At 51.7% G+C, this 219,797-nt stretch overlaps 9 protein-coding genes across 33 annotated transcripts; 4 read left to right on the top strand and 5 right to left on the bottom strand.

The window, feature by feature from the left end:
- Positions 1–4,728: 4,728 nt before the first annotated feature.
- Positions 4,729–12,509, top strand: SPOUT1 (SPOUT domain containing methyltransferase 1). 2 transcript variants are annotated; one of them, XM_053908395.1, is made up of 12 exons: positions 4,729–4,811; positions 5,384–5,429; positions 5,743–5,868; positions 7,754–7,913; positions 8,148–8,237; positions 8,358–8,407; positions 8,600–8,730; positions 9,694–9,766; positions 9,872–9,970; positions 10,419–10,521; positions 10,712–10,859; positions 11,771–12,509. In XM_053908395.1, exons 1-12 carry the CDS (start codon positions 4,776–4,778, stop codon positions 11,903–11,905), a joined length of 1,197 nt encoding a protein of 398 aa, XP_053764370.1. In that variant the 5' UTR covers positions 4,729–4,775; the 3' UTR covers positions 11,906–12,509. The 2 variants fall into 2 exon arrangements, with proteins under 2 accessions (XP_053764370.1, XP_053764371.1); XM_053908396.1 differs by lacking the exon at positions 4,729–4,811 and adding an exon at positions 4,831–5,033.
- On the bottom strand, positions 11,912–15,323 carry ENDOG (endonuclease G). The gene is made up of 3 exons (XM_019420878.2): positions 14,558–15,323; positions 13,410–13,519; positions 11,912–12,253 (listed from the first exon to the last, which is right to left on the bottom strand). Exons 1-3 carry the CDS (start codon positions 15,074–15,076, stop codon positions 11,971–11,973), a joined length of 912 nt encoding a protein of 303 aa, XP_019276423.1. The 5' UTR covers positions 15,077–15,323; the 3' UTR covers positions 11,912–11,970.
- A 991-nt stretch (positions 15,324–16,314) lies between these two features.
- TBC1D13 (TBC1 domain family member 13) lies at positions 16,315–33,570 on the bottom strand. 2 transcript variants are annotated; one of them, XM_019420876.2, is made up of 12 exons: positions 33,440–33,570; positions 32,403–32,476; positions 30,810–30,850; positions 30,169–30,230; positions 29,918–30,017; positions 29,069–29,151; positions 26,410–26,569; positions 23,330–23,540; positions 22,596–22,759; positions 20,340–20,500; positions 19,859–19,916; positions 16,315–18,994 (listed from the first exon to the last, which is right to left on the bottom strand). In XM_019420876.2, exons 1-12 carry the CDS (start codon positions 33,460–33,462, stop codon positions 18,929–18,931), a joined length of 1,203 nt encoding a protein of 400 aa, XP_019276421.1. In that variant the 5' UTR covers positions 33,463–33,570; the 3' UTR covers positions 16,315–18,928. The 2 variants fall into 2 exon arrangements, with proteins under 2 accessions (XP_019276421.1, XP_019276422.1); XM_019420877.2 differs by lacking the exons at positions 30,810–30,850; positions 33,440–33,570 and having other exon boundaries at positions 32,403–32,473.
- Positions 33,571–46,207: 12,637 nt separating this feature from the next.
- Positions 46,208–78,579, top strand: ZER1 (zyg-11 related cell cycle regulator). Of its 3 annotated transcripts, XM_053908392.1 has the most exons (17): positions 46,209–46,348; positions 57,777–57,989; positions 58,339–58,594; positions 60,890–61,040; positions 61,245–61,681; positions 61,994–62,170; positions 63,043–63,157; positions 63,321–63,467; positions 63,836–64,009; positions 67,834–68,049; positions 68,799–68,840; positions 69,003–69,122; positions 71,206–71,321; positions 71,636–71,824; positions 73,010–73,107; positions 74,515–74,617; positions 76,891–78,579. In XM_053908392.1, the coding sequence occupies exons 3-17, from the start codon at positions 58,437–58,439 to the stop codon at positions 76,946–76,948; spliced, it is 2,301 nt and encodes a 766-aa protein (XP_053764367.1). In that variant the 5' UTR covers positions 46,209–46,348; positions 57,777–57,989; positions 58,339–58,436; the 3' UTR covers positions 76,949–78,579. The 3 variants fall into 3 exon arrangements, with proteins under 3 accessions (XP_019276419.1, XP_053764367.1, XP_019276417.1); XM_019420874.2 differs by lacking the exon at positions 57,777–57,989 and having other exon boundaries at positions 46,208–46,348; positions 63,836–64,003; XM_019420872.2 differs by lacking the exon at positions 57,777–57,989.
- Positions 78,580–81,134: 2,555 nt separating this feature from the next.
- ZDHHC12 (zinc finger DHHC-type palmitoyltransferase 12) lies at positions 81,135–84,643 on the top strand. 2 transcript variants are annotated; one of them, XM_053908393.1, is made up of 5 exons: positions 81,135–81,442; positions 82,911–83,047; positions 83,404–83,481; positions 83,643–83,809; positions 84,001–84,202. In XM_053908393.1, the coding sequence occupies exons 1-5, from the start codon at positions 81,343–81,345 to the stop codon at positions 84,200–84,202; spliced, it is 684 nt and encodes a 227-aa protein (XP_053764368.1). In that variant the 5' UTR covers positions 81,135–81,342. The 2 variants fall into 2 exon arrangements, with proteins under 2 accessions (XP_053764368.1, XP_019276436.1); XM_019420891.2 differs by having other exon boundaries at positions 81,163–81,442; positions 83,979–84,643.
- Positions 84,581–95,452, bottom strand: PKN3 (protein kinase N3). Of its 10 annotated transcripts, none has more exons than XM_053908391.1 (22): positions 95,152–95,452; positions 92,323–92,557; positions 91,971–92,116; positions 91,369–91,480; positions 91,170–91,297; positions 90,776–90,959; positions 89,943–90,089; positions 89,746–89,855; positions 89,496–89,639; positions 89,001–89,076; positions 88,746–88,914; positions 88,460–88,562; positions 88,285–88,352; positions 87,909–87,972; positions 87,666–87,757; positions 87,155–87,331; positions 86,357–86,419; positions 86,174–86,250; positions 85,594–85,736; positions 85,398–85,505; positions 85,205–85,241; positions 84,581–85,065 (listed from the first exon to the last, which is right to left on the bottom strand). In XM_053908391.1, the coding sequence occupies exons 1-22, from the start codon at positions 95,173–95,175 to the stop codon at positions 84,935–84,937; spliced, it is 2,538 nt and encodes an 845-aa protein (XP_053764366.1). In that variant the 5' UTR covers positions 95,176–95,452; the 3' UTR covers positions 84,581–84,934. The 10 variants fall into 10 exon arrangements, with proteins under 10 accessions (XP_053764366.1, XP_053764360.1, XP_053764364.1 ...); XM_053908385.1 differs by having other exon boundaries at positions 85,161–85,241; positions 88,460–88,610; positions 95,152–95,442; XM_053908389.1 differs by having other exon boundaries at positions 85,161–85,241; positions 95,152–95,441.
- A 2,834-nt stretch (positions 95,453–98,286) lies between these two features.
- On the bottom strand, positions 98,287–105,290 carry SET (SET nuclear proto-oncogene). Its single transcript, XM_053908382.1, has 8 exons — positions 104,841–105,290; positions 103,222–103,279; positions 102,411–102,553; positions 101,949–102,052; positions 101,731–101,844; positions 100,950–101,120; positions 100,691–100,837; positions 98,287–100,075 (listed from the first exon to the last, which is right to left on the bottom strand). The coding sequence occupies exons 1-8, from the start codon at positions 104,911–104,913 to the stop codon at positions 100,052–100,054; spliced, it is 834 nt and encodes a 277-aa protein (XP_053764357.1). The 5' UTR covers positions 104,914–105,290; the 3' UTR covers positions 98,287–100,051.
- A 23,016-nt stretch (positions 105,291–128,306) lies between these two features.
- DYNC2I2 (dynein 2 intermediate chain 2) lies at positions 128,307–148,716 on the top strand. Of its 3 annotated transcripts, none has more exons than XM_019420905.2 (10): positions 128,307–128,496; positions 131,924–131,998; positions 139,922–140,170; positions 145,083–145,192; positions 145,708–145,865; positions 146,525–146,634; positions 147,137–147,304; positions 147,503–147,735; positions 148,076–148,175; positions 148,376–148,716. In XM_019420905.2, exons 1-10 carry the CDS (start codon positions 128,311–128,313, stop codon positions 148,523–148,525), a joined length of 1,539 nt encoding a protein of 512 aa, XP_019276450.2. In that variant the 5' UTR covers positions 128,307–128,310; the 3' UTR covers positions 148,526–148,716. The 3 variants fall into 3 exon arrangements, with proteins under 3 accessions (XP_019276450.2, XP_019276447.2, XP_019276448.2); XM_019420902.2 differs by having other exon boundaries at positions 148,018–148,175; XM_019420903.2 differs by lacking the exon at positions 131,924–131,998 and having other exon boundaries at positions 148,018–148,175.
- On the bottom strand, positions 148,714–207,721 carry SPTAN1 (spectrin alpha, non-erythrocytic 1). Of its 9 annotated transcripts, XM_053908373.1 has the most exons (58): positions 207,674–207,721; positions 198,760–198,999; positions 197,408–197,533; positions 193,511–193,651; positions 193,007–193,153; positions 191,460–191,593; positions 191,160–191,304; positions 190,928–191,082; positions 190,142–190,277; positions 189,220–189,321; positions 188,223–188,360; positions 187,668–187,778; positions 186,897–186,974; positions 186,627–186,782; positions 186,188–186,392; positions 185,311–185,492; positions 184,728–184,971; positions 184,412–184,534; positions 183,642–183,859; positions 182,716–182,808; positions 182,221–182,355; positions 181,011–181,159; positions 179,891–179,950; positions 178,591–178,789; positions 176,544–176,648; positions 176,103–176,126; positions 175,527–175,562; positions 173,500–173,547; positions 172,634–172,725; positions 172,208–172,352; positions 171,919–172,100; positions 169,911–170,010; positions 169,553–169,750; positions 169,308–169,454; positions 168,515–168,618; positions 168,267–168,429; positions 167,842–167,856; positions 165,885–166,016; positions 165,565–165,702; positions 164,446–164,550; positions 162,046–162,254; positions 161,233–161,353; positions 160,893–161,014; positions 160,397–160,529; positions 158,693–158,791; positions 156,356–156,515; positions 155,667–155,743; positions 154,901–155,110; positions 154,305–154,601; positions 153,780–153,892; positions 153,337–153,354; positions 152,055–152,117; positions 150,759–150,813; positions 150,160–150,356; positions 149,938–149,991; positions 149,711–149,857; positions 149,478–149,625; positions 148,714–149,179 (listed from the first exon to the last, which is right to left on the bottom strand). In XM_053908373.1, the coding sequence occupies exons 1-58, from the start codon at positions 207,704–207,706 to the stop codon at positions 149,054–149,056; spliced, it is 7,533 nt and encodes a 2,510-aa protein (XP_053764348.1). In that variant the 5' UTR covers positions 207,707–207,721; the 3' UTR covers positions 148,714–149,053. The 9 variants fall into 9 exon arrangements, with proteins under 9 accessions (XP_053764348.1, XP_053764352.1, XP_053764349.1 ...); XM_053908377.1 differs by lacking the exon at positions 152,055–152,117; XM_053908374.1 differs by lacking the exon at positions 167,842–167,856.
- Positions 207,722–219,797: the final 12,076 nt, after the last annotated feature.

Below are 219,797 nucleotides of genomic sequence, written 5' to 3'. Positions count from 1 at the left end.
GTTAGTTAGTCAAAACCAGTTCGTCAAAACCTAGTTAAAACCAGGCCTGGAACCCAGGGCTCAGATGGTTGTGTGTCCCTGGGGTATGCGTGCATGTGTATGGGAGACAGGGGCCCCAGCTGAGTGCCTCACAGGGAAGATACAGTCCTATCCCACAGGGGTCAGAGTCCAGGGCAGGAGGGCCAGGGAGTTTAGACAGAAGGGGAAGGAAGTAGCTTCTTGGTTTGTACTCCTGTGTGCTAGGAGCCTAGATGCCCACCATCTCCTCAAACAATCCTTCAGGACAGGAGTTACTCTCTGTATTTTACAAATGAGGAAGCCACGTTGGAGGTGATGTGAGTTGCCCAAAGCCATCGAGCTGGCAAAAGTAGAAGCGAATTTGCTCCCAGGCGTGGGCCTCTCGCTGGGAGGTCACGGTCACGGTAGCTCCCGAGTTCATTTGGAACTCTTGAAGCTGCATTACACGGCAGCCCCAGGTGTCTGCTCGTGTGATAAATGTATTCATAATGGGAATATATGATACAATAAAATGTACTTGGTGTTTGTCCTTGGTTCCTGGCACAGAGCTCCTAAAACCCTTGGAATTCCCTGAGAGATAGGACTCGTCCTTTGTTCGTAATTATTATTCATAAGAAGCTCCTCTGACTATGTCTTTAGAGGGTCAGAACTTTCAATACTAACTCCTGAGGGAGGAGAAAGAGACCAAACATTGGGTTCAGTCACTTGGCCAATGATGTAATGAATTGTGCGTACAGAATGAAACCCCACATAAAAACCCTGAATCAGTGAGGCTCAAGGAACTTCTGGGTTGGTGAACACATCTGATGAGCTGGGAGGGTGGTACATCAGGAGAGAGCATGGAAGTTCTTCCTCCCCCAAGACCTTACTCTGTGTACCTCTTCCATTTGGCTGTTCCTGTGTTGTATCTGTTGTTTTGTTTTGTTTTGTTTTTTAAAGCAGGCTTCATGCCCAGTGCAGAGCCCAATGCGGGGCTTGAACTCACAACCCTGAGATCAAGACCTGAGCTGAGATCAAGAGTCAGATGATTTCTTTTTTAATTTTTTTTTTTTTTTTTGAGAGAGAGAGAGCAGGAGGGGTACTGAGGATCAGAAGTGGGCTCTGTGCTGACAGCAGACAGCTTGATGTGGGGCTCGAACTCACAAACCACAAGATCATGACCTGAGCAGAAGTCTGGCGCTTAACGGACTGAGCCACCCAGGTGTCCCAACATTGTATCCTTTATAATGAAACCATGACTGTTAAGTACAGCACCTTCCTGGGTGCTATGAATCATTTCAGGGAATTACCGAACTCCAGGCAAATGGTGGAAATGCCCAAATTTGTAGTCATCCAAGCAGAAGTATGAGTAGCCTAGAGCCCCCACTTGCTGATGGCATTTGAAGTGGGGGGCATTCTTGTGGGACTGAGCCCTTAACCTATAGGATCTGCGCCACCTCTAAGTACCTATTATCAGAATTGAATTGAAGAGTAGGACACCCACGTGGTGTCAGAGAATTGCTGTTGGAACACATTTTGAGGTAGGACATAAAACACTTCCCTCCTTCTCCATCCAAGCTGTGGCTTCGTGGTACTACCACAGTTCCAAGGTCAAGATCGTGACACAGAATACCAGCTCAGAGGCTCAGGCTTGGAGCCCCTTTGCACATACGTAGCCTGACGGTAAGAAAGTCCCCAGTGGGGCAAACCCATGGATCTCACGGGGAGAACCATCCCAACCAAAGGTTCCATGTCTCACGAGCCAATCCAAAATCTGCCCAAAGCTGAAATCTGTGATTCTACAGAAGTTTGAGATCTTAGACTGAGTAACCTCAGCCAGCCTGAGGAGGCAGATCGGACTTAGATGCAGAACCAGATGGTGGAGGGAGGAAATGGTACAATAAACACAACCCTTGTAATGTCAACACATACATTGAATTAGAAATTAGTCTCTCCTTGGGGCACCTGGCAAAACATACGACTCTTTTTTTTTTTTTTTTGGGGGGACAGAGAGAGACAGAGCATGAACGGGGGAGGGGCAGAGAGAGAGGGAGACACACAGAATTGGAAACAGGCTCCAGGCTCCGAGCCATCAGCCCAGAGCCTGACGCGGGGCTCGAACTCACAGACCGTGAGATCGTGACCTGGCTGAAGTCGGACGCTTAACCGACTGCGCCACCCAGGCGCCCCATTCTTTTTTTTAATGGTCTATTTAGTTTTGGGAGAGAGAGAGAGACAGAGCATGAGCAGGGGAGGGGCAGAGAGAGAGGGAGACACAGAATCTGAAGCAGGCTCCAGGCTCCGAGCTGTCAGCACAGAGCCCAACGCAGGGCTCGACTTCGTGAACCGCGAGATCATGACCCAAGCTCAAGTGGGCCACTCAACCGACTAAGCCACCTAGGCGCCCCAAAACATACGCCTCTCCACATTGGGGTTGTGAGTTCAAGCCCCATGTTGGGCCTAGAGCTGACTTGAAAAATGAAACGGTGAGGGGCGCCTGGGTGGCTCAGTTGGTTAAGCGTCCGACTTTGGCTCAGGTCATGATCTCACAATCCGTGAGTTCGAGCCCTTCTGACAGCTCAGAGCCTGAAGCCTGCTTCGGATTCTGTGTCTCCCTCTCTCCGACCCTCCTCCGTTCATGCTCTGTCTCTGTCTCAAAAATAAATAAACATTAAAAAAAAAAATGAAACGGTGGAAGCAATCAAATGTCCTTCAAAAGAGGAATGGATAAACAAACTGTGGCATATCCATGCAACAAAATGGTCTCCAGCAATGGAAAGAAATGAGTTATCAAGCCACGAGAAAACATGACAGAAACTGAAATGCATTTTGCTTCGTGTAAGGATGTCTGAGAAGGATACATACTTTCTGATTCCAACTATTATGACATTCTAGAAAAGACAAAACCATGGGCCGCCTGGGTGGCTCAGTCGGTTAAGTGTCTGACTTCAGCTCAGGTCATGATCTTATACTCCGTGAGTTCAAGCCCCGCGTCGGGCTCTGTGCTGACAGCTCGGAGCCTGGAGCCTGCTTCGGATTCTGTGACTCCTTCTGTCTCTGCCCCTCCGCCTCTCACTCTGTCTCTCTTTCAAAAATAAATAAACATTAAAAAAATTAAAAATATCGCTTCTCAGCCTTTTGGCTAAGATCAAGTGTAAAAAAAATTAAAAAAAAAAAAGACAAAACTACAGACACAGTAAAAAAGATTAGCAGTTGGGACACCTGGGTGGCTCAGTCAGTTAAGGGTCCCACTCTTGATTTGGGCTCAGATCATGATCTCACGGTTCATGGGTTCGAGCCCAGTGTCAGGTTCTGCATTGACAGTGTGGAGCCTGCTTGAGATTCTCTCTCACCCTCTCTCTCTGCCCCTCCCCAGCTCTCTCCTCTCTCTCAAAAGAAATAAACATTAAAAAAAAAAAAAAAAAAAAAAAAAAAAAAAGACTAGTGGTTGCCAGGGGCTTAGAGGAGGGTAGGTGGAACACAGGGTTTTTAGGGTAGTGAACTCATTTTGTTTGATACTGTGATGGTAGATATGTGACATTATGCCTTTGTCAAAACCTATAGAATGTACAACACAAACCTAATCTAAACTATGGACTTCAGTTAATAATATTGCATCAGTATTGGTTGATTAATTGTAATAAAGGTACACACTAATGCAAGATGTTAAAAATAGGGGGAGGGGTACCTGGGTGGCTCAGTCAGTTAAGCATCCGACTTTGGCTCAGGTCATGGTCTTGTGCTCTGTGAGTTCGAGTTCTGCGTCAGGCTCTGTGTTGATAGCTCAGAGCTGGGAGCTTGCTTTGGATTCTGTATCTCTCTCTCTGTGCCCCTCCCCCGTGCGCGTGCACGCGCACGCGCACAGCGCTCGCTCGCTCGCTCTCTCTCTCAAAAGCAAATATTTTAAAAAATTGTTTTAAAATAGGGGGGAATGAGTGGTGGAGAAGGGTTATATGGGAACTCTGTACTATGTGCTCAATTTTTGGTAAACCTAAATTTGCTCTAAAAAATTAAGTCTCTCTCTCTTTTTTTCATTTATTTATTTTTGAGAGACAGAGACAGAGCACAAGTGTGGGAGGGGCAGAGAGAGAGGAGGCAGAATCCCAAGCAGGCTCCACGGTCTGAGCTGTCAGGACAGAGCCCAAGGAGGGAGGAACCGTGAGCTCAGGACCTGAGCGGAAGTCGGCCACTTAACCAACTGAACCACTCAGAAGCCCCTAAAAAACTGAGTCTCTTATGGGTGCCCAGCTGGCTCATTCGGTAGAGCATTAGACCTCAGGTGGGGAGTACAGGCCCCACATTGGGCATAGGGCTTACTTAAAGAAATTAATAAACTAAAAAAATTTTAACAAGTCTGTTAATAAAAGAGAGGAAACGAACGAATCTATAAAAGAGTTGGATTAAATGATCTCCAAGGTCATTTCCAGCTCTGACTCACACTCCAGCTCTGGGCCTCAGGGTCCCCAGGTAGAATAAAATCAAGAGGAGTTTTGAGTGCCGCTCGTGCAGAAACGGCGGGCGACTCTCGAGCCGTCCACGGGTCCAGGACAACACTACACAACCTGCCCGTTGGACCCCGAGCCCTCCGCAACTGGCCCCCAGACCTCGGCCCCCAACTCACTGCGGGAGCTCATCCCAGCCCAAGCGCTCGCGGAGCAGGCAGATGCCCGGACCACGCCCCCGCGCGCCATTGGCTCTCCGATTGGACGGCTGGGAGGAGGTGTGGCCGGAAGGGGTGAGTCTGATTGGCGGGGCGGGGCCGACGGTGAGCGGCGAACATGGCGGAGCGTGTCAAGAAGAGGCCCTGCGGCCCGGTAGGTGGCTGGAGGTGCGGTCCCGGGCAGGACGGGGCGCGGGGGCGCGAGAACGAGCCGCGCGGGGGCCCGTGGCGGGGTAGTGCCGTGTTTCCCGTTCCCTGCTTGTCGCTGACCCGAGGCCGGAAGCCCCGAGGTGCCGCATGCTCGTGGCCGCGTGCGCCCCTGCCTGGATGAGCACCCAGGGTGGGTGCAGGGCCCGGACAGCGTCAGGTAACCCAGGTAACTCGAGTCCTTTCGTGGCGTATCGCTTCTGACTCCCAGAGTGACAGCAGGCAGGTTCTTTTCCCCTGAGCCTGTTTCGTCTTCTCTCCGTTGACACCTCATTCAACAACTTGTTGGATGCTTACTATGTGCCAGACCTGGTATTAGGCCCTAGAGTATAGCGGGTCCCTTCCCCCCGACGCTCTCCCTAGGGTGGCAGTGGGGGGGGGGGGTGCCTCACCACCCCCATTTTACAGGCAGGGGGCAACTTCGCAACTTCGCAGCAGAAAGTTGCACCCCCCCTCCCCCCCCCCCCCAGTTGTGATCATTCAGCCTCACTCCTATACCTCTTCCCGTTTCTTCTCCAGGGTGAACATGGCCAAAGGGTCGAGTGGCGAAAATGGAAGCAACAGAGTAAGTAAGGGGGCTGGGTGGGGGCTGGGTGGGTGGGGTGGCGGGGGATCCACTGAACCTTGCCCGATGCCACTCCAGCAGTGCACTGCTGAACCCTGTGGAGAGCCACCAGGTCTGTCCGCTCTGGGTCCCATAGCACCCAAAATGGGAAAGAAGGGGCCAGAAGCCCATGTGGCTCCTCTGGCTGCTCACTAAACAGCGCTGGAGAGCCCAGGCTGAGCCCTACTGAGACGGCACCATCTCCCGGACTGCTCCGCGTCGCTCTCCCTCCAAGCCCTCTCCCCGCCACCAATCCAGATGTCCTCTCATCCAGAGAAAGAGGAGAAAAAGAAGTGGAAGGACCTCAAGCTGATGAAAAAACTGGAGCGGCAGCGGGCCCAGGAAGAACAGGCGAAGCGCCAGCAGGAAGAAGAGGCTGCTGCACAGAGGGAGGACCAGGGTGAGCAGGCTGGGTCCTGGGCAGGGCAGCCAGTGTCCTATCTGGGAGGGGCCTTAGAGACCAGTGGGTGTAGACGTCCTGATGGAGAAACTGAGGCCCAGAGACTGGGAGAGACCCGGAAAACTGAGTCCTAACCTCCTACTTAGGTGGGTTTAAATCCTGTGGAGGGAAAGTGTCACATATCATAACTTTCTATCTCCAGAACTCATCATCATCATGATGGTGGTTTTTCACTTTTTTATTGAGCCCTTTGTGTGCTTTAATTTAGTTTTTCATTTACTTATTTTGATTTTACTTTATTTATTTATGTATTTATGTATTTATTTATTTATTTATTTAATTTTTTAAAAGTAAGCTCTATGCTCAACGTGGGGCTTGATCTTACGACCCTGATATCAAGAGTTGCATGCTCTACTGACTAAGCCAGCCAGGCGTCCTTTATTTTGATTTTATAATAGAATCTGGGGGTTTTTGGGGGGGAGAGGGGGTGCCTGGGTGGCTCAGTCAGTGGAGCATCAGTTGACTCTTGGTTGCGTTTTGGTCACGATCTCACGATTTGTGAGGGCTCTGCGCTGACAGCGTAGAGCCTGCTTGGGATTCTCTCTGTCCCTCTTGCTGTGCCCCTCCCCCCTCAGGCTCGTGCTCTCTTTCTCTCTCTCAAAATGAACATTTTTTAAAAAGAAACGATTTCTTTAAAAAAGGATTTGTCTTTTTATATCATTAAATAATAGCTGCTCAAAACAATCTCCCTTCCTGGGGCACCTGGGTGGTTCAGTCAGTTAAGCATCTGACTCTTGGTTTCAGCTCAGGTCGTGATCTCACGGTTCGTGGGATCGAGCCCCACATCTGTGCTGTGAGCACAGAGCCTGTCTGGGATTTTCTCTCTCTCTGCCCCTGCCCTGCTCTTGTGCAAGCTCACTCTCTCTCTTTCTCAAGATAAATGAACTTAAAAATAAAATCTCCCTCCCCACAAAAATATAGACAACTAGAAAGAAGAAAGAAAAAACTCCAGCAAACGTTGCAGTGAAAGTTTCTCCAGATATGATGTTGTACCCACTTATACATATGCAGAGAACATACAGATACAGTTTTATAAAGTGAGACCACTTTATCCGTGAGCTTCTGGACCTGGTTTTTCTCATCCCACATTGAACCCTGGGTGTCCTTGCACATCGGTACATCTGGATCTACCCTAACAAATTGTGTCTTTTCTCCTCATCTAGACCCAAACCTCAGGAGGGTTAGGGCATCATAACCTCTAAGCCCATTGGTGATGGTGACAGTGGAGACAGAAACTGAGCATGTCAGCTGTTTTACACACCAGGGAAGCCCTTCATGGGTGTTCCGTCCTGTGGCTCCCATTGGACGACTGCAGGAGGGAAAGTATGGTGGTCCCTCTAGAGCTAGACAGCCTGAACCCAGATCTCGCTGTCTTGCTTTTTGTGTGACCTTGGGCCACATGTTTGACCTCTTTGGGCCACAGGTTCTCCATGTCTCAATGGGTATCATGGTAATACTTTTTAGGGTTACTGGGTAAATGCACACATATAAAGACGCTAATAATAGCTCTCTTTATTATCCCCATTTGACAGCTGGAAATGGAGGCGGTAAGGGGCGGAGCCAACCTATGAACTTAAGCCAATGTCTCTAACCACTCCCCAGTCTTACCCAGGGGTGTGCCCTGCTCATGGGAGCCTTGGAGACCACTGGGTCCGTTTTCTTCTTGGGGAGATTGAGGCCTGGAAAGGGGAGTTGGATCTGATTTGCTGACCTCAAAATTCCTCCCAGAGGGAAAGTTGTCTAACTCTGAGCCCTGGGATTAGAGGAAGTGAAGGGAGAGCACAGCCCTGGCCCCTCTGACCACGAACAACCTTCCCTTGCCCAGGTCGGCCTTACACCCTGAGCGTGGCCCTGCCGGGCTCCATCCTGGACAACGCCCAGTCACCGGAGCTTCGCACCTACCTGGCTGGCCAGATTGCCAGAGCCTGCACCATCTTCTGTGTGGATGAGATTGTGGTGTTCGATGAAGAAGGCCAAGATGCCAAGTGAGGAGCCATCCAACAGGGCACCCGGGCTCAGGGAGGAGGGAGGGGCTGCTAGGACTGGCTTTGCTGCATTCTTTTTGCCTCCTGCTTGCCTGGGCTGAGAAATGTCTGAAATGCCCCCGGTGAATCTGGCGGGAAGAGTCGCAAAGCAGGGGACCACAGAGGTCAGACTGGGTGGAGGAGCTCTCGAAGGGAGGGCGGTAGGCTCTGGAAGGCCTGTCTTTCTCTCTCCAGGACTGTGGAGGGTGAATTCAGGGGCGTTGGCAAGAAGGGGCAGGCGTGCGTGCAGCTGGCCCGGATCCTGCAGTACCTGGAGTGTCCGCAGTAAGGGGGTGAAGGGCAGACTGGCCTGCGCGTGGTGGGGTGGGGCAGGGTGGTGAAGGTGCAGGTCAGGCAGGAGGTGGCCTCCCCTGGGAACTTTCTGAGATCTGCGTTCTTTGCTAGGTACCTAAGAAAGGCGTTCTTCCCCAAGCACCAGGATCTCCAGTTTGCAGGTAAGGCCGGAGTGGGGGCTGACCCCCATTTCCCATGGATCACCCCCCAGACTCCGAGAAATTGCTGTGCCGGTGGGAGAACGGGCCCAGGCAGGGCAAGGCCTGTGCGTGGTGGCAAGCGGCAGGTCTGTGGCAGACCTGAGGCTTGGAACTCCATACCACCGTGTGCTTTTGCACCCCTTCCACCCACAGGGCTTCTGAACCCCTTGGACAGCCCTCACCACATGCGTCAGGATGAGGAATCCGAGTTCAGAGAAGGCATCGTGGTGGACCGGCCCACCCGGCCAGGCCACGGGTCCTTTGTCAACTGTGGCATGAAGAAGGTAGGAATTGGGAGGGTGGGTTGAGACATACATTGGGGACATACCCTGGCTATGGAAGGCAGTGGGGAGCCCTGGACCCAGGCTTCTGTGCCTGGTCTTCCTCCACTGATGCAGGTTTCGGCCAGAGAAGTGCCCCGCAACAGGGCTCAGTAGGTAAAGCCAGGAACAGATCGACTGTTTCTTGAAAACTAAATGAACAGGAGACAGTTCTCGTGCTCAAACCCAACCCAGCCCAACCCTGCAGCAGCGAGTCCAGAATCCCTCTGGGGCGGCTCCAGCGAGCATGCAGACCCACCATGGGCCTGGCACATTCATCTGCCGCCTGGCTACGCTCAATTCTCCTGGAGTCAGAGGCAGAAACACTTCCATGTGTGGGGTCCCCTCTCCCTGCAAAAAGAGCAGACCAGGATGACCCAGACCCTGACCGCAGACGAAAGGAGAAAACACGAGAAGCGTCTAAAGGGAAAGGAAGCGCCCCGTGTCCTGAGTTCAGAATTGGCATGAGACGCAGACATCAGCTGTTCTCCATCCCATCTCCCATTTACCTCATGCCCGGCCCTGGGCAGTATAGCAGTAGCTGTTGTTTATGGAGAGTTTCCTGATTGACAGATGAAGAGAGCGAGGCTCAGAGAGGCTATGTGGCCCGCTCAAACTGCTGCAGCTAGTAAGTGGCATGGCCACTTCTGTTCAAAGCAAAGACTGGGATCTCATCTCACGAAACACTGCCTACTCTGTGCCAGGCCCAGAGCATTCATCTCTGCCCAGTGCCCTGGGGTAGTCATCTGGCACGAATGGTCTCTTGTGAGCAGGTCTGGCGCAGGTGCCAGAGAAAGGGGATGGAGGTTGACCTGGACCCCTCAGGTGCCTGGCCAGCCCCCGCCCCCATGCCCCCACATCGGGGAGAGCAGTGACCCCTGCTGGTCCTGTGGGGAATAGCACCCATTTCTCCTGGCTTCTCCCTAGGAGGTGAAGATTGACAAGAACTTGGAGCCTGGACTTCGGGTGACCGTGCAGCTGAACCAGAAGCAGCTCCCAGGTATCTGGAAGCTTCCCAGCATGGCCAGCATTTGGGCTCGGAGCCGCCTTCTTCCACCTCCTTGTCCCTCACCCCATCTTCACAGCCTCTCCGCTTCATCTGCAGAAAGCAAGACCTACCGGGGCAAAGTCGTGTCTTCGCAGGACCCTCGCACCAAAGCCGGTCTCTACTGGGGCTACACAGTCCGGCTGGCTTCCTGCCTCAGTAAGGACGGAGTTTCCTCCTTTGAATATCTGGCCTCTCTCTGGGAGGCTACAGAGAGCCTTGCCTGACCCAAAAGGCAGACTAGGGGCTTTGTCCTACCACCTTACTGTGTGACCTTAGGCAAATGCCTTTCCTTCTCTGGGCCTCCGTCTCCCTGAGTGTGCTGCCTGGAATATTGTGAAGGACTTCTGAGAGAAAGGATTGTGATCGATTAGTAATGTCTGTCGTGGGGCTGGGAATAGGACATAAGGACAGACAGGAGTTCTGAGAGCTCCTTCCTCCCCACCCTCCACTTGGTTTCCCCAGTCTAGCACAGGCATGGTCTCCTGGACTTCCCAGGAACAGTGGAGGGCCTGGGTGTGCCTCCCTTGCCCAAGTCCCCTTCTCCATCCCTCCCCCAGGTATACGTATACACATAGCTAAGTGGCTATGTGGGTCTCTCCCCCAGGTGCCGTGTTTGCTGAGGCTCCCTTCCAGGACGGGTATGACCTGACCATCGGGACATCAGAGAGAGGCTCCGATGTGGCGTCTGCCCAGCTTCCCAGCTTCAGGTGGGTATAGCCTGGGGCAGGGGCCGGGGAAGGAGGAACGAGCCGGAAACAGTCTGGGGGGGGGGAGTGATGTGCAGAGCTGTACGGGCTGAGCCCCTACTGCATACCGGGAGGTGGGGACTGAGTGCTCTGGGGAGCTGCATGAGTGTGGCCTCAGCGAGCAGTCACTGATCCCCTCTTACGGGCACAGGCATGCTCTCGTGGTGTTCGGGGGCCTCCAGGGGCTGGAAGCTGGAGTGGACGCAGACCCCAACCTGGAGGTGGCTGAACCCAGCGTCCTCTTTGATCTGTATGTCAACACGTGCCCCGGCCAGGGCAGCCGCACCATCCGCACGGAGGTGAGCCCGGTGATCCCGTCTGCCTCCCCTCTCTAGCCCCAGGCCGTCCTCCAGGTTCTGCCACCAGCCAGGGGTGTGTCCAACGGGAGTGCGGCTCTCCCCCGCCCACCCTGCTCAAGGTTGTCTCGAGCCAGCCTGCCCTGGAGATGGGTTCCTCACTACCTCAGTCTCTGACCACAGCAGATTCCAGCAGGGACCGCGTATGAGTGAGCAGGGAGTCAAGAACCCTGGGTGCTCGTGGCCCTCCAGCTGCTCCCAGGCTGGGTGACCCAGGAGACCCTGGCCACCCCCACCCTGAGCCTCGGTTTCCCCAGCTGTACTCTCTGTGTTGCACTTCCTCACGCGTGACGGTGGCGGGCAGGGCGGTCCTTCCCACTGGGCCTCACTGGCACCTCAGTCCTGTGGGGCGCAGTGTGTAGCTAGCTCTGGGAGCCTCAGTCCTGGGCATCCGTGGAACCCGTGGGCCCACTTGTGAGGCCAGCACAGGCAGCACACTGTAGGCACTTGGCTTCCATTACTGTCAAAGGGTGGGGAGTACACAGGTGGACAGCCCCAGTCTGTCCCCAGGGGTCCTGCAGGGGCCACACCCTCCCAGCAGGAACCCCCCACACCCACCCTGTACCAGGGGCTGTGAACTGCCTGTCGCCTTGGCTAATCCTGACCCTGGGAGGCAGGTATTATTCTGACCATCCTCTCTTTAGAGGGAGACACTGAGGAACAGAGAGGCAAGGCCCTTCCCTGGTGGGGCATGCAGCCAGCCGGGGTCAGATCAGCAGGGTGAAGCTGAGCCTGCTCTGAACTTCCTCGGGGCTCTGCTGAGGGCAGTAGGCCCTGGGGGGTTGGGCACTGCGAGGCTGGGGGCCGGGCTCCCTCCAGCCTCCCGGGCCCCAGCCTGTTGCTTTCCTCTCCAGGAAGCCATCCTCATTTCCCTGGCCGCCCTGCAGCCTGGCCTCACCCAGGCGGGGGCCCGTCAGGCCTACGACAGCAAAGCAGCAGCAGGGGAGCCAGAGGTTCCTGGGGTTCCCCCGGGACAGACACAGCCATGACTCGTCTCCAGAAATCACCACCTTTAATGCAGCCCCACCCCCGCAGTCTGGCAGGGCTGTGGCCTTCACTTGCTGCCTGCAGTGACGGCCTTTAGGCTGCCTGCCCGTGCCAGAATATTTGGCACGAAGAGCAGCCCCGAAGCCCGCTCAATGCTCTCGATGGGCACCAGGAAGCGCTCCAGCGGAACCGCCTCGTCCACGGGAGCGTTGGGCATCACGTAGGAGCGGAGTTCGATTTGCCCGCCTGCGGCCTCCAGGATCAGCACCTTGAAGAAGTGGGTGGGCACCGCCACGTGGTTCTTCCCGATGACCTGATACTTCACATAGGACTTCCCGTCAGCCTCCGTCCTGCGGGCAGAGCCGGGCACACATGGCCTTTCAGGGCTCCCAGGGCGTCTGGTCGGACCCACGGCTGCTGCCCTGACCTGACTTCCAACTTGTGTCAGCCTGTAGGACTGCCACCTCAGCACGAGGCTTCCGTGCCCTTCTTGGCTCCCCAGGAGGCTGGGATCTCCCTGCAGGGTGAACACTCTCCTACCGTTTTCCTCGTGCCCAGCACTGGGTCAGGCAGGGCGGGTGACAGCAGTAAACGTTACTCAGAGAATCGGGCCTTGTGGACATTCACCTTTGCTCCTGCAGACACGTGCTTACGCTCTACCTACCCCTGCGGAGGGCGAGCACCAAGTGGGCAAGGCCCGTGAGCCCTGAATCCCCTGTGCCAGCACAGGCACTGGTGTCCGGAACGCTGGCCGGGTGACTTCCGGTCTTCCCCGTGTCAGCAGGCCGTCGAAGGCACTTGCAGTGACCATCCCCCCCCTTTGACTCCTAAGCGACCATGAGGTGGGTAGTGGCTATTATCCCCATTTTACAGGAGAGGATATTGAAGTCACTTGCCCACTCCTCTAGAGACCAGGTGATAGGCCCTGGATTCCTTCTCAGGCCTGTGGACCTTGCCGTAACCTTTTGCCTCCATCTCGATCTTCAGTAGGCCAGAAAAATCACTGAGCATGCCCAGAGGAGCTCAGTCCCTTCCACCTGGGAGGCAGGGCTACAGAGGGCCCAGAGTGGAGGCTCAGGGTCAGGGAGAGGGAGTTCAAACCCTGGCTCCAGGGTGAGGAGGGTGAGGAGGATTGTTCCAAGCAGAGGAGACCGAAGGCAAGAGCCGGACCTGACGAAGGCTTTTCTATCTGGGTAGAACGGAGTCGGGTGCGCATGGCAAGAGGTGAGGTAGGAGAGAGGAACAGAGGCAGATTTGGGGCCTGGTGCCATGCACAGAGGAGACACGGTCTAGGTGGGTACCCGACAGGTCTCTGGCTGTTGAAGTGGAATTAGGGGGCCTAAAGTAGGGAACGGACAGGCTTGTGAAGAAACCAGATAACGTGACCTGGCACTGAGTGTGGACCCAGGGGCTGAGGCAAGCCTGAATGGTGAGAGTGGCAGGAAGGGGCCTCTAGGGAATGGGAGGCCCTGGCATCCCCAGCCCCCACTCCAGCTCTAGCCTTACCTGGGCAGGAAGAGCGGCCCTGTGCACACATAGACATTTTGGTAGGTGCGGGTCAAGCTGCGGCTGTACTTTTCCAGGTTGTTCCAAGCATTCTGGTTGAGGTGGGGCACCTGGTTGGAGACGTGGGGCTCAGGCTGGGGCTGGGGCCCTTCCCCCACTGTCAGAGGGCGGGAACTGACACCAGGCTGGGACAGTCCGGCGGGGAGTGGGGTGGGCAAGCATGCTGAGGAAACCGAGGTTCAAGGAAGGAGAGATTCCTTAAGGCCACCTGGCCATGAGGGTGGAGCCAGAGAGAGCTCGGCGGGTGCCAGCCTGCCTCCGTCTGGAATGGGACAACCAGCATCCCAGGATCAGAAATGCTTCTCAGCTGCAAAGGGCTCTGCTAAGGAAAGGGGCACTTCTCCCTCTTCAGAGAAACAAGCCTCCCGGCCAGTCCCCAGGGGCTCACGGGAAGGCCAGTTCTCCAACCCTACCCGCTCCTTTGCCAGTTTGAACCACATGCAAAGCCTGGCTGGAAGTCATGGATTGCTCCTGACTCCGACCCTTGAGCTCTCCAATGTCCTAAATGAGCAGGGGACTGCGGCCCTAAAAGAGCAGAAGTCAGAAGGGAGGCTCAGACCCCAGGGGCTTCACGCAGAGCCCCAGGTCAAGTCTCCAGGCCCCGCTGGGAACAGGCCTAGAGGCAGGGCACACAGTGACTGCTAACTGCTGTCTATGCTAGTTATTTTCCTTAGACTCCTGTAAGGCTGGCAGGGTAGGGACAATGGCTGAAAACCCAGGTTCCTCCAGACAGACTGCCAGGGTCTCCTGCTGTGTGACAGTGAGCCAGTCGCTTTGCCTCTCTGTGCCTCACTCAGTTCCCTCATTACAGATAGTACTGCTTGCCATGGACCAGGAAGCGTGCTCAATACTCTTGTTTGCACTGTCTTCGGTTCCTCGGCGCTACTGCGAGAAAACCAAAGCCCAGGGAGGTGCCCAGAGGCCCACAGTTAGGGTCAGACTGCAGAGAGGGTGCTGGGCGCCCCCGTGCTCGGTGCCTCCCGCCTGGGGCGCGCGGGGTGAGCAGCCAGGCGCCTGAGCCGAGCGCGCACTCGGCAGCTCCCCCGCTCGAGGGGCGAGGCGAGCGCGGGTCGGGGCGCGGGCGCTACCTGGGGCGCGACGTTGCTCAGGTAGAAGGTGTCGTCCATGGCCTTCTGGCTCCAGCGGTGGTTGGCGGCGGCGGCGAGGTGGCCGCGGTCGAAGCCGCTGCCGCGGTAGTCGGCGTTGGTGGCGCGGTGGTACGCGTGCACCGAGTCGTCCTCGCGGAAGTCGCACGAGCGGCGGTCGCCGTCGCCGCAGAGCCGCTCGGGCCGCAGCTGCTCGACCACCCAGAGCGCGCAGCGGGTGCGCGGGTCGTAGCACAGCACGTACGACTCGCGGCTCTTGAGCTGCGCCAGCCCCGGCAGCCCGTACTTGGCCAGCTCGCCGGGGCCGCCGCCCGCCGGGGTCCCGGGCTTCGCGGGCACCGCGGGCAGCTCGGCCGCCGCCGCCACGGGCAGCACGGGCAGCCGGCCCAGGAGCCCCGGCGCCGCCCTCGCGTCCGCCCGCCGCCGCCACCGCCAGCCCTCGGCCGCCGCGCCCAGCCCCGCGCCCAGCGCCAGGGTCAGGCCGGCCCGCAGCGCCCGCATGGCGGGGAGCGCGGCCCGCGGCGCACGGGGCACCCCGCGACCTCCGGCGGCCGACCCGCGAGCCTCTTAAAGGGGCCGCGCCGGCCTGCGGGGCCCACGGCGGGGCCGGGGCCGGGGCCGGGTAGGGGCGTGAGGGAGGGGTGCGATGCCCGTCGCGTCCACTCACAAACGTTTCGAGGAACAGGGGACCCAACGGAGCGGGCCTGGACCGGCGCGTAGCGTTAAGTCCCGGCGTCCTTTCTTTGCCCTTTTAAGAAGCGCACAGGGGGCGGGGGGTAGGGTGGCACGTGTCACCTCTCCCCTGGCTCGCGACTGGCTGCCGCCGCCCGGCTCCGCCCCGCCCCGCCCCCTCCCAGGGCTGCCTCGAGGGACCCTCCTCCGCGCGGGCCGCAGGAGCTCCCACTTAGCGCCTAGAAGTGTCAGGCAGCTTCCATCGCGAAGTGACTTAATCTTCAAGAGAGGAAGCTCCTAGTTGGCATAACAAGGAAACAGGGCCAAGACCCCAGGTCTGCCTGACACCAAAACCTACCCTCCCAACCATGACACCGGAAGTCAGGAGTCCTAGGACACTGGCAAGTGTCTTAACAGCCCGGGACAGGACAAGGATGCAGGCGGCTGACGCTAACTGCTGCTTGGAACAGAAACTGGTGATTCCCGAGGGCAGTTTGTATGTATAAACGCCTTAAAAAGGTTCACACCTTCCAACCCACTTAGAGGACGGAGCTGGGGAAATGAATGGGGAGCGCAAGGAGCTTAAACAGGAAAACTTCCCCGCAGTATTACTCGTAATGGAGGCTGGAATAAGCAAAATATAGGGGTTTCAGACATGTTTAGCATACTAGAATACTCTATAGCCCACAAATACATTTTAAAACCATACAGCCACTTACCACCTAACATGAGAGGGGAGAGGGTACACAAAACTATCAGAAAATGACAACAATGTAGTGCTCCCAGTGATGTCTCTAGATTGTGGTTACGAATTATTTCTTGAGGTCTTGTCAACCTCAAAAAGAACTTGCTGTGTAATCCACTGTGCAATACCCTCTTCCCTGGCACCCCGCCTTTTCCTCAGCGACAAACTGCAGGCGGTTGAACTACAAGACTCGAACGGACTCTTCCAACGAGAGGTTCCTGGCCTTGTTCTCTGCCCACTTTCAAGAGCCTCTTCCTCCACCCCCACTCGGATTTCCCCTGAGGCCTCAAAGGTGTCAGCCCATCACAGCACCAATGCCCAATGCAAAGAACACATGATTTATTAAAGACAACTTGTCGTCAACAGCATTGATTCAAGGAATAAAACAGATGAAAAAACAAAAGCAGACTTCCATTCTGACCCTGGAGTGAGACCTGCAGAATTCTTACAGCCCAATCTCTAAGTGTCCAAAGTCCTGGGGGCAGCTCCCAACCAGGAAGCCCTGGGCACGCTGGCTCTCAAGGCACCTCCCTTGAGAGTCTGGGGAGGGGAAATCACCAAGGGCCTGTCCCTTCCTCAGGCAGTATCCCACTGGGGAGCGCCGTGTAATCTGGACATGGTCCCTGTGCTCCCGATCCTCATCCCAAGGTCAAGGAAAGAGCACTGGACCTAAATCTGCCACTGAGGCCAATCAGACGCAGTGACTCAAGTAGTATGGCCCCAGGAGGGTAGGCGGGGGACAGGCAAGAGGGAATGAATGCATCAGGTGTCCTGAGCAGGCTGCTGGGCCCCAGGCTGTGGCCCAAGCCTCAGGCTGTGAAGGGCTCCAAGTTGGGACTGAACCACCAGCTGACCAGTTCTGGGAAGAGGCTGAGCCAGGCTGGTGGGAAGCAGGGTCTCTGTGCCATGCTGGGGTCTTGCAGTCTGGAGACGACACCCACCCTGTTGTATCCCTTACACTCAGTTGCAGTACAGAGCTCAGAGCCCTCCCAGCCAGAACCTGCTGGAAAACCAGGAAGGTCCCACAGGCAGGTGGAGAGGATGCGGACTCTGACCTTGGAAGGTCAGGAAGACCTCCAACTGCTTGTATACTTTCCCAGCCCCACCCTTCATCCCCAAACCAAGCACTTGCCAGTCTGCAATAAATAACTAGGAGTCTGAATAAATACAGTAAAAAAATCTCCCAAGTACTGTATGTTGGGAGGGGTGGCGGCAAAAAGGCAAGTGCGTAAAGTCCCAGCAGCATCCAAGGTACGGCCTGGTACAGGAGCCACTTGGGGACAGCTCTTCCTGGGCCCCACAGCCGGGCCCGGGAAGGCAGCACAAAGTCCTGGCTGCCAGACTCGGGAAGGCTTTGGGGACAAAAGGGCCACTGCTGGCCAGTCTGAGGTGGAGGCCACTTGCTGTATCGCCCAGCCTTCCAGATCCAAACCACCTGTCTCCTCACAGGAGGGCGGGCCTTGGTCAGAATGTGCCCACTCCTCCCACAGCCCCGCGGCAAGAGTAGCCAGCTGCTCCTGCTCCGAATGTCCCTGCCCCAAATCCTGGGAACAGCCCAAGCAGGTGACCAGGGAAGGGCCAGCACCTCCTTCAGCCTGCCTGGGCGAGATATGGCTCTCCTGGCACCAAGAGGATCCAGGGCCTTTAAGCTCAGCTACACCTGGCCCAGGGAGACTCCCATTGGTCCCACTTGCCCTTTATGGGACCCACTGCCCTGGGCTAGGACCTGGAAGCCACAAGAATGACGACTCTTCTGAAACACTTGGATCCCAACCCCCGGTACACTATCGCCTTCAGGTCCTTTTCCTCTGGGAGAGAAGGGCCTTTTGGGGGAATCTCTGGAAGCCCCAGCTCTCCCTCTTCTCCTTCCTCCATCCCCTGGGCAGAAAGGAGGGTAAGGGGCCCAAAGCCTTGCGGGCCATCATTTCTCAGCAGCTTTTGGTTTCCAAGATTTCCGTTGGGAGTCAATTCAGGACCCTGCGCTGAGGCACTGTGGACTCCCTCCCCGTCTGTGCGACCTGGGGGCCCAGGGCTGGGAATGTGAACAGGGTGCAAAGGCCAAGGTTGACCCCCAGGGATTTTGCTGAGCCAGACTCCTCATTCTGTTTCTGGGGTTCGTGGAGGGGCGGAGGGGGAAGAGCTGGGGATAAGGCACCCCAAGAGAGAAGGGCAGAGGAAGAACGACAGAGGGGCAGACAGAGCGAGAGTGAGTCACACACCCCCTCTGTGAAAGAGGCAGAGGGAGAAGGGGAGGAGAAAGAGCCCTCGAGGGACCAGAGACACCCCACCCCCCTCACATACACATGGACACACACACACACACACCACACAGGAGCAGCAGACACCCGGGAGATGAAGAGATACATACACGTCCACCCAGGACTACAGACAGAAACACACACTCGCAGGGAGAGGGACAGAGAGTTTGACCTGGGCCTGGCAGCTTCTTAGCTCCTTCACAGTGTCACCTTCCCCATGGAGAAGCCTAAGCACCAACCCCCAGAAGAAGTGGTTTCTGGCTCATTTGCCAAGCACCTCCCGAGACCAGAGCCCAGAAGACCAGAGCAGAAGAACAAGAAGGGAGCAGCCGAGCAGAGGCAGGGAAGGACCCTTGTCGGCCCCCTGTGCCCCCAATGTCCCCCAGCCCCGGAAAACCACCCCATGAGCTCCAGCCTTGCTCGGCAGCCTGGGCAAAAGGTCCCCAGGATGAAGAGCAGGGAGAGAGCTAGGGCTGCGTGGTTAGGAAGGAACATGGCACAGTGTGTCCCCAGCGGGAGCGGCCGAGGGCGAGGGAGCCGGGTGAGGAGGCCTGGAGTGGGCCAATCCTGCAGTTTCCCCTCAGGCTGGCTGGGATCCCACAGGCTTCTGCGTGTCCCAGAAGCCAGGGCACAGGGGTCGGTGTCTTCTCTCCCAAACCTGGGCCTCTTGCCAGGAGGCTACTTGGAGTCTTGGAGTTCCTTGGCTTTCTGAAGGATCTGGCAGACATCTGTGATGGGGTAATCCTGGGCAGGGGAAAGGTCAACAACATGCCTCTTAAGTCAGCTCACCTTTCACCACTACATGCCCTTCCTTCCCACTGGGCCCTGTCACCATGCTGGGCCCCGGGCCGGAGGGACAGGGGCCACAGGCCAAAGACACCTGCATGTCGCCCAAACCTTTGCTAACGCTACACCCGCTGCTGCACTAGCTTACCCGACCCAATCAGCACCGACCAGTGCCACAGCCCCTTCCTTAGGACTCGGGCCACCCTCCCTCCCCTCCCTCCTGCCATCGAATCCCAAGCACCGTTCATCCCGAGCCTGGTCGTGGGCCAGATGCTGCTCATGCATTAGCTCAGTGGGTCACCTCGTCAGTCTGGTGAGAAAGTTACTATGACTGTGTCCATTTTACAGACCTGGTCAAATTACTGAAAACCAACCCCAGGCCAGGCACTGGAGACACTGAGGCCTGGAGAGGCGATCGCTTGGCTCGGGTCACATGACTACCACAGCAGTACAAAGATGTGAACCCAGAGCTGTTTACTCTTGAGCCTACGTTCTGAACCACTGCGCCCCAACCTCCTCCCCCAGGTCTGAGCACTTTCACCAACAAGCACCACAACGTACCGGGCGCCGCCGGGCCCCAGGTAAGATGAACTCAGGTAGAACATTTGGGTCAGGGACGCCAAGTCATTCACTCAAGGCGACACCACTCAAGTGGCAGGACCAGAATTCAAACCCAGATCCTAACCCAGATCTGCCTCAGGAGTCTGGACTCTTCTGCCCTGTTCCTGACCCCAGCCTGAAACAGCGGCTGGCAGCGGTGGGTGCTTGGTAAGTACCTGCCTCACGACCAGGGCCTGACCTGGGCCCCCCGAACCCCATTACCTGCAGGAGCCGCATGTTTACGGTGAAGTCCCCTTCCAGCAGCTGCTCCCGGATCAGTCTAAGGAAAACAAGCAGAGGGGCGCCTGGGCGGCTCAGTTAAGCGACCGACTCTTGATTTCAGCTCAGGTCGTAATCTCACCGTTGGTGAGATCAGGCCCTGAGTCAGGCTCTGCGCTCACAGCACAGAGCCTGCTTGGGATTCTCCCTCTCTCCCTCTCTCTCTGTCTCTCTCTCCCTCTCTCTGCCCCTCACCTGCTCATGCACATACGTGCTCGCTCTCGCTCTCAAAATAAATAAACTTAAAAAAAAAAAAAAAAAAAAGAACACAGCAGCAAAGCGCTAGAGCCCTGGGCCACCGAGCGCGGGCCCAGCAGGCCCCTTCCTGCTCCCGCCTTACCACCCGCAGTGTGACACCCGCCCGAGAAATCCAGAGGCTCACTGCCCACGAGCAGCCCCGGCCCTCTGCTCGCGGTCCACTCACATGAGCATGGCACAGCACACCAGGAGGAGGAAGTCGAAGCGGTTGTCGTCGGCGAAGAGGGAGTCCCAGATACGGATGACGTCAGGCAGCAAGAACTCCTGGGACAGCAGCAGTGTCAGCCAGCGGAAGGCAAAGAACTGGGGCTTGATGTTCTGCTCTTGCTGGGGAGACAAGGCGCGGGCATGGCGGTCAGCCGCCGTGCAGTGTCATGTGGCCTATCAGACTGGCCGCGCGTCTGCGCCGGGCATGCTGTGGGTGGTGGGGACGGCACTGGGGCCGCCCGGAGAGCCGCGCTCGACCAGAGGGACGGCTGCTGTTGTGGCCGGCCGGTGCTGTCAGATCTTCGATTTTTCAAGAGGAGCCAGAAATCCGTGCTTTTATGTAAGCTCCCTAGATTTACAAATGGCTCGGATTCTTTTAAAATGCAGTATGGGGGCGCCTGGGTGGCTCAGTCGGTTAAGCGGCCGACTTCAGCTCAGGTCATGATCTCACAGCTTGTGAGTTCAAGCTCCGCGCCAGGCTCTGTGCTGACAGCTCGGAGCCCGGAGTCTGCTTCGGATTCTGTGTCTCCCTCTCTCTCTGCCCCAACCCACTTGGATTCTGTCTCTCTCTCAAAAATAAATAATAAAAAAAAATTTTGGGGGGGCGCCTGGGTGGCTCAGTCGCTGAAGCGTCCGACTTCGGCTCAGGTCACGATCTCACGGTCTGCGGGTTCGAGCCCCGCGTCGGGCTCTGGGCTGACGGCTCAGAGCCTGGAGCCTGCTTCCGATTCTGTGTCTCCCTCTCTCTCTGCCCCTCCCCCGTTCATGCTCTGTCTCAAAAATAAATAAAACCTTAAAAAAAAAAAATTTTTTTTTAAATAAATAAATAAAAATTTTTTTTAAAATGCAGTATGGATTATAACCCTGGATTTATGGACAGACTATTACGGGGCACTTACGATAAGCCCAGCCTTGTGCTTCACATGTGAAGTATATTATTTCATTTATTTACTCTCTGTACAACACCTTGTAAGACAATTACTCCCCATAGAGATGAGCCGTCTGGTCAGCCAGTGAGTATTACTAACTGAAAAACCATGTTACAAAATAACAAAAACATAATTCCAAATCTGTTTAAAGGGATCTGTTTATATGTATCTTCTTGTTCACAAAATTGTTTTTATATAGTTTCTTTTCACAAAACTGTTTTCCGAAATAAATAGGGAATGACACTCCAAGAACTTTTTAGATTATTTTTAATTTTTAAAAATGAAGTTCAGGGGCGCCTGGGTGGTTCAGTCCGTTGAGCGTCCCACTTCGGCTCAGGTCATGATCTCACGGTTCGTGAGATCTCACATCCCACATACAGCTCTGTGCTGACAGGTTAGAGCCTGAAGCCTGCGTCGGATTCTGTATCTCCCTCTCTCTCTGCCCCTCCCCTGCTCACATTCTGTCTCTCTCTCAAAAATAAACATTAAAAAAAAAATTTTTTTTAACGTTTTATTTATTTTTGAGACAGAGAGAGACAGAGCATGAATGGGGGAGGGTCAGAGAGAGAGGGAGACACAGAATCGGAAGCAGGCTCCAGGCTCTGAGCCATCGGCCCAGAGCCCGACGCAGGGCTCGAATTCACGGACCGCGAGATCGTGACCCGAGCTGAAGTCGGACGCTTAACCGACTGAGCCACCCAGGCGCCCCCCCAAAAAAAAAAAAAAAATTTTTTTTTAAATGAAGTTCAGAGGCGCCTGGGTGGCTCAGTCAGTTGAACGTCCCACTTCGGCTCAGGTCATGATCTCGCGGTCCGTGGGTTCGAGCCCCGCATCAGGCTCGCTGCTGTCAGCACAGAGCCTGCTTCAGATCCTCTGTCTCCCTCTCTCTCTCTGCCCTCTCCCCTTCGCTTGTGTTTTCCCTCTCAAAAATAAATGAACGTCTTAAAAATAAATAAATAAAAATAAAAATGAAGCTTGCACTTTGTTTCTCAGAGGACTGCTACCAAGCTAAAGTCATTCAGTCTACAGTAAACACACTGCATCATGCCTGGCCCACGACAGGCACCCTATCAACTTCCTCTTCGTGCCCGGCCTGCTAGGCTCCCACGTCAACTGCTGCCTCGGTCTCCCGGTCGGGCCCCAGCTTTCAGGCCGGCACTCCCCAGCGGGAGCAGCCACTCTCCATTCCCGGACTCAAGCCAGAACTTGCCCCCGGCCTGGGGTGCTGAGGAGGCCTGCTATCTGTGCCCCTTCCCGTCCGTCTGCCTTGGCCCCGTGGTCCTCACCAGTTTCAGGTAGAGCTCCATGTCTTTATCCTTCAAGGTGGAGTACACCTTTTCCATCTTGTAGGTGATGCCACATTGGGAGTCGTCCAGGCTCTTGATGAAGTTGTCCCGGATCTCAGCCATGAGGTTGGTGAAGCAGAAAAAGGTGTCCGCTTCGGCGTGCTCTGGCGATGGGTGGGGGGAGGGGGAGCAGCTGCAAGGGAACTGATGCCCTCCTGCGTCGCACCCCACCTCTCCCGTGCACGACGTCTCCCCCTTTGCCTCTGAGCTCCTCCGGGCCGCCCACCCTCCTGGTCCGGCCCGGGCCCTCCTCTATCCTTGACCACGCTCCGCCCCCAGACTAAGGACACCACGTCTTTCTTCTCACACCTTCGGGCAACACTGTGCATTTCACTTAGTAACTGATTACATGCTCTTCTGAGGACACTTGTCAAACCATTTACTTGAAGCCTTGTCAGCCATTCAGCTTCCGGAATGTACCGGTCATCTCCTTTTATCAGAACTTCCGTTACCCACGCTGAGAGCTCAACACACTTCCCACATCCTAAAAGGCCTGAACTGGAAAGGACCTCAGAGATGATCCAGGCTAACCTCTCACCTCTGACAGAGGGAAGAAGAGGCCCAGAGGTGGGGCGCGAGTCGCAGCGCCTGAGAAGGCCCATCAGCCAGGCTTTCCTGGGCCCCTCTCTCTAGGGAGCCGCACGAGGGGTGCGGGCAGCCAAGAGGCCTTTTACCTTTCCACTCGCTGTTGGGGTCGGTGGCAAAGGTATAGTAGAGGGGCCCCACGATCTCGTTCATGCCCTGCACGTAAGCGATGCCAGGATTGAGCTTGGCGTAGATGAACAGGATGCGCTCCACCACCTCCCAGTGGGCCTCACAGCCGTTGGGCAGCACCTCATACTCGTTCAGGGAAGAGGGCGTGGAGTTCTTGTGTGGGGAGCACATCTGGGGAAAGAGGGGAGGAGCCGGTGAGGCGGCGACAGCAGAGATAACGCGTTCCCGCCAGAAATGTTTGCCGTTCAGGCAAGACTCGACTTCCAGCTTATGGGGAGTACACAGCACAGCAGAACGCATCCAACGCCACAGGGAGAAACAGGCGGACAAACCCAGAACGTGGGGTATTCCACAAGGCAGCGGGGCCGAAGCCTAATTTATGGTGCCAAAAACCAGAACAGCGCTTACCTCTGAGGTGAGGGGCACTGACTGGGAAGGGGCGTGAAGGAACTTTCTGGATGATGGAAACGTTCAGTGTCTTGACTGGGCGTATACGTAACTAAAAGTTCATCTAGTTGCGTACTTGAGATCTGTGCATTTTACTACATGGAAGTTATTCTTTACTTTTTAAAAAACCTGTAAATATGTCAAAAACAGACAACTGGCCAAGATCCTTCAAAAAGTCAAATGCTGTGGGGGAGGGGGGCGGAAGTGGAGGCCTCCCTGAGATCAAGAGACTAATGAAATATAACATCTCAATACCACACAGACACCTTAATGGGTCTCGGATGCAAAGTCAAATAACTAAAATATCCTTGGCACAACTGAGGACATCCGATCACGGGCTGGAAGTTGGGTGTTACTGTGGAATTATTGTTAATCTTCGTATGTGAGGATGGTGACAAAGGAGGATGTTCTCCTTCCCAGGAGACGCCCACAAGAGTACTCGCGGGCGAAGGGTCGGGGCGTGTGCAACTTACTCTCTCTACATATAATACACCCACAAATATGGCAGAACATTCACAACTGTTGAATCTAGGTGGAAAGTATACAGCTGGGAATCGTACTCTTCTTTCAACTTTTGCGAACGTTCCACCTTTTTCATTAAGAAAAAGATGGGAGATAAACAGAAGAGGGATCCCTGCTGAAGAGGGATCCTCCTGCGACAGAGCAGAGGTCTCCAACAGCGGTGCTGGCAGGAGCCCCCAGGGGCACCGCAAAGATCCAGGTGCCGGGGGTTCCCTGTGTGAGAAAGCTGCAGGCAAACGCAGGCAGGGCCAGCATATGAAGTCATCCGGGAAGCACAGGATCCTGAAGACAAAGTCCCTCCCCCATCATACACGCACGTGCAAACATATACACGTGTGTACATGTGCGCTCACACGCACACATCGCTAACATTCACTGACAGCTTTCCGTGGGCAAGACCGTGCTCTGCAAGCATTCCTCCATGAAGTCCTCTGAACAATCTAGAATACCTGCTCAACGTCATTTTGAAGACGAGGAAACTGAGGCTCAGAAATGTTAGGTCACTCGCCAAAGTCTCGCACTACGTGGTGACAGTAGGACTTGAGCCCAGACTGGCTGACTCCACAGCCTGCAGCCCAGGCCTCAGAGAAATGCCTTGCAGCCTTCCCAAAATCTGCAGAGCCGTGACCTCATTTCAACCTCCTGGTGATTCAAAAGCCAGCATGGTGGAAATGATCCTGCCCAGTTTACAGGGGAGAAGGTGGAGGCCCAGGAAGGTGAGGCTGGTGTTACTTCCCCCAAAGTCAAACAGATGTTCAACTTGAACTAAATGGCCCAACCGCAGGTCCCGAGGTCTAGGGATGCAGCTTCTGGTCAGGTTCTCTGCCACCAGGACCAGATCAAGACCTAAAATGGGGAAGAGCTCCGCTCTCAGACCCCAATTACTGCAGTGAAATGAGTGAAGCCAGGTCCACACCTTGCCCTGTAGCCAGGACATCAGCGGCGAGTAGGGTCACCCACGTGGCCAGCCAAGCATTCTGCACCCCCTGGCACATGTCACTCTGTCCCGGGCACATGGGACCCTGGGATCAGCTGTTAACTGCCCGCGTCACCCCTGCAGCAGAAAATGGCTGCTATCCGAGAGACACAGAGATGTGATCAGTCATTCTACCTGAGGGAAGAAAGCTTCTGCAGTATTATATGTCACGAGTCTGTTGGAGGTTACAGAGAAGGATTTTTCTACTGTTGGAGGACAATGAAAAGTTTTGAGGAAAAAGCAGGAGTTCCATGTACTCAAACATAGGTGTAAATTCAGGAAGAAGGTACTACGCTTCATTTGGCCACAGGCTGCTTCTCAGAGGTACAGGAATCTGCTAGAAGAATGGGGTTCAAACGCTCCGTGCAACTTGGCCAGCGCAAGCCCTAGCAATTCTAGCTCCTGATCTCTCAAGTCTATCCACGTTTCACCCCGGCCCCCACCTGCCTGTGCCTGGACAGAGCGGCCGCCTCCCGTCCTCCATTCCTACCCTTCCAACACCCCCACGGCAACTGCCCACGGCAATCCGTCACAAAAGCAGACCGGAATCACGTCCCCGCTTTGCTTAGAATGCTCAGAAGCCCCTAGGTGGCCTCACAGCCGCTGACCTTGCCAGCATCCTCTGGCGGTGCCCCCCTCTTGCCTGGCCGGGCTCTGCTATTCCCTGAACACACCACACTCACTCCTGCCTGAGGACTCCACTATGCCCTCCTCCCCACCTGGAACGCACTTTCCTGCTAATTCCTGGCCTCTTAGCTGAAATGTCACCTCCTCGGGGAAGTCTTCCGGGACACCAAGGCCAGGTGAGCTCCTCACTGCCTCACTGCTCCCACACGTTCTCATCAGCGTGTAATCGCTTTTTCAAGAGGCATCTCCCCTGCTGCTCCTTCAGCACGCGGGAGGACCCTCCCCCGGCCCCCCACACCCCCAGACTTTGATAGCTGACTTGCAGAAGAGCCCCAGAGGTGGACCTGGCAGGACCAAGGTCGCTTTGGGTAGCTGTCAGGGCAGACGGCCGGTGGCCAGTGCTCCGAGGGAAGCAGGAAGGAAAAGGCTGTCACGGGGCGTCCCTGGGGCCCCCGGGCTGGCTCTCACATTTGTGACTCCGCTCCGGTTCCGGGCCACTGTCTGCGATTTCAGCGTCGTCTGTTCCACCCGTTTACGAAGGGTCTCAAACTCATTCTGGGGGTCCAGGATAAGGAGGCAGGGGTACTCGGTGGCTCTCTGGAAGAAAGATATATCTGGGCACAACCTCCTGTCAAGAGGGAACAGGAGAGAGCACTGTTACTCAGGATGAAAGTTTGGAGCATTTCATCAGCACCCTGTTGCCGGGTGCTCCACTATTCCAAAAGGCATTTTTTGTGGTTTTTAAAAAATTAGTAACATTTGGGGCACCCGGGTGGCTCAGGTGGTTAAGCATCCGACTTCGGCTCAGCTCAGGTCATGATCTCACCATTGGTGAGTTCGAGCCCTGCATCGGGCTCTCTGCTGTCAGAGCAGAGCCCACTTTAGATTCTCTGTCTTCCTCTCTCTCTGCCCCTCCCCTGCCCTCTCTCTCTAAGAATAAAAAAATAAATTAAAAAAAAATAGTAACATTTTTGGGGGAGGGGGAGACATAGAAAGCAAGCAGGGGAGGTGTAGAGAGAGAGAGAGGGAGGCAGAGAATCTAAAGCAGGCTCCACACCATCAGCACAGAGCCCAATGCAGGGCTTGAACTCATGAACTGCAAGATCATGACCTGAGCCAAAATCAAGAATCGAATACAACTGACTGAGCCACCCACACGCCCTGTAACATTTTACTTTTAAGAATTTAGTGTTTGTTTGGTTTTTTTTAACATTTATTCTTTTTTGAGACAGAGAGAAACAGAGTGCAGCCGGGGGAGGGACAGAGAGAGAGGGAGACACAGAATCCGAAGCAGGTTCCAGGCTCTGAGCCATCAGCACAGAGCCCGACGCGGGGCTCGAACCCACGAACCACGAGATCACGACCTGACCCAAAACCAAGAGTCAGATGTTTAACTGACCGAGCCATCCGCGTGTCCCTAAAATACCCACATTCTGATTTGTATTTCCATATAGATACACACACATATAAAATTTTTAAGTGTCATTATGGTCTTATAATCCAATTCTCCTCTTTAACCACAACCATCTTTCCATGTCAAAAATATTTATCTAAAAAAAAAAATTATCTAATACATATAGGGTGTTCAGTGCAGTGTAGTTTAAAATGGTTATGTTGATAAACTAACTTAAATAAAATGGTTATGCTGCACGCTGTGTAACAGGATAGTATACAGCCGACACAGGAAGATGTCCAGGACAGAGGGAGAGGAAAACTCAAGGTGGGAGACAGTCTCTACGATGCGATCACATAGGTTTGGTTTCGTTTCGTTTCCAGTTTTACTGAGATATAATGGACCCACATCGCTGCGTCACTTCAACAGGTAAAGTTTTTCTCGTGCACGTTACTGCAGCACAGGCACGCTTTCCAGACTTCTTACACCTAGCACGTTGCAAACTTGCCCCCCCAAAAACACTGAATGACACGCTACAATCGCTACCAGTGTGAGATAGAACCTGTTTCTCTAGAACCGGGTTCAAGACATGGTTCTTGACGCAAACTGTCAAGACGCCTCGTGCACAGAGGCCGCCCCAACTCCGCCCTGAGAATGCAGGAGGCGAGACCCTCTTTTGCATCCTGGCTGAGCCGCGCTGGGCTGGGTGTCCACCTGGGGCCATCTGAAGATGGGGCCGGACAAGCCGAGCACGGACAGAGGAGCAGCGCCCAGGGCCCGGAAACACGGCCGGCACCCGGTGAAAGCAGAACTGAAACCCGGTAAACTCACTGCAGATCTCCAGCTCCAACCACTCAGCCCCACTGCAGGGAGGCCTCCCTTCCAGCTCCTCACACAGCCTTGTGGGAGATCCCACCCACTGCCAGACTCGCCAACCCCACAGGAAGCAGGAGCGTGTTTCCACGTCTCTCTGCCAAGCGGAAAAGCACGCCCAGGCACACACTGAGGCTCACAAGTTTTCAAAAAACACTCATCTGATCCTGTCACTCCTATGCTCAAAACCTCTGCATGACTGCCCCATGCCCTTGGGATCAAGTCCAAGGTCCAACCCCCGCCTCCCTCCAGTGTGGCTTCCACCACTGCTCCTCGAACGTGCCTCCATGCGCTTTCGGGGCCTTCCCGCAGGCAGCTCCCCACCACCACGGCTTTTCCCTCCCTCTTCCCCCAAGGCCTCTCACTCCTGAGACCTCAGCCGAGGCCTCCCCCCAACCCTTAAAGCACCCTGAACTCTCCCCTCAGGGCACTGACCACAAATGCTAATTACACGGAAGACCCATCTTGCTCAAGGACTATCTAACCATCCTCCCCACCGGGTCCCAAGCTCCTTAAGAAGGGGACCACGTCTGTCAATTCCATGCTCAACCCTGAGCTCGGCACTGAGCTCGCCATAGAGTAGGATCTCAGTATCTGTCGCAGGAAGGATCCGATGAACCCATAAACACCTGCGGCACGACAGAAACTAAGGCAGGGAGAAAGGAGAGCCAGGCACTCGACTCGGTCACTGGCCCTGTTCATAGGCCGACATCACTGGGGCTTGGACCCACCTACCAGACCAGCCTCCGGCCGTTCCTCAAACACCCACCTGTGGGCGTGGGCTGCAAAGGCAAAGGACAGGACTGGGAAACCCCCCAGAAGTCCCACGGGCCAGCTCCTGACCCCCAGTGCCCTGCTTACCGGACGTCTTTGTCGATTTGCAGCAGCACCTCGTTGTCCTTGAAGTATGTGTTCCAGCGGCTGTCGGGGTTGGGGTTGAGTGGCTGAGGGGAGAGGATGAGCTGCTCTGTCCCAGGTCCAGCCAGGGCCCCAGGGGGCAGATTCCAGTCTGGGGGGGCCTGAGCAGAGGCCCAGCGGGGACTCTGAGACAGCCTGTGAGCTACTTGGGGAGCCTCCGACATCACGTTCTGCTCTGAGGACACCCCTGCTGGGCAGGGACCACCCTTTCTGTCTCAAATGCTGCATATACCAGGTGCTCACTAAATGCTTGTTGAATGAATGCATGTTGTATTATCAGGTCTCTTTGAATCTAATTCACCTTGCTCGGAATCGTCAAGTCTAAACGTTGGAGGACGGGCCTGGGTCCATCCATCTCCACTTTCTGCACAAGGGGAGGGGCTCAGTATCTGAGGAGAGCATGAGGCTCCCTCCAGGCCACAGAAAGACCATTTATTCTCACTCCTGCCCTGCTCTCTCTTCAATTATAAAATCACAGAAATTTCCCCAGGGAACAGAGGCGAGGAGGAAAGGAGACACAGCACACACAGAGGACTTGGCTCAGTTCTACACACACACTCAGACCCCAATTCATGGCCTACGTTCCTGACCAGGCCCAGCGCCTGGGAAGGAGAAGGGAGAGATGACGGCCTCCAGGGGCTGAGTGGCCCAACACAGAGAGGAGGTACTGGATGGTCCAGAGGGGACCCAGACTGGCCACATCTGTCCTCTGGGGTAGACGGAACTTCCGGCTCCAAAGCCTGCATCCCTCCCTACTCTGTAGCCTTGGTCCCTGCTGAGACCCTTACTCACATGGTCCTCAAAGGTCACATCCTCCCTGGACACACCCATGTTGGCCTTGGCAATGCCAGGCTGGATAATCATTTCCCTCAGGAACTGAGAATACAGCTCCCTGCAGGAGAGAAGGGGAGAGAGGATGATCCCAAGGGTCTTGTCCAGGGAGCCTGGACCAGAGAAGCAGCAACAGAAGGCAAGGCAGGCCCAGCACCACCTGCTGTCTGATAGGAAGGCCCTCCCGTCACCCCCCTTTCTCGTGGTCTCACCTCTGCTTGGCCAGAATGGAGGTCCATGAGGCTCTCTCCAAGGGGAGGTAGTTCAAGAGAATCTGCACAGAGGGAGAGGAACAAAGCTCTGTCGACTCCTGGGCCCAACCCCAGACAGTAGGTGGAGGCCGACAGGCCTCAAGGAAAATGTCTAATAAAGGCCAGAAGACCAGATGGGCTGAAACCCACGCGTGCAGGTGTGGGCTGGGGGTAGCCTCCCCTTTCCTCTCCACTTTATCCCAAACCCACCTTTTCCTCTGCTTGTCCTCAAAGAGACCCTCGCAAAGGATAAGGAAACCTGGAGCTCAAGAGGCTGGAAACCAAGACATTGGGTTTCTGCTCCCACCTCGGCTAATAGCTTTGGGCAAAGCGTGGCCTCTTTCTGTCCCATTAAGCGTCACTTCTACTGCCCTGTGCGGACCAGGAAGCAGAGAGCTTCACTGCCACTACTACGTGTTCCTGCCCCAAGGGAATCCTGGAGGGGATGCCAAGAGGAAAAGAAACCCAGGACTTCCCAGAAAAGTCTCCTCGGACAAGCAAGGAAAGGCGCAGAAGAAGGGGAAGGGGCCAGGGTGGGGGCAGGCCATGCAGGAACCCAAGGACTTTTGGCAGAGCAGGCACCCCACCCCAGGCACACCCACCTTCCAGCAGAGGCACCGAAGTCCGCCCTCACAGGGGATGCCTGTGGACACAGCAGGCAAGAGTCACGCCCCAGGCCAGAGCCCCCAGACCCCCCCCAGCCCTCCACCTCAGAGCCAGTGGGCAAGGAATGGAGTGCGCGAGAAGTACTTCGTCAAGAATCATCTCCTGTCAGAAAAATCATTGGACTACAGGCTAATCCTGTGTATTTCTCTCCATGACCCCTGCCCCCACCCCAGAGCTCCCTCCGTGGGGAATGTTCTTTTGAGGATAACGCCTTCTCATCCTTGGTATTTGTTCCTCAGAGCAGCGCTTACCCACCACCACCATCTCTGCCCAATCGGAGTCAGGTCTCTCATTATAAACGATAATGGCTCCATGAATTGTCCTTCATAGCATCCAGCCCAGTTGGGACTGTATAACATGGTTTGCGGATTTATTTAACCTCTGTAACACCGACAGCTGGGTGAGCCCCCGAAAGAGAAGAACCAAATCTGCCTTATATTCCCAGCCCCTAGCGTGGGGCACAGCACACAGCAGGGACACTGTAAATATTTGCGGAATATAAACTAAGCTATAAATGCTAAGCACTCTGTGCCTTATGGACATTACTTCACTTGACCCTCATTACAACCCTAGTAAGTAGAGAAGATTAGCACTGTCATCCTCACCTTCCAGATAAAGAAACCTATCCGTAATGACAGAGCAATCGGGGACTCCAACACAGGTCTGTCCGTCTTAACTCTACAGCCCAAACTCAACGCACAATGGCTTCCCCGAGGCCTGGTAGATTCTTCAGCTCAGTACACACCCCATGACCCCTCAAGACCTTCAGGGTTTAAATATCACTCTTGAACAAAAGACAAACGTCTCCTGCGATATTGTCAGGAGCCTCACTAAAGCAGCTGCTGCTACGGTACCCCTAATACCGTGAGTGGGAGCTGATGCCCACCTCCCTCAGAATCTGCATGGGGACAAGAAAAGCAACTACCAGAACTCCTTGCTGACCAAGTCACAAGGGCAGAGCAGTAACAAGAACCCACACAGAACACCTTAGGATATTTTAAAAGATAAGCAAAAATCTCTGTGCTGGAAGGTTAACCATGCCAGGGAGGGCAAAGTCAAACACTGCTGGGGTTCAGCTCCTTAAAGTCAGGGTCTCAAGGCTAGAATTTTACCGTTAACCAAAGTTCACCATTGCCTGAGTCAGCTGTAATCCCCAAGCCTGGGAGAGAATCAGGAACTGCTCTGCAGCTAACGAAATTCTACTACACAGGAAGTTTGCTGAGGAGTGAGGCAGACCCCGAAGCGGCTCGAGTCTCTTCCCCGCTCCAGGCTCCCGCATTCGATCCTCTCGAGTAACCCTCAGCTAGCAGCAAACACCGCTTACACCCCAGGAAGCATCCTAAGGCCGAGGCTTGCTCTTGGCGGTCAGGGCAGTCAGGGGTGGCTGAGAGTCCCAGAATCAGCAGAAGGCCCCACGAGGCAGGCTGGCCGCCCTAGAACTGACCAGGTGTGGCCCTGGGCACCTTCCCCTCCATCCTAACCACAATGCTGCTCTAAGGAAACCCTGAACGTGGAGAGCTGCTGCTTACCACTAAAACTGAGTTCCCGAAGCTTTTCCAAAGCGATCGTGGGCTCCTTCAGGACATCCTGGAAATCTGCAATCCTAGAAGTCGGACGGGAAGGCAAATGAAGCACATCCAAACCCCAGAGTGACAGACTTAGTGATCACTTCTGAAGCCCAGAGCTCTCATATCACCAGTCTTCAACCAGTTCCTCCCACCCCTTCAGGACATAAAGACAGCAGAGCTCAGCCTAGGTCCTGGCCAAAGGCACCTTAGGGGAACTACAGAATTACAGATCACTTCTTCCTCCAAACCCAGGAACATAGAGATATTCCTCTAGAGGTTCTCAAGCAAACACCATGAAATTAGACACATTTCTAACATTTAGTGAGCTGGCATTTATTGGGCACTTCCTGCTGGCCAGGCCCAGCCCATAGTGCCACTAGGAACCAGGAGTAATGTGATCCCTAGACAACGGACCTATGTGACCTGCACGCAGCTCCCCAGGCTCAAAAATACAACCATTAGAAGACCTCTGGGCTAGACAGTAGGCAAGGACAAAAGGTTTAAAGAACAAGCGAGTCCTGGAGAAAAACTGAAGACTTAACAAAATTTGGCCAGTGCTGTGGGATTGAGCCTGAGGGAAGGAAGACTGGAGAATCCAGGTTCTCCAGCATTCCATGTAAAAACCAGGCAAGGGAAACAGGGAGCATTTGGAGGGGACGGTACTGGGGCAGAGGATTAACAAGGGGGACAAAAACGGTGGGGAGGGGATGGGGAGCTGGAGAACGGGGCATCGAGGCCCTGGATGAGGAAGACACCAGGGGAAGGGGGAAACCCGGGGTCCAGGATGAGGGAGAGACATGGGGTGACACGAGGGAGCAGAAGAGGTGCCTCCGCTCCGGGCACCCTCAGGCCCACAAGCAATGAGGTTGGAAAGTGGGCGCCCGAGACCCGCTACACTGGGCTCCCGCTTCCTAGCCGCACCTGCGTCCCGCCCTGCAAGGCAGAGGGGGCGGCCTGGCCAGGAGTGGTCCGCCTGGGTCGGCCGCGGTGGCCCTTACCTGCTCTTGTGCAGACTCGACATGGTGTTGACTTCCGGATCCCCCCTTTGCCCTCGCCGCCGCCGCCGCCGCCGCCCCCTAGGGACGCGGGGCTCTCTGCAAAGGCCTCCGTCCGGAAACGAAGCCGCAAATGCGCGCGTTCCGTTTCGCCCCGCCCCACCCGCTCGGCCCGGCTCCGCCCCACTCACGTGCCGCCCCTCCCCGCCACTGCCGAGGCGGGGCCACGGGGACGCCGGGAGCGCGGCCCCGCCCCCGTCTCCACCCGGCCCACGCGCGCACGAGACTGAGGACGAGCCTCTGCCCAGGTACACCGTTCCCTGTGTCTACCCTTTGCACTTCCCTTGGCTTCAGTTTATATCTATGCAGTTTACCTGTCACCTTGACCTCTTCCTTACCCGTTCCTCGACGGCAATAAACTGTTACGTCATTGTTTCAAGAATGTGGACCTTCCCAGCTCAACTATACAGGCCTCCCGGCGGGTCTTTTCATTACCAAATCCTCGACGCCTATGACAGCAGCGCCCGCACCAAACAGATGGCTCAGTGACTACGGTTCAGTAACTATCAGATGGAAGAGCCGGACTACAGTTCAGTGTTTCCTTGGCTTTTGGAGTTGACAAACATGAAATTTACTTTATGAGAACAATAGAAAAAGAAAGCCAAGGTTTCAGGGTCCTTCTTAAGAGATGGTTGGCAGCCTTACAATGATTTTTTCTACATACTTGTGTGCACAAGTGCATAATTGTCATTATCTTTTAATTTATCCACTGATGGGTGAAAACTTTGTCATTGGACTGGAAAGCCTCAAAACCTCCCCTTCCGCCCTCAAGACTTGTCTGTTCCATGAAGTAGGGACACAGGTTATCTGTTCCTGTATTCCCTAATCCCATGATTTCTGCTCCCACTGCGTGTTAGGTACTGAGCTGTTTTTGTAGAATACCAAGGTTACATTCTTGTATGAAATACAAGAAATAAATAAATGCTCTCTTTTTTTATTTTTTTTTTAATATTTTTTTTAACGTTTTATTTATTTTTGAGACAGAGAGAGACAGAGCATGAACAGGGGAGGGTCAGAGAGAGGGAGACACAGAATCTGAAACAGGCTCCAGGCTCTGAGCTGTCAGCACAGAGCCCGACGCGGGGCTCGAACTCACAGCCCTCACGAACCGCGAGATCATGACCTGAGCCACCCAGGTGCCCCAATAAATGCTCTCTTAATGGCACAATAGGAAAGGAATATTTTTCCAGATAAAAAGAATATCAGTCAGCCCTTTAAAATGTTGGTTAGGAGGGGCGCCTGGGTGGCGCAGTCGGTTGAGCGGCCGACTTCAGCCAGGTCACGATCTCACGGTCCGTGAGTTCGAGCCCCGCGTCGGGCTCTGGGCTGATGGCTCAGAGCCTGGAGCCTGTTTCCGATTCTGTGTCTCCCTCTTTCTCTGTCCCTCCCCTGTTCATGCTCTGTCTCTCTCTGTCCCAAAAATAAATAAAAAAATTTTAAAAAAAAATAAATAAAATAAAATGTTGGTTAGGAGACAGAGAAAAATGCAAATGATATGTTAGGAAAAACACATTTGACTATCATTTGAAAAAAAAAAAAGTTCTATTCTTTTTTTTTAAACATCTCTTCACCTTTGTGAGACAGAGAGAGCGCGAGTCAAGGAGGGGTAGAGAGAGAATCAGAAGCAGGCTCTGTTAGCACAGAGCCAGAGCCCGACACCGGGCTCGAACCCACTAACTGTGAAATCATGACCTGAGCTAAAGTCAGACGCTTAACCAACTAAGTCACCCAGACACCCGTAAAGTTCTATTTCTATCTCACATCTGACAGAAAAATAAATTGTAGATTAATTAAAGCTCTGCAATAGGAAAATCTATGGGACTAGAAGAAATATATTTAAAAAATTTTAGGGGCACCTGGATGGCTCAGTCGGTTGGGCATCCAACTTCAGCCCAGGTCATGATCTCACGGTTCCTGAGTTCGAGCCCCGTGTCAGGCTTTGTGCTGACAGCTTGGAACCTGAAGACTGTTTCTGACTCTGTGTCTCCCTCTCTCTCTGCCCCTCCCCTGTTCACACTCTGTCTCTCATTCTCTTTAAAAATAAATAAACATTTTTAAAAATTTTAATAAAAAAGTAAAAATAAATATTTTTATAATCTTGGAGAAGGAAAATACAAGGCCCAGAAGCCATGAAAGATAAGACAGATACATAATTACTTAAATTTTAAAATATATGGCAAAGTAAAAGGCAAGCATCAATAGGGGAAAACATATATACCCTCTGTGATAAAAGGCTAATCTTTCTAACATATGCAGAGTTCTTAAACCAACAAGAAAAAACACCCCCCTTGGAAAGGAAGTAGGCATTCATTCATTTGAGAAATTTGTTGAGTGCCTACAATGTGCCAGTATTTTCTAGTATTTGGAATTTAGACATGGACAAAACAGACCAAAAAAAATCCCTCTCCTTAGGGTGCCTGGGTGGCTCAGTCAGTTAAGCATCTGACTCTTGATTTCAGCTCAGGTCACCATCTCACAATTCGTGAGTTTGAGCCCGGAGTCAGGCTCTGCACTGACAACTCAGAGCCTACTTTGGGGATTCTCTCTCTCTCTCTCTCTCTCTCTCAAAATAAATAAACTTAAAAACTCTCTGCCCTTGAAGCATTGACATTTTAGTGAGACAGACACTTATAAATAAGTAAATAAATAAGACAAATAAGTCAGATGGTGAACAGTCCCTGAAAAGAAAAATAAAGCAGAGATGGGTAGTGGAGGGGTGTTGCAATTTTAAATAGTGGAGTCTGGAAAGCTGCTCTTAGGTAACATCTAAAAAAATATATGTGGGGCGCCTGGGGGGCTCGTCTGTTAAGTATCAAACTTCGCCTCAGGTCATGATCTCTCGGTCCATGAGTTCTAGCCCCGTGTCAGGCTCTATGCCGACAGCTCAGAGCCTGGAGCCTGCTTTATCTCTTTCTCTCTCTGCCCCTCCCTCCCCCCCCAAAAGTAAATAAACATTAAAAAAATACAAATAAATACAAATAAACTAACATCTGAAGGAGGTAAGACAGTAAAGCTCATAAGCAGGCACTTCAAAGAAGAAATAACAATGTTTCACCAAAGCCTGAAATGCCATTAAATTGGGCTTATGCTCAGACGAGTATGATTTTGAACAACCATATTGCCTCTTGGGTGGGTAAAAGTAATCAGCATTTATTGTGCCCGCCCTCACTAGGATGTGGAAAAACAGGCCCTCTCTCAAACAGCTTTAAAGTGAGTTAAACCGGTACAGCTCTTTCCCAGAGCACTTTGACAAGTACTAATGCAATTGGTCTTAATTTGTACTTTTTTAAACTTTTTATACTGAAATACTATAGGTTCGCAGGAAGCTACAGAGATAGTACAGAGAGATCCTTGTATTCCTCACCCAGTTTCCCCATGGGTTTCATTTTTATACAGTTTTACCAGCTTTGAGACATATTTGATGTTCCATAAGCTGCCCATATTTCAAGTGCTCCCTTTGGGGCGCCTGCGTGGTGGCTCAGTCAGTTAAGCATCCGTCTTTGGCTCAGGTCGTGACCTCACGACCTTGACTTGAGTTCAAGTCCCGTGTCGGGCTCTGTGTTGACAGCCTGGAGCCTGCTTCAGATTCTGTGTCTCCCTCTCTCTCTCTGCCCCTCCCTTCCCGCCTCTCTCTCTCTCTCTCTCTCTCTCTCTCTTTCTCTCTCAAAAATAAATAAACATTAAAAAAAAATTTCAAGTGCTCCCTTATGTAAGTTTAGACATACGTGTGTGTGTGTGTGTGTGTGTGTGTGTATATATATACATACATATGTACACACACACACATATATATACGTATATACACACACACACATACATATAAATAATTGTGAAACTATCACCACAATTAAAATAATAAGCATATCCTTCGCCCTCAAAAGATTCTTCCTGCCCTTCTGTATCTTCTCCCTTCTTCCTCTTTTGGTACACTCTACCCTCCCCCCACCCCCAACCCAGGCAACCACCGATCTGCTTTCTGTCACTATAAATTAGTTTGCACTTTCTAGAATTGTATATAAAAGGAAGCATATACTGTGTACTCATTTTTATCTGACTCCTGTCACTCAGCATAATTATTTTGAGATTCGTGCCTATTGTAGCCTGTATCAGCACTCAGTTGCTTTTTTTTAAGTTTATTCATTAATTTTTAAATGTTTTTAAAAATTTTATATATTTATTTTGAGACACAGAGAGAGAGAGAGAGAGAGTGAGCAGGGGAGGGGCAGAGAGGGAGAGAGAGAATCCCAAGCAGGTTCCACACTGTCAGCATAGAGCCAGATGAGGGCCTTGAAGTCACGAACCATCAGATCATGACCTAAGCCGAAATCAAGAGTCAGACACTTACCAACTGAGCCACCCAGGCACCCTATCACTTGATCCCTTTTTATTGCTTTGTAGATTCCACTATATGACTACATCATAGTTTTTTTTTAATGTTTTATTTATTTTTGAGAAAGGGAGAGAGAGCATGAGAGGAGGAGGGGCACAGAGAAGCGGGGTGCAGAAAGAGAAGGGAACAAAAGATCCGAAGCAGGCTCTACGCTGGCAGTAGTGAGCCTAATGCGGGGCTCGAAATCACAAACCATGAGATCGTGACCTGAGCCAAAGTCAAACGCTCAACCAACTGAGCCACCCAGGCGCCCTGTGAATACGCTATAGTTTACCCATTTCCTGTCAATGAGCATTTGGGTTGTCTCGATTTTTTACCATTACAACTAAAACTACTATGAACACTCATGTACAAGTCTTTATAAGGATATATGCTTTCAAAATGAACTGCTGAGAACTCATCAAGATAAAAAGCTTCTGCACAGCAGAGGAAACAACAAAACTAAGAGGCAACAGACAGAAAGGGAGAAGATATTTGCAAATGACATATCAGATAAGGGGTTAGTTTCAAAAATCTATAAGGAATTTACCAAACTCAACACGCAAAAAACAAATAATCCAGCGGAGAAATGGGCAGAAGACATGAATAGACGCTTTTCCAAAGAAGACACCCAGATGGTAAACAGATACATGAAAAGATGCTCAACATCGCTCATCATCAGGGGAATGCAAATGAAAACCACACTGAGATACCACCTCACACCGGTCAGAATGGCTAAAATTAAAAACTCAGGAAACAATAGATGTTGGCGAGGATGTGGAGAAACGGGAACCCTCTTGCACTGTTGGTGGGAATGCAAACTGGTGCAGGCGCTCTGGAAAACAGTGTGGAGTTTCCTCAAAAACTTAAAAATAGAACTACCCTACAACTCAGCAATAGCACTACTGGGAATTTATCCAAAGCGTACAGGAGTGCTGATTCATAGGGACACATGTACCCCCAATACGTATAGCAGTTCTATCAACAATAGTCAAATTATGGAAAGAGCCCAAATGTCCATCAACTAATGAACGAATAAAGAAGATGTGGTTTATATATACAATGGAATACTACTCGGCCAAGAAAAAGAATGAAATCTTGCCATTTGCTACAACATGGATGGAACTGGAGGGTATTGTACTAAGTGAAATAAGTCAGTCAGAGAAAGACAAAAATCATATCATTTCACTCATACGTGAAATTTGAGAAACTTAACAGAAGACCATAGAGGAAGGGAAGGAATAATAAGTTACAGAGAGGGAGGCAAACCACAAAAGACTTAAAAAAAACATTTTTTTAGGGGCGCCTGGGTGGCCCATTTGGTTAAGCATTTGACTTTGGCTCAGGTCATGATCTCGCAATCCATGGGTTCCAGCCCCGTATTGGGCTCTGTGCTGACAGGTCAGAGCCTGGAGACTGCTTTGGATTCTGTGTCTCCCTCTCTGTCTGCCCCTCCCCTGCTTACACTTTATCTGTCTCTCTCTCTCAAAAATAAATAAATATTAAGTGTTTCCCTCTCTCTGCCCCTCTCCTGCTTGCACAGTGTCTCTCTCAAAAATAAATACATATTAATTTTTTTAATATTTATTTTTGAGAGAGACAGAACACAAGTGGGAGAGGGGCAGAGAGAGACACACACAAAATCTGCAGCAGGCTCCAGGCTCTATCAGCACAGAGCCTCATGCAGGGCTCAAACATACAAACCATGGGATCATGACCTGAGCCGAAGTCAGACACTTAACCAACTGAGCCACCCAGGTGCCCCAAGAGACTCTTAACTCCAGAGAACAAACTGAGGGTTGATGGGGGTGGGAGAGGTAGGTGATGGGCCTTGAGGAGGGAACTTGTTGGGAATAGCACAGGGTGTTGTAAGTGATGAATCATGGGAATCTACTCCTGAAGCCAAGCCTATACTGTATGTTAGCTAACTTAATAAACTTAAAAAAAAATAGGACATATGCTTTCTTTTTTCTTGGAATGGAATGGCTAGATGAATTTTTAAGAAATTGCCAAACCATTTTCCAACATGGTTGTGTCATTTTATACCCACACCAGCAGTGTATGAGGGTCCCTGTTGCACCACATGCTCACCAACACTTAGTATGGTCAGTCTTTTTTTTTTTTTTTTTTTTTAATTTTTTTTTTTTTCAACGTTTTTTATTTATTTTTGGGACAGAGAGAGACAGAGCATGAACAGGGGAGGGGCAGAGAGAGAGGGAGACACAGAATCAGAAACAGGCTCCAGGCTCCGAGCCATCAGCCCAGAGCCTGATGCGGGGCTCGAACTCACGGACCGCGAGATCGTGACCTGGCTGAAGTCGGACGCTTAACCGACTGCGCCACCCAGGCGCCCCTGGTCAGTCTTTTTAATTTTGACATTCTAGTAGGTGGGTAGTGGTATCTTATTGTAATTTTTAAAAAGTTTTTTGACAGAGTGAATGGGGGAGGTTCAGACAGAGAGAGAAACAGAGAATCTGAAGCAGGCTCCAGGCTCTGAGCTGTCAGCACAGAGCCCAGTGCAGGGCTTGAACCCACGAACTGTGAGATCATGACCTGAGCCAAAGTCGGACACTTAACTGGCTGAGCCACCCAGGCACCCCATTATCTTATTGTAGTTTCACTGTGCCTTTCCTTGAATATTAATGATGTTGAGTATCTTCTCATGTGTTTGCCATTCATATACGTTCTTTGGAAAAGTTATCCGTTCAAATCTATTGCCCATTTTTTATTGAATCGCCTGCTTTCTCACTGAAATTGAGTTTTGAGAATATTTTCAGGAACTCTTTTCATCTTGCAAAACTGAAACTGTATACTCACTAAACAACTCATTCTCTCCTTCCTCCCCTCCCCCCTGCCCCTGGTAACCCCCATTCTACTCTCTGTCTTATGAATTTGACCACTCTAGACACCTCGTGTAAGTGGAATCATATAGTATTTATCTTTTTGTGACTGCTTTATTTCACTTAGCGTGCTGTCTTTGATGTTCATCCACAGTGCTGCATGAGGTAGACTGTCCTTCCTTTCTAAGGCTGAATACTATTCCATTGTATGTATGTGCCACATTTTGTTTATCCGTCCATCTGTCACAACATGGGTTGCTTCCACTTTTTGGCTATTCTAAATAATGCTACCATGAATGTGGGTGTACAAATATCTCTTCAAGACTCTGTTTTCAATGCTTTGGGGGCAGATACCTAGAAGTTGAGTTCCTGGGCCATATGTAGAATTACCATTCTATTTTTCTTTATTATTTTTAAAGATTTTGTTTTTTTAAGTAATCTCTACACCCAACTTGGGGTTTGAACTCACAACTCAGATATAAAGAGTCACACGCTCTTTGGACTGAACCAGCCATGTGCCCCTATTTTGTTTTTAATTTTTTGAGGAACCACTATACTTTTTTCTTTACTTTTTGTTTAAGTTAATTTATTTATTTTGAGAGAGAGAGAGAGAGAGAGAGAGAACACGAGAGTGCATGGGGGAGGGGCAGAGAGAGAGGGAGATAGAGAATCTCCACTCTGGGTTCAATCTCACGAACTGTGAGATCATGACCTGAGCCCAAAACAAGAGTCAGACACTCAACTTACTGAGCCACTCAGACGCCTCCCATTTATATTTTTTAAATTCATCCTGCATTATGAGTTTATATATACCCGTTTATAAATGCATTTTAACAGCTTTATTGGCATATAATTAATATACTATACATTTATAGGGTAAATTTATTTATTTATTTATTTTTAATGTTTGTTTATTTTTGAGAGAGAGAGAGAGACAGATCATGAGCCTGGGAGTGGCACAGAGAGACGGAGACACAGAATCCCAAGCAGTCTCCAGGCTCTGAGCTGTCAGCACAGAGGCAACGCGGGGCTCAAACTCACGAGCCAGGAGATCATGACCTGAGCTGAAGTTGGACGCTCAACTGACTGAGTCACCCAGGTGCCCCTATTTTTATTTATTTTTGAGAGAGAGGGCAGGGGAGGGACAGAGAGAGAGGGACACAGAGGATGTGAAGCAGGCTCTGTGCTGCCCGATGTGGGGCTTGAACTCACAAACCCACAATGTGTGAGATCGTGACCTGAGCCAAAGTCAGTAACTTAATTGACTGAGCCACCCAGGTGCCCCTAGAGCGTACATTTAAAGTGAACAATTCAAGGGCACCTGACTGGCTCAGTTGGTAGAGCGTGGGACTCTTGATCTCAGGGTTGTGAGGTTGTGATCAACCCTGTGATCTCAGGGTTGTGAGGTTGACCCATGTTGGGTGTAGAGTTTACTTAAAAAAACAAACAAACAAACAAACAAAAACCCAGGGGATCCTGGCTGGCTTAGTTGGTTGAACAGCCCACTTTGGCTCACGTCATGATCTCACGGTTCATGAGTTAGGGCCCTGAATCGGGCTCTGTGCTGAGAGCTCAGGCAGAGCCTGGAGCCTGCTTCAGATTCTGTGTCTCCCTCTCTCTGCCCCTCCTCCCTCCTCAAAAATAAACGCTAATTTTTTTTTTTAAATTTTAAAAATAAATAAATAAATAAAATGAACGATTCAGTGTGGCTGGAAGAATTTTTTCTGTCCTTCAAGGTCTTTCTAGCTGGACTAAGAATCAAGTTGACATGAAACACATTAACAGGAGGAAATCAGATTTCATTTTGTACCTGCAAGGAATCCACACAGATGTGAAAATTCCAAAAACAATGAGGCAAAGGGAGGTATGTATGTCATTTTGCACCAAGGAGAAGGGGGTTAGGAGTCTGAGACATCAAAAGAAAGAAATGTAATTCATAGGAAGATGAAAAAGAGGAAATGTTTGGTAAACACGTGTTTGCTGGGCCACCCAGAAACAATGGGACGCAGAGGACTTTGATCAAGGGGGCCTTGCTAGGTTCCTCTCTGTCTACTACACCTAGCTCATAATATAGTGTAGTTGTCTATAGTGATAGCTCTCTTCCTAGAGTAGGCCCTCTATCAATTCTTTTCAAGCAGTTGAGGGCGGGGAGGGGAACTATAGAGCTTTTCCTGAATCTGCTGGGCTTTAATTGCTTTTTTTTTTAAGTTTATTTATTTATTTTGAGAGAGAGAGAGCACAAGTGGGAAAGGGGCAGGAGAGAAGGAGAGAGAGAATCCCAAGCAGGCTCCTCGCTGATGTCGGTGCAGAGCTTGACATGGGGCTTGAACTCATGAACCATGAGATCATGTCTTGAGCAGAAATCAAGAGTCAGATACTTAAATGACTGAGCCATCCAGGCACCCTGCCCTCCAACTGCTTTTTAATTCAAAATAATCTTCATGCCAATGTGCACCATCTTGGGGCTGCCTTCCCTTGGCCTCTACCAGTGATTTTCAGAATATTCAGTTATATACATATAACTATTTTCTATCACCACCCCATAAAGAAGCCTTGTACCCACTGGCAGTCATTCCCATTTCCCCCATCTCCTCAGCCCTAGGCAACTACTAATCTACTTTCTGTCTCTATAGAATTGTCTATTTCAACATATGAATAGGTTCATGCACTGTATGGTCTTTTGTGACTCGTTTCTTTCATTTAGCACGCTTTCAAGGTCCATCTATGTTGTAGCATATCAACACCTCATTCCTTGTTATTGCTAAATAATATTTCATTGTATGAACATATCATTCCATATCATTACCATTTACCGGTTGATGGACATTTGGGTTGTGTCCACTCCTTTTTTTTTAATATTTCTTTAAATGTTTACTTTTTTTTGAAGGAGAGAGAGAAAGACAGAGCGTGAGTAGGGGAGGGGCAGAGAGAAGGAAACACAATTCAAAGCAGGCTCCAGGCTCTGAGCTATCAGCACAGAGACTGATGCGGGGCTCGAACTCATGACCCATGAGATCATGACCTGAGCCGAAGTCAGATGCTTAACGGACTGAGCCACCCAGGCGCTCCAAGCTGTGTTCACTTCTTGACTATTATGAATTATGCTGCTATGAACATTTTCTTTTGGGTAGACACCTAGGAGAGGATTTGCTAGGTCATATGGTAACTCTGTTTAACTTTCTAAGAAACTGCCAAACTGTTTTCCAAAGGAGCTAACCCTTCTGAAATTCCCATCAGCAACTTACCAGGGCTCCCATCTCTCTACATCCTCAGCAATACCTGTTACTGTCTGTCTCTTTGTTCACATCCCTCCTAAGAACATGAAGTTATACCTCACTGTGGTTTTTATTTTTTTATCTGAGAGACAGAGCGAGCATGCAAGTGGGGAAGAGGGGCGGGGGGGGGGAGAGAGAGAGAGAAAGAGAAAGAGAGAGAGAGAGAGAGCGAGAGAGAGAGAGAGAGAGAGAGAGAATCTTAAGCAGGCTCCACGTTCAGCCCAACTCGGGGTTCCATCCCATGACCCTGGGATCATGACCTGAGTCCAAATCAGGAGTTGGACCCTCAACTGACTAAGCCACCCAGGCACCCCTCATTGTGGATTTGATTTGCATTTCCTTGATGACTAATGATGTTGAGCATCTTTTCATGTGCTTGCTGGCCATTTGTATAATTTTGGGGGAGAAATGTCTATTTAGCTCTTTTGCCTATTGTAAATGGGGTTATTTGCCTTTTTGTTATTTTGTTGCAAATTCCTTACATATTTTGGATTACTAGTACTTTATCGGATATATGACTTGCAGATAGCTTCTCCCATGCTGTGGGCTATCTTTTTACTTTCTTGATGTTGCCCTTTGAAGCATAACATTTTTAAATGTTTTTAAAATGTTTATTTTGATAGAGAGAGAGAATGTACACTCCACACTGTTGGCATGGAGCCTGATGTAGGGTTGGATCTCATGAACCATGATGAGATCATGAACCAAACCGAAATCAAGAGTTGGACGCTCAATGGACTGAGCCATCCAGGTGCCCCTAAAAGTTCTTAATTTTGATGAAATTCAATTTGTTTGTATTTTTTTTCACTGATGCTTTTGCTGTTGTATCTAAGAGACCATTGCCAGTCACAGACTGACTCCTATATTTTCTCCTCAGGGTCTCATTGTTTCAGCTCTTACATACACACGCATATTTTATGTATATATAAAGGACTAAGGGAGATACTTACCAAACTGTTAAGAGTGGTCATTTCTGGGGAAGGGAATGAAATTGGGGTTGGGTTAGGGTTTGAATGGGGATTTTCATTTTTTCCCCACCATGTGTTTCTGTACTGTTTGGATTTTTTTTTTTTTTTTTTTTTTTTTTTTTTTTGCAGGCATGTCGTACTTTGGTAATTTGAAATCATCAGTAGACTTTTCAAAGGATTCAAAATCGTGCGAACATGATCGCATATGGTCAAAGACTAAAAAGTACTACGCAAAAGAAAAAAAAAAATTGTGCAAACCTAGGGCATTAGAATGGGGTGGGAGTGTGGGGTCATGTCAAGAAAGTAGCCTCTAACCTGAGACCAGAAGGTGAAATAGTGTGTTGGATCCAGATACGGCAAGAACTGTGTTGGATGTAGATGCGGCGAGAAGAATGTGCAGCTGGGAAGAAATTATTTGAGCCCCAGGAGAGAAGGGGAATCATTAAAAGAACCAAAAATGTTTTAAACGGTGTGGATTGGAGAATGGAAGGGAGGGCAAGTAAGAGGAGGGGGACAAGAGGCTGGAGAGGGAGACAGGTGACAGATGACCCCAGTCATCTACGTTCAGGGTTGTAAGCAGGGGAGTGAGCTGATCAGCTCCGAGTCTGGGAAAAACCCCTCCGGGACTGTGGGGAGAAGGAGGGGAAGGCGCGTGAAGACGCTGCCGCCGAAATCCAGGGAAGAGATGTGGACAGAGTCGGGCACTACTGGGGGGGGGAAGGGGGCTCCAAACCAGAGGGTCTGAGCGATCGCCAGGACTTGGCGACTGGAATTGGAACTGAGGGAAACGCAGGGGCCAGGGCCGACTCCCAGATCCTCACCTGGCGGCCCGGGAAGCGGAGGGCGAAGCTGGCGCGCGTCGGGCCGCGTGGGAGAGCGCTACCTGCGGAGAACCCGGGGTAGGCGTTCGATGGGGCGCCCAGGCGCGGGGCGGGGGAGGGGGCGCCCAGGGAGACGTCGGCGCTGACGCGGAAGGTGGAGTCCGTCCCGCCCCTCACCACCGCTCGGGCTCCGCTGGCCCGCAGGCCTGAGCGGGCCCCGGGTCAGTGTCACACGGCGGGTCCCCCCGAGGCCAGGGAGCACCCCGAGGTGCGTGCTCGCGGCCCGGTGGGGCCCACCCGCTCTCCGCCACTCGCAGACCGGGCTCGGCCGGGAGAGGAGCCGCGGCGCGCCCCGGAACCTTCGGCCGCCGCAGCCCGTGTTCGCCGCGGGACCCGTCGAGGGGCACCAGTTCGCTGTTGCTAAGGGGCGGCCCCGGAAGTGACGCGCCCCGGGTTTGTTGACAGCGGAGGCGGCGGCGGCTGCAGGCTCCGAGCCTCTGGAGCCGGATCGGGGGAGGGGCCGGGCCCCGGAGCCAGCACCCGGCGGCCCTCGGCCCCGCCCGCAGCCCTAAGGGCAAGGTAACGGCCACCGGGTCCCACCCCCGGCGCGACCCCCTCCCGCCTGGGGCTCCAGTCCCCGGGATCCCAAGCTCCGCCCCGCCGACCCCCGTCTCCCGCAGACCCCGGCCCTAGCCTAACGAGATCCCCTGTCTCCCCAGGCGCCCTGGCCCCAGATTCTCCCGGGCGGCATCCTCCGCTTCTCCTCGCGGAGGAATCGAGCATCCCGTCCGCTCCCGGGGCCGAGGGATTTATCTGCGTCCTCCCCCTTTCCCTCCTGCCTCAGGCGCCTCAGCATCGCCTCTGCAACCTTTTGCACAGGTCCAATTCGGCCAATGGTGGGAGGGCTCCCTTCTCTGTCCCTGCTGCCAGGTCCGAGAAACGTGCCTTTAAAACTGAGCTCCCTTTCTCCAGAAAGAAAATGACTCCCTGTCGGATGCCCCTACAAAATGGGGGATCGACCTAGGACTAAAAGGGCTACCCTCTGCCCCTCCTACCTGTTGGACGAGCTTAAGTTCCTCCAAAGCAATGCTTAAAAGCTCAGGGACGGCTGGGATTCTGGAACGGCTCCCAAAAGGGATGACAAGGTGCAGAAAATCCAACAGGATGAGAAGGGGATGGGCTGGGGTTGCAAACCTGAGGGCAAGGGGAGCCTGATAGGTGAGTTGAAAGTGAAACTGACTGCTGGCCACTATAGCTCTGTGGGTGGAAATTGACTTGGCTGCTCTTTGGCCCAAGGAGTCCAAGATTTCCAGTCTTTGCCTGTGCCTGTCAGCGTGCTTGGTGTTTGAGGGCGGAAGACCTGATGCCTCCACAGGGCATATGATCTTTCCCACAGAATATTTCTCTTCAGGGTTCAAAATGGGTAGAAGAAGCTTTGAAGACAGCTTTGAAAAAAGTAAGAGGAGGCTATGCTTAGAGCAGGAGGTGGGGGCCGGTGGTGAGGGGTCTCTGTTTCAGTTCATTGCTTCATTCAGAAAGTAAGAATTATAAAATATGTAGGGTGCAATAAGTGACATGGAGAAGAATAAAGCAGGAAGGGCCAAGCGAAGGTCCAGAGAGTGGGTTCACCTTTTTATAGACGTTGATCAGAGAAGGTCTCTAATAAGGTGATATCTGAACAAAAACCCGAAGGGGGGGGGGGGTGGAGGGAGCAAACCATGCATCTCTCTACAGCCAGAGCATTCAACAGCAAGTGCAAAGGTCCTGAGGTAGTGTACCTGATGATTTCAGGAAACAGCCAGAGGACAGTAGGGCTGGAGCAGAGTGAAGGAGGGGAAGTGGGAACCAGATAACGGTGGGAAGAATGTCAGGGGCTGTCCATGTGACGCAGGGTCACAGTATCTAATGGAGCGTCCTTTCGGAACTGTACTAACGTGGTGTCTGGTGGTCAGAGAAAATGTAGATTTGTTTTAAGTGACAAATAGCCGCTGTACTCTGGTCTGGCATTATAAGTACCCCTTTTCCATCTTTGTAATGACCCCTGATGGGATTAATACCGAAAGGACAGCCATAGAGCACTGTAGTGTTAAATCAGATCATGCAGCTGCTTCCTGGTTGTGAGAACTTGGGCAAGGGACCACCTCAGTGTCCTCATCTGTAGAATAGGCTTGTTGGGCTTAATGAGACATCATGCACTGCAGTGCTTACTTAGGACACTATTTAGCACATATTAATGACTCGGTATGTAGCACTTGTGATGATGGCAACGGCCATGATGAGGAACTGTTTGCATGTGTCTACCTCCAAGCCTTTCTTTTTCGCACCAGCTGGTGGTGCCACCAGCTCTGGCTGCCTCCCTGAGCTAGTAGAATTTTGGAGAACAGTGGGGGTGGGGAGACAAAGTGGAAACTTCCTGTCACCCTTCAGTGGGAACAATGGTTGCATATCCTACAGGGAGGACGGTAGCTTGGTCTTTGCTTTCTTGAGGACAGCAGAAGGGGATGGGGCCTTTTACAAAAGAGCCCGGCAAATCCCCATTCTGCCACATAAAATAAACAAGATGATGGTGTTGACGTAAATATGCCATGGACAGGTTGGGAAGGGCAGTCTATGTTGGCCCCTGACGTGCCGTTGGGGTGTGTGTGCGCCTGATCTGCTGATGCGGAGTGTTAATCCAAGAAGTACCCAGCAGAGGCTCAGATTTTGCAGCCTGCCTTATAGGGAGTGGAACAATGGTTGATCTCCCTCCTCACCCCCCAAGCCTGGACTATATCATCAGGCCTGGGTCATAAGCTAAGCAGGGCGACTGGGCCAGATGATTTAAAAATGAAAAGCCAGAGCTCTTAGACGCTGAGAGCCAGCATATCCGAGCAGCCGCCGTGGCTAGAACCTAGGACTAGTCATCTGGGGACCTGGGTTCAAGCCCCAGCTCTGCTGCTGGCTCACCGTGTGAACTTGGGCAAGTTCCAATCCCCTGCCTGGGCCTCGGTTTTCCTATCTGTATGCCAACTCTGAGGATGAAATGAAACACAGGTCGTGAAAGAATTTGGTGCACTCTAGAGCTCACTACAAAGGTAAAGGACAGTTCTGGTTATTATTAGCGCCATCGGGATTCTGCACTCATATTTTTGGGGCAGAGAGCTTTAGTACCTCAGCTGTTCTTCATTCCTGAAATGCCGGTTCAGAGACCCCAGGTGGGTCATCGATTTGGGGAGCAGCATTCTTTATCTGGCTCAATCACTAAAGCTGATTTTCCACCTTCCAAAATGAACAGAAGGGTCTCCCCAAGCATAAGTTCCTAGGAGATCACTCCATAATGATTGGTCACCACCTTCTTGACATTATCTCGTGGCATCTCCTCACTAACGCCACAAGGTAGGCGCCGTTTGCAACCCATTGACCAATAAGGACCCTGACGGAATCATTGAGGCTGGTAAATGTTGCTTGGGGGGTCTTGTGCAGCTGAGGCTCCTTCATCTGCCACCAACCAGCCACACACTCACTGTGTCATGGAGACCCTATGGGTCACACGAGGTCCCCGCTGAGAACCTCCCAGTCCTGTGGCCAAAATGATATATGCCCATAGGACAGTTCCCAGCAATACCATAACATCTGTGCTCAGGGCCTGAGGACACTCAGGGTTGTAAGGAGTCAGTGAAGGCTCATCCGCAGAGAGGAGACCTGAGGCGAGGAGAAATGGTTCCTGCTCATCGCGTAGTGGTAAAGAGAGCCAAGCACGTAGTGGGGGACCTTGGACAAATCATCACACATATTTGAACCACACAGTTTGTTCCTCTGGAAAACAAAATAATGTGGCCCTCGTAGGTTATTTGTGCCTTCAGCGAGAGCATGCATGGGAAGCTTGAGGCTCTAAGTCTTGAACTAACGCATCCCTCTATGTCTATTGCCGTGTCCCCGTAGACCCTCGTACCTATACATAGTCCATGGCAAATTACCTCACCGTTCAGAGCCCCAGCCTCCTCATCTGCAAGTTGTAGGTTTTAATAACTCCTGCTTCGTGTGGTTATGGAGAGAATTTAATGGCTTAACATGTATCAAGTACTTAGCAGAGTTCTTGGAATATGGTGCTCAGTGTGGGTGCGATCACTTTAAAAAGTCTTTTTAAATGTGTGATTTATTTTTGAGAGCAAGAGAGACAGAGCAGGAGCGGGGGAGTGGCAAGGAGAGGAGGCAGGGAAACACAGAATCCAAAGCAGGCTCCAGGCTCTGAGCTGCCAGCACAGAGCCTGATGCGGGGCTCGAACTCACAAACCACGAGATCCCGACCTGAGCCAAAGTCAGACGCTTAACCAACTGAGGCACCCAGGTGCCCTGATGGATGTTTGTTTATTTCTGAGAGACAGAGAGAGAGGCAGAGCACGAGCGAGGGAGGGGCAGAGACAGAGGGAGACACAGAATCTGAAGCAGGTTCCAGACTCTGAGCTGTCAGCTCAGAGCCTGATGCAGGGCTCGAACTCACAGACCGTGAGATCACGACCTGAGCCAAAGTCTGATGCCTAGTGCAAGCTTGGAACTCAGGTAGTAGCCCCAAGGCCCCTCTGCCTCCAGGTGGCACCAGTGAGTGGTGAGGTGCGTTCCTCCCTCATTCCATTTCCCCTGTCTTCCTAACCTAACCCACTCCGCCGATTAGGCTGTGCAGGCCAGACCCCTTGGGATGCTTTCCGATCCTGGCCTTCTTCACCTTTGCCCCCGGGACACCCTGGCACTTGCCCGGACTCCCCTCACACCAGCTTCCCGCCCCCGATATCTGGCCTGGGATCTGCTCCTGGAAAGCTTCCAGCTTCTGTAAATAGGGCATTTGTTTGGATTTCCCCCCCCCCCCCCCCCCAGCTCTCGGGTTAATATTTCACAGGGTGGGCGCTGCTCCAAGGCTCAGAACTTCTGGCTCCCCCAGCCTGTCGGCCGGGTGTCAGGTCACCGCTGGGATCCCATGCTCCCTTGTCTGGACCGCAGTTTCTCTTTCGCCTGCGCTGCATGGACAGAAGACTTAATGGTGTGGTGACAAGTGCGAGTTTGGTTTAGGATTGTGTCCCCTGTTGTCATTTGTGTGATTGCAGGCACGCCTCAGTGTCTTCATCAGGAAGCAGGGTATGATCAGTTGTCAGTACCTCATGCTGCTGGAGTGAGGTCAGGGCAAAGGCAAACCTTTATTGTGATGCATGCCAGGCACAGGCTGGCACAGAGGATCCCGGAGCCTGCAAGCAAAAAGGATTCCCATCCTCCCAGAGCTCATGGGCTGGGGGAGGGGTTGTTAGACAATTGTTATACAAATGACAATTAGCTTCAAGTGCAGGATCCTAGGGAATGTCATTTGTTGGTTAAATAAGGAACTATTTAACGCAGTTAAAGCGCGAGGGGCTCAGCGCCCCATCTGGAAGCAGCCAGCACGGAGAGGCTTTGGCCACTGCTTCTGTTTTCTCCCTTCTCTCTCCTCTGCTCCCCACTCCCCCACGCCACCATGTCATAGCTCAGGATGGATCCAGTGTAAAGAACCTGCTAGAGAAGTGACGGAGGAAGACACAAGGCTCTTACTGTGTCGCAGTTGCCAGCGTTGTGCCCGGTTGCCAGTATCCCAGATGGCCAGTGACTGCCGTGGGAACAAGGAGCCCTCGTGGGTGGGAGTGGGGAGGGGAGAGATGACTGTGTCTGGCGGGCGCCAGACCTGCAACCAGATGGGGCACCAGTGGCAGGGTGCCCCACACCTCTCCGCCTCCGGCCCCTTCCTCCTCCGGCTCATCTCACCCCCAAACAGCGGGGGCCACACGGCCAAAGGGCAGTTAGCAAATGGTACCATCTGCCTGGTGTGTTTCTAGGGGGCTTTGGGTGCCCTTGGTGGCTGAAAGGGTGCTGTTCCTTCCACCTGGGGAGCGGGGCCGGGGCCTGGCGGCTCCCTTCGTGACTGGGCTCAGTCCTGCAGAAAAGGCAAAACCCCTGGTGGCGTCCTCTCGTTCCGAGTGGTGAGCATTCCCCTGTGGCCACTGGGGCCCCACAGTGTCGTGGCCGGCAGGGAGGATACAAGAGTGTGCCTTGTCCCCGGGTGCCATGCGTGGCACAACTTACAAGTCCCTTCGTCCCTTCCACAGGCGTGTGTGGAAACCGTACAAGGTGTCAGGCCCACACAGGGTGTCCAGCAAACTGCCATGGAACTGGGCCTGTTGTACCAGGGTCCCGTCCCCTCTGGCCTCAGCCTGTGCACATCTATTCCTTCTTGCTGGAACACCCTTCCCTTCTATCCCCACCTCCAGAGTTAAGTATGACTCATCTTTTGGGTCCCAGCTGAAATGTCACTTCCGAGGAAGCCTGCCCATGACTCGCCAGTCCAGGGCAGGTCCCCTGGCACAGGCACGCGGGGCCCCAGGTGCCTCCTTCTCCCTGACGACACTGGTCCCGGGTACGTGGCGTGGGGTTCGTGTGCTTTTTAGGTGCATGTCTGTCTCCCCTTGGAGTGAGTACGCTCCACAAGGACAGGGACCTCGTCTGGTTTCGCCCACCACTGGACCCACAGTGCCCAGCGGACAGGTACCAAGTGAATACGTAAGTGACCTGGGCTCAGCACAGGGATGATGCCACGTAAGACAGCCAGGTTCTTGGCCTCATGGAGCTGGGCAGCTGGCAGGGGAGCCGGATAACTAAACCAGCATTAGTTCAAAGTATTAGTTGTTGCGGTGGGGCCATGGGGGCACACAGCAGGAGCACCCTGGCGGGGCAGGGAAGTGTCCCCAGAAGAAGTGAGGTCGACACCAAGGCCCGAGGTGTACAGGCGGCAGCCAATGAAGGAGAGGTCAAAGGCGGCCTGGGCTGGAGGGGGTAGGTATGCTTCCTGGAGGAGGGGCATGAATGCGTTTTGGGGGCGGGAGTAGTATTTAGAGTAGAAAGTGGGAGAATTCGTTGAACTGGGATGGTCCTGGTTGAAAGAAAATAGACTGAGCAAAGGTCTGAAGGTGACCCTGTGCGTAGGGCCTAATTGCCAGTACCACGAAGGAGGCCGGGCCAGCTGCAGTAGGGGCCAGTGGGCACTGAGTGGGCCAGAAAGCTGGCTGTGGTTCCGGAGGCCTGCGGTGCCTGCTGGAAGAGATAGGACTTGGCTTCCAGCAGGGTGGGCCTCCCTGCCAGTGGTGCTCCCCTGGCTCCTGTGGCCCCGGGAAGATCTGGGAGTGAATGAAGGCAGAGGAGGGCCATGCCCGGTGCCCGGGCAGCCTGTTTATTGTGCCTTCCCTCAAGGGTGGCACACGGCCAGTGGGACAGCTGGCACCACAGGCCTTGTGGCAAGAGACCCAGGCCTGGGGAGCACAGACCTTGAACTGGGCAGGGACAGACCCTGCTGTGTTGGGGATCACAGCAGGTGAGGCAGGACGATGATAATGGTGACAATGACAACGGTAATAATAGCTGCTTTTTATTGAGTAGTTACCACGTGCCAGGTGCCATGCTGGTATCTTTTGATATTCTATGTTATCTTCGCACCGTAGTCCCTGTTTTAGAGGAGAAACTGAGGCACAGAGGGATGAAGACACTTGTTCACCAAGTGCACCTGCTCTTAAGCAGCCGGGCTGGGACTTGAAGCTACGTGGGCCTGACTCCAGAGCTCTCAGCGCACTGTCACCAGTAAGCGGCGGTGCCAGCACTGAGACCTTGCAATTTCTGAGGGCACAGGGCTCTGTGGCTGCCCACTGGATTTCTGGAGCGGCCCAGAAGGCTCAGATAGGGACACAGGGGCTCCAGGAAGCCGGGGGAAGTGCTGGGCCCTGAACTGCTTCGGAGCTCTCCGAGGGGTGATATGGCGGAGTCCAAGAGACCAGATTCAAATCCCAGTTTGGACAGAGTAGCCTCTCTGAGCCTGAGTTTTCTCATCTGGAGGGGGGGATCATAACCACCATCTCTTTACTGAGTCTCATCAAGCCTGAGCCTTCCCCAACATCTCATTTACTCCAACAGCCCTGTGAAGGGGGGATGATTATCCCCATTTTCCAAATGAGGAAACTGAGGTCCAGAGAGGTTAAGTAATGTACAGTGAATTGTCGAAGTGGATTGAAACAGATCTGACCACAGAGTCTGCATGTCAAAAAAACAAAAACAAAAATCAAACCCAAAAACAACTATTGAAGTATCACCTAGATAGGGAAAAGAAGGCATGGAAAGCGTGAGTGGGCAGTTTGATGAATTTCCTGTCCCAGAGGTCCCCCGGCCACTTTCTAATCACCACGGGTTCATTTTGCCTATCTCCTCCACCCTTTCCGATACAGACTCTGGTAGAAACATGGTTGGGGATTAATTCCTGATGATCCTCGGTTCTGTAAGTGGTTTTTTCTATCTTGTTCACTCAAGTTGAATATGAAGTTCAGTTTTCATCCTCAGCCACTTGTAGCTGAGGAGATACACTCTCGGAGCATCATTTAACTGAACCCTAGTCCCCTCTAAATGTAGACCTCTTTGGTGTCCAGGCCATTTAATTAACTTTTATTGAATTATACATTTTTTAAGTTTACTTCGAGAGAGAGCACGTGAGCTGGGGGAGGGCCCAAGAGAGAGGGAGAGAGAGAATCACAAGCGGGCTCCATACTGTCAGCACAGAGCCTGACCCAGGGCTCTCTCCCATGGCTGTGAGGTCATGACCTGAGCCGAATAGTCGGATGCTTAACTGACTGAGCCATCCAGGCACCCCTACAATTTACATTTTTAAAAACCACACATCGGGGCGCCTGGGTGGCACAGTCGGTTAAGCGTCCGACTTCAGCCAGGTCACGATCTCGCGGTCCGTGAGTTCGAGCCCCGCGTCAGGCTCTGGGCTGATGGCTCGGAGCCTGGAGCCTGTTTCCGATTCTGTGTCTCCCTCTCTCTCTGCCCCTCCCCTGTTCATGCTCTGTCTCTCTCTGTCCCAAAAATAAATACAAAACGTTGAAAAAAAAATTAAAAAAATAAATAAATAAAAACCACACATCATGATATACAGCTCCTGAATATTCACAAAGTGAACGCTGGACATATTCAGATAAGGGACTAGAATCTTCTCAGCACCCAGCCAAATCCCCAAAGTAACTGCAATCCTGACTTCTACCACCACAGATCAGATTTTTCTTTTCTTTTTTTTTTTAGGGTTATTTATTTAGAGAGAGAGAGAGAGAGAGCAGGGGAGGGGCAGAGAGAGGGAAAGAGAGAGAATCCCAAGCAGACTCCATACCAGCAGCATGGAGTCTGACATGGGGCTCACACCCACGGACTGAGATCATGACCTGAGTTGAAACCGAGAGTAGGACGCATAACCAACTGAATCACCCAGGTGCCCCTCTGTATTTTTAAAGTTAAATTTTATCAAATTTTATTTATTTTTGAGAGAGAGAGCGAGCACAATTGGGGGGGGAGGAAGGACAGAGGAAGAAGGAGAAAGAATCTTAAGCAAGCTCCATGCTCAGTGCAAAGCCCGACGTGGGGCTTGATCCCACAACCCTAGGATTGTGACCTTAGCCAAAATCAAGAGTCGGACACTTAACCAACTGAGCCACCCAGGCGCCCCTATTTTATTTTATTTTTATTTTTATTTTTTTAAATTTTTTTTTAACGTTTATTTATTTTTGAGACAGAGAGAGACAGAGCATGAACAGGGGAGGGGCAGAGAGAGAGGGAGACACAGAATCGGAAGCAGGCTCCGGGCTCTGAGCCATCAGCCCAGAGCCCAACGCGGGGCTCAAACTCACAGACCGCGAGATCGTGACCTGAGCTGAAGTTGGACGCTCGACCGACTGAGCCACCCAGGCGCCCCAATTTTATTTTATTTTAGAGAGAGCATGCACATGCAAGCTGGTGAGGGGACACGGGGGAGAAAGAGAGAGAGAATCTCAAGCAGTGTCCACGCTCAGCATGGAGCCAAAATTGGGGCTCAGTCCCATGACCCTGGTATCATGACCGGAGCTGAAATCAAGAGGCAGACACTCAAGCGACTGAGCCACCCAGGCGCCTCAGATTGTTCTGTTTTTTAGCTTAGTGGAGTAAAACATGAATGGATTCATTTGGTATATAATATGGTATAAGCTCTCTTATGTCCGACTTCTTTCGCTGAACACTGTGGGGTTCACCCAAGCCATTGTGTTAACAATAGTTTGTGCGTTCTCGTTGCCATTAGTATTTCGTCGGTGATTACACCGTAATTATTCATTCTAATGTCAGGGACATTCAGATTCCTTTCTGGTTTTGGCTACTCCGAATAATACTGCTGTGAACATTCTGGTCTGTGTCTTTGGGGGAACATTTATATGTGCACCTTTGTTGGGTGTGTACCTGCGAATAGAATTGCTGAACATTGAACATATGTGCATATTCGGCTTTGGTAGATAGTGTCATACAACATTCCATTATACTGTCGATGCACACCAATTTTCACTCCCACCAGCAGTGTGGGCGACATCCTGTTGTTCCTTCTTCACTACAGTACAGGCTTGGTGTTGCCTGTGTTGTTGTTGTTTCCAGTTGAGCCATTGTGGTGGGTGGGAAATAGTATCTCATTGTGGTTTTACGGATTCTGATGAGGCTGAGCCCTTTTGTATATGTTTCCATATGTTCTCCGTCCCTTATGAAATACCTTTTCAAGTCTGTTGCCTTTTCAAGTCAATTTTTCAGTTGGATGCTATGTCCTTTAAAAAAAAAAACAAAACGATTTTGGAGCAGCTGGCTGGCTCAGTGGGTGGAGCGTGCAACTCTTGATCTCAGGGTGTGAGTTCGAGCCCCATGTTGGGTGTAGAGATTGCTTGAAAAAAATCTTTAAAAAAAATGATTTGTAGAAGTTGTTTATGTATTCTGAATGTGAGTCCTTTGTTGGATATATGATTGGAAATATTTTCTAGGCTGTGGCCTGCCCTTTTTTTTTTTTAACTTTTTAAATGTTTTACTTATTTTTGAAAGAGAGACAGACAGCATGTGAGTGGACAAGGGGCAGAGAGAGAGGGTGACACAGAATCCGAAGCAGGCTCCAGGCTCTGAGCTGTCAGCACAGAGCCTGACGCACAGCTTGAACTTATGAGCTGTGAGATCGTGACCTGAGCTGAAGTCAGACACTTAACCAACTGAGCCACCCAGGCGCCCCTGCCCTTTCTCTTTCTTAATGATATCTTTTGATGAACAGAGTCTTAACATTTTAAGGCAGTATGATTTATTTCTATATATGGTTTCTGGGTTTTTTTGTGACCTATTTAAGAAATGATCGCCTACTCTGAAGTCATAAGATAGACTCCTGTGTTTTCTTCTAGAAACCTTATTGTTCTACCCTTCACATTTAGGCCTGTGGTTCGTCTCAGATTAATTTTTGTGTACGTACGAACAGTAGTTTCCTCACTTCAATGCAGATTGGTTTATCATTTTTTCCTTGCGACCCTACTTAAGGAATCTTTACCTATCTCAAGGTCGTGAAAATAGTAAGGGATTTTAGGTTTTTACTAACAGTTTTATTGAGCTACAATTCCTATACCCTACAGTTCACCTATCTAACAGAGATAATTCGTGGTTTCTAATATATTCAGAATTGTGTGACTGTCACCACAATCAATTTTAAGATATTTTTATCACCCCAGAAGAAACCCCATACCCATTAGCAGTCACTCCCCATTTCCTTACAACCTCCTAGCCCTAGGCAGCCACTATTCTTCTTCTGTCTCCATAGGTTTGCCTGTTCTGGCTAGACACTTCATAAAAATGGAACCATACAATATATGACCTTTTGTGTCTGGCTTCTTTCACTTAGCATCGTGTTTTCAAGGTCCACCTGCGTTGGAGCAGTCCCCAATACCTCATTCCTTTTATGGCTGAATAATATTCCATCGTACGGGTAGACCATTTTTGTTTATCCATGCATCACTTGATGGACATTTGCGTCGTTTCCACTTTTGGGCTATTATGAATAATACCAGTGTGAAAACATTAATGTACCGTTTTTTATGGGGACATATATTTTTGCCACTCTCAGGAGGAGACCTTTCATTCTTTTTTTTTTTTTAAGTAGGCTCCACACGCAGCATGGAGCCCAGCATGGGGCTTGAACTCACAACCCGCGATCACGACCTGAGCTGAGATCAAGAGTCAGACACTTAACCGACTGAGCCACCCAGGCGCACCAGAACCTTCATTCTTAATCATATACGATGAGATTCAGTGACAACATGTCTGTAAAGCCCTGGCATGTACTAAATGCTCACACAGTGACAGCCATTTACGGGTTAGGTTACATAGTAAGAGACACCCCAGTGTAGCTATTAATGAAAGCTCCTGTTATCCTCACCCAAGCATTGAGTCCCCAGCACACGCATGTCGGCCCACGGACACTCTGAAGGCGTACAAATGCTTGGAAAAGGCCCCCTGCTCTGTGCAGTTCAAGTGACACGGAGATAGTGGCACAGCAGAGAGAGCAGGCAAGGAATCAGGAGCCTTGGGACGTGCCTCTGCCAGACTGCTGATTTGAGTGTGACATCCGGGGCCTCAGTTTCCCTACTCAGAGAGTGGACCTAGGGCAGCCAGTGGTTCCGGTTCTTATGGGGGGACTCACTTAGCTTCTTCCTGTTCCACAGGCTGTGGTTCTGCCAATGATCCTGTGAGTGCCGGGGAGTCACCGCTGCCCCTAGGGGCTCCTGTCGTGGAGTGCCCCCCTCCCCCGCCTGTCCCCAGCATGGCGTCCGACACCCCCGAGTCCCTGATGGCCCTCTGCACCGACTTCTGCTTGCGCAACCTGGATGGCACCTTGGGCTACCTGCTGGACAAGGAGACTCTGCGGCTACATCCAGACATCTTCCTACCCAGCGAGATCTGCGACCGGCTCGTCAATGAGTGAGCAGGCGGGGGCCGGGGCACGGGCATGAGGCTTAGCGTGAGCGCGTGTGGAGGCCCCGGGACCATCGTGTGCACCGTGCAGGGACGCGGCTGGGGATACATATGTGTGAGGGGGTGTGCACGCCCTTGGGTATCTGTGGGTGCAGGAGAACACCGGTATGTTCATAGCCATAAGGTTGTACGTGTGCATGTTGCTAAGCGTGTGGAGGGGTGTGCACGTGAAGGAATGGGTGTGTGGACACACATGGGCTGCAGCACGGGGTGTGTTTGAGTGTGTCCCTGCACGTGTGTATTACATCTACGAGAGAGTATAGAAACTGCATGTAAGCGCAGGAGTTCTGTGCTGTTCTGTGTGCACTTGCCTGTGCCTGCAAACACATGTCTGTGTACACTTGGGCACACACGCTTGCCCACTGGTGCACAAATAATGAACCCATGAGCAGGAAGTGAACCATTCAGAAAATCTTTGTGTGGGGGCGCCTGGGTGGCTCAGTCGGTTAAGCGTCCAACTCTTGATTTCATCTCAGGTCACGATCTCATGGTTCGTGAGTTCAAGCCCCGCACTGGGCTCTGTGCTGACAGTGTGGAGCCTGCTTGGGATTCTTTCTCTTCCTCTCTCTGCCCCTCCCCCACTCATTCTCTCTCTAAATAAATAAACAAACAAACTTTAAAAAAGAGAGAAAAAGAAAATCTTTATGTGGAGCCTCCAAGGACTCTCCGCTCTTAGAGGTTCCTAGCAGTAAGATGTGCGTTCACTCACCTCAGGGAGTCCAGTGCCCAGAAGAGAAATTGTTAGGCCAAACAGTTGCATATAAAAGCAAGAATCTGTGGGTGCACCTGGCTGGCTCAGTCAGTGGAGCGTGTGACTCTTGATCTCAGGGTTGTGAGTTTGAACCCTATGTTGCATGTGGAGATTACTTAAAAATAAAATCTTAAAAAAAAAAAAAAAAAAAAGTTGGAACTTGTATGTGACCTGAGGACAGAGCCCAGTTTGATTTTTTTTTTTTTAAACGTTTATTTATTTTTGAGACAGAGAGAGACAGAGCATGAACAGGGGAGGGGCAGAGAGAGAGGGAGACACAGAATCTGAAACAGGCTCCAGGCTCTGAGCTGTCAGCCCAGAGCCCGACGCGGGGCTCGAACTCACGGACCGTGAGATCATGACCTGAGCCGAAGTCGGACGCCTAACCGACCAAGCCACCCAGGCACCCCAGGACAGAGCCCAGTTTGTAATCATGTTCCAAGCATTTGAAGCGGGTCAGGCACTTGCTTGGATGCTTTGCAGACCAGAGTTATGTCCATTTTACAGATGAAGAAACTGAACGCTGGGGAAGTTCCATTCCTCACATGAAGCTGCCCACGTAGTGAACAGTCAAGCCAGGATTTAGATTCCAGAGTGTTTGACTCAAAGCCTTTTCCACCAGACCAGGAATCTTACATTAGCTGACCTCAGCAGGGTTTTATTGAGTGCTTGCCCTGTACCCAGCTGGGATCCTTAAACTCCTTGGCTTAATCTTCCTGTTGGAAAGGGTCCTGGGAGGGGCTGATCAAGGAACCAGAAGCTGGCTTAAAGATGAGGAGTCTGGACGTGTATGTTTGTCATAGATGTGTAGGGTTTCAGGGGGAAGAGCTTGGAATTGGCTGTTGATAAGAGGCCCCTTCATCACCTTTGCACCCGTGGTGCCTGGGGCCACTCTGTCGCACCTGCACAGTGCTCGGGACCCAAATAGGTACTGTTAGAAAGAGGGGTTGTGGTGGGTAGGGGGGGTACCTGGGTGACTCAGTGTGTTAAGCATCTGACTTTTTTTCCTTTTAATTTATTTATTTTGAGAGAGAGAGAGAGAGAGCACACATATGCATGAACAGGGGAGGGACAGAGAGAGAGAGAGGGAGAGAATCCCAAGCAGACTCTGTGCTGACGCAAGGCTCAGTCTCATAGCCATGAAATCATGACCTGAGCTGAGATCAAGAGTCAGAAACCTAACCAACTGAGCCACCCTGGGGACCCAGTGTCCAACTCTTGATCTCAGCTCAGGTCTTAATCTCAGGGTCAGGAGTTCAAGCCTCACATTGGGCCTCTCGTTGGGCCCTGCTCTGGACGTGAAGCCTACTAAAAAAAAAAAAAAAAAAAAATTAGTAAAAAGAAAGAAAGAAGGGCAGGGGATAGACGAGATGGAGGTTGCTGACCAGTGATGAGGGAAGGTTTCAGGGACAGGAGGGCTGGTGCTGAGCCTTGAAGGGAGAACGAGGGTCCCTGGGCTCCCCCTCAAGCCAGGCTTCCCTCCTTCCCAGGTATGTGGAGCTGGTCAACGCCGCCTGCAACTTTGAGCCCCACGAGAGCTTCTTCAGCCTTTTCTCCGACCCCCGCAGCACCCGCCTCACCCGGATCCACCTCCGTGAGGACCTGGTACAGGACCAGGACCTGGAGGCCATCCGCAAGCAGGTGAGACCCGCTTCGCCAGCCGGTGGGGATGGTCATGGGGAGGCTGCCTCGAGATGATCGGTGAGTCGGGGGCCGAGCTACGCGCCTCCAGCACAAGAATCCAGTGCGTCCCCGCCTCGTACACCCCCCTCCCCAAGCTCAACTGCGGCCCAGGCCTGGGGGGCGGGAGGGCAGTGCCGGTGACGGAGCTGTGCCTGCTCCCAGGACCTGGTGGAGCTGTACCTGACCAACTGCGAGAAGCTGTCCGCCAAGAGCCTGCAGACGCTGAGGAGCTTCAGCCACACCCTCGTATCCCTGAGCCTCTTTGGCTGTGCAAACATTTTCTATGAGGAGGAGAACCCAGGGGGCTGTGAAGACGAGTGCCTCGTCAATCCCACCTGCCAGGTGCTGGTCAAGGACTTCACCTTCGAGGGCTTCAGCCGCCTACGCTTCCTCAACTTGGGCCGCATGATCGACGGGGTCCCTGTGGAGTCCCTGCTACGGCCTCTCAGCTCACTGGCTGCCTTGGACCTCTCGGGCATCCAGACGAGCGACGCGGCCTTCCTAACCCAGTGGAAAGACAGCCTGGTGTCCCTTGTGCTCTACAACATGGACCTGTCAGATGACCACATCCGGGTCATCGTCCAGCTGCACAAGCTGCGGTGAGCTGCCGGCCCAGAGCTCACTGGGGCGAGGGTGGGGAGGTGGGTGTTGGCAGTCCCGTGAGGCTTCGTGAGCCCCTGGCCGGGCAGAAGTGGGGATGAAAGAGACAGTCCCCTTCCTTAAACCCAGTGTTCCGGCTGCCTCAGGGCTATCCAGGGCTTCTGGGTCCCCGCAGGCTTTTTCCCAGAATGCCCTGGAGCAGCTGTGGCAGGGATGGCCCCTCCCCTGCCATGGGCTGAAGGAGCAGGGGTCCCTGAGGCGGCCCCGACCTGTGTCCAGCTCTGACCTGTGGCCCCCGCTCCAATCTCCAGACACCTGGACATCTCCCGAGACCGCCTCTCCAGCTACTACAAGTTCAAGCTGACTCGCAAGGTGCTGAGCCTCTTTGTGCAAAAGCTGGGGAACCTGATGTCTCTGGACATCTCTGGCCACATGATCCTGGAGAACTGCAGCATCTCCAAGATGGACGAGGAGGCAGGGCAGACTAGGTGGGGACCCACCTGCCATGGTTGCCGGCGGGGTGTCTGTCATTCAACAAGCATTTACCAAGTGCCCTTCTGCCGAGTCCTGTGCTGGGTGCTGGAGATAAAGAAACGAATCAGACCCTGCCCTCTCGAAGCTGTATGAGCCAGTGGGGACAGATGAGTCATATTAGGACGGTGATAAGGGAGGCACAGGGCTGTGGGGTTGCCCTGAAGATCAGGAAGGAGGCAGGAAGAAGGAGGAATGGCATCCACACTGTCCTGAAAGCTCTTTCTGAGTCTCCCAGGGGAAAGGTGTTCCGGCAGAGGGAACAGCATATGTAAAAGCTGGAAAGTGCAAGCTTGAGGAGTGAACGGGAAATTAGGACACTCAGACTGGATAGAGACGGGGTGGTGGCATTAAGACGGCCAGCAGTATCCACTGTGCGTTAGTCATCACAGCAGATTAGGTGTCTTCTCGGTTTGGTTGGTTGAAAGATCTGATTCAAACCCATCCAGCTGTAACTGGCTGTAAGCCCTATCCTCAGCCATACTTCAGCGGGGTTTGGTCGATGGGCATGCCCCTTCATGACTGTTGGTAGAACCTAAGGGTGGCACTTCCTCACCAGAATGGCAGGTAGTATTTCCCGAAGGTGGCTGCAACAGTGTCTCCCACCCCACGTTATCCGATATGACCTTGGCACCCTTCCTTCAAGAGGTGGGGGGGGGGGGGGGGTCTGTGTTTTTGCCCTTAAAAAGAGGAAAAAATAAAAAGATGAGACTGGAGGGTCTAGAAGAGGGCCCCAAGTAAATGCCTAGCCACCCTCAGGGAGAAGCCCTTCTAAACGCAGGGCAGCCCCAGGCCACAGGCCACTGACCCCGGCATGCTCTTCCCCCAGCATCGAGCCTTCCAAGAGCAGCATCATGCCTTTCCGGGCCCTGAAGAGGCCACTGCAGTTCCTTGGGCTCTTCGAGACCTCCCTGTGCCGCCTCACACACATTCCCGCCTACAAAGTGAGAGGGAGTGGGGGAAGGGAGGAATAGGGAGCCCCTGGACGAGGGAAGGGGTTGGGCTGGGGGCCCCAAGGGGTCTGCCCTGGAGCTAGAGGCGGAGCTGGGATCCAAGGATCCCACCGCGTGGCATCTTCCAGTGGTTCTGAGCATGTTCCATTCCCAGGTAAGTGGTGACAAAAATGAGGAGCAGGTGCTGAATGCCATCGAGGCCTACACGGAGCACAGGCCTGAGATCACCTCACGGGCCATCAACCTGCTTTTTGACATCGCACGCATCGAGCGCTGCAACCAGCTTCTGCGGGCCCTGAAGGTCAGCCCTGACCCCAGGGGTCCTCGGTCTCTGGTCCATCCCTGCCTGGCAGGTCCTGGACTTGGCTGAGCCGTGTCCCCAGAGCTCCCGTCCCTCCTCCACTCGTCCTCCTCATCCCCAGGACATGGGCAGTCCTGCCCCCTGAACCCCAGCCCCACGGTGCCTCATTTGTCCCGGCACCGGCCTTGTCCCAGCAGCGTGGGGCTGCCCTAGTTTCTGTCCCCAACCCCTCACTTCTCTCAGAGAACAGAGTCGGGGTAAGCTGCACCCCAGAGGCCCATCCGAGCCCCCTTGCAGAGCCCTAGGCATGGCCCTGCACGACCTTAACAGGACTCGCCAACCCAGGCCCGCACCCTGTCTTCATACAGCTGGTCATCACGGCCCTCAAGTGCCACAAGTATGACAAGAACATTCAAGTCACAGGCAGCGCTGCCCTCTTCTACCTGACCAATTCTGAGTACCGCTCTGAGCAGAGCATCAGGCTGCGCCGACAGGTCATCCAGGTGGTGCTGAACGGCATGGAGTCCTACCAGGAGGTGACGGTGAGCCCCCTACCCGTGACGGCCCCGCATGCTCTGGCCCAGCCGCCCCTCTTCCTGCTCGCCTCGTGCCCCAGCCTCACCAGCCGGCTTGCAGTCCCTCAAGGGGCCGTGCTTGCTCTCACCCTTTTTTGCCTGGCGCTGTACTGCCCCCCTCGCCACCCCCCTTACCCACGGCATCACTCCCAGACTCTGGGACCTGGCATTCAGGGCCTCTGTAACCCGGCCCCACCTGACCAGTCCGTCACCACTGCCACCCTCCACCCAGGGATCCTGTTCTCCTGCCCCTGGGCCTCCACTCATGCTGACTCCTCAGCCCTTCTGTAACACTTTGCTGGGGGGTAATTTTTTTTTCCGAGAGCTGCTTTTATTATACAAGTAACAAAACTATGGGGGCACCTCGCTGGCTCGGTCAGTAGAGCATGTGACTCTTGATCTCAGGGGCGTGAGTTCAAGCCCCACACTGGGTGTAGAGGTTACTTTTAAAAAGTATACGTTTCTGGGGCGCCTGGGTGGCTTGGTTGGTTAAGCGTCCGACTTCGGCTCAGGTCATGATCTCACGGTCTGTGAGTTCAAGCCCCGCGTCGGGCTCTGTGCTGACCGCTCAGAGCCTGGAGCCTGTTTCAGATTCTGTGTCTCCCTCTCTCTCTGCCCCTCCCCTGTTCATGCTCTGTCTCTCTCTGTCTCAAAAATAAATAAACATTAAAAAAAAAAGTATACGTTTCTAAAAAAGAAAAATAACAAAAATTTCTACTGTAGAAAAATTATAATTACGGATATAAAGCAAAAAAAAAAAACCCATAATCCCACCACCCAGAATAGCCACTTTTGCTGTTGAATACCTGTTGTTCAAGATTTAGCCTGTGCATGTTTACTTAGTAAATGGGATCATTCTGCACTCACTGTTTGTATCGCGTGGATTTTTATTTCAACAGTGTCTTCCGAATGTGAACATTCCCATAATCGACCAACATTTTTACAACAGAATTTCTTAAATAATGTTTCTCTTATGCTCACAAAATTAAGACATCTAATGCTTAGAAAACAAACAAATTCAAGCATAGCTGACCTTTGAACAACACAGGTTTTAACTGCGTGGGTCCACTTAGATGCCAATTTTGACAAAGACAGTGCAGTGCTATCAGTATATTTTCTCCTTCTTATGATTTGCTGTCTTTTTTTTTTTTTTTTTTGAAACTTCGTTTTTAAAAGCTTATTTTTTTGAGAGAGCACGTGCGTGCTCTGGCTCATGCAAGCAGGGGAGGGGCACAGAGAGAATCCCAAGCAGGCTCCCTACTGTCAGCTCAGAGCCTGAGGCCGGGCTCGAGCTTATAAACCTTGAGATCATGACCTGATCCGAAATCAAGAAGTCAGTTGCTTAACCGACTGAGCCACCCAGGTGCCTCCCCCGCCTTATGATTTTCTTACTAACGTTTTCTTTTCTCTAGCTGACTTCGTTGTAACGCTACAGGATATAATACACATAACATGCAAAATATGTGTTAATCAACAGTTAATGTTATCACTAAGGCTTCAGGTCGACAGTAGGCTATTACTGGTGAAGTTTGGTGGGGAGTCAGAAGTTGTATGTGGATTTGCAGCTGTGTGGCAGCCAGGGATGGGGGGTTTGGGGCCCTTAACCCTCAAGTTGTTCAAGGGTCAGGCGTACTATGAAAACGTGTCAACTACGAAATGAAAGTTGTTCACAATCCAGCTCTCCTCCACCCCACAGCTGGGTTTAACCATTGTTTTGTAATCGCTGGTGCCCGAATGGTGTTCAGTGTCCTCATCCAGGGAAGGTCGCTCCGGTGCTGACTGTGTGTTAGAGCTGGGAGGCGGTGGCCAAGCCCCATCCCCACAGAGTGGCAGGACGGGCCTGCCCAAAATGTCTGGGCTGCAGGTACTGAATCAGCGCCATGGTTGAATAATTAGGTTGCCTTTTTTATTTTTTGCTATACCAAATAAGGCTTTGCTGACCATACTTAATTGATTATTCTTATAATACGTGACTGGGAATTGCAGGGACAATGGGTAGGTGTATTTTCAAAGCACTTGGGATGTATTCTCGAATTATCCTCCAGAAAGGCTATGGTGGCGATGTAGCCTCTGCAGGGAGGAGAAGGCCCGCTCTCCCACTGCCTGCCAACTCCAGACTTGAGAGCAACTGATACACTGAGATTGATTTTATAATCAGGTCAAAGGGGTGTCTTTTTTTTTTTTTTCTTGACAAAATGCTAGTTGAAGATCCCCAAATTAATAAACTCTATCAAAGAAATGAAAATTAAAATAACAAGAAATTACATTTCATCTTGAGAGACCAGTGATCCCCAACGTTGACAAATGTCAGGGGAGAGCACTTTTGCATGCTTCCCACTGGTGAGGTATGAACCGTACAGCCTTTTTGGAAGGCAACTGGCAGAATTTGCCAAAACTGTAAATGCACCTGCCTTTGGGTCTAGGTATTCCACAGTTGAAATGTTTTTAGAAGGAACCAGAATGTTAGCAATAGAGAGACCTAGAAAAGTAACATACAGTCCACCCACACAATGGGATATTATGGTCAATCTGTACGCCCTAATGTGGAAAGATGTCCAGTGCATGTTGATAAGTGAGGAGAAGTTTCGGACCAATATGTATAATATCTTTTTTGCCTTTCCTCTCCCCCAAATATATATATACGTATATATACGTGTATATATATATACACGTGTATATATATATATATTTGTATTTGCACGATAGAAAAATCTAGAAGGACGCACACCAAACTTTTAATAGCAATTTCTTCTGGGGAATAAAGGGAGAGACTAACTTTTGCCCAAATAGTACTATTTGAACTTTTTACGGTGAGTAAGTATTGCTGTCGTAACTGAAAAACATTTTTTTCTCAAATTAAAAGACATATGTGTTTTTGGGGAAAAAAAGACAAAGAGTTAACTAAGGGTGGTACCCTCTAAAGTACGATGATCTCCCAAAATCTAATGAGAAAGGATGGCAGCAAATTAAATTATAAGCAAATGCCCTGCGAATACTTTAAAAAAAAAAAAAAAAGGCCACAGATAACACAAAAAGAAATAGAAGATGTCAAGCAGCTTGAGGCCTCCTCCTCTGCCGGTGGGTCTGTAAACTGGTACGGCCACTTTGGCAGATAGTCTGGTGCTACCTGGTAAAGTTGAAGACGTGCACGCCCCGTGGCCCTGAAGCCCCGCCCTGGCGCCTGTGCCGTAGAGAAGCCCATGTACGTGGAGGCTGGGATGCGTGAACCAGACACTGAAGCTGCCGAGCACCGAAGCCCCCCTCGGATGTCCACCAACAGTGGGATGGACGAATAAATCAAAGTACCAGACCGCAACGGAAGGATGAATGCTTTTCAGATACTTATAACAACACCGTTGACCTGGCACACTACGGTTGAACGAACATAAGCAGAATGCTAGAGAATGTTCCATATGGAATAGCAGGGATAGTAGTTCTCTCTAGTGGGGAGGAGGGCTTCTGATCAGGAAAGGGACCTGTGGGGATTCCCGGGTGCTGGCAGGGTGGTGACAAAGTTGTTGGAAAGCTTGTTTGCTTCACACGTGCTTGTAAAAAACTATACATTTGTGTTTTATGCCCTCTTCTGTATGAAGATTATATTTCATGGTTTTGTTTTGTTTTGTTTTGTTTTTTAATGTTAAAAAAAAAAAAAAAGCCCTGTAGTCTCCTCTTTCAGAAAGCCTTCCTGGACCAGCACAGCTCTGGCTAATCCCACACCTCTAGCGAGCCCCTGGAGTCCAGCTCCCGAGTCTGACCCTGACTGCTTCGCTTGTCTCCCGACCCGGCCCCAGGTCCAGCGGAACTGCTGCTTGACTCTCTGTAACTTCAGCATCCCCGAGGAGCTAGAATTCCAGTACCGCCGGGTCAACGAGCTCCTGCTCAGTATCCTCAACCCCACGCGGCAGGACGAGTCCATCCAGCGTATCGCCGTGCACCTGTGCAACGCCCTGGTCTGCCAGGTGGACAACGACCACAAGGAGGCCGTGGGCAAGATGGGCTTTGTTGTGGTGCGTGCCCGTGGGCTGCACCCCCTTCCCTCCCTCCCCGCCTTCCTCTTCCACAGCCCCCCTGCCTGCCGCATGAAGGATTGAGGCCAGACCCAAGGAAGAGTCTCCTAACCATGAATGTAGCTCATGTGCCTGGAGATTTCCTCCGCCTGGAACACTCTGGCATCTTCTCTCGGCCCCTCCATCTGTCCATTTGGTCCCACTGTCCAAGCTGCTCCTGGCTCCTCAGACCAGGTCCCCTGTTAGGTCTTTCGGACTGGGGTTAAATAAGCCTCCGAGGGACTGCCTGCTTCACTTTGGCCTCCCCACTGGGTTGTGATTCTGCGGGGAAAGACACCGTGCTTGTTCCTGCTTTCGTGGTGACATCCCCAGCTCTTCCTACTGTGGTACCTGGCGCACAGGGGGGCGGATAAGTATTTGCTCGGGAATGGGAGGAAAAAATGAAGCAGAAGCATCTAGTTTCTTCATCTCACTTATTGCTGGCTAGGCTGGAGCCCACACAGGGGAGGGCCAGGCCCAAAGCTACGTTGGGAATCGGGGTCGAGCCAGGACTAGCCCCCAGGCCTCCTAATGCTAATGCCAAGTCTGTGGGTTGCCCTTCTTCAGACCAGATAGGCGAATTTGGTCTTGTCAGGATGGATTAGCCAAGAACGGAACCGCTGTGCTGACTCTCCCTCCATCTTGGTTCCGGGAGGGACATGGTAGCTCTTGAGCCCTGGTCCCCTGCAAGTTCTCTTCTCTGCCCACAGACCATGCTGAAGCTGATTCAGAAGAAACTGCTAGACAAGATAGTAAGTCGAGTCTTCATGAAGCTACTTTGCCCCTCCCTTAGCCCATGAGGGGACGGTCGGCCCCTGGAGGAGACGCTTATTTTGTTAGGGGATGCCCTCATGGGTGCTGGGAGCCCGCGGGGCCCCGCAAGCGGGCCGTGCTGAGCCCTCCGTTGCCTTCAGTGTGACCAGGTGATGGAGTTCTCCTGGAGTGCCCTGTGGAACATCACGGACGAGACACCGGACAACTGCGAGATGTTCCTCAACTTCAATGGCATGAAGCTCTTCCTGGACTGCCTGAAGGTACTGCCCGTCTCCAGCGCCAGCGGCCTCCTTGGCCACCCACGTGGCCGCTCTTCTGTCCCCGGGCCTCCCACCAATCATATCTGCCAGCAACCCCTCTCCCCAGAGTTCCTGTGGGAGGTCTGACTCACAGGCCCACCCCCTCTCTTAGAGCCCTCCCTCCAAGGGAAAACCCAGCCCCATCCGTCTTGGCAGTAATTTCTAGGCTGCCCGCGGTCCAGCTGGGGACCACTGAGGTATCAGCTGGACAGAATTTTGTCCAGTAGATGGCTTTATTTTATTTTATTTTACTATTTATTTGGATGGTATTTTTAAGTAATCACTACACCCACCATGGGGCTCGAACTCACAACCCCAAGATCAAGAGCTGCACATTCCACCCACTGAGCCAGACAGGCACCACCAGTAGGATGGTCTTTTTTTTTTTTTTCTTATTTGTTTTTTTTTTAAGTGTGTTTGTTTACTTTTATTTTTATTTTTTTATTTTTTTTTTAACGTTTATTTATTTTTTGAGACACAGAGACAGAGCATGAGTGGGGAAGGGGACAGAGAGAGAGGGAGACACAGAATCTGAAGCAGGCTCCAGGATCTGAGCTGTCAGCACAGAGCCCCATGCGGGGCTTGAACTCACGAACCATGAGATCATGACCTGAGCTGAAGTCAGACGCTTAACTGACTGAGCCACCCAGGCGCCCCAAAAGTGTGTTTATTTATTTTGAGACAGAGAGAAAAACAGTGCGTGAGCAGGGGAGGGCAGAAGGAGAGGGAAAGAGAATCCCAAGCAGGCTCAGCACTGTCAGTGTGGAGCCCATCGTGGGGCTTGAACCCACTAACCATGAGATCATGACCTGAGCCGTAATCAAGAGTTAGATGCTTAACCGACTGAGCCATCCAGGCGCCCCAGAATGTTCTTTAAAAACAGGGGCTCCTGAGTGATTCAGTTGGTTAAGCATCCGACTTCAGCTCAGGTCGTGATCTCACGGTTAGTGGGTTCAAGCCCCGTGTTGGGCTCTGTGCTGACAGCTTGGAGCTTGGAGCCTGCTTGAGATTCTCTGTCTCCCTCTCTCTGCCCCTCCCCCGCTTGCACTCTGTCTCTGTCTCTCAAAAATAATGTTAAAAAAAATTGGGGGGTGCCTGGGTGGCTCAGCTCGTTAAGGGTCCGAATTTGTGGTTCGTGGGTTCGAGCCCCATGTCGAGCTCTGTGCTGACAGCTCAGAACCTGGAGCCTGCTTCGGATTCTGTGTCTCCCTCTTTCTCTGTTCTTCCCCCATTCACACTCTGTATCTCTCTCTCTCTCTCTCTCTCTCAAAAATAAATAAAGATAAAAAAAATTTTTTTTTAATTTAAAACTCATCCTGGGGGTGTCTGGCTGGCTCAGTCAGTCGGTAGAGCATGTGACTCTCGATTTCAGGGTCGTGAATTCAAGCCCCACATTGGGCATAGATCTTACTTTATTTTTTTTAATTTTTTTTTTTAACGTTTTTATTTATTTTTGAGACAGAGAGAGACAGAGCATGAACGGGGGAGGGTCAGAGAGAGGGAGACACAGAATCCGAAACAGGCTCCAGGCCCTGAGCTGTCAGCACAGAGCCCGACGCGGGGCTCGAACTCACGGACCGCGAGATCATGACCCGAGCCGAAGTCGGCCGCTCAACCGACTGAGCCACCCAGGCGCCCCAATAGATCTTACTTTAAAAACAATAAATAAATGGTAGCAATTATTAAACAAATAAATAAAACACACTCATCCTCTATTTTCTTGCTCTAGTTTCTATAAAGTTTCCCTTAAACTAATATTTTGAGCTTTGGCAAATAGAACCTTGTTTGTCCTATTTGCAGTTTTATAGGTCAGCTCTCCACTCAGCCTTTGATTTTGTGGCAAGGAGTCCCCACCATTTTAATCCCGTATAGAATGTACCCAGGACTGTCCTAGGTGCACTAGAAGGTATATGGCCAGCCTATTGTTCCCCTTCTTTGTCCAGTCGGAATGGCCAGACAGGTACCCATCAAGTTTCTAGGTTAACAATACCAGATGCTAATTAAGTACTAATTGATGTGGCCCTAATGGCTCTCATTTTGTCAGGAATTCCCAGAGAAGCAGGAACTGCATCGGAATATGCTAGGACTCTTGGGGAATGTGGCAGAGGTGAAGGAGCTGCGGCCCCAACTAATGACTTCCCAATTTATCAGTGTCTTCAGGTTAGTATTTCTTTCCTTTCCCTTTTTGCCTTTGCTGCCAGGATGCTCAGAGCTCTTAGTCTATGCTGAGTTGCGGTAATTGCTCTTAGCCTAGGTTTCTGTTAGAAATGTCACCGATGGTTTCTTTCAACCCTCCATAATAGTCCTCTTGTAACTGTATCTTAAGCGATCTCAGATCCTAACTTTTAGAAGTCACCTGGGTATGGATAATAGGTGATAAATCAGCAGTGCATCTGGCATCTGGTTTGTAAGCTGGGGTCCAGCCGCTGGGGTCTGAAGAGGGACTTAGAGGGGTTTTTCTCTCCTCTCGGCAGCAACCTGCTGGAGAGCAAAGCTGACGGAATTGAGGTTTCGTACAATGCCTGCGGTGTCCTCTCCCACATCATGTTCGACGGGCCTGAGGCGTGGGGCATCTGTGAACCCCAGCGGGAGGAGGTGGAGGAACGCATGTGGGCAGCCATCCAGAGCTGGGACATCAACTCACGGAGAAATATCAATTACAGGTGCGGAGTGAGGAGGGGTGGGGCGTGCGAGTGGGGACCGTTTGGAGACAGGATGCTCGTTCCCAACAAGGTCTGGTGAGAACTTACCTTTCTTCTAGTTGGGGTCAGGCGTCCCTGAGGAACAGTCCACACAGGGCACACATCTCACCCATAAAGCTTGGTGCGTGTTTCATGCACATCAGCACCTGCGTGAACCCAAAGTTTCCTGCCTACAGACATTTGATACATGCATATCTGTGGGAAGAAAAAAGAAGAAGAAGAAGAAAAGACAGACGCACAATAGGAAACAAAACAGGAACCGTTCATGAGCTCAGTCCCTGAAAGGACCTCTACTCACAGTCTAGCACCCCTCTTCCGGCAGTTTCCCTCTGCACGGATTTAATTCTGTGCAGTCCAGCGGGCATCAAGTCTTCCTGTCTTGTGACTGAATTTCCAGCCACAGGGTATGGGACTCGATCACTTTATATGTGCAGATGGGCCGTCTTGTACTGACTGACATTGACGCTGAAAACCCACGTTGGGAGGAAGGGGCTCATGCTTGTGGCTTTGCCAATTACCGTCATTCCCAAGGAGAGATGGAATGAATCACTGGGCCAGGGCGTTTGCACATACATTTTTCAGGCTTTTGGACCATGAGTCCAGATGGCGCATAGAAGGCCCTTCTAAGAAGTGTAGGGACGTCTGGGTGGCCTAGTGGGTTAAGTGACTTCAGCTGGGGTCACGATCTCATGGTTCATGAGTTCGAGCCCCACGTCAGGCTCTCTGTCAGATGGAGCCCACTTCGGATCCTCTTTTCCCCCCGCCTTTCAAAAATAAATAAACACACTTACACCAAAAAGGCCGTTCTAAGAAGAACAGTCACACTTCTGTTTCTCAGGGTACATCTCCCTGCCTCCCCCAAGACTGGGTCTTTCCTTCTTGCCAAGGCCTCTGTTTCTGCACCACCTAATCTGTGTTCCTCCTACCTCCCTTACATGTCCATGCTCTTGACCTCTCTTACAAGGGAGCTCCCTTTGTGGAGCCTGAAGTGTGCTGATGGGCCAGATGCCCCTGAATCTGTTGTATCCTATTATCCTGCTTGTGGCTTGTCTCTAGGACCCTCCGGGGAGGAGAACCCTTCAACAAGAGAAGATGCACTCCCCCAACCCCTGGCATGGGATGTGACCTTGATTTTTCTTTCTACAGGTCGTTTGAGCCAATTCTTCGTCTCCTTCCTCAGGGCATCTCCCCTGTCAGCCAGCACTGGGCCACCTGGGCCCTGTACAACCTTGTGTCTGTCTACCGTGAGTACCACTCGTCCTTTGGTCAGACACAGGGACACTCCCCTGGCTGCAGGCAGACTTGCCCTCAGGGAATTTATAACCGGGTGAGGAACACTAAGAGCACACAGCCCTCTTCTTTCCAGAATCTTTGGGACGCCCCAGCATAATGGCTGGCCTGGCCTCATCACCAGAAGCAAGCCTGGCAGGCCAGATAGCCCATCCAGAGCTCCCAGACAGCTTTCTTAATGCTTCCTGCTTCCAGACAAGTGACTAGTCAAAAATCTCCATGCCTTCTGGAAGATGGAGTAAAACCAACCCAGACAGAGAACTAACCCCTGAGGAAACAGACTTCCCAGGGAACAGGAGACAACTTTAAAACAAACCTAACTTAATTCCGCAAAGAGAGTCCCAGCCTCCCATAGAAGCGCCTGACCCGTCCTCTGCCCGGTGGCTTTGGGTGGAGGACAGAGTTGCAGCCCTGGGAGACCTTGATGACAGGCCAGGTTTGACCCTCGTTGTCTTTCTTACTGGTCATGTGACCTCACACGGGTTATTCAACCTCTCTGGGCCTCGGTTTCCTCATGTTTAAAATGGGATAAAAACAGGATTGCTGTAAAATGAGACATGTGACGTGCTTAGGACAGTGCTTGGCCCATACCAGCTCTCCAATAAGCATTCGCCTTTTTCATTATTACTTGAGGCTAGCTTTACCAAAAAATAGTACCTTCCCTCAAAAAGCAGTGTAGTACAGAGGAAAGAGCCCTGAGCTGGGACCCCCTAGGACAAGCCTCTGTCTCTCTGAACCTCAATTCTTTCATCTATAAAATGGAGGGCTAAAAATAGCTCCTACTACATAGAGCTGTGTGTGTTGGGGGTGGGGGTGGGGGGCCCACTGAAATGCCCGTGTTCTCCACAGAGTGTAAAGCCTGGATACTGAGCACTAGAATGTTCTTTATCGGCATGAACTGTGAACCCAATAATAGGAAGGAGTGGTAATTTCAACCTGGCTGGTCACCAGTATCACCTGGTGGTATTTTGTTAAAAATGCAAATACAGGCTCCTGGGTCTGTTGAATCAGAATCCCTGAGGACAGGGCTTAGGAATCTGTATTTTTACAAAAGTTTCTCAGGGATCGGAAGCCACTGGTTTGGGTGACATTTCCCATTAGGGTGAGCCGTGGAAAGAAACGTGACTGCGTACCAAAGTAGCCTTTTCCAAGGATTCACCCCTTGCTCCCGCATTGGGCCCAGGAACTCAGGCCCTTGGGGGTAGGCACAAGCATGGCTCCTCCTGGGTGCAGCAGTGTCCTCACCAGCCTGGGTCTTCACCTCACCCCTCTGGGAGGGCAGCCCTCACAGCAAGGGTGGATTCTGGGCCACAGGTTGCGGGAAGACCTACCCTGACCACCTGCTGTCTGCCCTCCCGCAGCGGACAAGTACTGCCCCCTGCTGATCAAAGAAGGGGGGCTGCCCCTTCTGAAGGACATGATCAAGATGGCCACCGCTCGGCAGGAGACCAAGGAAATGGCCCGGTAAGAGACGGGCAGTGTTTCCACTTGCAGCCTTGGTTTGGGGGAGTGGGGGACACTGCGGGGAGCCCCACCTGGGGGCTAGGAATGGCTGAGATTCCCAGGGGCGACTCAGGAGTTGAGTGTGGAGGTGGACAGTGTACCAACGTCCAGCGGGGGCCTCCCTGAATGTCCTTTTGGCCAGTGTGGCTGGAAACTAGATCATCAAGCTCCGAACAGAGCATCATTGCCCTCGTCTGTCAGCTTCATTGTCTTTTACTCCCGACGAATCCCGTCCTCTCATTACTGGCCCTTAGCAAGTCAGGTCGAAATCATCATTATTTATTTATTTTTTAAACATTTATTCGTTTTTGAGAGACAGAGAGTGAACAGGGGAGGGTCAGAGAGAGAGGGAGACGCAGAATCCGAAGCAGCTCCGGGCTCTGAGCTGTGAGCACAGAGCCCAATGTGGGGCTTGAAGCCACGAACCGCGAGATGGTGACCTGAGCCGAAGTCGGAGGTTTAACCGACTGAGCCACCCAGGCCCCCCAAAATTCATCATTACTTTTGGCCAAAGACCTTCTAACTAAAGAGAGGATGCAGTGTGGTGGTAGAGGTCACTGTAGAGACCTGGCAGGCAAGTGTAAGTGGGTTTCCAGGTGTGAAGGCCCTGCCCATGGCAGAGCTTCCGGGCCCGGCTGCTGTGCGGTTTTCATGACTCTGTCTGGCCCCTCAGCAGCCCTGGTCCCGCACCCGTCAGCGCATGAGCGGCTCTCGGGGATCCTGCACATGGCAGTCAGCAGTCCTCGCTTTCTCCGGGATCCATTCCAGAAGGGAGCCTGCTTGCATTTGCCCCAGCTGTAAACACGGTGTAGAACCAGGAGCATCAGGGAGGAGGGCCTGGAGCTCAGAGGCACCCAAACAAGGACTCCCTGGGCTGCTGAGGGCCGTCTGTTTCTGCAGTTTCCCGTGGCACAGGCACTTCATAAACATTCACGGACAGATTTGTCTGAGTTTGAGAATGGTAAAATGAGTGGTTCTCAAACTTAATCTCCCTAAAGAATCACCCGAAAAGATTGTTAAAAATCTACAGGCCCACCCTTTCTTTCCCAGTGGGTCTGGGAGCTATCAGCAGGGATCCCAGGAGATTTGAAAAGCTGGGTAAAACTGGCTCATAAACCTACCCCGGTCCCTTTGAGCATCTCTGTAAGACCTGAGATGTGTATCCGAGCTAGCCGGCCCATCTGAAGCAGGTGTGAGTGACACTAAGAGGGGGAGCTCAGGAGTCACTCCACCCATCCTGCCCCTGTCCTACTCTGGGCGCCTCTTCAGCATTTGGAGGCTGCCGTGAACACGGCTCCCGGCCCCTGACCGACCCAAAGGCTTAGTGTTGAATGGGAAGGCCATCTGGGTCCAGGGTGATTCTACTAGGGCAGTGGTTCTCCAGGATCAGCCCGGGGCAGGTGGGGCGGGGGGGGGGGGGGGGGGGGTGCGAGAGACCGGGGCCCTGAGCGCCAGTGGTAGTTCCTGACCGCTGCCCTGGGCCTGGCCTCTGCAGGGTGTCAGGGGCCCTCGTGTAGGGACGGTTGCCCTGGCCCCCACCCGGTCGCCTCAGACCTTCAGGCGAATCTGACACGCAAGCAGTTTGGGGTCCACTGGTAGACTCTGGGGAAGAAAAAGGCCCGGGTGTGCAGGGGGAAAATAAAGAAGGAAGACAGTGCTCAAGAAAGGAGCAGCGGGGGGCGCCTGGGTGGCGCAGTCGGTTAAGCGTCCGACTTCAGCCAGGTCACGATCTCGCGGTCCGTGAGTTCGAGCCCCGCGTCAGGCTCTGGGCTGATGGCTCGGAGCCTGGAGCCTGTTTCCGATTCTGTGTCTCCCTCTCTCTCTGCCCCTCCCCCGTTCATGCTCTGTCTCTCTCTGTCCCAAAAATAAAATTAAAAAAAAAAAAAAAAAAAAAAAAAAACGTTGAAAAAAAGAAAGGAGCAGCGGGTTGGGAAGGTCAGTCCTGAGCCGATGCAGGGGAGCCCCTAAGCGCAGAGGCTCTGGGGCTGAGGGGGGTGGGGAGGAAGGGGGGGGAGCACAGAGCACCGATGGTATTTGTGGCCACAGGGACCGTTGTCCTGGGCGTTCCTCACGGGTCGGCCGCCCCGCCGGCCCCTTGAAACGCATCACCTCAGTCAGCATCAGCATCACCGCTGACATTCGCTCACAAATACAGCAGCCTCGTCAGCTGGGAGGGGCTGGGCCCAGCCCACCCCGAGGCCGCCCCCTGATCCTCTCTCCCCCACGGTCTCCAGCAAGGTGATTGAGCACTGCAGTAACTTTAAAGAGGAGAACATGGACACGTCCAGATAGAGGCCTCCGTCCCCACGGCCGCCACTGCTCTGGACCACGAGGCCAGGAGGAAGCTCTCAAGCAGCCCAGCGGGCAGACCCCCACCGGGGAGCCTTCCGCTGGATGAAGGGACACAGGGGGACTTTTGCACAACCGACGCTTTTCCTTAACATTAGTGAGATATATATATTATATATATTATATATATATATATTATTTTTTTTGGTTAGGAAGTGTGAAGTTTTGTGTGTATGATTTCTGTACAAAAACAAAAGAAACACTCCCTGAGTCCTCGCAGCTTCCGTGGCCATTCTCAAGCCCCAACTCCAAGCCTTCATCGCTGCCACTCACTCTTGCCCCCCACCCCCGACTAAATGCCTCTAACGTTGTGAGAGTCCAGTCCTTTCCCAGTGACCTCAGACCCTGGCCTCACTTCCCATGAGGAGAGGCAGCAGGCTTTTAACAGCCCACTCCAGCACCCCAACCCACCCCCCAAAGCCTGAGAACCCCCTCTGGGCTCCTGGGTGTGGCTGATGGCGTTTGGGATGAAAACTAGCCCCACTGGGTCTCCCAAATGCCTTGGTGCTCCCGGCCGTGGGCCATCTGGGGCGAGGAAGTGAGTGCTCAGGCCCAGGCAGCCCCGGCCCCAGAGGACCCTCAGGAGCGGGGCTCACAGCGGCCCCGCTGTTCTCTGGCCGGGCCTGCCTGAGGCCACGCTGCTACGGAGGCTGCCTCCTGGTCTCCCACCAGGTCCCAGGCTACTGAAGGCCCCAGCCCAGGGCTGGTCAGAACTCCGGCAGATTCCACTGCCTCTTCTGCCAAACAGATTCAGCACCTGCCCCAGCCCTGGAAGCCAGCACCTCTGGGACCGGGGCTTGCCCCTCACTCCCCAGCCCTTCGCCTGCCCGCAGGACCCATGGTGCCCAGGCACCCCACCAGCAGAACTGAGCCGGCCTCATTCGCCTCCCCCACCCGACCTGCCCCGCTGCCTGGAGGAGCCCACCTGTCTCTCTGTGAGGCGGGAGGTCCCCACTCCAGCCGGACCCGCAGCAACAGCTAACTGCCTCCAGACCAGCACCGGGCACAGCCTGCAGTGGCCCCGCGTGGCCCTTCCGAGCCTCTCCTCCCTGTCCCCAGGCTTTACCTCGGGAACCTCTGTGCCGTGTTTCAGAGAATTGTGAGCCGCAAATGTATCTCGAAATATCTTGTGGTCCTCCCTTGACGTAACTCCGAATTGCTTCTCGTGAGACAGGCGGTGGTAAGGATGCCCTTCCAGAACAAGGCGCTGGGGGAGCAGGGCCGACTCTGCAGGCTTCCCTTCGGGGATGACCTTTCTTCCTTCCTCCTTCCCTGGGCCTGTTTTTGGATTCCTCTAGCATTTCTGCCTCCAGGCAGGACAGGCCGGATGAGCAGCCCCCGGGAGAGGCACCGGCCTCCCCTGAAGTCTGTCCCTGCCAGCCCTGGGAAGGGGCCGGCCGCCCCGCGCTCCCCCAGCTTGGCAAACAGGCCACATTTGCCCCTCCCTCCATGCTCACATGGCCTGAGCCAGACCCTGGGCAGAGCTCACATTGCATTGCTTTACCACCTGGGGCCTGAGTAAATGTCTGTACTTTGGGATGTCACAGAAATACATTTTTGTGCAAAGTGGAGAAGAGCAGAGTGTCGTTTTTGCAGAAGGGACGGGGTCCGGAGAGGGGCTGTGGCCAGTCTGGGCACTGGGCCTAGCGAAGGGACCTGCGACAGGGAGGGTACATCGGGTCGATCTGTGTGCCCGGCCTGGAGGCCCTGTCAGCTGCAGCCTGGGGACAGGTGGCAGATCGGGCTGAAGTTCCTGCCTCCTCTGCGTTCTCTCCATGCCCCCGTGCCGACTGACACTGGGGTACAGCTGGCAACAGCCCAACAGGGCCCCTGCCCAGGGTGGTTGCGTCTGATTGTAGAGACAATGTTATGTGTGAGATTATGCCCCGGCTTGCGGGGAGCAGGGAGCAGAGAGGGCGCCCCTTGTGGGCTGGTAGGAGTGGAGGGGGGCCCTGGGGAGACTGGAGTTAGCAGGACAACAGTGCTGCAGGGACAGAAGAGCTAACATAGTTTCTGATAGCTCAAGGCCGCAGCCCTAAGATGACCCCGGCCCCCCTTGTTTTAGCCCCCCACACACCCCGTCTTAGAGCATTTACTAAAAAGGGCCTACGGTTGCCAATCCTTCTGTTCCTTTGAAATGTATTTGTATCATCTACAACTCAGGAGACCTGAAAGCCATTCCTTCAAAGGAATGTTTGGCCTTCAAAGGGTAATGCTCGGGAAGGATCAGGCCCCCGTTTCCTGGTCCGTGTGGGAGGACAGGCACCGAACTTCAATTATTGCCAGCTAGCACACACAGCTGGCCTAATCAGCATTTACACTGAGCAACCCTTTGTAATTTTTCACTTCCCCCAATCTGTTCAAGCCACTGCTGTTCCCTCTCTCCACTCCCTCAGGCTCCCTTTAAAACACCCAGTCACCTGGGCGTTCAGAGCCGCATTCAGTTCGCACAGCAATAACATATTACTGATAAAATCTGTCCTTACCACTTCAGTGTCCGACTTTGTCTGTCTCTGACACCAGCACAGGGCCTGACTCCTGGAAGCTTCAGGATTATTTGTTTCCACTCAGCACACTAACTCACCCGTTGCAGTAACCAAGATTGACTTACACGTGAAAGTCACACGACTCAAATACCTACCCAGGCTAGTCAAAGGTGGGAGGGAATTCACTGACTGATGCAACTGGGGACCTAGAGTTCATCTCAGCTTCAGGGACAGCTGGATCTGAGGGTCCAGTCAATGTTGCTAAGATGTCTCTCACTCCCTCTTTCGTTACTGCTTATCTCTATGTCTCTATAAGGTGGCTTCATTCTCCTGCCACAGTCTGTCTCCACATAGTGTAAAGACAGCTGCCAGCTGCCCTTATAGCCTATTCTTTAAGCCTGAGATCCAGAAGAATGCCCATTTCTCAGCATTTATACAGTACTCTCATAGAATGATCCTGATTGGCCCTGCTGAGTCACATGTCCGCCACCTAGCACCAATCACTGGGGACATTAAGATAGGGAACCAAGTTGGGCCCTCCAGTCACAGGCCCACGTCTCCTATCAACCTGTGGAGTGTGGGACACAGTTTCTCCAGAACCACGTGGAATGGGGAAGAGTCAGTTCCCCAACAGAAAAAGGGGTGCTGAGCTGACAAAACAGCAGATGTCAGAAGAGCATACTGCGTAGGATCTGTTGGAGAAAGAAGGTGGATGTTGGTATCCATGAGAAGTGTGGGTGGAAAAGGCAGGGCAGCAAGGGGAATGCCCTGGGGACCCAGTTGAAGGCGTGTGAACAGTGAATGCTGATGAGGTTTCCTCTGAGAAGAGCCTGAAGCCTCCAGTTGGGCAAGTCCTTCTGGCAGGGCGAGGTGTTGGCTTATAGCAGGGGAGAGGTCAGTGCTAGACACTTTACTTGCATTATTTAATCCTCCCAACCACCTTAGCAGGGGGGTGCTACTACCAATCCCCACTATATAGACAGAAAACAGAGCTCAGAGTGGCTCGGTAACTTGCCCGAGTTCACAGTACCTCTGTGCTGGTATTTCTGACTCCACTTCGCCCCTTCTACCCAGGATCTGCACCACGGATGACCGCTTTGCTCTCGTCCCATTTGCAATATCTTTTTTTTTTTTTTTCAAGGTTTATTTATTCTTGAGAGACAGCGAGCACAAGCAGGGCAAGGGCAGAGAGAGAGAGAGAGAGAGAGACAGAAGCCAAAGCAGGCTCCAGGCTCTGAGCTGTCAGCACACAGCCCCACGTGGGGCTGGAACCCACAACGTGATACCATGACCTGAGTGGGAGTCAGAGGCTTAACCCACTGAGCCAGCAGGCGCCCCCATTTGCAATATCTAAAAATGAATAGCAAGGAGGTAAGGGTGTCACCAGAGCAACCTAGGGCTAGTCCTGCCCCTCTAGAGAACTCAGTCATGTCTTCGAAACCGGCACAATCCTGCAACCTGGAGTCGCACCGAACACCTTGAGCAGAGGCACCCCGGGGGCTGCACGCATGCGCGAGGCCACGGGTTAGGGGCGGGCGGGGTGAGAGCCCGAGGGGGCGGGGTCAGGGCCCGCGCCTGCTCCTCCGCTTTCGAAAGTTACCTGGCTGGTGGGGGCTGGGGTCGGGGGAGTTACCAGCTGCGCGCGCGCCGGCCCCGCCCTCAACCTCTTCAGGCACCTGTTGGCTCGAGGGCCTCCTCGGCCGCAGCTGCTATCCAATAGGCAGCCTCCCCGACCCAACCAGGCTCCGCCCGCCTCCAGGATTCACCAATCCGCGAGTAGCCGCGGCCTCTCTCCCTCAAAGGGCCCGCCCCTCCCGGCGCTTCTTCCGGGTGGGGCCCCGGGCGGAGGAGATGGCTCCCTGGGCGCTCCTCAGCCCTGGGGTCCTGGTGCGGAGCGGGCATACTGTGCTGACCTGGGGGATCACGCTGGTGCTCTTCCTGCACGATACCGGTGAGCCGGACCCCGCGCGACCCCGACCCACCCTATCCCGCGTGATTCCCCAGACGTTTGGGTCTCACTGGGTTCCCTGCTGAAGCCCCAGAAATCCTGGGATTCACCCGACTTCCGCCAGCTCCTGAGCCTCTTCTCCATCTGTCATTCCAAGAGCCACCTGCTTTCTGCCTAATACCCAGTTGATCCCTAATTAATCCCAGCATCTTCCTGATCCCTGCCAGATGCCCTGTCTATCCCAGGACCCAACCGGTGCCCACCAGATCCCGCGACGGACTTGAGCCCCCATCTCCCCTGATCCCGAGACCCACCCGGTCCTTCCCAGGATAACGTCCCTCCGTAAGATTCCGAGGATCAAGTAGATCAAGAACTGGCATCCCGCCCATCCCCGTGGCCACTAGCTGCCCAAGTCCAGGCTCCCCACCTTCCAGGACAAGAGAACACAGAGGGGGGCGGCCTGTCCCGCATTTCCCCACCCTCAGTTCTTGCCCTGTAGTCCTCGTCCACCTCACTGACCCACCCCCACTAACATCCTTCCCCTCCTTACCTGGCAGGCTGCCTCCGGCCCAACTTCTCACCCTCACTGCCACTCTGGGAAGCCCCGCTCCTCCCTCCGTGCTCCAGCCTCAACTCCTGGGCTGTGGGTGTCGTCACTTACTTTCCTCCCAAGACCTTCTTAAGTCTCCTCTACCGCTTTCACCCTTCAGCCTAAACACCTGCTCAGTCTCCTCATCAGAAAGGACCCGCCCCACCCCGCCCTGCAACCCTGCTTTCCTTCTCTGCTCCTTTTCACAACCAAGGGACACCAGAGCTGTCCACACTGTTATCTAAACGCCCCTCCCTCTTCACCTCCCCCTGCCTCCCACCCCTGAATCTTCATTTACTTCTATGAGTTGGACCCTTCCTGGCCCTGCCCTCCTCTGTCTCTATCTCATGGGCATATCAAACCTAGCTGGTCTCTCCCTATCATGGAGCCAAAGTCAGGGATCCCTCTTCCCTCTCCCCTACATCCAGTCAAGTCTGGCCCCTTCACTCCCTTACCCCTTATCTATCCAGCCCTTTGTCTCCACTCCTCCTGCCAGTGCCCTTGTCTGGCTACCCTCCTCTCCCTCCTGGATAGGCTCTGCCCCCAGGCCTCCCCCTGCTCCCCTATCCATCTTTCCTCCAGCAGCAGGAGGGTTTTCAGAAACAGATCTGACCCTATAACCTTCCATGGTTCCCTACTGTCCTACAGATAGAATGCAAATGAACTTTTTTTTTTTTGGTGGGGGTGGGGGGGGAGGGAGTGCTGGGCCCAAACTTCTCCCTCCTGTACTCTATGCAGTGGCCACACTTGACCACTCATTACACCCCATCTCCAGGCCTTTGCTCAGCCAGGGACATACTCCCCACCTCCAGATACACCCCTACACATGGCCTCCTGTTCAGCTCCGGCCCCGGCCTCACTCTCCTTCTCCGGCCTCTCCAGCACTGCGGCAGTGGGAAGAGCAGGGGGAGCTTCTCCTGCCCCTTACCTTCCTGCTCCTCGTGCTGGGTTCCCTGCTGCTCTACCTGGCCGTGTCGCTCATGGACCCGGGCTATGTGAATGTCCAGCCCCAGCCGCAGGTAACCAGGGGGGCCCCTGGGAGCCAGAACCCTTCCTCCCACCAATAGGATACCCAAGGCCCCTGTAACAGTCTCATGCCAGGATCTATGCAGAGGGCTTTCCTGGGGCACCTCCATGAATCCTCTTAGCAGCCCTGCAACCCCCATCCTCCAATGAGGAAACCACCAAGGCCCAGCGAAACAACTGTGACAGAGGTCACAGCTTCACTCGGGCCAGGGCACTCTGTCCCACCCTACCGCCTCCATTACACTGGGGATGGGCCCCGCGTGCATACCCAGGGCTAAGCTAGCCCCCCAGGGAAACGCCCACCAGTTCCCTCTCCCTCCCAACCTAATACCCTGTCCCCCATTTGCAGGAGGAGGTCAAGGAGGAGCAGACAGCCATGGTTCCTCAAGCCGTCCCCCTTCGGCGCTGCAGATACTGCCTGGTGCTGGTGGGTGACCAGGGACCTCTACGGGAGGGCGCAGGGGCAAGGCTGAGACTCCTTGACCTCCTGCCTCCCTCCCCCCTACCCCCTCTGTGGCCTCATCACTCCCCTCAGTCGTGGGCCCAGAGGGGAGCTGGCACTGAGCCCGCCTCCCTTTGTGCCCACAGCAGCCCCTGCGGGCCCGGCACTGCCGTGAGTGCCGTCGCTGCGTCCGCCGCTACGACCACCACTGCCCCTGGATGGAGAACTGCGTGGGGGAGCGCAACCACCCGCTCTTCGTGGCCTACCTGGCGCTGCAGCTGGTGGTGCTTCTGTGGGGCCTATACCTGGCATGGTGGGTTCCACAGCCGGCCTGGGCATGGGGGGAGGGCGGGCAGCGTGCCCCTACACGGTGCCCCTTCAGGGGCCTCGGGCCTTCCCCCAAACGGCCTGCCCGGAGGGGCTCCCCGGGGCACCCCCGCCCTCCCCCGGCCTTGGTCTCCATCTCTGTTCCTGCCCTGCAGGTCTGGCCTCCATTTCTTCCAGCCCTGGGGGCTCTGGCTGCGGTCCAGCGGGCTGCTGTTGGCCACCTTCCTGCTGCTCTCTCTCTTCTCTTTGGTGGCGGGCCTGCTCCTCGCCTCGCACCTCTACCTGGTGGCCAGCAACACCACCACCTGGGAGTTCATCTCCTCGCACCGCATCGCCTACCTCCGCCAGCGCCCCGGCAACCCCTTCGACCGCGGCCTGACCCGCAACCTGGCCCACTTCTTCTGCGGATGGCCCTCAGGGTCCTGGGAGACCCTGTGGGCCGAGGGGGAGGAGGAGGGGGAGGAGGGCAGCAGCCAGGCGGTGTAGGGTTGCTGGAGGCAAGGCCACCATCTTGTGCCTGAAAACCAGAGGGGCTGCCCCCAGCTGGGGTCGGCGTTCGGAGGGCCTGGGGTTCTTCACTCCCCCCCGCTCCTCCCAGGCCTCAGAGCAGAGCTGAAATGACAGAGCTCCTGCCACAATAGGCAGTCCTGCCCTCTGAAGGAAGGAGAGGAGGCAGAGGACCCGTGGGGGGCTCGGGCACAAGCAGCCTGGGCTTCCGAGACCCCCCACCCCGCCCCCCAAAGCCAGGATGCCTCCATTGCACAGTTTTATAAGTTTAATCATCCATAAAGCAAATCAAATATTAAAAAACCAAACCAAACTCCTCCTTGCTGTGCCGCCCTTTCTGGTCCAGGCCTCCCAGGAGGCGGGGGGCGGGAGGAGAGGGGACCCTGCCCAGTGACTGAGCGAAGCCCCCCACAGCAGCTCTGCAGCTGCCACTTCGAGGCCCAGTGCCCACCGATACCTGGCAAGGCCTGGGCCTCCGGGGCAGACGGCTGGGCAGACGGGACAGACACACCAGAGAGGCCGTCAGGGCCCCAGGAATCCCTCTGACACAAAGTCGAAGTCCCGGAAGGCAGCCTGCTGGCGGGCCGTCAGGGGGCTACGGGGGTCAGGTGGGGTCAGGGCCGGCGGCAGCCCCGTAAACTCGCCCTCGAAGTAACGCAGGTCCGTAGGGCCACGGAGGGTGGGCAGGAAGGGGGGCTGGACGGTGCGGGCGAGCAGGGCCTGCCAGTCGGTGGTCTGGGGGCGAGGACAGAGCTGCCTGAGACAACGGAACAGCGGCCCGCGTGGCCAGGCGACACCTCCCACTGTGCCAGGCACCCGGGAACACTCACCGTGAAGAAAGGCTGGGTCTTGATCTCCTCAGCATCCCGCTCACCCGCCCCGAGGCGCTGCTCCGGGCACTTCTGGAGGAGCTGGGTAAGAGGACTGGGGTTCACGGAGGGCATCACACCCAGGCACTGCCCGCCTGCCCAGGCATCCCAAGTGAGCTGGACCACAGAGGCCCCGAGAGAGTGGGTGGTGACGGGGCAGCCGTTCAGCCCAGCCCAGCCCAGCCCTGCACTGATTACCTTCTGAATGAGTTCAAGCCCTTGCACCGACAGAAAGCGGGGATACGGGGCGTCCGCATTGACGATGCAGTCAAATACCTCCTCCTCGGTGTCCCCGGGGAATGGACACTATGGGGAAGGGGGCTCAGCAGGCCGCATGAGCCACCTCCACCCTGCCCCAACCTAGAGGCCCCGGCAGCCGGGGTCCGGTGCTCACCTCGCCCACCAGCATCTCATAGAGCAGCACACCCAACCCCCACCAGTCCACAGCCCGTGTGTAGGCCTCCTGGGTCAGCACTTCCGGGGCGAGGAACTCCGGGGTGCCGCAGAAGGTGCTTGTCCGGTCCCCAAAGCCGATCCCTGCAAACCAGCATCCACACTGATGCCAGCCCGACGTGTCTCATCCATATAACTTCAGTTGTAAGAATCAACAGCCAACTCTTACGACCTCAGGCACCGAAGGTCAAGCCAAGCCCTGCCCCGAGCTCTTGGAGGTGAGGACAGTTTGTTTTTTTTTTTTACGCCATCTCACGGGAGGAAGCAGAGCCTTTGCCAAGCTCACAAAGAAGGGAGAACCCGATGCCCTCTCCCATCCTGAGTATACGCTCTCCCCTGGCTAAGGGTGCGCTGGGGCTCTTTAAGAGTCTCTAGGGCTGGGAAGGAAGAACCAGTGTGTCCAGCCGGTCCCTGGAATGCAGGCTGGGGTGAGAGGTGAAGGCCACTTGCCCACTACCCTGCTGGCCTGAGCTGGGCAAGCAAGGCTGGAGGACATGGGATCCTGGACAGGAGGCACCCACCTTCCTTACACAGCCCGAAGTCCGCGATCTTCAGGAAACCCTGGGCGTCCAGCAGAAGGTTGTCCAACTTAAGGTCCCTGAGGGTGAGGGGGACAGATCAAAGGGGCCCGGGAGTATCACAGGAGGAGGGCAGCCTCTGCTCCTTCACCTACCCCCACCCCCAGCACCCCCGGGGCAAGTTACCTGTAAATGATTTTCTTCTCGTGTAAGAACTGTAACCCGAGGACCACACAGGCCAGGTAGAACCTATGGGTGGTGTAGGGGGTAGTTCAGGGTCAGGATGGGGGGGGTGTGGCGGGACAGGGCAGGGAGGCACCAGGATGGCCACGGCCTGGGCATCCCTGGATGTCCCAGCTCTAGTCAGCTCAGACTAGAGCCTGATGCCAGGGGTAGCGGGTAGGGAGAATGGGTGTTTCTCTGGACAGTGGCCCCAAGGTGGTTGCCCACTGACAGCCTACCCTTCCTGGGCTCTTCGATGGTGCCAGGAAGGATGCCACGTGTTCTGATGCCTTACCCCCCTACATCCTCCCAGCCACCTGCTGTCGATAGTCATCATGTCTATTTTTCAAATGAGGATCTGAGACTCCAGGTAAGTGATGCACCTGGGGGTCACACAGCTCGTGGCAGACTTAAGACTCCAGAGCCTGCGTTCTGGTGGGCAAGAAAGAACTCCGGCTGCCAGTCACTTACTCTTCACTGGTTCCTGTGCCCAACAATTTAATACACATTATGTCCATCCACTCCACAAGCCTATGGAAGAGTTATTATTAGCCCCATTCACAGCTACATAAACTGAGGCCCAAGGTCACAGTGCTATGGGAGCTGATAAGACAGTTGACAACCAAGGATCTGAGCCAAGGCCTCCCTGACTCCACACTCTTCTGCTCATGGGTATCCTGGGGGAAGCAGGATGAAGGGAGAGGGCATAGGGAACCAGGGAAGGCTCAATGGAAGAGGCAGACAAGAGGGATGGGAACCCACCGGGCCTGGGGCTCAGGGAAGACGTCCTCGTGGATCTGCATCATGAGGTCACCACCGGGCGCAAACTCTGTCACGAAGCAGGCGTGGCTGGAGGTCTGGAAGCAGGCGAGGAGGGACAGCAGGAAGGGGTGCCCTGTGCGGCCCACAGCCTCCAGGATGCGTTTCTCGCAGTACAGGCTGCGGAGGGCCGGGGGTAGGTGTTAGAGGGAAGAGAAGCCACTGCTGGCTGCGTCCTGCCACCCGCACAACACCCTTGGCTTCTCTGGGTCTTCAATGAAAATGCCAGGCAGGTAGAATGATGGTTTCTGCGTATCGGGCAGAGAGAAGAGCGGACCTGCCCAAGAGCATACAGTTAACAACCGCAGGTGCTCAAAAGAGAACTCAGGACTGGCCCCAGCGGGTCACCTCTTCAAAGCCCCTGGAGCACTCAGCTGCCTTCTGGTGTCACTAGCCCAGGCCGGCCATCCGGGGTCCCCTGCAGGGCTAGGTGCCCACTGTCCCGACTACACACCTCTCCATCTCGTCCCGGCTCAGCACCTCCTGCTTCTTCAGCGCTTTGATGGCGTAGTATTTCCCCGTCCCCTTGAACTGGACCAGGAGGACCTGGGAACCAGAGACAGCTTGGGCTCCAGGTGGACAGCACAGGGGCGCCTTTGCTGCTCCCGCCCACTGCCCCATGGATCACAGCATCCCCCCCAGCCAAGGTGCTGGGGCCTGCTCACCCCCTTCCATAGCACCCTCGTCAGCCCACTACCTTCCCGAAGTGTCCCCGGCCCAGCACGGCCAAGCAACGGAAGTCCTGAAGGCGGGGGGGTTTCCTGCAAGAGAGAGGGCACAGGAGTCCCCCTGGGATAAGAGCTGGGCCTCCATGAATAGGTGCTCCTAACCCTCCAGGGCCGGTCCGGGGCTGTCCCCACCAATAAGACTGGAAAGCCTAGGGGCTGGGGTGGGGGTGGGGGGATTCAGGGACAGTGGCTTCCTAGAGTTCCAGAATGCAGCTAGAGCTCAATAACACGGGTTTAGTGAGTAGGAACAGAGCAAGGAGCATCGGGTGATGTGTGAATGGACACACGAACACCCAAGTGAGCAGACAGATGTCGCAAGCACATAAGTGAGCCTGACGGGGGTACCTGGTGGCTGAGGCTGGAAGCGGTGGCCCGAGTCGAGTCCTGGGCTCCATGTGGGGGCGTTTGGTGCGCTATGAAGGTAGAGGGGCTCAGAGCAGATCAGGGCTTCCTTCCCTGTTTCCCTCCAGCCCTGCCATCCCCACCCCAGCAGCCCCCAGGACTGCCAGCATCCCCTCACCGGTATCTCCTCGGGGGTTGGCTCCCGGGGCAGGTAGAGACGTGGGGGCTTGGGCGGGGGCCTCACCTCTTCTTCCAAGGGGCTCTTCTTGGGTGGGAAATCACTATGTGGAGAAAGCAGACACCTGGCAGGGCACAGGCAGACGGAAGAGCTGTGGGGACGGACACACAGCAATGCCAAGAGACAGACAGACAGAGGGTCAGCGGGAACAGAAAGACACCAGCTGCACCTGAAGAGAGGCAGACGTGGCAGAGAAGCAGGCAGCCACGGCGAGGGGGCTCCTCACCTGGGCGAGGCAGGGTTGGCAGCTCCCCGGGGCGTGGCTGGGGTCTGGGGGCAGGCTCTGGGGGGGCTGATCGTGCTTGGGGAGCTGCAGGGGGGCAGCAAGTTCATGACCAAGCGCCCCCAGGCTGCCATGTTGAGATTCATCTGGGAAGCCCTCAAAAAGTCCTGACCTGGGACAAAAGGCGGGGCTCAGTACCACGGCCCCCCAAGGGCCCCTGCCCTACCCCCTAATTGCACAGCCCTCTCCTGTCCACACCTCTGCGTTTAGAGAAAATGCGTTTCTGCCTCTGCAGCCGGGGCCTCCTCTCAATGACAGGGTCACAGAAGGTCACCTGTGTGGGCAGAGGGCAGGGCTGGAGACCAGTCCCCTCCCACCCCATCTGTCACCAGGGTACCTCCCCGGCCTCCAAGATCCCAGCCTAAGCCCTCAGCGTCAATGATGCGAGAGCCAGAGGGGCCCAGAGGGATGGATTCAATGTCCACATTGGTACCAGTGGGGAAACTGAGGCCCAGAGAAGAGAGACACTTGTCCAGGGCCATGCCTGAGGCTAGGCAAGTCAGGACCAGGATGCAGCCTCTAGACTCCCACGCGCTCCTCGGAGAGGGGCTGGGAATCCTTAATTCTTGGAGACCTCCTCCCTCCAGGCCTCAATTTCTACTCCTATGTGTGGATGAATCAAATAGTCTCGAAGGCCCTTCTAGCTCAGATGGAACCAGGGCCCGTGTCGTCAGGGGACGGGGTAGGGAGCACCTGGGCAAAGAGCAGCCCCTGGGGCACCAGACTGAGGGACAGCTGGTGACAAGCGTTGTCCAGGAAGTCCTCCAGCCGCAGGAAGGCCACGCCACACAGCTGCCTCCAGTCCCGCCAGTGCACCCCAATCTCCAGCTCCCGGGCCTGCGTCGGGGAGGCCAGGTTGAGGAGTGGGGCACACGTCCCTACCCGGCCAGCCTTCTGCTCCGTGGCCTAAGGTCACCCCTGCCCGCACCAGGGCCAGCCTCACCCGCTCCAGGGGGACAATAAAGGTCTGGTCCCAGGACTGCTTGGTCACTGGCCCCCAGCCGGTCTGGCCCACGACACGATTGTCCACCTTCAGCACAGCCAGCACCTCACCTGCAGGGCCAGAGAGGGAGCTCAGGGCAGGCGAGGAGTAGAGAGAGGTGCATCGCTGCCCCCAGCGCCCCGCGGCTCGCTACTCACTGGCCAGCTCTCCTCCACCACGCTGCTGCTTGGCCCGGGCCCGAAGCCAGCCCTGCGAGGGGCTCCCGGCCAGCACAGCCGCCGGGGAGCGTCCGGGCACGGCTGTCAGCAGCTGCTCACAGCCTAGGAGACGGACCTCCAGCGTCCCTGCGGGGAGCGTGGGGGACACACTGTCAAACCCCTGCTACATCCGGGTCCCCTGGGGCCCCAAAAAAGCTACCTTCTCCCGAAGATGGCTGAACCCAGACCTCGCCCGCATTAGGCTGGGGTGTTTCACCAGGAGCCTGAACCAGCTGAGCGGGAAGGTGCTGGCCTCTCTAGAAGCCACCGTACTGTGTCCCAGGTGGGAAGTTCAGGGTTTCCAAAGTCAACACGCTTAGATTGTTTGTTGATTACAATTCAGCCACCACTACCGGGAGACAGATCCAGCTCAGGGATACGAAAGAACGTTCTAGGAGTCCAAACTGCCCAGGACCGGGGCTGTGAGCGCCCCTAACCCTGGCACTTGACACACTGTCATGGCTAGTCCCTTGAATAATGGCTTCGCCAATGGTGTGCCCACTGGGCCGGCCTTGTGCCTAGCGCCTCACGTGCAACAACTCACTGAATTTTCACAGCAACCCCATGAAGGAGGTGCCGTTATCACCCCCATGTTACAGAGGGATAACACTAAGGGTCCAGGGAGGGGAAGTCAGCCGCCCAAGCTCACGTAGCTAGGGGGTGGTGGGACCGGGATCGAAACTCTTCTCCGAAGTCCTCCCATCTGTGGTTCAGGGTGCTCTTTGGAAGAAAGGCACAGAGCCCTGAAGTGGGAGGGACTGACTCCCGGCTACCTGTCACGGCGGTGGGCTTCACGAGCACCCCTGAAGGCTGGGGGTTCCCAGACACAGCAGTCCGCAGCTCCCGGGCCACTCTGCCGCGCAGAGGGTGGGCAGGAGGCAATCCCTCCAGCAGCTGCTCCAAGGCCAGCCGCAGGAGATCCAGTTTCTGGGAGGACTCCTGGAGCTGGGCCTGAGCCTATAGAGGAGATCAGGCAGGGGAGGACAGGCCCGTGACCACTGGAGACCCACACGCCCTCCCCGCAATGAGGTCTAGACAGAATGTGCCTCCTGTTTCCTCACCGCCACCCCGCACAGGCAATCCGCGGGTGCCTCCCGCCCTGGAGGACCGTGGTGTGGAGACAGACACTCAGAGAGGGGCAGCGATGGGAGGGGACCACGGCCTGACCTCAGCCAGCGCCTTCCGGTCTTGTGTCCGCCGGCTACCCAGCAGCTTCACCACGTTCTTGGCGCCCTCGGCCACAGCGGCCTCAATGCGTAGTCGATGCCTTAGCTCCTCTGCCAGCAGCTCGGGACCTGGGAGGAGGCGGTCAGCCCCCAGGCCCCGCCCTGCCCGGCCCTGCCCGGCCCGCTTCTCAAAGCCTCACCTGGTTCAGGGGACCCACTGGCTTCCAGGCTGCTAATCTTCATTCGCAGCAGGGCCACCTTCAGCTGGCTGTCCCGCAGCATCTGCTGGGCAGCTGCCAGGAGCTTCCTCTCCTGTGGGGTCGCGCCACATGCCCATCGGACCGGGGCTAGCCCAGAGCTTCCCCGGTCAGACCAAGGTTGAAGCCAAGCCTCCCTTGGTAGGCCAGGTGCTAAAGCCAAGGGCCCCCTGTTAGCCTAGATCTAGGGCAGGGCCTCCCCCTTCACATGAGACAAGGGCTGGGGTCAAGCTTCCCACACCATGTCAGAGCCGAGCTCCCCACATCGTCCTGGGGGCTGGGACGGGGGGTGGGCCTTCCCTACTGGACTGGGCTAGGACTTCCCATTAGACTGAGTTGTGCCTTGTCTGTTAGATTAGGGGTTCGAGCCGTGCCTGCCCCACCAAGCTGGGATCTGGGACTGTGCCTCCCCCGTCAGACTAAGGCTTAGACCGTCTCTGCCTCGTGGGGTCACTGGCTTGGTTGCATTCTCCATCAGGATGGGGGCTGGGAGCTGAGAGGGGCTGAGAGCCCAGTCTCTCCCCATCAGACCCCAGGAGCCTCACCTTGGGCGTGCCACTGGCGTATGTGTGCGTCATGTTCTCCGCCCCCTGCTTCACCTTCAGCTCCACCTGAAGCTGCCTCTGTAGAGCCTCCAGGTGCCGAGCCCTTGGCTGCTCTGCAGGTGGCTGGGGTCCCGCGGTGGCGGGTCCTGTGCATAGCGTGGGACACACGAACCCCTTACCCAGAGCCGAGAGAACCCTACCCTATGACCTTGCTCTCTCCCCCGACCCCCATCTCCCTTCTTGTCGCAGGGGACACCCGAGGAGGCTCTGAGAGCGGTCAGGGCCAAGGTGGAGAAGCTGGGTCGGCCCGGCGCCTCCTGTCCCCCAGGGTCTGCTCGGACTCGTCACTCACCGGCCAGGCCGGGCCCGGGCAGCAGGATGCGCGCGTGCAGCGCCCTCAGCTCCCCGTGCAACTGCTCCAGGCGGCGGTTGGAGGCCCGCAGCAGCTGCTGTACGTGGCCCAAGTGGCGGCGGTCCGTGGCCACCCTCCGCAGGTTCTCAACACCCTCTTTGATCTTCAGCTCCTTCTGGATGGCCCGGCGGATCACCTCTTTCTCATCCTCTGGGGGCTGCTGGTCGGCCCCAGACTGTGGAACGGCAGAGGGGTAATGCCCTCAGTCCCCGCCAGCGACCTCGGGTCTCCACAGACAGAGAGGAAGGTGTGCTCGGCGCCCAGGGTGGCCCCCCGGGGCATCTCTGACCTTACAGCTAGTACTCCCGGGCCAGATGGAAACCCTAGGGCTACGCAGCCTGTCCCCGCTCCTGTCCCCTCCCATTAGGGAGAAGGGAGAGCGGAAAATTGTTCAATGTTTGCAGTGGACTCTTGAACAACACGGGTTTGAACTGCAAGGGTCCACGTATAAGCAAATCATTTCCTGTCTTTTGTTTTTTTTAAGTTTATTTATTTTGAGAGAGAATAGAGAGCATGAGCAGGGGAGGGGCAGAGAGAGAAGGGGGTGGGGTGGGGCGAGAGAGAGAATCCCAAGCAGGCTTCTTGCTGTCAGCACGAAAAGCCCAGCACGGAAAGCCCGGGGCAGGGCTTGAACTCACAGAACCGTGAGATCATGACCTGGGCCAAAATCAAGACCCGGACACTTAACTGACCAGGTGATCCTATAAGCAAATTGTTTTCAACTGTAAAACCAACTTTGTTTACAGGACTATAAATGCACGTATCGTCTCTTCCTTACGATTTTCTTAGTAACGTTTCCTTTCCTCTAGCTTACTTTATCGTTAAGAATACCATATAATGATACACATAACGTACAAAATATGCGTTAGTCAACTGCTGACGGCATCCGTAAGGCTATTATTAGTTAGGTTTGGGGGGAGTCAAAAGTTACATGCAAATTTTCAACTGCCTGGGCGGTCGGCACCCCCGACCCCCCCTGTGTTGTTCAAGAGGCGAAGGCACAGGGTGCTACCGGGTGCCAGGGTCTGTTCTCAGAGCTTTGCGTACATGAATCCGTCAGTCCTCATAACAATCCCACGAGGAAGATGCAATTACTATCCCCATGTTACCAGCCCCAGATGAGGAAGCTGGGACACAGGTTAAGTAACTTGCCCAAGGTCACAACACCGAGAGGGAGATGCCAGCCTCTCCCCACCGGCCACGTAATCAGACTGCTCTGAGGTTGCGATCCCAGCTAAGATTTGGGGCCAGAGAAGAGGCTAGGGAATTACCCAAGGTCACATAGAGAGGGCAGCCAGAGGCCTGAGTAGGGGCCAGGGATGTTCCCTCAGGTAGCAAAGCGGAGGCACAGAGAGAGGCTGAGGAGGTCTCTGGGGGCCACTCCCAGCTCAGCTACTGCCAGGTTGGAGCAAGGAATAGGAAAATCTTCTCAGAGGCCATTTCCAACCAACCAGCGCCAAAGCTGACCTCAGCCCAGGGTAACCCACGATGCCCTCCACCCCCCATGGACCTCCACCTTACCTCTCGGCTCTCCATCTCCTGAGGCCAGTGTGAGGGGTGCCACCCCAGCCTCAGGGAGCCCCCCCACCCCAGGTCTCTGCTGGCCCTCTGGCCTGGCTGTCAGAGGGCAGGGGCGGGGCTCAGGAAATCCTCTGAGGGCCCTAGGCCAGAGGGCCAGAGCCAAAGGCCTGAGCAAACAAAGATCCCATGGAGCGGGGGGCCCGGCCACCGGGGTCCTGAGTCACCCAGCTGCCGTTGCTGGGCGGAGGTTCACAGGAAATCGGAAAATGTGTACAAGTCACTGCTGGAACAGGAGGGGGGGGAACCTCCGGAGGAAGGGGGTGGGAGGGGACAGACGCAGTGCCTAAGGTTGTTCCCGCCGTTGGGGTGGGGGCACTCCAGGCGTCTGGTGGAGGACATTTTGCCTTTGGGTGTACCCCCTGGTCCTGTCTGCTCTGGGCTGGAATCCTGCCACGTGCACACACGCCTCCCCCTTTCTGCTCTACAGCTGGGACCCTACCTTCTACACAGATGCAATGACCCCACCCCATTTGCTCTGGGTAGACCTGAACCCCTCCCTCCTCAGTGACAGACAAGCACACAGCTTTGGCCGCTGTGTCCACCAGCACGTATCTCCAGCGCTGGCAGGAACCCCGCCCCCCTCGCCATTTGGACTAGAACCCTCTGTGTACCCGGAGGTTCCCGCCCAGGTGCTGGGCCAGGTCCCCCATCTCCATGTGCCCAATGCCCACATGACTTTGTGATCAGGGAAGGACCCCCACAAGTGCGCAGAGATTGGCCCTTCCCGGGCCTTCCTCTCCCTGCACGCACGTTCCTCTCCCCCCCAGGACCTGTCCCAAGCTGCCCCCCACGGTCCCCTTTGCTTTCCAGGCAGATTCCCACCGGTCTTAACAGTCCTGCCTGGAAGAACGGATTGGGGGAAACTTTAGGGCCCATGCCAGTGGCCCTGACTGCGGATTCAGACGTGCTCATGCGCTGGCCTGACTAGAGGCTCTGAGTCACTTGGGGGTAATTTGGGGACGTTTCCAGGGGGCACGAACGACTCCCCCCGCGCCCCCCCACCCCCCATGCTCAGGTCTGCCCCGCGAGGTTAGCGAAGCCCGGGGCAGGGGCTGGGAAGGGAGCCGGGAGGGGGTGGGGGTCGGATCTAGGGGACGCGACCGGAGCTCGCGGCGCCCGCGGCGTAAATGAGACTCCCCGACCCCCTTGGCCCGCGCCCGCAGCCCGGCCTCTCCGGGCGCCGTTCACCTGCCGCGGCGCCCCCTCCTCCATGGCTCCGCTCGGGCCTCTCCGCCCCTCCTCTCGACCACTGCGGTTCCGGAAGCCCCGGCCCCTCCGCCGGGACTTTCAAACTTGAAACTTCCCGGGAAGCGGAGCCGGAGCCGCGGGATCGGGCGCCCCCTCCCGAGGTCCGCTGGCCCTCGCGGGACCTGGGAGCAGCGCCGCCTCTCGGCCGCGAGGGGCCGGCGCCGGGGACCCCACTCAACCGCAGGCCCCCGCGCCTCGCCGGCTGCGGCGTTCCGCGGGCTTTGGGGCCCCGCGCCCCTTTTGAGGCCGCCGACCCCCGTCCCGCGGTAGAAGGGCAGGAGGGACATTTCTCGGGCCGGGGCTCTCTAGCTGCCCTAAGGGCCGGCCGGGGGGGACGATAGCGCCGCCTGCCGGCCGCGGGACGCCGCCAGGGCGTCCCGCCCGCTCCCGGCTGGGTCAGCCCCCTTCCTCGGAGCCCCGCCACCACCGGGTTCCCGCCCCTAACTTTCTCTTCGTCTCAGATCATTGGTGTAAAATGGGCTGGTCCCCAGCCTGTGGCCCCCACGGAGGCTTGGCCTTATCTAGAGTCACTATAAGAACGTAAAGCCTCATCCAAAGCTTGCCAAATTACAAATGACAGATGAATAAACCAAACATCTCTCAGGCCACCGCTGCTCAGCCAGAGTGGAGTTTTCTGTTTCAGCCAGAGCCACCGTTCTTCCCTTGTCCTAAAGAACCCATCTAAACAGGGGACACAATGAAACCCCAGGAAATAGCCATGACTTCAGGAAAGCCAACCAGTGGGCACTAACTGCCCTGGGAATGGCTTGCCATTCCTGTGTAAGGAATCCTAGTATCCTGTGCTAACTAGCACTGTGCCAAGACTTCACTGAAAGGAGCCTGGTCCAAGGGGCTGCAAGTGAGTAGGGGGCAAATATTGAAGGTGGGTGATTTGCCGACTTGGAATAGGTGCCTTCTATTTTCAGGAGAGTGTCTATCTCCCATCTTGAGAATCATTTGTCTACTCCTACAGCCCAGAAAGTGGAATTCTGTGGAAGAACTCAGAAAGGATTCCCCAAGTTCGCTGTTTCACTGGCTCACTGGTCAATAAGGGAAAGGAGTTCAGAGGTAGCAGGATCCAGGAACCCCAGGCTGGGCAAACCCACAAGGAACCTCCAGGCTGATGGAGGAATCGGACCAGAGAGCTGCATCCTATGCCAGAGTGATAGTGTAATTTATGAAACAGTAACCCCTTGGAAAACTGATGTTCCCTTCACATTCAACATCCAGTGGATGGTGAATGGTGCAAACACCTCTCCAGCTAATTGGCTGTTAAAACTGAAAAAAAAAACACAACAAAAACCCAAAAGGAAAAAAAACACTTCCTAGCAGGGCACATTAAATTTTTTTGTCCTTTCTACACATTTCTTTTTTCCTTCCCCGTACTGCAAACAACAATCCATCTACATTTTAGATTCGCCTTTCTTCGGTAGTATGAGTACACAACGTCACCAACTAATCAGCTTGGCACATACCCTCCACTATTCTAATCACAAAGCTGCAACCCTCTTCCCCTCCGACCTGTTAAAAACTCAACTTATAAGTCTTCATGAACACAGTCACACATTCAGGAGGAAACGGTCACTGCTGGGGTGGGGGCTGGGGGAGGGAATAGACTTTTCAAAAATGATTGAGATGTCCTCTTTAAAGAATTGGAATGGCTCTTCATCTGACTCCTGAGAACTTGTCCTGATCTTCAGGAAATCTTGAAAAGTCTTTACCCTTTGCAACAGGATTCCATTCTTGCATAAGCCAGAAAGAGTTCATAGTAAAACCTAACAGAAAAGGCAGAAAAACCAAACCCATGTTTCTGGGGCCAAGTGAAACCATGAAACCAACCATTATGAAACAGTAATGATAATAAAGATTACCGAAAATTAATCTAGAAACACCAGTGACTAAGAATCCTCTGAAGCCCAAAAGGCCCCCCAAATCCATCAAGTCAAAAATCTGCAACTTAAATTTAGCAGCCAGAGAGCTAACACAAGTGAAACAGGCTTTAGCAGATGTCAGCCCGACAAGACAGGCAGGCTTCTGGACCATTTAAACCCTACATCCTGGAGCCTGAGCTGGGCGAAACTGTAGGGGCAGGTCACAGAGGTCAGAGAACAGTTAAGTCTTTGAGAAATCAGGACATCGAGGGAGAAACGATCTACCAACTGGAGGGAGGGTCTAAAATAGAAGATTCCGTTAGGTTTGAAATGAAATGTAAACATCTATTACCAGCTACTACCCTCCATGCCCCAGTTCATGTAGCTATTCCCTCATAAACAGAGTTTGGCACAGCTTTGAAGTCTGGAAGAGGGAGTCCCCTTCCCAGAGAAACTACCTCAACAGCCACCATTTATTTACCCCTTTCCTTTGAAATGTCCTTGTAGCAAAGGAGCTTTAAGCCATTCATCTGGCACTTTACAACACACACTTGCCTGAGGGCCAGCCCAGAGCTCCTTTTGCAGTCGGGCCCAAAGCACACCTGCTACACTGTAGCCACTTTCCAGGACATTAATGTTGCCACTTTCCTTTCTCCCAGCCTAGCATTCCCCTCACGCCCTTTGCAGGCACAGGGCAATTAAAAGGTGATCGCAATAGTTGGGAGGACTTTTATGTTTTAAGGGCTGATTTTTTTTTAACCACATTCCCCAAAACAAAAGAACATTCTATAGTCTGACTAAAGGGACCTATAACCGGACAGCCCTACTCAGCAGCCCGTAAGTCAGTTTTCCTAAAGATGTAACTCTGTGAAACAATAATTACAGGCCTACTGAATGAGCAATTCATTCAAGCAACTATATTTCCCCCTCAGCAAAGAGCCCTTTAAATGTTTTGACTTTGACATGAAAAATACGCAATCCCTTCACGAACTGACTACATCCCAAAGAAGTTCTTTTCCCGTGACCTTTATACATACCCTTTCGTATAGATGTCACTTCGGCTATACTGCTGGAGGATATGAAGAGTTTACCCCCTTCCCCAGTCACTATGAACACAAACCACACAGAAAAACTAGCTTATCATCTGAATCCAAAAGCAAGTAACATTTCTCTACAAAACAAGGAGAATGACCCCAGTCAAAAAAAATCTTTATGTTCCTTTATTGGAGCAAGATTCCTGACCGGTATACAGTGATGTAATTACTAAACATGACCTGTGCAGAAATTACATACTATCCATCTAGACAGGTTTTCATTACACTTTGCCTATCGATGGAATAGTTCCATTTATAAAGTTTTATACATCAAAAAGCTTTGAATTTGACCAGGCTGTCCATGAATTCATCTCTGAAAAAGTTAAGTGGCATTTAATTTTAGCTACTATAATTTACAGCATTAAAAAGCTTATGCATTAGGTAGCTTCCCAAAATGTTATTCTATGCACAACGGCATTTAGCAGAGCCGAGCCCGTCATTCTCACCCAGATTCACACAGACAGGTCTCGCTTGAGAGCTACATGCTAAATAGCTAGTACTTTGAGACAAAAGTACTCCTGAGTTTACCACCAGTACGGACTTCTTGTCTGAGAGTCTGTCTTCTCAGCCACGTTTCATGGTGCCAATGAAGGCACGCCAGCAACTGCCCTGTGTGTAATTCGGCATTAGAGCACCAGGTCTGTCTGACAGTGGTGGCAGGCACTAGAATTATATCCAGGTAAATAAAGGCCCGTTTTTAAAAACGCCAATTCGAGATACAAATCAAGGGCACAACATAATCGTAACGGACTTCTGGGCAATCTGGTACCCCGACTGAGGTGGAGAATTTCAGAAACTGACGGCAAATCGTACCCATGATGGTTCCCGGATTTGGAGACATTAATACATTGATTCAAATCCCTTTCTCAGTCCACACAAGCCCTGAGGTCACCCTGCAAAGTGCGTATCAAAAAATACGGAGTCAGGGTGACAAAGTTTGACAATACGTTACACAAGTCAAACTTGGAAAATCCTAATTAAATACACCTGTTCTGAGAGAAAAGCATCAAAATCCTTTGTGTACACATTTAGTTTTATTGTAACAAAGCAACTTGTACACTTTTAACGTTTAAAACTGAGCATCTTTCCTTTCCAGTGAAACAAAAAGAAAATTTAAAAATAAACAGGAACAAAATTACAAGAGAATGTCAATTCCAGATAAGATCCTACAGGTTCTGCTGATTCTCCCATCGAGTGGCAGGGCTCAAATCATCATTAGGAGAGAATTTTATTTTAAAAGTGTCATCTTCAACTGCCAGGATGTCCGTTAAACATCACAATTAAACATGCCAAAGGAGAAGCCATGTTGTCAAAATGCCCACTTAACCCACCCAAACATCTCAAACCCACCCTTTGCTGACCTTCTATAACCCCATTTTTTTAAGTTTTTTTTTCTTTTTTTTAAACAAGAGAAAGTAGACAGATACATGTTGGTAAATGCTAACTGTCCATATTCACATAGAGACACAGTGTAATCTCTGAGCCCAATATACAGAGAAAGGAGGAAAAAAGCTAGAATTCTATGCACTACTACACAGGGGCCTAGCACCCTCCAGCTTCCAGCAGAGCTAAGGGAGCAGAAGGTTTTTCTTTTTTCCCACAGAGCACGGTGGTGTTGATTCCATAAAGTTTTTGTTGAGACAGGAAGGGATAAAAATGAATTTGGAACAGAAAGGGGTAGAGATTCTTTTCCCACTGTATTCTGCTCAAGGTATTTCCCCCCAAAATAAGTTGAGAACCATGGTATAAAGGGAGAGAAAAGAGACTTCAAAAAACAGGGCGAATGAGCACAAGAGGAGGAGGGGGAAAAAAAAAAAAAGACTGCAAGTTGCTCCCAGGGACTGGAGAAAATTAAAAAAGGAAGGTTGGAATCCATCAGTCGTCTTCTCCTTCATCCTCCTGTAAGAAAGAAAGTGGGCAGTTAATCTCCAGGGTTAATTCTAAGGTCATTCCCCATCATTCGTACGGACACTCATGGACTTCCATAGAACACACTGATGCACTACGGGGACGTGTCATTTTATGAACGAAGCCACAAATCGGTCTGTATCAAATCTCAATTGAACAACCCAGTGATGCTGTTTCACATAAATTAGTTAACTTTTCAGCGCTAACCAAAATCTGACCTCTTTCACACCGAGTAAAACAAACCAAGAAACAATCTATTTCGATCTGACTAGAAGGATTTTACTGTTTGTCCAAAACACGCAAATCTGCTATTTAGATTTCTCAGAATCTGACCAGCTGCACTACCCATATCGCTTTCATTAAGTACTAGTTAGGGGAAGGGCAGAACAGAGGACGAAGCACAAAAGCAGAACTAGTTACAGTTAAAAATCACTGATATAAGGACTTGATTAAAACTTTCTTCCATCTCGAAAAACTAGCTCATCTCACCTACAAATCCTCCCACAGCTGGCCACGCCTCTATTACACAATATATACAACCCACAAATAACAGGGTAAGTTCTTTCAAGATTGGTCTTCTTTGGACTTAACCAAATTCTTTTTTACCTCTCCTTCCTCCCCCTCATCATCATCTTCATCTTCTTCACCTTCATCCTCATCTCCTTCTTCATCAATATCTTCCAATCCTTCTTCTTCTTCATCATCATCATCATCTTCTTCTCCTTCCCCTTCTTCATCATCCATATCAGGAACCTTCAAAAATAAAAAAACAAAAACAAAAACAAAAAACAAACTACCTTAGGAACTCATTTTCCAACAAATGAGACAGATACAACCTTGAATTAAAAAAACATTCTCAACTCACCAAGTAGTACTGTAAAGGATTTGGCCAAATATCATCTTTGATGACCTCTCCTAACTCATCTGCACCCGCATCAGAATGGTCAGTAAACCAGGTGAAAAAGCTCTCTGGTTCCTCATGCTGTCTCTTCCTGCTGGCTTTATTCTGCGTTTGACTTGAACGTTTCGTCAAATCCTAAATGAAGACAGAAGAACTTCTGACATAGGTTCTCCACAACACTTAAATTTCCCTATGACTTAAGATTTTAACACAAAAGCGGGGGGGGGGGGGGGGGAATCACACTAGTATGTCATCTATACTTCTCATCTAAAAGAAATTATAAAACGTACAGCAGATAAAAACAAAGTCCTAAAATTCTAGGTCTGCAAAGACTTGTCAAATTTATACAAAAAGCTTCTCCTATAAAGGGGCCATCTAAATTTCACTACTTTACATACAAAATTAGTTCCACTTTGACAACTACCCATAACACAGTATAATTGAAAATGGGCTCACTACATAAATGTAGATATAAATGCAATCTGGCAAGTACCAAGCCATTTGAAAAGCTTAGTAACCCATGTAGAAATCAAAGAAATTTAGCCTATTTCTTGAAAAACTCAACACAATAATCTGACAGCTCCAAGCTATTGTATTTGGAGGGTTTTTTGTTTTTGTTTTTCTTTTTTTTTTTACATCTTAAGGGTTTGCACTTAACACATTACCAAAGCAACAAGTATTGGTAAGAGGTTCAACTAAACCAAAATACACAAAATGATACTTTTGCCCAACATTCCTCAAATACCTTTCCAGATTTCCATTTGATTTCAGTGGACTTTGAAGATGGATCACCACTCTCATTCAGATGAAATTCTTTGGAGAGAACTTTATTTTCGAAGTAAGGGTTTTCATCAAAATACTACAATAAAGAATTGAGAATTGGAAATCAATACAAACAGCTCTTCTAACCAAAGCTTAAATTAATTTCCACAGTGGCAAACAAGATCACTTATTGATACTTACAAAATCTATTCTGTAACCTGATTTAATATCTTCAAATTCTGTCACTTCAACTCTTGTCAAATAATGCAGAGCCTCTTCATCCTCCTCCCCAAGCAGTGCAGACACTGGACCAGCAAATTATAGGTCAAATGGATATTAAACAGACAATTATTAACAAACAATTCAAGTGATGCCTTTTAAATTTTTCCAAATTTAGTGATTATCTTTGATTTCATAAATCCATTAATTGCAAACCAGATGGCTCAGTGTCAGGGCTGTCACTATCTTTTACCAAATAATTAAAGGGAATCTCAAGTTAGAATATAGTCTCTTCTAAATAGAGAAAGCATTAAATGCAAGCCTCCCGAGTGTTTTAATCTCTGCATGTAACGAACATGTCGGACTAAGTTCTCAAGCAAAGTCCCCCCACTCTTTAATGAATGGACATCCCATACCCTGCAATAGTGCTCTGCCACAACATACCTTGTGGATGGTTGACAAATGTTGTTACCCAAAAATTTGGGATTTTGGCGATCAATTCCGACCTCTTCTGAAAAAATGGTTGGCGGAGTTTGTTATATTTCTGTTCTACTTTCAAAATCTCCTCACTGGCTTGTTCATTAAGTCTGAAGCAAATGAAAAACCACGTTGACAATTATGGTATTTGACAAATACAAAAACTGCCGAAACTACAGAATATTTACTTTTTAGCTTTAGAACAGTACAAAGTACTCACTCATAATAACCAGAACACCTAGATTTTTGGAGTGAAAGACGTCAAAACTAAGATGACAAATTGAGCTACTTCACCAACACACACTCAACAGCTGACAGTTCCTAAAGTAGCCCAACTGAGCATTCTGGTAACATTGTATATTTAAGTTGCCAACTCTATCACCACGCTAACTTCAATTGTTTCCCTCAGGCAGATTAAGTTTACAAAAAAAAAAAAAAAAAAGTTGCTGATCAAGTAACAAAGTTATAACCCAAGCAGGAGCAACACTGATGCCATAATGCCAAACTATCAGAAGCTCAGGCACCGCAATTCAGACAACTTGTAGCCTCTGAAAACAAACCCAAAGGTCAATGAATATACTTTCTTCAAACTTTTTGATCAACATAGACATATTTCACAGAAAAATAACACTGACCTTTCAAAAATATTTCTCACTAAGTTGTAATCATCTCCACTTGGCCAGCGGATACAGATTTATTTGACCATAGTCTCAATGATCACCAGACCGTAAGCTGCATCTCAAAAAACTTCTCCAAAGTAAACTAAGAAAAACTTTACCTGTCTATTTCGTTTTGTACTTCATCAATATGTTCAATTGCTTCTTGCTGTTCTTTTTCTGCAAGAAAAAGGTGTAGAGGACTCAATACTAATTAGAACATAAAATTAGTTTTCCTGATGTCAACACGACCGGTGACGTGAGTTATACCAATAAAGCAGTTTTTAAAAAAGAAACTGCCTACTACAAGGCATGCTCTCCACGTGTTCGCGCCTGTAGTTAACAAATTATTTTTTAATTAAGACTACTCACAAATCCTACAATCTGCTAAGCCACTCAAGTCTGCAGCACTTTTTCGAGAGTTCCCTTACAAAAAGGAGACCAATTATTAAGGTTTCTGTGATGAAAGGTAAGGAGTAAGCCTTATTCCGAAATTCTTACTGTTTGCTCTTCATCACATTATATACCTGCCACACAATAGTGCCAGCTGTTAAGGCCAACACGGAAACGAACCCACGACACTAACGAAAATGGGGACACCACCTATCTCAGCGGTAGGATCGCTTCTTACACAAAGTTGAAAATACTGCTCAGTATCGATCACGATGAAGACATCAGACACGCCTGACAGATAAGGACCTCGGAGCTGCCCGACCGTCGCGAACACTCGATTTTCCCCTCCTCGGAACAGGAGCCCTAGGACTCGACCCTGACCTTTCTCTCCCCCTCCAACCCAATTTCAGGCGGGCTTAGCTCCGATGCGGCCCCGCACGATTTCGGAGCACACTTACAGGAAGCCAGCGTGAAGTCAGGAAACTGTGAGCCACAGAAGGGAGAGGAGGAAAAGGGGGTGTGCTATGCAAAAGGTGCCCTTTTGTCCGGTGAAGACTGCACAACCTACAAAGCCAAGTGGGCGTGAAGGGGCCTGACCGCGCGGCTCATTTCCGGTAACCATCCCGGGTTTCGCAGCCCCCCTGCCGAGAAAGCCTCTGCCGCCCAGGCTGGGAGGTGCGCCGCGAGCCATTGTAAAGCCCCTCCGACACGCCGGCCGCCGGGCCGGCTTTCCCAGCGCTCCGCCGCGGCGGGGGTGGCCGCCCCACGTGGGAAGTGCGCCCGCGGCCGGCCGGAGCATCCTCCCGGGCGGCCGGGGCCCAGCGCGCGGCCAGCCGCGTGCGTCCCCGCGCCCCCACCCCGCCCCAGCTCGAGGCGGAGGGCCGCGCCGGGGCCGGCCTCCGGGTGCGGGTGCGGGTGCGGGGGGCGCCGCCCGCAGGCCGGGCGCGCAGGGGGAGCCGCGCGGAGGCCCGGCCGCGGGGCCGCGTCCGGCCGCACCATGTGGCGGCGGCGGCGGCTGATGGGAGCGAGGCATCATGGCGGAGCACAATAAAGAGAGGCTTCTCGGGAGGGAGGGAGGGGGAGGAGAGCGAGGGAGGGGGGAGAGGGAGGGGGGGTCTCCTCCGCCCGCGCCGAGCAGGCCGCAGCGCCCCCGCCTCGCAGCGCCGTCCGCCGCCGCGGCGCCACCCCGGCCCCGGCCCCGCGCGCACAAAAAAGGGCGCCGAGGCGCGCGCCGGCCCGTCCGCCCAGCGGCCCCCCGCGCGCGCCCCGGGCCCCGCCGGCGGCCTGCGGGCCGGGCGGGCGGCGAAGATGGCGGCGCGGGCCGGCCCCCGCCTCGCCTGCTCCTCACCTGAGGTCTCGTCGGCCCCGTCGTGGTTGGAGTTGAGCTCCTTTTTACTGACTTTGGCCGCCGGCGCCGACATGGTGCTGCTCCGCGGTCGGGGGGGGAGCGGGGAGGGGGAGAGAAGGGAAGGCGAAGGGGGCGGGCAGCGGCTTCCCCTCACGCCACACGCGCGGGCGCTCGCTCGGTCCGGCCGCCTCCTCCCGGCGCTCGCTAGCTCGCTCGCTCGCTCGCTCTCCCTCCCCCTGGCTCGCGCGCGCTGCCCTCGCGGCCTGACGACGAGGGAGGGGCTGGGGCGGCGTGCCGGGCCCCGGCCCGGGCTCCTGCTTACGGAGGGGAGGCGGCGGCGGGCAGGCAGGCAGGCGGCTCGGCTCCCTCACTCACGCTCCGCGGTCCAGCTCGCTGCTCGCTCTCCCCGAGCCGCCTCCTCCTCCACCTCCTCCTCCTCACGGCGAGGGGGGGGGGGGGGGAGCGGCAGGGCGCAGGCGCGCCAGGCCCCGCGCGTACGCCCCGCCCCCGGCCGGAGAGGCTCGCGCCGCGTCGCCATTGGCTAGGGTGCCGGGACGAGGGGGCGGAGCCGCGGCGAGGAGACACAGGGCCTGGCCGAGAGGCGGGAGGAAGGAACGCCGCGACGTACGGGGCCGGCCCCCCGCGCCGCGCTCCCCTCCCCCGCTTTCCCCTTCTCCAGCCCGACCCGGGACATTTGCGCGCTACGGGCGCGCGGCGGCCCAAGGGGCGGGGCCTTGCCGGGCTGCGTGCTGGCCCCCCCCCCCCCCCCCCCCCCGGCAGGCGCGTCACGTGGTGGCGGAGCGGCTTCCCTTCTCCGTGGGGTGGCGCGGGGCGCAGGGGAGAGGGGTGTTACAGCCCCCCAGAACTGCAGGCCTTGTAGTAGCCTAGCTTCACAGCGGGGCCCGAAAATACACCCACCCCGGGTTCGGCGCCCTGGGACGCCGCTGGGGCATCATCCCTCTTCGTGGGTAAAGGAAGGCGGCATCTCCATCCTATTTTCCAGTTGGGGAAGATGCCCTTCGGACTCGCTCAGGCTTGTTTGTAAACCCCGAAGCTCCCCACTCCACTTAGAAGGCCTTTTCCTGGCTTCTAGTCCAAGCCTCTGCCAAGAAGGCTGTGTGCACTTGAGCAAGTCACTTTTCCCCTCTCTGTACCCGTTTCTGTTATGAGGTTACATAATGCAAAAAAAAAAAAAAAGGCTGAAAGGGGGAACATTGTATCAAGTGGTGACTTTTAGGCAGAGCCGCGCCAAACTGGAAGTCTGAAGGCAAGAAGTTGCCACGTTCACCCGCGGGTCTTTGAAGGCAAGAAGTTGCCACGTTCACCCGCGGGTCTTTTTTTTGCCCCAGTCGGTGTTTAAATGCTTGCGGGAAACAACAAGAGTGCTGATGGGCCAGTCCCAGCAACAGGAGTAAATCTCATTGAGGCGCACAACTGCCCGAAGGAAGGCCGTAGGCGTTTAGTTCGTTTCACACCTTCAGAGCTAGGACCTACAGCACCTTGCAGTTGAGTGCAAGCCTTTTGAGCCACTAAGTAAGGCCAAGGCATTTCTGGGGTGTTTTTTTTTTACTTTTTTTAAATTTATTTTTGAGACAGGGAGAGACAGAGCACGAACAGGGGAGGGTCAGAGAGAGGGAGACACAGAATCTGAAACAGGCTCCAGGCTCTAAGCTGTCAGCACAGGGCCCGACTCGGGGCTCGAACTCATGGACCGCGAGATCATGACCTGAGCCGAAGTCGCCGCTCAACCGACTGAGCCACCCAGGCGCCCCAAGGCATTTCTGTTTAAATAATGCTTTCCAGGGGCACCTGGGTGGCTCAGTCGGTTGGGCGTCCCTCTCTCGGTTTTGGCCCAAGTCATGATCTCTCAGTTTCTTGGGTTCAGCCCGCATTGGGCTCTTCCCCGACAGTGTGAAGCCTGCTTAGGATTCTCTCTCTCTCTCTGCTTCTCCCCCACTTGCGCTGTCTCTGTCTCTCTCAAAATAAATAAATAAACAAACTTAAAAAAAAAATAATAATGCTTTCCAGGTAATGCAAATGCACCACTGCTTTACTCCCTCGTCCAGAGCCCCAAGGAGGTGGACCACAAAAAGCCTGAAATCTCTCCCTGGGCCTTTGTAAGCAGAACTTGGGGTTGGATTATTTGCCTTTCAGCACTCACATTTTACTGTCGGCTCTTAAAGCTCAAGTAGTGTCTTTAATGTTCAAGACGGTCCACTGGTGAGTGATCGATAATGATAAATGTTAAATAAATGGCATACACTCCATGGATAGAGAATACAAATGTCTTCTTAGGACTTTCCCCCAAACCCAGAAATTCAACTAATCCTTTCCCTCCAAAACCATCCTTAACTGAGCCCAGCTCAGTCCCGTACCTGTCTCAGTTGGACAGTCTTTTTAAAGGAAGAATGATGAGCACCGGAGAGAAGCTGGTAAATGTTTGACAACCAGCTCCCAGAAGAGGAAAAAGCACACCAAAATGCCTGATTTGTAGCATTTGCTGTTTTCAGTGGTGTATAAATATTCTCACCATGGCCAATTTCCTGCCACCACTGTGATGTCACTGAACAGCACTGGAATAAAATACCAGGCTCTCGTGCACTGCTGAAACGTGTACCATGGGCCACAGGCTGTGATAAGTGCATGCGCTTTCTCCTTTAATCCTTGCAAAATACAAGGTAGGCATTAATATCCTTATCTCACAGCTAAATTCAATTTTTTTTTTTTAATGTAAGTGGCAGAACTACAATTCTAAGCCATGGCTAGTGGATAACAAGGTCCCTTCCCTAAGACCGGTTTTCCATTCTTTGACATGACATCTGACATTGGGGTTCAGTGTGCACCTAGACACAAAATAATACTTACCCTTCCTAAGTGTGATGTGCCTCTTAATTTTCTACTCTATTTTATTTTCTTTAAATGCAGGTCAAACTCCACTAAATTGATTTTGTGACCCACTAATGGGATGAAACAGTCTGAAAAACACTGTGCTGAGGACTGCTGTTTTCAGACAAAGCCCGCTTACAGCCTTTGAGTACCAGTGACCCAGAGCATCTCCTGAGTGCTTCATCTACCTGTTTCCCACGCATCCGCAGGGACTCCGGGGAGCCTTGTAATGCCTTCTGCTTAGGCAGTGGGCTTCAGGCCTCCTTTCCAACCACCCCTAGCCCTTAGAACCATCCTGCTCCTCTTCCTGACCTCTCCCGCAACACTTCTCAAGACGAATGCAGGGAGCACGCACTAGGAAGTGGAAGAGAAAGAGAAAGCAAAAGGGCAAAAGTTTCAGTAAACAAGGGAGTGGCATGGACACACCAAGAGATAATTCACCCATGGTGAATTAGTCACTGTGGTCTCCCCCTCTCCAACATGGAGAGCTCTGCATTCTCTCCTTGGCCTCTCACCTCCCTCCAGACACTCACTCCTCCCTCTCCTCTCCTCCCCAGCTTCCTTTGAAGAAGGAGAGCCCCGCAGCTTAGAGATCGGAGGAGAGATGCAGGCATTCTCAACCACACAGCAGTGTCCCGAGATGACTGGGAAATCTTCACTAGGATGATCTCCAAAACCTACCCCCTCTACCTCTCTGAGCCTCCTTTTTTCTGATCTGTAAAATGAGATTATTCCCAGCTTCAGTTATAAGGGCTGATGGATAGAGAAGTGCTTAGCACCGTGCCTGGCTGGCTGGTGCCCAGTTGAGTGGCATGAGCTGTCATTTGGACTTAGATGAACCACCTTGGAGGAACTATGGTTGTACCTTCCGATCCTTTCTAGTCCTGTTGATTCTCCCAAGAAGCTAAACAGAAGGCGACCAGGAGGACTCATACACATGTTACTGCTCGCAAGTGGGAAGATATTTACTATCCATCAAGAGCACTGATTATGAGCCATCCGATGTGTTGAGTGTTCCCTATCTATTTAATCTGCACAGCAAACCTAACAGATGGGTTCTGTTGAGCCCGTCTTACAGAAGAAGGAAGCACAGGTTATGTCACTTGCCCTCAAAAATCACACAGCCAGGCGAAGCCAGGTGTCCAACCCTAGCTGTCCAGCTTTACCTTTACCTTGGGGGGGGGGGGTGGTTATCAGCTGGGCAGGTCTTTTGCATCTCATTTGGAAGGGGATGGCTGGAGACCCATTCAAAGTCAAACTTGCCATGTCACCCAGCAGACCCACTGGAGCATCACGACAAGGACTCTGGGTCCAGTGCTCCTTTCCACAAGCGTGGCTGAATCTCAGCCACGTCGGCAAATTAGGGCTCCAAGCCCCTCCCCTCTGCACTTAGGTAGCCTGCTGTCACGTTTTCCTAGCACATGGCTTTCCTGGTTTCTACTTATCCAAACCCAACCCCCTCGAGGTCCCCACCGTATCCCCACGCCATCGGAGAGGCCTAATCAGATGAACAAACCACACTGACTGGCTCCAAGCAGTGTGTCTGGAAAACACACCCTCACCTCCAAATTAACAGTTAATGGGGAGAAAGGGGCAGACATGAAACCGACAATTACAAAGCAATGAGGAAGGGGCCGGGCTGGGGGGTGACTCTGGGCACTACGAAGGGCAGAAGCAGGCTCCTAACACCCGGCAGCTGTGGCTCAAAGGAGAGTGCCTGCAAGAAGTGACTTATCAGCAGAAAGCTGGAGAATGAGGAGAGGAGCACAGGTGGGGAGAGAGTGATCCAGGCAGAGGAAAAGTGGGCCTGGAGGCGAGAGAGGGGAAGAGAGGTGCCAGAGGGAGATTGAACCTGGAGAGGAGCGCAGGGACCAGGTGGACTGGGGGAGAGGTCTCTCAGTGTATATACCTAGAGGGCCGAGGGGAGGCAAAGAAGGGTTTTAAACCAGGCAGTCATGTGATTGGCTTTGCTCAGGCAGGATGGGGGGAAGGGGGAGGAGGAAGCTGGAAGCAAGAGGAGTGGCAGTAATCCCTCCAGGGTTGTGGGCAGGCAGGCGGCAGCCGCAGGAAGGAAGTGGATGGATGTGAGAGGTACTGAGAAGGAAGAACCACCAGGACTTGGGGATTTATTTGGATGAGGAGGGGAGAAGGAGAGGAAAGGGGTCGCGCATGATCCAGCCTCAGGCTGGCTGGTGGTGCCACTTACCAAGGCAGGGAACTTGGGAGGAGTGAGTTTGGGGGCGGAGACAGCCTCGCCTAGGTGTTGGGATGGGGGCAGGGATGAGCTGCCAGGTTTCCCAGTTTCCCAGTTTCGCCCCTTCTGTTTTTTTCTTCACACCAACCTGATCCACTCACCCCGTGCTGCAAACCCTTCGGGGTGTTTGGGGTCTTATCTCAAAAGGCACTGGGGGGAAAAGAATCCCTTAAGTCTCCGATAAAGTGTAGTGTAGGAACGTACCTCCCTTCGGCAAGCGCTGAGAGGTGGACGTCTCCTCTGGCTTGGGGGGAGCAGGCAGTCTCGGCTTCTTCGTTTGGGGTGGGAGTGAAGACTGGCGTTTGGGGGCCATGCCGTGGAGGAAGTCCACAAAACCCGGGCACACACTGTTCTGGAAGAAGCTCTGACGAACTGAGGCAGCCCCAGGTGGCAGGGGTTTAAATCTACCGGGAGCCGCCGGGAAGGGATATTTACATGACAGTGGGACACACACCCTGTGCCCTCCCCTCCAGCCTCTTCCCTTCCCTCCCACCCTCCCATAAAGATCAACTTCTTTTAATTGCTCTCTGCACTTGCCTACAGGGCATTCTCGGCTCTGGGGGGGTAAGAGGAGGTATTTCCTGTGGGAGCTGTTCTGTGTTCCCTAGGACCCTCTGGGTCTTGACTGGAAACACCAGCGGCCTTTCCCTAATCCTCTAGATAGGCAGAGTTTCTCCCATTGAGAACTGTCTGCTTCCCCCCCACACCCCCATCCCCACCTTTGGCCTCTAGATTTAAACATGCCGTTACCTCACCTCAGCCTGGAACATTCTTCAGGGCCAATACCCTCACCCCCCATCCCCACGTCTGGCTGATTCCCACCCAACCTCCAGGTCTCAGCTTGGAGACATAAATGGATGTTGAAATACAGAAGTCCCCATCAAGAACTGCAAAGGAAGAGGGAAAAGCAAGTACGCTTGAGAAGACTTGGAACCTTTTGGAAAAGGATAAAAGGTTGAGTTTGAAAAAAAAAACTTCAAGAGGCATCCTGTCCGGAGGGACGAGGAGAGGAGGGTCACAAACTTCAGTGTCTCTTGCAGCCCATCAGGTAATAGCTATGCATAAGCTAGCGACCGAATTCCATAACAGCTGGTGGCAGGTGGGGTGGTACAGCCACTCGGGGAAAACTGGCCACTCCACCACACCTGAACTTGTGCTCAGCATTTCTACTCCCGGTTGTATTCCCGCCAGAAATGCACGCCTGTGTATTCTCGTATGTGCGATGAATGTGTACAAGAATGTTCAGGGGCGCCTGGGTGGCTCAGTCGGTTAAGTGACCAACTCTTGATATCAGCTCAGGTCATGATCTCACAGTTTATGAGTTTGAGCCCTGCATCAGACCCTGTGCTGACAGTGCAGAGCCTGCTTGGGATTCTCTCTCTCTCTCTCTCTCTCTCTCTCTCTCTCTGCCTGTCCCCTGCTCTTGCTCTCTCTCTCAAAAATAAATGAATACACTTTAAAATAAAGTAAAAAGGCTTCTTTTTTTAAAAAAAAGAATGTTCAGGGTGAGATTCATAACAGTAAAAATCTGGAAACAAAAAAAAAATATCAATGGTTGAATGAATACATTTGTGAGATATTCACACAACGGAATATGATAAAGCCGTGAAAATAAAGGAACCACAGCCACCTACTACCATGTGGTTGAAATCTACAAACATAATGTTGAATGAAAGACACTAAACATAGAATAGGCTGTGTAATTTCATTTATGTAAAGTACAGAAGCCAGCAAAACTTATCTATGCTAGTAGAACCCCGGAATGTGGTTAACCTTGCCTTGAGGAGGGACATCATTAAAAGGGGACATGAGGGGGGCGCCTGGGTGGCTTGGTCGGTTGAGCGTCCGACTTCGGCTCAGGTCATGATCTCACGGTCCGTGAGTTCGAGCCCCGCGTCGGGCTCTGTGCTGACAGCTCAGAGCTTGGAGCCTATTTCAGATTCTGTGTCTCCCTCTCTCTCTGCTCCTCCCCTGTTCGTGCTCTGTCTCTCTCTGTCTCAAAAATAAATAAATGTTAAATAAATAAATAAATAAATAAATAAATAAATAAAAGGGGACACGAGGGGCCTCTAGAATCCTGGTGCCTGGTTTCTGGATCTGGGGCTTGCTACACCACTGTGCTTGGTTTATGACATCTGTGTTGCCACATGTCTGGTTTTCCTAAAGAGAAGCCAGAGGTACACATTTTTATGTGAACTCTCTGGATTGTTTTGTTTTGTTTTGTTTTGTTTTGTTTTTAGAGAGAGAGAGAGAGGGAGGGAGGGAATATCCCAAGTAGGCCCTGCACTGACAGTGCCTGGGTAGCTCGATTGGTTGAGTGTCCAACTTTGGCTCAGGTCATGATTTCATAGTTTGTGAGTTCAAGCCCCATGTCGGGCTCTGTGCTGACAGCTTGGAGCCTGGAGCCTGCTTTGGATTCTGTGTCTCCCTTTCTCTCCCTGCCCCGCCCCAGCTCGTGCTCTCTCTCAAAAATAAATGAACTTGTAAAAATAAAAATAACAAACAAACAAACAAACAAACACTTTTTGGACCAAATAAAACATGTTGTCAGGGCATTTTCATTCTATAAGCCATGAGTTTGTAACCTCTGGGATAGTGCAATGACTTTCCATCTTTATTTTTTATTTTTTTAATTTTTTTTTTCAACGTTTTTTATTTATTTTTGGGACAGAGAGAGACAGAGCATGAACGGGGGAGGAGCAGAGAGAGAGGGAGACACAGAATCGGAAACAGGCTCCAGGCTCCGAGCCATCAGCCCAGAGCCCGACGCGGGGCTCGAACTCACGGACCGCGAGATCGTGACCTGGCTGAAGTCGGACGCTTAACCGACTGCGCCACCCAGGCGCCCCATGACTTTCCATCTTTAAAAAACTGTTTGGGGGCACCTGGGTGGCACTCATTTGGTTAAGCTTCTGACATCAGCTCAGGTCATGATCTCACAGTTTGTGGGTTTGAGCCCCGCGTGGGGCTTTGTGCTGACAGCTCAGAGCCTGGAGCCTGCTTGGGATTCTGTGTCTCCCTCCCTCTTTGCCCCCCTCACTCGTGCTCTCTCTCTCTCTCTCTCTCTCTCTCAAAAATAAATAAACATTTTTTAAAAATTAAAAAAACTTTGTTTTTCTCCACCAATTCCACCCATTTTTAAAACTGTTTATTATTTGAGAGAGAGCACAAGTGGGGATGGGACAGAGAGAGAAGGGGACAGAGGATCTGAAGCAGGCTCTGCACTGACAGCTTCTGTGCTGACAGCAGGGAGCCCCAAGCAGGGCTCTAACTCATGAACTACAAAAGCAAGATCATGACCTGAGCTGAAGTCCGACACTCAACAGACTGACTCACCCAGGCGCTCTCCCCCATCAATTACCCTCTTAACAAAATAAACCTTAGGCATAAGTCAACGATGTTAGTGTTGATAAAAAGTTCAGCTCTTTCTGGTAGAAGACCCCCCCTCCCCCCACACACACCTCTTGCTCCCCTCCATCCCTCCATCCTTTGTCAGTTTCTGAGGGACTTTGGGCTCCTTCTAAGACACTTTGAAAGTCAGAAGTGTATTGATTTTACAGATGAGCAAGCTAAGACCTCAGAGAAGTGATTTGCCTAAGGTCCCTAAGGTCACGAGGAGAATAACTAGTAGCTAGAACCAGGGTCTTGAAGTCACTTGATCCTGGGGATGCACCTTCTAATCAGCCTCAGTCTCACTGTTTATATCTGTACAATAGGTGATAATAATGCCTGCCTCTTTGTTTTACGATTTTCAATGTGAGGACAAAGGGTCATCTTTTCCCTGTTTTTTGCCGCAGAAATTGCCCCAAAACAATAGGGGAAACAAAAATGAAAACCTTCTTTTGATGAAATTGGGAGTCAGCTCGGCCCCAAACCACAGAATAGGTGGTGGGTTGGCCAAAGCAGTGGAAAAGAAACAGGATGTGTGCAGGAAGAAAGGACAGATGCCTTGGCTACAGATTTCTGGGAGTATCAGCAAGGGACACTTCTAGAAGCTGAAGGGCAAACTCAAACTCAAAATCCCTTGCTTATAGCAGCCACAAAGTGGTGTCCTGACAGGATGCTGCACTGGATAGGTTTCCATAGCAAAGAAGGGGCTAAATGAGGAGTAGCCCAGAGGAGCCTCTTAAGACCAATGCAAATTAGAATTAGCTTGAGATTCCTTGTTTCTTACCCACCAACCTAAGATCCAGAAGGTTAGAAACATCTTACCTTGGAGAGGGTGTGAACAGAGGTGTTCTTTATATTAGTGGCAGCTTAAAAGGATATAGTTCCTTTGGAGGGCAATTTAGCCATCAGAGGATCTATGGAAAGTGCAAAAGTACATTACCCTTGACCCAGGAATTCTCTTTCTAGGAATTTGTCCTACAGATTCATTGTATTGCGGTAGATGGCACCTGTGCAAGGCAACTCATTGCAACATTGTAAAAGCAAAATACTGGAAACAATCTAACAGCTTCCTTAGGCTCCTCCCACCAAGGGAAAGATACAAACCAGGGAATGCCTTGCAACATCAAAGCAAATAGGGAACCAGAGCCAGTGGTTAAGTGAAAGAAGCAAAATCTTAAACCAAGTAGTTAGTATGCTACTATTTGTGTTAAAGGGAGGTGGGGGGTAGAAAAAGAATACATGTTCACTTATTTGCCTTGATGGCTATAGTACAGCACTTGAAGGCTCCTATGAAGGGTATAACCCACCATCCTTGGGGAGGGAGTTGGGTGGTGACAAATGAGAGGACAGGAATATGAGGGAAATATTTCACTCTTTCTTGTACGTTTTGAATTTTGAAACTTCTCAATATCTTATGTATGTCTATAAACATGACAACAACTAAAGATTACCTGAGCTAAGATACTTAGCATCACTTAGATCACCTAAATACTGCACCCACTTGGTACGTGTCAGCTTACATTCAAACATGCAAGACCCCACCTTTCCTTTCCTCTACAGCTTCCAAAATTCTAATTTCCTGGATTCCCAGAGGGGTTACTAGGCAACTGTGCAACTCTGCTTCATTCCAGGACAGCTGCAGGCAAGGTGGGGGCCTCCCTCCAACCCGCCCAAAGGTTGACCGGCTCCTGATGTTCTGTAACCCTGGGGCCAGGCTCATTCTGGGAGCCAGAAGTTTCCAAAATATCCCAAATGCCCTATTGTTTAGTTATCTGCATGCACCACAAATTAGCTATAAATGGCTATATTTATTGAGCATTGGTAGTATGAGAGGTGTTCAATAAACATACCCTCATCTGTGCCAGGACCAGCATCATGTACTTATTTCGCAGCTGGGTGAATCAACCCAAATGAAGAATCAATACTCAAGAATCTGATCCCAAAATCAAAGGGAGAGAAGAGTCAGGATTTGAACCTGTGTCTTTCGGACTCCTCTGTACCACTTTCGGCATTGATATGATACAAACAAGTTGCTACCCGGAACTTGATCTCCAGGTGAGCCCAAAACACACCAACACTTGTCTCTGAGACTTGCAGAACCTCAGGAAATCATTTCTGGCCCTCTCCTGGTAGATTTTGCTTCGCACTTCTTAGCACAGAAGAAGCACTCAGATTAAGACAATCTTTTTAATTTTCCTTCTTCTTTTTAAATGTTTATTTATTTATTTTCAGAGAGAGAGTGAGCAAGCAGGGGAGGTGCAGAGAGGAGAGAGAAAGAATCCCAAGCAGGCTCCACACTGTCAGCACAGAGCCTGAGGCGGGGCTTGAACCCACAAAACGGGGAGATCATGACCTGAGCTGAAACCAAGGGTCAGACACTTAACCAACTGAGTCACCCAGGTGCCCCAGGACAATCTTTTTTCTTAATTGAGTGCCAGGGCCTGAAGGCACTTGGTTCCTCTTTCATTGCCTCTCATGCTGCTCTGGCTCCTTATACCTATTAAATTATCACAGGGGCACCTGGGTGTCTTAGTCGGTTGAGCGTGCGACTTCAGCTCAGGTCATGATCTCATAGTTTGTGAGTTCAAGACCTGCATCCGGCTCTGTGCTGACAGCTCAGAGCCTGGAGCCTGCTTCAGATTCTGTGTCTCCTCTCTCTTCCCCTCCCGGACTTGTGCTCTGTCTCTATCTCTCAAACATAAATAAATGTAAAAAAAAATTTTTAAAGAATATTAAAATAAGACAAAAAAATTATACACCAAGACATAGCATATATAACCCACCTACATAATATAACATTTATGTCACATAACATATACTCTCGTGCATTTTTTAAAAGTTTATTTATTTTGAGAGAGAGAGAGTGAGCATGAGCAGGAAACGTGCAGAGGGAGAGGGAGAGACCGAGAGGGAGAGAGGGAGAGAGAGGATCCCAAGCAGGCTCTGCACTGCCAGTGCAGAGCCCGACATGGGGCTTGAACTTACGAACCATGAAATCATGACCTGAGCTGAAACCAAGAGTCAGATGCTTAACTGACTGAGCCACCTAGGCATCCCCCTTGTGCATTTTATTGTTTAGATTTTATGTTTTAGTAATCTCTACATACAACGTGGAGCCCAAACTCACAACCCTGAGATTGTGAGTCATGTGTTCCTCCACCTGAGCCAGCCAGGCACCCCATATTCTTGTGCATTTAAAACATGAGAACTGTGAGGCACCTGGGGGTTAAACGTTGGACCCTTGGTCTTGGCTCGGGTCATGATCTCCCAGTTTGTGGGTTCCCGCCCCATGTCAGGCTCTGTGCTGACAGTGCACAGAGTCTGCTTGGAATTCTCTTTCCCTCTCTCTCTGGCCCTACCCTGCTTGTGCTCGCTCTCTCTCTCAAAATAAATAAAGTTTATAAAAAAATAAAATAAAATAAAATATGGGGACTGTAGCATAAAACTGGGTTTTAGTCTAATTTTTCCCATTAACAATTTTTCTTTACCATTTTTTCTTGCTATTATATATTCTCCCATGACATTTTTCATTGCTGCATTGTTTTCTGTTGGGTAAATGTGCTCTAATTTTTTTGTTGTTCAAGATTTTTATTTTATTTTATTTTATTTTATTTTATTTTATTTTATTTCATAGAGGAGGAAAGGGCAGAGGGAGATAGAGGGAGAAAATCTTAAGCAAATTCCACACTCAACACGGAGCCAGATGCAGGGTTCTGTCCCATGACCCTGGAATCATAACCTGAGCCCAAATCAACAGTTGGATGGTCAACCAACTCAGCCATCCAGGCACCCCTAAAGTATTTTATTTTTATGTGATCAAGGCTCTCAATTTTTCCTTTTCTTCTCATCCTTGTCCTTCTTCTTCTTTTTAAAATGGTTTTTGCCTTTGGGGATGTGTGGAGAGACTCCTCAATCCCAAGGTACTGCAAATAATCACCTGTGTTTTCTTCTTGTGTTGGTATATCTTCCTTTTTAATCCTACAAGTTATAAGCTATATGAATTCATTCTGGAGTACGATGTGAGGCACAATATAATTAGACCTTTTTTTCCCCCAAATGACTCATCAGTTGATCCAACACACTTTTTTTTTTTATTATTCAATACGTATCAATTAAGTTTTTTTTATGAGAAAGATCCAATTAAAAGTGATGGCAGGGGCACCTGGCTGGCTCAGTCAGTAGAGCATATATGGCTCTTGATGTTGGGATTGTGAGTTCAAGCCCCATGTTGGGTGTAGAGGTTACTTTAAAAAAAAGGTTTTTTTTTAACTTTTTTTTTAATGTGTATTGATTTATGAGAGAGAGTGTGTGAGCAGGGGAGGGGCAGAGAGGGAATGGGACAGAGGATCCAAAACAGGTTCTGCACTGAAAGCAGTGAGCCTGATGGGGGCTTGAACTCATGAACCTTGAGATCATGACCTGAGCCAAAGTCGGTTGCCCAACCGACCGAGCCACCCAGGTGCCCCCTTTTTTTTTTTTTAACTTTTTAAAAAAGTCATGGCAAACATAAGGATGACTATAACGTATACCATCCCTCACTGAATAACTTTGAGATTCATAGAGCTTAATTTCACCCAAATAACTATATGCCACATTTCTTTCTTTCTCTTTAATTTTTTTTTCTTTTTTTTTTTTTTTTAAGTTTATTGGGACACTTTGGGTGGTTCAGTCAGTCAAGCGTCTGACTTCAGCTCAGGCGACTTCAGCTTGGGTCATGATCTCAAGGCTGGTGGGTTCATTGGGCTCTGTGCTGACAGCTTCAGAGCCTGGATCCTGCTTTGGATTCTGTCTCCCTTTCGCTCTCTGTCCCTCCCCTGCTCGAGCTCTGTCTCTGTCTGTCTCTCAAAAATAATAAAATAAAAAGTTTAAAATTTTTTAAGTTTATGTATTTATTTTGCGAGAGAGAGAGAGAGAGAGAGAGAGGGAGAGAGAGGAAGAGTGAGAGCACGTGTGCATGTGCATGGGGGAGGGGCAGAGAGAGAGGGAGAGACAGGATCCCAAGCAGGCTCTGCAGTGTCAGTGCCAAGCCCAACATGAGGCTCAAACTCTTGAACCATGAGATCACGACCTGAGCTGAAACCAAGAGTCGGCCACTCAAGCGACTAAGCCACCCAGGCGCCCCCATATTTATTCCAATAGAACTTGTGCTGAAATCCATAATGTTGACAAAAGAAATATTGGAATTGACATATTTAGAAGAAAATTTGCTTATATAGAACCACACTCATTCATTCAATTGTCAGTATTACTGAGTGTCTAATACATGCTAGGTAGCAATAATTATAAGATCTATGATCAAAATACTGATAATGAGGTGAGGCTTTTTTTAATTTTTTATTTATTTTTATTTATTTTTTTTAACGTTTTATTCATTTTCGAGACAGAGAGAGACAGAGCATGAATGGGGGAGGGGCAGAGAGAGAGGGAGACACAGAATCGGAAGCAGGCTCCAGGCTCTGAGCCATCAGCCCAGAGCCCGACGCGGGGCTCGAACTCACGGACCGCGAGATCCTGACCTGAGCCGAAGTCGGCCGCCCAACCGACTGAGCCACCCAGGCGCCCCGAGGCTTTTTTTTTTTTAAAGTGTATTTATTTATTTTGAGAGAGAAGGTGTGAGCATGAGGGAGAGAAAGAGAAGCCCAAGCAGTCTCCACACTGTCCGCACGGAGCCTGATGCAGGGCTCAAACACACAAACCTGTTAGTTTATGACCTGAGCTGAAATCAAGAGTCAGAAGCTTAGCGGACTGAGACACATGGGTGCCCCCAAGTAAGGCTTTCTTAACGAGCTAGCATTTGGACAGAGGAAGTACGGAGTGTAGGCATTGTGACCTTTAGGGGAATAACATTCTAGAGACTGAAACAAGAAGGACTAAACCCTAAGGTAGAAGCATGTTCCAGGAGAAGCAAAGAAGTCAGGTTGTTGGAAGGGGGTAAGTAGAGGGAGATGGGCTCGGAGAATGTTGGAGGTTCAGTCTTGCAGGGTTTGTGGTCTTTGTCAGGGTTTCTGGGGTTTTCTACATTGGGCATACAATATTCAAAGCTGATTAAGACATGCCCGTGTCCTGAGTATCCACAGTTTGTGTCCAGAAGTGTAATAGATATGAACAGAATTCTATAGGATTAGAGAAAACAGAATAAATAAATCCATTGGCAGAAATCAAAGGTGAAGGTTAAGATGGGTCAGTAAGAATTAATGGGTGGTAAGGGATTTCTTTTTGGGGTGATGAAAATGGCTTAAAATTGATTGTGGTGACTGGTTGCACGTTTCTGTGAATATACAAAAGACACAGACACACTTTAAATGGCTGAATTGTACAGCATATGAGGTATATCTCAATAAAATGGTCATAATTTAAAAAAAAATGAATTCAGGTCTCAAGTACAATGGATAGACATTTTAGATAGAAGAAAGTTTTGCTTGGGAAGAGTATTTGTGTAAATTTTTCTTTTGAAAGAAAATGAGAATTCTCTTATTCTGAAACTTTGAAAATTGCAAGGAATTGACAGATAAGCCTTTTATAGACTGGATATTATACGTTTCTAGGCACTGAGCTAGACCTTAGGGTTGCAAAGATCAAAACAATATATCCTCATCATTCAAATCTCGTAGACGAATGGAGTATGTGTGCTTGCAGAGTTACAAAGGTAACATTATTTATTGAACAACTAAAGTATTCCACCCTACTCTGAAATGTCACCTTTGACATACATTAAACATATACTTACATGTATCTGTTTCTGGGCTTTCTATTCCATTGAATAGATCTCTATGATTATTCCAGTCTCAAGTCCGTGTTCTTTATATTATTTTTCTTGGACTGTTTCTCTCTGTTTCTGCCCCAACAGCTTTAGCTGAGTATAATTAACATGCCACATATTTCACTCATCTTAAGTATACAATTCAATGATTGTTAGTAAGAAAAAAATTTAAAAAAAAAAAAAGGGGGCGCCTGGGTGGCTCAGTCGGTTAAGCGGCCGACTTCAGCTCAGGTCACGATTTCACAGTCCGTGAGTTCGAGCCCCGAGTCGGGCTCTGTGCGGACAGCTCAGAGCCTGGAGCCTGTTTCAGATTCTGTGTCTCCTTCTCTCTGACCCTCCCCCGTTCATGCTCTGTCTCTGTCTGTCTCAAAAATAAATAAACATTAAAAAAAATTAAAAAAAAAAAGATTGTTAGTAAGTTTACAAAACCGTGCAACCATCACCACAATCTGAGTATTTTCATTACCTCCTCCCAAAGAACTTCAATGCCCATTCCTACTCCCAGCCCCAGGCAACCACTAATCTACTTTCTGTCTCTATAAATCTGCCTTTCCTGGACACGTCGTATAAATGGAATCATACAACATGTCATCTAGTGTATATGGCTTTATGTTGTCTATTTCTTACTATGTGGTGGGGCCTGGCTTCTTTCATTATTCTTCAATTTTAGGAATTTTTTGGGCATTCTTATGGGTTTATTCTTCCCAACGACCTGGGGAAGAGATCGTGTTCACAACTCATTCTATAAATCAACAGAGATCGCTCTGCTAGGTCCCAACGTAATCATTTATTTTGTCTGTGGCTAAATCTTGAGTCTAAAAATTAAATCCATCTTTGGGGAGCCAGGCTGGCTCAGTTGGTAGAGCCTGTGAGTCTTGATTTTGAGGTTCTATGTTCAGACCCCACATTGGGTGTAGAGATTACTTAAAACTAAAATCTTAAAAAAAAAAAAAAATCCAGGGGAGCCTGGGTGGCTCAGTCAGTTAAGCGACCGACTCAGTTCATGGTCTCACCATTCCTGAGTTTGAGCCCTGCATTGGGCTCTCTGCTGTCAGCACAGAGCCTGCTTTGGATCCTTGTCTCTCTCTCCCTCTCTCTGCCCCTCCCCCGCTCGCTCGTGCGCGCGCGCGCGCTCTCTCTCTCTCTCTCTCTCTCTCAAAAACAAATAAACGTTAAAAAATTATCCATCTTGAAGGGACAGAGGATAGTTTTATTTTTACAGGCTGTCAGACTAAAAAGAAAGTTCCAGAAAGTATCATACCATGTTAAACTGTGGCCCAGAATGAATACATGATAACTAATAGAAGGGCACTCCATGTGTGAGTTCTGGTTTGTTTCTTAAAAACAAAACAAATCTGTACACTCAGCTGTATGGCAGATCTTTCTTTCAGAACATCAGCTGTTTGTTTATTTGTAATCTGTGTGATGGGGACCGTACTACCTACATCTTGGAGCCATGAATACCCACCGGCTCCCAAACCCGAAGAGCATGCGTGGAACAGCCATTGTAATTACAGCTCCTCTCTATTAAGCCCTTTCAGGTGCCCGATGCACTTAACTTTCACAATGACCAGCCACAGCAAGTATCATTACCATGCCCCTTTATGTGTGTTCATTTAAGGCGGGCACATATATATTTTTCTGATTTTTTAAATGTTTATTTATTTTTGAGAGAGAGAGAGACAGAGTGCGAGTGGGGGAGGGCCGGAGAGAGGGAGACACAGACTATGCAGCAGGCTCCAGGCTCTGAGCTGTCAGCACAGGGCCCGACGTGGGGCTCGAACCCATGAACCATGAAATCATGACCTGAGCCAAAGTCCGACACTCAAACGACTAGGGCACATATTTATTGATGACCTACCGTGGGTGAGCACTGACCCAGCACAGGTGGACCTGAGGCCAAGGGGACAATGGTTGCAGCACATGGGGGAATGGGAAGATGCACGCGGCAAAGCAGGAAACAAACACTGAAGGCGTGAATGCCAAGCTCAGAAGGCCACCAAAAAGGCAGCCAACCAGAGATGAAGTGGAGATAACAAGGTAGGCCTTTTCCAATGAAGTCTTCAGGGAAGGCCGTCTAAGAAGCCAATCTCCAATCTCAGACTTAAAAAATAAAAAGGAGGGGCGCCTGGGTGGCTCAGTCCGTTGAGCATCTGCCTTCGGCTCAGGTCATAATCTCACGGCTCGTGAGTTCGAGCCCCACATCAGGCTCTGAGTTCTTCCTGTGTGGATGACTTCTTTTTCTTCAGGTCAGAGCCTGGAGCCTGCTTTGGATTCTGTGTCTCCCTCTCTCTCTGCCCCTAACCCACTCGCATTCTGTCTCTGTCTCTCTCAAAAATAAATAAAAACATTTAAAAACATTAAAAAAATAAATAAAAAGGAGCCAACACCTCGAAAGGCTAGGAGACAAGTATTCCAGGCACAGGAAACGGGCACAGAGAAAGACAGGAAAGGCAAGAGATTACACAGCAGCCACACTGAAGCACCGAGATTTAAAATGCTACCGCCAGATGTCAAATTCCACTCCGTGAAGTTCTAATAAGGGGCCATTAACTGGTCTCACGTGGGGGCTCACCTACAGCAGGTCCTAAGAAAAATATCCCTCTTGCTTGATCCTGGGAGGATGGATTGTCCTGGGCCTCCCTCGGGAGGGGGGTGGGAGTTTTACCCCATTGTCCTTCCCTTCCTTCCTGTTCCCCAACTCCAGCTCTGACAAGGCTGTTTTAATGAGTTTATTAAGGCTCCTTTGTTCAGTGGACCTTTGAGCTGGGGCCTCTCCAGGGGTGGGTGGGCTGGGGCCTGAGCTGGGTGGAGGCAAAGGCCTAGGGGCAGTGAGAGGGCTGGGTGAGCAGGGATTAAATTTACCTCTCAGATGTCACCTCCTCCAGGAGGCCGTCCTTTTCTTCCCTGGATAAAACGGTTGTTCCCAGATGTGCCCCTGCCCTTCTCTTCCCTTCCCCCGCTTTGCTTTGCTTTCGGCACTTAGCTCACAGTAGGCATCCAATTAATATTTGTTGAATAAAAGTTACGTCTTCTTCCATGAGAGAGGAATGGGGTTTGGCCTTTTATTACCACTTCCTTCCCACCCCACTCCCCATCTCCCCAGCGGCGACCACCTCCTCACCTTAATGACCTTCTGCTTCTTTCAAGCACTTTCCACCCTGTAATCACTTATGAGCACGGTGTCCATGCACGAAGTGTAAATTCCAAGAAAGTAAGACTGTTTGGTGGTGATGTCTGCTCTCAAGCACAGTGTCTGACACATAGGAAGTGCAGGATAATTATTTGCTAGGTGAGTAAGTGAATGAATGAATGAATGAATGGTAAAGGCTAAGCTGGGAAGCTTGCTTGCAGGACTCTGAGGCAATGTCTACTGCTCAGAACTCCATGGGATTTTTCCTCTTCTGAGCGGCTCTTATGTCCCTGATACACCTTTACTCTAAATGGTTCTGGAATACCTCTTGAACAAATAGGTCTTAAACTTCAGAGCACCGAAGAATGACCAGGGAAATCCCAGAGCCCGCCTTAAACATAGTGAATTGGTGGGGCTGCCCTGGGCTAATAGAATCTAGCTGTCACAATCCATTTTTCATTCTGCAGCCAGGTGGCTTCCTAAAGTACATAGATCCAGTGAGGCCATTCTCTTGCTGAAAACCCATCTATGGTTCCCTGGTATCCAAACTCCTTTTACCTTTAAAGTTTTTTTTTTTAATTTTTAAAAATTTATTCATTATTGAGAGACAGAGACAGAACCTGAGCATGGGAGGGGCAGAGAGAGGGGAAGACACGGAATCCGAAGCAGGCTCCAGGCTCCGAGCTGTCAGCACAGAGCCTGATGCGGGGCTCAAACCCCCAGACCGCAAGATCATGACCTGAGCCGAAGTCAGATGCTTCACCAACTGAGCTACCCAGGCACTCCTCCTTATACCTTTAACACCTGCATGATCCAGTCTGGGGTCACTTGTCACTTCAAGGTACCAGGTTCTCTCTTGTCTTGGGGACTTTCTTCAAAGAAACTACCTGGAAAACTCTCTCCCTGTTGTTCCTTCCATTTCCACCTTTGAGTTCTTCCTGTGTGGATGACTTCTTTTTCTCCAGACCTCAGCCTAGAAACCCGCTCCTTCCAGAGGACCTTCATGAGCCCCAGTTTCACGAGGGTGCTTTGTTGGCCACACATCCCTGGCATCACCAGAGTTGACTCACGGGGTATTGTTCCTGTCTCTCTTGTCAACCTGTTAGCTTGGCGAAGGCAGAACTTTCTCAGTCCCCAGAACCTAGTGTAGCGCCTGGCACATAATTGGTGGCAACTTGGGGAAGACAGCATTTATTTGGATGGCCACACCCAAATGTGTATGTGTGCACACACCTAGACTGTGCTCAGTGTTACTCAGGACTCATCTCACCCATCTTTTAAGGCCCAGCCTCGCTTTGGATGGCCTCCTGACCCCTTATGGCTTGGTGGTAATAATAATGTTAATAATTAAGGAGTAGTGGGGCGCCTGGCTGGCTCAGTCAGAGGAGCGTGCGACTCTTGATCTTGTGGTCGTGAGTTCAAGCTCCATGTTGGGTGTAGAGATGACTTAAATAAATAAATTTAAAAAATGATTAAAAAGTATGATGTACTGATGCATACAAGGCACACTGCTTTGTGCTCAAGTGTTAACTCATTCAATCTTATCTCAACCCCGAAGAGATAGACACTAGCATCCCAGTTTTACAGACAAGATAGTTAAGGCACAGAGTGATTTAAAGGAAGGAGCATGGGGTGCCGGGGTGGCTCAGTCGGGTTAAGCGTCCGACTTCGGCTCATGATCTCACAGTTCCTGAGTTCAAGCCCTGTGTCGGGCTCTGTGCTGACAGCTCAGAGCCTGGAGCCCGCTTCCGATTCTGTGTCCCCCTCTCTCTTTGGCCTTCCCCCCCCATCTCAAAAAATGAATAAACGTTGAAAAAAATTTAAAGGAAGGAGCATGGCCTTTTGAATCGGGCCGTTCTGGTGTTAACCCAACCTCCATCTCACCAGCTATGCATGACCTGGGCAAGTCAAGAGGTTCTCTGAGCCTTTGTTCTTTCCTACCTCTGTGATGGGTGGGACATAATATCTGACCTATCAGGATGTTGTGAGAATTCATGCAAAGTGCTTAACACATGGCGAGGACCCCATACGTTAGGAGGTGTTATTATATTTCTTGTTTCATCCTTGGTGCATGGTATGGACATTCAAAAGTTGAGTTGTTTATTGAATAGAACTGAACATTCCTAAAATAGTTGCCAACAGAGTTTTAAAATGGGGATGCCTTCTTTTAAAAAAAAAATTTAACGTTTGTTTATTTTTGAAAGAGACAGAGACAGAATACGAGTGGGAGAGGGACAGAGAGAGAGGGAGACAGAATCCAAAGCAGGCTCCAGCTCTGAGCTGTCAGCAGAGTCTGATGTGGGGCTCAAACTCACCAACCGTGAGATCATGACTGAGCCAAAGTCGGACGCTTAACTGACTGAGCCACCCAGGCCCCCATAAAATGGGGATGCCTTCTTTTTTGACTCTTTGCAAGGGCCTCTTTGAAGGCATTTGAATGTTCTCTGAACATACATTTACTGAACTTTTTGTGTAGCAAGGAGTAGAGAGGTAGGAAGCAGGAAGCTTCCTGGAAATGGCCTGATAAGCCATTTGAGATTTAAAGGGGCTCTGGCCTCCTATTAGGCTGGAAACTACTTACCAGCGGCGAGGCATTCAGTTAGTCTTTGCTGTGTGCCAGGCACAGTGCTGGGCTTCTGGGGACACCTGTGGTCTCTATGGTGGTGAGGCTTGCCAAGCCCCACTGGGGCAAAGACAGGCATTAGTACCTTGTCACTTACTTATAAGTTTGAGGAGTGCTCCAGAGGAGAGAAATTTAGTCCCCTGGGAGCCAATAACAGGGGTTTGGGATCTGGTCCCTTTAGCAAGTAAACACTTCCAGGGAGGACTGAAGGTTAAGAGAGCAGGGAGGGGCATCCCAGAGGCTGGGCAGAGGAGTTTGAGCTGCTGTCAGGGTAACAGAGGATGGGCTAGAGCGCCTGCTGCCTCAGGGTGAGAGAAATGACGACTGGACAGACACCACAGGCCCACTTGCTGCCCAATTGCCCTTCTCCTTGTCCCCAAATAGGCCACATAAAACTTGAATGCCCCAAAGAGAAAAAAAAAATGAAATTTAAATTACCCAGAGGCAGCTGCGATCAATATTTAGATCTATATTCCTAGATTTTATTAGAAATAGACATTGTTATAGAAACAGGATACATTATCTGTAAATTGCATTTTATAGAAACTTTAATGTGCTACACATTTTGCCACTTTTAAATGTCTATAATGACACTGCTAATGGCCACCTGAGATTCTATATCGTGTGTCAGAAATACTCCGTTAAAGGCCTACTATACATTCTTTCTCAGATATTTAGTGAACACCTGTTGTGTGGCATGACTTTGCTTGGAAATTTAGGTTGACCGCAGGATCCTCCTATTATCATGGTAATATTATTATAAATGATGTGTTGTTGAATATCCTTGGGGCTCAACATCTGTGCAGACCTGTAATCGTTGACACAGGAAAAATTCCCACAAGTAAGATTTCTAGATTAAAGAAGAGACTTTAAGGTCAAATTACCCTCCAATTAGATTTTACCAATTTATACTCGTACCCACTTCCTGTGTTTAGCTGGTCAATAATGTCCGTTACTTTTTCTGCTTCCTTCTTTCATTCTTAAACCCTCTGCAGGCTGACTTTTGTTCCCCGTATTCCACTGAAATTGTTCTCACTAAGGTCATCAGATATCATTCAGAACGCCAGTTTCAGTGGCTGATCTATTTTCTGGCCTTATCCTCATTGACCTGTTTGGGGAATTTAACACTGTGGACCACTCTTCTCTTCCTGAAATATTTCCCTTGGTCAGGGAAAGCAGGTCCAGTCTTACTAGCCTCATTTTACAGCTGGGAAACCGAGGCCCAGAGAATTACCAAGTCTACTAAAGAGGACACAGCACTATTCAAACGGTGTTCAAATCTAGGCCTCTTGACTCCCACAGCCTTGAGCTTCTTTTTGAGTGTGGTTTTTGGAATCTTCGGTGACATGTGTACATTCTTTAGCGTTAAGAGGGCCTCACAAGGAGAATTTTGTCTGGTTCTTTTTGGAAGAAATTTCTATTGCATTCCATCCCCGCCCCCCGCCCCCAGTGCTGTTAATCTAATCAGTCTTTATGGCCTTGGCTGGAACAGGGTCCTAAATGAGGACTCAGTTGTGTGAGGGGGGTGCAGAGTTGGTGCATCCCTGAAGAGTTCATGGATAGAAAGAAGGCAGCGCAGAGGACCTGGCGGGAGGATACCCGCCAAGAAGCCCAGAAGCGGGCTTTGTGGCCAAGCAGCAATCTGCGGGGGCTTGTGCAGACGTGTTGTGGGTTTTATTGGATGAGCGGCGCAGTTACTTCTCAAACCACTGGCACCCTCATGGGACTTAGAGCAGTTGCTTCTTCATAGAGTTGTTTTGAGCATTTAATAAGTTCAATATACATAAATCTCTGGGCTCTGCCCGACCGACGCACGACACACACTCAATAACTGGTAGTTACTTGGGTCTTTAATTTCGATGTAACAAGCCGTCTTCTGTATTCGACCTCATTTGGGCCTTCCAATGATCCAACCAAACTCCCGATCCGCATATGGATATTTTAAATCACCATTCTATCGAGGCAGAAACTACGGAGCAGAGAGTGAGCACCAGGCCTCGAAGTGGCCGCAATCTGGAGCGGGATCTGCTGGGAGCACCCAACTTTTCCGCTGGGCACTCCCAGGCCCCACAACTCATCCGCGCACTCTGGTCGCAGCCCCCAGTCTTCGCCTCTGCGCCCGGCCGCTCTGCGCCATCTTTGAGCCTGGCACGGTGCCCCACTTCCGCACTTTCCTCCCGGGCCAGGGGTACCCGCACATGCTCAGGCGTGCCCCTTCTGGGGATGGAGTATCCAAAACTGGCCGGGTTTGTCACACACTGGCCAAAAAGAATAATTTATCTCGTTCTCTCAGGTCTCGGAGGTGGCTGTCTGACCCATTAAAAAATGGTGCCGATGGCCTCACCTCCCCAGGCTTCCGCTCTGGAGGCGCAGGGGCGAAGGTCATGTTGCAGTGCGCAGGCGCGACAGGGCGGCGCTATCTCCATGGCAACCCGCGCGCAGCCCGGGCCGTTCCGCCCGGCGGGAAGCGCGGGAGCTGAGGCGCTGGCGACAGGCGGGGCTGCGAGCGCCGGGGGGCCGGGGCGGCCGGGGCCGCTGCAGGACGAGACCCTGGGCGTGGCGTCTGTGCCTTCTCAGTGGAGGGGCGTCCAGGGCATCCGCCGGGAGACGGTGAGGGCGCGGGCCCGACTCGCGGCGACGCGGGAGGGAGGGCGAGGGTCCGTCCGCGCGCGGCCTCCGGGCCAGGTTCTGGGGTCCCCCCGTTTTATTTTTGTATTTTAACCCACGGAGACCCGCCCTGTGGCATTCTCGTGCCAGTCTCCCCCCAGACCCGACAACAAAAGGGGTTTTCCTTAAAAACATCTGAAGACCCCATGTTTTGAAGGATTTTGTGTGAACCGCAGTTTTCAGGCGTTTCAAACTAACTTTCCTTTAAAAAGAAGAAGGAAGTGCATTTAAGGTCGAGACACGCCGGTTTTCCAGTGGTTTAATGAAAAGCACACAAAACGAGGCTTTTTGAGGAGGCAGGGCTCCCGGGTGCCAGGTCTTCTCCGGAGGGGTCTTTGTGCGGACTTTGAGGGCCTGCCGTGTGCCGAGAGCCGTTCTGGCGCTGGGGACCCGTCAGTGAATGAAGTCCCTCCTGGAGCTGACCTGGGGCCGTTTGCAGGGCACCGACCGTAGGCAACTTATGCAATTAAATTTTGTCGTGTGTCAGAGGGCGAGTAGTGCCATCATGGACAAAAGTAAAAGAAGGGTGCGGGATCAGAAGGACTGGTTTGGAGAGTGAGAGGGTGGGTGGGCCTCACCGAGAAGGCGACAATTGAGCGAAGACCGGGAGGAGTGAGTGAGCCAAGTGGATACCTGAGGCAGAACCGCCAGACGGCGCAAACTGCAAGTGCAAAGGCCCTGGGGTTGGTGTCGGAGCAGATCTTGTGTTTTGAGGAGGTGGCAGAGCTGGCGAGGAATGAGACAAGGGGGAGTGGTCCCGGTTGAGGTCAGAGAGGGTAAGCCGAGGCGGGTCAGATAGTGCCTTGCAGATCGTTGTAGGGATGTTGGCGTCCCCTCGGTGAAAATGGGTATGGGGGGGGCGTTGTAGGGTGCCGCACATTTATCAGAAGAGGGAACCGAGGCTTAGCTTGCTGCGCGAGTGACCCCATCAGGTCCTCCCCGACACTAGGGAGTTTTCCAATGAAGTCTAACTCTGGAAGACCGGTTTCTTGCCTCAGGCCAGTAGTGTGCCTGCGGGTCTCAAGCCTGGATTTGATCTACCGGGAAAGCACTCCCCGCTTAACCAGGCTGCACCGAAATGGTTCTGGTGAAAAGCGAAGTGGATATTTTAAAATTTTTTAACATTTATTTATTTCTGGGACAGAGAGAGACAGAGCATGAATGGGGAAGGGGCAGAGAGAGAGAGGGAGACACAGAATCTGAAGCAGGCTCCAGGCTCTGAGCCATCAGCCCAGAGCCCGACGCGGGGCTCGAACTCACGGACGGCGAGATCACGACCTGAGCTGAAGTCGGACGCTTAACCGACTGAGCTACCCAGGCGCCCCCGAAGTGGATATTTTAGTTGATCTCCATCCTTATCACACAGCTCTTGCTTGCTGAAGATTCAGATTTTAGAAGACTTTAGGCTGGGAACCACTGAATCCGTCTTTTTTTTTTTTTTTTTTCCCCTTACAGAGAATGAAATTGAGGCAGGTTCATTTCCTTGCAACTATAGCTTTAAGCCGTAAGGTTCTAAGAACTAATTCTAACATTGGAGGTGTAAGCTTTCATCTGTGAGGGTGGTTCCCTTGAACTAGCATCGCCTGTCTTGCTGAAGCAGATTTTTTTGTTGAGTTGTAAGAATTTTGCAAGGGTCAGAAGAAGGTAAATGGGTTTTTCCAAAATAGTTTTTTCTCTTTATAAAAGTTGTGTGTCCAAAATTTAGAAAAAATCTGGATATGCAAAAAAAAAAAAAAAAAAAAGAAAAAAAAGAAAGTGGAAATAAAAATCACCCCATTCCCCGGCCATTCGACTTGTACCTGCTTTGTCTGTTTTGCCCCATTTAAAAAAAATTTTTTAAGGGGCGCCTGGGTGGCTCAGTCGGTTAAGCAGCCGACTTCGGCTCAGGTCATGATCTCGCGGTCCGTGAGTTCGAGCCCTGCATCGGGCTCTGTGCTGACAGCTCGGAGTCTGGAGCCTGTTTCAGGTTCTGTGTCTCCCTCTCTCTGACCCTCCCCTGTTCATGCTCTATCTCTCCCTGTCTCAAAAATAAATAAAATGTTTAAAAAAAATTAAATAAAAAAATTTTTTTTAAATGTTTATTTATTTTTGAGAGAGACAGAGCGTGAGCAGGGGAGGGGCAGAGAGAGAGGGAGACACAGAATCCGAAGCAGGCTCCAGGCTCTGAGCCGTCAGCACAGAGCTGGATGCGGGGCTGGAACCCATGGACCGCGAGGTCATGACCTGATGTCGGATACTGAACAGACTGAGCCACCCAGGCGCCCCTGCCCCATTTTTTAAATAAAAACGGAATCACACTGTGCACAACATTTCATAGACCCAGTTTTTTCACTTAATACATCCTGAACAAATGTCCATGTTTAAAAAAATTTTTTTTTGTAACTTCATTTTATTTAACCAGTCTCTTTTGATGAGTTGTTAGGCAGTTTACATTTTTTTTTTCTTATCAATAAGTCCTGTGATTAGTGTTTTAGCTAATTTTTAAATACAGTTTCTTAATTTTTTTAACGTTTATTTATTTTTGAGACAGAGAGAGACAGAACATGAACGGGGGAGGGGCAGAGAGAGAGGGAGACACAGAATCGGAAGCAGACTCCCGGCTCTGAGCCATCAGCCCAGAGCCCGACACGGGGCTCGAACCCGCGGACCGCGAGATCGTGACCTGAGCGAAGTCGGACGCTCAACCGACTGAGCCACCCAGGCGCCCCAGTTTCTTAATTTTTTAAAAAGTTTTTTTGGAAAAGTTGGACAGTGGTTTTTGGCCCATGTAGTGGTGCAATATTGTAATGTACCTCCATGTTCCATTGATGGATTTTTTTTCTTTTTTAATTTTTTTAGTTTTTTTTTTTTTTTTTTTTTTTTTCAGATTTTATTTTTAAAGTAATCTTTACACCCAACATGGAGCTTGAAGTCACGACCCTGAGATCAGGAGCCTCATACTCTACCAACTGAGCCAGCTAGGCACCCCCCGCCCCCCCCCTTTTTTTTTTTTTTTTTTAATATTAATGGTCTTTGGCCTGACTTGGCTTTTCTTGTCATATTCCAATCTGTTTACAGAGGGATAGGGTCCTGGACTTTGGTTCAAGACCGGGGTGCACACCCCCTTTAGGGCTTTGGGCCAGTCACATGATCTCTTCTGCAAAATGGGTCCTTGTTAGAATACTTCCTGAGGGGATGGATGGATCAACCAACTGAACCTGAGCCACCCAGGCACCCCCTTGTGAGGGGTTAAATGAGATTGTGGATAAGAAAACAGTTTGAAAGCCTAGGGCTGCTCGGATGGCAGAGGAGTGTCAGGGACCAGTCCCACTGCCTGAGATAGAGGGTGCCTGATCATCCCTCCTTGCTCATCTGCGGTTTCTCAAACCAGATGGTTGACACTGGAATGTCCTGGAGACTCCTGAAAAATATGGATGTCTGCCTCCCAGCGGTTCTGGCTAAATTGGTATGTGTTGTGACTTGAGAATCTGGTTTTATTAAAGCTCCCCAGGTCGTGCTGATAGGTAGCAAAATTTGAGACCACCAATTGAATGCATCCTCCTTTCCAGCAGCAGCATTACCTTTCTGAAGCCAGCCCAATGCTGATCCTAGGAAAATGTGGGCTGTGTTTTTTTTTTTTCATTTTTTAAAAATTGTGGTGGAGAGCCTGACTGGCTCAGTTGGTAGAGCATGTGACTTTTGATCTCGGGGTCGTGAGTTTGAGCTCCATGTTGGGTGTAGGGATTACTTAAAAAAAAAAAATTGTGGAAAGATACATATAACAGAGGGGCGCCCGGGTGGCTCAATCGGTTGAGTAATTGACTCCGGCTCGGGTCATGATCTCATAGTCTGTGAGTTTGAGCCCTGCGTTGGGCTCTGTGCTAATGGCTCGGGGCCTGGAGCCTGCTTCGGATTCTGCGTCTCCCTCTCTCTCTGACCCTCCCCCGCTCGTGCTCTCTCTCTGTCTCAGAAATAAATAAACATAAAAAAATTTTTTTAAAAGATACATATAATAGAGGGGTGCCTGACTGGCTCAGTCAGTTGAGCGTCCGACTTCGGGTCAGGTCATGATCTTGCAGTTCATGAGTTCGAGCCCTGCGTCGGGCTCTGTGCTGATGGCTCAGAGCCTGGAGCCTGCTTCGGACTCTGTCTCCCGTCTCTCTGACCCTCCCCTGCTCACACTCTGTCTCTGTATCAAAAATAAATTTTAAAAAACGTTTAAAAAATTTAAAAAAAAGTTTGTTAAAAAAAAATTAAAAAAAGGGGGTAGCTGGGTGGCTCAGTCGGTTGAGCGTCCGACTTCGGCTCAGGTCATGATCTCGCGGTTTGTGGGTTCGAGCCCCGCGTCGGGCTCTGTGCCCACGGCTCAGGGCCTGGAGCCTGCTTCCGATTCTGTGTCTCCCTCTCTCTCTGCCCCTCCCCCACTCATGCTCTGTCTCTCTCTGTCTCAGAAACACATAAATATAAAAAAACTTTTTTAAAAAAGGTACATATAATAGAAATTTCCCTAGAAATTAGAAAAAATAGAAATTTTTAAGTGTACAATTGAGTGGTGTCCAGTACATTCACCATGTGGAACCATCACCACTATCTGGTTCTGGAACTTTTTCATCCATGGAATGCATTTTGGACATTCAGGTCTGTGTCTCTGGGACTGCGAGCTCCCAGAAGGCAGGGAGTGGGTCTTGTGTACTTTTGCACCTCCCGGAGGCACCCAGGAAATACTGGGTTGAATAATCTTCTTGTGTGCTGACATCCCACATAGGCTGCAACTCTCCTCCCCTGCTTGGAGTTCAACTAGCTGCCTGCCCACGGGCTCTTCCTTCTTCCCAGGCTGCCTCTTCGCCTTGGTGGCTTCTGTAGCCAATGTCACCCCCTGCTGGAGGGCGTTTGTTTTGAACCTGGGTCTGGCCTGTTACAAATTTTCAAGGAGAATTAAATCCGTGGTTCTCTACCCTTGGGTTTGCTACACAGTTTCCATACTAGATTTTTTTTTCAAGGGGCATGAGAGCACACTGAAAGACCAAGACGACACCAAGGTAGTCGGCAGTAATTGCGGCTCCAAGGTTGTGTAGCCTAACGCATCTCCCAACTTCCATGGAAACGTCTGCGATTGTCCTCTTGGTTGGCTCTTGGCTCCACGCTCTTCTCTGAGTAGCTGTTTGTTGCCCCGATATACTAAGAGGCAAGTTCACATGAACTGGAGATTGTTCCGTTACTCTACGTTCTCAGAGGCCTCTGGTGACACAGTTGTCTCTGTATCCCACCACGAAACCCACTCAGCCGGAGGTGCCTGGGGGGCTCAGTCCGTTAAGCGTCCAACTTCGGCTCAGGTCACGATCTCACGGTTCATGAGTTCGAGCCCCGCATCGGGCTCTGTGCTGACGGCTCGGAGTCTGGAGCCTGCTTCTGATTCTCTGTCTCCCTCTCGCTCTGTCCCTCCCCTACTCACACTGTGTTTCTGTCTCTCTCAAAAGTAAATAAATTGAAAAAAAAAGGAAACCCACTCAGCTCAACTTTGCATCTAAGACATTCCTGTCTCACCTTGTCTGCTCATTAGCTGTGAATTGTGCCTCACACCTGCGTCAAATTGTGGTGCTCACTCAGGGGGTTTGCAGTGTGGGCCCAGAGACGCTGGCTCAGGCCGGAGTCCTCCCTGCTCCCATCACACCTGTGTTCTCATCAGGTGTGTGTGCAGGACTTGATGGGGAAGGAGGTAGAAGTGGGGGGAGGCCTTGGGGGTGACGGCCACCTGAGGACAAGGGAAATTCTGGGGAGGAGGATCAGAAGTGGGCCCGCTGGACGTGGCGAGGTGACGGCGACAGGCCACACGCACCCCACCTGCCCGGCAGCGTCCTTCAGGTGGGCTTAACAGCATCCCTCAGCCTCCGGGATGAACCATATCTCACCCCACCCCAGGTGAAGCTTCAGCTCCCAGAGTGACGGAGGTAGAAGTGGGGGGTGTGTGAGAGCATGGTCTGCGCTGTGGGCTGGGGGGGGGGGGGGGGCAAGAGGTGATGGACCCTGGGCTGTGGCCCTGGGAAGCATACAGATGGGTGAGACCCACGGGTGGGGTCTGAGTAACAGCCCTCTGCACCTGCAGCCTCAGCATCATCTGGGGGCTTGTTCACAAAGCACACTCTCGGCCCCCCTGCTGGAGGAGGCAGCTTGTGTTTTAGCAAGCTTCTGAGGGACTCCGGGGCCTGCCCGTTGAGAAGTCAGGTCTAGAATGTCTTTGAGGTCCTTTTGCACGCGAGTCAGACGTGCTGGTTGATGAAATGAGATGCCGTGTGCCGCTTCTATTGGCTGGTAGTGGTTGCTACCCAAGGGACCGATGGGGGCTTGGCCTCCCTTTGCACATCATCTCAGACCTTCAAAGACGCCTCCTCTCTGGATGGTGATGTTCCTCAGTCATAGGACACATCTTAAAAATCGGTGTGTCTCACAGATGGCCCGTGTATGTCATCTAGTTTTCCCCTGAAGAGCTATTATTAAACAATTGGAATGTTTTATAAACAATACATTGTAGAGTCAAGGAGATCTAGAATGTATAAAATTAAATAATCTCTGTACCCAACATGGGGCTTGAACTCATGACCCCAAGACCAAGAGTCACATGCTCTGCTGACTGAGCCAGTTTGGCGCCCCTAGAATGTATTTCTTTTTAAGAGTTTTATTTCTTTATTTTGAGAGACGGAAAGAGAGAATCCTAAGCAGGCTCTGCACTGTCAGCCAGGCACCCCTAGAGTGTGTGTATGTTATGTATGTATGTATATATGTATGTGTGTATTTATTTACTTATTTAAGTTTATTTATTTTGAGAGGTGAAAGAGAGGGAGAGAGAGTCCCAAGCAGGCTCCATACTGACAGAGTGGAGCCTGATGTGGGGCTTGATCCCACAAACTGTGAGATCATCACCTGACCTGAAATCAAGAGTCAGACACTTAACCGACTGAGCCACCCAGGTGCCCCTAGAATGTATATTTTTAGTAAGAAAGTGACTGTTCTACTCATGACTTTGAAGTACTCATGCCTCATAGTGATACCCCCTGAATACATTTTTCTGGCTGGCTGGTTTCTGAATGACTGAGTCACACATGAGCACAGTTAACCTGACATTGGTCAATCTCAGCCTGAACCTGAATGCAAGGCAGAGCCCAGTATTCTCTCAGCACACCCCTCGGGGCCTGGGGTGGTGGCTGATCACCTGACCCAGTGGGGCCGTTTCCTCTGTCATCACCAGTGTTCCTGAAATTGATCGGCCAGTCCTAGATGCCAGCTAGAGACCCATTATTTCAGAAGTGAGGCGTTGAGGGGTATTGGCCTGGGAGTCAGAGTCAGGGAGCCTTCCTAGGGGTCAGTGTAGGACTCTGATAGCAAGTGACAGAAACCAGCCCAAACCAGCTCCTGTCAAGCACTTCTCTTCAGGATGCCGGGATGTCTCCTGGGCCTCTGAAGGTGCAGCTGGTCCTGAGGAATCTAGGAAACTTGGGGGTCCCCCACCTTTCAACTCTGATGTTACATGTATCCCCCGAGGCCTGTCTCTGCTTGTCTCCTGGTTGTGGCCCTGGCTAATTGTTGGGGCCAACGTTTCCAGGTTTCCGTTCTAGGCATATGCCATCTTGTTAAATCTTTGTCTCTGTTGTGAATTTCCCTAAGAGAGCTTGATTGGCCCAGCCTAGGTTCGCGTCCACTTCTCATCTAGTCAGAAGCTACAGTCCTGGTATTGGGACACATTTGGTGGCTTGGGTAGGAGTCCTGACATTCTGGGTGTCTGCAGGCTCTCCTGGGGGCAGGAGAGCTGGGCTCCCACACTGGGTTCTGGTCCCTGAATCTCACTGCCTTCCTCTCTGCTGGAGGTCACTGGGACTTCAGACTCCAGAGCGTGGTGACTGGTGATCTTGGTTTGGGAATTTTTCTGTTTCCCTTGGCCACACCTCCCGGTGTAATTAAAGTCTGGTCCCAGTCCCTCCTGTAGTGCCTCTGCCTCTGCCTCTGAGGTGTGGGAGCCCAGCATCCTTAACACCCCTCTTCCTGACCTTGCTGAGGCCCAGAAAGCAAGGATCTCATTCTTCCCTGACTTCTCTGATGTCTCAGAGGGCTTGTTATGGGAGCCTCAGTCCAGCCACACACTGCCTGGTACAGAAGGTACCAGTCTACACAGGGTATCCTTGGGCAAGCCCTTCCCTTCTGGAGGCTTTGGGGCTTCATCTCCAGATGGGATGGGATGTATGGGACGGATCAGGGTCGGGCCAGATAATCAGCTCTTGAACTATGGAAACTACTTAGTTGTCCCAGAGTGAAAAGAGAATAATGATAGTAGTTTCCTACCAATTCACAGAAAAAATTGTGGGTGCAGCGTGTCATTGGTTTTAAGTTTTTTTTTCCCTCTGAATTTTCCCTAGTGTTTTGACATTTGTCTTTTGTCTGAATAAGCAAGCAGCAAAGAAATATTTAAGAAAAAATTTTAATGTTTATTTATTTTTGAGAGAGAGAGAGACAGAGCATGAGTGGGGGAGGGGCAGAGAGAGGGAGACACAGAATCAGAAGCAGGCTCCAGGCTCTAAGCTGTCAGCACAGAGCCCGACGCGGGGCTCGAACTCACGAACCGCGAGATCGTGACCTGAGCTGAAGTTGGACGCTTAACCGACTGAGCCACCCAGGCGCCCAGCAAAGAAATATTAATGGAAGTAGATGGAAAGATAACAGCTTGCTATCTTGTGGACATTTTTGTCTTAGATTAAGTCATTGGGGTAACATTCTTTTAGAAACTTTTTCTGGGTTTATCCGATGTGATGAGTGTCCAGGATGTTAGACTGGGTGAGAACACCAGGTCAGACTGCCTGAATTCGAGGCCTACTGTGATCACCTCTTTGCCGTGTGATCTTGGGTGAATTACTTCTTTGTGCCTTAGTGTCCATGTTAGTAATGCAAAAATAGGAGTTTCTTCATAGGGTGGTTGTGAGGATGAATAAGATATGGGTAAAACTTTTGGGACAGTGCCTGAGTTAGCCCTTAGTAACTAACACTCTTGCCATCATTGTGGCTTCTGGAAGCTTGATTTTCACCCAGTCTCTTAGAATTTTGGCTCAGGCTGTATACTTTCTTTGCTTTCTTTTCTTTTTCTTTCTTTCTTCTCCTTCTCCTCCTCCTCCTCCTCCTCCTCCTCCTCCTCCTCCTCCTCCTTCTTCTTCTTCTTCTTTTTTTTACATTTTACTTATTTTTGTGAGACAGAGAGTCAGAGCACGAGCAGAGGAGGGGCAGAGAGCGAGGGAGACGCAGGATCCGAAGCGGGCTCCAGGCTCCGAGCTGTCAGCACAGAGCCCGACACGAGGCTCCAACCCATGAACCGTGAGATCATGACCTGAGCTGAAGTCAGATGTTTAACCAACTGAGGCACCCCAAGCCTGTATGCTTTCTGCTCCTCATGCCCATCCACGAATCCCTCAGTGTGCACACTCCCTTGGTGGACCCCTCCAGTGCTGTGGTTTCAAGTCATGTCTCTGTCGGATGTTCTCCAGAGCCTCACGCCTTGCGACCGCTCTCGGGAATCCTCAACACCTCGATGTGGATGGGAGGCATCTCGGTCTAAACGAGGCCCAGGAGAACTGCTTCTGTGTTCTCTTTTCCCAGAATTTGCCATCACATTCCACTGGTTGTCAAACCTGTCCTCTGCTCCTCGCTTCTTCCCGAGCAGCCAAAAAGGCATGGCCCTGCTTACAACCCACTCAGGCCACACCTTGTGGCTCTCAGACACCTCCTGGCCGTGCCCTTGTGCTCGGGCCACCCTCCTTACCCACTGTGGCCAGGCACGCCACCTGCTGTCCAGTCTCTGAGCACGGAACGTTTTCTACTGTAAGGTTTTGCTCTGGCCTCCCCCTCCCATCTCTGTCCAGGACCCTCTCCTGCAGCTCTCCCTTTGTCCTTCACACCTCAGCTCAAGTGCCATTTCCCCAGAGACCTCCCTGGCTGTTCCCTTCTCTCCCACACATCTGCTGCACTTGGCACCATAGGTAGTTGGTGGGTATTTTCTTGTTAGTGTACCCCCAACCCCTGTGGAAGCTTCTCGGGCACAGGGATTTTGCACATTGTGTTTTCTGCTGTATCCATAGTACCCAGACAGTGCCTGGCAAGTGGACACTCAGTAAATAATGTGTGTGTGTGTGTGTGTGTGTGTGGTGTAAAGGAAATATACGTAAATAGTATATGTGTGATATATATAGTCTATGTGTGTATACAACATAATACATACAGTGTAGTGGAGATATATAAAAATATATGTACGTATATCTTGTCTAAATGGGCTTGTGCCGTGTGCCAAATACGTGCAAAGTGCTGGGTATAGAGATCAGACAGGGTTCTGATGCTGGAGGAACTCCATTTAATGGGAGGCGGCTAAGAAAAGACAATTTAGTGGAATGTGATGGGGAGCGTGGGGACAGGTGTTTCATGTACTAGGAAGAGCTGCCCCTTTGTGGGGCCCGCTCCCTTCCTTTAGGCTTACTGGCACTGGCCTAGTGCACAGCCCTGCCCCCGCAAGCCTGAGCCAGGTGGGGGAGGTGCACAGGGGTTCCGGGCCTCGCCATTGCCCTGCACGTTCAGGTGCCTGGTGAGGGGCTGTGTGAGCAGAGCCTCTTGCAGATGACGATCTGCTAGGCCCCCTCATTTGATAAATGATGGGTCCTGTCCATAAGAAAGGGAGGCTGGTAGTTCCTTCCCTGATCTGATGTCTATCCCTGTGGCCAGCTAAAGAGGGGACAAGGAATTGGAGACAGAGGGCAGGGTGGAGAAAAGAGGCAGCTGGGGAGAAGCCTGCCTTCTTTCTACCAACTAGCTCATCACAGACTCACCTGCTTCCTTTGATCATGGGGGCACCTTGGAAGGGGCCTGCGAAGGGAGGGAGATGCTGGTGGCCAGGTCTGCGATGCTTCCCTGTGCTGGCTGCAATATTACAGGATTCTCATTGCTGTCGGGATCTTCCAAAGGGCACTCCTGGGGAAAAAAAAGAGAAGCAACACTCCAGCATCCCCTCCAAATGGTGTCCTAGTGTCACCGAAAGTCCTGGGTCAGGCTCTTACTGGATCATGTTGACCACCCCTGAACCACTCACTGTGGCCCAGTGCACATAGGACGGTTGAGGGATCATCTTCACCCATAGCGCACAGATCGGGCTCCTCCTTTGAAAGATGGGCCAGTTACAAGAGCAAAGAGGCAGACTGGGGCAGGCAGGATGACCAGAGGCCCATTGGCCCGAGGGTAAGCAGCAGCGCGGGAGGGGTGCTGTTTAGTAGGGGGAACAGAGTGCCCAGGCAGGCGGTCACTAGTGACCTGGGTTGACTGGTGACCACTGACCGCTGACTGGTGACCACTGGGTTTTGATTTTCTGCAGAAAAGTTGCCAGACGGCGAGCATTGCCACTGCTGAAGCGTCTGTCCAGACCCGGAAGCATGCGGATGCTGAGGTGCAGACCGAGGTCCCTGCACCGGTCAGCGCTCGGTCTGTGGCCCAGCACGACAGCCCCAGGCTGGCAGCCTTTCTTCGGAGGGTGGAGGCCATGGTTATCCGAGAGCTGAATAAGAACTGGCAGAGCCACGCTTTTGACGGCTTCGAGGTGAACTGGACAGAGCAGCAGCCAACGGTAGGGAACTGCAGCCTGGGACGCCCTCCTCCTCTGCCCCAGCCTGAGCCTCGCCCGCCCCCGTTGGAAGTCCTCTTAGGCCAGATGCTGTTAATAGCAATAATGCAATAATAGTAACTGCGTTCATGGAGGTCTTACTTTTTGCCAGGTGCTGAGCCGAGTTTTATGAGAGTAAGTCATCGAGCCTTCCCTGCTGTCAAGAAGTAGTTTGTGGTTACCTCCATTTACAGCTGGGGATGGGGAGGCTCCTGAGTTGAAATGATTTTTCTGGGATCACATGGAGCTAGTCAGCAGTAGAGGCAAGGCTTGAACGTGGGGAGTCTGACTCTGGACCAGACTTTCTCCACCGCTCGGCTGTCTCCCCTGGCACCATGTGGTGAGGGCTCTCTGTGCCATCTCATTCACTCCTCAGCACAGCTGCATGAGGCGGTACTTGGATGATCTCTGTTTTATAGACAAGGCCCAGAGAGGCTAACTGACTTGTCCACGGTCACCCAGCTGTAACGGGCCAAGCTGGGATTTGAGCCCTGGTCTGTCTGGTTTCACTGCCATGCTCTAGTGACTTCAGTGTCTCCGAGGCTCAGCTCAGAGTGACCCTGTACACTTAGGTGTCTGGCCGCACAGGCAGGCTAGGCTTTGAGACGAATGGGGGGCTCTTGGCTTTTGCTCCGTGCTGGGCCTCAGCCTCCCCTGTGGACAGGCTGCTCGCTCACGGCTGCGGGCCCTCGACTGGGGAGCCTTGGAGTTCTGAGACAGACTTTTTTTTTTATACAGTGCTTTCTTCCTGTAGAAACAGATGAGTAACTATGTATTCAGAGGTCATAGCCCTGTTCTAGCCCCTCCCCCTCCTCTGCCCTCTTCCCACCAAGTCACTGGAAGGCATGGGAAAATCAGTTTGAGGGAAGTCCTCAAAACCACTCTGAAATGCAGTTGCCGAGGCCACACCGCAGTGGGCAGTCACTGACTCCTTATAAGCCGGGCACAAGAAGGGCTCAGGGAAGAGGAAGAGCCCAGCTTGTTGTCTCTCCTTGCCATTGCTCGTGCCCCCCCGTCCCCACCGCCCCACCACCCAATTTTACAGAGGTTAAGCTTTTTTTTTTTTAATTTTTTTTTTTTAACGTTTATTTTTGAGACAGAGAGAGACAGAGCATGAATGGGGGAGGGTCAGAGAGAGGGAGACACAGAATCTGAAACAGGCTCCAGGCTCTGAGCTGTCAGCACAGAGCCCGACGCAGGGCTCGAACTCACGGACCGCGAGATCATGACCTGAGCCGAAGTCGGCCGCCCAACCGACCAAGCCACCCAGGCGCCCCAACAGAGGTTAAGCTTTTGTTCTTTATTATTAGCACGTTCCCACATTTCTATGGATTAACTTGGTCCAAGTGTGTGTTACTTTCTCCCCCTTTAAAAAATACGTTTTTTTCCTTTAAAAAATTTTTTTTAATGTTTATTTATATTTGAGAGAGAGAGGGAGAGAGAGACAGACCATGAGCAGGAGAGGGACAGAGAGAGATGGAGACAGAATCCAAAGCAGGCTCAAGGCCCCGAGCTGTCAGCACAGAGCCCGACGCGGGGCTCGAACTCACAAACCGTGAGATCGTGACCTTAGCTGAACTCGGACCCTTATTAACGGATTCAGCCACCCAGGTGCCAAAATATCTGTTTTCTGACTACAGAAGCAATGTATGTTCATTATAACAAGTCCAGGCAGTATAGAAATACAGAACATATACCATGTAGACAGTGGGAGGGGACACTTTGTTCCCACGCCCACACGCCTTTAGAGTCTTCTCTGTGTTGCACTAACACAAGCATCATTACTAGTGTTGTCACTGAGAACATTTTAAACAAGTGGAAAGCACTGTACGTTTTCCTGATGACCTTTGTCACTTTGAGCTTTCCATGTCAGTTCCTACAAAGGTGCTGTAGGCGTCCCAGCGGCTACACTGGGTCCCACTGCACGGACACGTCGTCCTTTATCTGAGTCCCCTGTGGGTGGACGCCCAGCTTCACTTCTAGAGAGGTATCCTCCAGAAACGAGGGTGGGCGGGAGATCAGGCTGCCCCCTTTGAGTGGCAGCCTGGTGAGCTGGCCCTGGGCAGCCCTGCATGTTAGCGGTGCGTGAGCATTGGGCAGAGGAGGGCGTTAGCACTTTGCTGTTATATCACATCGACAGCGAGTCTGTCCTCCCACTTCTTGTTTTGCATCAGTTCTTTGTTGATTCCCTCATGATGGGATTACTGTCTTGGGGTTTTTCTCTCTACTTCTGTCAAGGTGTTGGCCTTGACATTTCATCATTGTCCTTGGCACTGCTGTAGTAGCTCTGGAAGGGCTGGGATGCTGCTCTTAACGAGAAACCATAATGTCAGAATTCTACAATCAGTGGGACAACCTTGGGGAAAGCTTAGAAATTGGAGATAAGGAAGAGACCACCCAGGGTCTCCCACTGGAACCGCTGACCTCCTGGTTCTGTTGTTTCCTGCCTCTTGTTTCACACGTGTGTTGACAGCTGTGAGTCACTGTGGCCAGTCTTGGGGTCTTTTCTGGTCGGGAGCAAAGCCTGTTCTGTGTCGTCAGGTTGCTATGGAGACTTCACACGTGTCCTTTTGAAACACCTAATTGGAGCCTGGGTGGCTCAGTTGGTTGAGCATCTGACTATTGATTTCTGACTATTGATCTCATGGTCATGAGATTGAGCCCCACATTAGGCTCTGCACTGAGCGTGGAGCCTGCTCGAGATTCTCTCTCTCCCTCTCCCTTTGTCCCCATTTTGCTTGCACACGCTCTGTCTCGAAAAAATAAAAATAAATAAAAATAAAACACCACCTAATGTTTCATCCATACACTTTATTTTTTTGAGCCGAGTTTATCCAGGTGTGTTCTCTGTGCAGGCAGTTCACCCTTTGTGCCGGTCTGAGTCTTTTTTTTCTTTTTTCTTTTTTTAATGTTTATTTGAGGAGGGGGGAGGAGAAAACAAACAGGAAGGGAGGGGCAGAGAGAGAGAGGGAGGCAGAGGATCTGAAGCAGGCTCCGTGCTGACAGCAGAGATCCTGATGCGAGGCTCGAACTCACGAACTGTGAGGTCGTGGCCTAAGCCGAAGTCAGACGCTTAACTGACTGAGCCACCCAGGCATGGCCATGCCATTCTGAGTCTTGGCCAACACGTGTCCGCCACAGTGAAGGTGTAGAGAAGTCCCTTGGTCCCCCTTCTCCCACATTGTAGGTTTATCTTCAGATTTTAAAGTGCACTGGGTATAAGTAGTGGGTTGCAGGTATACGTAGTGTTGTGACAAATAACTTAATGTCTGTGGTGCCTTTCTGATGTACACTTTAGTTGAACATGACGTAAAAAAGTGCACAAACCACAAGTGTCCAGGCCTGTGGCTTTCCAAAGTAAAACATTTCTGTGGAGCCAGAACCCAGATCAAGAAACCTTCCTTTCCTTTCCTTTCCTTTCCTTTCCTTTCCTTTCCTTTCCTTTCCTTTCCTTTCCTTTCCTTTCCTTTCCTTTCCTTTCCTTTCCCTTCCTCCCTTCCTCCCTTCCTCCCTTCCTCCTTTCTTTCTTTCTTTCTTTCTTTCTTTCTTTCTTTCTTTCTTTCTTTCTTTCAATTTTTCCTAATGTTTATTTATCCTTGAGAGAGAGAAGGAGAGATACACAGCATGAGTAGGGGAAGGGCAGAGAGAGAGGGAGATGCAGAATCCAAAGCAGGCTCCAGGCTCCAATCTGTCAGCACAGAGCCTGGCGCGGGTCCGAACTCAACAAATTACAAGATTATCACCTGAGCCGAAGTCAGATGCCCAACTGGCTGAGCCACCCAGGCACCCCGCACAAAAGGTTTTCTTGAGTTCCCTTCACCTCCTACCACACTGGACAGCTTTTTTTTAATCTTTAAAAAATTTTTAAGCAATCTCTGTGCCCAGCGTGGAGCTTGAACTCACGACCCTGAGATCCAGAGTCGCATGCTCCAGGGACAGAGCCAGCAGGGCGCCCCGGTAAACGTGTGTGCTCAGTTCTCTTGGGCGTGTACCTAGGGGCAGAATTGCCGGGTTGTGTGGTGCCTCTATGTTTTAGCTTTTGAAGACCCACCAGACTGTCTCCCCACCGTGGCCTTGCCATTCTCCGTCCTTGCTAGCAGTGTGTGAGGGTTCCCACCATACAGCTTTTTACACGTTTTAGATTCTTTCCATCGGGTAGTTTCTTTATATGGAGTCATAAGGTCAAGGAGTATGCAGCTTTTCACAGACGTTTTGATCTGTGTGGCACATCCCCTCCCAGAAACCTTGGGCTGATCGCTCACCGTGGCCAGCACTGCCAGCCTTTTCATTTGGTGTGCCAGGCTGCTATGGGCTGAGAGGGAAGCTGCCAGAGGTTTAAAAAAAAAAATGGTTTTTTGTTTAATGTGGTAGAATAGTCATAAAATTGTAACCATTAAAAAAATTGCTTTAATGTTTATTTGTTTTTGAGAGAGAGACAGAGTGTGCAAGCCAGGGAGGGGCAGCCCAGAGCCCGACGTGGGGCTCAGACTCACGGACCGCGCGATCATGACCTGAGCTGAAGTCGGACGCTGAACCGACTGAGCCACCCGGGCGCCCCAAACTGTAACCATTTCCAGGTGCATAGTCTAGTGGCACATAGAGCACCATCCAGTTCCAGAAGCCAGAGCTTTTGAAACTGTGTATAGAACAGGGTCTTACTCTGAGCCAGAACCTGGCATCTGTCTCGGTTCATAAGATCCTTTCTTCTGGGTTTCTGGAAGTATCCTGTTTGGGGTGGTGTTGGGATGAAGGCTCTACATTTCCGTCCAGGACCGGGCAGTGGACCTGGGTGGCTTTGGAGGTCCAAGCTTGTAGTAGTGGTTTTTAGGTGGCTACAAGGCCGCCTTTTGGGGGGCTCATGGTTTGTCTCTTGCAGGTCACGTGTCTGCACACCCTGGGCTACCCCCCAGCCCAGGGGCAGGGTCTGCATGTGACCAGTGTCTCCTGGAACAGCACCGGCTCCGTGGTGGCCTGCGCCTATGGCCGGTGAGCGGCAGCAGGGGTGGCTGTGGGGCAATGGGAGGTCCTCAGACTCTGGTTTAAGCCTCTTTCTCCCTGTCTGTGTGGTGAAGGTTGGCCTGGAGCTTGGCCATTCTGGGAGTCTTTTTATTTTCGAGGCTGCCTAGGCACCAGGTTGGCTGGAAAGAGCAGCAGAGGGAGGGGCTTAGAGCCCACTGTCCTGGTGCCCACCTGCCAGCATAGGGCAGTGCGCCCTGGGCCTGCCCCCTCTTCTCCGTGAGCCGTTTCCTGATGGGCCACAGTTCCCCAACCCTGCTATCGTGTGGACCCATCTTGGTTCTCGGGAACCCTTTTCTAGAGGAGGTCCTGCCACTGTGCTATGGAGGAACCTGTGCCACTACAGCACCCAGTACGGTCTGGGTGTGACGGGGACGCAGGCTGATCTGGGGGCGGTGGGTGGGTGGCGGGTCTGGTGCTAGGAGCAGGGTGGGGGCGAGATCCTGGCCTCGGGGCAGAGCCGGCTCAGGCATGTCCCTGTGCAGGTTGGACGACGGGGACTGGAGCACGCTGAAGTCCTTCGTGTGTACCTGGAACCTGGACAGGCGAGGCCTGAACCCCCAGCAGCCGTCAGCAGTGGTGGAGGTGCCCAGCGCCGTCATGTGCCTGGCCTTCCACCCCACGCAGCCGTCCCATGTCGCAGGTGAGCCGTCTTCTGCTCCCCACCCTGTGCAGGGTGCCCACAGGGGAGCTCTCCACTGGGCCCTCGGCCCCCAGGCACGGCTGGGGCAGGTCTGCTTGGGGAGCAGAGCCCTGGGCTCAGGTGAGGATGCCGTGCCAGTTGTGGAGCGTGGAGGAGGAGGATGGGGAGGAAAGGCGGTGGGGGGGTGGGGTGAGGAAGAAGGGGAGGGGGAGGAGGATGGGGAGGAAAGGCGGGGGGGGGGGGTGGTGAGGAAGAAGGGGAGGGGGAGGAGGTGGTGGGGGCGTTGGCGGGTCCTTGCTGAGTCTTGATGGGGTGTGGGCCACGCAAGGGTGCAGCCTGGTCAGGACTCAAGGCAGGGCGACAGGGGCACCCTCGGGGAGCCGTGGGTGGTGACAGGAGCCACACGTGTTGGGAAAGGGGTTGTGCCGGAGGGCACGGCAGGGTGTCAGGCCTGGAGATCAGCCTGGCAGTGGGTGGGTGGGGGCACAGCAGGCCAGAGTGGGGGGAGGGCAGGACTTCCCCCCCCCCCCCCCCCCCCGGCGACTCTGGGGAAGCGGCTCCCCGTCCTTGCTCCCTGGGCGGGCGGGGCTGGTGCTCGGTTGGGGCACCGGGTTGTTGCGCGTGAGTCAGCTCTTGTCCGGGCGCGCTTGGTCCCGCAGGCGGGTTGTACAGTGGTGAGGTGCTGGTGTGGGACGTGAGCCATCCCGAGGACCCGCTGCTGTGGCGCACGGGCCTGACGGACGACACGCACACCGACCCTGTGTACCAGGTCAGAGCAGTGGGCCGCGGTGGGGGGCGGGGAGGCACCTTCCCCTTCTCCCTGAACTGAGTGCTGCTGTCGCTGGCCTGCTCCTTGAGGTGAAACGGAAGAGAGGGGGCCTGCTCGCACAGCCACAGCAGGTCACCAAGGAGTTGGCAGTTAGGGACAGCGGCCTCCGGCCTTCGGCATTCTTAGCCCCCCGGGGCAGAAGTCACACCCGCCCCCCTGCCACGCCCAGGCCCTGGGCCACTCCCAGCTCCCCCAACTTCCAAGTGGCCATGTGGGGCTCCCAGCTATCCTGGCGTCTCAGGGAGGGACCTCGGAACCCTCGGGTCTGCCCCCAGGTGTGTGAGGCGGTTCCGGGCCTCCCCCAGAATTCCCCCTTTGGTTTTCCCGCAAGAGAAGGGGTAGTTGGGGGATGAGGGTGACCGCCGGTCTTGCTGGGAAATGGGGGCAGCCTGGGGAGCAAGCAGCTCTTTCTTGACCTTGGTCCCGTACCCTGTTGTCCCAGGTGCTTTGGCTACCTGAGCCCCGGCACAGCCACCGCTTCCAGGTGCTGAGTGTGGCCACGGACGGGAAAGTGCTGCTCTGGCAGGGGGGCGGGGTGGGCCAGCTGCAGCTCACGGAGGGCTTCGCCCTGGTCGTGCAGCAGCTCCCGAAGAACACCAAGCTAAAGAAGGTACGTGGGGCCCCAGCTGCCGCCCCTGCCCGCCCGCCCACCGTAGGACCCCCGCAAGTGGGCCTCGGGGGTGGCGGCAGGCGGCACGGGCGGCGGTGCTAGCAACTGAGGTCACGTGGCTCCCACTCGCGTGACTCGGCTCTTGTGGGACTCTGACCAGATTCCCTTGGCTCTGCCCTGCCATTCATTTCTCCACAGCCTCCCCGGGGGGAGACCGAGGTGGGTGCTACGGCGGTGGCTTTCTCCGGCTTTGACCCCAGCCTTTTTGTTCTGGGCACGGAAGGTGGCTTCCCGCTCAAGTGTTCCCTGGCAGCGGAAGAGGCCGCCCTCACGCGGATGCCTAGCTCTGTGCCCTTGCGGGCCCCAGCACGGTTCACCTTCTCTCCCCATGGTGGTCCCATCTACTCTGTGAGCTGTTCCCCCTTCCACAGGTAGAGGAGGCCACAGAGCACCTGGCACAGGGAGGGTGAGGAAGCCCCATAGAGCGGCCTACAGGGCCTGTGGTCTGGCCTGGGCCCAGGTCTTTGCTATTTGAGCCCTCCTACCCGGCGCTCGGGTGGTTGGCTCCTGGGGATTGGCCCTTCTCTCCCTAAGGGGATTCCCAGTTTGGGGGTCCATGGAGACTTTTCAGGAACGTGACAGCCCAGGGGGAGTTGGGCAGGACACCCGGTACTCATCCCCTTGCCTGGCTCTCTGCCCTTCATCCTGTCCAGGAATCTCTTCCTGAGTGCGGGGACCGACGGCCACATCCACCTGTACTCCATGTTGCAGGCCCAGCCCCTGGCCTCCCTGCAGCTGTCCCACAAGTACCTGTTTGCCGTGCGCTGGTCCCCAGTGCGCCCCTTGGTGTTTGCGGCTGCTTCCGGGGAAGGTAGGAAATAGGACGATAGGCTCAGATCCATTTAAGTGATACGGGCCCAGCACGTACTTGGAATTCTGAGCTGGGGAGAGGCAGCAGGTGGGGGAAGGAGGGCTAAACCAGGTGGACTTCTCTTGTGTCATGAGTTTCTCTTCCTGGGTGCACAGGCCACTGTTCTGGGCCTCTTGTCCCATGATTCTCTCTCCCTGCAGGTGACGTGCAGCTGTTTGATCTACAGAAAAGCTCCCAGAAACCCACAGTTTCAATCAAGCAAACCCAGGATGATAGCCCGGTCTACTGTCTTGAGTTTAATCGCCAGCAGACTCAGCTCCTGGCTGCCGGTGACGCCAAGGGCACTGTAAAGGTGTGGCAGCTGAGCACCGAGTTCACCGAACAAGGACCCCGGGAGACAGAGGACCTGGAGCAGCTGGCAGCAGAGGTGGCCGCCTGAGGACAACCGGGGTGGGGGTGGGGGGTTGGGGGCAGGAGCAAGCTGCACCTGAGCTGAGCTCTGGAGTTCCGACAGAGGCCGAATGAAGACAACACGAACTTCTGGGGGAGTCAAGTCATTTATTTGTCTTTCACATGAAAACAAAAGGGAGGGGAGAGAACAAGAGGGGATCTGGCCCGCCGCCGAGATTGCCGAGTCGGAATGGGGCAGCGGGCTTCACGAAGGGAATCTGGGTCCCCACGGCAACGGGGCAAGTGCGACTTGACCGGAAGCGGTTTATCGAAGCACCATTTTCTACTAAGTCTTCTCCCAGGCTAAGCGGACTTAAGCTCACATTGGAAAGTAACACTGGAATATTTTAAGAGCACAGAGAGGAGGTGTCATGCAGCAAGGCAACGGCAGGGCGGGCAGCGTGGGCCGGGCGGAGCGAGGAGCGGGATCAGTTCACGAAGAGCGAGCGGGTGAACTCCACGTAGTCGAAGGCGGTGGGGAGTTCGCGGCCCTTGCCATCCACGTAGGGCTTCATGTGGGAGACGCAGTAGTCGGCTTGTTCCCGAGTCAGGTTCTGGAGGGGAAGGGACCACACCTGTCAGTCCAGTCCGCTGACACCCGGGGGAGGTGCGGACATCGGGAATGTCCCTGCCCAGAGACCGCAGCCACTTCCAAGAGCTGCTTCAGACAGGTCTGGAGTGAGTTTCACTGGTAAATGGGGATAAGATGCCTGCACCCAGCAGAAGAGGGCTCAAAAGGGAGGTTTGTTAACTTAGACTCATTCTGACCCTGACCCCAGGGCAATCTCAGGCTTTACTTTCCAAAGGAAACCTCGACCCTTGTCCCCAGGGTAGGGAAGCAGAGCCCCAGACCTGGTATAGTTCCTCCTTGGTCACGTAAGGCTTTCCCTCGGAGCTCAGGGCCCGGAAGGCGCTCTCGATCTCCTCGCTGGATTTGACGTTCTCCGTCTCACGGCTGATCATGAAAGCCATGTATTCTTGCAGGGAGACGTGGCCGTCCCTGGGGAGGAGCAAGTGCAGTGAGCAAGGGGGGCCTAGGAGGAGCCGAAGACAGAGCTGCCTCCAGCACCATCCCTAAAGCTCACCTGTTCGGATCCACGGTGTCTAGGATTGCCTCGAACTCGGGGTCTGGCTCCCCTTCCTCCACCATGGGCAGGTCATAACCCAGGGAGCGCAGGCAGGACTTGAACTCCTGGTGGTTCAGCCGGCCCGACTTGTCTTTGTCAAAGTGTCTGTAGTACAAATGGAGGACGGCTCAGCACCCAGGCCCCGGTGCTGAGCCCGCCTGCCCGGCAGGGGAGGCCATACTCACTTAAACATCATGCTGAATTCTTTGAGGGCCTCCTCAGTCACTCCTGTTGTGTTCCTAAAAGAACAGAATGGAGTTAAGGACCGGGCCTTCCACCCCAGGTAGGTGGCGCGTTCTGCTCCATCCCCATAAAATGGCGGGCGGGGGGGGGGGTGGGGGGGGGACCTGCGGTCAGGTAGCCGAGACCCCCGCCTCCTCCCTTGCTGCCAGGCCTGGCTCAGGTACCTGGCCTGGATCTGCTGCTCCAGGTTGTGCTGCATGCGCATGCCCAGCTGGTCGAGCTGGTCCCACTGCTGGGCCAGGCCCACGGTGCTGTGCTCCGTGTACTTGTTGTCCAGGATCAGGGCCTCCTCCATGGCTGCCCCCAGGTCCTCGATCTTCTTGAGCTGACTTCTCATGGCTCGAATCTCCTGGTGCTTGCGCTAGAGAGGGGGAGGCAAAGGTGCAGGGGACAGGGGCTCTCGGCTTGGCGTCCAGGCCCAGGGGCCTGCTCAACAGCCCTCCTGGCCTGACGCCCACGGGGCCGTGCGGAATGGCAACGGCAGGATGGTGTGAAGTGAAATCCAACAGCCTCCGTTAAGGGAACGACTTCAGCGTCGGTCACAAGCCAAGAAAACTGTACGCTAAGAACCAAAGGACTCTTTCGAGTAAGACACCCGGCGGCAACCCTCAAAGACAAATGACGGGGCTCGGGGCTGCTTTCTGCTAAGAGAAAAAGGGCACCTAACCAGCCTAGCTTCATGCCTGACTTGGAACCGCATGGGCCTACTGGAGAAGGCTGCATAGAGGGTCTGAGCCTGGCCAGGAGCCGTAGGGGCACTTACTTTGGTAGCTTCCAGCTGGGATTCCAGGGTCCCCGATTCTTCCACCATGCAGGACCTAAACACAGAAGCACAGTGAAGCAGGAGGACCTGAATGGGAGCTTGAATTAACTATCCCCAGTTAACAGTACCTGCTATCTTGATTTTTTTCTTTTGGAATTTCTTTTAAGAACACGAAACGTGCTATTGGCAATCTTTTTCTAAGTGGCCCTGGGAGCCATGGAGGGCAGGTAGTATTTCTTCTGTTTCAGAGAATGCCAGCCGGTGCCCCAAGGTGTTGAGTCACCTGCCCAGGGCCACCTGGTGGGCCACGGCTAAGCCCCACCCATCCTGCTTCCAGGCTAGGACCCTTTCTCATGTGGCTCCTCAGGCCCAGCCAGGCTGTGACATGGCACCTGACCCAAGCTAGGCCCTCAAGGGGCACCTTAGGAACTGTGTCGAAATCCCCTCAGGAGATGACAGAGGGGCTGCAGGCCTGACAGCCTCTGCAGTCACTGGGGAGAAAGCCACTCTGTGCGACCCTGCCTCCTGCTACCCAGGAGACCTTCAGGAGGAGGAGGCTGACAAAAGGAGAGCCACCCCCTAGAAATCCCTGGGGCCTCTTGCAGGTTCCTGAGGAGGGGAGCCACATTCTAGGTGTGACAGCAGTGGAGGAGATGCAGAGGACCCCTCAGACACGAAGGCGGGGTGGCTAAGAGATCATGACCAGATACGGGTTTTGAAAGGGATTCTAATTCTGCCCAAAGGGGAGAGGTGGCTGTGATCAGGCTCCATGACACAGGACCAGAGGCTTCCAGGGCCAAGTTCTGAACAGCAGGGAGCAGGGAGCCTCCATCTATCTGACGTTACAGTGTGAGGTCACAGAAGGCCATCAGAGAACGAAGACAAGTTAGGGTTACGTGCGGGGACGAATCACACTGTGCGCATGTCCTTGGGGGGATTTTAGCCCAGCCTCCCCGGCACCCACGTGTGCCCCAACCTACCCTTTCAACACCCAGCGAGCCAGGCTTAGCTCTGAAATGTCCCCAAGTTCCTAGTGTTCGAGCAAGGCAAGGCACCAGGCTTCCTCCTACCCCAGCAGGTCAGACTCACAGTCACGCCATGTCCCCCAGAGAAAAGCAACACCCCCAGGACCCAGGGGCAGGAGGCTGGGTGCCGGTGCAGTGGGAGGAGGACAGACCCCTCCTTCCCAAGCGGCCGAGGGCGGTGGGTTAGTCAGAAAGCGGAGCCGCCTGGGGAAGTCAAGAGTGCATTGGTAAAACCACAGTGAGGTAAGAAGAGAAATAAGAGGAGAAAAACCTTCCAGACAGATCATCCCCAACTTCATACTGATAGACACGAATGACCCGACGATACGCTATGCTAGTCAAAGAAAAGAAACCAAATGAATACACCGAAGGCACGGGCAGGCAAGAGCAGACCGAGACAGACACGCGCCACAAGGCCCAAGCTGGCAGTGCACAGGCGGGGCAACCTGGCGCCCAGGCAGGGACCTGGTGGGGCTGCGCCGCCGGGGAGGACAGGCGGCCTCAGGGCAGCTCACACTGCGACCAAGCAAGACGGGACAGGGCTGGGGAGGAGCCACGTGGTAAGGGGAGCAACGGCACCCACGGAGACAAGACCAGATTGGCAGACACAGCCACAGGGCTGGGGAGGGGAGCGGACGTCAGGCGGCTAATCAACTCCAGCTAGAAGCTGCAACCCCTAAATCCTGACCCCCTCTGCCTCCAGCACGGGTAGCTGGGTCAGCTGGTACTGGACCTGTTTCTCCCATTACCATACTTAGACACCCCAACTCCCCGTCTGTAGAACCCCTGGAATGCTAGACTCAGCCACTGAGGTCCCCTCAACCCTGGCTTTACATGGGCCTGGGGGAGAATGCACAGGTGCTGGACCCAGGCAGAGGCTGAAGCCTCAAGGAGAGGCCCCTCCCAGTGCTGGGCGGGGCCACCCTGCTTCTCCCAGGGCTCCTCCCAAGCCCCGCCTCTCCACCTCCGGGAACCCAGGCACTTCTGCCTCCTCTGAAGGGGCAAATGATGCTACGCCCCTTCCCCTGGGAAAGCTGTGGTACGGGGCACTGGGGGAGGGGTCAGTGCACAGCTGGGAACTCACTGTACCAGCCGAAGCTCCTACTTCGTGACCATGACCCCCTAGGAGCTAAATCTGGTCCCACTGGACACAAGGGGAAAAGAGGCAGAAAAGAAGTCCAGTAAAATCCCAATGGCTGAACAAGCACTGGGATTCTCAGAGGCTTTGGACTCCAGCTCTGGCCCTCTGGCTTGGTCACATTCCCTCCCTGAAAGAGCCCTTGGAATCTGAACAGGAAGGTGGGAGTGGCTCCCCTCCCCAGACCGCAAGCTGTCAAGGACAGTGGGCTGTGAGGCAAGGCACGCACTCCTTGGAGGGGGATGGGGACAGAGGTGGGGCGAGGGCGGGACAGGGGAAGTGCAGCCCGCCTTGGGCAGCAAGGCCCATCCTGGGATCCTCTGCAAGCCAGGCCACAGGGGGACAGAGGGCAGGGGACAAGCACAGGAGACACGACCACACCACGAGCCCGGAGAAATAAGAAGACAATATTAACCCATCGAGGAGATACGTTCTGTGCAGATGGGATCCAAGCAGCCGCAAGACAAGGTGGTGTCCAGATAGCAGCAATCGGAAGGTGGGGGACAGAGAGAGACACAGGAAAGAAAAGAAAAACAAAAGCAAGAACATCAGTACCTACACTGCACACGACCCTGTATCGTGAGTCCCTGATGTGCGGCTTAGGACCGACTGCCCACCACGCACAGTCCCACCCAACCCAGGACACCCCACAACTTGACCTTTGGGAACTCCGCCCACCCCTTTGGCTGGAGCCGGCCCAGCTTATGCCCCTAACCCTTCCTTCCTCCCTTCCTCCCTCCCTCCGTCCCTCCCTCCCTTCCTGCCAGAGCACCTCCGCCTCGCCTCCCCTCCGGGGTTGCCCACAGTGCGCCCTCCCCTGGAGCGGGGGATGGGGACGGGGAGCAGGGGCGACGGCACCTGGTCTCCTGGATCCACTGGTGGAACGCGTTGGCGTGCTGGGCGAACTCCTGCCGCAGCTTGTCGTTCTCCTCCTGCCGGCGCTGCTCCTTCTGCAGCTCCAGCTCCCGCTCCTAGGCCCAAGCGGAGGGGACGCCGTGTCACCGGTGCCCTCCTTCCGGGACTAGCTCCGGGGAGGGGTGGGGTGCCCTCGAGACGGACCAGAGGCCTCAGAATTTCAGTTTTCTGAAGCCGAGTATGACCAGAGACCATTGCGCTGGGAGGCAGGGAGGACTGGATGTTGACCTCAACCCAAAGAGGGAAGCTGGCGGACATCTAGGGAGCTCAGAACCCTCAGTTCCCTGGCTCCTCGGAACCCCCCCCCCCCCCCGAACTCCAGCAAGAGGTGAGGGGAAGGCACTGATGGTCGGCCTCGCGTGGGCTGCTGGCCAGCACCCGCTCCGGCTTCTGAAAGTGAGACCGACCCACCAGCCCCCCAAGCCCCCGAGCTCGGGCTGACGGCTCTGGGCGGGGCGGCAGCGGCACCTTGATGATCTTCTGCAGGTTCCTCCACGTCTCCTCCAGGGCCTCCATGGTGAACCACGTGTAGGGGTTGGAGGCCACGCGGAAGCTCTTGATCTGGCGGTCCAGCTCGGCCAGCTGGCTGAAGTCGGCCTGCGCAGAGCTGAGGGATGAGCGGAAGGCGTCGTGGGCCTCCCGCAAGGCTCTGATCTCCTCCAGGGAGTTGCAGCGCACGGGGTCGGTCAGATCCTCCTCGGCGTTTTCAAACCAGCTGTTGAAGGCAGATGCCTTTTTGGCGAAGGTCAGGAAGAGGTCTTCCACCTGGGAGCAGAGCAGCCCAGCTCAGCACGGCCTCGAGGCTGCACGCGCCACGCTGGGGCCGGAGGCTGGGAAAGGCAGGTGTGCTTCTGGGCCGTCCGGGTGGAGCCGGTGCCCCCGCTTCTCCAAAGGCCTCCGACTTCCTCCCCTCGCTGCATATGAATGAGCGGCAGCCGCAGAGGCAAAGGTCCCCTTCTGCTAGGTTCAAGCCGACCCCAGGCCGCATGCAGAACGTGTGTGCGGCCGGCGGGCTTGCCCTGCGCGCCGGGCCGGCTGGGCTCCGCGGGGGCCCCGCCGCTTACCTTGCGGAAGTGACCCTGCGCCTCCAGCAGCTTCTTCTTCCGGGTGGCCGAGTTGGCCAGAAGCTGGCTCCATCTCTTCATGAGGGAGGCGTGCCGGGCCTCGATGGCCTTTGACTGAATGTGCTTGGCGGCCAGCAGCTGATCTTTGAGGGCAGTGATGTTGGCGATGCCCTCCTGCTGGAAGGCCTGCAGGCCGGCGTCAAAGGTTTCCTGGAACAAGGAGCTAACGGTAAGCCAATCTGTAGGGTTGGCAGGGACGCTGGAACCCGCCCTTTCTGGGGGCCTCAGCGCGACGGCACCAGAGCCTGTCTGGCCAGCCGCCCAAGCCAGACTGTCGGCCCAGAGTCCCCACCTTCTCCTGACAGCCTCCTGCCCCACAGGCAGATTGAGGTGTGGGGCTCCCTCTACGTGCCCCGCTCGCCCCACTACCTCCGCCCGGAACGAGCGCCTGCCTCCCCACCTGACTGCCTGCAGTTTACCCTTGGTGACCTAGCTGAGCCGCTCCCCTCTGGGAAGACCTTCCCCATCAGCCCTGGCTTTCTGGCACCCGAGTCAGACACCGCTGGGGTGTTAAGTCCACAGCACACCCTGCCGTCGGGCCGGAGCACAGATGCCTGGTCTGGAAGCTCCCCGAGGACCAGAACCGCACCCTGCTCACTGCTGAGCCCTAGGGTGTTTCTCAGCGAGAGCTGCAGAGCACCAGCCGCCTGCAAGGACACGCTATCTGCACACATTTCGGTCGGGCAACAAAGGGGCCAAGACTGACCTGTTTGGTAAGGAGGGTCTGCACGGAAGACAGGTCGCGGCCATAATCGTCCGTCTTCAGGCTGTTCTCCTTCTCACCTGAGAAACCAAAAACGAGAAATAGGCCAGCCTCCTTGGTACAGTGAGGTGAATTAAGAAAACCGAGGCACGCTGTCACCCTGTGGATGTTTAAATCCCAAGAACGCTAACAGCGGTCTCCGACCCCATGTCAGCCGGTTCCCACCTCCCTGCAGCCAGGCCCGTTCTCTAGCCGGGCCGGGACGAGGTCCTTCCAGCTCATCCTGGATTGTGGTTCAATTGTCGCTTAAGTGACAGCAACCACCAGGGTCACACGGGTCCCAGAGTCTGGTCCCCTCTCGCCCCGGAGCCGGACTGCACCCTGGGCCCGGGCAGCTAGGGGACAGCGCAGCTGTGTGTCCGCTGCCGTGCCATTTTGTTTGTGCTGTGACGCCCGTCACTCCCTCCTGGGCTAAGGGTTTTTGCTTTGTTAACCCTTGTGCTGACCCACGGCCCCCACCCTCGGCCTCAGGACACGGTGTCTTCTCAGACACCCCTGCAATAGATCCGTTTCTTCTCTGGAGAAGAAAACCGACTGCTGAGGAAACAGATGAGCTACGGCCCTGCACCAATCCTCCTGGCCGGGAGGACGAGAAACTTGGGGCCAGGCTGGACGGGCCAGCGCTCACTCACCGATCCAGGACTCCACCACGTCAGCCTTCCAGTTGAACTGAAGGAAGGCCGAGTTCTCATCAAGCTTTGCCTTCCTCTGGGCAGCGGCTTTCTCCAAGTCTGACACCTTCCCATTCAAGCCCTTCATCTTTGAAGAGATGTTCTCCTCATGGTGATTGTTCTAGGCCACGGAGAGAAGGCACAGCCCGGTCAGCCTCACCCCCCGCCGCAGCCACCACACCCGTTCCCTCCCTGCCCGCGAAGGCCCTCCGGGCCGGTGAGGCGGGCCGTGCGCCCCGCTGCCCTCCTCCAGGGGGAGGGACGGCAGGAAAGGCTTCTCCACGGGCAACACGGAGTAAAAGCCTCGAAAGGGGAATGCTGGCAACTCCACTCACAGGAAGGAGTTCTGAAGAAACACTGAGGAATGTGCCGAAACGTCACGATGTATTCGTTTTTTGTTTTTTTTTTTTTAATTTTTTTTTCAACGTTTTTTATTTATTTTTGGGACAGAGAGAGACAGAGCATGAACGGGGGAGGGGCAGAGAGAGAGGGAGACACAGAATCGGAAACAGGCTCCAGGCTCCGAGCCATCAGCCCAGAGCCTGACGCGGGGCTCGAACTCACGGACCGCGAGATCGTGACCTGGCTGAAGTCGGACGCTTAACCGACTGCGCCACCCAGGCGCCCCTTTTTTTTTTTTTTTAAGTAAGGCTTCACACCCAGTGCAAAGCCTGAACTCATGACCTTGAGATCAAGACCTAAGCTGAGACCAAGGGATGAATGCTCAACCGACTGAGCCACCCCCTAACGAGGGAACCCCTCGTTAGCATTCTTGATAGCAAAAATGGAGAAAAAGCACAGATACTTCCAACTTACTACACATCCAAGAAAACGGCTACTACACACAAGCAACAAAAACAACGTTCAGAGGGGCGCCTGGAGGGCCCCGTCGGTTCAGCATCGGACTCCAGCTCGGGTCATGATCTCACAGTTCATGAGATCGAGTCGCGCGTCGGGCTCTGTGCTGACGGCTCGGAGCCTGGAGCCTGGAGCCTGCTTCGGATTCTGCGTCTCCCTCTCTCTCTGCCCCTCCCCTGCCTGCACACACTCTCTCTCTTTCTCTCTTAAAAATTAATATTAAAAAACAAATAAAAAAACCCAACGGTTCAGAAAAAGCGGACACTGACAATTCTTGGGCCCCAAACACTCAGATTCAGTCTTGGATAAACTGCATTTGAAACCATACACAAGTCAGCATAAAACGTAGAGAGAAACTCAGGGAGGAAACAAAGACTGTTGCTGACAGCAAAGCACCGGGCTCCGCTGGAAGGCTGCAGAATATTCGCAGTCACGGCCCAGGCCACAAGAACAGAGAACACGCAGCAGGGCTGCGTGCGCGTGGAGATCGTCTGCAGGTCTCATCTCTGTCCATACGTGGTATGTTTCTGAAATCAGCTTTCCTGTTAGTTTATTGGCTCATAAGCGCAAGGGAGAAAAGCTCTGCAGTGAGCACGGACTCGAACATACTGCTACCTCCTACGGACCGGATCCCTAGTCTCAAACCCCAGGCTTGGAGCAAATCCTGTGACGAGAAATCTTATCTACTTGTTGCGTTTGCAACAGGAAGCTACAGCTGTTAAAAGGTACTTGTCTCGTGGTACCGAACATCTGTCACCGCACCTAAGTGATCGCGTCACTAAGTCGCGACCAATGGCAGCACCGCGCCTAGTCTGGAGCGCCAATACGCAAGTGACCTGACTTCACTGCTGGTGAGAAAGCCCAAGACCCCTCCCGTCTGCCCTCCCTCAAGGGCTGCCGGACCGAAATAAGCCTCGTGATTTTAACACATTTGTTTCTAAAACATCCTGGACGCAGCCAGGCTTCGCAGTGCGACGTACATCGACGGAACTGGACCTATCCTATCCAGGGGAGGCTGTACGTGTGGAAGAGTCAGGGAGGTGAGGCATGCAGACCTCGCTGGTGATCGATCCTTCTGGTGGCTTTATTTTTCTTGCATTTTCTAGTACTTCTGTAAAGAGCTCGTACCTCCCAAGAAAAACTAAGAGAGCCGCTACGTGGGAATGCCAATGTCGCAGAAAGACCATCAGGGATGCTTCTCTGCTTAACAAAGGCAGGGAATGTAAGTGTTGTAGAGTAACTTTACCAACTGGCTTCGGAAAGGGGGAGAACACCCGGCCAGTCATATAACCCTTCTCTTCTTTATGGAATATGGGAATGGAATTGCTACCAGTCTCTATGCAAAAACCTTTCTTGGGGGAATATTCCAGCAGATGGACTTTGTGCGGGCATGCACCCCTCGTGTGGAAAATGAACATTTTACAGGCAGGCCAGGCTCACCTTCTTAACGAGGTCTTGTCCGTTACTGCAGACGTCATTCACACGGTCCTTGTGCACAGTGAAGTCTGTCTCAAAAGCTTCATGTTTCTTTAGTAAGCCCTGGAATGGAAGCAGAAAGGCCAGCTGCTGAGGGCCTGGCATGTGCCAGTACCTGGCAGGGGGCACAGAGCACAGAGCTGTAAGCCACCTGACCTCACATGCGTCCCAGTCTAGCTGGAGGCTGAGAACACAGGGACCGATGTTAACAGGTAATCATAAAGGTGGTAAAACCACGATGTAGCAGGTAACTGGCAGTGCAGGCTGAGCTTGAGAAGGGACGTCAGGGAAGGCCTTACTGAAGGGGTTAACTCCTAATCAACCACTACAGCGTCCCTCTTCCCCTGACAAGACCACACAGAAAGCACTAAACCCAACACAAGCTTAAGACACACCCAACCAAATGGGGACTCTCAGGCTAAGGTTTCCCCTGGGTTCAGCTCCTAAACGACCTTCCAAGTCTCCCTCCCTCGGTACAAGTGAAGGGGCGGAAACAGGGCCTCTGCACGGGCCGGGACCGTGCAGAAGACAGACAAACCCTTTCCTCCGTCTAAACCACCTGAATAGGACACCCCCTCTGAGAACGTGGCTCGGGGGCTACCCAGACTCTTGGGAACGCAAACTCTGTCTCCACGGCTGGTGGCCCAGATCCGGGAACTTCCGACCAGAACGTGTGGCTCCTCCCAGCAAGAGGGGAGGCGTTTATCCAGCCCGTGGCCCTGGCCTGCTTGCCACCATGTGGCATGGATGGTGTCATGTGATGCCTGGGGCTAAGCCTCGAAGCTTCCACCTCTGCCACTTTGAATGCTGCCTATGGCAGCTGGGCAAGGCAGCTGGAGGGAGGCGAAAGGAAGGGAACAGAGATGTGCCAGCCGCCAGGGACACTGTCGTGGTTCCTTGGCCCACAGCCCCCGCCCCCGCCTTGGGGCTGTGTGAGGGGCCCCACTCAAAAGTGGTACAACCATGGATAACAAGCCGCTGCTGCCTGTATGACTGTGACACGGCCACAGCCGCCCGTGTGCTCAGGGTGTGGGCTCGCGTGTCCCCTGGAAACAAGGGCGTCCTAATCCCTGGCACCTATGAACGTGGAACTGAGGTCTCTGCAGATGCAGGTATAGCCAAGTTCACATGAGGTCACTGGGGCGGGACCTAATCTAGCAGGATTTGTGTCATTTAAGAGGGAAATTTGGGCACAGACACCGCCGGAGAGAAAGCCATGGGAAGACAGACACAGAAGGAAGAGCCACGTAAAACAAGCAGATTGCAATTATACTGCCACGAGCCAGCCAGGAATGCCAGGGAGAAGCTAGAAGAGGCAGGAATGAGCCTCCCCTAAAAGTTTCAGAGAATGAGGTTCTGATGCACCTTGATTTCAGCCTTCCAGCCTCCAGAACCACAGGCCCATAGATTCCTGCTGCTGTACGCCCCAAGCTGAGGGCCCCAGGGGACCAATGGGCACCAATAACCCGTGGAAACGGGGCCCCCTAACCGACCATGGGGCTCTGGTCACCAGGGCTGGTGGCCAAGGCAAGTTTGTCCAGAGGGGCAGGGTCTCTCGCATGAGGTGGGAGGACTGAAACCAACCAGCGAGACCGTGACTGCTGGCCGAGAGCTCTCCCGGCGTGAACACAGCCACTGAACAAACCAGCAGGCGCCAGCTTCTCTGACCTGGATCGCAGCAAGAGTGTCTCCGTAATCCTCACTGGCTACCAGGGTCATTTTCTCATTGATCCAGGCTTCTTCCTCCTCCACGTTGGCTACAAACTGCTGATACTCCAAGGACTCCTCCAGCCGCTGGCCTCTAATTACAGGAAACGGAAAACAATCAGCCATTGCCGCTAACTTCAATCCTGATAGCTAACATCTGCTTACAAATATTCACACGTGCGGGACATAAGTGGTTCCGTCAAGCCCTCTGCGTAATATGCAGCACAGATAGTGTTGTTCAAACGTGAAATTTGGGAACCACGTGCTGGGTTCAGATCCACATCATGGGACGAGCTGAGCACGGGCCTGTCGGAAGGGGCTCTGAATGAGCCAGCTGTGGTACTTGCACACCCAAGAAAAAGGTCCAGGCGGTGGCAGGAGGGCCCAGAAGCTCTGAGCCCGGCCTTGCACGCTGCACCCACATGCGGGACACGCGCGCCTTCCTCTGGCCGCTGACCTGGCTGCCGCCAGCTGCTTCAGCTCCTTCCAGTGCTCCACGAACTGGGCCAGACGCTGCTGAATCTCCTCCTTCCCAATGGTGTTGTCATCAGACAGCTTCTTCCCAGTGTCCAGGACACCCTGAAGGGCGAGAAGGATTAGATCAACAGCTATCATCTGCTTCTAGACGCATCCAGGAAAAACCTCAGCATCACATCCACAACTTTCTTCCAGGTTTGAAACGAGGGGTCATAAACACCGTAGGCCTCGGCGAAATGAATGAGAGCAAAAGATTTCTCTGCACGTCCCCAGGGCCCATGTAGTCCCCGCCACCGTCTTGGCCGGAAGAGGTCCCTCACCTGAATCGCAGGCTCGTGTGCAGCCAGTTCTGCCTCCAGCCGCTTGTGCTTCTTCCTCAGGTTCTGGACGCCTGTTAGGTCCCGGCCGTAGTCCTCGGAGCTCACCAGCAGCTTCTTCTCCCTGGACACAAACAGGCACTCTGCACCTCCCTGTCTTCAGCTGGACAGGTCGGTCGCGAGCCGTGAACCTACATACGCTACGATGTCCTCTGCCTACATTTATCCCTCTCTCCACAAAAATCCTTGCCAGTGTTCTGGGAGACGAAAGCCTCTATTTCCCAAACGAAGAGCGTCCACGTATGTATCTAGGAGCACCTACCCGCTGTCGCCCTGTCAATCCTACTTCACCAAGTGTGCACACATCACACGTAGAAGTACATAAAGATACGGATGGAATTTTTTAAGGAAGCGAGGAACAGGAGACAGGATTTTGTCCTTAAATGACGGTGTGTTTACATAAAGCTACAGCAACTTTGTGACAGGGTAGGAATGACAAACAAAATCCTTCCTTCAAGGACTGATCCTGCTGGGCGATCAGGCTGTCGTCTCCGGAGGGGCAGTGGCCAAGTTCCCCAGGGATCCCAGCGCAGCTGTGAGGTGCTGCCACCACCCAGAGGCCGTCGATGACCCTGTCACAGCACACCTGGGTGCCAGGAGAGGCCTGGCACGTTCTGCCCCACTTCCCCGGAGAGGGTGAGACCTCGTGGCCTGGCGCTCTGGACGCCCGCCCTGCCCGTAGCCCCCAGCGCCCGCCACCCGAGGCTCAGCGGGCGTCCCGGAGGACTCAGAATGGGAAGCCCCAGGGACACGTACTTGATCCAGGACTCCTCATCATCCATGTCCCGGAAGAACTGGTGCAGGCGATGGGATTCATTCAGCTTCGCTCGCCGGGAGGCCGCCATGCTCTTGATCTTCTGGAAACGACCGTTGATGGTGTCCCGCTTGTCCTTCACTTGGGACGTGTCGAAGGCGCTGCTGGTCATCAGGCTGTCTGCTTGGCTGTTCAGGTCCTTCAGGCGATCCTGGGGCAGGGGACACAGCAGGAGGGGTGAGAAACCTGGTTTCCTGTGACCATCTTCACAGGCTGTGCAGTACCGACGATGCCAAAGTGCAACACGTGGGGCCCTGGGGCTCTAAGGGATCAAAACTACTTTTTTAATGACACAAAGACATTTATGCGCCCCTTTCGCCGTGTGGACGTTTGCACCACGATACAACAGTGGCGGGTGGGGGTGGGCAGGGGGCGGTGCAGACGCCTCGGCTCAAGGCCGTACCAGCAGGAATCCCATCCTTCCTGGGCACGCGCTTTCCCTTAGGGGCATCCTTGTCAAAGCAGAAGTTGTTAGTGTCATTAAATATCCATCTTGGAGGACAGGCCACTTTTAACATCCTGTGTGACCAAATACTCCTGCCACGTACTCCGGCTCGAGGACCGTCCTGCAAAGGAGCACGTGTCGTGAGCCCAACTAGCTGCTATTTCACAGGCCATTTTCATGCAAAAGAATGATGACCAGCAAATCACGATCATCCAGATGTCGGTATCTGACAAATACTTGTCGAGAACAAAGCAAACACTGTCACTTTCCGGAAGACGGAGTTTGCTGTGACTGATAGACCCGAACTTTCATGTGAAAATGAGGATTCCAGTAGCTGCACGTTCACCTCCACAAGCTCGACAGCTGCTCGATCTGTGAAGATTTTCCCGTTGAGACTGGCTTTGCTGTTAGCAGACGGCACATGTGATATCACATAAAAAAACGTGCCAGCGTTTAGAAGTCCTGCGTAACTCAGAATGTTTTCCAAACGATTTTGTAACATCACACATGGGTAAAAAACAACAAAACCAAAAACCAAAAAAAAAAAACCTTTCTAAGTCCAAGATGGACCCATGGATTTTAATATTAAATGGTATGAAACACTGGTCGATAGAGTTTCAGAGTCCAGTTTGCAACTAACCTTTACACAACTAGCATGTACTGAGTTTGGTATTAGAGTATCTGTCATCACCTGGGTTAAAACACCATTCCCTTCCCCAACTCCCTTTGGGACGCCGTGTTTGCCCCGTATCTGACACACTCCCATAAACTGAATTCAGAATCAGCTACAAGAATCCAGCTGTACTCCATTAAGCCGGACATTAAAGAGATTTGCAAAAATAAGGCCAATGCCCCTCTTCTGTTTTTTTGGTTTTGAAAAATATAATTATCATCCATAAAGCATGTTACTCGTGTTAGGGGCACCTGGGTGGCTCAGTCGGTTAAGCATCTGACTTCGGCTCAGGTCATGATCTCACAGTCCGTGAGTTCGAGCCCCACGTCGGGCTCTGTGTTGACAGCTTGGAGCCTGGAGCCTGCTTCAGATTCTGTGTGTGTGTGTGTCTCTCTCTCTCTGACCCTCCCCTGTTCATGCTCTTTCTCTGTCTCAAAAATAAGTAAATATTAAAAAAAATTTTTTTTAAGAATGTTATTCGTATTAATTTTTCATGAGCTCATTATTACTTTAGGTAAATAAACTCGTTCTCAGTTTTATCCTTTTTCATTTTGAAATAATTACAGACACACAAAAAGCTGTAAAAGCAGTACAACTTCTCCACCTGATCTCAGCCAAAGGGCCGAGAAGTGATAAAGCAGTACAACTTCTGTCTGTCCCTCATCCAGCTTCTCCCCACGGTAGCAGCGACCACGGCGTGCTAGCAGAGCCGGGACGTGACCCTGGCATCGTCCACGGGCCTTCGTCAGAGTTCACCAACTTCATAAGCGTCCATGTGTGTCTCTGGGAGTGCAAGTACCTTCCATGTAATTGGACCCTACGTGCAGATTCACGTAACCCAAAGCAAAAGACATTGTTCTGTGAGCACAAAGGAACTTCTCTGTCCCTTCGTTTGCTGCACCCCACCCCTGTGCCTAACTCCTGGAGACTGCTGCTCTGTTCTCCATTTCTGATTTTGTCATTTTGAGGATGACAAAAAGCACTTGAGACTGTTTTGTTTTTTTTTTATGTAACTTTTAAAACGTGATTAATAACAACAAATATGGACAAAACCCACATAAACTTTGCAGGGCACCTTCAATCATAGTGCTGGGCATAAAACGGCCCTGAGGCCACACGCTTGAGATCGAGGCTTCAGCTGCCAGACATCACACTCCTTCCCCCAATGTGCCAGCTCCAGCACAGCTGTGTCCCCGATAGGGTGCCACCGCCCCCTCTAGTCACCTCATGGGCAGATATGTCAGCCTCCAGCAGCTGGTGCTTCTTCAGCAAGTTGTTCACAGAGGCCAGGTCTTTGCCGTAATCCTCAGATGCCAGAAGGGCCTCCACCTGGGGGTGAAACACAAAAGTGGGGGCTACCGTGTGGTGCCCAGCACTATATGATGCGTTGAGTGTTCCGGAAAACCCAGGACGCCCGGTTGTTCGGCCACGTCTCCGGACAGCTGCAAACGTGTCAATCACAGGTTAGTTACTGCTGTTACAGCGACTCTGCTTGTTCCGGCCCGTGCGGCCTGAGTCCTTCTCCCTCCCTGTCAATCAAATGCAGATTCGAGAGAGCCTAGAACTTGAAATACTACAGCTGTAGGGTCATGGAGCCTTCACCGAGGCACAGGGGCCAAGTGAACAGCAATCCCACCTCGAGGAGCCTCCCCCGAGGGAAGAACAGGCAGGAGGGACAAAGATTAATGTACAAAGGCGTTCAGTGCAGATGTCCCACCACAAAGCCGGGAACACCTGAGTGTCCAACAGCGTGGGAATGATAAAACCACGGCACAGCTGTGATGGACTCACGCAGTTATTCCAACGTTTAAGAAGACTCTGCAGTGACTCAGAATAGCACGCCCAACACGTACTGAGAAAGGACAACGTGAGCTCAACTATACGTAAAAATACAGCTACGCTAATGTTCACGGAAATACATACAGATGAGAGACAGATGTTACTAGTGGTCTCTAAAAATTTTGATTTCTTTACGCTTCCTCACTTCCCGAATTTTCTACCAACTCTGGCCTCCTGACCTAACTGCTACTTTGGTTTCTATCTGGGCACAGACTCATCAGGGCTGCCAGCCACACAGACCCCATCATCACTGTCTATCTGCCTTCCCTACAGAGAGGAGTGAGCTACAGCCCAGTTCCCACCATACACAAGCTCTTCCTGTCGCCTTCATTCTCTCTGCTAATAAATCCCCTAAAACACACACCTCTTATCTGATAACGAAGATTTCTGGGAAAAGGGGCACCAGGGGAGCCCTGCCCTTTCACGGTCTGGGGCTTACTGACTGGCCCGTCATCCCAAACGACCAGAAATCCTCCAATGGTGGGAAGGAAAACCTGCCATTACCTCGGACAGCCAGAAGTCAAAGTCCTTGATTCCGGTGTTGAAGTTCTGCTGCTTGTTGGCCTCTTTCAGTTTCTGGCTCTTTTCAGCTGACTTCTGCACCAGGAACTGCCACTGGTCTGCTAAGGCCGCCAGACGGGCCTGGGGAAGAGAAAGGAGCCACGGGAGATGCTGAGCCATGGAGAGCAGCACCCCCTCCTGAAGCCGAGCGACTGGCGGAGAGGGCGCCTTTCTCCCAACGTTCCCCAACGTGTGTGTAACGTGCACAACTCAGTTTACGCTCTCAGGACTGTGTTTCAAAGTCATCGTCACACCCACCGTACCTTGACAGCGTCCTCGCTGCCAGCACAGGCCCCGCGCTCGATGAGGGAGTTGCCCGTGTCGATGACACCGCGGATCCGGTCGGCGTTGGCGTGTAGCTCCGCCTCGAAGGCCTGGTGCTTCTGGTGCTTGCTCTGAAACACCAGAAAGACCGCCTTTCAGAACCAGGTCCTGCTCGGTCGCTTCTTTTTCAGGGATGAGGGGTTGTCAGCAAGAAGGGAAAGTGGTAGAGAGCTGAAAGAACTGGGGGCAAGTGACGTTTTTTAGTGACGGCAGACACCAAATTTTGGACGTATTTTAGGGCTCAGTGTTGGGAGTTTGGCAGGTCTGCACCAGGAGAAGAAATGAACCCGCTCAGGAGTAGGTGAATTGAGTCAGTTCTTAAACCAGCTGGACTGGCTATCTGGGAGCGAAGTCCTAGGATTATATACTTTTGAACATTCTGTATAAATCAGCAACAGGCAATTGCAACGTTTCATTTACTCGGACGTCAATTTCTCTCCACGGCTTTCTCCTTAGCATACAGAGCATCTAACAGATAACACACAACTGGCCCGCTCCTCCTGCAAGGCCGAGATCACTCTAGACGGTCAGGCTGACCCTCCACTGACAGAGAAGAATCCATAGCTGCTGCAGGCTGTGGCTTTGCTGCCTTCTCACGAGGTAGCTGACATTAATCAAAACTTGTGAATACAGTCAACATCCAAGCTTGACAGTAGCTAGCAATTTATTTTTGCTAGGAAAAGAGAGGGCCGGGAGAATGACGGGCTCCTGATGCTGGGGCTGGAAGGGATTATTAAGAATGCACAGAGAGGGGCGCCTGGGTGGCTCAGTTGGTTAAGCGTCTGACTCTAGATCTCGGCTCAGGTCACGATCTCGCGGTCTGTGAGACGGAGCCCTAGGTCAGGATTCTGTCTCTCTCCTCTCTCTGCCACTCCCCACCCTCTCAAAATAAATAAACAAACTTAAAAAAAACTCCACAGAGAAACAGAAGGTCTAGGAAACACCACAAGGAACAGTGCAAGGACACAGCTGTGGCACAATTCTGGGTGAGAAAGGGAGGGTCCAGGGGAAGGGATTATTTGGGGGAAAAAACTAAAACACAAAAAACAGCACGGTCGGGGAAGGATTCTGCATCAAATGTTTCATTTCAGGGGCAGGAACTGTCAAAGGGTGGAGCCGCTGGGCCGGCGCCACGCGGCGCTAATGTCGAGGTGGCTCCTTCACGGACTCCGGTGCCTGAGGCCCGGCTGAGACAGAGAAGGGTCCAATCCCTCCTGACCCCAGTCCAATGCCCCTCTTCTGTTTCTCGCTCCCATCACTCACTCCTCAAACCGCACCTATTCTGTTTCTTCATTGCTTCCATCTGTTTAGAGAGACGTCTGAGCTACATCTGGACTGAAAAATCCCCTTCACTAACCCCCTGAGTAATCACGTCCCCCTTCTTCCTTAACCTCTCACCCCTGGTGCCTGTTAGATTTGGAAGCAGATCATCTGCTTCTATGTGGCTCTTTAACTGTCCCTCTCCGGGGACCAGCACCTGTGGGTGGCAGCCTGGGTGCGTCAGAAAACACACTACGCTACAGACTCCATGCTCTCGGCCTCCAAGAACCGTGAGCACGAGTCTACACAGACAAAGCTGATTATTATTATTATTTTTTTAAAGAAGTGCCTCTGGAAAGACAGCGGTTAACTACTGCCCCCAAATCAAACATTGCACAGAATGTGCCTAAGTGACACATGGGGAGAGGGAAGGGGGCGCAGGGCTGCAGGCTCATTAGGACAGAGAAAGCCACATCCCACAGGGACACCTGATGGAGTGTGATGGATCATTAGAAATGAGAAGCATGGGTGAGGAGACACGAGTGACTGCGTGTGGCCACAACAAGGATCTACGCAGAAGGACACAAACACTGGAGCGCATTTAACTAAAACTCTTTTAAAAAATTAAAAACTTACCAGCAGCTTGGAAAGCTACAAAAATAGATTAAAACAACAAGAGTTCAGTATACTGAGGTGAACGCACATCTCAGCCCTTAAACAGCAGCCCATTTTGCTGTCACACTTCCCCTGGGAAAGCTCAGCCTTTGGGGCAAACAGAGGGGACCCAGCAGACTTTTCAGAGCTGACACGGGGCTTCAGAGCCTTCAGAGCTGACAGGCTTCCGCGGGGAAACATGAGGAAAGCCCTTTCTCACGTTTGAGAGTCTGGTGACCCTCTTCCACCGGTTCAGCTTCTTAGAATAATTTTCACCGGCTCCAACACAGACATAGAACTGGTTTTCTAGGCACAGCCTCCTCTTCAAGACGCCTTCTCTAACAAAACCTACCCCGCTCACTGACGCGGGCCATCGCAGAGGCGAGCGGCCGTTCGGACCTGCTCACCTGGATGTTGGTGGGGTCCTTGTATGACTCATCACTCGCGGTCTGTAATTTCTCGCTGATCCAAGCCTCGATCTCATCCACGTCCCGGCTGAACTGCTGGAGTGTCTGCGATTCTCCCAGCTTTGATCTCTTCTCAATCATCTGGGCTTTTAGGCGTCGCCACCTGACCAAGGGAAACCGAGCCCAAAGGTGAACCTCCCTCAGAATGGGACAGGCCGGGAGGCCGGTCAGCACCACGCGACACCCACCTGTCCAAAACCTCGTTGCGCCGACTGGAGATGTCGCCCTTGGCATAGTGGCCGGCGGCAATGAGCTGGTCAGCAAAGGACTGGAGGGCGGCGATCTTCTCTTCCTGGCGGCAAACAAAGGCGGGAGGTCAAGGTGGGTGGGACGGCCCAGCCTGGACCGCAGGTCTTGCAAAGAGAATGGTTACTCTTGGGTGACTGGGAACTCGCTGTGGCAGGATCAGAATACACTGACACTTTAGAAGGCGAGTAAAAGGCCAGAAGAAAGCTTGATTTCGACCATTACGAGAGTAGAGTTTAACTCAAGGAGACGCCAGGTCACACTGGGGACAGGAGCTACAACACCAGAGAATGTCACACACAGAATCAAACTGGTGGGAAAAAGGAGTCAGATTTCAACAAGATGAGTTATAAATCGAGGTTCCTGTCTTCCTGAGTTGTTTCTGTTCACGCATTCTCTTTCCTTACTACATGTTATAAATTTCCTCTCTGTGGCATCCCCATTAAAATCTCAGAAATACCAGAATTTATATACCTAAGTTTTAAAAACCATTTTTCCGTGTGTCCTTTTCCCTGGACTGTACGGGTATCTGTTGGAGGCGTAGAGAGGACGGTTCTTCCTTTGTATGTTCAATATCAAGTATTCCAATTTAAGGCAGGGGCCAAAACTGTGACTCACCCAAGTCAGTGACTAGTTTTTATTTTAGTCGTTATTACAGAAAGGAAAATAAGCCAACAAAGAGAGACGACCATCTGGAAAAATCTACATTTAGACCTGGAGGTACAAAGGCCTCACCTGCACGTTAATTGCTTTGTCGAAGTCCTCGTGTTTTTTGATCAGAGCCTCCACGCTGTCCAGTGAGTCTCCCTTGTCCTCAGTATTCAAGAAGGCCTCCCGGGCGGCCATCCAGTTCTCAGCTTGCTCGCAGTCCCGGTGAAACAGCTACAGAAGGGGAGGCAGGTGGGAAGATGGGGCCTCTGGCAGTGAAACCCCGGCCAGAAAGCCCGTGGCAAACAGGGCGTGATGGCCCTCACGCGTACCTGCAGTTCAAGGCACTGATCCAACATCATCCTGCGCTGAGCCCAGGCCTTCTCCAGACCTGCACGCTCCCGATCGAGAATATCCAGTTTCTCCTTGACCTCTGGGCTGGCATAGTGCCCATGAGCCAACAGCTGCTGCCCAAACTGCTCAAATGCCTGGAAAGTGCCAGCCCTGGCATCAATTTCCGTTCGGTGCTCCTGCCAAGAGGAGGGAAGGGGTTAGATAACCCGCTCTGGACGCCCACCGTCGTGTCAACCACCGACTCATGGCGAAGGGTGGTGCTGGCGGCAGAGGCAAGGTCTTCCCGGCCCCGCAGTGCTACCTCCTTTCTGCTGCTCGGCCGGCAGGTCCACCTACCTGGTGTCGCTCCAGCAAGGCTTCAGCTCCGGTGACATCCTTGGCGAGCTCGTCTGAGGACACCAACCCTCGTATTCCATTGATCCAAGACATGAGGTCCCTGGCAAGCAGACCCACAGAGAAATGGCTATTATATTACCTGGCAAGTAGGCTTTCTGCCCAGGAAAAAAGAGCCACGCCACTCTGGTCTCAGAACATTATTCAGGGTGAACTAGTTAACCCACTGAATAATTATTCAGGGCTAACTAGTTATCTACGAACTAGCCAATCTACTGAATGGCTAACTAGTTCATCTACATCTCTGGGCATATTTCAAATCCTCTTGTTCGTCTTACTGAGACATTAAGAAAAACTGAAAGACAAAAAAAAAAAAAAAAAAAAAAAAATCAAGCGTTCCTCAGAAGACAATGAACGAAGTTTGTAACTCACATCTTCTGTTTCTGCAGAGGAACAGGTTCTAACAGAGACAACAGCTATGGTTAAGTTTTCCAGATGAAATCACTCTTCTTTGAGCCCACAGCTGTCCCAGGCCTCTGCACATGCTGAACCCAGGTTCTTACTGATGTCCGCACACGAGGGTGCAAAAATCAATGTGTAAAGGCACAGGTCCTAGGCTTCCTTGGATAAAATACACCCACAAGAGGCAAATCCACAGAGATGGAAAGCAGACTCAAGGAGAGGGGAATGGGGAGTGATTCCTCATGGGGTTTGGGGTATTCGTCTGGGGTAGTGCAAACTGTCAAAACTACAGAGAGCTGGCAGTGGTATAATGCTGCAAACATACTCATTATCAATGAACTATATACGCTTTAGAATACGTAACCGTATGGGGGCATCTGGGTGGCTCAGGTCATGATCTCATGGGTAATGGGTTCAAGCCCTGCATTAGGCTCGCTGCTGTCAGCTCAGAGCCTTGAACCTGCTTTGGATTCTCTGTACCCCTGCTTTGGCTCTCTGCCCCGCCCCCACCAGTGCATGCTCTCTCTCTCCCTCCCTCTTTCAAAAATAAACTTAAAAAAAGTGTAACTCTATGTTATGTGACCTTAACCTCAAAAAAAGAAAAAAAACAAAAACAAAAAAACCCAACTCCTGCCAGAGAACTGCCTGCCCGCTCCTATCTGTACAGAGGAAATGCCTAGATAAAACACACATGTACACGCATGCAGGTATGTGTGCAAGACCCTCGTTAGCACAAAAGCATGCCACAAAAAAAACACCTGTCCTGAATGGGTGCCAGGGACCAAGTCATAGATCACCCAGCAGTGGAGCGCTACGTAGTCTTAAGACAGGTCCCAAGTCATGGGAGATTCTGCTAGACAAGTGGTCTGGACTTTTCAAAACCATCAGGGTCATCAAAGTGCAGAGGGATACTGTTCTAGGTTAAGGAGACCATTCTATCACTGCAACAGTAATTCTCAACTGGATCCCGGACCAAAAAATAAACCCTGGCTACTGAATACACATTTGAGACAACGTGGAGAAACTGGACGCGGACTGGATTCAATACTGCTGGACTGGACTGGGTTAGGCCGTGGGGTGGAGGACAGATGTGCGGTGAACAGGAAACCCTTGTCTGCAGGAGACACAGGTCCAGGCTCTTAAAGGTGAAGAAAGGGCCACGGATTCGCAACCGACTTTCAGGTGGGCCAGCAAGACGGAGTCATGTGTTTGGAGGTTAAGCCAAAGTCGTAAGAACTTCACTGGTGACTACAGATGAAGGATGTCATCCATGTTCACTGCTCCAAGCTATTTTTCTACAGCCTTGAAATTTCTCTAAATAAAACGACTGGAAGACACTAAGGTACATCTCTACTCTGAAAGATTCGTCTGAGGAAGAAACAGAAAAGGGTCTGGCGGGAAATGGGGGAGAGATGGCGTGCACGTGCACATCCGAGACCGGGAAGCGGACACTTATTTTTTGACTTGCTGTCATCTGCTAGTTTGAGGGCTGCACATCAGCCACGGAGCGCTTTCCCAACGAGCACACAAACGCTTCTCCGCTCCGTACCGGAAGTCACTGAGGAAGCGCTGTAGGTCATGGGAGTCGCCCAGCTTGGCCTTGCGCTGGTCCGCACGCTTTCCCAGGCTGCTCCACGCCTGGTCCAGCTCGGTGCACTTTTCCTGCAGGTCCTCGGCCGACTCGGGGTGGGACTGGATCAGGCGCTCGGCTGTCTCTCCCAGGGAGTTGACCTACAAGAACGAGGTGGCGGGATGGCAAGTGAGGGAGCCGTGCTCTGCCTGGCGGCAGCTGTGCTCCACCTGAGGTCAAGACATCAGAGGGCACTGCCACCTCTCACCTTGTCGCCAAGAGCCGCCAGATCTCTCTCGAAGCCCTCGTGCTTGCGCTGTAGGGCCTGGACGCTGGCCAGATCGTGGCCATAATTGTCTGTGTTGAGAGCCTGATTCTTCTCTTCAATCCACTCTTTGGTTTCGTCGGCATCTCTGAGGGGAGACACACAGGCAGTTAACGACCGCTGAGCACGGCTGCCCCGAGTACAGGACGAGACAGGAAACGGATTTAGCTGTGGTGCCTGGACACCAGTAGCTGCCATGAAAAACTCTAAAAGAGCAGAAGAACACACGGTCATTCGCTCACTATTTACCAAGCAGTCTACCCCATGACACGCGTCCCAGATGCCAGAGCCCAGATGTCGATCAGATCCAAGTCAGCCAGCTTAGGGACTGCCAAGGTCAACGCTCCCCCAGCCCTGCGCCACCCTTACCTGTGGAACCTCTGCACCTCGTGGGCGCTGCCCAACAGCTGGCTGCGCTCCTCGGCCAGCTGTTGCAGGGACCGCCACCGTTCGTTCAGCTCCTGCGGGAGGACACGGTCAGCTCAGCCATCCTCTCCGCCACGGGCCCAAGCCAGGCTCACATGGGGGGCAGACAACCAAAGCGCCGGGGCCTGGCTTGCGAGGAAAGGGTGGAGCCCAGATGGTCTCCCACTTCCGACCTTCCTGGCTAAGTAGGTTAGCAGACACTAGAGCGCAAGTCCAGAAAGGAAGGACCTCGCCAATGTCAGCCACGTGTGATGGCGAGAACGCTCCGTGAATATCTGACCTAGGATCACCCCTGAAGCTGCAGAGACACGCAGCCGGCTCATCTTCCCTCGCATCTCCCGGCCTGGTGCCTGCCACGGAGCGACTGCTTTGCGAGCACAGCCGTGTGCATAGATCCCAGAACCTACTTCCCCCGGGCACCGAGGGCAGCTGCACCCCAGGCCGCGGCAGCCCAAGAGGGGCAGGAGCGCGCAGGGCCCGGTGCTGGAGGAGACCAAACACCGTGGGGACCAGAATGAGGCCAAATGTCTCCTGTAAGAAGGCAAGAGAGACATTCCCCGCCTTTCAGACACTACACTTCGTGCAGCTCCCAGCCCCGCTACAACCGAAGGGAAGGCCGACTTTCCCGTTAAAACCTGGCGAGTTCTTGACCAGGAAAGCCGACCACGCCGCCCTGCTGTGTGAGGAGAGTGGACATTTGCCCAGGACACACTCGGCCCCAGGAGAGTAACAAGTGCTACAGATGTAGTCAGAAGAAGGAAGACAGTGAAGGAAAGCGGGAGCCGAGGGGGCTGGCCGTGGTCTCTTACCTTGATGGAATTAAAGGTGGCCACGGTGTGAACCATCAGGCGAGCAGACTATGGAGGGGAGGGAAGCAGAAGAGCAACACTAATCAAGTGTCCGCCAATTAAGAGACGATTTTGAGAAGTGCCATTAGGTCCCGATTATCAACCAAAATTATCTTTAAGGGACACTGTCAAAATTCTGAGCAGCCAGTGGAAACGCATAAAGCAAGACGTGATTAAGTTCACTTGCTGAGGAGTTAAGACAGTGAGTGGTGACAACCACCATTAAAACAGCGGGCTGGCGGTGGGGGTGGGGGTGGGGGGAGGGGGCGCCTGGCAGGCTCCATCAGTGGAGCTTGGAACTCAGGACTATGAGTTCGAACCCCATGTTGGGAGTAGAGATTACTTAAAAATAAAACCTTAAAAAGAAATAAAACAAAACAAAACACCAGCTGGCTGGACAGAAAAAAGAGCTCAAAGACTAAGTATTCGTGTCTTCTTCCTGTTCATGCTACAGAAGAGTCCAGAAAACACCCAATTTAACAAATGCTGGCAAATGACACTGAATAAATACACCAAGAACTTCATATCTCTTCTTGGCTACTGGGCTGCTCTTCTTTTTAACAGTGTCCCCTCTGAACAAAGGGCAACAGCCTTACCAGATTTAAACAGAACAAAACAGTGAATTAACTATCTTCTCATCAATAGAGAAATCAGATGCCCCTTGGAATCTCAGAGCCCACTTACTTTTGTCTGAAAGAAACCCCCCATTACAACGCCTGCAACCTTCAAGTATGTTGGGAAGAGGACAGGCCAGACTGGGATGCAGGTTAGTCAGGCTCCTTGGGTGTTCCTGGGACACACCCACATGACACTTCCAACCAGTGTGGGCGTGTACAGGGTTCAGAAGAAGCCTTTGTGTCTCCAATCATTTTCAGAAATGGAAGGATTTTCTGGTTAATTTTAAATTTTTGAAGTGGCGTTGACATTTATAAAGCCATCCGAAATACACTTCTGCAAAAAATACCTGTTACCAGGAAACTCTGCCAAGGGTTAGACAGGTAAGGGTGTTGCCCCGTCACATTACCACTGATCATATATTGTACAGAAGAACAATTAAGGTTGAGAAAAGGGGAGAAAGCTGAATCAAGGGGAAAAGGTATTCTCCCCGGAATATGGAGCCTCTTCAATGAGCAGAATGATCAGGGCCAGGGGGCCAGAAGCAAGAGACCCTAGTCAAGCACCCTCCCTGCATCTGTTGGGAATGATGTCTACTGTGGTTGGTATGTCTTTTTGTTCCTCCTTTTACATCTGTCTGCAGCACCTGGTATCTTCCAAGAAGCATTTCGTAGACTCCCAAGAAAAGCGGCTAGGCAGAGGTAATGTCCTTGTTCCTGTTCTGGCCTTGGGGACCGCAATCCTGTGGGTGGGGCCACACCTAACTACACGGGGTCACCTCTGCAAAGTTTATTCTGGCAGCAACATGGGTCATAAATGCCATTGTACTGAGCTTTTCCATGGAACACTTTGCTCCTCTAGGTTAAGGATCACATTAAAAAAAATTTTTTTAATGTTATTTTTGAGAGAGAGAGAGAGAGTGAGAGAGAGAGAGAGTGAGAGAGAGTGAGAGTGAGAGAGTGAGTGAGAGAGTGAGAGAGAGTGAGAGAGAGCGAGAGAATGCGTGTGAGCACGTGCACATGAGCCGGGAAGGGGCAGAGGGAGAGGGAGACAGAGTCTGAAGCAGGCCCCAGGCACTGCACTGTCAGCACAGAGCCTGATGTGGGGCTTGAAATCATGAGCCACAAGATCATGACCTGAGCCGAAGTTAAACACTTAACCAACTGAGACACCCAGGAGCCCCAAAGATCACATTTTAAGACCTGACAGAGCCAAAGAGTATAAGGAGAGGCTCAAAAAGAAACCACCCCAAACAAGTCCAGAAATGACCAAAGACTCCCTAAATACTCAGGAACAGACCCCCCGGAAAAACACAGAAAGTAGCTGTGTTCCTGAAAACCTTAGGAAATGATCATTTGCAAAGGGGTTCTCACCTTCCATGGGGAGGCTGTCTTTGAATCCGCTTCATCCTATTCAGTGGAGGAAGCAGAGTTAGACAGCCGCACAGGGCAGCAGGAAACGACACACCCCACCCTGTGCTGCCTGAGGCGGGGGGCCCCAGAGCGATTAGCCAGGGTGGGATTCCCTCTGGGATCCCTGACTTATTGCTGGCTCACAGCACTCCACAAGGCCGCTTAAGGGAAACGAAGTCAACAAAGAGGAGACGAAAATTCTAGTCGTTTATGGAGTGAACAGAAATGAAGAGAATGAGGAAATTTAATAAGAAATCCACCAACTTTTCTGTGTCCTGGTCATAGGATTCCCTTTGAAAAAGGCTAATAAACCAACCTGAACAACTGTCGTGGAAAAGTTTTAGAAAACTAAAGAGAAAAATCATTTTTATCTCTTGGAGAATGGAAACAGAAACCGATTTCTGCTATTCCCTCCCCACAGAGTTTTATAAACAAAAGGCATCTCTGAGGTTCAGGGACAGAAATCCTTAAGCGGCTCAGGATTATATTCTTCCCGGGACCTCATCCCCATCACGATCACGTTCCGCACAGACTCACCCTGGGCATCGCGCCATACACCTCCTACAAGGGGAGAAGGAAATAACTTTCACTGTCACGGTGCACACACACCTGTCAGACCCGGACGCGAGGAGAAAATGATAAAAAGACACACAAAGGCCACAGGAACTAAGAGTCTAGCAGACCAAGTGTCTGTATATAAAAACTTTTACTCTGGAAGGGGTGACTTTACTGTTAAGGGCTACATAAACTGTCAACAACCTTCACGACATTAAATGGGCACGTGGAGAAGACAGGAGCTATCTTCCCCACTATGTGAAGGGAAACAAATTGGTTTAGGATGGCAGAGGGGACCCAACCACACCCCGGCTCCACCTCTGTGCTGTGGGACATTACGGATCGAGGGTCGTGCTAGGAAGGGACCAGAAGCAAACCGCTTCCCGCCAGGAGCACGGCCTCCGCGCCAGCCCGGACACTTGCCTGTTGCTGTGCCGCCTGCACCTCCTCTGCCATCAGACCTTCCGACTCCAGGTCTTCAGCCACCTTGTTAATGTCCTTCAGCCGGGACTCATTGGCCTTCAGATCCTTTAAAGCCAAAACCACAATAACTAAGACTCCACGAGTAATTCAAAAGAGAAAGCGGGCAAAATATGTTCATAAGCTATGGTTCGAACCTACAAATTTCTGGTTAACGGGTATCCTATGAGCTAGTTTTTCTATTACTTGGGCAGTCACCCAAATCAGAAATCCTGACGGTCACGATCAAGGAAGCCAGAAAATAATAGGGCGTTGGGAACGGTTGCTCTCAAATTTGCTACATTAATTGTAGTTCATAAACCATTATTCTGTCTGAATGGAACTCTGCTTTTACTTTTTTTTTTTTTAAGTTTATTTATTTATTTTGAGAGACAGAGACAATGCCAGTGGGGGAGGGACGGAGGGAGAGAGAGAGAGACAGAATCCCAAGCGGGGTCCGTGCTGACGATCCCTTATGCAGGGCTCGAACCCATGAAATCATGAGATCGTGGCCTGAGCCGAAACAAACAGTCAGATACTTAACTGACTGAGCCACCCAGGAGTCCCCATCTTTTATCTTCCTTTGGAGGAGAAGAATGTGTTTTAGTTTTTTTTTTTTTTAGAAATTATTTATTTGGGAGACGACACGTGTGCATGCGTGCAAGCAGGCAACCGGCTGAGGGAGAGGGAGAAAGAGAATCCCAAGCAGTCTCCGCGCTGTCAGTGCAGAGCCTGACTCACGGCTCAATTTCATGAAGCCTGAGATCATGACCTGAGCTGAAAGCAACAGTCGGACACTTAGCCGACTGAGCCACCCAGGAGCCCCGAGGGGATGTGTTTTTAAAATGTGATGAGGGGCGCCTGGGTGGCTCAGTCAGTTGAGCATCTGACTTCAGCTCAGGTCACAATCTCCTGTCTATGGGTTTGAGCCCCACATCAGGCTCTGTGCTGACAGCTCAGGGCCCAGAGTCTGCTTCGGATTCTAGGTCATCCTCTCTCTCTGCCCCTCCCCTGCTCACGCTATGTCTCTCAAGAAAACTTAAAAATGTTAAAAAAAAAAAAAAAAAAAAAAGTTAAATATGATGAAATTCTGATGTCAGCTTCTGTGGGAGAAAAAGCCCCTCAACCCACATGATCTGGTTCTACAACTCTTACACTGAGGAGTGGACACACAAAATGCAGTTTATGCACAACGATGGAATTCTATTCAGCCCTAGAAAGTCCTAGAATGCTGATACGCGATACAAAAATGAATCTGGAAAACCATTATGCTCAGTGAAAGCAGTTAGTTGTAAAAAGTCATATAACGTAGGATTCCACTTATACGAAACGTCCAGAGCATGTAAATCCAGGGACAAAAAGCAGACTGCTTGCCGCTACAGGCTGGGGGTCACGGGGAAGGACGCTCCGATGGGTAGACAGTGTCCTTCTGAAGTAGAGAAGGTAACAGTCGTCTAGCACCATGACGTGCTATATGCTTCGGAACTGCACACTTCAAAATGGTCAATTGTATGCTGTCCGAATTTTACGCCAATTAAAAAAATATTTCTAGAGGGCGCCTGGGTGGCTCAGTCGGTTGAGCGTCCGGCTTCGGCTCAGGCCATGATCTCACAGTTTGTGGGTTCAAGCCCCGTGTCGGGCTCTGTGCTGACAGCTCAGAGCCTGGAGCCTGCTTCGGATTCTGTGTCTCCCCCTCTCTCTGCCCCTCCCCTGCTCACGCTCTGTGTCTCTCTGTCTCTCAATAATAAACAAATGTTAAAAAAAAAAAATTAAAAAAAAAATACTTCTACACGTTTTGGTATTTTACGTCCCAAAACATTCTTAGAAAAAGTAGAGAAAACAGCACGTGTTCCCTTGAAACTAGACTGAAACAGTTTCAAGTTTTCACAGAGGGCTACACACAGCTGGCAGAGCACAACCTGTGCCACGCCGGTTCCAGGAAACTACAGTCACAGACGCAGAGAACCGAGTCTCCAACGATTTTTCAGCTCAGCTGCAAGACCTCCCGTACCTTCTGGAAGTCGTCAAACTTCTTCTGCAGCACCTCGACCTGCTCCAAGTCGGCGCCCACCTCCTCGCTGGTCAGAGCCGCCTCCTTCTCGTTGATCCACTGCTGCAGCTCGTTCGCCTCGCGGAACAGCATGAACCGCTTACAGCTCTTCTCCAGCATGCCCTTGCGCTTCTCACCCAGCTCCAGCAGAGAGCGGTACCTGGGTCATCGGACAGGGTGACAAGAGGGGGCGAGGCAGGCAGTCAGCTTCCCGAGGAGACTAACCTGAGGGCAAGTCACCGGGTGTCTCCGAGATGAGGGTCCGAGGCCATGAGTTGGTAATGACGGTGCCCAGGAGACAAGGCAGCAGACCGCGGATGAGGATGAAGCCCCCGGGGCCCCACACCACAGCCTCAGGGATGAGCGCCACGCTGTTCACACCTGGGTGGCTCGGACAGCCCGGCACAGTCATCCCGGGGCCAACGTCACGACCACAAATGACTGGGACCCAGTGTCTAGCACGGTAACACGGGGGTCATGCGAGCAGAGCTGAGAGACGAGATGAGTGTGCTGAGCACAGCGTATGCAGGGCTCCCGCTCCGCTCTGACTCTCTGAGCAGCCCCTGGCGGCGGGTGAAGGCACACCGAACTTTAAAACAGCCTCACGCGGGACGTCAGCCTCTCCGAACAGCAGGCAATTTCTAAAGCGGTATCTCTATTTCTTGGAAAGTTTTGCCAACTTCAGAAGGAAAATTAGGTCGGGTACAGAGTATCTGTACCACGTCGACAGGTGGAAGACTTCTTAAGAATCAAAGAATGCTCGAACTCTTGCGAGCTAAAACACAAAGGGCTGAACTGCTCACTACCTTCGGAGACGTGCAAATGACAAACTTAGTAAGACTAAGGTAAAGCTTAAAGAAAAGCTACCATCACCATCAAATCTAAGCTTCTCAAAGTGAAAGAAAAAAGCAACGAGCTACCGAGAATCAGAGCACTTTAAAGGGAGGAATTTCGTTCCTAGTAGGGAACACTCCGGCACCGGCCTTTGGGCTCGCTGCCGATAGTGGCCGCTCCACCACCCAAGCCATCAGGGGGAGAACCGACACCACTCTGAGCACACAGCTGCACACAGAAGGGACCCGGGGAGGCAAGCGGCCACCGACGGGGCACAGCGGCACCAAAACCTCTTTCCTAGGAGCGCAGCTGCTGCAAGGCCTCACAGTCCCCCCCACCTCGTCTTTCTGGATGAACGAGTGCCTTGGAAAGAAGCGGCAGAGGGAGAACGGGCACGGGCGCTCGGCAAGGCCGCCCGCCTACTCACAGTTCCTGCACCTGCTTCATACGCAGAGACACACTGCCGGCCTCCTTAGTTATGCGCGTCCTGCACGGGGGCACAGCAAAAGCATGCACGAGTTAGTGGGATTAATCCACGGGAAAGGACAGCGGCAGCTCCGACTCGTGCCAGGATGCTTCAAGTAGGGGCAACTGAGGCGTCCGTCAAAAGCTCTCAGAAGCAAGCCAGGCCACAAAGGACATCAGTAAAGAAAAAGCCGGCAAAGTAAATTAGAGGGGTTAGTTCACCTTCATTTTCCTGAAAAATCTGCTGTGTTTAAGGCAGACAACTTTCCTGTCCTGGCAACACCAGTCATGTCACAGAGCAAGGCCAGGGGGACACAGGACTAGCATGAGAAAGACCTGGACTGAGAGCTTCAGAGGCTCCTCCAGTCACGTATGGGGCCTGCTGCTTTGCTCCCACAGTTGTGATCCAGGCCCAAACTGCTCTCTTGTCTCCATAGTAACAGAAAAGGTCTGGAAGTAGACAAATAACTGATCTTTTCAGGGATCGCCAGGGTCCCCAAAATTCTGTTGTCCTAAACTCTAGCGAGACATAGCTTCTGGATATTTTTCAAGTGTCCAAAACCTTAAGGTCATTAGCTGAGCAAGACATGCCCTACGGGAGGGACAGAGATCAGTATGGGGGCTTAGCTAGAAAACGGGACGGGACATTTTATAAAAGATAACCTCCACCTCCAAGCACAAAGCACGAGAGAGAGCCACTCTCTCAACAGCCTTTTAAAAGGCGCAGAGTTGCAGGGGTGCGGAACCTCTAAAAACCAATCCAGAGCATATCCCCAACTGGAGGACAAAGGTTAAGAGAGTAATGTTTAGAAAATGCTGTTTAGGAAAAGACTCTTACAAAAGCCAGGAAAGAAACAAAACACAGGAAAATAAAGGTATCGGTCAATGGTCTGAGGTCCAAATAGGACACTGGAGGTTAAAAGTGACTTGGGGACAGTGGGCAGAAGGTGTCCCGGGTACACGCAGGCACCAGAATGGCCGCTCCAGAGCCTCCGGACGCCACCTAAAGCTCGGCCTGTGTGGGGTGTGAAGGAAGCCCCAAGTGACCCCGGGACCTCCGTGGTCGCCAGCGTGGCCCTTACTGGTGGTCAATCTGCTCCTGGCGCACGGCTATGCTGCCCTGCTCCTCCAGCAGGTTCTCGCGGGAGGCTGACTGCGCGGGGTCCAGCTTCTTCACGTACGCAGCCGGCACGAAGCCCTGGCGGTCGTTCACCTCCACCTTCCACCAGTCCTAAGGAAACAGACGGAGAACTGAAAGCAAACTCCCGAGGAAGGGAGGAGCCAAGGAAGCCTGTGTGCGCGCGCGTGAACACGACGGCTCTGAGCGTGTGAAGAGGATCCTGTGACCACGGCAAAGTCACTCCGCACAAGGACGGACCTGCCGGTCCTTTGTGACCTGCCGAGTACGGAGTGGGTCCCCAGGGAAGCCGCAGTGACACCCAACAGAAAGGACACCCTCCTGTTAGACACGCCAGAACGGCACTGACGCTGCAGCCACTAGCCACACGTGACTACGTCCATTTAAATAAGTTAGAATAATAACCACTTGCACCAACAGCTACCGCAAAGCCAGCACACACACAAAATGTCCACCATCATAGCAAGTTCCCCTGGATAATGCTGTTGGGTAAAGCAGAGTCAGACCAGAAGGTCGGTTTAGGGTCAGCAGAAAAATATAAATCACCGGGTTTTTTTTGGTTTTTCTCAAACTCTCACGATGAGGGTAAACTGGGGGTGCAGGAGTAAGGGTCCTTAACAACGGCTGTGGACATTTCTCTAGCCTTAACTAAGACCTTGTGGGAGTTATCAGATGATACACGGAGCACCAGGCACTTCACTTCAAAGCCACTGTCAAACCACCACAGGTCAAGGGAAGAAGGCTGATGAACCAGAACCATCGAAACATTTGAGCAGACAGAGCCTATGGGGTAATGCCACAGTGCTCTTCAACTATCTGCTGTAGCCACAGAGTCTAGATTAAGAACCGACAGTTCTTAAAACGTCCTGAAAAGATCTGGCTCTAAAGAGAGGGAATTTCACCTCAAGGTGTTCAATCTTGAAGCCAAGCCATTCTCGAGACAGCTGCTTTCGGGCATTCAGGAAGACGGACAGATTAACCCTCGGGATCACACACGGGGTGAAGCGGTATCAAGGGGGAGACCGACTGGGAGGCTCTGGTCTCCTCGAATTCTAACCCAGCCGTATTTTAGACACGGCGACTCACAGACACGCAGCTGAGCAAAACCGGTAGTGCTCGTGGAAGGAAACGCACAACCACTTTCGATGCCTTGCCTTGTTGGTGCTGTTGAGTAAGGTGAGAATATCCCCTTTCTTCATGGTGACCTCCCGAGGGCTCTTCTCCTGATAGTCGTAGAGAGCCAAGACCAGCTCCTTCCCGGTCTCATCATCCATGGGGGCCACTTGTTGCTAAAAATCCAAAGGAAGGGCACACACGGTTAAAGGCTGTCTGTGGCGTGTCACCTAAGTCCACAACAGACTCCAACTTCAATGGCCATACCAAATTTACCACACGCATATTTGAGAGCTCTTCTCTGAAGCTATCAGTAAAATCTGACCGACCCCAGAACTTAAGCTGTTGGAAATCTTTACTCATTTTAAACTGTTTGCGCATCTTTGTGTCACGGGACTTAGCAGTGAGGTCACGAGAATGTGACCTACGACTGGCACATCTGCCGGAAGTGCCCAGGCCCTTCAATTCCCTGCGCACCCCCCCACTCCCAACCACCCCGGGCAACCGCTAACTGCTGACACGAAAGCCCGGCTCACCCGGCATGACTGAGCCTGGTCCCGCAGAGCCTGAATGCTGCTGCCATAGGCACTGAGATCCGACATCAGAGCTTCGTGTTTCTTCAGTAGAGCCTGAAACCAAAATCACACACTGTGACCACGCACAAGGAACCAGGGCGCCCTGTCCTTGCTGCCTCACCGACCTACCAGCCTCCCCGGATAGCTGGTTCATTTACACGGGGATTTGATCACCTCCTGCTCCACACTTTCTCTCCCCATTTCTAATAAACATCACATTTGGAGAAAATACAAATTGGGACTTGTAGCATTATCTTTTCTCCCTGCCCCTGCATGACCATGCGGTCCTGGAAAAATACAAGGTCGATAAAGCACGGTATGGTGCACTTGGTGGCTCCCCCACCCACCTTAAGAAACAAACACTACCAACAAACCGAAGCCTGCCTTCCTTGAGGACGCTCCCCTCCCTCGCTACACGTAGTGCTTTAGCATCATCCACCACCACCACCCCTTCCAAAACTCTTCAGCTGTCCCCACCCCCATCTTCTGGGGGAATCCTGTATAGCACATGTCACCATTCGACTCTTCCGGGTTTTGTGAAGACTGGCAACAAAAGAGGTAGGTGCAGGGGCCGCACCTAGACCTCTATGGATAAAATCTAAGAGTTTCGCTCAAAAACACCCACTGCCGGCAAAAAGATATGCCTGTGTATGTACGTGTGTACATGCGTGTGGAGAGCCAGACAAACAAGAATGGCAAAACGCTCGCGGTGGAAGGTAGGGACGGGAGGTCTCCTCTCTCCTTTGGCAAGTTTCCATAGTGGAAAGTACAAAATACTCTAAAACACACTAAAGAGCCAACGACGCAGACGCTGTACCTTCCACACATTGGTCACCTTCCCCTCGGGCCCCAGCCCGAGCCCCGGCAGACTCCCCACATGCGGTCACCTCGGCTGAGTCCTCATCCTTCCCGTAGTCGGTGCTGCCCACGATGGGCTCCTTCTCCCGCATCCAGGACTCGGCCTCGTTGGCATCGGCAAAGTACTGCTGGGCCTGCAGAGAGTCTTCCAGGTCCTGCCGCCGCTGGGAGGCCTTGGACTTGAGTGACTCCCACTTCTGATTCAGTTCGCTGAGCTTGGCTTTCACATCTTCCGCAGCAAAATGGCCTGGAAGGCAGGCAGGGGAAAGGAAGACCACGTAAAGGAGGCCGACATGACGCCGGAGAAGAAGGTCCTCCGGGTGTCCACGGCACCTCCGCTACATCACTGTGGCAAGCCAGGCCCCTTCGTAACCCCCAGTTTTAGGAGAGGGTTGGGTCCCGGCCTTCTAAGTAATTTGTCCAACTTTTGCATCCTCAAACCTCCAGCCGTCCAGATCTCTATCTGGACCCTACGAAGCAGGTATCCCAAGCTGGCACCAGTGATATGACCATAAAGACCTAACCAACAAGAGTAACCCCCAGTCCTCAGTCACTGAGACACGTGCCAGGCTGTTCCACACTCCGTCCCACATGATCTCACTCGCTCCTCGCAACTATCACCCGCATCTCACAGGTAAGATATTCGGATCGAGAGGGCAGGGTCTAGTCAAGGTCATATAGTGAGAGACCGGGAATGGTCCTCAACCCCACAAGCCCAGTCTGACGCAAGTCCATGCACTTAACCGAGGAGCAAACAAAGACCAAAAGCAAAGCCACTCCCCGGGTGACAACCGCTTACCTTCTTCCACCATGGCGTTCCCCTTCTGAGTCACTGCCTTGATGCGGGGTTCATGTCCAGCAATTTCTGCTTGGAGGGCTTGGTGTTTCTTCAGCAGATTTTGGACTCCAATCAAATCTTTGCCTGAAAGCAGAGACCGCTCCCTGGTCATCCAAGCCATCGAGACAAAAGTCAGCCCTGTCGCTCTTTAAGATTCCACTGGGGTTCCAAGTTTACCTTAAACTTGACCCTCCTTGCTCTGATATGCACCTCCTTTACGCTATGAGGGTAGGGCCCTTTCTCAAACTTGAGTCTTACCTCAGGGAGACAGACTGACCTCTGTTGGTGGACGCGGCAATGGGTTCTTTCTCCCGAATCCACGTCTCCTCATCCTCAACGTCACGGAACAGTTGCTGCAAACGCAGAGAATCCGCCAGCTTCTGCTTTCGGGCAACCATGGGTTCTTTGAGTGCCTCATAGCGAGCCACGAGGGCTTCCTGCTTCTTTTTGATGTTTTCAGCATCAAAATGGCCAGCATCCTGGAACTGGCGGGCCTGAATGGTGATGCCATCGATTCGATCCTGGAAACAGGAAGGGACAGGGTCGTGAAAGCTTGCACCAGCATGCTCTGGTCTGACTCATAACTTCAACTGTGACCCGGTCATATATGAAGGAAAACCAACACAGGTGTCTTCCCACCCTGGAGAGTAATCTTTCTGCCTTCTCTTTCCCTCATCTTGGGCTCCCAGGAAACTCTGAGGGAGGAGTTTGATTTGAGAACAAGAGGGAATACACAGGGTCACCTAAGAAAACCAACGCCTTTTATCCCTCAGAAAAACAGCAGGGCCTAGAAATCGCCTGCCGTTTCTCCAGCTTCACCACCACCAGCGGCCCAGGCAGCAGCCCCCGAGTCCCGCTACCTGGTGAGCAGCCACGTCAGCCTCCAGCAGGGCATGCTTCTTCTGGAGGTTCTGGACGTTGGTAAGGTCTTTGCCATAATCGTCTGAAGCCAGATGACCTTCCACCTCATACAGCCACAGCTCAATATCTTCGACGTTGCGGTTGAACTGTTGCTGCTGGTTGGCCTCGCGAAGCTTTATCCCTAGTCAAAGGAGCAGGCGTGATTGTCCACCTGTTTATACTGTCCCCCACCAGTGCTGCTCATTGACAACGGTACTTAGTGAGGAGCTGAGGGTCAGGGTTCCAGTCACTGCTTCACCCCCACCACAAAGGTAAAAACAAAACGCAGACTTGGAAGTCCTTTATTTTATTTGTATATTTTAAATGTTTGTTTATTATGAGAGAGAGAGAGAAGAATGCACTTGGCTTGGGCGTACACTGGAGAAGTGCACAGAGAGAGGGGAGGGGGAGGGAGAATCCCAAGATCCATGAGATCACGACCTAAGACGAAACACGTAACTGACTGAGCCACCCAGGTACCCCCAGAAGTCCTTTAAAAAGCACCCTAACCCCCATGAGAGAAGAGCATTCAAGAATTATTAAAAGCCCTTGGCTCTCAGCCGAACTCTGATGTTCGGCGACAAGGACCAGTAAGGGCAGGTGACCACATCACTCCCTCTCACTCAGTCTCCCCCACTACCCAGCACGTCAACCACATTTATCACATTAGCATCAGGATCGCAAGCAAGGAACTGCTACACGGGAGGGGAGCGCGCAGGCCCGAGGCTGCCCAGCTCACCCGACCTATGTGGTTTGTGTCCCTACAACACTTCACCAGGAAGGGACACCTAACTCCCCAGCGGCCCTCACACTATCCGGGGAGGCTCCTTCTCTTACCTTTCAGTTCAGTGGCTTCCAGCAATTTCTTCCACAAACTGATGACCTCATTCATACGAGCTGCTACTTCATCCTTGGCATAGTGGTTGACATCAATCAGCTTTTGCCCCGCTTTCTCCAGGGCGTCAATGCGGCTCTGGTTGGCAGAGAGCTCAGCCTCAAAAGCCTGGTGCTTCTGTACTTTTCCTTGTAGGTTGGATGGGTCCTGCCAAAAAAGGAAGAAGGGGGTTCTACCCGGAACCCGAGTATGTCAAACTCCTCTGTATTACCTTCCTGCTTCTCTTTCCTGGCAGGGGGCAGGGTGCAGAGAACGATAAGCTTATGCTAAATAGTGTGATTTTCAGAGTTCCCGATTTCTTTCTTTAGCTTCAATTTATCTTTGAGAGCTACATTTAGCTTCCTAGCCAAATGCTACAGCGCCATGCTGGCAGAACATTACTTTATAAGCTTCATCTGTGGCGGTTTTCATCTTCTCGTTGACCCAGCTCTTGAGCTCATCGGAGTCGCGGAAAAACTGCTGCAAGTGGAAGGAGTCTGCCAGCTGGGCCCGGCGACACATGGCTCTCTCGTGCAGGGCATTGCGGCGGCTCAGCAGCTGGAAGACAAGGGGCCTCATGACTCTCCCGTTCCTGCTCTCCAGAGACTTCTTCCAGCTCCAGAGGTTACACGGACAGGAGAGTGGGGACGGCGCGGGGAGAACGGAACGTACCGCATCTCGGCGGGTGGCCACGTCCTCCATTGCGTAGTGGTTGTTCTGAATCAGCTTGGTTGCAAATTCGTCCAGTGCCTGGAAGGGAAGAGTAAAGGGCTCTTCACCAGCAAAAGCACGCGAGCACACAGCTCGGCCGCAGGAGCAAAGTAACTACCGTACAGCTCACAAAATGCTCTAAACCGAAACACAGGTCTAAGGTTTGCTGTGACAACATTTACCCCTCAACTTCTGAGTTTCTGCTTGACGTTATTAGTCAGATACAACAATGTTATGCTAGCTCCTTTCAGGACGTTCACTGCAGCTGATGTCATGACACATCTGATGTGATTGGATGGGGGGTCAGAACGGGTTAGCAGCCTGTTTGCAAGGGGAAAAATACCTCTTACGTGAGCTCCAACCACTTTTATTTATTTTTCTCAAGCTTTTATTTTTAAGTAGTCTCGACACCCAAAGTGGGGCTCGAGTTCACAGCCCTGAGATCAAGAGTCACACGCGCCCCGACTGAGCCAGCCAGGCGCCCTGAGCTCCAAGTACTTTTAGTGAAAGGTAAATCTCAATGTGGAGGTTTACGCATCAGGGAAAGACCCCATCCCGCGAGCGGAGGCGGGCCTCCCACCGGACCGTGAGCCGCCACCGTGAGATCTCAAGTCCCTACAGGAGCGCCTCTCACACAGATCCTCCGCTGCATCTGCGCAGAAACCCTTGAGGAGAACGGACGCCGGGCTGACTCTGAGGACCGCCAGAAGGAACGAGAAGAAAGAGTCTTACTGTAATCTTTTCCTCCTGGGCACTGAGGGACTTCTCGAAGTCCTCGTGCTTCTTGAGGAGCGCTTCCACACTATCCAAGGAGTCTCCCAGGTCTTCGTTCAACAGGAAGGCCTTGTGAAAGAGAACAAAAGCACTCAGGGTGACACCCTAGCCCTTTCATCAACTAAGGCCGGAAAGCAAAGGATATGCTGGCCAAAATACGAAAAGGAAGGAAGGAGATGCTACAGCCATAAAACTTCTCAGCCCTCTTCCAGAAAGCCTGACATCCTTTTAGATTCACTTAACACAAATTCACCAATAGTGTGAGTGCTAAGTCCCAGACCCCCCAAAAAAAAAAAAAAGTCCTCTTCGGCAAAAGACAATTCCACAGCAGCAGACTCCTGTCCAAACCTGGGGCCGGTCCCGAGGGTCAGCCAACCCCAGCAGCGGGAGCAAGGCCGGCACAGCCGCTGGGCGCTCTTCATCACGGCCTCGTCACCCGACTCACAACGGCAACGTGGGCACAAGTCAGCCCCCCCCCCCCCGGCAGCGCGGCGGACGGAGACGACGCGGTACCTCCTGCTTGCTCATCCAGTTGTCCACCTGCTCCGTGTCGCGGTAGAAGAGCTGCAGGTCCATGCACTGCTCGTACTGCTGCCGGCGCAGCTCCCACAGCTCCAGCAGGGCAGCCCGCTCCTCCGCCAGGACGCCCAGCTGCGGGGAGGAGGGGACACAGAAGCCGTGAGGGAGGGTGGGTCCTGCCGTGGCCCCCTCCCCCACCAGGCCATCAGAAAGGCTGCCCCGGAATTTCTAAGCCTCGTGCTAATCTTCCGGCCTCTCCTCTGGTTTGCAAAAGGGGACGAACTGCATTCGCTTGTGGCGGCCGGCTCACGGGAAACCACACAAATCCTGAGCAGTTTAGGCTACATAGGAGGCAAGCGAGTTGATCTAGAATTAATTTACTGCCACGTTATCACAGGTGACTTAAGATCAAAACGGTCGGTAAATGTTAGGTAGAAGAGAAAGGGCATCTATCCAAAGGCAGGCAGTAAAAATGGAGGAAGGACTCTCAGCTGAGAAATGCCAACTCGGTGCGTCTTCCCATAAAACTGGTAAATTCAGGAATGCCCTAGAGCTAATTTTTAAGCTCCAAAGTTGACAATAAAGTGTCTTTGATTTCAAAGACTCTTCTTAGTGTACGCAATATTAAAACAGCATCATCATCTTAACATTCCTCAGGTATCTTTACACTCAGATGTTGTGAAACTCTGAAATTATATACGCTTATATGTATAATTTGAAGTTCATCTCTTTCTTATTGGCTCAACTCCCTGCCAGGTCCCCTTCAGGTAGAAAATGTACCATAAACATCCCAAATAAATGGAACTTTCTTTCTCTAATCAATCACGATACTACAAATAGGTCTTCTTTTTCGGTCTCTTAAGAAACTGCCCTTGAACTTTCTGGCACAAGTTCTACGTCCGCTTTCTCGCACACCATGGTGAATGCAGCCTGGATGCTCATGGATGGATACGAGCTTTCAGAGACTCTCAAAGAACCTCTCCTCTCTTACCTTCTCCCGCACTTCATCCGAGGCATAATGCCCAGCAGTGAGCAGGGCCTGTCCAGACTCATCTGCGGATTTAAAGCTGTCCTCGTGAGCATCGATTTCACCCTAAAGGGAAAAAAGGCATAATTTATGCCTGGCAACTGATAAAAGAAAACAGAGTGGTTGAATTTTAAACAATCGTTACAAATCAGAACATCCCATCTCCAACAAGGAGCAGGGTCAATGATGAGGCCAGGTTCCCTGACACCGGTCGGGGTTACCAACCACGAGGGCACCGTTTACGGAGAAGCCTCTTTGCCACTGGCTTTTCAGGCCACCTCTGTCCAAGCCTGCCATGTTCCCACACGATTAAGGGTCCGAGCCCTGTCTTCTGTTCCACTGTCTCTCTGCCCTCACGGTGCCGGATGGGCAGATTTCTCAAAACCCTCAGTCTCACAAACCTCAAGATCATGACCTGAGCCGAAATCAAGAGTCAGACACTTAACCGACTGAGCCTCTCAGGTGCTCCAGAAACCTTTCTTTTTAAGGTAAAACCTATCAAAATCTCATAAAACTAGTTTTCTGTGGAATATACTTTGGGGAAAAAAAACCAGAGTAAGAAACTTACACCGAATATGAAAGTCAGCATTTAAATGAAGACAGTGTTTAAGATGGTACATGACTATTGTGCAAACTACAGCACTCTGTCTTGCCAGGGCACAGCCCTTCCTTTTCACAGACCACAGTTAATTTCCCAACATTTAACCCGCTTCACCGTGTATGAGAAGCTGGCAGAGCCAGGCTCCAAAGGCAAAATCAACAATAATCCTATGGAGGGAGCCAGCTGTGAACAAAGTTGCAGCCACTCTGACTGCAAATGAGAGTGATTAACCGATGCATTACAAGCTAAAATGTCTCTCCTTCTGAAAGATGTCGGAGATGCTACCTTGTGCTCCTGATGCCTGTCGAGCAGGGCTTCAGCCCCGGCCACATCATTGGCGAGCTCATCTGCATTGATGAGGGCTTTCATTTCAGTCACCCAGCTGGTGAGGTCGCGGAAGTCAGCAAGGAAGCGTTGAAGCCTAGGGAAATCCAAGAAGAGCCATTAGATGTGCCACGTTCCCAGTGGAGAGCCCAGGATGGAAAATGCCTCCCTAAAGCTTCGAAGTCTACGTCCTCAGAGGCCTATCAAACCATGAAAACCCTAATCCTGGGATACAGAAGATTCTTCCATCTAGACTATAAAGGAAAGTGAGAGAAGGCTGAAAGCAATCCTTTGAAATTTGGGTTCTGTCCATCATTGTAATTCCCCGATCTGGTCCCTTATTTCCAATCTCCTTGGCATTCCCAAGTTTGAGCTCTGGTTAGTAGTTAGCATTCTTTCACTCCCCAATGCTTGATTTACTCAATTTTAGTGGTATATTTCCCTGGTGCTCCAATCACTAAGGAGAGATTCCCACTTCTATTGGTCATAACACAGCAATAGAAGCCGGAAGGATATTCATAAAGTCATAAACACTACGTGTGCGTGCGTGTGCACACACACTACAGAGTTGCCAGTCTCCAAATGTAACACAGGTAGGAAAGTCACTGGCACTTTCTTTGTGCAGGAACTGGCAGGTGTACAGCAGCCCTCTCTCAGTAGGTAGAAGTGACCCCTAACCCTGCCTGCCCTCTTCTCTAAGAGGGGTCCAAAGGCGTGGGTCGCTGAGCCCCAGGGAGTTCTTCCTACCTGTAGGAGTCATTGAGGCGGGCGTGTCTCTCGGCTGCCAGGGTCCGGATCTGCTCCCAGTTGGCAATGAGCTCCTCTCGCTTCACTTGAATCTGCGCGGCGCTCAGAGGGTGGGACTGCTGCAGGCGGTCGGCCTCGGCACACAGGGCTTTGACCTGGAAACACCCTCCATCAGACAGCGCTCGTGCCCCTTGCTAACTTCTCTGTGGGACCGGCTACTTTCAAAACCTACCTTGTCCTCCAAAGCAGCAAGGTCTCTCTCCAAACCCTCGTGCTTCCGCAGCAGAGCCTGAACGCTTGCCAGGTCTCGGCCAAAATCGTCAGAGGCCATTAACTGCTCCTTCTCCTTAATCCAGCTGATGGTCTCGTCCACATCCCTATGGAATGGAGGCATCGGCGCAGCCGCTTATGGCGACTGTCTAGGGCTGGGAGTGCCGCCCAGGCAGCTCCAGCATCTATGTGGCACATGCCACATATCCACCAGGCCCCCCAGGTATACACCCATGCCCAGCAGCCCTCTATGGCTCGGTACCTGTTAAAGCGCTGGACCTCAGCCGCCCCAAAGAGCTTCCCCTGTCGCTGAAGGGCCAGTCCCTTCAGCCGCTGCCAGGCCGCGTTTACTTCATCCTGCTTGGTCTTGATGGTCTCCTCCTCAGGGTGCTGCTCCTACACGAGGGAGAACACAGACCGGCCTGGGTCCTGAGCCCCGGGCTCCTGACAAGTGTCTGCTTCAGCAAACCTTCATCTTTCTGAAGAAACACTGGTTTTGTGCGTGAAATGGAATGAAATTTGTTCAAAATGAGCTTCCATTTCTTCTTGTATAAAAAGGGGAGAGCCATTATCTGTCCCTCCGAGTAGTGCGGTCAGTCCATAAAGCGGTTGCGGGCATCAGCACCAAAAACCTTCATGTTAACACATACCTTAACTGCAACTTTATGGTAGCTTCATCGATGCACCTACGTCCAATGCACCTGGTGCTGGAAAATCTGTCACCTCGGACACTCGGGAGCCTACCGAGCATTCCCGTCCGTATACACGGTCTTCAGGGTGTGTTCCTGACTTCAGACTGGAGCTATTTCTTTAAAAGTACCCTTCCCCATGAACTACATTTTGGTTTTTGTCTTGACAAGAATGTGAAGTAATAAATGAAGCATTTCAGGGTTCTGGGATCCATCTGTGAGATCTTAGGCTTGGCCTGACTGCTCTTGTCAGCACGACCCTGGGAGGCCCCAAGATTCCGGGGTAGGGGGTAGGGCAGAGTACATCTCTCGCTGTGGAAGGATGAGGTGTTTCTGAGGAGTGCTGGCTCTTCTTTTGTCACTGGCCAGAAAGGCAACAAGTACCAGCCCTGAAGCAGATCCATAAATTTCAGATTTATACCCTGCAAATCAAATCTCCCTGAAAGCAGAAAATCCAGTTCCTACTACTTGAAGTCCCTGGAGAGATTTCCACTTCTATTGGTCATAACGCAGCAACATAAGACAGAAGGATATATATACATAAAGTCATAAATACTATGTGTGCACTCTGGCGCCTGTAGCAGAAGCCAGGGATAAAGAAGCAGCTCACGGGAATGCACAAGTAGGCAATGGGGAAAGGCTGCACTGTCCCCTCTCGATGGCTCAGAGCCACCAGTGGAGAGCCTATTCATTACAAGGTTCCCCAGGCTCCCAAGAGAGCCCTGGGACTTCACATCAAAATCAAAAGGAAAGGAAGAGAGCAGTCAGGCGTCAGTGGATGCCTGCCAACTCTGAGAAGCATTCACCGCCACACCCTCACCTGACAGCCCTGGATGCCCAGCTTCAGCAGCCCCGTAAAAGCATTGCAGAGCCCTACCCGAAAGTGGGTGGAGGACACAGATCAAACGAACTCGGCCCTTCCTGCCCATGGCCGCAAGTTAGAAAGCAGCTTCTAACTCAGGAGTAAGCAGAATTGCTGCCTTATCTAAACAAAACTCTGAGACACGCTTTCCAAGCCGTGCTCACACAGGACTCAGGGAACTGATCACCGAAATTTTCTTCTGGAAACACCAATTAGTATCATGATGGGGGAAGAAGCACGTGGTGCTTTGCCACCTACCTGAATGAGTTTGGCAGCAAACTGGTTCACTTCATTAACTCTTTCTTCATGGGCAGCCATATCTGTTTGAAACTCTTCAAATTTCTTCTGTAAAACCTCCACGTGCTCCAGGTCCTGGCCCAGCTCCTCAGAAGTCACGATGGCTTCCTGCCCGGGAACCAACAGAGCCAGAGTCACCAACTGACACTCGGTAACCATGGCTCCCACTTATCACGAGCGAGGCCCACTGGGCTGGGCCGCGTTAGCTTTCGTGGATGCAGTTTTCCGTGTCCTTTGTGATCTGAGCTCCTCTCCCAGTTAAAAGGTCGAGCCCAGGGCACGTCAGGCCGAGCCTCCGGGTTCAGAGTTACAGAAGGGCGCGCGCTGCGGAGAGCAGCCGGGGCTGCGGCAACCCCACCACCGAGCGTCTTCCGCTGCTCACTGCGGCCCTCAGCTGGGCACACAGACACTCCTCCCGTGCTCTCGCTAAGGCCGACTCGGCAAACCTCCCTCCTGGAAACGTACCTTGTCATTGATCCAGTCCATCACGTCCTCGCACTCCCGCAAATACTGCACCAGCTTCTGCGCCTGCAGCAGTTTCACCCCCTTCTCCCGCATCTTCTCCAAGAGAAGTTCCCACTGGCGGTGCAGCTCCATCAAACGGGTCTGTGGGGGAGAAAAATCAGCCCCGGAGATCACGACCATCTCTACGGGATCTGGCTCCTCCACAGACTTCCCGCGGGTCAGAAACCTCCCAAGTCAGAGGTTGGAATACTTCTTTGAAAAGATAATCCCCCCCCCCACCCCAAAGACAATCTCCAAAGGAAGAGGAAATCTAAGTTTGAGAACGGGAAACAGCGTCCACTTCACAGTGGTTCGGTAGGTCTTAACAAAATAGCTGACCTTTCACAGGTGGATTTATTCTAGTTTACTTCAGGGGAATTATTAATCACCATCAACTATTATATAAATAATATATATAAACAATACAGAAATGCATAAATGATAATTGTTATTTATAATTGTTATTAGTAATCAAATCATTAAGTGAGATTCCTGGGTCGGAAAACTAGTGGGGGAGGAGAGATGAGGAATTAACACAGAAACAGCAGAAATCACTGAAGAGTTACTATGAATTTGCAGAGGTAGAGGGAAAAAATAAAACGAGAGGTCCTATGGGCATCATGAATGCAAAGAAACAATGACGAGGCACAAGTTAATAGGAACACCTTTTCATATAAATTAGAAAAAATGGGGAGGGGGTGCCTGGGTGGCTCAGTCGGTTAAGCGTCGGAGTCTTGATCTTGGCTCAGGTCGTGATCTCATGGTTCGTGGGTCTGAGCCCCGTGTCGGGCTCTGTGCTGACAGAGCAGAGCCTGCTTGGGATTCTTCCTCTGCCCTGCCCCCGCTCATGCACACACATGCGCTTGCTATCTCTCAAAATAAATAAACTTAAAACACACACAAAAAAAGGGGTCCTGAAACATAATCAGCAATGAAAAGGATTCTTGGCAGAAAAGGTTTTGGCACTTCTGTGAGAAGACTGTGGTACATCTCAGGTAAGGTTCATTTCAAACCTCACCCAAGTGGTAGCCACAGGCCCAAACATATTCACTTCCCAGCATCTTTGGGTTCTCACTGCAAGCCCTAGTAAGGACGTGTCAAGAACTGGGGGGGAATTGATCATGCGTTCAAGCTGAGGGGACGCTTTCCGGCATCTAATCCAATCTTAATGTATTGACTAAGCCTCCCCCAAGATACTGGGAATTTCCGTGTTAACACTGGCAGACACAAGGAAAACAAACCACAAGGGGGGTGGACACTCACAGGAGAGAAGTCTGGGATCCACCCATTGTTGAGATGCCCCTCCCAGGCAGCTAAAAACTTGAAGGCCAAGGGGCAGCCAACATGGGTGGATTCTCTTAGAAACAAGGGTGTGGGTTTCATGTGAAAGGAGAAAACAGCAGGGGAAATAAACGCTCACACAATTCACTTCCACCACCGATGGTTACCAAGAAGCCCCGCCAACGAGAAGGAAGTGAAAGGCATTCCAAGGCAGAGGGGAAGGAACAGGCAAGCAGCAGCAACTCAACACTCCACCTACTCGGATGTGGGACCCAACGTGGGTGGCGGTGACTATGGGGCGCCACGCCGTCCGGTACGGTGTGAAAGTCTAAACCGGCGACAGACAGGTTATCCAGGGCATAGAAGCAATCCTCACAATCCACCCCCGCCCCCACGTTAGCCTGCCTGCCAAACGAGGTTACTGAGTTACGGGGCCAGATGAAGCACCAAGCCAGGATCACCATGGGAACTGGGAACAAGACAGCAAAGATTAAATGAAAGCCCTTTGCTCAAATTAAAAACAAGACCACCGAAGGCTCACCAAAAAACCTCACCCCCCAAGTCAATGGTCAGTCTCCCACGTGTTTCATGTTCACGCTCTCAGGTAAAGAACTAGGACAGGCCCCGCTCCAGGGCTGGAACAGCCCTCCTGTTCCTGGTGCGTCTGACCTCGTAAACACTGCAGGCTAGAGCGCCCAGATTCTCAAGCGCACCGCAGTTTGGGAGCAGGAGGGAGCAGGCAGGCAGGGGCACTTGGGAAACACTGCAAGCTGACAGGGTGGAGAGGAAATCCTGGTTCTGACTCGGGTGGCTTTCTCAATAGGGGCATGAGAAAACAGCAGGAGGCAGAGGCAGCAGGCAGCAGGCAGAGGCAGCTGGCAGAGAAATTAAGGAAAGCGAACAGGAATGAAATATAGCTTCGAAAAATAAAGCAAATAGTTGTCAGCAAAGAAAGGCGTAGATTGGAATTCCAATTCTGTCGCCTACTAGCTGTGGGATTTGGAGAAGTTACTCAAACTTCTCTGGGCTTCAGTTTCTTCCCTTCCATATCGCGGGGATAAGGGCTACCTAGGGAGCTTCTAGTCAAGATCAGAGATTACATATGTCAAGTCCCATGGCAAAGTGTTTGCACATAAATGGCTACTCAACAAACAGTAGCTAGTAGTACTTTTAAATGTTGCTTTAATAAGATCTCCAAACAGGGAGGAGGGTATTTACTAACAGAGCAGAATGAAGTGAGCTTTGGGTCCCTCCCTCTTCAGATTAACTACTATAAAGTCAAACACTTGCTCTATTTCTCCTGTTCCCTATCTGTAGCCTGGTTATACTGCTGCAGAGCAATGCCATGCACTCTGAGAAAACAACTTCTATCCAGGAAATAATAAGGCATGCCACTTTCGTTTACCATAAGACTGTATACAAAACAGCGGGAAAATGAGCAGGAAGACATTTGTACGTAACGGCAGAAACACAGACGACATTACCCAAATGAGTCAGTCGAATATAATTAAACAGCTGGTCATATGGCATTTAGAATTTACTCTTATTTCCTATTTACAATCATTACTAGTAATGATTAACTATTAATAATAAGCTAACTGCAAGTCTTCAATATGAGACTGCAGAGTATATCAGTGCAAAAGAGACACGTATTTACTGTTACAAAACCACTAGGCCAGACCCCAGGGGAATGGAGGCTCTACAGGGGGTCAGGAAACAAGCAGCAGAGGACGTGACACTTCTAGCCGGGCTTTTAGATGTAGCTTTCATCTAAATCTTCAAGACGGCCTCGACTGGTAAGGACTGAAAAGGCCATTCCCTCCGTGGAACGTGACTTTGGGTAACAAAGAACAACACACATAGACAGGTATGACGTTAAGTCAGAAACAGTTAAGAACATCTGGTTATGAGGAACTAAGCGTGCATACTTCACCCTCAAGAGGTTTGCTCTCCCTTTAATACCCTGGTATTGGAAATGGCAGAGCAGGGAAAGATCAGTTGTTGCCCCAGCTCCAGTGAACTGGTACCAAACAAGTCAAATCAAAGAACGTGAGGACACCTGCTTCAAAGTTGGCTCTGTCACCATGGTCACTAACAGGTGCCTCAACTCTCTGCTTACAGCTGGACCATAAACTCGCTTGCTCACTAGATCTCAGCAAACCAAGATCCAGACATCGAGTTTTGCCAATGGAGAACTTTATAGCATCTGTGAGTAATCCTACTGATCTTTCTGTCTTGATCTCCAAATTCACCAACTTCCCATCTAATTACCATCTGTAAATTTAAGCTTAATTTATGTAATCTTCTTTAAAGTATAATCGCATTCTAATTTGTTCTACAAAAAGAATTATTTCCCCACTGAGCATACACATCTTGTTTGTATTCATACTGAATCATCATATTACAAAGGCAAGATTTGGGTAACTCCTTTCAGAGACTTCACAAATTCTTTTAAAAAGCTAGAAAAGTCTTTTTTAGAAACCCTAACTGGCATTTAATCCACACTCTTCCGCCAACCAGACAGCCACCCTTACCAGTACCAGATGGCCACCCGTACCAGGCACTACTCCTACTCACCCTTATGGTTTCAGACGCAAAATGCCCTTCTGAGATCATCAGGTTTCCAGTCTCATCCAGTTTAACAATGGCTCCTGAGTTGGCCTGCACTTCAGCTTCGAAGGCCTGATGCTTCTGAAGCTTGCCCTGTTGGTGGACCATGAAGTGAGCCACAGCTGCAACCACACAGCATTCACCATTCTGCCCCCCACTCAGGCCCCCTTATTCCTCCCCTCCTGAATCCAGCTTCCTCTAATTATGGACACTCATCATTCCCATCATCCCCTCACCTGCTCAATTACTCAAATACTCTCACCTCATCTATACTGGCTTTCTGGAAGCTTGGCCACCAAGGACCACCAACTTTGCATTGCCTACTTTTATGGTCTACCAGGAAATTAGTCCTTGTGTGAACATCCAATCCCCTCTAGAAATATAGAGCCAGGGGTGCCTGGGTGGCTCCGTACCCAACTGAGCGTCCAACTTCGGCTCAGGTCATGATCTCACTGTTTGTGGGTTCGAGGCCTGCATCAGGCTCTGTGCTGACAGCTGGGAGCCTGGAGCCTGGAGCCTGCTTTGGATTCTGTGTCTCCCTCTCTCTCTGCCCCTCCCCCCACTCATGCTCTGTCTGTCTCTCTCAAAAATAAACATTAAAAAAAATTAAATATAGAAATATAGAGCCACACCAACAACTTTCTTAGCACATACGATTTGCCCTTGAATAATAATCCTTCTGCATTCACTCATGACATGACACTTTCTCTTCTTAGACTAGTCTGGTAAAGTAAGAGAACCGTGCTCTCCACTTGATTAAAAAAAAAAAAAAAAAAAAAAGAAGTCTTTCACCAAAACCAATAAGAAAGGCTTTGTCCTTTTTTAAAAAACAACTTCACTGAGGCATGACTTATGCCACAAAATTAAGCTACAATTCAATGATTTTTAAAGACTTGTTTTTGATAAGACTTACCAGTGAGTTGCTTAAAGAGATACCTAACTATAAATTTCCACCAGCAACACTGTTAGTATGCCTTTCTTGAAAACACATATTCTAAGAGATCAACCCAGACCTTCCCTGAAAAAATGGTGAAGGATCATCAAAGGTTGCAAGGCAGTGGTTTGAGAACCATCAGCTTGAAGCATCCAGAAAAGATAACTACCTACCAGATTCCACAAATGCCTTTAGTGTACACAGTATAATACCTACTACACCAAGGGTTTTTCAGAACAGTGAGTCAGTCCTGACTTATGTCTGATCTCCATTCTTCTTGCTGTCCAACCTCTCAAGGTCATAATTAAATGACCTCGGGTGATTTGGGGGCAAAAACATATGAACTCTTGAATTCTGGCAAGAATCTCAGGGAGATGAGACGCACCTGCAAGTTGGTTGGGTCCTTATAATTCTCATCAGATGCAATCTGAAGTTTCTCCTGAATCCATTTCTCCAGCTCCTCAGCATCTCTCTGGAAAAACTGGAATCGGTAAGAATCTTCAAGCTTCTGGCGCCTAAGGGTTGAGAGCTCCTTGAAGCGGTGGTATCTGTCGAGGACCTGCTGCCGCCTCTCCTGGATGTCCTCTGCCGTTTCCAGCACTTTGACCCCACTTGGGTCCATTTTCTGAAAAGACAGAATGCCCTGAAATAAGCACTACGAGACCAGAGTGGATTTAATGGAATCAGCCTCTCGGAAGGCAAAAATTCTCAGACAGCCCAGGCAGACAGACGAAAAAAAGTAATCCGTCCTCAGGATAGAACAGTGAGCCCAGATTCTATTCCTTTGTAAAAATTGCTCATCTACTGGCCCGCAACACCTGCCTACGTGGCTCCCTCGGAGGATGTCTAACCAACACCACAGTGAAACCCAGCAAAAAATACAACCGGGAGAACTAGAGCTTACCAGCAATTCTACAAGGGCTTTGAGAATTTAAAGGAAATGCCAAATTGGTACTCAAAGGATATACTGAGGGGTGCCTGGGTGGCTCAGTAGGTTGAGCATCCGACTCTTCATTTCAGCTCAGGTCATGATCTCACGGTTCATGAGTTCAAGCCCTGTACTGGGCTCTGCGCTGACAGTGCAGGGCTTTCTTGGGTCTCTCTCTCTCTCTCTCTCTCTCTCTCTCTCTCTCAAAATAATTAAATAAACCTTAAAAAAAAAAAAAAGGAATTATTGGGGCACCTGAGTGGTCCGACTCTCGGCTCAAGTCACCGGCCTCACTGTGGATTCAAGCCCCTTGTTGGGCTCTGATGGCACAGAGCCTATTTGGGATTCTCTCTCTCTCTCTCTCTCTCTCTCTCTCTCTCTCTCTGCGCCTCCCCTGCTCATTCTCTCCCTCTCTTTCTCTCAAAATAAACGAACGTTAAAAAAGAAAAAATTACTGAAAAAGCCATTCAAAAGTCCTTTCATCTGGTCTCTGCATTCTATCCTGTGGAGATGAGAAAGAATTTACTCTTACTTAAATCAGTTTTTCTTTCTCTCCAGTCTCAGCCTGTTATTCAATGAAGAAAAGGGGGTTACAAAGTAACCGAGTCCTTAACATCAATAACCAATAGAATTTACCTAGTCAGAGTCCCTGATTTCTCAGTTACTACGTCTTCCTCAGGCTGCCAGAGCGCCTGAGCAGAGAACAGGTTGCGTTTCCTGTGAACGTGCACAAAAGAAACTCCTAGTGCATCTTAAAAATAAGAGGGGTAGTGAGAAACTAACGTAAATGGTATGTTAACCACACTACAGTTTTAAAAAAATGTAGGCTTCAGTCACAATGCTTGTGTTCAGTATATTTTACAGCAATGGGTGCTTTATCTACGTAAAAAGATTAGTAGCAATTATTAAACAGGTAGTCGTACATCTCGATCTGAATCTGATGTAATACTAAAAAACAGAGAAATCTAAAACACAAGAACAAGAAGGTGTGGTCAAAGGTGCACCCTGCTCTACTCCCACCTACTACTGTGGACAGGACACTGCAAGCTCAGCATCAGTTTCAAGTTCACCACAACCGCAGGCTGATGGAGGCAGCACTCCCCATAGCTCTCAATCGGCTCCAACTTCAAATCCCCAGATTTCTGGACACTGTCACCAAATCTTTATGTCAAAAAGAAAATCTGGCCTATTTATGGGCAAAACCCCGAATATGCTATCCATGCTCATCAGGAGTAAGCCTCTAACCGAGGGACCACAGAGGGAAAGAGGTACAGACCCAGAGCTTCTAAATGTGTCCGTACCACGTGACCTTGCACGAGTCACTTTCCTATGCCTCAGTTTCCTACAATGACCAAAATGAGGCATTCTCAGGATGTTTCCAAATGTAAAATTACATTCTACCAGAAAGTTCAGTTTGGTAAAAAAAAAAAAAAAAAAAAAAAAAAAGGCAGACCAGATAAACCTTCTAGCCTCTCTGGCTACTGTTTCATAATTTATACATGGGATGAAAATGGTTGTTGGTCACCCAGGAGACATTGAGAGCCCTTCCTGTTCACCTGGCCCGGCTAACAGGAAAGGATAAGCAGCCTGAGGATTAGGCATGGAAGTCAGTGACAGTGCCCCCACCATCCAGATGGGAGGTACACAGCACCAGCGAGATGCAGGTGAGGTCAAAGTCTCCAACTCCTTAGGAATTAAAGCAGCCTCAAGAGGTGGCGAGAAAGCACTGTCTGCACCTGATCACCTCTGAGAACCACCTGTCTATTAAGACACCATCTTCCTAACAGGGAGAACAGGAGGGGAGTCTAGCCGTGTCACCATCCCTTCCAAATTAGTCTCCATGCAGTGACCAGTTGTTTTTGTTGTATTATGGTTTCCCCCCAAAGTCTTATTTATTTATTTTACTATAAAGAGAAGTTTATTCTTTGCCAGTCACTCCCATGCTCTAAAACCTTTTATGGCTCCCTTCTGAGGGAAGAAAAAAGCCACTGCTTTAGCAGGACGCTCTAATCTGGCCCCCAAAACGTCTCTCACCCATGTCCCCTACCCTCTGGGCATACTGAAGTATTCGTTCTCCTCCAATTACAGGATCCTCTCCAAAGATTCCCAGCTATCTTTCCAGGCTTCCTTTGTGTAGAATGTTCTGTGTCTCCTCTGCCCAGATAACTCCTATTTATATCTCAACACCCAGCCGAAATGAGCAAGCTGTACAATCTTGCCTCCTCACCAAGCCGTACTCAATGCTCCCTCCTTCCCTCTTCTCAGATTTAATCACACTTTCTGCGGATTTACAAAGCACTTGTATATACTTCCCGCAGTATAAGGAGACCGACAACCTAATCTTCGTATCCCCGACTGCTGGCACACACAGCCCATTAAGAAATGGTTGCTGACAAATGACCGAGTAGATGCTGAGTGCTGTAGCTGCTACACAGATCTGGATTCATCTGTGAAGGGTGGGGGGGAGCTCTGTGATCTACCCAAGTTACCTGTCCCATACTGTGAAACGGGAATCCCACCCAGATAAAAGCAAGACTTGTGACAAGAACTGCAAAGGATGAAGCCCCACAAGTAGGTGTCAACCTACTGAACAAATGGGAGTTTCTAATCTTGGACTGAGCACATGGCAGGGCATCGTGAGAAATGAGCTGGTCTCTTCACTCTGGCAGGGTGAGCCCTTGGTGAAACAGCTCAAGAAAGCAGTTCTGTTCCCTCCCTCTCTGTCCCCCTAGCCCCACCCACCCACTTTCTCTCAAAATAAATAAATAGACATAAAAAAAAAAAAAAAGAAGGAGGGGCCTGGGTGTCTCAGTCGAGTGTCCAACTCTTGATTTCAGCTCAGGTGATGATTTCACGGTTCATGAGATCAAGCCCTCCATCAGGCTCTGCACTGACAACGTGGAGCCCACTTGGGATTCTCTCCCTCACTAAATAAATAAATAATTTTTTTTTTTTTTTAAAAAGGAGGTAGTTCTGTTATCATCAAGAGATAGCTGTGTCTGAAAAAAATATTTTTGATCCTTAAAACCAAAACCTGAGGGTGACAGTAAAAAATTAAATGTCTGCTCATAGTGGAATTTCTGTGACAATACTTCATTACAACAAGGCAGTTCTGGTTCACACTGCTGCCTTAAGAATCTTAGCCTCTTCAGGGGTGCGTGGGTGGCTAGTTGGTTAAATGTCCAACTTCAGCTCAGGTCATGATCTCACGGCTCGTGAGTCTGAGCCCCACATCGGGCTCTCTGCTGTCAGCCTGTCACTGTAGAGCCTGCTTCAGATCCTCTGTTCCCCTCTCTCTACCCCTCCCCCACTTGTGCTCTCCCCCAAAATCAATAAAATATTAAAAAAAAAATCTGTCTCTTTGGGAGAAAGCGGATTTCTGGCAGGGATCTTGACAAGGATCACTACCATCACCAGCTACATTTACTAGAATGTAAACGCGACTTCACCCACTCCCCTGCATTGTCTGCTCCAGCCAGATCTCATATCAAACTGCCTGACCAACCCCAAGTGACAGGCCCTGCCAGGGCCCACGTCCCAGCTCAGAAGGTCTCCTTAGGCAGGAATGTCCTCTCTACTCCCAGCTGCAGCATTTAACACCATACAAAGCTCTCCAAGTCTAAAGCAACGACCTTGTCTTCTCTGAAGTCCTAAATCAGAAATCCTCACTGCCTCCATGCTCCTCTTAGAGCACCCTCAACATTCTGCATCGGACTTAGTGTTTTCTCTCTGCCATCTTTCTAAGTTCTTTAGGAAATTTAGTGTTCCTAAGGAACTACAGAAAAAAGACCTTATTGGGTGGTTCAGTTGGTTAAGCAACCAACTCTTTATCTCGGCTCAGGTTATGCTCTCACAGTTCTCGAGATGAAGCCCTATGTCAGGCCCTGCACTGTCAGCACAGCCTGCTTGGGATTCTCTCTCCCCACCCCCACCCCCCCCACCCCACCATGTGCACCTGCACTCACTCTCTCTCTCTCTCTCAAATACACTTAGAAAAATAAAAAAATAAAAAGACCTTATATTCCTCTTACTTTGACCACAAAACTGGGCATACATTAGAGCCAATAACATTCTGAACTTGCAAACAGAGAAACTGTGGTCACTTCATTATTAAATAGGCGGGAAGACACAGGTCATCTAATAACCAAGTCACAGAGCCCATTTAGGCTGAGCTGGGGTCCTCTGGTTCCCAGACTAGCATGCCAGAACAAGAGATTCTGCACATGATTGGAGCCAGCATAAACTTTATTGATGGCTGTTTGGTTGTTAATTCCTTTCACTATCTCTCATCTTTTCCATCACCACTTTGGAGGGAAGAAAGGAAGAGAATATATTAATTATTCAAAAAATAAAAATTGGGTGTCTGGCTCAGTCGGAGGGACATGGGGCTCCTGATCTCGGGGTCATGAGTTTGAGAACCACATTGGCTGTAGAGATTACTTAAATAAAAACGTGGGGCACCTGGGTGGCTCAGTCGGTTGAGTGACTGACTTCAGCTCAGGTCATGATCTCATGGTTTGTGGGTTCAAGCCCCGCATCAGGCTCCCTGATGTCAGGGCAGAGCCCATTTGGGATCTTGTCTTCCTCTCTCTCTGCCCCTCCCCCACTCATGCTCGCGCTCTCTCTCTCTCTCTCTGTCTCTCAAAAATAAACATTTAAAAAATAAAAACCTCAATTCCTTATTTAAAAAAAAAATTGATTTTGCTTATGTGAGACTGAGTCTTCTTAAGTTAGTAGACAATTAAATTAGTGTTAAGAATTTATATACTTCCTTTGTTCTTACCCTTTGGGAAACAGTTTAAGATGGATAAACAGCAGGAATTTGTGTCTAATTTGCTTGCTCACAGAATTTTTTTGCAAAGAAACTTGCCAAAGAAGGTGTAGTTTTGTATAAAACCACCACGTTGCACGAGTTCCTGCAAGATATCTAAGTCTTCAGATTAATGTCTATGGTGTGTATCCTGCCTCTTCACACACAGCCTTCACTGCATCTCTAAAATCCTTTAGCTGCTATGGAAATTTCTAAGAAATCACATTGGGGAGGAACTCTTCGTGATGAAGAAAAGAATCCCCAGCACAATGCTTGCCTCTGCCGAGGCAAGTTGCCCTGCTTGGGTCCAGCTCGCTGATTTGACCCTACCAATCCAGGGAGACAGTCCAGTGAGGCCCTGCTGAAATTAACCAACCTAAAAGGCCCTCTTTGTCACCGCAGTGAAGTAGAACAAGTCAATTCTATACCAAGTGCTTTGGTCAGGCAATAATGGACTTTTCTTTCCTGCAGATCAGCTGACGTCAGTAGGTGGGAGCTCTGCCAAGCCACCACTGGCTCTCCCTGGGGAGCTGGGCATCTGAAAGTCATCAAGGCTCTCCCACTGCTGTGGGAGGTCAGGATTCTCATTTGCATGGTTACAGGAGCCTAAGATACTGAGTTATTAAGAGCTTCCCCACCCCTTAGCCTGATAGGGAGCTGTCTCTAGTTTATCTACAGAAGGTCCAGTTTCTTGGCTCCTAAAAGGGTCATCTCCATTGATTATATTAAACACGGGGAAAATGTTCACATCACCAAGAACTACTGCCACGGAAAGATGCGACAACCTCTCACCCAAAACTATGTGAGGGAGTTAATGGAATTCCTTGGGACCCTGCCAATGCACATGACATTCCCTCCAGGACTGAGGCTGCACTGCAGGAACCCCACCCCTGCCCTGAAATATGCAGTTGACCGATAAGGCAGACTCCACAGAGAACGTTCCAGGCCGTTCTCAGCCGTAATGGGATTAACGCCTTTCAAGAGCTAGAAAGGAAGACTTTGGGAAACGTGCCATTAAAAAACAATCTCTAACCACACTAGCCTATCTATCTATTCCACTAACTGCCTAAAAACCCACAAAAAACCCAACCCCCTAAGACTGCAGTGGACTGTTTATCTCAAACCAGCCTATCAACTCTGATTTTGCCAATCAGGTCTCTGTCCACAGAGAATAAAGGAGGGGAAATAAAGTGCTAAATGTATTCTCGGTACGCTCAAGGACAGCTTCCCATTGAAGACAACCGAAGAAAAAGGTCGTATTTTCGCAAATATTCTGAGAAGACTGAAGATGTGGACTATTTATAAATGCTGCAATGCAGCAGTCAGAATGTTAGCTGCATCATTCAGCAAGAAACGTGAATTGATCTCAGGGGATAAAACAGGAATTACAACTATGTCCTCTATTGTAATAAATAAAAAGAACTTGTCAGCATTCTTATAATACTGCCAGATCTCTGGGAAGAAAAAGGGGGGGGGGGGCTAAAGATATGAATCTTGGGTAGAAAGTTCTAGTTTAATCCAAAGATAGAACACGCCTGAGAGTGACGCCTCCTATCTGACACAAATTTACACGTATCATCAACTGAAAATGGATTTCTACAAAAGAGCTGAGACACTAATTAACAAGCCCTTCTTCTTGCAAATGCCAAGAGACAGCTGTCTGAGGCAGTTCTTGGTATTTAGGGAATTTTTAAATGCCTTGACCTCATCTACAGAAGCTGCGAGGCGATCTGTCTCTGGGGAATGTGAGAGGCAGGAGGGGAGAATGACTGCAGACAGAAAGGTTCTCAGGCCAAAGGGCAAAGGCTTCTGGCTCTGAGAACCCGGCACCTGCAGTGAGTAGTCTAGAGACGCCCTCACAAGGCTCTTGGAGAGTGAAAGAATTCAGCACGATCTCTCTGTGGATCCCCCAGAAGAGAATAAACCCATCGTGAAGATGAGAGGAGTCACTAAGACAAAGCACTGGGGCCTGCCACCCAACGTGCTGGATGTAAGAGGCATTTGGAAAACGCCATAATAAACTCCAATTTCACCAGATACACTGCTCTGCAAGGAAAGGCATTTGGGGGATGAAGGGGATGAACAGATCATTTGGCTCTGTGGGGAAATTCATAAACACCGCTTAAAGCGAAAGGTCAGAAAAACCATTCATCAGATTTACTTTTGTTGCTTAGTCAGAGCTCAAAGGTGCAGAACCGACAACACAGGTTTTTTCCATGGCTTGGAAAGCCAACCTATTACCCAATGTTACATGTGCAAGGCAGGACAGCCGCATCCACAGATGTGGAAATTCTCCGGAGAGCAACCCACCAAAGAACTGTTTAGCACCTATTAACGTTTTATATCCAGTGATTTTCAGATGAAGCAAATAAACTCAAAACCAGCTGAGCTGCAGATTTTAGCAGCAGGTCTGATGGTAAGCAGAGAGAGAAATAATACACAAATTAAGAGTTTTAACCATGAATAAAAACAACAAATATTTCTGCTTAAGCCACATTCCAGTCAGGATTGTGGATTGGCACATCAGCCTTCAGATTGATTAATTCATTTCAACTCATTAGAGCATTTCTGCAGAGGTGAGCAGGGACTTCGCTTTCAGAAAGCAAAAAATTCATACTGCATTGCATCAAAATCCAGAAATGCAGACAAAGTTAAGAAAACTTACTTCTGAATGCTTCCCCAATACTATCTAGTTGCTACTTACCTCTTAACCTGTAAAATTCAGATGAGAGGTATTTAAATGCAAAATATTATTACCAACAGTCAAAACAGGAAAAGGTTGTAACATGGCCCATTTTTATAAACCTCGTTTCAGCAATTCACCGGTATGATTTATAAAAGGGCTTGCCTTGGATTTATCACCCATAATCACTAGAAATGTGCAAAGTTTTTATTTCTCCTTAGGGGTTATCAAGACTGGAGTTTTAAGCATTTTTCTTTTTGAAAAAGGTCCAATTTAGCAAACACTCAAAAACTGTACACAAATAAGACGTATATAGTGAGTTTTTTAGATGGCTTTTTTTTTTTCTGCCAAGAAAATGCAAGCTCCATTTCATTACAAGGATTGTGACAGAAAAAAATAAGTCAATGGGAACAGGAAACAAACCCAAGTTTACGATATTTGTCCAATTTAACGATGCTGCTTTCACTACACGTTTTCAGATCATCCCCCCTGCCCCCAATATCTAGGATAATCTGTTTAGTCCCTTGGTTCTTAAGAACCAAGTAACCATCAATTAAAAAATCAGCAAACGCTACATGCAAACACCAGGAGGGTGAGAAGAAATTAATATATTCATGCCTGAAAGAGAGGAAGGTAAAAAAACAGGAGGCTTTGGAAATTTCAGAATCAATTGACTAAGACTTCCGAAAAAAAAAAAAAAGAAAAAAAAAAAAAACAAACCCCAAACCCTAACCAATTTACTTAACAGAAAGGTCATGCAGGCAGGGTTTTTTCTCCCTCTCTTTGGATCATTCAACTTTTCTGGACACAGATGTGTCTTCACTGCAAGCCAGGCAAAACCGAAAAGGCAACACGTTTGCCGCATGCTGGTCAAATACCTGGACTCTGCGCTTACGAAACGATGACAACATGATGGAGGAATGTGGAGTCTAAAGGGAGGGGGGAGAGCAAGATAACAGCTTCTAAGGGCAAACTGAACAACGTAATTTCAAAATGGAGAGAACAGACCATTAGGAACATACGAAGACAAGGAAACCCCAAATTCCCACTGTCTTCCCAGCACCTTGCTCACTGTGGAGATTCGGCATCCCACCGGGGATCTAAAGTGGGGTCTTAGCAGGTCCCATTTGTGGAAATATGCTGCCTTGGCCAAGTCACACCCCCGCTCTGGGCCTCAGTTTCTCCACTTTCCAAATAAAGTAGTAATACTGACTATGCTTTCTAACACTAAACTCGCCCTCCCCAGATCCCACAGTCCGATAAATTGAGACTCCTAGGACTGGCAGATTCCTAAATCCCTTTTCATTCAGCATAGGAAAACAGCATGATTTCAGGACATCAGAGACAAGAAAGAACTCGAGCTATAGAAATCTGACTTGGGCCTGGTTTACTGGTGTACTCCCAAGACACTTATTTCCTGTTCGAAACCTATGAGAGGAATATGCAAAGAAGGTGTGACGGAGGTAAGCAGCACAGCTGCTCCAGGCCGGTGGCCTCGGGCCGGGCGGCCGCCCGAAGTGATCATGGGCTCTGGGCTCCTCCTCTGCATTCCCGGAGTCAGCACTTGCCATCAGGGCCGAGCATTCTTCTACCTACTCTGACCACAGCTGCAGCAGCCCAGACCGCATAGCTAGCAGAGTCCTTGCATAGCCCACGGAGGATTGATTACGAGGCCGGCCTCGTGCCTACTACCCTTCGTGCAGGTTCGGCAATGCCAGGACTGTGAACTGCTCCTGACATCCACCGCACGGGTTCGGTTCGGTAGGCAGCCCCTCCCCTTGGGATGAAGGCAGGTAAGGCAAAGTAGAGCAAATTCTAACCCAGGGAACCAAAAGATAATACTTAAACTCCAGCTCTCCCGACCTAAACCTGTTCAGCAGATTATTTGACAAGCTCATATCAGAGCCTGTGACAGATCAGATTTCTCCAATTGTTAGATCAGTACAAAACACACTGCCAAGACCAAAAGCATATTCGAGAATGTTACTTAGCTGATGGATTACTCTAAGAACTGCCTCACACCTGTCCAGCACAGGGCAAATCTTCCCTCCGAGGCTTGTCCCTCCATGGAGGTCCCTAGGTAACAGCTAACACACTTTGAGGGTCCCTTTGAGTAATTATTGGCCCAGTTACTAAAAAAGGCTTATTGTTAATTTCCTGCAGAGGCCCTTTACTGCAGCATTTTTCCCTTACAGCACATTTTTAAACTTTGACTTCAATTTGACCTTTGAAAATCTAAGACGTTAGTGGCAACAAAAGGGAAAATGACTAGTTTAAGGAGTTGGAACCTTGGCTCAATAGCTTCATACAGCTGAGTGTTCCCACTGCTATTCCTAAGATTTTGTTTCCTGGCTAAAAGACACCCCCCCCACCCTTCCATCTTTGATACATTCTGTTTTACTTAGGTCCAATTGCTATGACTCCGCAATTTCTCAACCCATTATTAAAATACTTCAGATAGTCTCTCTTCCCTACCAGCCATGATGGTTAAGTTTTTCTAAAATACCATGATGAAGACAGAACAAAGAGCCTACGTATTTTAGAATCTATTATATAAAAGAGGTCTGACAAGGTGTTGTGGCAATTCGATCATCTCGATCCAGCTTTCTGGGCTCTTGAGGTTTTTAATTTAAAACATATGCAACCCTTAACCTGAACAAGCCCCTTATTTAAAATATTTTAACCCAATACATCAAAGAGGCTCTGAAAGGCAATTTTCTTTAGGAAGCACCTTACCCCATTCGCAGGGCTGGCTTCCAAACAAAAGGCTGCTCTATCATTCAATACTGGCGTGGCTGCAGAATTTTTGACAAATAATATAAGGTGCTCAAATCGAAAGACCCGGTGTCGGGTGCGGCAGGGGCAAAGAACTCGTAAGCTGTTAAGTTATTGGATTTGAGTCTCACACAAAGAAAGCGCCGAATCTACCTGTTATTTACAAGCAAATCACAACTGGGTAAGGAAGAAACGTTTATTACAAGGAAGGAATAGGAGATGGCCAGTGTCAGACCTTTCTGCGTCTAGAGAGAAGGCCAAGAATCGCCATATAGGATGAAATTAAGGTCAAACAGCCCTTTCCTCTATGCTCTTGGCTCTTCCTCCATCAAGGGTCGGGCCGGCACCGCCGTGGGGACTCAGGAAAAGGAGCTGAAGTCGCTCCCCACCCAGGAAAGGGACTGGGGGCGCTGGGGGAAGCGCTCTGCAGGGAGGGGGATGGTGGCGATCCGGCCAGGAGCCCCCGCCCCACCTGCGGCAGCCGGATGGGGCAGGGCGGGGCCGCAACCAGGCTTGGGGGTGGGGGAGCGGGACGGACCCGATGGCCTCGTCCCCCCTCCGCCCAGTCAATGACATTCCAGCGGCCGGCGCCCAGGCTCGGCCGGGCGGCTCCTCCGCAGCCCACGCGCCACGGGCGGGTCGCGGCCCGCCAGCCCGGTCCCCGCCCGTCGGAGGGAGCTGCGAGGCCGGCCGGGCTCACCTGTCCGCGCGCTGGCCCCGCCCCACCCCAGGGGCTGACCCGCTCCCCACCCAGGGGTCTGCGGCCCTCAGGCCCCGCTCCCTCCCCGAGCTCCCCAGCTCCCCCTCTCACCGGCTCCGGGGGGGGTGAGGGCAGTAGGTGCGCCGGTCTGGGGGAGTGGGGGGGGGGGGGGGGTGCTGAGGGACCGACGCGCCTCCGCGGCCTCCCGCCTCGCCGTTCGCTCCGCAGCGGGTAGTGGCGGCGACGCGCGCGCCTCGCTTCTTTTATAGGCGGCCACGCGCGTTCCGGCGGCGGGCGGGCGCGAGCGCGGGGGAAGCGCCGGGGCGCGGCGCGAGGGGCGGGGGCGAGCGCCATCCGAGCTATGGGGGCGGAGCTCCCGCCAGCTCGCTTCCCGATCACGCGGCGGAAAGGGCCGAGCGCTCCCGGAAAGAGCCGAAGCACCGCTGCGGGGGAAGAGCCGAGTCGGGGGATCGCGGCGGGAGGATGGGAAGGGAGGGCGCGCGCCAGGGGTGGGGGCCAGTGGTGCAGTGGAGTCACTGCCACCGCCCGGGCGGGCCGAGATGCGGCAGCCGCCCCGCCCTCTCCGCACCTCGGATCCTCCAATCCAGCCCCTCCCCGCCCTGCAGAGAATCTTCGGCACCCCACCCCACCCCTCCGCCCCTGGGAGCCCTTCCAGGACTGCAACGAAGGGCGCGGCAGGAGCCGTCGCTGCAGTCTGGCAGGGGATGCTGCGCGCCCCGGTCCGAAAAACGCCCAGTCCCAAAGGCGAGGTCACCCACAGGATTTTCATTCTCTTGCCCCCTTTCCCTAGAAGAAGACTGAGGCCGAGACCCACCCAAGTCAGCCGACTCTGGTGGGGGCTGGGGTGCAGAAACCGAGGATAATTGGGAGCTCCAGGTTTGAGGCGGTGGTAAGAAAAGGCCAAATCAGATCCTAAAAAATAAAGACTAATTTGGAGATTAAGTGTGTCATTTGGGATTTGGAGAGATAATAATTTCTTATATTCTTACCGCAAAAGCTTTCTGACAGGTCACGGGTGGAATAGGATGCATTAGTTGTATTTTATTTTTATTATTATTTTTTATTTTACGAGAGAATGAGGGGGAAAGGGCAGAGAAAGGAAAAGAGGGGGGGGGGTGGGGAGAGAGAGAGAGAGAGAGAGAGAGAGAGAGAGAGAGAGAGAATCCCAGGCAGGCTCCAGGCTCAGCAAAGAGCCCTATTCGAGGCATCACAGGACCCTGGGATCATGACCTGAGCTGAAATCAAGAGTCCCTCGCCTGACTGAGCCACCCAGGAGCCCCGTTAGTCCTATTTTATAAATAAGACATTAAAGTTCTTCTGGCCACAATTAATTGAACTTTCCTTATGTACCAGGTGCTATGTTAAGCATTTCATGTTACCTTTTTTTTTTCTTTAATCAGCAATAATTTTATGAGGTAGGTATTCTTTCCCCATTTTATAAGTGAGCACTGTGGCATGGAAACTAGGTCTCTTGCCCTAGGTTAGGCAGTTAGTAAGAAAAATTAGGATTTGGATCCAAGCAGTCAGAATCTTCTCTTTTTTTAATTTTTTTTTTTTAATGTTTATTCACTTTTGAGAGAGAGAGAGAGAGAGGACTAGTGGGGGTGGGACAGAGAGAGAGGGAGACACAGAATCCAAAGCAGGCTCCAGGCTCTGAGCTGTCAGCATGGAGCCTCACGCGTGGCTCGAACTCACCAACTGCGAGATCCTGACCTGAGCCGAAGTCAGACACTTAACTGACTGAGCCATCCAGGCGCCCCAGAACCTTCTCTTAAACTGTATGCTCTGTTGCCTTCCCCTAGGAAAGGGGGGCACTGCGATGATGGATGCCGAGCTGCTAAAAAAAGATAAACCAAGAGGATTTCTGGAGTTTCTGTTCCTTACAGCCTTAGCCGTTCAAGGGCCTGGCTCTAAACTCTGTTGTGTAGCCCAAAGTCCTCTGCTGGGAAGCCCTTTCCCCACCCCCACTCCAGTGACAGCTGGGCTGCAGCCATTGGGAGTAACACCCAGATCATTCCTGTGCAGTCAGGCAGACCAGGAACCCTGCAGTCCGGAAGGCCTCAGCCTTCTGGTTACCCAGCAGCCCTCCTCTTTAAGGAAATACAAAGGCACTGGGCATTGCACCAGAACTTGGGCCCAGGCCCAGCCCTCAGCTTCCTGGTCCTCTGCAGTTTGGTCCTTCTTCCACTGTGCCTGGGATCCACAGTCTGGTTTCTAAACTGCCCTGGCTATAGCGATGATAGGAAAAATTCTCCTGTTCCCTCATCCCATCAGAGTAGAGAGAAAAAAAAGGAGTGGCCACACCCCAGAAGCAGCTTTGCAGAATCTAGAGGAAAAACGTAGGAGCTAAGAGGCATTTCCTGCAATCTTCTATATAGAGAAAACAGGACTGGGTAACTCCTCCCTGGGGTGTGCGTTTCTGGAACAGTTGATGGCGTCGACAGCCTCTTCTCCAGCGGGTAGCAGCAAAATGTTTAATCACATATTCAGCTCTGGGTACAAAATGGCTTACACAATCATAGCTCTCCAAAATTTCTAAGACCTGCTCCAGCAAGGAATGGATCTCAAGGCCGTGGGCAGGGGCTATAAAAAGGGAGGATTTTTCTTTTAAATCACTCCAGCCTCCTGGTGAAATGGGGGTTTTGTTGCTTTTACCAGATGCAAAACAGATTTGAGAGCTTTGGTATTAGTACAGAAACTAAAATCTTATTCGTTGATCCTTTGTCTGATCTGAGACATGGCCAAAACCCATTATCTCTGGCCCTCTACACGTCCCACTCACTTACCCACCCCATTCTGTACTTGGCACTGGAAATGAGACATTGCAAAAGCCATTCTTTATGTGTCCTATTGTCTGCCTACCTCACCTCCCACCAGTTTCACCAGATGCCTAACACTCTGTCAGGTGTAGGGAGAGGGAGGTGACAAAGCAGATAATGGCCCTCTTTGTTTTTGGAGAGAAACTCATTCAGGGAAAAAAACAACAGAAAACAAAAACACAAACAACAACAACAACAACAACAAAAAACACTGGCCGGTATAGCAATCAACTCCAGGTTCTCAGTGACCTCCTGAACAGCAGGGGGTAGGGACTGAATTCTGAGCTCCTTTTTCTATTCCCCCAGTTCTCTAAAGGTTTGATATGCACCCTACACCTGGATGCCGGGTAGTCCCAATACCTTTTCAATTCAAGAGGTCAACTGATTGGAAATACACAAAATGTAACCATGTTTTCACTCGTTCCAGCCATGGAAAATTACTCGCCCAGTCTCCCTGGAGAATCTCCCTCTGCCTCCCTCTCCCGGTCTCCATCTCTCCCTCCCAATCTGCCTCCCCCTCCACTCGCAAGGCAGTCACCAAGCACAAGCACTTCCACTATTTTTCCTCCCAGTAAAGGTATTGACTGAGAAGTTATGCGGGCAAGTGAACTGCACTTCTTCCCAGGTGACATTCTGCCCTGTCAGAACTGGCAAGGAGCACAGTGAGTGGATGAACACAGAGGACATTATGCTAAGTGAAATAAACCAGACACAAAAGGATAAATACAGCATCATTCCACTTATTTGAGGTCCCTAGAACAGTATTTATAGAGACAGAAAGTAGAGCAGGGGTTGCCAGGGGCAGAGGGGAGAGGAGGATGGGGGAATGAGTGTTTAATGGGTACAGGATTTCAGTTTTGCAAGAAGAAAAAGTTCTGGACATGGACCACCATGACAGTCAGACATCAATATGCCGGGGCTCCTCGGTGGCTCAGTCCGGTGTCCAACTCCGGCTCAGGTCATGATCTTGTGGTTCGTGGGTTCAAGCCCCGTGTCGGGCTCTGTGCTGACAGCTCAGAGCCTGGAGTCTGCTTAGGATTCTGTGTCTCCCACTCTCTCTCTCTGCCCCTCTCTCTCTTAAAAAAAATAAAATAAAATAAAAAATTAAAAAAAAGAGAAATGGCTGAAATGGTAACTTTTGAATGCTGTCTATCTTACCGTAATTAATAAACAAAGCAGAGATTCCTGGCTGGCTTAGCCAGTGGAGTGTGCAACTCTAGATCTCAGGGTTGTGAGTTTAAGCATACATCTCTACATTGGGTGTAGAGATTACTTAAAAATAAGACGTTTAAAAAAAGAAAAGAGGAGCACGTGGGTGGTTCAGTCGCTTGAGCATCCAACTTCAGCTCAGGCCACGATCTCACGGTTTGTGGGTTTGAGCCCCGCATGGGGCTCTGCACTGGTGGTACGGAGCCTGCTGGGGTTTCTACTTCTCCCTCTCTCTCTGCTCCTGCCCCACTCGTGCTCTCTCTCAAATAAATAAATAAACTTAAAAAAAAAGAAGAATGCTAATAATTGTAAAAAATCGAAAACAATTAGTCACCAACTGAAAAATGGTTCATTCTGATTCGTAAGTTCAACAGACCATATTGTGATACAGTTCACACTGATGGACCTGAAAAGTATCCAAGATATTACTGAGTGATGGCAGGTTTCAGAACAACATGAGTACCAAGTCTATTTGCTTAAGAACTATATTTGCATAAATGCGTACATACACAGAGAGAACTGAAGAAATGGTCACAGTGGGTACCCAGAATAAAGGGATTTTGGACATTTTATTCTCATTAAAAAAAAAAAATCTCTTTTATAGGGGTGCCTGGGTGGCTCAGTTGGTTAAGTGTCACAGTTTGTAAATTCAAGCCCCACATCGGGCTGGCTGCTGTCAGCATGAAGCCCGCTTCGGATCCTCCCCTCTCTCTCTCTGCCCCTCCCCTGCTCATGCTTTCTCTCTCTAAAAATAAATAAACTTAAAAAAAAAAAAGAATTAAAAAAAAATTTTTTTTAACGTTTATTTTTTTTTTTTTAATTTTTTTTTTCAACGTTTTTTTAATTTATTTTTGGGACAGAGAGAGACAGAGCATGAACGGGGGAGAGGCAGAGAGAGAGGGAGACACAGAATCGGAAACAGGCTCCAGGCTCCGAGCCATCAGCCCAGAGCCTGACGCGGGGCTCGAACTCACGGACCGCGAGATCGTGACCTGGCTGAAGTCGGATGCTTAACCGACTGCGCCACCCAGGCGCCCCACGTTTATTTATTTTTGAGACAGAGAGAGACAGAGCATGAACGGGGGAGGGTCAGAGAGAGGGAGACACAGAATCCAAAACAGGCTCCAGGCTCTGAGCTGTCAGCACAGAGCCCGACGCGGGGCTCGAACTCACGGACCGTGAAATCATGACCCGAGCCGAAGTCGGCCACTTAACCAACTGAGCCACCCAGGTGCCCCAAGAATTGTTTTTTTTTAAAAAAGCTCTGTATAGCTTTAAGTATCTGGATCGAATACAGTCTCAAGATACTTTCTTGACTACCTTTACCTCCAAGTAAAGCATTTCAAAAAGTGTTTTCCCAGAAATACTAGACCTGAGAAGCCCTGGAAAAAGGAGTCCCACAGTCAGTTGGGGAAACACTGCACACTCCTGGAGGTTAACAATCCAAACAAACATAGTTACCAATAAGTCTGGCACAAGAAAGTCCTTTTGTTTTTTCCCCTTTATTATCTAAACATATTATAATGGAAGATTTCAAAGATAAATCTAGTAAACAGGACAACGAACCTCCCTATGCCCATCACCAGTTTCAACAAATACCAACGTTTGGTCTTTCTTATTTTTTAAATTAATTTATTCTTGAAAAAAAAAGAGTGGGGGAGGGCAGGGAGAGAGAGAATCCCAAACAGGCTCCACACTGTCAGCGCAGAGCCTGACATGGGGCTCAAACTCATGAACCGTGAGATCATGACCTGAGCCGAAACCAAGAGTCCACTGCTCAACTGAATGACCCACCCAGGTGGCCTTGCCGTTATTTTATTCACAACTCTGCCTGGTTTACCTTCAGCACAGTCATTCCCAAACTTCTTTGACACCCTAACTCTTTCTTAGAATCCTGCACGAAAAACTCGCAGGGCAAAGCTGACCTAAATGAAATGGATCTATCTTCCGAGCTCCCAGAACTTTTAGCTCAAACCAAAGCTCTCCCAAGATGTAAATCACATCCTCCATGAATTAAACTCCTACCAGGGCGCTTGGCTGGCTCAGTTGGTTAAGCTTCTGACTTTGGCTCAGGTCATGATCTCGCAGTTTGTGAGTTTAAGCCCCATGTCGGGCTCTGTGCTGACAGCTCAGAGCCTGGAGCTTGCTTTGGATTCTGTGTGTGTCTCTCTGCCCCTCCCCTACTCATGCTCTCACAAAAATAAACATTAAAAAAAAAACTTCTACCAAGTCACCTATTTCACTTTAAGTAGGAAGCATTTTGCAAAATCTATTCATTCAACTTTTCACCCTGCTTATGAGATGCTGGCTTCAAGGTAACCATCACCACAGCCCTGTTCTCAGGACTGTAGGTTCTAGAGCTTGACTTTGTCACTTCATCAGAACTGTACCCATGACTTTTGTTTGTTTGGAGTTTTGGGGGGGGAGGGGGAGGTTCACCTTTTGCCTTTTCGAAAAATTTAAAGTTTGTTTATTTTGAGAGAGAGAAAGTGTGCGCGATCAAGCATGAGTGGGGGAAGGGCAGAGAAAAAGGGGAGAGAGAATCCTAAGCAGGCTCCGCGATGCAGACACTGACTTGGGGCTAGAATTCAGAACCGTGAGATCATGACCTGAGCTGAAATCAAGAGTTGGATGCTTAATTGACTGAGCCGCTCAGGCGCCCAGATTTTTTATTTTTGAAATAATTCCAAGTTTACAGAAAGTTACAAAAATAGAAGGAAATCCCATATACCTTTCACACAGATTCCCCCCCATTTGTTAACATTTGGACACATTTGCTTTATTATTCTATGTATGTGTATACTTACATACACAGTAGACATATATTGTCTACCTGAACTGTTTGAGAATAAGTTGCAGACACATTTACTTACTCCCAAATACTTCATGAGTATTTCTTAAGAACAGGGATTTTTTTTTTTTTTTAATGCTTATTTATTTTTGAGACAGTGTGAGTGGGGAAGGGGCAGAGTGGATCCAAAGCAGGCTCTGCACTGACAGCAGAGAGCCCGATGCAGGGCTTGAACTCACAAACCCTGAGATCGTGACCTGAGCCGAAGCCGGACACTCGACAGACTAAGCCACCCAGGTGCCCCAAGGATATTCATTTTTATGACCACAGTATAATGATCAAAATCGGGAAATTGATCTTGACATAATACTACTGCCTAACTCATAGACCTTATTCAAGTTTTGGGTGCCTGGGTGGCTCAGTCAGTTAAGTGTCCGGCTTCAGCTCAGGTCATGATCTCACGGTTCATGAGTTCAAGCCCTGCATCGGGCTCTCTGCTGTCAACACGGAGCCTGCTTTGGCTCTTCTGCCCCTCCCCCACTCGCCCCCCCGCCCAACAACTAAACATTTAAAAAAAAAAAGTAAGACCTATTTAAGTTTTGCCAATTGACCAAGTGTCCTTTATAAGACAACACACAAAGATTTTTTTTCTGTTACAGGTTCCAATTCAGGATCATGTACTACATTTAGTGTTAAGCATCCTGAAGAAGCTACAAGAAAAATGTTTCTTGAATATATCATCTGTATAAATGCTATCTTTTTTAAATGGGGCCTAGGGGTGCCTTGGTGGCTCAGTCAATTAAGTGTCTGACTTGGCTCAGGTCATGATCTGGCTGATTCACAAGTTCGAGCCCCATGTCGGGCTCTGCGCTGACAGCTCAGAGCCTGGAGCCTGCTTCAGATTGTGTGTCTCCCTCTCTCTCTCTCTGCCCCTTCCCCACTCACACCCTCTCAAAAATGAATAAACATTTAAAAACAAAAAACAAAAAAACGGGATGTGAGAGGCCAGGCCTGCTGAGGCACCTGTATGAAGCTCTGCGGCTCCCTTGGCTGTCCTAGCACTAAGACAGAAGACACCCAAACCTAGTTAGGTCACTGCTTTCATTGCAGGAAGCTTGAAGAGTAGGGGAAAGAACTCTCCAGAACAATTCCATTCTTCTATCCAAGGGATGTGCAGGGGTTCTCTCCTGTTGGAATTTTCAACTCATCATCAAATTTGTTTTAAAATGATGTAGGGACATGGGGCACTTAGGTGGCTCAGTTGGTTGAGTCTGACTTCGGCTCAGGTCATGATCTCGAGGTTCACGGGTTCGAGCCCCGCGTCAGGCTCTGTGCTGACAACTTGAAGCCTGGAGCCTGCTTCGGATTCCGTGTCTCCCTCTCTCTCTGTCCCTCCCTGGCTCGTGCTCTCTCTCTCTCTCAAAAACAAATAAACATTAAAAATGACGTAGGACAATGATACAACAAAAATATGGGCAGTCAGCCTGAGAAATGAGGTCAAGCTTAAAAGGAAGCAAGCAGGCAAGTGAGTACTTGAATTTAAAAACTGGATGCAGGCCTTAGTATTCCACTCAGAGGAATCTGATGCTACTGGCCACCAGGGGTTGCATCTATCAGCTGGCAATCAGTATCTCTGAAGGCAACACTATCAGAGTATCAAAAACCTGGCTTCCTTAATGCTCTCCTTTCTTGGTTTACCATCAAGAACCTATCAGGAATTCCAAGCATCAAGTGACATGTGCAGGACTGTTAAACATGTCTGGAGAAAGAACATTCAAATAACAGGAGAGGTGTTTTCTGTGGACTAGTGGATTCAAAGTGAAACAGCCTGGGGCTTCTGCGTGACTCAGTCAGTTAAGCGTCCGACGTTGGCTCAAGTCCTGATCTCATGGTTCATGGGTTTGGGCCCCGCGTCGGGCTCTGTGCTGACGGCTGGGAGCCTGGCACCTGCTTCGGATTCTGGGTCTCCTTCTCTCTCTGCCCCTCCCCTCCTTGTGCTCTCTCTCAAAAATAAATAAACATTAAAAAAAATTTCAAAGTGGAACGGCCCTCGGCGATCATTTTGTCCGGTGATTTTTCACCTTTCACTTTTGGAGCTTTCCCGTAGATGATCGTACCTAGGACTGCACTATAGCTCACATATAGCCAAAATGCTGTGGTACAGAGGATCACGGGGTTCTCTTAGGGCTCCACGTAAAGCCATGCAGACTCTCTAGGCCCCCTGCACCTTGGGCTACCACGGATTCGTGGTTCTATTCCAGCAGATGGCAGTAGCATCTTGAAGGAAAGGATGCCTTTTTAAAATCTGCACAGGGGCGCCTGGGTGGCTCAGTCGGTTGGGCGTCCGGCTTCAGCTCAGGTCATGATCTCGCGGTCCGTGGGTTCAAGTCCCGCGTCGGGCTCTGTGCTGACAGCTCAGAGCCTGGAGCCTGTTTCAGATTCTGTGTCTCCCTCTCTCTGACCCTCCCCCGTTCATGCTCTCTCTGTCTCAAAAATAAATAAATGTTAAAAAAAAATTATAAAAATATAAAATGACGAAGATAGTAAATTTAAAAATAAATAAATAAAATCTGCACAAAGCCTCCCTATGTTGACCTTGACTATAGGGCCAGGCCCCGTCCACTCAACACTAGGTCAGTGCTCCCTGACCTGTTTCTTGTCATGATACATGGACAATAATGCCATCT

The sequence above is a fragment of the Panthera pardus genome, unplaced genomic scaffold, assembly GCF_024362965.1.
Source record: "Panthera pardus isolate Hobbes unplaced genomic scaffold, ASM2436296v1 HiC_scaffold_20, whole genome shotgun sequence".
NCBI lineage: Eukaryota > Metazoa > Chordata > Mammalia > Carnivora > Felidae > Panthera > Panthera pardus.
Note: the sequence above shows the minus strand (reverse complement) of the source record. Positions and strands in the feature narration are given on the sequence as shown.

Bases quoted from the DNA above. Each gene is read 5' to 3' on its own strand.
- SPOUT1 (XM_053908395.1), top strand. From the start codon at position 4,776: ATGGCGGAGCGTGTCAAGAAGAGGCCCTGCGGCCCG. The intron at 7,914-8,147 runs GTGAGGAGCCAT...TTCTCTCTCCAG, and splicing joins GAAGAAGGCCAAGATGCCAA to GACTGTGGAGGGTGAATTCA. The intron at 8,408-8,599 runs GTAAGGCCGGAG...TTCCACCCACAG, and splicing joins CCAGGATCTCCAGTTTGCAG to GGCTTCTGAACCCCTTGGAC.
- ENDOG (XM_019420878.2), bottom strand. From the start codon at position 15,076: ATGCGGGCGCTGCGGGCCGGCCTGACCCTGGCGCTGGGCGCGGGGCTG. The intron at 13,520-14,557 runs GTAGCGCCCGCG...GTCTCCAACCAG, and splicing joins TGAGCAACGTCGCGCCCCAG to GTGCCCCACCTCAACCAGAA. The intron at 12,254-13,409 runs GTAAGGCTAGAG...CTCTGCCCGCAG, and splicing joins GGGCCGCTCTTCCTGCCCAG to GACGGAGGCTGACGGGAAGT.
- TBC1D13 (XM_019420876.2), bottom strand. From the start codon at position 33,462: ATGTCGAGTCTGCACAAGAGCAG. The intron at 30,231-30,809 runs GTGGGTGTGCCT...CCCTCTGTGCAG, and splicing joins TTCGGTGCCTCTGCTGGAAG to ATTCTCTTGAACTACCTCCC. The intron at 29,152-29,917 runs GTGAGTAAGGGT...CTCTCCCCTCAG, and splicing joins ATGTGACCTTTGAGGACCAT to CCACTCAACCCCAACCCCGA.
- ZER1 (XM_019420872.2), top strand. From the start codon at position 58,437: ATGGCGTCCGACACCCCCGAGTCCCTGATGGCCCTCTGCACCGACTTC. The intron at 71,825-73,009 runs GTGCGGAGTGAG...TTCTTTCTACAG, and splicing joins CGGAGAAATATCAATTACAG to GTCGTTTGAGCCAATTCTTC. The intron at 73,108-74,514 runs GTGAGTACCACT...GCCCTCCCGCAG, and splicing joins CAACCTTGTGTCTGTCTACC to CGGACAAGTACTGCCCCCTG.
- ZDHHC12 (XM_019420891.2), top strand. From the start codon at position 81,343: ATGGCTCCCTGGGCGCTCCTCAGCCCTGGGGTCCTGGTGCGGAGCGGG. The intron at 83,048-83,403 runs GTAACCAGGGGG...CCCCATTTGCAG, and splicing joins ATGTCCAGCCCCAGCCGCAG to GAGGAGGTCAAGGAGGAGCA. The intron at 83,482-83,642 runs GTGGGTGACCAG...TTGTGCCCACAG, and splicing joins GCAGATACTGCCTGGTGCTG to CAGCCCCTGCGGGCCCGGCA.
- PKN3 (XM_019420885.2), bottom strand. From the start codon at position 92,746: ATGGGAGGGGACAGGAGCGGGGACAGGCTGCGTAGCCCTAGGGTTTCC. The intron at 90,960-91,169 runs GTCAGGCCGTGG...TCTCCTCTATAG, and splicing joins ACCGGAAGGCGCTGGCTGAG to GCTCAGGCCCAGCTCCAGGA. The intron at 89,640-89,745 runs GTGAGGCTGGCC...TCCCCGACGCAG, and splicing joins TTATTGTCCCCCTGGAGCGG to GCCCGGGAGCTGGAGATTGG.
- SET (XM_053908382.1), bottom strand. From the start codon at position 104,913: ATGTCGGCGCCGGCGGCCAAAGTCAGTAAAAAGGAGCTCAACTCCAAC. The intron at 101,845-101,948 runs GTAAGTATCAAT...TCTTTATTGTAG, and splicing joins CAGGTTACAGAATAGATTTT to TATTTTGATGAAAACCCTTA. The intron at 101,121-101,730 runs GTATTTGAGGAA...GTCTTCATTTAG, and splicing joins TCAAATGGAAATCTGGAAAG to GATTTGACGAAACGTTCAAG.
- DYNC2I2 (XM_019420902.2), top strand. From the start codon at position 128,311: ATGGCAACCCGCGCGCAGCCCGGGCCGTTCCGCCCGGCGGGAAGCGCG. The intron at 140,171-145,082 runs GTAGGGAACTGC...TGTCTCTTGCAG, and splicing joins GGACAGAGCAGCAGCCAACG to GTCACGTGTCTGCACACCCT. The intron at 145,193-145,707 runs GTGAGCGGCAGC...GTCCCTGTGCAG, and splicing joins GTGGCCTGCGCCTATGGCCG to GTTGGACGACGGGGACTGGA.
- SPTAN1 (XM_053908373.1), bottom strand. From the start codon at position 207,706: ATGTTGTCATCGTTTCGTAAGCGCAGAGTCCAG. The intron at 186,393-186,626 runs GTAATGTTCTGC...CTTTTTTGGCAG, and splicing joins CCACAGATGAAGCTTATAAA to GACCCATCCAACCTACAAGG. The intron at 182,809-183,641 runs GTGACCGCATGT...TTTTGGTTTCAG, and splicing joins AGGATGAGGACTCAGCCGAG to GCTCTACTGAAGAAACACGA.